This window comes from Neospora caninum, chromosome Ib (assembly GCF_000208865.1).
Source record: "Neospora caninum Liverpool complete genome, chromosome Ib".
In the NCBI taxonomy this organism is placed as follows: Eukaryota; Apicomplexa; class Conoidasida; order Eucoccidiorida; family Sarcocystidae; genus Neospora; species Neospora caninum.
Window position 1 is genome coordinate 1903 of NC_018386.1, and position 278303 is coordinate 280205.

The 278303-nt window shown below is 54.8% G+C and overlaps 26 protein-coding genes and 3 non-coding genes across 29 annotated transcripts in view; 14 read left to right on the forward strand and 15 right to left on the reverse strand.

Annotated features, from left to right (window-relative positions):
- Nucleotides 1-7866: 7866 nt before the first annotated feature.
- NCLIV_002450 (hypothetical protein) lies at nt 7867-24371 on the forward strand (the record flags this gene model as incomplete). Its single annotated transcript, XM_003879743.1, has 11 exons — nt 7867-9597; nt 10219-10711; nt 11844-11938; nt 12951-13037; nt 13328-18617; nt 18741-21292; nt 21696-22277; nt 22441-22707; nt 23250-23365; nt 23947-24018; nt 24344-24371. 11 exons carry the CDS (start codon nt 7867-7869, stop codon nt 24369-24371), a joined length of 11313 nt encoding a protein of 3770 aa, XP_003879792.1.
- A 606-nt stretch (nt 24372-24977) lies between these two features.
- On the reverse strand, nt 24978-25994 carry NCLIV_002460 (conserved hypothetical protein; the record flags this gene model as incomplete). The annotated part of the gene is made up of 2 exons (XM_003879744.1): nt 24978-25254; nt 25570-25994. 2 exons carry the CDS (start codon nt 25992-25994, stop codon nt 24978-24980), a joined length of 702 nt encoding a protein of 233 aa, XP_003879793.1.
- Nucleotides 25995-29464: 3470 nt separating this feature from the next.
- NCLIV_t020001 lies at nt 29465-29546 on the reverse strand. The gene has a single exon. It is a non-coding gene; the product is annotated as a tRNA-Ser (tRNA).
- Nucleotides 29547-32792: 3246 nt separating this feature from the next.
- NCLIV_002470 (conserved hypothetical protein) lies at nt 32793-37125 on the reverse strand (the record flags this gene model as incomplete). Its single annotated transcript, XM_003879745.1, has 2 exons — nt 32793-34752; nt 35072-37125. The coding sequence occupies 2 exons, from the start codon at nt 37123-37125 to the stop codon at nt 32793-32795; spliced, it is 4014 nt and encodes a 1337-aa protein (XP_003879794.1).
- A 3463-nt stretch (nt 37126-40588) lies between these two features.
- On the reverse strand, nt 40589-40668 carry NCLIV_t020002. The gene has a single exon. It is a non-coding gene; the product is annotated as a tRNA-Leu (tRNA).
- Nucleotides 40669-41208: 540 nt separating this feature from the next.
- On the reverse strand, nt 41209-41290 carry NCLIV_t020003. The gene has a single exon. It is a non-coding gene; the product is annotated as a tRNA-Ser (tRNA).
- Nucleotides 41291-42249: 959 nt separating this feature from the next.
- Nucleotides 42250-47817, reverse strand: NCLIV_002480 (cbr-DPY-23 protein, related; the record flags this gene model as incomplete). Its single annotated transcript, XM_003879746.1, has 9 exons — nt 42250-42348; nt 42626-42760; nt 43187-43236; nt 43514-43645; nt 44378-44617; nt 45345-45675; nt 46015-46185; nt 46828-47220; nt 47785-47817. The coding sequence occupies 9 exons, from the start codon at nt 47815-47817 to the stop codon at nt 42250-42252; spliced, it is 1584 nt and encodes a 527-aa protein (XP_003879795.1).
- Nucleotides 47818-48781: 964 nt separating this feature from the next.
- Nucleotides 48782-52120, forward strand: NCLIV_002490 (hypothetical protein; the record flags this gene model as incomplete). Its single annotated transcript, XM_003879747.1, has 5 exons — nt 48782-49024; nt 49445-49526; nt 50105-50205; nt 50910-51201; nt 51507-52120. The coding sequence occupies 5 exons, from the start codon at nt 48782-48784 to the stop codon at nt 52118-52120; spliced, it is 1332 nt and encodes a 443-aa protein (XP_003879796.1).
- An 8347-nt stretch (nt 52121-60467) lies between these two features.
- NCLIV_002500 (putative intraflagellar transport particle protein) lies at nt 60468-66459 on the forward strand (the record flags this gene model as incomplete). The annotated part of the gene is made up of 10 exons (XM_003879748.1): nt 60468-60489; nt 60929-61080; nt 61512-61689; nt 62213-62401; nt 63057-63285; nt 63439-63594; nt 64163-64256; nt 64669-64823; nt 65425-65810; nt 66398-66459. 10 exons carry the CDS (start codon nt 60468-60470, stop codon nt 66457-66459), a joined length of 1623 nt encoding a protein of 540 aa, XP_003879797.1.
- Nucleotides 66460-68637: 2178 nt separating this feature from the next.
- On the forward strand, nt 68638-78722 carry NCLIV_002510 (putative ATP-dependent RNA helicase DDX family protein; the record flags this gene model as incomplete). Its single annotated transcript, XM_003879749.1, has 20 exons — nt 68638-68751; nt 69251-69389; nt 69960-70099; nt 70419-70546; nt 70940-71129; nt 71674-71866; nt 72295-72380; nt 72663-72802; nt 73204-73402; nt 73723-73851; nt 74345-74468; nt 74771-74859; nt 75359-75427; nt 75788-75921; nt 76320-76377; nt 76564-76606; nt 76972-77034; nt 77241-77282; nt 78060-78181; nt 78636-78722. The coding sequence occupies 20 exons, from the start codon at nt 68638-68640 to the stop codon at nt 78720-78722; spliced, it is 2289 nt and encodes a 762-aa protein (XP_003879798.1).
- A 1967-nt stretch (nt 78723-80689) lies between these two features.
- NCLIV_002520 (hypothetical protein) lies at nt 80690-83612 on the reverse strand (the record flags this gene model as incomplete). The annotated part of the gene is made up of 5 exons (XM_003879750.1): nt 80690-80977; nt 81254-81373; nt 81552-81835; nt 82234-82330; nt 83610-83612. 5 exons carry the CDS (start codon nt 83610-83612, stop codon nt 80690-80692), a joined length of 792 nt encoding a protein of 263 aa, XP_003879799.1.
- A 3413-nt stretch (nt 83613-87025) lies between these two features.
- Nucleotides 87026-91978, forward strand: NCLIV_002530 (upf0027 protein PH1602, related; the record flags this gene model as incomplete). The annotated part of the gene is made up of 9 exons (XM_003879751.1): nt 87026-87152; nt 87772-87957; nt 88425-88550; nt 88750-88851; nt 89405-89601; nt 89822-90031; nt 90442-90612; nt 91092-91388; nt 91835-91978. 9 exons carry the CDS (start codon nt 87026-87028, stop codon nt 91976-91978), a joined length of 1560 nt encoding a protein of 519 aa, XP_003879800.1.
- A 1436-nt stretch (nt 91979-93414) lies between these two features.
- Nucleotides 93415-98209, reverse strand: NCLIV_002540 (putative GTP-binding protein; the record flags this gene model as incomplete). Its single annotated transcript, XM_003879752.1, has 9 exons — nt 93415-93461; nt 94122-94158; nt 94683-94739; nt 95144-95330; nt 96156-96267; nt 96846-96978; nt 97163-97202; nt 97715-97769; nt 98188-98209. 9 exons carry the CDS (start codon nt 98207-98209, stop codon nt 93415-93417), a joined length of 690 nt encoding a protein of 229 aa, XP_003879801.1.
- Nucleotides 98210-102389: 4180 nt separating this feature from the next.
- Nucleotides 102390-147105, forward strand: NCLIV_002550 (hypothetical protein; the record flags this gene model as incomplete). Its single annotated transcript, XM_003879753.1, has 53 exons — nt 102390-102523; nt 104086-104213; nt 104586-105518; nt 106287-106488; nt 107103-108228; nt 108926-109032; nt 109355-109968; nt 110416-110517; nt 111016-111168; nt 111767-112140; nt 112734-113385; nt 114013-114260; nt 115241-115297; nt 115832-115980; nt 116556-116605; nt 117255-117446; nt 117894-117927; nt 118568-118655; nt 119175-119353; nt 119887-120006; nt 120650-121065; nt 121404-121685; nt 122544-122658; nt 123395-123745; nt 124345-124594; nt 125251-125704; nt 126241-126380; nt 126576-126652; nt 126965-127014; nt 127423-127564; nt 128128-129968; nt 130555-130868; nt 131502-132181; nt 132809-133041; nt 133500-133942; nt 134572-134690; nt 135143-135740; nt 136297-137113; nt 137474-137676; nt 138009-138244; nt 138612-138794; nt 139154-139190; nt 139319-139897; nt 140584-140669; nt 141197-141359; nt 141836-142116; nt 142480-142932; nt 143431-143586; nt 143942-144239; nt 144730-145170; nt 145541-145772; nt 146400-146455; nt 147049-147105. The coding sequence occupies 53 exons, from the start codon at nt 102390-102392 to the stop codon at nt 147103-147105; spliced, it is 16425 nt and encodes a 5474-aa protein (XP_003879802.1).
- A 2043-nt stretch (nt 147106-149148) lies between these two features.
- Nucleotides 149149-151636, forward strand: NCLIV_002560 (putative T-cell activation protein phosphatase 2C; the record flags this gene model as incomplete). The annotated part of the gene is made up of 3 exons (XM_003879754.1): nt 149149-149340; nt 149894-150625; nt 150959-151636. 3 exons carry the CDS (start codon nt 149149-149151, stop codon nt 151634-151636), a joined length of 1602 nt encoding a protein of 533 aa, XP_003879803.1.
- A 1926-nt stretch (nt 151637-153562) lies between these two features.
- NCLIV_002570 (putative tubulin delta chain) lies at nt 153563-156564 on the reverse strand (the record flags this gene model as incomplete). The annotated part of the gene is made up of 3 exons (XM_003879755.1): nt 153563-154649; nt 155202-155364; nt 155829-156564. 3 exons carry the CDS (start codon nt 156562-156564, stop codon nt 153563-153565), a joined length of 1986 nt encoding a protein of 661 aa, XP_003879804.1.
- Nucleotides 156565-158964: 2400 nt separating this feature from the next.
- On the forward strand, nt 158965-160764 carry NCLIV_002580 (uncharacterized protein; the record flags this gene model as incomplete). The annotated part of the gene is made up of 1 exon (XM_003879756.1): nt 158965-160764. The coding sequence occupies one exon, from the start codon at nt 158965-158967 to the stop codon at nt 160762-160764; it is 1800 nt and encodes a 599-aa protein (XP_003879805.1).
- A 2338-nt stretch (nt 160765-163102) lies between these two features.
- On the reverse strand, nt 163103-170589 carry NCLIV_002590 (phthalate dioxygenase reductase subunit, related; the record flags this gene model as incomplete). The annotated part of the gene is made up of 14 exons (XM_003879757.1): nt 163103-163141; nt 163358-163573; nt 164075-164171; nt 164485-164620; nt 165209-165273; nt 165908-166075; nt 166669-166781; nt 167478-167717; nt 168115-168251; nt 168481-168567; nt 168777-168983; nt 169518-169598; nt 169859-169951; nt 170223-170589. 14 exons carry the CDS (start codon nt 170587-170589, stop codon nt 163103-163105), a joined length of 2046 nt encoding a protein of 681 aa, XP_003879806.1.
- A 164-nt stretch (nt 170590-170753) lies between these two features.
- Nucleotides 170754-176714, forward strand: NCLIV_002600 (putative peptide chain release factor 1; the record flags this gene model as incomplete). Its single annotated transcript, XM_003879758.1, has 8 exons — nt 170754-170767; nt 172710-173250; nt 173584-173697; nt 174263-174568; nt 175358-175444; nt 175887-175973; nt 176167-176253; nt 176481-176714. The coding sequence occupies 8 exons, from the start codon at nt 170754-170756 to the stop codon at nt 176712-176714; spliced, it is 1470 nt and encodes a 489-aa protein (XP_003879807.1).
- A 686-nt stretch (nt 176715-177400) lies between these two features.
- On the reverse strand, nt 177401-189804 carry NCLIV_002610 (putative isoleucine-tRNAsynthetase; the record flags this gene model as incomplete). The annotated part of the gene is made up of 24 exons (XM_003879759.1): nt 177401-177631; nt 178035-178067; nt 178506-178572; nt 178875-179161; nt 179812-179942; nt 180308-180476; nt 180867-180975; nt 181114-181196; nt 181716-181848; nt 182158-182368; nt 182736-182865; nt 183402-183476; nt 183590-183717; nt 184190-184617; nt 185134-185200; nt 185485-185604; nt 185926-185989; nt 186514-186559; nt 186840-186977; nt 187412-187637; nt 187974-188017; nt 188310-188476; nt 189030-189211; nt 189771-189804. 24 exons carry the CDS (start codon nt 189802-189804, stop codon nt 177401-177403), a joined length of 3303 nt encoding a protein of 1100 aa, XP_003879808.1.
- Nucleotides 189805-199024: 9220 nt separating this feature from the next.
- Nucleotides 199025-210373, forward strand: NCLIV_002620 (kinesin-ii motor protein, related; the record flags this gene model as incomplete). The annotated part of the gene is made up of 17 exons (XM_003879760.1): nt 199025-199065; nt 199262-199366; nt 200031-200101; nt 200649-200788; nt 201025-201069; nt 201663-201791; nt 202160-202218; nt 202922-203032; nt 203508-203661; nt 204173-204386; nt 204761-204981; nt 206092-206230; nt 206707-206981; nt 207508-207587; nt 208419-208517; nt 208825-208948; nt 210251-210373. 17 exons carry the CDS (start codon nt 199025-199027, stop codon nt 210371-210373), a joined length of 2130 nt encoding a protein of 709 aa, XP_003879809.1.
- A 713-nt stretch (nt 210374-211086) lies between these two features.
- On the reverse strand, nt 211087-213092 carry NCLIV_002630 (protein F46A9.4, confirmed by transcript evidence, related; the record flags this gene model as incomplete). Its single annotated transcript, XM_003879761.1, has 4 exons — nt 211087-211122; nt 211437-211649; nt 212148-212287; nt 212969-213092. The coding sequence occupies 4 exons, from the start codon at nt 213090-213092 to the stop codon at nt 211087-211089; spliced, it is 513 nt and encodes a 170-aa protein (XP_003879810.1).
- Nucleotides 213093-217775: 4683 nt separating this feature from the next.
- Nucleotides 217776-219373, forward strand: NCLIV_002640 (hypothetical protein; the record flags this gene model as incomplete). Its single annotated transcript, XM_003879762.1, has 5 exons — nt 217776-217832; nt 218158-218195; nt 218605-218669; nt 219054-219115; nt 219248-219373. 5 exons carry the CDS (start codon nt 217776-217778, stop codon nt 219371-219373), a joined length of 348 nt encoding a protein of 115 aa, XP_003879811.1.
- A 1494-nt stretch (nt 219374-220867) lies between these two features.
- Nucleotides 220868-222097, reverse strand: NCLIV_002650 (uncharacterized protein; the record flags this gene model as incomplete). Its single annotated transcript, XM_003879763.1, has 1 exon — nt 220868-222097. One exon carries the CDS (start codon nt 222095-222097, stop codon nt 220868-220870), a length of 1230 nt encoding a protein of 409 aa, XP_003879812.1.
- A 4776-nt stretch (nt 222098-226873) lies between these two features.
- NCLIV_002660 (hypothetical protein) lies at nt 226874-230760 on the forward strand (the record flags this gene model as incomplete). The annotated part of the gene is made up of 7 exons (XM_003879764.1): nt 226874-227054; nt 227336-227473; nt 227911-228009; nt 228496-228633; nt 229199-229303; nt 230026-230072; nt 230680-230760. The coding sequence occupies 7 exons, from the start codon at nt 226874-226876 to the stop codon at nt 230758-230760; spliced, it is 789 nt and encodes a 262-aa protein (XP_003879813.1).
- Nucleotides 230761-233705: 2945 nt separating this feature from the next.
- Nucleotides 233706-243256, forward strand: NCLIV_002670 (hypothetical protein; the record flags this gene model as incomplete). Its single annotated transcript, XM_003879765.1, has 11 exons — nt 233706-234577; nt 235087-235793; nt 236317-237360; nt 237792-237930; nt 238426-238861; nt 239334-239487; nt 239677-239785; nt 240311-240843; nt 241214-241364; nt 242068-242169; nt 242593-243256. 11 exons carry the CDS (start codon nt 233706-233708, stop codon nt 243254-243256), a joined length of 4911 nt encoding a protein of 1636 aa, XP_003879814.1.
- Nucleotides 243257-258090: 14834 nt separating this feature from the next.
- NCLIV_002680 (agap001651-PA, related) lies at nt 258091-263186 on the forward strand (the record flags this gene model as incomplete). Its single annotated transcript, XM_003879766.1, has 8 exons — nt 258091-258335; nt 259022-259242; nt 259522-259859; nt 260395-260458; nt 260935-261026; nt 261530-261673; nt 262158-262519; nt 263087-263186. 8 exons carry the CDS (start codon nt 258091-258093, stop codon nt 263184-263186), a joined length of 1566 nt encoding a protein of 521 aa, XP_003879815.1.
- A 1416-nt stretch (nt 263187-264602) lies between these two features.
- Nucleotides 264603-272529, reverse strand: NCLIV_002690 (chaperone protein DNAJ, related; the record flags this gene model as incomplete). The annotated part of the gene is made up of 9 exons (XM_003879767.1): nt 264603-265187; nt 265583-265750; nt 266241-266297; nt 266768-266853; nt 267443-267504; nt 267762-267955; nt 268313-268542; nt 269272-269372; nt 269963-272529. The coding sequence occupies 9 exons, from the start codon at nt 272527-272529 to the stop codon at nt 264603-264605; spliced, it is 4050 nt and encodes a 1349-aa protein (XP_003879816.1).
- Nucleotides 272530-277885: 5356 nt separating this feature from the next.
- Nucleotides 277886-278303, reverse strand: part of NCLIV_002700 (conserved hypothetical protein) — a gene marked incomplete at both ends in the record, with an annotated part of 5103 nt that continues 4685 nt past the window's right edge. The window contains one exon of the mRNA XM_003879768.1: nt 277886-278042. Coding sequence (XP_003879817.1) covers nt 277886-278042 — 157 coding nt within the window. The remainder of the gene's footprint in view (nt 278043-278303) is intronic.

Below are 278303 nucleotides of genomic sequence, written 5' to 3' on the forward strand. Positions count from 1 at the left end.
GCGGGTTCTAATTGAAGAAGAGCCGTTCGTGGACTATTGCCCAGGGGGAGGCATACGCTTTTCCACACAAGCATCATAAAACATTGACGTGACAATAACCATGGCAAAACGGCTACGCGTGTGCTTCATGATGTTCTAATGAACAGAATGCGCCCCTTGCCTTTTGCGTTTAGTACCACGGGCCTGGAGACGGCGCACGTGTGATTCCGGTGAAGCAGTCATAGGGAGCCGCCGAACCTCCGAACTTGCGAACTTTTGGGTACGTGAATCAACCGCGATACCTGTTCAATGCTCTTAGGGAAGAGCATAATCACAGTGATGTGAGCAGATGTGCGGGTCGCAGACTGTGGAGCACTAGAACTAAGACACTGCATTCTGTCAAGACGCAAGTTTCCCCTCACTTCCGAATAGACAGTTTCCGAGGTTTACTGTCTGTGCGTAATCTGTACGTGTCACCAGGTGACCAATACGTGTGATGCTGGAGAAACTGCACCTTTACGAGAGAACGAACTTTTCCGGGTTCCATCTCACCATCACATCCGTCCCAAATTATGGGGAATGAGCTTTCAAATACCGAGAATACAGAGGGATGAAACAAAGCAAGGGAACGTCCTTTTCCTCCAATACGTGGAATCCCTAGATCTCCCCTCGTCTAACCTAGCACACACGAGCCGGGGGCCGGTGCATGGTACTGCAAAGACGAAAAGGTAGAAATCATCCTTTCCACATATTTCCAGGCGACTTAGTCCTGACATAGAATACGAACTGTACTACTGTACTACAAAGGATGTGCCATTTTTTTCTGGACTACAGAGTTTCAGTAATGTCGATCGGCAGCGCGAAGATATTTCTGATTCGGAGAGTTGGCCGGCCAGTCGAGTACGCCCGAAAAACGAAAACTAGCGAGAGTCGCGCTTCATTTTGTTGCGCTCACTCCTAGACTGTCTCCTAGGAATTGCAGTGTCCTTGATGGCAAGTGCAAGTTCACCAACGAGGTGTATTATACAAGGGATCAACTCCGCCGCCATTCAAATTGCGATCATCATGATGAGGCACTCCACCTGTCTCACTGCCGAATGAACCTGACATCCGGGCATGTGAGCTATTTCCCACCCATGTCAGCAGATGAGCATAGCGTCAATTCCAGATCCGCAAGGCAGTACGATAATGAAAATGGAGAGGCTTCGCGCTGAAAATGAATCCAGTCACTCGATCCTCCGGAGAGCCAACAGAGCTTACGAGCATTTAACCCGGGCACGTGGGTCCTGGCGAGTTGTGTCCCCCTCTTCATAGAAAGGGGCGGTGGATCTTCCCTGCGAACACCTGTAACCGTATGCCACTGTACAAAGTCAAAGAATTTAGCGCGATCAAATCCTTGTTCTCACCTGTTCGGCGAGCGGCAAAATCCGGAAATTCAGTGCATAGATCTGGTAGCCACATGCAGCTAGGTGGATATGACAAGGAATAAAAACGGCGCAGCACCTTAAAACCCCGTCAAACACGTGTTGTTTTGAACTATATCAAATTACAATGATCAGCTCTTAAGCGGTTGATATACCCGTTCCCTTCAATATTTGCGGGAAACGCCTACCCTGGGTCGTTGCCATGAAAGGATACAAGAATGGTACAATTCCAGCAAGCGGATCCTTCCCCAGAGAGGAAAGAAGATACACTTTGCGGTATTTCTCATTCAGATGGAAAGTAACTCACATCCACTTGTTCTGCAGTTCCGCGCTCACTGTGGGATATTCAGGCATGCGTATGCCTCCGTTACAACTCACAAGGTCGTAAAACTGTATGTCTCACCGGCCAGCACAAGGGGAGGGACGGACGTCTAAGAGACTCACTTTTCCCTTTTCTCAGCTAGCTGCATAGTTTCCAACGGAGAACGAACCATCTACTATGCCAGGTTGACCTCATGCGTCACTCACGAAAACTGGAAAGGAGAAACAGTATTGCATGTATAAATCGCGATCCAAAATAGTCGGCAATGGTTGTCGCCTATTGGCTGGAGTGTACCGGTTCGACTGGAAATGAAAATCTAGTTTAGCTGTTCAAATGCAGAATCGGGCTCCTGGTCTCTTTACAAGGTCCCCAAAGGAAAGGATTGACCGATCCTCTATCCACCGTCGCTGCAGCTGCTGTTGTCACCCGGAAGCACAAATAATGACTTTATACACCCGTTCTTGTGTTCTGTCGGGCTGCCTTCAAAATGGAACGGTGCACGTACGGGGCCGTCCTTTCGCTTCCATGCCAGTGTTACCGGAATCACTGAACTATTCCTTCGACTTCCATGATAGCCAGCCACCATGCTGCTGTCGATGAGAAGAGAAGATATTCCTGCGCACATTGATGGAATCAATATTGTCACAGCAGCCTACAGTTGAACGGTTTCCACAACACAGCCTTTTCAAAAGATGTTGATGCAGAGAATTGAAGTGAGAGGCAGCTACTTGGACAAAGATTCTTTGGTAATCAGAACGGACGAGAGTTTTACAGGTTTTGGCGAACTCACAGTCAAATCCCGTTAGCGACGTGGACGCGGTACTCTCGCATGAGTCCTTGCCTATCACCGGCAAAATCACCGGTGATACACGAAAGGAATGTGCGAACGGCTAGTTCAGAGCTTGACATTCCACTGAGGTGTGCACGCGTCAAGCATATGTGTCTTCAGAGACGCAGTAGTACGACTGAGGGTAATTGTATAGTAGATGACTTTGCCCACTGCATCTCAATTCGTGCAGATGGTGATTTTCCTTGTAGTTCAGATCAGAGCTAGCGGTTGATCTTTTTCACTCCCTCATTGCCTACAACGCACTCTGCTAGGAGTTGCAGCGCTTGGTTGAACCTCCCCTCGATGTCGCAGGGTTACAGACGCCACGCGTTAGTGCGAGCTCTCTGTTCTGCTGCCATCTAAGTTAATGATGCAGAAAAGAACCTGCGAACCCCACAAAAGAGATTCCCCTTCTTTTGCTGGTATCCTTCATTACCGAAGTCGAGTGATTCAAAAGCGCTAGCTTTTGGGGAGCGTTTGTGGTTCACACAACCACACCAAACCAACTGTTCCCTTATGATTCAATGTAAGACACTGCCCGCTTGAAATCTGTCGCACCGGTATCAAGTTAAAGCTCCACATATACTTGTAACCGTGCGGCAGGAGTGGATCTGCTCACAAAAAAAAATCGGCCAGAACTTAAACTTTGAGAACTGCCTCACATGGCAGCTATCGCGTTCCCATGTTTCCTGGTATTAGCTCACATCCACGTTTGGCATGGTCTCTATGCTTTTACTGGGAGAAGAAACAACGCCCCAACTATGGCGTTCAGATCCTGACGGACTAAAGTCGACTTTGCTGGTGCCAAACCGCGCTCAGGACAAACACGCCTTCACCCAGTTGCAGACGGTCCCAAATCGCTACCGGCGCTGCGGCACGCGGGGGCGAAGTCTCTAAGCTTCGTTACTGTGTTCAAGCTCCCTCTGCATATTCAGTGCAGTGTGAGGCTCCTTGCATTTTAATTGCCTCTACAGTGCCCTACGCCACAACAACCAAAAACGTCTTCCGAATGATTGTCAGCAAACGAAAGCGGGGAAGGGCATTATGCGGTCGAAAACCGGGGACTAACAGCTGAGTGGACAACCAGCTGACGACAACAAAACCAAACGTGGTAAACATCCCTACGACATGGGGCGGCAGTCACTTTTTCTGCTCTTGTTCCACGTGTGGCCCTTTGGCTCTCTGTTCCCTTTTTTCTGTCTCCTCTCTTTGTTTCCAGACGTGTACTGTTTCACATTGCTACCGCCCAACTCCTGTGGCGTCCTCATCTCCGGACGCCCACAAAGAACTTGCATCTGAACGTGGTCTCCGAGTAACCGACCGAGTGACTCACCAGAAAAAGTGACAGCAGATGAGCCCTTGTGGTGAAAAAGTGGCAATTGTCCTCTTCTGTTGTACGAAAAGTGGCGCGTCAAAATCACATCCAGGTCCGGTCAGCTCCCTCGACGACGACTGCTCCGACACAGAGCATAGGTTGTGACCAGCGATAAGAGCTACTTTCAATTTTCAGTCTTCCCACTGTGGGCCTCCTGACACTCGGACACCAGTACCTAGACCCTTTTTGTGCCTACCTACCCGATCAGAGAAACACGACCAGCAATCACCATACGCGTTGTGCCAAAGCTCGCACCCACAAGTTCTGGCGCGCAAATATGGGTCTGCGCATGTTCCGCCTACCGAGAAAACACAAATGTTTACGGTGGCGGAGTAGACCTACTGGCAACAAGGATTTAGGGATGCTAGCGCACTTCAGACGAATCCATCTTTCCTCGACGAGCTTCCATCCGACTCTAACCACTGCCAAAACGACCAGTGCGGTAAGTGTTCGCAACCACAAAAACAGACCAAACGCAGGACAAGTTTGTCACGATCGAGAAAACGGTAGCGTTCTTCACAGTACCGAAAGGCAGGCATACCGCGAGAAGGAAGCTAAGAAGAGGCCGACTAGCCGACTATCCATCCTTTAGATTCCAAAGCAACGCGGAGAGCCACTCTTCACTTGTGTTTAGTCACATCCATATGCTTGTATCAGGTCTTACATCCCCAGGCGACAAACTCTGAGAAGACTCTTTTGCATGTCCTTCCACAGACCCAACAAGCGTTACAGATACACACTAAATTATTGAAACAGCAGTCTAACCCGCGTCTCGGAAACAAAAATTGCAATGAACTTAGCCGCAACGATTTCGTCGCATGAACGTTGAAAGACAGGAGGCACTGGGTCGTCCACGAAGTGGTACAATGCCCGCCCCACGCAGATCCAAACACCACCTAAGCAGAGCAAAACAGATTGTGCATCGTACTACCCTTAGTCATTTAGTCTACAAATCTCCGTGACACTTGTGTTTGCGTCACAATAGAAAACTGAATACATATTTCTATTGCCGGCAAGCGCGTGAACAAGGTTTCACCTATGCATATAAATGGGCATCTACGCGAATACATATTTGAATGTGTATGTCTTTATTGATATATGCAAGCTATTTGCAATGGTGGATGCAAACATGTAGAAGCATCTCCACGTGTCACAGTTATCCAACAGATAGTGCATACACACCGCAACAGATACCGAAGCGTTAGCCAAAGGGTCTTCTCGGAATGTGAGCAATGTGGTTGTTTCCTTAAATCAGCAAGCCGTTCCCTGCGAGGTTCCAAATGGAAGTTTACACTTCAGATGAGGCCTCCCCTTGTTAGCCACTGGAAATCTTGCTCCGGCATCTGTCCGAAGCAGCTGTACCAAACACAGCCTACCGTGTGGAAGCAGTTGCGCCGCTGTATTGCTGACCTGCAGGACGCTGCGATTGGCATCCAAGAAGAAGCAGGTCACCACGTCGTCCCACGTGCCTCTGTGATCCGAGCAAACCTGCCCATGGAGTGAAGCCAAACTTGTGGTACACTTATCTGAATAGCTTCGTCGTGATGCAGACAGGACCCAGTGGTCTCTGATCTATTGAGACGCTTCGTGCAGGATGGATCACCGGATGTGGGGTCGCGGTGGCTGTCGGTATTTCTGTACGAATGCCATGTGTCCGCGTTTCGCGCTGACTGTTCCAGCCCTATGCAACGCCACACGTGCTACACCTCCAAGAATACACAACGGGATATCGCCCGTTGACTCAACAACGGAAAACCCGACACCCCGCTACCGGTGCGGTGAGAGTGGCCCCTGCTGCCCAGCTACGTGAACCCGAAGCCCCAATACACTCAAATATACATTACTCTATATCGTCTCGGTGGAAGAGTGCTCTGACTCAGTTGTATCAGGATCCGTCTATGGAGCCTTTTTGTTCGCAGATCTGGAGCTGTCATGTAGAGTTGATTTTTGGGCAGATTTTCTCGTGAAAGCATTTCTGTTCCTCATACGCTGGTCTCGGGTCAGGATACTGAGGATAGCCAGGTCTCTTGTAACTCTCCTATCAATCTTTTTCTGTCTACAGAAACGACTTGAATCGGCTCTCGAAAGTATATAGAATGCGCTGCGCCCGAAAGCCTCTGATTGTGAAGAGCCTGTGTTTTGGACACCTTGCGAGAACCCTAGGAAGCGTACCAAACAGTGAGGAAACTACGACGAACAAGTGTCAGATGTCAGGATGCTTGCGCACCTTGCGAGAACCCTAGGAAGCGTAGCAAACAGGGAGGAAACTACGACGAATAAGCGTCAGATGTCAGGATGCCTGGTCGCCGCGTTATCGGGGACATTCTTCGACAACCCCGTGGTGCAGAGAATTTTTGCATCGCTGCCCAGGCGTGTGGACCCGGCTCCCTGTCCATGATTTGGGTTTAAAGAAAGCCCAGCACACGTTTCCTTGTCGTACATCACCGCATTTCCGTCTAAAATTTCCTGTCTCTGCCTGGATGCCGGGGAGACATGACGTGTCCTTCGACGCGCCGCGTGTGACAAACTACCGCACCGGTGTCTACACACGCACACACCGCCAGTCTCGTGGCTGGCTATTGCGTCCACGGTGGGTGACTTTTCCCGAACGCTTACAGCTGTGCGCTTTTTTCTTTCATCGAAGGATTCGGGATCTTCCTAGAAGTCTTTTACGCGTATCGAGCTTTTGCCTTGGCGTACCCTTTCACCCGGGACCTTCAGAAAGAAAACGGACGTGTGTACATAGCTCAAAGGTACACAGTTGTAAAGAATACTCCAGCGTGCACACGAGGGGCAGATTTAAGCGGTGCGGCGTTGCTGGCCATTCAACGTTTTCCCATAGAATCGATTTGTGACAAGTAGTGTCTTTCCTTCGTACACAGCTACATAGTTAGTGGAGTTCGGTGTATGGGCTCGTCGTTTCAAATTCTGTGTATATCTTCTCCCCAGGGCCCTTTTCTTCTTGCAGCCGGCCTTGTTAACATGATTTTGCCTACCCGGTGTTACGGACGTGTCACCGTTTACTGTTCACTTCCAGCAAGCCTCTTTTGTCGCTGGAGTTTCTATGAGTTGCTGGGGCGCCTTCTCACGGGATCTCGGGCATTTTCATGTTAGCCACCTCCTTAGCTTCTGTTCGAGTTTGTTCGCTTGTTCCTCAAGCGCCCTTCGCTAGGAAGTTCACCGCACACCGCAGACTTTTGGTCGACGGAATTTTCCGGGAAGTCGAGCAAGGGCTCGACGATTCGTTTTTGACAGGGTCTTTCCCCGGTGTGTCAGAGTGCGGGGACGTGCGGTGTTCTACCCTTTCGCACCGCCCCAGCGTCAGACATGGACATGCGTCCGACTCGAGCACTCGCGTTTTCCTTGTCAACATCTGGCATGTCAGATCCCTTACCTCAGGCGCTTCACTCGACGCCTTATTTCCATCCCGACAGCACGAACACAAGTCGTTCAGAAAAACTGTTTTTAGCTGGTGTGGTGTCTCAAGCTAGGACGGGATTGGAAGTCACTCGAGAAGACGACCACCTTCCCCGGGTTCAAACCCGTCGCACCCAACCGCTGGTGCTTGGCTTCTTCCTTGTGGCGAATGGGGCTTCGCGATGTAAGCTGTGTCCTCCACCCCGAAGGGTCTGGGGAGGCTTCTCGAGTCCTTTCCGGTTCGTCTGGTCCCGAGGCCGACGCGGGCGAGTCTGTGTCCGCCAGAACGGTTCATTGCCCTTCTGACCAAAATGCGGCTTCCGAAGGGCTGGAAGACATTCTTCAAGTCCTCGCCTCCGTGTCCTCGTCCAGTTTCGCCTGTATTTCTTCCAAAGAGTCCATAGAGGAGGTTTCCTCCTTCGGTCATCGTCTCCAAGCGGCAACGGAACGGCAAGGGAGTCCGGCAGTGTCGCGCCGGAGTGCTTTTCTTCATGGACTTCCCCCGGCTGATGCTGCAAGGATGTCCGTTCTACCAAGCGAACAGTTGACTTTGGAGTCGACGAGTGAAGGTGTCGACAGCGAGCAAGCCCAATGCGCGCGCGGCACAAGGCGCATCTGCACGCCGCCGGAAGCGCCGAACAACTTCGGTATGGGGAGGATCTGCAGTGACATCCTCTGTCGATGTGAAGAACCGCTTGCTTTGCACGCTCTTTGCCCTTCTTCTCGGCTCCCGGCGTTCTTGAACTCCCCCCCTGACCTCCATCTGCGGCTGCTGACTCTAAACATCTCTGGACAGCTTCGTCAAGATGTCCAGTTCCCCAAACGCCTGTTTCTTCCGTCGCTTCAACGACTCTGGCTCGACAGGAATGGGTTGACCGACCGGGACTTGCAACCCCTGAGCCGCCTGAGAGAACTCCGTTTTCTATCTCTGCGTGGCAACCGACTGCGCCTGCCAGGCCACGAAAGCATCTCGACGGAACCGGAAAGTTCCCGAATTCGGGTTCCAGCTGCGTCGACGCCTTGTTCTCTCTTGCGCAAGACCCCCGTCTATGGCATTTGCAACTTAGTCCTTTCCCTGGAGAAGCTACAGCAGCTGGATGTGAGTGAAAACCTCCTCGTAAGTTTGTTTAGTCGCCTCGCGTCGCCCTCCCTGCAAGTTGTGCTGGCCTGCAGCAACCGATTGACTGATTGCTCGTTTCTTGCTTCTGTCTCAAAGGCGCAAAGCTGTGGAGACCACGCAGCCTCTTGTCAGTGGCTGCCGCGGGGCCCTGCCCTTCCGCTGCTTGAGTTCGTCGATCTAAGGGGAAACGCTGATGTCACATGTGTCGCGGGCCTCGATCGCGTTCCTCAGTTGAAGACATTTCTGGTTGACGGCGATTTCCGGCGTGCCACCTTAAGACCGAGAACTACACACGAAGGCGATGGCGGCGTCCTCTCTGAAACGGTGGAGGGCGAGGGAAAGGCACGGCAGAAGCGAGCAGAAGATGCCCGGGCTGCGTGCGAGCGCACACAAGGCGAGACGCACGCCGAAGGGGAACGTCGTGAGCATGAAGAGGCGGAGAAATCGGAGGAAGGTTCCGGGGGAGATCTCGAGGAAGACTGGAGCGCTCCGGCACCTCACACACGGTCCAGAGCCGAGGGACAGAAAACCCACGAGGTGATTGCTTCGGGTTTGGACTTCTGGAAGGGCCTCGGCACGTTTTACCATTCAAATCTGCAGGTTTTAACACTTACCCACCTTCGAAAGAGAGAGGCTGAGTCAGCTGCCTCTCATCCTACTGCGTCGGCGTCGATTCCTTCCACTGTTCACCAGCTACACTGGTGCCTCCCCTCCCTTCTCCGTCTAGATCTAAGCGACAACGACCTTCAGCGGTTCCCTTCATTCGCACTTCGTCCGTCCTCTTCTCCATCCTCCGGGGCGGCATGCCCTGGGGGTCTCTCCGGATATTTTCCTTCGCCGTCCCTTCACTCTTCGTCAGCCTCTCCGTTTTCCTCTCTCCTGTCTCTCTCTCTCGCTGGCAATCTGTTTGGCGGACCAGGAAACGCGGGAAAGGCATCCGTTCGTGTGGCCTTAGCAGCACTGGCGGCTCTCGAGCTCCCTTCTCTTCAGCACTTGGATCTCTCCCGCTGTTCCCTTGGCGCGCTGCCCGCTTCGCTCTTCAACGGGAAACAAAAGTTGCGTGTTCTGCTTCTCAACGAAAACAACCTCGAGCACACTGACGACTTCCTTCAGGCCTTGTGGGGACAGAAGGTACGCCAGTCACGTCAAGGCCGCCACCGTGGCACGCAGCAGACAAGCATACGCGCTTGGCAATGCAGCGCGCCTTAGAGAAAGGAAGAGGCTTGTGAGAGGGCGGGCAAGCAGTCTCCTGTAACGGCCCAGGCATGCATCCGTGTCAGAAGAATATAACCGGGGTGACATAGACTGCTTGTGCGCCTTCTTGCGCCCCCCGAGAAGCAAAGACAATGCATGCGCCGGTGCTCATGCTCTTTGGAAATCATGCTCTTGCCACGCGTCTGTCGAAAGAGCCGCCTTTTCGTGTCAAGAGCCGAACTATTGGAGGTTGGCACGCCGTGTCTTCTCCACACCACAATGTATGTCCTTCGTCGCGCTCTCAGCGGACCTGTCACCTCGCTGCTCTTTCTGCGTCTGCTTCTTCGCAGCTTCCGAGTCTCCAGCATCTGTCGCTTCGCAACAATCCTCTCACACGATTCCTGTACTTGCCCCGGACAAGCAGAAGTCAAGGGAATGTTTCTGACTCGATCCAGCGATGCCCCTGCTCTTCTCCGGGCACTTCAGCTGTCGATTTCCATCCTCCCGCAGACCAGCCGTGGCTAGCCACAGTGGACGAGGCTTCCTTCGAGGCGACAGTCCTCGCGGAGTCTCAAAGAGAGATGCCCACCTCGGACGAGGAATGCCGCGGCTATGTGCGAGGCAGACCGAGGCGCAGGGCTCCGGCAGCGCGCCGCAGCTGCAGCTTCACGGAAGGCCTTGACAGGCTCGGACGGAGACATAGAGAGGGCGAATCGCCGTTCCGGAGAATGCCTGTGCGCAGAAGACGCGACTGCTTTGGAGATCACACTGCTAGAGGAAACGGAGGCGGAGAAAGGGAAAGCAGCCGAGCCTCAGGAAAGCGAAAACTCGTACACGATGGCAGCCTTGGCAAACCCGCAGAAGAACGGTCCCTCCGGAGACAAGGAAGGGGCGCCAGCAATGCGATGGAACTCGCAGGCGTTTCGCGGGTGGCTGTTGAGCAGTCGGCAAGAGCCGGAAGAAGAGGAAGCGCCAAGAGCCGAAGTGGAAGCAGAGGCAGAAAAGTCGGGCAAAGCGCTGCTGACCTGCGGCTCCGCCGTCTGGTGTATCGGTGAGTCATGTTGGTATCACCCTTCTATCTTTCCTGTGGGATTTCCTCCAAAGAGAAACGACGCGGTTTGACGGCATTAGGTCAGAACTGGTCAACCAAGTGGAACCTCGGTTCCCTTTTCGGTGTCCAAACACGTAATAGCTCTCCTCTGTCGCGAGGGCGCCAGGAAAGTTTCTGGCCGAGTCTCGGGGCGTTTTCTCTCCTGCACACTTCGTGGAGGGAGCACTGATTGCTTCCGATTCGTGCGTGTCTCTCTCCAGGTATCACGTGCGAGTCGCCGTACCCTCCCTAGTCTCCCTCGACGGCATTCTTTTTGCACGGCGGGAAGGGGGCCCGACGATTCCCGATTTCGTGGCCTTCCTCGAACCTCGCATTCCTCCTGTCCTTCCCTTCGACATCGCCGCATCGCCCAGGCGTGGCAGTTCAGAGCCTCAACCGGCGGATTCGATTTCCGCGCCTGCGGAGAGTTCCCAGCGTCCTCGTTCTGCCTCACCGGCCGCTGGATCGCGTACAGCGCAAACTCCTGCATCTTGTCATTCTTCTTCCGCCCCAGCTCCTGGCGCCCCTCACCTTGGCTCAGAGTCATCAGTCGGCTCGCCTCCTCTTTGTCAGTCTCTGCGTCCGTCAGTCCGAATGTCTCCCTCCTTACAGCCAGCTGCCCGTGGCAACGAGATCTCTCTGGCCTCTTCTCGATTCTGTTCCTCAGATTCCGCGCGGCCTTCTTCACATCCGCTTTCTTCCTCTTCAGCTTCTGGCCCTCGTGTGGCGCCTTCTCTTACCGTGGGCGATGCACCCTCTTCGCAGGAGTCTCTCCAGTCACAACGTTTCTCTTCAAGGGAAAGCGATAGGCATTCGCCGAGTTGCCTCCCTGCTCTCGTCGCCACTTCGTCTCCAGGATCACCCTCGGAGTCGAGTGCACCTCAGCCACACGCTTCCGCTTGTTCTCATTTACGAACGTCGTCGCCTGCTGAATCGCTTTTGGCCTCTGCGCCCTGTCCAGCTTCTGCGTTTGTCTCTGCTGCTTGTTCAACGGCGGCGGAGTCGAATTTACGGCGTGTCCGGGCAGCGGCTGTGTTCCGGCCTCCACGAGCGGGGGTACCGCATGCAACCTCGACTCCGTCACATGCATCAGGCGTGAACGCTTCCGCAGCTCTATCAGGGCCTCAGGAGGACCCTGCGCTCTTTGTCTCTTCTGTCTCTCAAGCGACTGAAGAGGCCGGGCTTGAGGTAGGGGCCACGGACCTCCAAGGCTGTCCGGCCTGGCCTGTATTTGCTTCGAGTCAACTCTCGACAAGTCCTCTTGGAGGCTCCTACCAGTCCGTGGACGAGGGGTATTTGAAGCTATTGTCCGTGACAGAGTCCTTCGTCGCACCGCCTGATATCTCGTCTCTCTCAGCTTCTGCACAGTCCCTCAACTCTCTGTTTATCTCGCAGTCCAATCCGCCATTTGTCTCCCAATATTGTGAAAGTGAACGATTGAGGCGAGACCGAGAAGAGTCGCACAGTCCTCTTTCTCGACTCTCTTCGCCATGCGGGGGGCACATACCGGGGCGGTCTCTGTCCCCGAGTGCGTCGTCGCAGTTTCTTTTCGCTGCAGTTCAATTTGAACAAGATTCTGCCCTCTCACTTTCGTCCAGTGCCTCTTCCTCTCATCGTTCGTTCTTATCGAACTCTTCTTCTCCGCTTCGGAACTCCCGCTGTCCCTCATCTCCGTTTGCACCGGGCAGCTCGGCGCCGGTTGGCCTCGCCTCTCCCTGCCGTAGGCGCAAAGAGTCTGAAGGTGACAACAGGTATCCCGGCAGCGTCTCAAGTCTTCGCGTTCACCGGGATCCTATTGACTACTTTCAGACGTCCTCTGGTGACTTCACGCCCTCTCTTTACGCTGGCGGCACCCCCGAGAGAAACCAAGAAGAACCTCTGTCGCCAGCAATGCTGCCGACTCCCTTCCGTTCCTGTTCTTCAACCGGGAACGGACCAAACGGACCTGCCAGTCCTGGTACCCCTGAGGCGGACGAACTGCCGACACCGGGACCCCGTCGGTTCCACGCTGCTCTGCCTCCACAAGACTCTGCTCGTTTGGATTCTTCCGCCGAGGAGGATCGAGGCCAATCGTGTCTTCATCCTAACTCCGGTTCTCCCTCTTTTGCGAGCTTGCTCTCGTGCTCACTTTCGTCTTCGTCACTGTCGGTGTCTGCTCGTCCGCCGGCGTCCCTGCCATGGCCTGCGCCTTCTTCGGCAGGCGGCCAAAAAAGTGAACAATCAGTCGGGCAACGCGGAGGAGACGGGAGAAGCCAAGGCCTGCATGCGGGGCGTCCCAGTTCGCCAGGTAAATTGGCCTTGCCGCGTGCTTCACAGCGGCTTTCTCTTCTCGCCGCCTCACCCTGTAGGTCCCGGTCCAGATCGGCATCCACCCCGCCCCACATTTTTGCCTGGAATACGTGCCAGACTTCTTTTACTTGCCCGTATATTCGCCGCCGTGTGTCGCCATCCAGTGCGCCACCAAGCCCACATTTCCGGTTGCTCCACATTACAGAGATACACTGTAACTCGTCCGACGGCCTCACCGCGGACCTGTCTGTTTCGCGTGTCTCCGGAGCCGCAATCTCTGGCGATCAGCCCACAGCGCGTGGCGGTTGCGGGATGAAGTGCAGCAGCGAAACGGAAGGGACGGAGGCGTCGAAAGGAGAGCGTCAAGGTCAACAAAAGAGGGAGGCCGCACGACCAGGTGGAGACGAAATAACGGGAGGTATCTCTTTCCAAGCAAAAGAAGGGAATGGAGACGAATCTGCACGAGACAACAACGCCTTCGTGGGACCGTTGATGGACCCTGTGGATGGCCACATGGCTCCTGGCGAGGCGTTTCGGGCCTTGGAAGTGAAATCCTGCTCTCTGCAGGACGATGCAGTCAAGTGCCGGAAAGAACCGGACAGCGACGAAGGCGAAGCGAGTCTAGGAGAGGCGCCAACGTGGACGGCAGGAAGGACGCAGCGGCGCATGCAAGGGAGCGAAGACCGGGAAGAAGGCGCAGCAGCGCCGCACGCCCCTGCGGAAGAAGGCGACTTCTACTCGCCCCGAGCGACGGCGCGAGTAAACGGAGAGTCGGTGGAATCGCGCGCTTCAGGAGTTACTGACGCTCCTCCAGAGAGTGCCGCAGGTCTCGGGATCTTGCCGCTTTCTGAGACCCTCTGGCTCAGCGTCTGTGAAGCCCCGGAGTCGGCTCTGCAGACACCTCAAAGGTGGCTTCATTTCTCATGTCACCAAGCTGGGAGCAGCGATTACGGCGCGGCGACCGAGCTCACCGATGATGGGCCTGAGGAGGAGATGGAGCATCTAGAGACTGGGGAGAAGGAGGACCGAAAACACCACCGCCAAGGGAAGGAGAAGCAGTCGCCTACGGAGAAGGGAACAGGCAACTCAGAGCCGCATGCTGGCGAATGGCCACCGGTGTCGGTCTCCCAGAACAAGTCAGATCACACCGCAAAGCTGTCGGCGTTTTGCGCAACGCCTCCTCGCGACGATTGGCTTGGTGTGACGGCCCGCCAGGCTTCCTTGTTGGCGACGGACCCAACTGCTTCGGAACTAGGGGACCCTGCAGAAGGCGAAGATAGCGCGAACAGAGCTGGTGAGTCAGTGAAAGACGGCGGCATGGACAGAGAGAAAGATGGCGGCAGCTTAGCGACACGCGACACGCGACGTCCAGAACTGTCTTTCGAGTCAGGCACCCTGACGGCGCACGAAACTGCCTCTGTTTGCACGCGCTCGTCCTTGTCTCCCTGTGCCTCCTTGGTGGGTAAACTGCGACGGGATCCCGAATCAAGCGAGACGCTTGTGTCTCCGCACGAGCAGAACGAGTCGAGCGGAAATCGCCTAGGTTACGAAGAGGGACCGTGCACGCGAGAGAGCGTGGAAGGGGCGACAGCACATGCGAGCGGAATCACTCAGCATGCGGCCGTTCGCCGGTGCTTGTGGGCTGACGCGAGGGCAGACGACTCAGATGGACGAGGAGAGGGGCGACCTCGGTTGTGCCTCCAGACAGACGCCGCAGCCGGCGAAGAGCGTCCGACGTGCTCTTCGCTGACTGTTCCTCCCAGATGTGTCCCCAGTCCGTCGCTCTCTTCAGTCGCACAGGGTCACCCTCGCGCGGTTGTCGCACACGCCGCAGACAACGTACCCGAGGGTCGCACCGCCAACGCCGGTGCGGTGGGGGAGTGGGACGAAGCAGCTGTGCGTGCTCGCCACAACGGCCTTTTGAAGGGCTTGGAAAAGACGTCCGTTCCCACGCACTGGGAAGGACAGCCGCATGAGGGTGGATCGGAGACGTGGCCTACGCTTCTGTCGATGTCGGACCGGTATCACCCAGATGTCACAGGAAGTCCCCGTCGAGGACCGAAGACCACTGGAGGAGAGGAAGCAGGTGAGGCGTCACGCGTTGACGAAGGAAGGCGTCTCGAAGACGGCCAACACGTGACAGTTTCAGCGGCCTCGCCGGCAGCGCGTCTTGAGGCTGCGGGACCTGTGCATTTCTCCACGTCGACGTGTGGAACGGACGGTCTCGGGAAGATGGTCCTTCCGACAACGGCATGGAGTGTCGAAGGGGAGAAGAGCGACACGCCGCTGTTGCTCGGGCTCCGGATGGAGACAGACAGAAAGGAGGCGGAATGGCGTGACCTGACACAGGAACGCGAGAGCGGAGAAAGCCACACAGATGACGAGGAGAAAGGGGACGTCGACAGGAACGAGCAGAACGAGTCGGAGGGGCTGGCAACCGAAGGCAGCAGGCCGCCCGCCGAACAGAGACAAGTGAAGCGAGAGGGAAGGAGAGTGACCAAGAGGGACAGTAAGCCCAATAAGGTCGGGGCAGGTTTTTCCTCTGTTCCGCGGCCTGACAGTGAGGCCGGGGAACAACGAGACGCGCGGGTGCCAGAAGAGGGCTCAGAATCGCTCGCTGCATTGGATGGCGGTGTAAATCATTTCTTCGGGCCGCGCAGCATCGAAGAAGCGAAACCAGAGCCCGTTCAAGTCGTGGCGGTTGCAGGGGCGAAAGACATGTGTGCTGTTGCGTCAGTCAGGTGCGTACCCTCGGCGGGGCACCAACTACAGCCGGAATTCGGCAGGAGGCACGCACGTGATGACGCTGTTGGCCTCAGCTGTTCACTTTTAGGTTGCAAATCTCCGACGCCGCCTCACAGTGTCTCGTTGTACGGGTCCAGCAGCTCTTCATCGTGCTTTGCCTTGGCGTCGTCCCTAACGCTTGACCAGTCCGTCTGCACTGGCCAAGACTCTTCTGTCGAGGCGCACCGACCGTCTCTCCCGTCGCCGGAGTCTGCCGATGGGGCAGTCGCCACCGGCCTCCCTGCTATGGCCTCACCTTTTCCAGCTTTTCCCTCTCGCCGTGCCAGTGCGTTTCGTTCTGTCGCCTCTTTAGCCGTGCAGCTGTCTTCAGCGGAGCCAGGCGCACCTGCCTTCCGCGTGTCACTTGACGAGCGAGAACGCACATCTGAGAAGGGAGGCTGGGCACAGCGCAACGCAGGGGAGAACGCGTCCGTCTGCAGAGAAAGAACCACAGGTGGGATGTCGGCTGTAGAAATATCCTCGTGCACACAGCTCACGGCTGGCCGTGGAGCGCCGAGTTTCTCGACGGGGGCGGGCGCCGGCGTCGAACAGAAAAGAGGCGCGAGCGACGGAGCCGAGTGGACGATGGTTGTGGCGAGGGGCAGAGCGCACGAGGGAGGAGAGCGAGAAGGCAACCTTTCTTCTGGTGCGTTTTCGGCACTCAAAGACTCCTTGCGGCCACGCACCACTGATCCGTTCCAGAGGTCTGAAACGGCTTCGCATGCAACCGAGAGCCTAAAGCAAGGCGAAGAACATTTCGGTGCAGGTGGTTGTCGGCCGCCCGATCGTGGAACCCGAACCCGAGAGGAATCAGTTTCACTCGAGATTCTCGTCCCCGATTGGCATCCTTCAAGTGATCCGACACCCGCACTTGATCCACAGGATCACCTTTCTTCCGTGAGGCTTCAAGTCGCTGTGGCAGGGATGCCCGCTGAGGCTAATTCGGCGAGTTCCGTGTTTGGTTCATGCGTGAAGGACTCCAGAGGGACGCGGCACGCTGTGCCAGGTTCCCCTGTCTCTCCTTCCGAGTTGTCCTTCTCCGTATCGAGCTCGTCGTCTGACCCAAGTCCGCAGAGCCCCAGTTCCGTCCCCTTCACTGCAGGAGACGCAGAACCCGCAGCTTCTCGAGACGGAAGGAACTGTGGGGTGGAAATCCCGCGCTGTCCTGTTGAGCTGAGCGCTGCATGGGCCGAAACGGAGCCAGACGAAGGCGAAGCCTGTGGCCGCAGGTCGGGGTTGGGAACGGAGACAGGAGAGCCGTCGAAGTGTCCGGCGTCTGCGCCTGCTGGTGCGTCCCGTTTGGAGACACCCCCAGGCGCTTTTGGTTCAACACCGGTCTCACCGTTCCCTTCTCTTGCCTCTCCATCTTCGCACCAGTTGGTCGACGGCCGTCACAGCGACGATGATCAAACCGACCCGCGAGGGATGGCACGGAAGGGGGAGCAAGAGCGGTCGCGTTTGACCGGCGAGGAGAGAGCCTTTCTGGTCCCCGAGCCTGCGCCCTTTCTGCCCCGCCGAGCTCCTCGGAGGCGTCTCTGCCCCTCGCCTGACCTCAGTCTGTCTTCACACCCTTCCACTCCTGTGGGCGCTGGGCTCACGGGCATTCACCCCGAGGTCACGCCGAGAGAACAAAGAATGGTACCAGAGGGACAAGGCGCCCAAGGGGGCCGTGCGGCGGAGGGACAGAGTCCATTCAGACCGATGACGCGCGGTGCTTCTTCTCCCCGAGTGTCGAGGAGCGAAAACGCCCAGGAGCGAAAGAGCGACTCAGAGCGAGACCTGGCTCCGGAATCTTCATTTGACACCGTCCGCGAGAGAGGCGCTGGTCGAACCAGAACGGCTGACGAAGGAGGCAGCTCCAGAGTAAGCAGCGAACGCGTCGAGGGGACGAGAACCGCGGACTTGGCTGTACGGCGACGCGGCGCCGCTGGTGCACCAGTTACGCGGGAAGTGCGGGAAGCCGGTAACAAAGTGTGCAGCGAAGACGAGAGCCGGAGACAAAGACGCAGCGATGAAAAACAGAGAACTATGTTGCGACGGTGGCCGTCGAGCACAAAGGACGAGGGAGAGCAGGAAGCGCGAGGAAGTCCAGACGTGAGCCTGGAACCACGAAGGACTCCAGAGGGGCGCGTTCCGGAAAACAGAACTCCGGCGCCGAGATCGAGGACCCCGACAGTTAGCAGCTGCAATTGCGGAATTTCGGCGAGAAAACCGTGGTGCTCAGAGGGACTCTTGGGGTTAGCCGAAGCCCTGAAAAGCCGCGAGACCGCTTGCCACGCCCTCGCCTGCCTCGCAGCTTGCACTCGTCAGGCAGCTGTGGGAGCGGCAAGCGTCGGTGACGCAGGAAGGTGCGGTGGCATGTCCCTCAGCGAAAGGTTCACCGCCTCGAGCCAAATAGAGAATCACGGAGAAACCTGGATTCCCGTGGGGACGTGCCAAGCGCTGATTGACGCCGTCGCGAGGGAAATTCGCAAAGCCGCATCTGTCAGAAGGCAGCTTGGTGGAAGACGTTCACAAGGGGAGTCTTGCTCGCCTTCTCGGGCTTCTTCTGCCTCGACGTTCACCTCCTTTGACTCCGCGTCCGAAGCTTCGTCCTCGTCCGTTCGTGTCTGGCCTTCTTCGGATCGAACCAACTCCAGACTGAGGAGTTCAGACGATCGTGCCTGCGGCGGAGCGCGTGACGGCCGGCCGACGAAGGCAACCCCAGCAGGAGAGGACACTCTTCTGGTGCAGGCTGTGAAATCCTTCGAAGCCATTGCAGAGAACGAACTTCTCTCGGCGGCTCGACTTTCAGGTAAAGGGGGACACGCAGCACGACACACGGGTGCTCGTCTTGCGCGTTGATCGTGCAGTGCTCCGTGCATATGCTTTGCCCCGTGTACAGAAACCGGTTGCTGGTGTGTACTGCTTGCTTCAGGCTCAACGGGATCCCCAGTTGTTCATTGGGACACAGGCCTCAAGGTGATCTCGTTGTTCATTGCTCGGTGTACACGGGCCAGTCGTCAACGGACAGTCCACCGTGCAGGCGCTCTGGTCACGACCGATACCTCTGCTGGTGAGCTGCCTCAGCGACGAGCTCTCCCAGGGTCGCCACCTGCCTCTGGGAGGTCAGGGGGCGGCGTCACGGGTGGGGAGTCTCAGGCGAAATCTCGAGAGCCCCACGGGCGTCATTCTGTTAGTGCCCCAGAGCTCCGCGAGTCGACAGGAGCGAGCCTTGGAGCTCAAGGTCGACAAGAAGTGAATTTCACAGGTTCTCCGGCTCCTCCGCCGATGCCTCAACGGGTGCTCGTCGGCCATACGTCTCCCGGGACGCAGGTTCAGCGTTTCGCGGAAGGTCGTGGTTCTTTTCCTGTGGTTGCGGTGCCGACTGCTCAGTCGGCAGGCGAGGCCACGAGTATCCCGGGCGCCAGGCGAGATCCAAAAGAGGAGATGTCGCCTCTACGGCGCATTGCAGAAGCCGCCTCCCACGTTCGCCGAATGCTGGAAGACACGTCAGGATTCGGACGTAACACCTTCGCAGACACTTCAGAGACAGCCGGTTTCCGAAGGTACTCAGGCAGTCGCACGAGGGAAGATCCAAGGGATCGAGTGGCTGATGCGCCTCGAGACGCTCTTGGCCTCCAGGCGGCGGAGCCTGCCTTCCCCTCGGAGCAATACCCAGCACGTGGCGTCCAAGGCGGAGGCGAGGCAGCTTGGAACGCCCTTGAAGACATGCGGCAGCAACTCGAAGGCCCGCTAAACGCTCTTGATGCCAAGCTGATCGAGCGGGCTGAGAGACTTTACCCGGGAGAGACACTACACGAAGACACCACGAACAACTCTCAGCGAGGCACTTCTCTGCCAGCAGTTCGGTCTACCTGCCGGAGCAGAGACAGCCCAGTCGCGCCTTCGTCCACGACGTTTGACCCTCCTCTCGGGTTAGATGACCTCGTCTCCGACTCCTTCGAACGCTCCAGCTGCGAGTCAAGACGCCAAATTACCCCTGTGCCGGGGTCTGTGGACGCCCATCCTCCACGAGGCGTGTCGGGTCCTGTTGGCTCCAGAGGCCGGCAGGGCCCACTGGAGGTCAGCCGAGTTCGGTTGCCGTCGTCGCAGAGTTTTTCGGCACCGGCGGCGAATCTGGGAGGGGGGGCAGCAGTGAATTTGCATGTCAAGTTCTCTGCCTCAGAGATCGTTAGGGCGCGGCCTGGCGGATGTTTAGTGCTCGCCTATCCGGCGAACTGGAAATCGGGTGATCGCCGGACAGTTCCAGAGAAAACAGACAACCCGGCACATGCACCAGCTAGCCGGGGCAGGGGAGATGTAGGCCGATGGTTCGGAGCGTTGCTGGCTGAAAGGCGGGCAAAGCAAGAGAGGATGCGCGACGAGCGAAGGCATCGCGATGCCGAGAAGCAGAGGCACGGCGCAGATCCGAAGCGACAAGAGCTCATGAGGCTAGCCGCCAAGAGCACGGAGGCACTGGGGAGGGTTATGCCCTACCGGAGGCACGAACCGCTGCTGCAGACGTATCGAAAAGGGGCAGCGAACAGTGGGTCTTCTGTCTCCTGGTCCAAAAGTCAGGACGGCGTTTGCCGGCCAGCGCAGACGGGAGGAGTTCAACGAGAACGGTGCCTGACAAAGGTTGAAGATCGGAGGAGAGGAAACATCCTGAGGCCGGTGCACAATGCGCACGTGAAACCCCGGAGTGGACCTTCCCAGCGACGCGAGAAGGAAGCAAGAGAGGGAGACTCAGCCAGCAAGGGTGCTCACGGGAACCCAGGCACTGGCGCAGATGCAAGGCCCCGAGACACTCAGACTCGACACCAGGCGGTACTCCGGGACGAGCAAGTTCGTCAAGAGGTCCCGCTGAAGCACCCCGTTCCGGAGCAGCAGGGGAGCACTCTTGGGAACTGCGAGCCAGACCAAAGGCATGCGCCCGTTTCAAACCGAGGCGAAGAGTGCGAGGTATTTGGAGCAGCCCTGGAGCGAAGCAGCGACGCCAGCGAACGGGCGGGATTCATCTTGCTCCCCGAAAGCCTTGCCGATTCGACCGCGCAGAAGGCAAAATCTATCTCGAGGCGGGACGACGAACCTGGCGGTGGTGGTGTTCCTGTGAGAGCACGAGTCATTAGACAGGCCCTTCACGACCACGAAAGTGGAATGGATGAGTCGCCAGAGCTGGACAAAGAGGCAGAGTCGGAACGGACACTTGTGGCGCTCGTGCCTGATGGAGAAAGAACGTCGAAAGGATTAAACGGTCTGTCGTCGTCGAGTCGAAACGCCTCAGGTTCTGGGTTCTCTGCTGCAAATCAGTGTCGCCAGCAAACTGAAAACTGGGTGGCACTGACTGTCGGTGCAGTGCAGAACCGCGATGGAAACTGCCGGCTGGAGGGTGGAGAGGAAGGCCAGAGTCGGGAGGCGAGGCGGAAGGAGGCCAGTGCCGAAACGGTTGTCATCCCATTCGACTCAGAAGAGGCGCGCATTATCACTGTAAGCACGGGAAGCTGCAAGGCTGGGACGTCCCGCACGCCACACAACCGACGAGAGGACCACGCACCGCACCCCACAGATACGCAACCGCACAGGGTGCTGGCAAGCGCCTTCGAAGAGCCACATGTAACCTATTCGCTAGCTCCCTGACGGTAGCTTTTGGAGTACCTGCAAGAAAGAGATTAATCACATGTATCGGTATCTCCCTGTATGTATATACACCAGAACGGTGTTGTCGGCTGAGGTTCCCCAACGTCGAAACAAGATCCGCGAAAAAGCCTGCTTCCTGCTGTGACGCAAATGGGGATTCCGGCCTCGTAGACGTGTCGGTCCGCGTCCAGAGTGACCGAGATAACTGCTCTCTTGTGGCGACATCCTTATTTTGTCTTTTCTTTATTTTCAGGCTCTTATGGCAATGCGTGCGGACTCTCCGTTGCTAGGATCCGCTCAACGCTCTTGTTATGTTTACTGTCCACTTCGAATCCAGCGGACGCCTCATGCCGGACTGGTTTCCTCGTTCGCCTCCTTTCTGTGGCCCTCTCTTTTCCGTCCTGCGGCGCTCATTCCCGCATCGCCTCTGACGCCAGCGGGGGCCTCGGCGATCGTGGGAGGACCAGCCCAAGCGAAACCGCGTTCGCGAGAGGGAGCTCGGCATGCGTCTCCTGGCGTTAGCTTGGGCCTATTTCGGAAGGCCGGCCTGCCGCGTCCACGAGACATTCGGATTCTCTTCTTTTGTGCCCCGTCTGTGCGGGTGCTCCGAGAGGCCTTCCAGGCCCCTTGGGGCTTTGCGAACAATCCACCGGCGTTCTCGGCGACGGATGAGGAGACGCGCCCGAGCAGACGCCAGACGATTCCTGTCGGAACAGGAACGGCCGGAGGGCACGGTGCCGTCCCCCAGTCGGGCACTGGCGAAGGACGGGGACAGAGAACTGCGGACGTCGCTGGGCATCCCCAGTGGCTTCTGTTCGGCAGAACAGTGGAGGAGGTGAGTACGCCCAATATATCGACAGGGGTTGTCCATGCCGGGATGCGTTTGTTTTTGGATTTGCCTGTGGTCGACACTCATCTATCTGTGTCTACGAACACGCCTGTTCATTTGGTGGATGAATTCCGTCAAGTTGGAGACTGTGTGCCGCTTTGTGTGTCAGGCGGAGGACGCAGCAAGGCGGCTCATGAAACGGCGGCGTCAGCTCCTCAAGAACTATGTCCAGAAACTGGACGTTTTGTCCCTCCTGAGCACCGGGGAAGCGTCGCAGGCTTCAGAAGCGCTGGACTCCAAGCGAGTGCACCGACAGCAGAGATGGGCCGCGCTCCGAAGACAGACTGCGATGCTCGGCAACGGCCAAGTGGGCAAGCGGCGAGAACTGCTGGTGTGCGCTGTCGCATGCGGGAAATGCTTCCCAGTCTGCGCAGAGGTGAGGGGCTCCGAGCGTGTGGCTGGCGGCAGCGCGTAAGACTAGCAGGTGGGGCGGGAGCAAAACGCCTCACCGGTTGGATGCAGCTTGCGCCGTCAGAGTTTTGGAAACGGGCGAATGGTGTTGGAGAGCTCTTCTCTTCCAGAGTCGGGCCGGAGTGACACGTAAGGGGCGATAAAGGTCGCGGCTGGCCCCGCTATTCGCATTCGATTGAGGTGTCGTGCGCTTCCACCTTTCTGGTTTTGGTGGTCGACCTCGTTTTGATTCGGCATAACGTGAGTAGGAGCGTCATCTGCACGTGTTGCTTGTCTGTCGATGGTCATACGGGAAGACGGTATAGGCCTCCACTGCGTGTGAGCTCTTTCCTTCGCGGTCGAATTTTTGAATGGACCGAGAGCCACACATGTGAGGGTGCTTGCATGGGTGTATGCTGGGAGGTGCATGTGAATAGAATCGTCTGTCCCTGAATACCCAGACACATTCACGTGGAAGCGTGGTTTTTATCTCTTCCATCTGCTGGTCTTCTCTCTCTGTGCTTCTAGGAAATGACGCACAGGGCTTCGGTCGAGGAAAGCATGCTGCGCGCAGTGGACGATGCGATGCAAGAAGGCGCAGATTCTGTGTACTTCGAGGCCCTCGGAGTAATTGCTCTATTGAAGTAAGCAGACGGCCACGCTCTGATCGCCGGCTCAAAACTTGCCTGTTCCAAATTCGACGTGTCGGTGCTGAAGCTGAACGGCGGGACTTTAGAAGCTCCACAGTTCCCGAGAAAGCCTTGCGGTGCCAACCAAATGTGCCGCTGAGTGTATGAAAGTAGCGTCCACTGTCACGGTCTGTACACTTGCTTGTAGACTGCTGCGGGAGGAGAGTAAGCGGGCCTTAGCGGTGCGCTCTTTTCCTGACCACCTCGCATGGATGGCCACTGTGGCAAGGACAACACGTTTATAAGGAATGAGCTTGCTCGGTGCATCTCCATTTCGTGACTCTGAAGCGTTGAGCTCGTGTGCGCGACCACCGTAAACGTCAACTGCAGTGGACGTGCATGGCCATCTCTGAGGGACAACCTTTCGTCTGAAGATGGTGATACGAGGGTCACGCGATGAATTAGACAAGCGTAAGCCGTCGTCCAGTTCAATCGCGCGGGCTGAGAGCTGCCGTCTCCGTGTGTCTTAACGCCTGCGTGTGGCGGGTGCAAGTGCTGAGGTGAGCTACCCTTTTTTTCTTCTATCTTTTGTGCAGCCCAGCGCGAGCCGCTCCACTGTATCATGTGCAGTACGACGCGACGCTCTCTACGAACTACCAGGAAATGCAGTAAGACATGGGGTCATAAATGTGTGCAGATCACAGTCCCAATACCAAAAGCTCCCATCAGCTGAAACCGTTTTTTCGCCATTGTGGTTTGAGTTAGTGAGCTTTTTCTAGCAACCGGCCTACCAGATAACTTGTCAATTGAAAAGCGTCAAGATCGAGGGGAAGCTATTATTGGACTCGCGCTCCATCGGGAACCTGTATATCGATATTGTGTCTCAAGTGCCCGCTATTGTTGGTACGGGGTGCAATGGTCACGGGTGACGTGTCACAGGTGGTGTTAACTTGCGTACCAAGACTTAGTTGTGGAACACTGCCTCTTTTCCAGTGGAGGTGAGTTCGACGCCCCGTTTTGAATCGCTAGAGATTGTTTTTGCTCCAGTCTCTTTCTTGTGGTTTGTCAAGTCTTCGGCCCAAAACGTTTCAGCGGGAAGTGACCGTATGGATTCGCAAGACACCGGTCTCCCACCTGCTGAACGCGTGGGATGTCCTGCGGCTAGAGTTAACGAAACTTTTCCCAAGTGTGAGCTTAAGGAAGTAGAGCCCGCGACTACAATCCTTGGGCGTCTACGTATCTGGCTTCCCGTGATCCGAGTTGCTCCAGCATCGACGCGACTGCGGCAGCACAGGGTCCCTGTGAACGGGGTTCGTCTGTCGTAGTGATGATACTGCACCGGACGTTCAAACCCAACATATTTATTTTTGTCATGCTAGTTCATTCGAGGCAGAAAAATGGATGATATGTATGTCGTTAGCTACATTCTGGGATCTTCAAACATGTATAAGGAAGCCCATTACGAGTCAAGTGTCCTTCGACCTACCACTTTTAGTTCAACTGAAGGAAGACAACACTTGAAAATAGTCATCACAGACTCGATACGTTTGGAAAAGTACTTGGTAGCTCTCCTATTCATCGCGTTTGTGCTGCTCCGAGTGCACAGTTTTTTTTCGAGCCTTCGGCCTTAGGAGAGTCGCAGACACCGGGGTTGCAGATCAGCATAATGCCTGTCATGGTGCCTGATAACGTACTGTGATCTATCGCTGCAGTGCAGCAGCGACAGGCCGACGTGGAATGTATCTTGTCCGGGATATCCTAGATCATCGAGCCACGTACTACTGAAGTCATGCCGGTAGAAACTCCGGCCCCCTCCCACAGACTCGCTGAATTGATACGTCACCGGCGATGTGCATTGCTTGCCAAAGAATAGGTAGAAAGTAGCTTCCACGTTGCGCTTCATTCTGTAAGACAGAGACAGTGGCGATTCGTTAAAGAATTGAAAGGTGTGCTGGGGCGAAGAAAACCAAATCTGACGCAACATACTTTCCTACTCAACTGTTTTACGCGTGGGTCACTTCATCGTTCTGGTCGACCATCCGAAGCTCAACGCGTGTACACACAATCTCCTCCGGTTGCAATACCGAATCTGCTGGCCAGCGGCAAAGTGCGTTAAACAGGGGCGCTGCCCTATTGCTACAAACGCATCTTCATCCAAAACGCTGGCCCTACACAGCTTTATATCATTCCACGGCAAAGCGGGACTACGCTGGACTTACCGGACTAACAGAGCGGGACACGCTTTTCTGGGGGTAGCTAGTCTGGAGTCAGGCTTCCCCGCCAGCGCCTCGCGGTGGTCGTGTTTTGTTCCGAACGGGTAGAGGATAAACTGCAATCGGCAAGTTCTTCGGTTTTCGCTTTTCAACCAAGGACTCACGATCCGACGAGGCAACTTGCCTTCCCGAGCAAGTAACGCTAGATTCGGTACGACCCAGCAGATCATGTCTGTCTCATACAGGCCAGTGACAATTGTCGGCTGTCTGTCGATTAGTAGAGCGAGCGACGTGTGCAGGACCATGTTGTCGTGCAGCAGATGAGCGTTCAAGGCTGTCAGCTTCTGCAGCTCCTCATTTCTCTGAGCATTAGTATGGCATGGTTTCACAAAAAGGAGGACAGAGAGTATTTGACCCGTGTCCGCGGGCATTGTGGCGTCTTGCCACAAAAGGGGATGAGGGAATCCCGGCCAGTAGCACAGAGTACTTGCTTGGTCCGAACCAGAGAGCGGTAGCGCACAAAAAAGTACGGCGGCGCTTTTGAGAAGATAGACCTGAGACACGAGTTTTCCGCGTGATGTTGTGCCTCGTCTAGGCAAATAAGGCTGACTTCTGGTTGCCTTTCATATTTGGCTTCAGCGGAATGACGGAGGCTCGAAAGCCGCCCCTGCGACGGCTCTTCTCCCAGGTGAAATAAAAAGAAATGGTGCTGGTTGAACCGGACCAGGTCATCTTCGCTACACTTCCTCAAAGAACAAATCTGATTCAATTCACTCCAGCAGTTAGGCAGTCCTAGACAACCGGTCGCTACAATTGGAGTTTACAACACAGCTCCACATTAGTGCTATACATAAGACTTAAAATTCGGAGTAAGAGAGTGTTCTTGGCAGCTGTGGGACCATGTCACTCACATCCATTCGACTTGTTTCTTCCGCTTCCTTCAACTGCCTAACGAGAGCTTGCTCTCTGCACTTGAGGTAATTGTTTTCTTCTGACAGGTGGTGACACTTTTGGTAATAAGCAGACAACTCGCGCAGTCGGCGGCCCTGTTTCTCAATCACTGTTTGTCGGAGGTCGTTGAGAGCCGCAGCTCCACCCAGAAGCTCGTCAGATGGCTGCCAACATTGACGATTCTTCTTCTCTGAACTGGAAGAATCCACAGAACAAGACCCCAGAGCGAGTCGCCATGCACGCGAAGCAACAGACAAATCGCACACAATCCGATGGCTGCCGTGCTCACATGCGGTGTAAAAAGAACATCTAGTGTGCGAGTTGCCAGCGGCAGCCCAAATGTCTCTCACGCTAATTGACAGAAACAGAGATCCTTTGTTATGGCTCCGGCAACACCGACCGGGTCTTATAAACAAGAGGCTAAAGCCCTACGACGAAATGCTGGCTATTTGTTTCTATGGCAACGCTGTAAATTATTCTCCTAACTAGCCTGGCAGAGAGACGATGCTGTTATACGACCGCTACCTCCGAGTACAGTACCTACCGATCGCAGTCACTGTCTCTGCAGAGCAACAGTTGTGACGGAACAGATTCATGTCGTTCACATGTACTCCTGAAATTCGCCAACGCACTATACTTTCATAGGTGGAAGGCGTTCAGATGATCGGAGAACATCGGGTCAGACAAGAGCCGTTTGAGGGCAGATCCCGCGCTCGTGTGTTGGGGTGCCTGCTGTGAAGGGGACAAATTTTGCAAGGTGCACAGGGACTGTGGGACTCGACGAACTCATGCAGTGTTTCCAGAAAGGCCGAATACTGTGTGATATTAGAAATGGCGTCTTCGCTGTTACATGGATTTCGTCCGCTTTCGGAACTCCACCGGGGAGAGATTTCGCACCTGTTTGCCGTTGTGGGTGTGGCCGGGACGACACACCGAGTCCGCGACACTTGCTTGTGACGGAGACACTGGCCACAATGGTCCTTCGTAGGCTGCTTTTCTTCGTGCGTACTGAGTTGCGAATTCTTGTGAATATCAGCGTTTCTGGGTCTCTCTCGACGAGGAGAGCATGGAGGTGACTTCTGTTGCCGTGCGCCGCCATGGTCACAACGTTCGTCGCTGTGCCACGCACGGCGATGGCAACCCCGAGGCGAGCGACAGCATCCCCCTCTCCTGTTCAAACGCGGGGAAAGCGATTTCCCAGCACTTTCCTCTCTACGGTGCGGGGCTGACACACTCTGCGTACAACGAGGGCTAGCAGGAGAGCTAGCGGGCTGCCAGGTAGGCGTCTGCGACGATTCGGGTAAGTGTAGTGATAATAACTTCTCACCCTGCTGGGGCAGACTTCTCATTCGTAATATGGATCGCGAGTTTATTGTCCCAACAGTCCGCTTCCCTGGTGTTGCCATCTCGTCAGAAAAAGACGTAGAAGCCAGCGAAATGGGCAAGTGCCAAATCAAAGTGTCGAGCGGGGAAACAGGCGACCCAGCTGGTGTATATTGCAACCTTTTCCTCTTGTTAGGGAACTTCGCAGTCGGTCCGCGTGGATGGTCTCCAGATAGCCTTCAGTGTATGTATGCGTGGACCACCATGTCGAAATGACATAACTGGTGGATACCAGACGATCCGCTAAGAGCACAGTCAGCCCGATAGTTATTCCCTCATGCTGCGGCTGGACTGGAGGCCACTTCACTTTTGATTGTAGATGGCTGAGTACGGAGTAAACACTGAAGAGATGTCAAAAGAGTACTGAAACAAAAACGCCCTGTCATTAGGGGCAGTTTACAGATCCATAATAAATACGAAATCAGTCCTTCGGGATCAATTCCCTCCGATCCGCGAGACAGCCTAGTGTCTTTCACCGCCTCTGATGGACGGAGGCCCATCCGGAAGAATTCAAAGTGTGCTCGATTGTGGGGCCGCACATGCTTCCGGTCACCCCATCTTTTCCTGCGTCTCCATTCGCTGATAACTGTAGCTGTCACTGTCAACGTCACAGCAATTTCAATTTAACAGAGACAGCATTAGCTTGGTTATTCGCGTTGCGTTCTTGGTACTCACTTCCAATTTCCTCGCTTCAACGTTCGCACTCGCATGCGGGTGGGCGAAGCAATCATGAGAGACCCGATGATCTTTGAACGGAGTTAAAACAGCCAGCACGGCTGCACACCAGTTAAACGGCTGTTGTTACACTCGTGGAGTCTTAGAGGCTCGCTATAAGTGTGCGCAGCCACCTGGCTATCTGCTTCTCCCTGACTTCGGTGTACACCGCCATAGCTCACCGCCAGGTGCAGATTAGACTTGCCCACAACTCTTCGTCTGTGTGACGAAAGAGTTTTACTTGATGGTTTCAGTCCGGTGAGTTGCCAACAGTATCTGAAGGACCAGGACATGGAGGCTGAATTTTTACGGACTCCTAGCGTGTATGAAAAACGGACCACATATAACCTCCCCACAGGTTGGCACCGGCAATACGTTTTATCGTCATGGCATGAAAGTAGACAACTATGTGATCCGAGATGGAGCGGACAGCGTCAGAAAATCTCGCGAAATCAACGGGGTTTAACGTGTCGACATATCGCTTATCATAGGACGGGCTGTGCGGCGGCAGTGGTGCTGGAATATCCACGTATAATGAAGTCGTACGGTTGCCAGCTGTTGTTTCCCCAGTGTGCTCAAAAAACACCTGGAGACGTCTTGTTGACCGACCCAACCCAATCATGTTGCATGGGTGCACTGTAGTTGGCATTCGGGTCGGTTGCAAATTTATGTTCGGTGGTCCGCCCTGTGGTTTGTTTGCGGTGGTTTCCCGATGTCGGTACGATAGAGTCCGTCGCGTGGTACGGCACCCCCCTGCAAACCAGCAGGGTTAAAAATCTCCCTACTGCCAGGGTTTAATTATCAGTAAGCTGTGTTCTCTCACGAATATCAAGGGGAACCGCACATACAGCCTCGACGGCGGCAGGATTCGAACCTGCGCAGGCAGAGCCTAATGGATTTCGAGTCCATCTCCTTAACCACTCGGACACACCGCCATGATCCCTGTTGCCCGACGCAACAGGTGTCGACGTATCCCGACGCGAGTAAATCTCACCAAGTTCTCCTGTTGCGGTTTTTCTTTCCCAGGAGCTAGCTGACGACAAATCCGGTGCGCAACTTTGGGAAACTATATGAGATATCCGAGAAGTAGTGTCCGCAGTTCCTCCGTGTACTTCGGTCAACTGGAATTGCATCGTTACTGATTTAGCGAGTGACGTGTGACACAGCACGGGCTGCTCGTCCACTTTCTCCAACTACTATCGCATAATGCGAGTATATCTGTCCAGGCCACATATCTTGCAAGCTCTACTATAACCTCTACCTGGGTGGACACCGCTGCAGCAGCCAACAGAGATCCTCCATAAGTATTGGAAGCAGTGACGGTTCTTTTTACAGCAGAAAGCTGTATCCAGTTCAAAGCGAGCACACAGACATTTCTACAGGCTACACAGGTTAAGGCGGAAACGTAGCGCATAGCGTTAAGTATCACATCTACGCGAAAACACCCGTGAAACTGTTGCGCAAGTCATAGTCTCAACGAAAGACACACCACATTGAGCACACCGAAAATGTGCCGGTGGTCACGCCGCTTCTGCGTCGCTGTACATTGTACATCTTTGTCATAGTTTGTGGTGAATCTGACTTTCCACTATCGAGGCTGGAAAAGCAGTCTCTTTTGTGACTGCCCACAGAATTTGATGGCATTGCCCTTTTGGGCAACACGCTGTGGACTAGGCACCTCACACTGTCATGGCGTTTCTATTTCGTCTGTCGCCAGTCTGAAGACTGCTAAATGTCTGGGAAGGCGCCCCCGGAGCCCACTGGTTTTTGATGTGGTGGACCGAGCATCACCCCCTGTGGTAGAGTAGCAACACTTGCTCATCGTCGTCTAGCGAGTGCAAACTGTCAGAGATACGCGTTTCTAACGCCATTTGTAGTGAGCATCCGCTGTTTGTCTGATTTCCAAGAGCTGGTGTCACAAAGGTTAAGCTGGTGGGTTTGTGGTAGATCCTTACCAGAGGACAACGTGACTGGCTCCCGCATCTGCAGAAAGGCGGCAAAAAATTCCTATGTTACTTTATTGAAATCGGAGACAAGTCGGCATACAAGTGCACAAAATAAATATGCAACATTCACTACCGCATGACTCTAATGTCTCCCGCCACCACTACAGGCTCCATGTAGTGTACGTAGCATCAGCGCACCTCATTGACACCTCTTCAGACTTTTCTCCTTCTGTACAAGATTGCCAGAAAAAAACAGAATATGTTTCGAGAAACTCTAGACGCCTAAACCTGTGAGACCCCCCCTTGCAGGATTCACAGGATCTCCTGGTCTCAGAATTGTGTGTTAACGCAACAGAATTGCCCGCGCGTTGCAACAGGTAACCACACGACGCCGTTCACTGAGAGCCCCAAGAAGTCTTCTAGATACGCAGGTACACCAGAAGGTTGATGCCTCAATCTCTCTGAGTGTCCGACAGTCATGGCGTCGCGTGGAAGGTTGCCAATGCGCCTCCCGATACATGCACTTAACGGCATCCCCCCTCACCTAGCATAAAACTGTAGAACAAAGTGAATGAATTTTACTTTCTACGGATGCAATGCTTTCCATGTCTCTTCCGGGAACACCGGTCATGGGGGAGCACGGCGATCACGTTTCTAGCAATTTTTACCGGTCCGCTGATGACCCGACTACCGGGTTGTTCGCGGGTTATGTGTAACAGTGGAAGGGGAGAAACAAACTTCAGATGATGCAGATGAGAGAGAAGCATTTTAACTACATCGAAGCCTGATTGCTTGCGGCTGGGTGATTGAGTCGACGTCACCTTGCACTAGGGAACATGCAAGATCCGCCAAACTTCAGATGTTCGCGGCATCGTCGAATGCCCGCTCTACCTTCCGCACTCGTCCCCAGAACTGAGATCGACGTGTCCTACACGAGAGACGGAAACTGAAGATTGCACGGATTTATACAGATACCAACAGAGCTCGTTCCAGTGCGCACCAGAAATGACAAACCGTTTGCCTGCAGCCTTCGGCCATACAGGATCCACCTGTCTTTCAATTGCTGTCCAGTGTGTCAACCCTCAGGGGGCTCTTTCGTTTAAGGTACACACTGTTCCTACTAACTGCACAGACTGCTGAATTGTATCGCTGTATTAATTCGTTGTCTGCACCAAGCAACAAAGACTACCGACGGGGACAGTTTCTGTTCCAAAGCTGCACTTCTGATGGGTCGTTTTCGTAGATGCAAATCTATTTGAAATCTTGGGACCCAGCAGGATCACACTGCCTATACTGATGCACCACAACCTTTGCAAGGTTGAACAAGGTCAGCATATTGTGGTGGTGTCTCTGTGGGAATGACACAGCGCGACTATGACGAGAGCACCTCGATAGTATACCGTTTTAAGGGCTGGACAACACACAGCAACACGCTCCTTAGATGACGCCTACCGGGACCAACAAATCTTGACCGTTTAGTAAATAGCAAAGCGCCTTCAACACAAAAATTCCGACATTTAACACCTCATCTAAACCACTAAATTCCACCACACACTTTATACGAAGTGCACTTGTCTCTCCCTTGTTTACATTCACTCCGCCTGAACACTTGATTGCTCTCTTCCGCTTGTGACTGCCAACTTGCTGGCGGGTTGCTGTCTCCGCTAAAAGGTTTCACGCTCACCGGCGGAGACACGCGTACTCTGGGTCCTCTTGCACAAATAAAAACTCCGGAATCGGTTCTCTTTCCACTTCGGCATGACTTACACCCCTGCCTCATGACGTTAACAGTCAGCTTCGTTCAGGAACCAGAGAGAGGTCAATACACCAGAAGAACTCCCTCCACCATCGTCCCCCGACCAGAGCGGCAGTCGACTCAACTCCTCTGCGACGACGCAAATGTACGAATACTTTCTGAGGCCCCTTCTCTATCGGAAGACAGCGTCGCTTTGGAAAAACGAGCTATTTCCCTTCCGGCCACTCCACACGTCAACACACAAGCCCCCCCGCCTCGGCTTTTGTTCCGATTACCGGCGACCGACCTCATCCACTACGGATCTTGCCTCTCCCACTAGAATCCGATCGCACGAAGCAGGCTCCTCGTCCTACTGTCCGGTTTGCACACTTTTTCCATAAGAATGTCAGAACCGACCGTCAACTTGCAAGTTTCCAGTCTGTCCACTTGAATTTAGCAGTTGGAAGCTTTACCAAATCAGCGCTGCATGACCCCTCAGCTCAGCTGAAGAGATCCTCTATGGGGCGGTGTCCGGCACTCGTTGGCCGTTGCTGCGCCGGCGGCATCGGTACACGGCTTCCATGCGGCCCCTCGAGTGGCTGCTGGTGGTGTGTCGTGCTCTGCCACACGCCTGTGCGCAATCCCTGACTTGGTCCCGGCAACGGACTTCCTAAAGCACACACGCTATCACGCTCCTTCGCACGCAGCTGCGGGGCAGTGAAGCTGTCGAGGGGATGCTGACTAACAAGCGACTTATCTGAGGGCTGGTGGACGAGCAACTGACTACTAGGTTTGCTTGATGCCTGCCGTGGAACCGGTGAGGGCCCCTCGTGTTCGGGCGGTGACTGTACAGACACATCGTCAATGTTCCACTCATCCAAGTCATCTTCATCCCAAAATCCCTTCCCCTCAGTTCCTACCTCATCTGCAGCCCCAATCTGCTGCTGACTGGCCACGCCTGAAGTACCTGCGCCTACCCCAAAGGAGCCTGGTGGCGGGCTGTTCGACTGCGGCGGAGGAATCGATTGGGACGCCACAGGCATCGGAACCAAAGAGGCCGAGCCGTCCGGACACCGACTGGCCGGAAGCGAAACCGGAAAGCTCTGCTCCTGCGCTTGAGCAGCATGCAAAGGACGTGCCCCGACTGCGGGTGGACCAGATGCCGGCAAGACCGTCTGGGAGCCTGCCACCGTGTGCGCCTCCATTCTCGACCGTGCGCGCTCACTCTCACCATTCTCCACGTGCCCGGCACGTGGTACGCTGGGAGGCTCAGCGCAGTCTACGCTGTTCGACTTTCTTCCAAGAGCTGACGTAGGCGGCAACAACACTCGACAGGCCCCGTCTGCCACAGACGGCAGCGGGTTGGATCCCTCTTGGGAAACTCTGCCACGGACGTGGTCTCCAACATCGCCGCCTAGGTCGCTCAAACCCTGTCCTTGGTCCACCGCATGCCACGCGTGCACACCTACCTCCACTGGTGCCGAACCGGCCCCGGTAGCTGAGGGCGCTACTCCACTGGCCGTGGGATGGCCTTCCTGTTCGCTGCCGCTCGGTGACGCGCCATCACCGTTAGCGCTTGCGGCGGAGACCGGGGCGCCTGCGGGCGGTTCAGGCCGCGCCGGAGGTGGCGAGGCAAACGCAGGAATCGCCTGCAACGACCGGACGGCGTGAGCCGAAACGACGGGAACGGACACTTCACGTTGAACACCAAACGGGTCTCGACTTGGCTGTCGAGGTTGCCCGTCTACGCCCGACAAGGGCGACACGTGTGAGAGCGGCCCCGCAGGCGGCATCGTCGCTTGAAAAGGGTGCCGCGCGGGAACCGAGGCCGGAGACGCGGCACTGACCGGCGCAGGTCGAGCCGTCCCCGAAGGCGGTGTCATGGCGCACGGAAATGGAGTTGAAAGAGAAGTGGCCGCTCCACCTGATGTGACCGCGGGCGACGCTGATCCCGCCTCTGTTTCAGCAGGAACCCGTTCGCCGCCCGTAGGGGCCCCAGGCACCATGTCACTGTCTATTTTTGGTACCATTGACTCGCCTTCACACGCACGGGGGGAATCTGCAGCCCTCGGCGCGAACTCGCCTTTGCCGCGCTCCTGAAATTCCTCCGCAGGAACGTTTTCTGCAACATCTTCGGCGCCTTTCGTCGGGCCGAACATGCCGCTAGGTCGCGGTGGACCGCCGCTCACATGGCTTGGACACGCTTGCATGAACGGGGACACCGAAATCAAGCTCGGACACGGGACCTGCTCAACGGTCCCCGCCTTGCCTGCGTTTAAGAGCCGGGGGCTGCATCCCGATGAACTCTCGTTCGCAGGCGCCATCGACGCCGGGTAAGCCTGGACTGCGGACGGACCCGTCCCTGAGCGGGGAGCAGGGAGAAACGAACTCGGCGTCATGGAACTGCCTGAAGGAATTTCGGGAGAAGCCTGTGGCACCCCGCATGCATTCGATGTGACGCTGCACACATCCACACATCAGAAGCGATCCGCCACAGCGTCAAACCGTCGGCAGCACACGAGACCGACGGGGCTGTGCCGACACATCGCATCTCCGTCGCCATCACGGCACCAAAGCGACGGCCCAACACGTCGCTGTTGACAGCCAGTTGCCCGCGAGAAGCCCCTCTCTGCATGCGCTTGGACCTCAGCAGCACCCCCTATCCTCCGCACCCACGGGCGGCATGACGAGCATAAAGGTCAGATAGCTAGACACCGGACTGTGCGAAAACGAGATCGACGCTACAAAAGCTGAGTCGTCGACAGAGTCCAGTCCGTACCTTAGATGACTGGGTGTCGCCGGTGGCGCGCCGCGGGAGCCGGCGAGTGAATGTGCCACGGCGACAGTTCCTGCGAGCCTCGTCGCTAGCTCACTGAAGCTTTTCCGGTGGAAATTCCGCAGGTCCGCCGCCTTCTGGCGTGCAAGCGCCTCGCTCTCAATGCTCTTCGCTACCGCCTGTTGAACTTGTTGGACCGCCGCAGCAATGACGCCACTACTCATCAGGCGGCGGCCCACGCTGCTGCGAGCGACGCTGTCCGAGACGACAGAGGAGCAGGCCGACGGAGTGGGCGGGAGAAGCCTTCCGCCGGACATGAAGAGTGCGGCGGTTCCGCCCGTCGCGTGTCCAGAGACACCGGAAAGCGCGACTCCCGCGTTAGTCGTATTCTCTCCAGCGCCAGGTGGAAGCGGGGGCGCCGCCAGCCGACTCGCACTGCTGCATCGACTGAGGCTCCGCCGTCTCGACACGCCGCCCCACGCGGGCCCTAGGGCATGGGCACCCGAACCACTTGCTTGTGGTCCTTGTGCAGCCGCAAGTTTCTGGAGAAGCATGTCGAAATCGTCAAACACCGCTGACGCGTTTTCCTGGTCCCCTGTCTCTCCACCTGCCGGCTTTCCTGCTGCGTCTTCAGAATCCCGCGCAGCAGAGCCAGCAGCCTCGAGTGCCTGCAGGTGTCGCTGCTTCAAACTCTGTAGCTTCTCCTGCAGCTGCTGAAGGGACCGGAGCTGGAACGGTGCGTCCAGCACAGGCGACCTGCCTCCGCCCGGATGCGACGCAGACGCGGCGGTCGCTCTCTTCAGCAGGTTGTTTTCCTCCTCCAACGCACGAATGCGCATTGCGTCCCGCTCTGCTGCTTCTCTGTGCAGTTTCTCAACGTCCTTCACTTTCCGCTCGAGCCGTTCAACATGCGCCCGTTGCTCGGCGTCCGCCTCGTGGTGCTTGTCCACTCCGTTCGTCTGCGCCTCTGATCTGTGTAGCTCCTTCACCTCCCTGTGCAACTCCTCCAGCTGCTTCTGATGCTGTTCCAGCTGTCTTTGCAACTCTCTCTCCTTCTCTAGCAAGTCCTGTTCGCGCTGCTGAAGTTTGCGGTGTTCGTGCTGGAGCTGCTGGAGCTCCTGGGTGTCGAACGCTTCGCTGAAGCCATTCGGCTGCGTCTGAGCCAGCCTCTGTTCCAGTTCCTGCACTCGCCCGCACAAGTCCCGCTCCCTTTTCTCCAGCTCACGCACTTGCTCCGCGGCTCGCCGCTCCTGCTCCGCGAGCTGTCCCCTCAGCTCCTCGACCTCCGCCTGGAGCCTCTTGATTTCGTTCCCCGCCGCAGCCGCCCCGTCCAAATCGCTCAGCGGAGTCCCACTCAACCGCTTTCCCGCGCGAGCGAAGGCGTGCGCCTTGGGGCTGCCAGCGGCCAGAGCAGCCCCTCGCCCGTCAGCGGCGGCGGGCGTCGGGATCCCCGAATTCCCCCCGCCCTTGGGCTCCCCCAGAAGCAGGCGGGCGGCCTCTGTTGCGCGCATCCACGCTGCGGCCGCAACGTAGGCTCCGTTTTCGCCGGACTGTTCCTGCAGTTTCGCGTTGAGCCGAACCGCCGCAGAGGGAGGCGGCACGGACGACACGCGCGTCTGGAGCTGCAGGGGCGGCACGCGCGGCCCCGGGCCTTCGCCGTTTCTCTCCTCGGGCCTTCGCGTAGGGTCGCGCCCCACACGCGTTTGGCTGGGCGGCCTGACGCCGTTCGTGAGCGGGACGGTTCCCGCATCTGGCGAGTTCCGAACGGAGGGAGACGCTGCCTCGCTAGGGCAAGACGGAGCGGGGCGCGTCGCCCCCGAAGCTGGGAAACTGGGAGTGGGAGGCTTCACCGCGCTCCGCGCAGAGGCCGTGGAAGAGTATATGGAAGAGGAAGGTGGCGGAAAAGACCTCGGTTGGGACGCGAGTTCAGGCTCACTCGAAAACTCGACTGCCGGAGAAGACGGCCCTGGAGAGGCTCCGCTCACGCCTCGAGAGGGGAGAGGCGGCAAGCGTGGCCTCGCGCTCGCAGTCACAGTTGACGAGAGAAGGGGAGACATTTTGAATGACTGCGAAGGACCAAAAAACGGAGCGGCTGCCTCCAAAACTGAGAAGGGGGGGGCTGTACGCAGCTCAGCACATGCCGAGCCGCTGGAGGAAGCACGGAGCGAGAAGGAAGAGACCCAAAGACAAAGAGGAGAGAGGACATAGAGAGGCAACGGGACGGTTTGGATGGCGCGGAAACGCGCACACAGCAGGCCGCGTCTCCAGCCCGAGCAGTGGAGCAGACACACACGATAGCAAACACTGAACAAACCGCCGATGTATGCGGGTCACACGACGCGCTTGCTGTCGTGTTTTTTTACGACCGAGGACAAAAACACAAAAAACGAGGCGCGCCTGGAGACGCGAGATGCGCCCGCTCCGCTGTCCGCACGCGCGGATTTAGCGACCGCCGCAGCGGCGAAGAAAGTCACAGCGGACGCGTGGAGTCGTCGAACCAACAGGGAACGCCTGCAATGCAGTTCGTAACCGTTTCCAGATTTTTGGAGACAGAAACGTCACCACTCAGGACAGCCAAGCGCGTCCCCGGACCAAAAAGAAAGCCGAGAATTAGTGCCGCATGCCACGCGGGCCTTGCCCTCCCCTCCAGAGTCACCTTGTTCACCACCACGCGATGTGCCGGCAGGCAAAAAGGCGAGACGAACGAAAGAGAAAGAGATTCCTACAGACACGACGCTGTCACACACGTGGAAACACATGAGACTTTGGACGACACCAGAAAAGCCGAGATCTACAGGACGTGGCACTTTTTTGTGACAGTGGACTGCGGCTGCGGCAAAGACATGGATCACGCGATGTTGCCCTCGAAAAGAGTTTAAAACTGCAGCAATAAACAGTTTAAAATTGCAGCAGTAAAGATACAGAAGAAACAGATTCACTGGGACAGTGAGGTAGGCTGGTTTAGCAGCAGAGGCGCAGGGAGCACGCGTGCCGTGGCACAACATCTGTTCCGGTCGCCTCACTCTACACACAAAAAAATGGTCCACAGAGAGCGGTTGCCAGCTTCCAGGCAAAGTACACAAAAAGCCGACACGTTACGGAGATAAACCAGAGGCTCGAGAGGCTGCGTGTGCTCGCTACCACACGCAACATACGCCTCTCTCGTGAACAGCTTCGCTCTCAGCGTCGCCGGCGCCGACAAGAAGGTCGCGTTCGCAACACCCACTGGTTTTGTTCTCAGTCCAGGGTGGGGGTTGGAGGGGGGGGAGGCAAAACGCAATTAGCCCGAGTCAGCAGAACCCCCTGTGTCGATGCTATCTTTGGCTGTGTCCACGTCAGCACCGCAAGACAGTGCCCGTTTTCTGGGTACTCTGTGTCGGCATTTTGTTGACTCTCCTTTGCTGACTGCCAGTTGAGATCCAGCGTTCAACACGGGAGAGCCGGGTGACCTGAGTGTCGAGGTGTCGCCATCGGGGACGAGTTCTGAATCCTGCCGTCGCTGAGCTGGAAGTACGGCGACGTCAAGTTCTCTTGAACGTAACGCCCTGTCTCCAGAAAACCATGGTGCAGAAGCTTAGCATAGGAAGCCGTTCATCAGCAGCTTCGTGCGTTTCCGGATGGAATAGCACCACCTATAACAATCAAGAAGATCCTACTCTATACCCAATAATAACCCATCCACTGACTACACTTCCCGACGGAAAACCTCTTCTGTTGCCGATAGGGGATGGAGAACCCATTGAAACCGCCGGGACCTGAAACGACTGGACATCCTGTTCTGGTCCCCGTCTCGGGTTAACACATGACATTTGCTAAGCAAGCTACTGTCGTTGGACTCTACCAGTTTCGTTCAAAAACAGCCATGTCACGAACGAGTGACAGGACATCCAGCTCTTCCCCGTTCTCAGTTTCTGATGCGAGACACAAACGATTTATGTGCCCGCCTGGGGATTATAATTCAAGCAGAAAACAGATGGGAGCCTTAACAAGAAGAACTCTTGGAAGAGCCTCGCGTGTTCTGGGTCGGGGAAACGCGCAAACCTCCCGGCACTGGCCGAGGTGGCACCGAAGCGAGGGATACACTTTGGGGTTCAATTGCACGTCCTGGACAGGGTGAGTTCAGCACCTTTACCGTCGTGGTTCCCCTCCTTGCCGTCGCGTGAACCGGCTCAGAAAGGCCATGATTGTGCTGCGGGTTCACCCTGATCTGGAGAAACAGGTGAATCATGAGAAACAGTCTGTCTCACCCGTGAAGCCGTCCGGGGAAAAACAGTTAAGGGTGTTTGCTCGTGGGGCGCACAAGGAATACCTCGCTTGGATTCAGCAGATACGAATCTTCCAACCTCGCGGAAATCGTGCACTTTCTCTGGTTCTATTTCACACAAAAGCTTGGACTAGAGGCCCTGATGGACTCCACAGAGCCGACCTGTTGGAGAGGTAAAATCCGCCACGGTAGCAGCACAGAAGTTGCTTTCACATGGCGAGGACGTAGCAGTTCCTAGCGGAAGCGGCGATGGAAGCCACTCCTGGTAGGACAGAGACCCGAACGAACCGTTATAGAATACCGAGCCACCGTCGATAGGCAGCTGCGCAGGCAGTGAGGAAGAGACCACGCTCAGTCTCAAAACGCGTTTAAATCAGGACAGAAGCTGCACCAAGAGGGGAAACGCCACACCACCGAAGCTCGCGCAGGAACAGCCAAAAAAAGCTACTAACCGGACTTTCTGCAGGGGCAGAAAAAGCGATTTAGAACTTTGCCGGTGTACATGCAGTGCAGATACGCCAGATGGCCCGTGTCGGTTCCTATTCACAGCCAGTGGTCATCGTTATCCCAGGAGGAAGACAAAAGAAGTGTTGCGTTCTGACCCAGCCGTCACATTGCCAGGGACGATGGAGACCACCAGCCCTACAAAGATGGCGGAAGTTGTCGAACCTATTCGCCTACGAAATCTCGTGAATTTCTAGTTCATCTCCTCAACCACTGAGACAGTGATTAGGTGGAAGAGAGTACCTACGACATCGTGTGTGCGTCGACAGGCTGCATTGCCTGAACTGTCTGGTGAAGGACATTGAAAAGGAGGAGACGATAGGACTCCGCTATACCGATTCCTGGGGTACCCAACGTTCAACCATGGCCACGGAAATAATGAGAACCTCCTGTAAATATGCATTCAATCCTCATTCAATCTATCAAGTCATACAACCCTGCTCCTGCGTGACACGTTCTTTCGAATACGCACCAGAGCAGACTACGACACTTGTGTTCGTCAAGGGTGACGGTCTTCCGAGGAAGTCTCGCGTGTGCCAGGGAGCAGGGAAATGTTGTGCCGTTGCCTTTTCGAGATGCCTCCATGTTGGACTGGACTAGCGCCCGTGCACTGTGGCTAGAAAGATGCAACATCCGCAGTCGCACGAGCGCTTCTTCTGAAACACTAGCCACGACTGAAAAGCAGTGGGGACTGGAGAACAATCTGTGCAAACAGTTTCAATTGGCGGCAAAGAAGCAATGCACAGAAAAGATGACAGAAGTGGGGTTCGAACCCACGCCCTTTCGGACTGCGGCCTTAACGCAGCGCCTTAGACCACTCGGCCATTCTGCCGTTAGCCTGACGCCCTGGACTTGGTTCTGAGTCCACCGAAGTTCGGCCATTCACATATTTCAGTCGAAAGGGTGAGATTTTCGCGCGTGCTTGCGACAAAAATGTCATGATATTGCACAGAGAATCGAGTAGAGTAGTCGGAAGATATCCTTGCCAAAGAGGCACTTGGGTAACAGATCCTGCTGAGCCGTGTGCTGATGGCACGTCCCGTGGAGCGAACATGTACAATTTCGACTGGCGTTGCCTGGTGACGCAACGTAGGGCCTGTCGATACCCCAGACGTGTGGTGAAGAAAGATGCAAATTGTCATTATACAGTTGCTGGAGCTCACACAGACAGGTTCTTTCTGGTAGCGCCACTGAAGAAAGGGAAGGATAGGCTTCACCAGGGAACGCACAACCCACCACTAATTGAAGCGCTTGCAGGCATGGAGCCTCCACCGGCCCGCCACAATCGGTGACACAACAACCGAAAACCGTTCCTTTCCCTGTAGAAATCCCAAATCGTTGTTCCACATACATTTGCCTGCATAAGGTTAAGCGACGGCGGCAGGATTCGAACCTGCGCAGGCAGAGCCTAATGGATTTCTAGTCCATCTCCTTAACCACTCGGACACACCGCCGAGGACTTTTGCTTTCCAGGGGCCTGGACGTTGAACTACTTGTAAACGTTCGTTTTTCAGACACCGGACTCGATACCGAACTGGATGCTGGTGTGTTTTGTCGTGCCTATCCCGGTCCATCGAACATCTGGCCGCTCCTCAATCAACTTCGTTTGTATAGCCACGGCTGGATTCTCGATTCCGTCTGGACGTTGCCGTAGTATTGTTTTCCTGCTCGGTAGCTTTCAAAGAGAGTGGCCCCAGTTTCGGTGACTGGAGAGCTTGAGATCGGTTGGGCTCATGCGCCAGTGCTGACAATGCGCCAAGCGGTCGCTTGGTTCGTGAGAGTTTTCTCACCCGGTGCCAGTATGTCTGAAATGCATTCATTATCTCGGCTTTGAAATCGGAACGAGGTACTCAATACCGGTAGCCGGGGACTTTTTCAAAAGACTGGCGCGGAAACGATATGCGGCGCCGGCCCCTGTCACGCGCTGAGTTTGAGTCGTTACATTTCGTCTAACCGAAAAGGAAAAGAAGGAAGCGACGCCGAGCAAAGTGGCAGGCTCGCGCTGCTTTTTCGTGTGTGGACTCGGTATATGCGAAAAACCGTGACGGGCTCTCATGGTGGGTGTTACCTTTCTCCCCTAGTGTAAACGCTAGAAGGCAAACTGCCTGTTAGCAAAAATGTGGGCGAGTAAGCGAGAGCGGCATACCTACCGGGCGGTGAACACCCGCGAGCGGCTTTGTGACTCGCGCCGTGCAATCGCGCGAGAGATGACCCCAGCCATGTCGCTAACCATCTCATTCGCTAGGAAGCACTGTTAAATTCAGTGTTCAAGGGTGAAGGAAGGCGTAGCCAGCACACCTGTCTTGGAATCGGATTCCCTGGCGTGTGCTGGGGAGCACGAAGAATCCTTAACAGAGTTAGATTACAAGAGCATCGGCGGGTGGTAAAGAAGTTTGAGAACTGTCGGAAAACATCACACCCGACAAATGTAGGAGGAAGACTGGGTGACATAGCGGACCCAGCGGAAGGGACTCGCAATTCCGTTATTCTCTGCGATTCGCAGATAGCGCACCTAAACAGGCAAAGGAACGCAGAGCACGGCACCAGCACTTTTTCGGGGGAAGAAAAACCCATCTGCATGAACGTCCACACACCTGTCTGCCCACACTTTGCCCTCGCTCCTAAACCGTCTGCGTATGCCTCGTATTTCTGATCGCCAAACAGGAAGCCGATCGCACAAAACACGAACTGAGTCGGAAAAACTGGTGTGCCCCGCCTCTTCCCACTTCCTCGCCTGGTGTCCCTTTCCCCCATTTCCTTCTGTTTCTCTTCTGCGCAAAAACCCATACCTGCAGATTGGACACATTGAACATGGGGATCTCGAATGTCATGCTGATTGGGCCGAACTCCTTTCGATAGACTGCAGATGCCGTCACCGGCGACGAGGAGGTGAACCGCGCGCGCATGATCATCTCTGCGCCTCCCTGAGGCGAGGAAAACAGAGAACGAACAGACATGCCAGTCTTTCGTTCTTTCCCTGAAACGCCGAAACTTGCGTGGAGCATTCCACCCCACAACGAAGTGCTCCACCTTTCTTCCAAGTCGACTGGACGGAGGGCTGCAACGCGCACGTGTGTGACCAGGCTCTGAGCCGTTAACGCACAATCCGTGCAAGGTGACAGAGAGGCATATTCGGGTCGGTTCTGCGTCGTCCACCACGCGGGTTCAAGTGCCGCCCCCCTACCCCCCCTGCTTCGCCGCTTTTCTGCGGGAGTGGGTCAGAAGTTCCGTTCCGTTATTTCTCTCCACAGCAGACCGCAGAGCTCCGGAGCGTGTCTGAAGCGGCCGAGAGACGGAGGAGAGAAACCCCGTTCGAAAGCGGGGACCACGGCGTCCACTGTGCGACTTACATGCAGTTTCCGAATGCTCCATACCAATCTTTTCTCGGCCGGGAGAAACTCTGCAGACTGAAAGCACGCATCATCCACGAGGCACGAACTGGACTGGATCCCCGCCCCTCAAACCTCTCCACAGAAACACGCAGCGAGTTAGTGGGCGGAACTGAAGGCCGCTGACGCACACCCCGCCGTCGCCAAAAACAGCGTCAGTTCCGTCTCGACCCTCCGAGCCAAACGCTGAGGGCAAATGCCCGCGCTGCGATCTGATTTAGAGACGGACGGCGAGTGCGTCAAACGCAGCTGGCCCCCCGAGAGCCACAAGCGAGACGGCGTCCTTGCCTGGAGAGGAACGGGAGGAAGGAGCTCTGTGGAACAGGCCACGATGCCTTTGGGGAGTGGAATGGACAACACCACAGTCGCCGCGTAAGTCTGCTCCGGAATGTCTGCCTTGACTTTCACCGTCAATTCTCCCTGTGCAGAAAAAAGCGCATGTTGGCACCGAGCTTCACACACACCGCATCATGCAGCGCATGGCTGCGTCCGTAAAAAGACGGCCCTCCTCAGAAACGACGAGAAGCGAAGGGTACGCCGAGAGGACAGGGAGTGTGTCGCCGGGCCGTGAGAGCCCCAAAGAGAAACCAGCGACACCCCCCCCCCCCCCCGACGACGGCCTCTCAACCTCAGCGCCCACGGGTTGACTGCAGACGCTGGCCCGTTTGCCCCGAAGGCTGCGGGAAGGATTCGATACTTGCGATAAAAGGAATAGGTGATTTAGCGGAGACACTCGGCCGCAGCCACCCGCATTCTGCAGCCAAAACTGTGGAGGGTCGGAAAATCACCTTGGACCCCCCGCACACAGCGGGGGGGGGGGTCTACGGCACTGCGAATGAACGGCATCTGACTCTCACAATTCGCTGAATCCAAGGACGGGAAGAGACGTGGTAGCACCCCGAGCGTCCGCGGCCACAAGCGAAACGCATGCGGTTCAATTGTCCTGCGCTGATCCCCGACTCCGAACCCTCGAGATCTATGAACGCTCACAGGCTGTGCTGACGCCCCTGTTTTAGATATGCCCACAGCCTGTCCACACATTTGTAAAAGAGACATCGCCATGCATGCGCAACCCTGTGCCTTTGTTGGAGACCCTCGTCCGTTCTCGCTCCCCGGCAACCCCTTTCGTTGCAGGGCCGCCCGCATCTCAGCACTCGGGACAGCGTACTTTCGTTTGGCCGCAACGCCAGTCGATCGACGGGAAGATGCGGAAGGGAACCGCCTGGCAATGCGAGACGCGGTAGTTCATCAGGACAAACTCGCCGTCGGGCGGGAAGAAGGTGAGAAGTCTTTGCGGCGCGTCGAACTCAGACAAGTCAACGCATTCGTGGAAATTGCACGCGTCTACCCAGACAGTCGACGCTCCTCTTGAACCGTGGCCATTCTGACTGCCTGGCAGGAAACGCAACGCTTCACGAGGGAATGAGCGACAAGAGAGACGCCACGGCTTTTCCGCCCAGGAAAAACGGAGGGCTCTACACAAAGCCTGGGGGCGGCGCGCCTCCAGAAACCGGTCGCCGTTCTGCCTATTCTGTGCCGCTGCGCCTGCTCTCCTCTCCTTGCGTAAATGTCTTTCAAACCGCGTGGGACACACGTATCTCTCCCGACACACATCGACGAAATAGTTACGGCACCTGTGCATACCCATCTGCACAGACTCTGGCATCGACGCTTCCGTGTGACGCGCCGCGGCCGTGCGTCTCTTGAGACAACCGTTCCGTCTTGCGAGTTTGTCCCTTTAAATAACGGCCCTTTTCCACAGTTCCGGATGCACCAGGAAGCTCTGCGGCTCGCGTGATGCTTGAAGGTTTCTACCAATGTAAAACCGTTACGCCAATTTGGACCGCGACTGGAGACGGGGATCCCACATCGGTCGCAGTCGCACCATGGAAGATGACTGCGTTTCTGCCCAGCGTGCGCTGACATTCGCCTATGCTGTGCCCACCACAGAGCTCTCCTTCTCTCCTTGAGCGTTTCCCATCTAGTTAGAGAAGTAGTAGGGCGGGAATTTAGGGTGTTGCACGCTTCACCGGCCTCGTTCGCATTCCCGTGTACGCTGGTTCACATATCTCGCTCCAGGACTGTGTAACTGGAGTTTTCTCGCATCAAGTTCGCTGACCTGTTGCTTGGCTGACAAAGACAATGTCGTCGTTGAGGGCGAGTTTCAGGAGGTACTTTCCGTCCAAGTAACTCTTCATCTGGATGCTCCCGTCGAGCGAGGCATTGACCACCTGACCACTAGAGCTTAGAACGACGGTAAGTCTCTCCAAGACATCGACGAAGATCTCGCTTCTCCGCACGTTGCCGGCGACTCCGCGAGGGCCTCGCCCCCCGAAGGGAGTGCCTCTCGCCCGCTCGCCTGCCGTCGCCCCGACAGGCCGGTGGGATGCATTGCTCGGGATCGTCTTGGGCGCCAAGCTCGCCAAGGTTGACAAACTCGACGTGATTTGCTGAAGCACAAAACACCTCAGAAACCAAAGACGCACACCTGCAAACGCGGCCAGAACGCCGCATGTATATAGGGTATGTACAGTGAATGCTTATGCGCTTGAACGTTGTTTTGGACAGACATCCGAGGCATCCCTGGGTGTCTCCAGATCTACGCTTCCACAGACACATGCTGGTTTTGAATGAAACGTGAACGCGGAGATCAAAAAAAACTGGACAAGTAGAGCGGGAAGGTGCGCAGACGAACTGGCGAACGACGGCACAAAGAGAAAGGAGGAAGACAAACGCGACGGAGACGCCCTCGCGTTCTCTCCTTTCTCAAGTCTCGAGAAGACTCTCACGCTTTTGACTGGAGGAGGATCAACAAGAATCGCTTCGGAGTAGATCGCGGATTTGAGGGACTCTGTAGAGGTCAGCTGAGGATAGCCGTAGTCGATGATCTCGTCGAGAAGCTCGTAAATCATGACAAAGTTCTTCCGGATTGCCTCTTCGTTTAAAACCCCACAAAAATCCTGCGAAACACCGAAAGTGGGCCAGTAAAAAGATGACTCCTCTGCATGCAGTTGCACGAGCCCGCGTCTTCGCCCTCCTGCCGTTGGCTTCGCTTCTCGTTGCCCAAAAACACAGACAGCCCCCCGGATGCTCGAGACGCCGGCGTGCAGAGACAGAGAGACTTCGAAACCTGAAAGGAGGCACTGTCAACTTCTCGTGGTCTCCCTCCTAGCAGTGAGAAGCGAAGCTGAATCAGCTCAGAACAAGCACAAGAGGCTTGGGATATGAAGAGCCGGCCGTTAAACTCGGAGAATCATCTCGGGCGGCGTGTGCCTTTCATCGCTCCGTAGGAGGCTTGCTCTAGACTGTTTTCCGCACTCTTGCGATTCGTGAGTCTCTCGTCCCTTGCTTCGCGCTTCGCGTTCCGCCTCTGTGTATCACACCCCCCCTTCCCCGCAGGTTTTCCTCCCCTCCTGCGTGCTCTTCGTCCTCAGGACGAGTCACAGGGTTCTCTCAACTTGGCTGTCTCCCTCGATTATTACTCTCCAGTCGATTGCGCGTTTTGGTTTCCTCTCCTTTTTCGTCTCGCTTTCTTCCTTTGCTTCTTCGCGTCTCTCGGCGCGGCCTTATCTCTTTTTCGTTGGCAAACAAGAGGGACTGACCTGAATGATTTTCGTGAGGCGGTGAAGGAGTTCAGTGAGCACGGCAGGAGACGGATTCTGCTGCGTGGTGAGGACAAAGTAGAGCCCACTTCTCCTCAAAAAGGCGAAGGAGATTCCATTTACACAGAAGAGAGGCGAGGCGTCGCCGGCGCCTCCGAGGCCTCCCCGGTTCATCATCGCGAGCATCCCGGCGGTGCACGGACTGCCTCGGGCTGCGCATGCACTCGATTTTCCGGAGCCTCCCGTCGCGCCTCCAGCGCCAGAGAACTCGGAAGACGAGGGCCCGTTCCAGCAAGTCACGTGCCGGTAGAAGATTTCGGCGCTTCCCTTGGGTGCGTCATTTCGGTAGTCCTTCGTGATTAAACAGTCCCCGCGAGGGGACAAGACGTAGAACTGGGAAAGCATCGGGGAAGAGAGACAAGAAAAAGGAGGGACAAGGCCGCTTCCAGACACAAGGGGGAAGAAAGTCGAGTGGCAGAAGAGGAGGAAAGGATGCACACACGAGCGAGGCGGAACCACGGAATAACAGCAGAGACAGAGAAGAGAGGGGGAGGGGAGAGCAAAGAGAGGAAACTCGCTCCTACGCACGGGTAGAATGGAAGCGGTCCAACGATATGCACGTAAAAAAGGGACAGAAAGACACAGTCCGTCGGAAAAAAGGCTCGGTATGAAGGGGGGGGCGGCTCGACCAGAAGAAGGAAACAGGTGACGGGAAACAGGATGGGAGACCTTTTAAAGCGGCCAAGAGCAGACAGAAAGCAGATTCAACAAACAACTGGATACAGATTGGGGTTAGGCGACAAATTCACGGACGATAAGACGAGAAGGAAGGACCGTAGAACAATTCCCTCGTTTCACACACTGGGGTCACCTCGAGAGGACGAGGCGATTGAAGGGAAGCGCCGACACAGAAGGAAAAACCCGAGGAATGAAATAGCGGAGAAGACATTCAAATACCTCGCAGTCCTGAGAGGAGTGGACGACCTTCATCGCCAAGGAAAACAACGGGGAAATTGCTTCAAGGAAAAAGATTCCTCGTCATCCGGGAACATGCCATGTCTTGGGTCCACTGGAGACCGGGCAAGACCCCGGACACGTGGTTACTCGTTGTCTTTTGCGGTTTCTTTCGTGGTTCGGATAAAAAGTGGTGCTCGAATTTGAACGACGTCACTTCTCGTTGTGAGGCCTGGTCACTACGCGCTCAACGACTTTTTCCCCGGTGCTGCCATTGTCGGAGACACCGGCACAGTCCCATGGACCTGGGTCGAAAAGGAGGCAATTTTTCCCTTGCGAAAAAGGCGGCGTTCGAAACGGGACTTGCAACAGGGAAGAAGTTGGAAGTCTGGCCTAAGAGGAAACCGTGGAAACTCGAGAGAAACGAACGAAACACACCGGGAGGCGACGAGGAAGTTACACGTGATCCGTACCGTTCTACCAGTGTACATCCACACGGAGTTCCGAAGCGTTGGCCGGAATGCAGACAGGCTCTCTTTCCCTGTAGAGAAGCAAACGAAAAACAGGGAAAAGAGAATTGTCTCCTGTCTCGGAACATAAACTGCCGCTTATGTGCAACCGTCCTGTCCTGTCGCGCCAACCTTTCCACGAGGCATGCACAGAGTGTGCTCGTTTTTCGCGCTTCTGCATCTCCTGTCGCCCTGTCTATTCGCATGCGCGACCGCTCATTTCTTGCTCAGCGTTCCTCTCCGTTTCTGCCCGTAGATTCATATGTATTTGTATAAATGTGCGCGACAGAGATTTCTCTCCCTCTCTCTCTGTTCCATATTGCTTGCCGGTTCGGCTTCTGTTCCATATTGCTTGCCGGTTCTCGTTTTTTCCTGTCCTCACCCGTACCGGCGACAGATACGCGTGAGGCAAGGCCTCTGTCCTGGTTTTCTGCTCCCCTTCTCTCTTCGCGGTCTCCCGCCCTCTTCTCCAACTTCTCCTTCTAGGCACGATGGCAGACCGAAAAGTTCTGGTCCGGTACTACCCGCCTGACTTCGACTTCGACGTTCTGCGACAGAAGAAACGTGTCCTGTACCGGGCAAAGGAACTGCAGCATGGAAAGAAGCAGCGCCAATCGGGGATGAGCAAAATTATGAACGTCAGAATGATGTTTCCCTTCACTCTTCAGTGCGCGTCATGCAGAGAATTCGTCTACGTAGGGACGAAATTCAACTCCCGCGTGGAGCGAGTGCAGGTGCGTCCTTCGGCCATGTTCTGTCAAAACGGTCGGTGCCTGTCGTGGTCCTACGACTTCAGTACACTCACCCCTCGTGTCCCCGGTATATCTCAACCACTTGCTATTCGTAGCTCTCCATGAAAGCATTTCCCTACCTTTATACACATGTACAGCTGCGTACACCTGCCGAGGTGCTAGCTACGGTTACCTCCGTCTGTCTCTTGCAGTCTGCAGTTGCGTCAGTCTAATTCCTCTCTGCGCCTATTCTCCTGCGACAGGCCTCGTCTCTGTTTCCCCGACTCCAAACCCACATCTACACATAGCTGCATATGCCTATATCTATATGTATGTATTGCTCGTTGGACAGACACTTCAGAGACAGACGCGTCCAGTTACAAATGCCTACTTTTCTCCCCGTTCCTTTCTTCTCCTGTATAGGGCGAAGACTACCTCGGAATCGTCAAGTGGAGGTTCTATGGGCGATGCCCTAACTGCCGAGGCGAGATCTGCTTCAAGACTGGTAAGCTGTCGCCACCCTCTTCGCCACGTAGGAAGACTAGGAAAGCGGAAAGAACGATTTCGGCTTCTGTTTCCTCGCTCATTCGATCACCTCACACCTCAAGCTTTTCTTGGCCTGCCTGGCACATGTGGAGCTCCTCAGAAGCGGATCTGTCGCCTTACTCATGGAGAGGACACCAGGGGTCGGGTAAACAGATGAAGCTAACTACCCCTTCCAAGCACAAAAGAACTGTGTAGGCAGACCAGCGCGTGTTCTATGGCGATGCGGGGCTTTCCCTTCACCCGAACGATCGTGTGCGTCCCTCAAGGTGTCTGTACACTAGGAGTGCGTCAAATCGTGCGGGACAAAGCGCCGCTGGACGACCCTCGAACCCGTGACTCGCCACTTTGTTTCTTTTCACTCTCGGGTGGTCGTCTGACTCCCCTTGGTTCAAAGAGGACGTGCGCTTGCGTAGGCCATGGCAGACCGCCGGAACTGTGGTGCCTACACACACGTCAACGTGCATGGCTATATTCTACATGGACGCGGGAAAATATATGCATCAAACTACATGTTTCTGGAGGGCATTGCTTTCTCAGATCCGAAGAATGGAGACTACGTGCTTGAGTGGGGAGGCACTCGAACCTACGATCCGATGCGAGATCAACAACTGGCCGAAGAACGCCTGCGAAAAGATCGAGTAAGAGCGTTTCGCCTTCCGGCTCTTTGCACTCCAATTCGGATCGCGTTTCGCTAGCTGTGTTTATATGTTCCCCCCGTTTTTTCTCCGTCCCGTCTTCTTTCATCTTCCTCCTTTTTCGTGTCTTCTTGTCCTTTATGCTTTCTTCGTGGCTCTGAGAAGCCGCCTTGACTTCGCTGACCAGTCCGTTTCTCGGCTGTCTTCATTTTCGTATCTTCGGTGGTGTGCCGGCTGTTCCTCCACCGTCTTTCAGCGTGATTCGTGGACGCACCTTTCGTCTCCTCTCCCCTCCTTAGTTAACGTTTGTCCTGTCTCTGGCTCTTCCCCTGGTTCCCGCTGTGCGCCTCCTCTACCTCGTGATCCCGTGCTTTCCCGATCGTCCCTTCGGGTACCTGTTTCCCCTGATTGCTTCGAGGCGTCTGTTTTTCGGGTTTTCTGGGCGCTCCTCCACTGCTCCCGGTTCTGGCCTCGGAATCGTTTTCCGGTGACGGCGCCTAGGAACGAAGCGCCCTTCCCTTTTCCCCTCGGTCTCGCTTTTTCTCGTTCCTTCGTCGTTATCGCCCGGTGTCTTCTCCTGCCATCGACGCCTTTCTTCCGCTCCGGTTTGCGACTCCTTTCCGTTTTTTATCTAAAAAGGTTGGTATTTGATTACGATATACTTTTAGATGAATGTTTTTAAAAACCCATTTTCACTCGCGTCGCAGGAGCAAGAGCTAGAGGGCGATCGTATGAAGCAGGTCGAGGCGAAGACGTACAACGTGCAGAATGAACTCGCTGCGCTGGAGCAGCTGGAGGAACTGCGGAAGATGAATCGCCGCCTCGTCGACCGAGAGGCAGCCACCGAGCAGGCTCTCCAGTTTCTCAGACAGAACGAGGTGAAACACGGCGACGAAGACGAGTGGGACGATCAGGAGAGAACCGAGTTGATGAAGTTCATGCAGACGCAGCGCGAGCGTCGGGACCGCGAGGAAGAAGACTCGGACTCGGAGGATGAAGGTGCGTCGGCTTTTGACCGGACGCGGCTGTCACGATTCCGAGGCACACAGACGCCGGCTCGGAAGGGGTGTAGCCTTCCTGGTTTGGAGAAAAAAGATAGGTTTCTCGCAGGGAGAGTTTCTCGAGAACGGTAGGCCAGGACGACACACTCGTGAAGCTCCTAGAGGTGACCCGCCGGGAAGAAAAGTGCCGGTCTGTCACCGCACATTTCCGGCGACGGCGCGAGGCCTCTGGGGGTTAAATAAACCGGGCGTCTCGCCCGCTTAGCGTGCAAGCTGTGCGAATTGCGTGGTGTTTGCATGCAGGGACCGTCAACCAGAGCGCGTTGCGCTCCCAGTCGCCTTTTTCGCATCCTGGGGACGCAGGCGCAAATGTCGCTGCCCGCGCACGTTCCACAGCGGCGTCTTCCCACTCGTCTTCGCGCCCAACGTCGCCCTCCCGTAGTGGAGCCTTGAGTCCGCGCTCGACGGCGAGCGAGGAGGGAGGAAGCAGTCTGAACGCGAGTGAAGGCAGCCGGGCGCCGCTGCATTCGTCTGGGAGGAGGTCTGAAGGCTGGCTGGGGCCCAAGGCGGAAAGAAAACATTTTCAAGTGGGCGGAAAAGACGCCGACAGCCGGCCTCGGCAGAGTGCACCCAAGGCGCCCGGGACATCGGCAGCTGCGCCGTCCATGTTCATGCTCACAGCGGTGAGTGACAAGAGTCCTCGGCTAGTTGTGAAGAAGAAGGAAGAATCCGACAGCTTCTCTGATCTACTAGGCTCTTATGCCTCTTCGTCGTCCAGCGATGAGGAAAAGGGCGAGAAAGACGTGGGGTCCCCGGGGAAGGGACACGAAAGAGACGCCCGTGAGGCACAGAGCGGCAGCCAGGAAGACTCGTTGGAGCGCGCAGTCGGGGGCGGGACGAAAAGCGGGGACAAATAGCATCCGAAGAGGAAAGTCGAAGGCTAGTGTAAACGATGTAAACGAAGGCTCAAAGCTTTCTCGAAAGAAATCAAGTTGCGTTAGTGAGAATAAGAACGCAAAAAGGGTGACGGGACATTTTTGCGGAGAATAAAGAAGAGAGAGCGATCCACCTTCTCGAACCTGCTGTCACGTCTTTTTGCAGCCATACATCGGGAAGCTAGAAGGGATCCCTGGGTTGCACGTGATTCGACAGCGTTGCTGCTGAACACTGCTTAGAGACTTTCTTCTCCTCTCGTTTCATCTTTTAAAGATCCCTTCACCACAATCTTCGCACAAAAGGCACCAGCGTCAATACGGCGCTGCAAGCGACGCACGGCAGGGTGTACACACGATTACACGGAGCTTTTTGCAGATTCTTCCACACTGTCTAACCCCTGGTGCGACCTGAGAGACACGGCGTTTCCGCATTTGTCTCCAGCATTCGTTGAACTAGTGAAGCACTCTGTGGTGGTAGCGGATCGCCTACAGCAGACTGCCATGACTTCCCGAGTCACTGACTCCGGCACCACAAAACAGGCATGTTTTTGCCATCGAGTGCAGTGGCACAAGAACACAAAAGTCTGCCCATCAACAAAGGGCCGACAATTCCCCTGGTTTCGATAACCATGTGGGGATCTCTTTGTCCCTCTTAATTTGCTCGCTTCTCGTGAAGCACACGAATTATAGAACCTTGGTCTGCCAGTGCGCCTGGCACGGAGTGTCTCAACATACTTTTCTGCAGGAATTTGGTAACTAGATATTTCATGCGCAACATAGGGTTCTATGAGAAGAAGACAGAGCCGCCCATCTCCTACCTGGGAAAACATGTCTGAAACTCTATTTTGGAGAGCGAGCGACATGCCACTGACTGCAACGTCACCAAGGCTGACCGTACGAGGGGAGCAGCGGGCTCACTTCGCACTGCTGCCGGCAGCTGGTAAGCTGCGCTTCTGCCCGAGCAAACAGCAGCCTCTGTCTCGTCAGGCCTGAATCGAAGCTACCTGGTGGAGGCAAACACGTGCAAGGAGGTTGTGTACCCGAACAGCTGCGTCTTCTTTTAATATCTACAATCGCTTACGCGCTGCTGTACTAGGTCAGACCCTCAGGAAGCAGAAGCGCATTCTGCAACTTTGTATCAGGCAACTCCGCACCTCGCGACTCAGGGAAAGGCACGACAGCACCCGACATGCCCCGAAAACTTCGGCCTGACGAAAAAAGTGTACGCCTCCGTTCCAGCTTGCTACGAGGGCCTCAGCACCCCTGCTCAATTCGAATGGACTGACTGCAGCATTGTTGGACCACGCAAGGTGGCAGCACAACGTTTAATGGTGCCGTTTCGATTGTCAGCGGCGAGGCCAGGCTGGAGCCCACCACGGCCTTCCGCACTTCACGAGGAAGAATGGGCCGTCAACCTGCACAGCGACGACAGCTGGGGCGAGACCCGAGAGCTACAAAACACGAGAGAACCGATACACCAAGCCACCTTCCCACTGTCTGCCTGAAGAGACACAGTGTTTGACTGCATACTACCTTCCCAACGCATTCGGCATTCACTCAGAGAGAACAAGTCTCGACATCCAATATCTCCACACAAAACAGCTCCGCGCAAAAAACAGATGTTCAGTAGCACTTCCCGAGAGAGAGATCTCCTCTTTGCTAGATATACAAGTGCCACAGTACCTTTGGTGATGCCTCAGCATTTCTAGTAGTAGTAGTAGTAGCCGGCGCCATCATTGGATGTGAACAATGACAAAAACCCGGGTAGTCACAAATGGGATATGTAACCCTAACACGATTCCGCTGCAGCGCGCGAATACGAAATATCGGAAACACCGTGTTTAATGGCTCACCACCCCCAAAACAAACCGACTAAACCGCGACTGCACAGTTTTTGTCATCTAGGTGGTGGACCACCTCTCAATTCGTCAGAGTCAAAAGTCCTAATATACAACTTCTGCATTTCTTTCGCTTGCTCCAACTCCGTCTCGGCTTGTTGGCGAAAGCGAATGGGGAGATTTTGATGTCGTGTTAATCCGGCTTGCAGCCCTCGCACCTGCTCTAAATACTCACCCAGTGCCTTACGAGTCAGACGTCTCTCTTTGGCCGCTTTTCTCTGGGCCTCGAAAGCATCTTTCGCTGCAAGCACCACTTCCCTGAACGGGACTGTGTCGCCACGTTGTTCTCTTTCGACTAGGTCCTTGTACCTGTTCATCAACTCCTGTGCTGTTTCCATCTGGTACCGGGACAGTTCTATGTTAACGTTCATTGCCTCCTGCCTTGCTCTCAATTGAACTAGGCGTGCACGCAATACAGGAACGGCGCTTGCGGATGCAGAACACACGCGAATTGCGCAGATGGCTGCAGCCAACAAAAGGATCCTGCATATCGGCGAGAAATCACACGCCATCTTACCTCTGGACAACAAAAGAGCCTCTACAACAGCGCCTGTAAACGCCAGGGGGAACAAATCAACCTGGCCGGAGGATATATACCGTCGCAAAAGTGATACTACAACCGGATCAGGACGTTGCAGAGTAACCGCGAGTGGCCATAATCTGTCATTGTCCCCCGAAGATACGCATAGCCCCGACGTCGCTTACGGCCACCAAGCCATGCAAGGAATCCGGCGTAAGGAACGAACGAATAGAGACGCATAAACGCCGCTCGGGCACGTAGACTATGAGACGCTGATCTCCACGGGGTTGTGGCCACCACGCCTGGTGTGGCGGCTAGAGCGATCCGCGTCAACAGGCGGTTTCGCAATTTTCGGTGTAAGGCGAATTAACAGAGCTGGTCACGGGGTCTGTGAGAAACAATCAGAGCCTCGTCACGGGCGTCACTGGTGAGATCGAGTTTGGATTTCTGAATTCAATCGATCCTTCTCTCTGGAGCAGGCATCAGGGTACCGCGAACGTGGCAGAGTGTGCTGCAGAAAAACTACGATCCGGAGTTCAGACAAGTTCTGCAAGTGTAAGGGTGTAGCGTTAGGACTACCTCCGTCGGGCGACTGTGCCCCGGTGGCAGCTGCCAGTTATGCGTTGTGCGATTATATTCAAACTTCAGTCCAGCCATTTCTTCATATCGTTGTTCGGGTAGGAGGCATGATAACAAGGGGACAGCTAATTGAGCGAATGATGCGCTCTGAAATATCCGGTATGACTCTGGCGACTGTCCCTCTATACAGCCACCCCAATGTCGGCAACTTACTCGCAACTCAGTGTATCATGCAGCCTTTTGAGTCCCCTACATGTTTGCACCCGAACTCTCAAAAAAAGGTTCAGGTAGACCTTGCGCTTGTGACGATGGTAGACTGTACCCGGAAAACCCGGTTAGGTACCACTGAAAAGATAAAGGCGGAACACCCGCTTCGGAAGATGCTGGAACTGGGAGACGCCGGAAGTTAACACGAGCTACTGATGCTGTAGGGGATGCACTGTACCTTCTGAACTCCCAACTTTTGAAAAGTGGAGATCCACAGTGGCACCCTCATGTGAACAACCACGGTGCAGGAGATCTGGTTTTTTTCGAATCATTTTTCGAGAGCAGAGACGATACAGCCTTCATTTGCGGTGCTACCGTCAGTACTGCATCTTGTGTATGAAACCCAGATACAGACGCCACGAGGCAGCTCACTTGTTTTCTCAACGTTGAAACCGGCTATGCAGAAAAATTAGCTACCTTTGAACACGGCCATGTTTAAATGCTGGACACTGTTTGGGGTTTGAATAGAGGAAATTTTATGCACGGTAGGACACCCAGGCTTCCAACGTCTGAGATACTATTAGGGAAGTTACCGCGGGGGCGCACGACGATATGGCACCAGTGCTTGTTCTTCCGGGGATGTGTCTGCGTTTTCCTTGCCTCTGTTTTGTTTGGAGTGTTTGCTACTAAAAAAAGACATCATTTTGAGCTGTCCAGTCCTGGATGCACAGCGGAGCCTTGCGATGATGAAAGGTGCTCTTCTTCGCTACTAGCAACTTCAGAAGGGAACTGCTGTTTTGCCAATCCAAGTGGTTACCTAGCTGCTAGCAAGAAAAGAAAGGCAGGATGTGTCGCGGGAGAAGCCATTCACTACATGCAGGCGACGACGCCGATACATTCTCTAAATAGGAGACCCGTGTAGCGCTGGAAGGTGCTAGACAGGACAGACGATGAGCGAACGGTGTGGATCTACTGCAAGATGAAACCTTGACGCCTGCGCGTACCGAAGGCGTTTGCTTCACACACGAAGCGATATCGACAGAAGTAAAGCACCAGCAGATGGCACCTACAGACGCCCTATAACGGAGCGTGAAACCATAGCGTTGTCACTTCTCCATGACCGTTGTAAGGGACGGCCATGCCGGTGATCTTTCGTTGCGTATGGCAGTAATTCACAGCGTGGTCGGCGGATCATGGAGTCTTTGTGCTTTACTGCGATGACTTATGGGCCTCAGAGAAGGCGTGAAGCTGTTTTTCGTGTGGGTGAGTCCACCCCCCCCCCCCCCCCCGTGTCAACTTCCCTATCCAGAGCACATTTGATTGTACAATGGAAAGCCCTTGTGCTGCAGTTATCTGCTGCAGAAAGGATCCACAATCGGTGAGGCACGGACTGCGCGCGCATGGTAAAGGAACATTGGTAAAGATTCTGAGAAGATTCGTTGATCCTTACTCAACAACGAGACTGCCCAACCCATAGTCAAAAAAGAAAAACCTCGTGACGACGCTAAGTGAAGGGCCTTGCTGCAAATGTGTACATTCCACCTTTGGCACCCACTAGCCCCTGCGAGCCGAGAAATGGCTGAAGCAAGAAATGCCCCACATGGAAATACCGGCCGATTATTTGAAGTCACTGCGATGATCTTCCGAGTGGCAGAAATCTTCAGATGTTCTGTTTGCCAGCATATACACTCGGCTGCTCGAGAGTAGCTTTCTATTTTTGTGCGCAGTCTCTCTACTCCGTCGTCGGCACCCAGCGTGAGGAGCGTGGAATTCAGCGAGACGCTCTAGTAAAGGTCTACAAAACGTATCTGGTTCAAGCGGGCCCATCAACGCGGTGGCATGGTGACAGGACGCGTCATTCTCTGTCTTTCTTTTCAGAAAGTTGAGCATGCAGCGTACAGCCACCAACTCCTATCTTCAATCAGCAGGGACCCCACGTCGATGTTTGTATGCAGCCCTCTCCTCATTGCTTTGCATGCACTGGACAGCGGCGTGCTTTAAACTGTCAATACTACGCCTTCTACAGCAGAAGATGCTCCAAGCATCCTGCTGATGATCACGTTCTCGGTTGCTCGGCGTAACACGCCAGAACATGCAGCAACGTTCAATCAGCCCTGGCTGCGAATTCATCCCTTCGGGAGCTGCCCGAGAGAAGGACGGATTCTTTCCGCAGCGATAGGAAGGATGTGGTAGGTGGTTGCAAACAGTAAGGCACTTATCAGAACTGCCCGCGCTCAATAACATCCTACTAAGCACTATCTCGAAATGCACAACGATGGAAACTACCAACGTAGGGAATTGAGGCCGCTGACGAGGATCCACCCGCCCTATCCTGCCCCAATGAATACTGGCGGGTGCCTCTGAACTGTTTATTCGACAGAAAACAGAATTCGTGCTGCGGGCATAGTGGAGGAAAAGCATCGAGCGAACATGTGCGACTGAGTTCTTCGCTTATGCCACGAGGTCCGCGCAAACAAATTACAAGTTCATGGCGTTTGGCCGTTTCTCGCAAAAATCATACCCATTTGAGTTTGATAGGGGTAGTATTTTCAGCTCAGCGGGGGTCTAGATGTGCCTCTTCAGTTGCCAAGTGATGAAATCCCCACAGCTAGTGGTATCTTTGTTATAAGCATTTTACTCTTGACCCAGCACCGTGTCTATGACCGGCTCAACCACAAAACTTGCACGTCAAGTAATCCTGGGGCAGGACCCGCGCGCCCTCGCCTCGCCCCATCATACGCCACTGAAGACGTGTGGTTGAGGGTCACTCGCCTCGGGCGTTTCGGCGTCAACAGCTGCAAAAATGATAGAAGGACCACAGGTACATCGACCCGTCTCCCACCAAAATGACACTGCCGGTTGCTGGGTGGATTCCCAAGAAACCCAGAGAGCACAGCCTCCTCCTGACGCCTTGTGCGATCAGTATGACTTCGAACATGTGGGTTCCATCGGCTTCGTGCCCTTGCTGACACGCGGGACGCCAGCGATATCTGCATCTCCGAATGAAGGAAGTAAGCGTGAAGCAAGAGAAAAAAACGTGCATCGACCCTCAGCTTCTCATACGAACCAGCGCCACGAACGTGGTGTGCCGTCAAACGAATGACGAAGACCGCGCGAGTTCTTCTGATTGGGAGGCCTCTCGCGGGACAGTGTCTTCGAACAGCGAATGCAAATTAATACAGATTAAACATGATCTTTCAGGTCATTTCCTCAGAGCCCAAATGCCACACTAAAGCAGTGACTGCGGTTCGCTGTTGCCGGTGTCCTCTGCCTCCCTTGGCTGACGTTCATACCATCTGTGCGCCCGTCCATCGCATATGTTTCTTTATGCCCCGTTGGCGAACTACCCGGCCTCTTCGTGTCGACACAGTTGACTTCGTTGCGCCTGGTTTCACGCTTGCAGGCTCATGGCGAGTAACAAAAGGATACAGTGGTTGTCTTGTGAGGGCTCCGCCATCTGCGAGAGGTCGCCTCTCTGCCCAGGCAGCCGGTAGTCCCAGCGTTTCCGACACCCCTCGAATAAATGCGTGTCTGAATTCGACCAGCTCAGACTACACACTACAGAGAAGGCGACGGCCCGGCGCTTTCTTCTTGCCAAGCTTCAGTACAGGAAGTGGACAGGGAGGGGGAATAAATGATGATAGAGCAAGCGATCCGCATCATACATCTCCAGACAGCACCGATACTTCAGGTGAGGCTCAATGTGGTCCTAAGAGCGAGCAGGCAACGTTGGCATTTGGCATGCGAACCAGAAAGCAGGTGTTGGCAGCCCCAAAGGAGAAAAGCTAGGTTCGTCGTTTGTTTCCTGCCAATATTAGCTTTTCTCCGACTGACAAATAGGTATGTCAGTCAACGACTTCCAGAGGAGTTACGGTTTCGAGCGTACCGTTTTCCGCCCTCTTGTGTTTCATCGAAATGCCCGTTACTGCTGTTCCACGCACGACGTCTTTGGTCGAGATCGTGCCCCGCTGTATCTGCACAGCTCTTCGCGCCATCTGCCAAGTTGAGGAGGAGGTCCATTCATTGCTCGAGGCAAGTGTATCCGCGGCGAACGAAGGAAAATCTCACGATGCCCTTGGTGCCGGACTCCAAGCCGTTAAAATGGAACGACACCTTCGAAGACTCCGGAGAAGGATCCAGCAGGAGAGACATATCTCACAAAGCTCCGCGGAAGCGCTGCTTTTACAGCACCACGATCCCGAGCTGACGTTCGCTGTTGTCCTCAACCTTGCGAACCGGCACCAAGTGCGATGAACGAGTAATCAAGAGGTTGACAGGACCGTCAAGTTGCTATACGACGCCTTTGACTTTCACGAGAACCATTCGCTGCCTTGCTACCCAGGAGCGGAGCTTCTACCGACTCACGCCTGGCTATCCTATATCGTCGCTTTCTCCTATACGACCCCCGAAAATGCCTTCTAAAAATAGCCTGGGGTACTGTGGTTGTCCGCCCGGTACTTACAACGCTTCGAGCTTGCTGTCCTTATCCTGCGATCAGCACAGTTTGACTAGGAAAGCCTCAGTTAACGGTTGAACTTACGGAACGGCATTCTCTTGCTGCGTAAATATTGTCCGGCATCTGCTGCTTCGTCACATGCGCATATGTCCGCTCATTACTACCCATTATGCCTAGTATTTCACGTGACTGCTCTTCGCATTGTGCGTACCAGGCTTGTCAAAACTTCGCCGAAGCTTTCTCAGCATATGGCTGCCTGATGCGCCAGTATAAGAACACGGCGGAGACAAGTCCCTTGTAGGTGGCCCACCAAGGGGAGGTGTCGGCAGCTGGAGAGGGTTGCTCTTTCTCACTGGCGAACGAAAATTGAGAGAGCCGAAGGACAGCAGACAGTGGAGTCAGTTAAACAGCTCGTTGTTTCCGTGAAATTCTAAAGGGAGAAGCGCTGCGGAGCTTGTCAAGAGGATTTTATCGGTTGGTGCATTGTACAATTCTCCGTTTCTCTCGACTGCTTGCTGTTTGTAGCGTCAGGGTTAACATTGGCAATATTTACCTCGCACAAGGCAGGTACAAGGAGGCTTTAAAGATGTACCACATCGCCCTGGATTCCACTCCGGTATGGAACAGGCTGCCCGACATGAATCCGAACACCTTTCACTGGAAGCCGAGATGGGATGCACAGGGAATCCTCGTGAGTAGACTACCGTTTTGGATTGATCTCGAGGAAAATCAACCTTCGGTCCCCCTGAATAATGCCTGAGGTCGGCACCAAACAACATGTCGCGCTTGAATGCTCGTTGCCAAAACCATAGGACGGTACACTGGGGACATGCGTGACTGCACGAAAATGTGAACTCTAGGGCGTCTCTCCGCTGGGGTGGACCCACAGTCAGTCACCGATTCACACTGCCTTTCAGGAAGGCATCAACGCATTGCCTGTGCATTCACGTGTCCCGCTTCCTCCGTAGCAAAGCTTGGGGTTTGGGATTTAGGACGGAATGCCTGCATGGCTACAGCGCTGTGAGTCCTGGGAACTCCGTCCAGGATGTGTCGATGATAATGGTTCATCGCAAGTATGCTGAGGAGTTCGCTGTGCTCACGTTGACTCTCGTTTTAAATTTAAATTAAAGCGGATCGTATCGGTGATTGGATCGTGTGTACGGCGCCGCTCAAGACAAACAGCAATCTTCTTCGTTGCAAGTTACTCAAGACCATTGGGGACGCATACTTCCTCGCGGGCAAGTTTCCGGAGGCGACGGCGACATACGAACAGCTTCTCAAAGTAAGGCATCTATCGCCATGACATGCACTTTCCCAACCGACTTATGAAAGAGCAAAACGAGTCCATCACGCATTCAAACTACCTTGTTCCGTCAGCCCCGCTGTGCAATTCCCTTGAACCGGCTTACCGGAGGACATGTGTTCTCCGCTCGATGCTCCGCGAAAAAGTCCTTCGTTGACAGGCAGACTCGAGAGCTTCTGCCCGCGGCAGCATCAGTTGGCGCAACTGCCTTTCCCTGACCAGCGATCGTGCAAAGCATTCACATTGGCCTTGACAGAATCTGGTTCGTTACACAGGTCTTCACACTGAATCACAGGTGGTTTGGCTGCATGTCCCACGTAGAAGGACCAGCCGCGGTACAGATGTAGCCGTGTTAGCTCTCTGTTATTTCTTTGGTGTGTATATGTTGGTGTCCCGTGCCCGTTGACCAGGTCCGAGCGCAACTTGGGTGGAGCGTCTCCGCCTTCCTGCCACGCGGGCATCGAGGGCCTAGACGATGTGTCTCCATTGAGAGCGAGAGCCTGAACCTCCTTCTGTGCTACTACGCAGCGGGGAACAAAGAGAAGATGCAAGAGCACTTCTTGCGCATGATTGTTTTGCAAGACAACGGTGAGAAAGCTGACATGGAGCGCCGCTGGTCCTGGGGTTCCACCACTCCAATGGCTGTGTTTTCGCCACCCCCATTTCCTGTCGAAATTTGCTTTGAGCAGAGTGGTTTCTTGCAGATTCGTCTCAGGTGAAGACAGTCACACTTCAGTTGTCTCACATGTTGGGCGCCAGCAGTTTTCTTTCTCAATCGAAAACAAACCCTACACGACTGTTGGCCTGTTTGGTGCATCTTCGAGAACATAACCTTTCACTTTCACGTAGAAGCCTGCTTCGTTCGTCCCTCCATTCGCCCACAGTCCAATGATGTTGCTAGGTGTTTCAAGTGGCATCGCACAAGGCCTTGAAATCCACAGTATGGGAAGTACCTGTTTCATTTGCCAGTTGGAAGCTATCTCTCGGGAGGCGTGCTTAGCAATGCGGATCCTACGCTACGGTGTCACGGCCTTTTTTTCCTTCTCTGGCGTTCTTTTCTGTGTTGGTTTTCAAGTTTCTGTCGCCTGACTTCGCTCCTACCTTTGCTCAGTGCCGGGCGCCGATGAGGCGGCAGAGAACGAAGACGACGATGAGGAGCTTTCGCCCGCCATGTCTCCGCTCAGCACGTCGGCCCTGAGCCCTTCCTTCTGCGGCGCGCCTTCGTGCTGGGCATGTCCCGACTTCTCGCCGAAACATGATGCGCGTTCTTCCTCCACGCCAGAAAACACGAGCAATGAGGGTACGCTCCCTGCGCTCGTGGAACCTGACAGCCTCACCCAATTGATTTACCAGCGACGCAAAAAGACCTACCAGAGGCTGGTTTTGGCAGGCGCCCTTGTTGCGCAAGCTTTAACGGGAAAGGTTACTGCATCCTTCAGCGGAAGTCTGCACTCCGCGTTCGACTGGGTGATCGACGCTTTCAGGGCCCATGGTAAGAGCCCCATATCACTTGGCTACAAAGGCGCCTCCCAGGGTCACCAGGAGAGCCGCGGCACCGAATCGCCAATCCGGAAGGAAAGACTGGAAAAGGATCTCGTGGTGATCCTGTGTACGCGACAGTCAGAGCGTCTGCCGGACTGCTCTGGTCTGGTGCGGACGCAATTCCATTTAGCTGATCACGTTGGAACACATGTTAGAGAATAGGAAAAGAGTGACTTCCGCGCCCTTGTAAACGCGTATTTGCAGTACGCGCGGCAATGCAGACGCAACAAAGCGGGACACACGGCGAGTTTCGTGAGATGTCCTTCGTTTCGTGTGCACCAGCGGCCACTGTACACACCGCGACGTGCTGCAACTGCGCAGGTCATCACCTGCTGTCCCCACACAAGGTTGTGTGTCGCCAACGACAAGCAAGAACGCTAACGATCAGTCAGTGGGGAACGTGTGCTTTTCAGGTTACAGAGATCTTGCCTACGAGATCGAGATGCACAAGGCCGCCGCACTTTTGCGGGTGAAATGCGGAGTAGATGCGGCGGTGAAGATCTACAGAAGCTTTGAACGCGTTGAGCGGCAGCATGCGGTTCTGACGCCTCGAGCAGCGACAAATCTTTCCTTCATTTATCTTCTCGAAGACGACCTCTCCCAGGCCACAAAATACACCGACATAGCTCTCGCTGGCGACCGGTTAGCCTCAGATGCCTTCCGACCACCTCAGTGGACTGCAGCTCATCAACGCGTTCACGTAAATACGCACACATGCGCAATTATGTGCGCCCGTTTTTTCGTGCAAAATGGGATATGCCAGGAACCACTTTTCCCTTGTTCCACGCTTTGCAGGTACAACGCATTTGCCCTCGTGAATAAGGGATGCTGCCTCCTGCTCGGCGGCAAGCGCCAGGAAGCACGAAATCTCTTCCTGGAGGCACTGGGTCTCGATGCGGAGTGTGTCGAAGCCCTGTACAATTTCGGTCTTGCCTGCAAACTCGATGCGCAGTAAGGGGAACTTAAACCCGCTTGACGTTGCTAAACGTTCCTTTCTGGTGGGCTGACACGTCGGAGCAGCGCGGCTACACACAAAAGGACCACCTCTGCTCCTGAAACGAGAGCGGGGACAGTGCCTGAGAGCGGCTGCGACGCACGGAGCGTTTCCACTCATCTCACACCCTAGAAGTCTGCCAAGGAGAGATAGACTACTTAGACCCCGGAACACCTTTCCGGGCGGAGGCAGAGCTTTTCTAGAAGAATCGTGCCCAAGTGCGCGCAGTAATTTGCTGCGTAGACTTCCCCTCGGTGTCGACCAATCTGAACTGCCGTGTTGTCGGTTCGAAACGTAGCGCGAGGTCAGGTGCGACGTCAGGTGCGACGCCAGCGTGAATCTGAGATATTACGGTTAGCAGGGCGCACCAGCGAAGCCGGCGTCGACTGCAGATCGCCCCCCAAAATATTGGAATCCTGTGCCTGCCACTCAAAACCTGCTTCGTGAACTGCTTACAAGACTGTTTGCCGTGCCGTGCGTCTGTCTCCTCACATTCCGGCTCCTGCCTTGGTGACTTTCTGGCAGATTTGAGGAGGCTCTCAAGGCCTTCTCAAGGTTCCACCAAATCTTCCCTCGCCATCCAGAGGTTCTTTACCACCTCGGGGATATCAGCGAGGCGGTAAGGAGCGAAGCGCCGCTGCTTTATTTGAAGCCAAGACGGCGTTTACATGCTTACCGACCAATGATCTTGTGTGTCCACGTTGGTATAACTCAAATCGAGTAAACCGAGACATTATAAGAGGCTTTGCGCGCAACCTCCGCGTGGGCATAGAGAACGGAGACACCACTTCCGAGCGAAAGAGGCGCGATGCCTCGAATAGAATACTTCTCACTGTGACAAACGCGCAAGCGGCCAGCGGTAGTTTTGGACACACGGGAGTGAACGTCTCTGCAACTGACAAGTGGGGTCGGGTTCCTTTGAGGCGCACCAAACGTGGTATTCAGTTGGGTGACCCGTCGACAGTGTCGCGAGTCTTTTCGCCAACGGAAAGAGCACGAGTGTGGCGAACTCTGATTTCTGCTGGCTCCAGATGGGTCATTCCGAGAAAGCCGTGGAGTGGTTCTCGCTGCTGACATCTCCCGGAGTGCGGCCTACGGACGCAGGCATCCTGGGGCGCATCGGTAGAGCGGCTGCGTCTCGGGCGGAAGACGACCAGGCACTTCACCATTTCCTGAGCTCGTATAGGTAGCCGTCATTCCCCAGAAGAATAAATAGGTTGCTAACCGCTTCGCCTCGCACCGTTGCTTGTGGAAACCGTTTCGATTGAACAGCCGTAGGATTTCCGAGTTCGTTTGCCTCCTAGCTGGAGGGCGGCTTTTCCGCGCCGGAGATGGCCGGCGTACGAGCGCATTCTCCAGACGGGAGTCCCAGAGTGCTACGCGCGCTGACTCGGGATTCGAGCGGCCCAGATCGACTCTGAACACGAACCCAAACGGGGTCTCCACCGTGCATATGAGGAGTTTTCTTTCGCGATATTTGATCCGCGTGTCAACGGGAATCAGTATATGTATCGCCTCGAACACAAAACTTGTCTAATTGATTGCCCGATCCAAGTTCTACTGTGTCCGCATGACTTCGCGAGCACGCAGTGTACCTTAGAGTCTGTTCGCGGCACACCTTGCGTCCTGTGTCGGTTTCCACAAACTTGAGCCCTTGGAGTTTGGCAACCTCACGGAACCGAGCCTGCGCGATGCGTCCGCGTCGTCTCTCTCCAGTTCTGCTTGCCTGCGGCGCTCGATATATCTGACGGCACACATGTATTTTCACGTGCTGGTCCGCTTTTCAGCTACTACCACTGCTCGCTTGACGTCATCACTTGGCTCGGCGTGTACTACGTCAAGCAGCGGCTGTTCGACAAAGCCGCGGAGTTCTTTCGCCACGCCGCAGCTCTGCAGCCCGCAGAACCCAAGTGGCTGCTCATGGCCGCTTCCTGCTACCGCCGCAGCGACAATTTTCCGCGAGCTCTCGACTTGTACACGAAGGTGCACCAGGAGAACCCGGCAGACGTGGAGTGCCTCCGGTGTCTCGTCACCGTGTGCAAAGAACTAGGGATCCCCTACGATCACTATGCCGCGATGCTTCGCAGAGCAGAACATGCAGAGGTCAAGGGGCAAAATGGCCTGCAGGTCGGCAGCCTGTCGACTGGAGATGAACGGCCTTTGTCCACCCTCTGTGCACCGCAACAAACGCTAGCTCTGACTAACGGAGAGGAGCACGATCCTACTGGGACAGCCCGGAGACGACAGACGCACCCGAGAGCGATAAGCAATGGACCGACAGACGACGCCGGCAACAAGGACACAGGGAGAGAGAGGACAGACCAGCCGCGCAGGTGTGGCCTCGCACTGCTCGCTGGCAGACCTCACGAAGAACAACCCTCCAAAGGGGACAGATCGGAGCGGGTGGGACGGAGCGCAGCAAGACGGCAGGCGCCTCTGCAAGAGGACGAGCTCTTGCCAGTGTGAGCAGGAACACGTGCTGGGGCACGAAAACGGAATGCCCTCGCGCGTCTTCGTGGCTTCGCAAAGACGAATGAGATCCTCGCAACAACGGCTGCGTTCGGCCTCGTGGAAAAACAAGTCTCTAAAACCGTGTACATATTCCTTTACTTCCGAGTCTGCCTGACTCTGTGAGCAAGCACACTGCAAGCGTTTGACCCGTGTTTATGCAGATGCATGCAAGTACATATATATATATATATAAACATGTGTACGCAGTGTTTTGTGAAGTGGTGAGTATGCATATTGTGTACATGGCAGTGCGAGACATGAAGGAACATGTTGAGCGTCCGAAGGAGCAACGGCAGAGACAGCAACTGTGACTGGGCGCGTTCCGTATATTCCCGTTCTTCTTTCGCTGGATGTCGGCCTTCCCCCGCGTTCGTGTGCATCGCAGCAGTAACCAGTGCGCGTGATATGGAAACAATGGAAGGTGGAGCTCTGAGAGTTTGTCATGGGCAAATTTTGTGTACCAAGATGTTAACCCTACCAGATCCACCTATCCCAAAAGAAGCGACGGCCGCTTCGGATGAAAACGCAGTGACCATTAGCCCGTCACGTGCGCCTAACGAGTGCACTGTCCACACACTGTGTGTGCCAGGGCACCAGATCGGACATTCTATCGCACCCTAAACAACGAGGATTCAACAACGAGATCGAGAAACGCTTGAGGACTATGGACTGATGCACCGTACCCCGTTTCTTCTAGAGCAGTCACAGCTGACCCAGAACGTCCCGCATCGAAAAAGAGAGGCGGGACGAAAAGAGAAAGCGCAGAACTCCGCAGACCTCTAGGAAGATTTCTTTTACAGGTCAACCATAGCCGATCCCACATCGTACACAAACAAAAGGAAAATGAGATTGATGTAGAAGAAACGATGATTTATGGAGCCCTCAGAGTACGGAGTCGCCCGGTAAAAATGCAAGGGCGTTTCCGGATACGCATTGTGTGGCTCGTGCCCACCTTTGTCGTTTGTCACTGCCGACGAAACTTGCCCAGAAGTCGTCGAGAAGGAACGAGAGGAGGACACGAGGCCTTGAGAATCGCCGGAGACCCGTACAGTGGGCATGCCCGCGCTCTGCAAAACGGGCAACAAGGCAAAGTGAACTTGAGCATTTGCATACCTAGATAAAAGTATGGAAGTAGTTAAGACAACAAAGCTCTGCTCCACAGCGGTCCTTCTGGCCTCCACCAAAATTGCACCGTAAAACTTTGACATGTTCGCGTCTGCCCTCCGTTCTTGCTGACGAAAGTCTCACCTGGAACAGTCTCAGGGAAGGGGAGGAAAGAGCATTTGTTGGCGCAATCAAGCACCTCAAACTTGGAGTCGAATGCGTCTTGAAACAGCTGTCCACGCGACCTGTGAAGAAACCTCGAGTCTGCTTCCCCATAAGTCGAGGTGTACATACACCCCGAGCAAGGTAGTGGAAGAGCGCCATCGCGGAAGAAGTCGAACCACTTTGTCGCTGAAAGAACATAAGATACCGGAAGAAAGAAGGCGACGCTGGAGGCCGTTGTTTCCTCTTTTTAGGATACGAGCACAGGCTTAATTTCGCTGTGTTTGTCCCGGAGAAAGCATGCAATCGCAACCGGTGGAAGCTTACTTGCGCCTCACGAAGGCGGGGAGCGAAGCCGCCCGGCGGACACGCGGGCGAGACAAAAACCGACGGGGAAAAAAGCCCGTGGCCGCAGAAGGAAACTCTTGACGAGCGATGAGGAAAGACGCAGAGAAGAGCGAGGCGACGTGAAAAAGCGACAGACGACGACGCCGGGGCAAACGACACAGTGCGTGTATCTCCTCTTAAAATTCGATAAAAGACAATCAACTCCCGCTTTCCTTCCTTCTTCGGGGAGATCCGCTTCTTTCTCTTCGAGTAAAAAAAAGGCGAAAGAAGGATTCTGGGAGGAAAACGAGCAGAGCGCGTTCGCCTGCGAGAGCCCAAGGGAACTCTCGGGATTCTTTTCTCCCAGGTGTGCGCATGCCGCAGCCCGGCCGCGCGTGAGAATGAAGAAAGCCGATTTGCCGCCTTAGGGAAGGCAGTGCCGAAGAAGCGAATGGCGAAATAAAGCAGAAAGGGAGAAATGTGGGAAAGAGGAAGAGCCGCAGAGCGAAGCAGGTTTCTGTCTCTCTTTTTCCCCCTTCCGTGGAGACAGATCTCAGCGGTCGCGTCTCGTCAGAGGCCTGTGGCGCTCAAAGCGTGTTTTTCGCGCAGTTCTGAGTAGCATTTATGGGAGAGGGAGGAAGACCGGTGCCTCAGAAACTCGCCTGTTGCACAGGGCATTCCCATCTTCGCCTTCACAGACTCTCCTCTCTCCCTGCTTCGCCGCTCTTCCGCTGCTACCTTTCCCCTAGATCGGCGTGGTCACCTGTCTCTTCCCGCTCCCGGCCCTTCATACCGTCTAAAACCCGTCCTCTTCTCTCTCTCACCTCTCTTTTCTGTCTTTCATCCCTCTCTGGTTCCTCCTCCTTTTCGATCCTTCTCGTTGAAATTCCGCGAAAATGTCGGCGTTTGAGGAGTTCGGTGTGTGCCCCGAAATCATCAAAGCGGTCGAGGAAGACGACTGGCTGCTGCCGACTCCTATCCAGGCCGAGTCCATCCCTCTCATTCTCGGAGTGAGTTTCTTTCCTGCGGCTTCCCCTAGCCTCTCTCAACAGTCCCTTCCCAATTCCCCTCGTTCCTTCTCCCCATTTTCTTCCCCCTTTTTGGCGCACGTCGTCGCTCCACGAGGATTCGCTCCTCGGCGGCGTCTCCTTCCCTGTAGCCAGTTTGTTCTCGTCTCTTCTTCTCCGCTTCTCGTCGGTTCGTGCCTCCTTCTCGATGTCGGCCTTCTGCGTCCTCGCGCTGTGTCCCGGCTCACCAACACGTTTCTCTTCTTGCGGCCTTCGGGTCCTCTTTCCCGTTCGAATCTCGATTTGAAATCTGCTCGCGCGGCCGTCGCTCTCCGTTCCGCAGCCGGCTCCGCCGCGTCCTCCGCTCTCTTCTGCACGAGGCCTCTCCCTTCTTGCCGCGCTGTCCCCGTTTCACAGTGTCTCCGTTCCCCCCACTGCTGGCCCTTCCCTGCTGTATTCTTTCGACGTGTGTCTCTGCGGTCTTCGCTCCCCTTCCCCACAGGGCGGAGACGTCTGCGCCGCGGCGGAGACGGGGAGCGGCAAAACGGGCGCCTTCGGCCTGCCTGCGCTCCAAGTCGTCCACGAGACCCTTCGCGCTGCTGCCCAGGCTGCCGCAACGGCCTCGAACCACAGGAACCAAGGTAACGGATCCGAAGGCGCCAATCGGGTGGAACCGCGACGCAGAACGAACGAATCGATCTACAGACACGCATGCATTCTGGTATACAAATGCACCAATATATATATATATATATATATATATGTATATTTATGTATATGTGTATTTATGTATATGTATATTTATGTATATGTGTATTTATGTATATGTGTATTTATGTAGGCGCTCCACGTAAGATCGTTCTGCCCTCCACAATTTATCCATCTCTCTATAATGAGGTTTCTATCTCCGTATGTCTCTCTCTCTTTCTGTGTTGGTCTATGTATCTGTCTCTCTCTGTTTAGAAGCGTGCAGATCTGCGTAAACGAAAGCAGTTCACAACATGCAAGAACAGTGTCTCTATCTCTTTTGGACGTAGACGTCTCCTTTCTCTCGCCATGTATCTACATAGGCATTTACACCCGCGCCTCGTGTTTCTGGCGGCTTCTCTGTACACCTTTCCGCCGTGTCTGCGACTGCATGCGGAACCTCCGCTTCCTGTCTCAGTGAGTCTGGAACATGCAAGAGCTTCTCGCCTTGTTTCGCTTCTCAGGCTCGCGCGGATGCATCCTAGACGACGGCGCGCGAGACTTGCTGGTGTGCCTCGGCGACGGCGACAGATGCAGCTGCTCAGATCCCCGCGGTTGGCGAGGCGTGCGGGGAACGGCGCCCGTGCTCTCTGGAAAGTACATGGTAGGAAGAAGACGGAGAGACAAGAGCGAAAGACAAGAGAGAAAACCAGGGGAGAAAGACAGGGGAGAAAGACAGGGGAGAAGCCAGCAAAATGGGGAGAGAACAAGGGACGCGGAAACGCCGAGTTTTTGTCGCCGTCTGGTGGCGGCTCGGCACCTCCCTGCCTGCGGCTGTGACGGCCGCAGTCGGCCGGAGAAGGCAGAGACATTTATCGCTGGCCTGTTCCCCCCTTTCTTCTCTGGGAGGCGGTGGACCCTCTGTCGACTTCGCGTCGTCCCGTTTCGTTCATTTCGTCGTCTTTCGTTTTCCTCGCTTGCAGTACGAGGTTGAAATCCTCAGCCCCGGCCTGATGCGCGTCGGATGGGGTACCCGTCTGGGGAAATTCGAAATCGGCAAAGACGAGAATTCGTTCGGCTACGGCGGAACTGGGAAAAAAAGCTGGAATGGGTAAGAGCTGCGAAAATGCGCTCGTCTCGCGGGATTCTCGATCTTCGCGTGGGTGTAGAAACCAGCGTTCTCCCCATCCGCTGATGTGCGCTTCACACAAGCGCTCTTGCTCTAATCTTTCCTACCGCTTCGTCTCCTCGTCGCAGCCTCCGCGTTTCGCAGTGTTTCTCCTCTCGTGTGTTCCTCCTGCTCGCCTTTTCTTTCTTTTCTTCTTCTCGTTCTGCAATTCTTTCTTGTCCCCACCTCGCGTCGTTCGCATGCTCCCGGCCTTCCTTCTCTTGTCTTCGCTGTTGTGCCTCCTCTGTTCTGTCTCCTCACCGTCTCTCCTTTCTTTATGCGCTTCTTCTGGATTTTTTTCCTTTCCTTTTTCCGTCTACGTTTCTCTTTGTTTAGACGCTTTGAGGACTATGGCGTCCAATTCGGCGCGGGCGATGTTGTGGGGTGTCTGCTCGACCGCTCGAACCCGGAAAGAGGGACTGTCTCCTTCGCGGTCAACGGGCGGCTCTTAGGCGAGGCGTTCGTCCTCCCCCCCGCCCTCCGCAACTCCGCGCTCCTGCCGGCCATCTGTGGCAAGGACTTCGACGTAAGTGTGACGAATCAACGTTTTTTCAGCTCCAGTTTGTATGTATACATGCATATCCATTCACATAGGCTTGCAAGTACTTGCCTCAACAGATGCAGACTATGATAAAATATGTACGTATCTATGCATGCAGTCAACCACGCATGCATGCACATGCGAAATACATCGAATGACGTATCCATAATTACATATCTGTGCACTTCTAAATATATGCACGTATATATATCTGGTTGTATCCACGTGTAAACTGTATCCATATAGATAATCCACGCACATATAAAATATATATATATATATATACATACATACATACATGTATTTATATGTATGCCTCTGTTCGCCGGTGTTTGTGTGGGTGCGTGCGTGTGGAAATGCAACGTCCACTGATTGCGATTTCTGGTTCCCGGTGCTTTCTTGGTCTCTCCGTTTGCGTCTCTCTCGGGTTCGGGCTGTCGTCCGCCTTTGGAGGATCTCGCACCGGCGCGCTGCTTGACGCTGCATGCGCCTCTTCACCTGTTTGCTTTCCCGCCTTTTCGCTCCGCAGGCGAGATGCCACTTTGCGAGACTGGAGTTCCCGGTAGAGGGCTTCGCGCCTCTCGCGGCGCTCCAGGCCTGCGACGATGCACGCAGTCTGGCCGATACTTCCGCGTGCAAAGGAGCGACAGGCGTCCTCTGCTTGATTCTCGAACCGACCCGAGACCTCGCCCTCCAGACCTTCAACTGCTTAAAGAAATTCGGTAACAAAAGACACTCAAACGTCCCTTGGCGGTGCCCCCAACTCACGCAACCCACACGTATATGTATCTATGCTTCTAAATGGATGTACAAATGTGTTGATAAGTGTGTGTAGATGTAAACGTTCATATATGTGGATAGATGTATGGATAGGGGTGTTCGTGGACATACACTTCCTAAAGTGATACAGGGAGTTCTAGTACACAAATTGTGTAAATGTGCAATCGCATGTATATATATATATATATATATATATATATGTTTACAGATTGTATGACTGTGTATATGTAGATCTGTGTTTTTAGGCGCAGCGTGTGTATGTACGTATGTTGCTCATAATATATATATATATATATATTTGTCTCTACGTAAATGTGCAAATGCCCAGTTTGGAAGGCTGTGCGTGTGGTGTCTGTCTTGCGTGGAACAGGGAAGTACCTGGAGGCTCCGGCGATTCGCGTCGCGCTCTGCTGCGGAGGAGACGAAAAGGAACAGAGAGAAGAGATCGCGAAGGGGGTAAGAAGGGAGATCGAACTGCGCGTTTTTTCTGGTGGCTGCAGTATCCGTGCCTTTCCTTCGCTGTTGTCACCATGCAATCTTCGGGCAGAGAGCCTTGGGGAGGGGGCGACGCCGAGAAACGGCGATCTTGGGGGAAACAGTGACCCGCAGAATTGACGAGAGGCAACAAGCGGCCAGACGACCGCCACGCCGAAAAAAAGCGTTTTTCGCACGCAAGGAAACGCCTGAACAAACGTGGAAAAGACATGGAAAGAAAAGCGTTGTGCGGTGTCTTGTCAGCCGCACATTGTCGTCGGGACCCTCCAAAAGGTCAGCTCGTACATCCATCGCGGTTTGCTCTCGGTGAAGACGCTGAAATTCTTGATTCTCGACGAGGCCGACGAACTTGTGAAGTTCGACGCGCTCAGCGAGATCCTCAAGTAAGGATGCCGATTCCAACATCTTCCTCTCTCTCAGGCTCGAATCTTTCGCCCGCACTTACACGGCCCTCGCAACCGCTCGAGGCGCCGCGAGGTCTGCCTTCGAGCGCTCCTCTCGCTGCTCAGCTTCTCTCAGCAGACGCTTCTTCGGGCACGTCGCCCTCGAGGCTCGCCACGTTCCAGATGTCGTCTCGCGCAGGTTTTCATAGTCATTCTCGCATACCTCTTCATACGAACATATATACACGTCTAACCACATATATACACATTTACGCACCACCATCGTTATACCTCTATACACATTTACATATATATATGCGTATATACGGACAGACCCATGCCACGCGTAAGGATTTGCCACCAGGCACGTGGTCAGTTTGTGTTTTCCGTTTTTCCATCAGAATCAAGAGAGCCGCGACTGCGGCAGGCAGCGTCTCGCGCCGCGTTCAGGTGTCGTTTTTCTCGGCAACGCTTCACACGGCTGAAGTCCGCCAAGCCGTCGAAGCCCTCACAGAGCGCCCCACGTGGGTTGATTTGAAAGGAAAAGCAACAATTCCCGACACCGTCCACGCTCTCATTTGCCCCGTCCTCCCCGGAGAGGTACGGCTGCGCTTCCTTCTCTCCTTCCTCTCTCCTTCCTCTCTCCTTCCTCTCTCCTTCCTCTTCTCTCTTTCCTCTAGATTTCCTTCTCCCTCTTCTGGGCTTCTCCGCTTCTCTTTTGCGTCTGCCTTTCTCGTGCGCGTTTTGCCTTTCGTCAGCTGCGGGTTCCGTCGCGCGTCGCCGCTTTCTGGTGTTGTCAACGCGAATGTGTCTCTTTGTCTCCTTGGGGTTCCATCCCGCCGTGGCCGTCGCGCACTCTCTTCTTGTCGCCGCGTGCTCCAGTTTTCCCCTCTTTCCTCTCCGCTGCCGTTCTCGCGCAGGCGCCTTTCAAGTCGGCCAGCCTGGGGCGCGTCGAGCCCAAGACCGACGGCGTCCACAGCGCCTCGGCGACGCTGCCGCCGGACAGCCAGCAGTTCGCTTCCCAGCGCGTGAAAGAGATCAAGCCGCATGTGCGTGAACGGAAACGCGTGAACCTTCCTGCGGCCCCGGAACCCGAAAAAGAAAACGGGGCGAAGACGCGCCTTCGCCGACACGCTCCTTTAGGGCTGAGTGTGTGTGCCCGGGCCAGAAAACGCCTCAGGAGAAAGAGAGGGAAAGGGGGAGGGAGAGAGACGAAAGAAGGAAACCAGGGAGAGACGCAGCCTCCCGAGGCGTCGGGGTGTTGCGGGGAACTCACGGACGGCGGGGGGGAAGGATTAGCGCGTCTGGAAAAGGCCGAGGGACTTGTGGGCTGACGCGGCGGAAGGGCACCCGCGTTGTGGTTCGCGTTCTTTTTTTCTCCCGAGCCGCTCTCGAGAACGGGAATCTTGAACGCCACATTCTCACCAGTCCCCGCCTCTGCGTCTCGTCTGTGTGACCCGGCGTGGGTTTGGCGCGCGCTTTTTCCCCCGGCTCTTTATACGCGTTCACTCTCTAGGTGCGTCTGTTTTGCCGCTTCCTCAGCTGGTAGTCGCCTTAGCGGACGCGTTCAAGATGGAGGCGTGTCTCGTCTTTTGCCGAACGAACTTGGATTGCGACAACCTCGAGCAGTTCCTCACAGCCTGCGGCGGCGGCCGCAGGTTCTCGGGTAAACCACGCGGACGCAGGATAGGAAAAGAGCGAATCGCGTCAAGGGCGCACACCTGAGAGGAGTGGAAAACGGAGACGCGAAGGGAAAAACGGAGACGCGAGCCGATGTAGAGAACCGGGAGAGAGAGGCAGAGCCTCCGCGAAGAGGAGAGGCAGCGCGGCGAGCGCTCTGGGGAGTGAAGGAGGGAAAGGGTAGAGCCTTGCGCGGAAGGCGGGGACGGCGAAAACGCGAAGGCTGAGGAGAGGCGTAGGAGGCGTACCCGACGAACGTTTATGTTGGCCCTTCTCGTCTTCGATCAGGGAAAGCCGAGTCGGGCAAGGAGAACCCGTATTCGTGCGTCGTGCTTGCGGGGATGAGAAGCCAAGAAGAGAGAAACAGAAACCTCGCGGTAAGCAGACGAGAAGAGCCTGGCCGCGATCCGCGATCCAGAACTGTATAACTCGAATCGAATAAACAGAGACAGAGTCGGAAGCACTGACAGAGAAACACGAATGATGGAAGCCAGAGGGACGGAACCGACGACGAAGGGAGGAAAAGCAAACAGACGGAAAGAGCAGGGGAGAGAAAGAGAGAAAGAGAGAAAGAAAAAAAGAGAGAAAGAGAAAGAAAAAAAGAGAGAAAGGGAGAAAGAAAAAAAGAGAGAAAGAGAGAAAGCGAGAAAGAGAGAAAGAGAGAAAGGGAGAAAGGGAGAAAGAGAGGAAGGGAGAAAGGGAGAAAGAGAGAAAGAGAGAAAGAGAAAAAGGGAGAAAAGAGAGGAAGAGGGGTTGATCGATTGGCCGACTTTGCCTGTCGCTCGAGAGGGCTTTTCTTGCAGAAGCTGAAGCGACGTCGCCACGAGAGGTCGGAAGCAGTGCCTTCTTTTCGTTTTCGTTTCCGGGTTTTTTCAGCATTTCAAAGCTGGAGATGTGCGCTTTCTCATATGCACCGACGTGGCGGCGCGCGGCATTGACATCCACGTGAGGAATGAAAACGAAACGCGGGGTCTTGTGTCTCCATTGCGATTGCGTGCCCTCCCCTGGCTGAATCGTCCGTGTCGCATCGTAACTCTCCCGAAGCGTCTTCTCCCCCACGTTGGTATAACTGTAGATGTAGAAGTGGACTTCGGGGTGTAGGATGAAGGATGAAATAGACACTCCAGAAGCATATACTTGAACTTGGTTATGTGTACATATGTAGTATGTAAATGCAAATACATACATGCATATACACATATAAACATATATATATATATATATATATGGGTATATCGTTGCCGTGACCTTTGGGTTGCGACTTGAGGTTCCTTGGTTCTCTTTTTCTGTTGAGCGGTTTTGCAGGAACTTCCCTTTCTGATTATGACAACGCTCCCCGATGACCCAGACCTGTTCTTTCACCGCGTCGGCCGCCTGGGGCGGGCTGACCGCCTGGGCCTCGCGATTTGCCTCGCGTCCGCCTCACCGGAGCAAGTTTGGTAAAGTTCGCGTTTGAAGAGAACGCCCATCTCGCAAAAAGAGGACGAGAGACGGAGCTAGCAAAAAGAGGCACGACGCGGGACGAAAGGCTCGCGGGTGTGAACGCGCCTTCGGGAGGGCTAGAACTCCGGCTGTCCAGTCCGCTTGGCCAGGGTTGGAATGCATGCACGTGTAAAGGTCGTGTGGCGGAGCGGGGAGAAGCGACGCAAGCTGCGAGACGTGCAAGAAGCAAACATGTCGAAGGGGAGTGACAGGGGGAAATATCGCAGGAGAGGGACTCGGGAAGCAATGTCCAAAGAATAGAAGCGTACGCGCGACAGACTCTGACGCCACGAGGCACGGCGTTTCCGCCACTTTCGTTTCTTGTGATTTCTGTTCTGTTCGCGTGACGTCGCAGGTTTCATCGGTGTGCAAATCGAGGCCAGGGATGCCGCAACACGCGGCTGCTGAAGGAGGTGAGAGAGAAGAAACAGCCAGCGTGTGCACGCGAGACCGGAGTCGCCTTCCTCGTTTTCGGACGTTTTGCCTCTCTGAAGCGTTGTCGTCCCGCGCCTCCCTTTTCCTCGCGTTTGCTTGCCGCTTTGGCCTTTGTGTCCAAATCGGTGTCTCTCTTCTTTTTTGTCTCCCCTGCGCCTCTTCAGGGAGGGTGCACGATCTGGTATGACGAGCCGGCCTGCTTGAAAGGTGAGTTCTGCTACTCGCTTCAAGTCGACCGTCTCCCGTCTCTTTCCCCTCTTCCTTTCTCCTCTTGCTGACTTGCGTCTCTTGTTCGCGCCTCTCCTGTGACGGCGCGCGCAGCCTCCATCTCGAGCTCTCCTCGGGAACTTCCCCGCTGTCGCGGCGCGCTCTCGCCGCGCGCGTGCCTCGACCGGTTGATCGCGCCTTCGTGGTGTGCACTGTGCGTCGCTCCTGCCGCTCTTTTTTCGCCTCGAGAAGGAGACGAAAACCCGACGGCATGCGCGCGGCGTCTCCCCCCCCCCCCCCCCCGTTTTTGCGGCTCCAGGCTGTCCACTGCTCACCTTCTCGCTTCTCGCCTTTTTTCTCCGCAGCCATCGAAGACCGGATCGGCGCGCCGCTTCCTCGGATGGACCCAGGCAATTTCTGCGCGCCTGGTGAGGCAAATCCTTCTTTCTCTCCTCTTGGCCCCCTCCCGTCTTTTGGTTGTCTTCCGCTTCGTTTTTCTCAAGTCGCGTCGGTCCCCCAACACCACAAATCGCTCTTTTTCTCCGCGCGCGCTTTCTCCGAGTGTCCCATGCGTTCTGTTCGATTCCCTCGCAAACAGCCCTTTTTGCCTGTTTTCTGCGTGCGTTCTGTTTAGGAATTGTTGACGCGTTTGGCGTCCTGGCGGATTCAGGCGACAGTAAGACAAAACCGCAAAAAAAGACGGGAAGAACAGAGGGAAACAGGGAGGAGAGAGAGAATGGGAGATTCCAGCGGGAATGGAAGAAACGCGACGGGCGTGGAAGCTTTGAGCGAGCGAAAAAGCGCCACACGAGCAAACGACAGTAACGAAAGAACGAGGAAATAGAGAGGAGAGGAAGAGCACAGCCCCGGGAGCGCGGCGCGGAGCGACAGCGAAGCGGAGTCAGGAGAGAGGAAGGAGGAAGAAGAAGCGAGCAACACAGACAGCCGAGCGCGCATTCGAAATGAAACTGAGCAAGAAGGCAAAAACGTGCGACAGGGAGCGGGAGAGAGAACAATGCAGACGAAGAAGGGAGAGGACAAAACTGCACACGTTTCACGCGTTTCCCTCCTGTCATCTTTCGGGTGTTCTCACTTTTGTTGTTGTCCTGTGATCGTTTCCCTTGTGGCTAGCTCGCTTCTTTTTCCTTCTGTCGTTCTCCATATTGCGCTGTGACTGTTCACAAGTCACCCAAGGGCCTGGACGCAGTCGCGCTCATATCCGTCGCCCGATATCCCCTCTTGTGGTTCTCCCTTCTTCGTTTTCCTTTCTTCTTTTTTCTTTCTTCTTTTTCGTTCTTCTTTTTGTCGCCCCCATCCACCTGTCGCCGTTCCTCTGTTTTCACGTTTGCCCTTGTTCTCCTTCTCGCGCCTCGCTGCCCCGTGCTTCTTGATCGGACGTCGATGCGCTCTCTTCTTCCCTGGAGGCATTGCTCTTCCTTTTTCATTTCTACAGACATCCGAAAACGACGCAACGTCGGGACTTCCGATGTCGGCGACGCCGCAACGCCCGGGCCGATGGTCTACGGCAAAGTTCGAAACGATCGGAATCTCCTCTCGACAATGAAACATCTGCAGGTGAGAATCCCCACACTCTCCCTGTTCCGCCTTCGCCGTTTTCGAATCCTTGTTCTTATTCTTGTTCGTATTCTCGCTCTTCGTTTCCCCCTTCTCTGTCTATTACATTATGTTTGCTGCGCTTCTCCAAAAATTTCTCCACCTTCCCCTTCCCGCGTTTGTCTCACTGTGCCTCTGTTGCTCCTGATTTTTCCGTTCTTGTTTTGTCGATTCCTGACTGCGTTTCGCAAGGCGCGTGTTTGACGTTTCCCTGTTTCTTTTCTTCTGCAGCAAAGTTTTGGCTGACGGTGGATGCGTTGCGTTTGTGTCTATACACGCGACGGAAGGCGAAATGTGCTGCCTGGAAGTCCGTGCGTGGAGTCTCTTTTTCGCGGGTCTTCCTGTCCGTGTTTCTGCGTCCTCCGCTCTCTCTCCCCATGCCTCGGCTTCTGCTTCTCTGGGTGTGCGTGCGCAGGAAATCGCGGGGGCCGTGGGCGAGCTGGAGAACCTGGAGAGGGAAATCCAGAGACAGTTTGTCACTCTCGCTGCTCGAGGTATTTGAGCGTTTCTCCGCTTTTTCTGTTCCTGTCCATATCCTTTCGTTTCTTCGCGTTAAAACGCATTCGTTCTGGTTCTCCCTTCTCGTCGTACTGGTTCTCCTTTCTTGTCTTTGTCGGCCTTTCTTCTCGCGTTTCTGCCTCGTGCTCCTCCCCTACCTCGTCCGTGTCTTCACTCTCTCAGCATGATTAGCGTCTCAACTCGTCCCTCTGCGCTGCACGTCTTCTCTTTTCAAAGTTCGCGTTTCGGGTCTCGTCTCCAAAACGCTCGTTTTTCCCGGAAAAGCTCCCAACTGCTCTTCCACCGAAAGATCGCTTCACGTTTTGCGTGCGAAATCGATTCCTCGGTCGAGCGCCAAGTGAGCGTCTCCAGCTCTGGGCTTGGGTCTGCTAGTTCCTTTTCAGCAGAGACGTGTGCATGTACGCCGAGAGGCCGAGGCGTGGCGCCTCAGAAACCGAAAACATGAACGCTCGACGGCACGTGGGACATGTTTTTAAATAGCTGCTAAACACAGCGGTTTCGGACGGCGAGGAAGCATCTCGTTCGCGTCCACGACAAGGAAACACAACCTTGGACAAAAGAAACGAAAGAGAACGGGGAATCGTTCCCCGACGCATCGCGCGTCGCAACGCGAATTTCGTGATTTCTCGAAACATCGCGTACTTTGGTGCATAAGCCATCGTGTAGTGGGCGGTCGTTCACCAAAAAGACATCCTCGGAAGAGCCAGGATAGAATTTTAGGGAGAAAAGAGAATTTGTTTCCCACAGGAGTCTTTCCGGGCACACGCCTCTGTTGAGACGCCGCCTGCGAGAGTCTTTGGAGAATCCAATCGCCGATCTTTTGGAACTTTCTCTTGCGGGTAGCCGCACCTTCTCCTGCCTCGATTGAAAGCCAACGTGATAGCGCGCGCTCGCTGCAGTCTGAGGAACGGTGTCCAGATATATATATATATATATATATATATATGTATATATAGGTATACGTATATATGGATGGAAGATGTTACTTCAATGTAACACTTTAGATGTATACGCATACGTGAATTCAGAGAGGATCCGACATGTGGAGTCTGTTTCTTGGCATTTGTGTTGCATCTGTAGTGTGTCTGGGCTGCATGCAGCAGTGCAGGACACCGCAGGGGGTACTCCTGCGACGACGGTCAGGAATCCTGAAGTAGCATTCACCACTGGAGTATTGACTCAAGCGTCATGTTTGACAGTGTGTTCTACTCCCTGTCGAATCGTGCGTGTACATTTCATCGAAACTGTACTGTTTCTCGCTCCGCTGCAAAACATTTCTGTTGATTCGGAGTACAGATGCGTTAGGTGCGGTGAAGCGTGCGGAATCTGAAGTGTGTAGGACACTGCTACGTCGTTTAGTCCCTTTCAAACACCACTGGCGTCTCCGAGTTCTCCCTCGGGCTGTGCCTCAGACCCAGACGAGAGCCGGCACGAAAAACCCGAGGGAGAAAGACGAGGAACGCGCGTCCCGCTTCGGGTCCGCTCGCGCCCTCCCACGCTGTTTCTCCCAGCGACACAGAGAAGGTCGAGTGCTGTGCGGGTTGGAGACATTAACTTAGTGCAGAGAAGAAGCGGGGCGTTCGAGAGAAGACAAGACTCGCACCAGACGCGGATCCGGTGCCTTCTCTTCACACAGAAGAACGAGACAGGAAACAGAACAGAGCAAGAAACAAACACACTCGGGTGGAGAGCGTTCTCTCTTCCCTTTCGCCTCCCCTTCTTCGCCACGCCCGCCTCGGGCTCCACGCGACAAAGATCACCCAGAAACCACGGGCGAAACGTGCAGTCGCAGTTCGCGCGCGTCTGTGCAGAGGCGAGTGAAGACGCAAACGCGTTCCCGGAGTCGCCGTTGCCTCGTCCTCTCCACAGAGAGGCTACGCGGGGAGCTTTCCGCCCTCGCGTGCTTTGTCACACCGAGCGGTCGCGGGCTCAGGTGTACGTACACCCCGTCTAGTTGTTGAGTTGTTGCTTCTTGAGCTGGACTGCGCGGTTCTCCATGATCGACAGACGAATACCCTTCTCCTTGGGCAGAGAAATCCACGCTTTCTCGCCCTTGCCGATGATGAAGACGTTGGAAATTCGCGTGGCAAATTCGTTGCCCTTCGCGTCGCGCAAATGGATGATGTCGAAACCGCCCAAGTGACGCTCGCGGTGCACAACAACCCCCACGCGCCCCACGTTATGACCCCCCGTCACCATGGCCAAGTTGCCAGCCTCAAACTTCAGCGTGTCGACAATCTGAAAACACACGCATGCATATCTATATAAATATACACGACTACGCATATACATACATATATATATATATATATGTATGTATATGTATTTGTGTATGTATATGTAATTGTGTATAGGTATGTATTTGTGTATATGTATGTATTTATGCATATATGTCTACGTGTGTGCAAATCTTGGTGAAACGCAGTTTTGCATTTGCGAGCGAGGTCGTGCGTAGAGGCGTCGCGTCCTTTGCACCGTGGCGAGACTCGGCGCTCTTCTCTGCGCGAGTTTTACCTTTCCGGTGTTCAGGTCGAGGCGAACGCAGTCGTGCGCCTTGATGGAAGGATGGGGGTAGCGCATCGTGCGGCCGTCGTGGGTGATGAGCGCAGGAACGCCCTTGGGGCCGACAACAACCTGAAGACGGTTGAAAAAAGATTCGCAGGAAACACGCGACTTCCAACGGAAATCCCTGGAAAACCTTCACCACTCTCCCGGCAACTCACCCCAGCCGTGCCGCCGCGCTGCTCGTTTCTCGTTTCCTCTCAAGATCTGTTGAAACCTAAAAACAGTCTCTCCGGTCCTCGGCACTCACCTTCTTCACTCTGCAGAGCTTGTAGGACGCCTCTTCGTCGCGGATGGGGTGCGGGACGAATCGACCCTTGGTGTCAAAGAGCATGCGGAAGTGTTCCTTGGTCTTCTCGATGGAGATGACGTCCATGAACCCCGCGGGGTAGCACTGGTCCGTTCGGACTTTGTTGTCAACTTTGATGAGCCGCTGCATGACGATCATCATCACCTCGCGGTAGGTCAGCGCGTAGCGGAGGCGGTTGCGCAGCAACACCACCAACGGGACACTCTCGCGCAGCTTGTGCGGACCTGTCAAAAAAGGGAGAAAAAGAAAGTGACACAGTGTCAGACACGCGCCGCTTCTCGCTCAGCCGCAGCTCGCTATGAGGCAAAACTCCGCAAAAAACGAAGAGGATCCGCGTCAGTTCTCCGCGCGGGAGACGATGTCTCCGCCTCTCTCGGATCACAACCCCACACGGCGCCGACGCCTCAACCTGGCCTTCCCCTCCTCCTAATTCCCCAACACGAGCGACACACTGCACACGTGGCGATGGAATTCACACTCACTACACGAGGTATCTTTACAGTAAAAGTCGTGGAAAACTCGACGACGCTTCGGTGGGAGTGGAAGAAGGGAAACGAGGCTCGACCACGAGGGACGTTTTACAGCCGCTCTCTCGGAAACGGGCGGAACGCGGCTGGCTTACCAGGAGACGGACGAGGCGCGTAGTGGCCTGTCAGCTTGTCCAGCATCCAGTGATGCGGCGCCGCAACGCGCTTCAAGTGCTTTCTCGGACCTCGCGCCTGGACAAAAAAGAAACATTAGCGAATTCACACCGCGAAGGATCGCTCCCAGGACGCCTCCATATATATATATATATATATTCAGCCTCATATCGGCATATACAGACACATGTTGAAACGATGAGGTGGACACATCACTGGATATATTTTACGTAGATCCATATAGAGAAACGCATCTGTACAGAGGGAAGTGTACGCAGATCGAGGTTGTGCTGAGGATGGGGGAACGTGAACGCGCGAAGACAGAGGCAAAAGAGAAAAGGAAGGAAACCAGCCAAAGGGCGGCGTGATTCTGTTCCCCGCGATGTCCACGCTCTTTTTTCGAGTTCGCCCAGGTGAGTTTCGTTCGAGAAAGACCCAACAGAGAATGCGCAAGCGATATTTCTACAGCCATTCATCTCTCTCCCTCCTCCCAGGTCATCCACCAGCGGCTCCTTCTTCCCCCAAATAAAAAAGTATGCAAGACCGGGGCAACTGGTTGCGACGTTTTTTTCCTCACACAAAAAGTGGATTTCTACGTCTCTTTCGGCATCCTCGCACAAACTCTCCTTCTCTTTCATCCCTCTCTATCATCCAAGGAGTGTAAGCCCCGGGTCGTTCCCCTTCTACAAAATACAGGCACAATTTTGCATCTGTGTATGTACAGCGCGGAGCCCGTGTGATACACAAATCAACAGAGCGGTATAAACGCGTAGGCGACGAAGGGACTCCTCGTCCACGCGTGAACATACACAATACCAATGCTCCTTGTGTGTTGAAGGCACTTGGAGGAAAGCCCGAGCTCCAACCCCCGACTGGAGAAGGCTGTCGACCAAAGTATGTGTGAACATGCACATGCGTCGCCTTTCTCTCGGCCAGCACGCGGTCCCACTGGATCCCGGATCGCTCCTCTCTCTCTCTCCCTTCCTCTTTGAATTTTTCTGAATTCTTTCCGTCAACACGCCTTCAAAGCATATCAAAGCAACCCCCCTTGTGCTTCTCCGCTTTCTCGCTCCCGCCCCTCTCCTCCCTCTCTCTGTGGTTCCTTTTCGCGCCTTCCTTTCGCTCGTTTTCCCGGCCTCCCTCCTTCGCCCTTCTACCCAGATCGTGAAAAAAAGAGAAAGCATCCCTCGACACGCCATCGTCTTTTTTGTTTGGGAGGGGGGCAAGAGAAAGAAGAGAAAAAGGAACGCGCCTCGACACCTTTTCACGGGGAAAGAACGGTGAACAACAGCTGTGGGGGGAAACGCATTCGAGGGAGCAAAGCAAACGGAGAGGCTTTTTATGCTGTCTCGCTTACCATTTTTAGCACAAAGATGAGATCAACACGGACACGCAAGAAGAAAGAGAGAAGTGGCGAAACGGCGAGGAGAAGCAATGGAGAAACGAGGCGAGAAAACGCCGCGCAAGAGAGGCGAGCCCACACATGTACAGACTTTGGCCGAGAAAAGTGGTGTGTCCGTACACCCGGCGCAGCGCGGGTCCCGTCGCCTTTTTGTATAAGCCGAATCGCTGTTCCTGTCTCTTCTCCCTACAGACAGATTTGCGGATTTCTGCAGAGAGACAAGCGCGAAAATCGCCTTCTGCGCTTTTCGTCGCAAGTCCGCGAAAGGCGCAGACTGTTTTGCGGCGAAATGCTGCGCGGCATATAAGCCGACGCACGAGTGTGGCCAGTCGATTTAGCTTTGTCACTTGCAGGCAAGTCGGCGTTTCTCTTTCTGATTTTTGGAGAACGCATGCGGTTTCACACTTGGTTTATCGAGGAAAGGAGGTCTAGCACCGCCCTACGGCGTGGAACAGACTGTTTGTAGATTCTGGACAAGACGTCTCGCGCAATTTCCTGTTCACCTCGAAGGAAACCACTGCGGCTAAAACAGTTCCGCAGGCTGAGCGGTTTGCAGGACGGAGGAAAGCAATGCCGATACGAGCTTGCGCATCTTTAGCCTATAGGCGGTTCTATCCAAACAGAATATACCCCTATCTATATAGCATAGATATGTAGTTGCATGCGTATGCAATTGCACGGATGTGTGTGTGAATTTGCGTGGGGACAAATGGGAGCATAGAATTCCGGTTTTCTGTCGGGAACGCTCTCTTCTTTTCCTTAGGCTAGCGGCCGGTCATGAGACAAACGAAGATAGGGCACTAGACAACCGAAGAGCAAAGCGTTCATTTACTGAAATTGAGAAACGCAGAGAAGACTCCTGGGAAGTGTAGAGGAACGGCAGACGTTTCTTCAGAAAAGTCGGCGCAGTGTTCTACCTCCTTCTCCAAGCGTGTGCACCGTCGATTCATGGAGGCGCGTGGAGGAAACAAAAAACCCTCTCCCCAGCGCGGCAAATCAGACGAGGGTGTGGTCATCTGTCTTTGCTTTTCTTCACGTATGCAGATCATGCAATACCAACCTTTACATCCCTTAAATCATAAACAGGATCAAATCTTCCTTGAGCGACTCAACAGGCACTATAGATAGCGTGAGATCTTGTTTCCCGGCAGCCTCCCCGATTTTTGCACGGCGTGGTCCCCGCGAGCGCTCCGCGGAGCTACACCAGAGTTGTCAGATTCGCCTTTGAAGTGAGCCGTGCCGCTCACGTAGGGACCGTTTTCGCTGCTTTCGACTTCGCCTTCCAGAAACAACGGAAACTGGAGGTCTTTCGTGTTTCCTACAGCGCGTGAGTTCTTAACACGGCAGAAACTGGAGAGGATCCTTGCACTTGCACATTTTTCAAGGTAGACCTTTTGAAGTCCTGTGTGTGTCACCGCGCCCTGAATGCGCTGCTCGCTCCGAACAGCTGGTAGCAGACACACTTTTTCCGTCGCAAGGTCAGCCGAACAGAACCCCGGAACTTTCCATGTGCACTGAGTGCCTTCTTCCTGAAGAGCTCTTTTGGCAAAGAACTCGGATTAACAGCGAGAGAAAACTACTCAGATAAAGGACTTGGTTGTCAGTATGTCATAACTGGAGTCAGTGGTTAGCTTACTACAGACCATGGGAACGAAGGACATCTCTTTTCTACAACTTCGACAGGCGCCTTCCCGCAAGCTTTGGTTTCTGTGGACTCCGTGACAGTCGAGTTTCCGGCCACAGCTCTGGAAAGCCACCGATCACGAGGAACTAAACTGTTTTTATGCGACAAAAACTTCGTTTGCTCTCCCTGGCCGTACACTGGACACAGTCGAGGCAGCGTTTCGTCTTGAAAATGTTCTTCCTTTGGAAACGTCTCGCGCAATTTTGCCAGTTTGTCGCGTCTCTGGATATGGATAGGAGCTTCGACTGCCATGCCTGTTAGAAGGATGCTCCGTTTCCAGAGACACAGATCGGCACTCTCTCCGCTACCTTAATGGTGATACCTCTCACACATGAAAATGGTGTTGTGCTCTTTTTGGTGACCTTCGGAGGATGTCCGGTAAGTGAAGGGCTGTCGTTGAATGTGCCTCATTCTACAAACGGACTTCTCTCTGAGTGCTCGCAAGCGCGTTTCACTTCCGTTTTTCTGTGGACGAGGGCACAAAGAGGCTTCTAAGCGCTGACGTCCCACGCCAAACCCCTCAAAACTTCTGTTCCACGCTTCAATCACCTTTCTGCCCGAAGAACCTCGTCTGCTCCGGCGTAGGCTGCATATAGGATCAGGTTCCTGCGTCGAACTGGAAAGCTGTACGGCCCTTAAGCCACACCCTGGGCTTCGTCCACAAGCCGCAATTTCATACCGGGAGAGCCCGTTATGACTCTAGGTTCGCTAATTCCTTCGGAGCCTTCCGGCGCTTTGCCTTTTTCCCCCAGCACCTGCCAACAGAGTCCACGTTTCCGCCGTGTCTCCACGCTGCGTCGACAAAACGTAGATATAAAATTGGAAAGGGGTCCGAGAGCATCTTACATGATAGGCCTCTGCATTTGCTCAAGGTTGTACAGTTTATTGGCAAGGATGTCCCTTGTGTCGAGAGTTCCGCCGGGAGGGCCCGCTGTGCGCGAATCGAGTGTCTGTACACCTGGGGAACCACCCGAAGAGAAACACGCCTTTCCAGAGGAAAGTGTGTCGTCGGTTCCTTTTCTATGGCGTCTGGGAGAACCACCCTAATCCATGCGTGTTTCTGCCTTCGGTTCTGCGTCTCCTTTCCTGTTTCTGTCTCCGTGTCTCCGCTTCCGTTGTTCTCGCTGCCTTGTATCTGCATGCATAGAACATGCGGCGCAATACACTCAGTGGCGGCACACCCTACGGTTTTTTTTGCTCTTTGTTCCGCGCCGAAACTGTTCTTTCGGTGCCTTGTTTTTTAAAATATTTCTGAAAAGAGAGAAGGGGACTCAGACAAGCACCATTTGAAAGGTTCGCCCACTGCTTGCCAGCCTCGCTCCAGCTCTACTTTGCGAGGCGAGAACGCCGTTGAGAGAGGATCTCTCTCACGCTCAGTCACGGAGGGGTTGACTGGACAGAAAGAGGTTTTTTCTTTTCCGTTTTTCTTGGCTGTCTCCTCGACAAAGGGTTCCCAAAGCATCCCTTCCGTGCCGGGCAGCTTCACACGACATGCCGGTGATCGCGTGCGCCGCGTAAAACTACGAAAGCTGCTGCATGTTTTCACCTAAGACAGGAGAAAGGAGCGGACTCGAAGTCGCAGAGAAGGCCACAGAGAGTGGGCGACACGCACACAGAAGGGAAGAAAGATAAGCAGACAAAAGCGGAAACAGAGAAGAGCGGGACTGGAGGGCGAGACGGCGACAGAATGGCGAGGAGAACGGCTGGGGGTTGCCGAACCTTCGACGAGGAGAAAGCGTACATTTCGCGAGACGTAACTTCGCCGTGTCGCTACACCATCAAGCGGGGTTTCGTCGAGGGTATGGAAGTTGAAGGTAAGCGCTCCAAAGGGATGTTCTACCTTTGCGCTCAATCCTTCTTTCCCTGAGAGAAGAAAACCCGCGTGCGTTCTCTCCGGAGGCGTCGTCGCTGAGGCGAAGGCTCCTCGCACTTTCTCTTGCCTCGCTTTTCTTTGATTCCACACTACACAGTCTCATATGCACGTAACATACCTATACACATGCACATTTACATATACATATATATACATATATATGCATATGCATATATTTATATATATATATATATATATATATATGTATATACGTGTATGCATATATACGTTTGTATATGCAGATATGGATGTACGCAGGCGCGTTTGGAGTTAGAGAAAGAGACAGACTTCGACTGGTACAGACGTAATCATAGGTTAAACCAGATCTACACAGATGTCGAGAAGTCCCTGCATAGATGCAGGATTGAGGGAGATGGACCTCGGTCGACAAAGTGACCGAGACACGGCAACAGTCAAGTGCCCAGGCCACCAGGGGACAGCTGCAGTCATCGAGAGAGGCAACAGACGCAAGAAGCTCGTCTGACCTGATACGTGTAGCCGCACAGGGGGGGATTTTGCAGGAGCGGTGCGTCGTTTTTTCGAGCGTCTTTGTTCCGCAGGACACGTGTACATTAACGACGCTTTGCGGTCTCTCCTCTTTGACGAACTACGCCAGTTCGCCGCGCAGAATGGCGGGCGCGGATCTCCGACGGGAGGGTTCCTTCCGGCCTTGAAACAGGTTGCAAACGTCGCCGCACTTCCCGGCATCGTCGGCAAAAGCATCGGCCTCCCAGACATCCACGCCGGTGGGGAAGCCTCGAAAGCGCATGTGGAAACCGGGCGAAAAAGACCAGGAGCAGTCCCACCCTTTCTCCCTTCGGGTTCCCATTCCTCGCGATACAGCCACGCCCATATATATATATATATATATATAGGCTATATCCATACATATATATATATATATACATATACGGATGCAGGTACTGATATATATATATATATATAGAAATATGTCCACGTGTGTGTATCTGCTTAGATTTTCTTGATGTGGTTCAGAGTCTCTCTTTGCTAATCGGAAGACTATCTCGTGTCTACCCGTAACAGAAAACGTGCAAATGCATAGGCAGAAATATAAGGATATAGATATGTATTTATACGCATTTGTACACGCGTATTGCTGCGCGTTTATCTTTGAATGCAAACATAAAACGGTGGACATGGAGAGATGCACGTACGTGTCGTGGTGCATGCGTTTTTGCTTTCTTGGTTTCAGGATACGGCTTCGCGATCGGAAATGTCGCCGCGTTTGACATGGGCGATCCGCAGGCCGTCGTTTCTCCAGGCGGCGTCGGATTCGACATCAACTGCGGCGTCCGTCTTCTGCGGACGAATCTGCAAGGTAAAATGCGAACGGGAAGCGCCAAGCCACGGATGGCGTGACGGCTAAAAACGCGGGACTTCCATTGCTGACCTGTCCGCTTTTTTCGTTCGCCTGCTTCGAGTGAACGGACTCGCCAATCCTACCCTGGCGGCTGCGTGGTTCCCCCCTCAGCTTTGGGCTTTCCTTTTTTCGCTTTTCCGATTCCATGTCTGCTTAGAGGAGGACGTAGCTGACAAGAAGGAGCTCCTCGCGCAGGCTCTCTTTGACCACATTCCCGTCGGTGTCGGGTCTCAGGGTATCATCCCCTGCAAAGGTCCAGGTGAGAGAACGTGGCGAAGTCCCACCCCGCGAAGGATTGTCAACCAGACAAGACTGCACACGCTGAGGCGAGCACAAAAACCCAAGAACGGAAGAGGCACATGCTCAGTTCCCAGGCCGTGCGCTTCTCTCTTCCCTCCGATGCACGCACCGCCGGCGGCGCATTCGTCCGTTTTCCCCAATTCTCCCTTTCGGTTCTTTGCTTCCCTCCCGGTTCGGTTCGTTCTGCTCCGTCTTGATCTCCTTCTCATTCGCTCTCTCATAAGGCACCTCTTCTCCCCCATATTTTCTCCTTGTCTCCCCGTGTCCTACCTCTCTTGTTCTCCCTCTCTTGTTCTCCCTCTCTGTTTCTCTCTCTTGTTCTCCCTCTCTTGTTCTCCCTCTCTGTTTCTCTCTCTTGTTCTGCCTCTCTTGTTCTCCCTCTGTGCCTCCCGCTTCGTTCGCGACTGCGGGTTATCACCGGCCTGCGTGTCTGCATTCATTCGATCTTTGGTGTTCGGTTCTTGCCCGGTTTGAGTTCGCGCCGTCTTCTCCCGTTGCCTCTTCGCTCGCAGAGTTGGAGGCGGCACTGGAGCTCGGAATCGACTGGTCGCTTCGCGAGGGCTACGCCTGGGCAGAAGACAAGGAACACTGCGAAGAATTCGGCCGCATGCTGCATGCAAATCCCACGAAAGTTTCCGCCCGCGCGAAGAAGCGAGGCCTGCCTCAGATGGGGACCTTGGGGGCGGGCAACCACTACGCAGAAATCCAAGTAAACGATGAGAGAAAAAGAAGAAAAGGAGACATGAGACGAGGAAAACGACAAGACGAACACGACAAAGAGGCAAAGCGGAAAAGAAAAAGAGAGACAACATGGGGAAAGAAATGGAGAGGAGAAGACGGGGATAGGAGGCGACCGCCAAGCACACAGTACGGGCGGAAAGGGGGAAACGGTGGATCGGCGGCGGGGCGTCTGCCGGTTGTCTTCGCAGGTTGTGGACGAGATCTACGACGAGTACGCCGCGCGTCGAATGGGCATTGAACGCGAGAAACAAGTTTGCGTGATGATTCACTCGGGGAGTCGCGGGCTCGGCCATCAAGTAGCCACCGACGCTCTGGTCGCGATGGAGGCGGCGATGACCAAACACAAAATCAAAACCAACGACCGGCAGCTGGCCTGCGCTCGCATCGACTCTCCTGAAGTAAACATACACACAAACGTTCGCACCACATGCACATGCACACGCCTACTGACCTACTGATATATATATATATATATATACATACATATACATATAGGTAGATAGATATGAGTGCATTTGCAGACACATGTATGCAGCGAGAGCCACGTATCAATCTGTATATATGCGTAGGCCTTATTGCATGCGTATGTATATACCTGCCTATATATACATATTTAGGCATACATACGAATGCGCATATGCCTCTGCACGTGTCTATGGATATGAAGGCGTGCATGTGTATTCATATGTACACAGATGTATCTGTGAACGCAGTATATATCTATATACTGGTAAATATCTGTAGGCGTATATATTGCAGCAGCAGCGCTGACGAGAGGCATTCTCAGGGTTCTTTTCTTTTCGCGCAGGGGCAAGATTATTTAGGCGCCATGGCGGCTGCAGCCAACTACGCGTGGGTGAATCGGAGCTCGATCGCTTTTCTGGCGCGCGAGGCCTTTGCGAAAGTGATGAAGCAGACGCCGGACGATTTGGACATGCACATGGTGTACGACGTCTCGCACAACATCGCGAAAATCGAAGTACGAACTTGACGCATGCGTTTCTCGATATAAACAAGCGTTTGTGGCACACTTAATGTGCACGTCTATATATATATATATATATATATATATAGATCTTGGTGTATTTGTTGGTGTATTTGTGTGGCACCGAAGCTGTGAAAGGAGCCGACGTTTTCTGAATCTCTCGTTCCCTGCAAGGCGGGTTTTTGGTAGCGGATCGTTCAGAGGGGGTTTTCATCCAAACAGCAGTCTCGGCATCCCGCGCACACGTTCCACCGAGGAACCCCGCAACTTGACACACCAGTGCATCCAGTCGCCGAATGCACTTCCGCCGCTCTGTTTCTCTCTTTGGTTGTATGTCTCCCTCCTTGTCGCTCCATCTCTCTTTCTCCGTCGCCTGTCTCTCTCTCGCTTTTTCGCTCGCGCGTCGCCCTCGCCGGGTGTTCTTCGCCCCTGCAGCGCGCGCGTTTTCGTGCTCCTCTCCGTTTTCTTTTCAGGAACACTTTGTGAACGGTTCGCCGAAGCGGCTGCTGGTGCATCGGAAGGGGTCGACGCGCGCGTTTCCGCCGCACCATCCGCTGCTGGCGAGCGACTTCCAGATGACCGGCCAGCCTGTGCTGATTGGCGGGACGATGGGGACGTGCAGCTACGTCCTCACAGGCACCGAACAAGGCATGGCGGAGACTTGGGGAAGCACTTGCCACGGCGCCGGCCGAGCCAAAAGCCGAAACAACGCGCGAAACAATCTCCAGTACCCGGACGTCATCCGCGCCCTCGAGGCCCAAGGCATCGCGGTGAGTGCCCGCTGGCCCCGGCGATGCATGCGTCGGCGTATGTACACCCGAGGAGTCACGGCAGGGATGTCTGGGTAGACCTGGACTGCTTACGACAGCTAAAAGTGCTGGATTTCAATATCCTACCGGTCCTCTTGTTTGCGTGGAAGCTGTACGCACGGAGGCAGACACAGACGTCTGCAACCCGTTCTTCATCTGTGTAAGCAAAGGCGGTTTTCTCTGTGCATATGAGCCGGCGACAAACACAGACTCGTGCACATACATAGACATATATATATATATATATATATACACACACATATATGTGTGCAGACTCGTCTGTGTGTACGTACACGTGTGGAAATGGATACGCACGCAAACACGTGGGCATCGAGCTGCATATGTGTGTGGTGTTTTGACCGTGGATCGCGCGTTGCTTTGCGGATCTCGTTCGTCTCTGGCGGCAGATTCGCGTGGCGAGTCCGAAACTGATCATGGAGGAGGCCCCGGAGAGCTACAAGGACGTGAGCGAAGTGGTCCAGACGTGCCACGACGCGGGGATCTCCAAAAAGTGCGTGAAATTGCGGCCTCTCGCTGTCATAAAAGGATGAGAGACCGGAAACGAAAACAGGGAAGGACGGAAGGAAACGAACACCGGTGGGCGGCAGATCCGGGAAGATGAGTATGCGTCGAGAGGCCGCAGCAAGCGATGTTTCGGCGGGGAAGCGGTTGGGGACGAGCAGAGAGACGCCCCGTTGAAATCAACGGAAAATCGCCTCTATGGGCAACGGGCATCCACGGGTTTGTGAACAAAAAAACGAGCCGAAGCGGGACCGAGCTCCTTCGCCAGGACGATCTTCACTGTTTTCGCGCTTTGAGGAACGCCCGAAGCAGAAGGGAAGAGAAGGGAGAGAGCAGAAAGGGGACAGAACGGAAAGGCACGTGGGCAAGGGACACAGCAGCCACATCCACTCTTCTTTCCGAGACACATGAAAGTAGCGGCTTTCTGCTGGTTTCGCCTCGGTGCGGTGTCTCCGCTGGATTTTGTTTTTTCTCCAGCTATACATAGCAGCTCTGCGCTCGCGCCACAGCTAACGGCGCGAGGCACAAAAACCCCCGGGGTTCACGCGTCACTGACGTGCATCCTGACCCGTCTCATGTGCACTTTACGGTCCTCAGGCATGTGCGGATGCCTATGCGTGTATCCACGTGTATAACGGCACATACATATGTGAGTACATCTATATTTACTGAGGTATACATACATATATACACACATATGCATATATATATATATATATATATGGAATTGCAGTGTTGATAGGGGAAGACGAGATGGGAGACGGGGTGCATCGAGAAATGCAGTGTGAGGCCTAAACGACGGAAATGCGATTAGGAGGGTTTTTTGAATCTGTCGGTCGGGTGTCTGTACAGCGCAGCCTCAGAGACGTTTCTTCCTCGGGCTTTCCCATGTGGGCACACGAGGCCTGATTCCGTTCCAACGTGTTTGTTTCGGATTTGGATAGATGTTTCTGTCGCATGACTGTGCACAACTTTCACGGCCGCTGAACCCCCAATGGTTGAGGGTTTTTTCTCATTCTTGTGCGTGCGACGGACCCACGCGGGCGACCGCACTTCCCATCGTTTAGATCGTCGACAAAGTGGAGGAAAAAGGACAAAAAACTCGAAAAAGAGAGAACTGCGCCGGGGGGAAACCTCAGCGAAACAGCCGCAGAAATAATGAAACGACAGAGCGCACCGGGCGGTTGTCGCCACCGGGGAGAGACGAAAAGAAAGAGACAGAAGTAGGTTTGACGAATAGTTTGCGAGAAGAAAGACGAGAGAGAACCGGCAGATGAACGCGAAGAGACAGGTAAGTTACCGACTTGGGAGGCGCTCTCTCTGTGGCTAGCCCCCTCTCGGCGGGTGTCTGTACACCGCATGAGAGCAAAGCCATTGCTTAGGCTGTTTCCCGCGAGGCGTCGACAAGGACTTCTTGCGTCGAGAAAAAAGAGAAAGGGAGAGAACAGGAAGAACTGGAGCCACCTCACAAATCCATCATGCTCTGCTTCAACTGTTCGAAAACTTCCTTGGCTGTACAGACGCCGCCGAAAACAACACAACAGAGGCGCAGAAGAAATGAGAAAGGCAGCCTCGTGTCACAGATTCCACCGCACAACGGCGACAAACTACAAGTCAACCCCTACAGAGATATACACATCGTCTAAAAAGACACACGCATACGGATGCATATGGTTTTCCCTTTTTGCTGACGGTTTCGCAAGTAGCGCGACCAATGCTCGTCCACACAAAAGACACAGAGAAACAGAGACATCCACGTGGAGCTGTGTTTCAACCTGGAATCGACTTGGAACTCCGACGCGTTCCTATCATGCACACAACTGGACAAAGACCTCACACTACATACATGTATAGATATATATATATATATATATATATATAAATATGTACACGTATGCATATACATATGTATATGTGTATGTATGTATGTATGTATGTATGTATGTATGTATGTATGTATGTATGTGTATGTATGTATGTATGTATGTATGTATGTATGTATGTATGTATGTATGTATGTATGTATGTGTGTATGTGTATGTATGTGTATGTATTGCTATTCTACGTGTTGGCAGCTGTCGAGAGGAGCGCGCGTGTCTGGATGGCGGTTCGCGTAGCAGTTGTTCTTTTTTTGTTCTCTACTCCCGTTCGGAGTTCGTCGAGGTGACTGACCAAGTTGTTCAAAGAGGAGTCCAACGTTGTAGCCCGTCTGAAGAGGGAAGAACACAGACACGGAAAACTGCGAATGGGGGCAAACGCCGCGTCCTGCCATCGCCTCTCGATTCGCGGGCGCAGAACCGCGCTCTGGAACAGCCGAGAAAACAGGCGAGACGGCGAGCATGGCGAGGGGAAGGGACGCAAGGAAAGATGACGAGCGCACGGAGCAAGACAAGGAAACGAAGCGGACAAAGGACAAGAGGAAAGAGGAAGAAGCACGGCAAAAAAACCGGCAACCCGTATGACACGTGAAAGAGAATAACGGGAGAAGAAAGAGGATACGAGAAGGAGATAGCACGGAGAAAGAGTAGGAGAGGGAGAAACAGAAGCACGAGAACGAGACGCTGCATGTGGGTCGCCGGTACAGAACGGTGAATCTCCGAAAGACGATCCGTTGAAGGCAGACACTTCGTCCAGAGCGGGGTTTCGCAGCTGGAACGCCTCGTGCAGGCTGAGGAACGCGAGACGCGAGAATCCCGAATTTTCCTACTCAAGAGGAGAGGAGGAAGAACTGACCTTCGCGGAACACTCAACGAAGAGCATTCCCTCGGCAGCACAGTATTTCTTCATTTCCTGGAAACAAAACACCGTTCGAGTCAGCACACCAGCGAAACGGATTGTCAGACGACACCAGAACAAAACACATGTCTCTTCATCTACCGAGAGAGACCTCACGAAGAAGGGATGGATATATGCACACACGCACACCATAATAAGTATATATATATATATATATATATATATATATATATAGGCATCGTCGAAGCTTGTGAGAGATGTGCGATGTTGCGTTTGATCGAGAGATGTCGACAATTTCTTTCTCGAGTTGTACACGCCTGCCTGAGATACAGAGTTAGCAAGGAGCGTGTACACTGCAGCATTGGTGATGGAGAGTTACCGACACTCGTCCACAAGTGCGGAGAAGCGCAGCGGCGAGACGCCGGCAGGCTCGCGCACACCCGTCGTTTGTTCCTCACCGCTCGCCGTTCGGCTTCGGCGTCGACAGCTTTCGTTTCTCCTTCTGGGGGAGTCGCGAGTTCAGAATCCGTTTGTGGTTCAATCGAGTCGCTCTTGTTCGCTGCCACGGCGATGCGGCAATTCTGCGGGCCCCGTTGCTTCAGTTCCTCTACCCAGAAGCGCACGGCGTCCATCGACGAAAGGTTTCTGGAGAGAGGAATTTCGAAAAACATTTTGGGGAAATGCTTTCTCCACCCTCGCACAAACGGACAGCGACCTGGCGCATGCGAACAAGAAATATCTCCGTTTCTGCGTGTGGGGTGTCCCTACACCTCACTGCGAAGACGAGCGGAGCGCGAAGTGAGCGCCGCCATCTGTGTGAAGCTTATGAGTGAGGCAACAAAGCAGGAAAAATACAAGACGGAGAAGGCAAAAAAACGCTCCACATGGACGCAGGGAAGTAAAGTGAAGCGAAAAGCTGCAACACCACGGAGATTTCCTAAAACTTCAGACGCGTCCCAATCTGTTGGAATAAAGGTGTCTGGAGAGAGGGAAGGAGGGACCGAGAGAGAACAGCGAACACAAAGTTCCAAAAATGCAGAGAAGAAAACGAGGAAATTGCGAAAGAGAAAGAGAGATTCAAAGAAAAAGACTGCTAGGCCGACACTCGCACAGAAGGAGAGACAGATATACGTCCTGAGAAACGGTCAGCAGAGAAAGAGAGTGTTTCCACAGCGATTTGTTTATGCACAGACTCAAGTCGAACAGCAAAACGATCGATTGCGAGATGGAAAGAAACGGATACACCGAGAGACCCGAGAGACAGATAGAGACAGAGAGATACAGACACCAGCGGAAGAAGAGAAAGAGCTAGAACGAGAACGAGAGAAAAAGAGAGAAAGAGCTAGAACGAGAACGAGAGAAAAAGAGAAGGAAACAGGTCGAACAGAGGAACCCTGAGAGAGGGATGGAAAGCAACAGAGGCAAACCATCTGTTCCGCAGTGATCCAAGTCTCGCATTTGCATCCTTACGTGACATCGTAGACCACGACGGCTCCCGCAGCGTCGCGATAGTAAAGAGGCGCCATCGCGCGAAAGCGTTCTTGGCCTCCGGTGTCCCAAATGTAAAGTTTCAATTGACTACCTGAAGACATGCCCAGGCCACACTTGAAGCTGCATGCGAATCAGCAAATTGCACACAGCAAATTGCTGGTGAATACACACACATCTATACATATACAGGTATATATATATATATATATATATATATACAGACATACATGCATTCATATACATACACATATATACATATACATATATATATTTGTCTGGATGTCTCTGTAGGCTGAATTGCTCTGCACTTGCTTGTTGCGTAGGACAGCGTAAAGCCGCGGAAACCGCACGCCTTCCAATCTCAGCCTGTGTCCGAAGTATTCCCCGCCACGGAACCCACCAGTTTTCGCATCGATTTTAAGTCTGCGGATGTCTCCCACTATCTTGGGCCACAGTGTATACACACATCGGTGCACTTGCGTGAGTACGCAAAGATGCATGCCGAGGCGACGCGTGCAGAGGCGACGCATGCACGCGAGTACGCTTTTTGCCTTAGCGTCGCGGCACACGACTGCGTTTCATCGCCTTCGCACGAGAAGATCCGATTTAATCCACGCAAAACATCGGCAGGAAGATTTTTTGGAGCTGCAACTGGGTAGGCCGACGCACCATCATTGGCAACTTTGACGGTCTGTTGCAGGAACGCAGCGCCTATCGTTACTTCGTGGTACTGTGGGAAACGGCCTCGGCAGAAGCGCAAAGCGAGGCTGCTCTTCCCCACTCCGCTGTCTCCCAGCAGAACCTGACGAAGATAAAAAACGAAAGGAAAAGAGGGGTAACGGCGAGGCCCGAAAACCACAGCGGCGAGGAAAAACCAATGAGGAAAGCAGCGAAGAAGCCAAGACGCTGCCGGAAAAAGAAAGGATCAAAATCTATAAACAACTGGGCACCGATGAAAAGCGCTTCTTAAAGAACCGTGCACTTACGATCTTCGCCTCCAGATTTAGTCTCTCGGAGAAGCCGTCGCTGAAAAAAGAAAGCGAAAAACGCGGATGCTGCTTGAGTTGGCCATTCGTGTGTCTCCTACTCTCAAAAAAAACTCGAGAAAGCGGATCAAACGGTGAAGCCGCTACCGATTCGTGAGAAGTTTTACATTTCATAAACCCGTTTGCTGCGCACACTCAACGCCGTATGGAAGCCTGTGCCGATGAGGGAAACTATATGACACATGCAGACAACTGAAGAGAGAAAAATCGAGAAAGATCGACAAAGAGAGAAAGAGAGAGATGGACAAAGAGAGAAAGACAGCAAGAGAGAGAGAGGCAAAGAGAGAAAGACAGCAAGAGAGAGATAGACAAAGAGAGAAAGACAGCAAGAGAGAGAGAGGCAAAGAGAGAAAGACAGCAAGAGAGAGATAGACAAAGAGAGAAAGACAGCAAGAGAGAGAGAGCCAAAGAGAGAAAGACAGCAAGAGAGAGATAGACAAAGAGCGACAGACGTGCGAGCATGTGCTTTGGATGTTCAGTGAGGAAACTAACTCGAGAGAGCCGGCGTTGGCCATGCGGAGTTGCGACTCTCCTGCCGACGCCGCCGCTGAAGAAAGAGACAGAAAGGAAAATCCAGGGATGAAGAGGCTCCGAAAGGCAAGAACGGAAAGGAAGAAAAGGAGGAAAAGAGGCGGGACACGGCCACGGCGCACCAGGGGAGACAGCCCAAGAGGAAGGACAAAAAGAAAACGGAGAGCGAGAATTCCAGGTGAAAACGGGTTCGACAACAGGGGAAACGATCCAAGAGGACGGACAAAAAACGGAGAGCGAGAATTCAAGGTGAAATCGGGTTCGACAACAGGGGAGACAGCCCAAGAGGAAGGACAAAAAGAAAACGGGAAGCACGCGCTAGAGACGAAGGGCAACCGTGGACGTCCGTATCTTTCTAAATTATCGTCCCTTCTTCCCGGTCAGCAGTCTGAGTTGAACGAAGAGGATCGGAAGAAGCGGAAGGTCGACCTTACAGGAGCTAGTGGTGCATCCCATGGCGCCGGAAAGAGGAGACGCGACAGAAAATCGCGTTTTTTTGTGTTTCCCAGATTTTCGGAGAATTCTCAGAACGCACTGAGGAAGAGGAACAGCGCAGTGAGTCGGTCCAGAAGTTGCGCCTTCCAGCGAACAGGCAAGGCCCACTGCGTTTTATATATGCGAGAGACGAGGCTGCAGCGTTCCGAGGCCGAAGAAACGGAGAGAGAAAGATGGACCAGAAGAAACGCGAGAAAAGAAAAGAGCGAGAAGGAAGGGTGTCGCCGCTAAGTAGCGCGGTTCCGGAAACACGCAGCGAGGCAGTCGCGAGTGACGAGACAGGGACGGTGAAAAGAGGGACCGGAAAAGGAGCGAAAAGACGCGTACACTGCAAAACGAATGCTTTCTACGGAAAGGGAGGGGAGACAGGGAACGGAGACGGGGAGACCGATCGCGAGAGAACACGTGGAAAGCTTAGTGGCGGGCGACGAGCTTGTCTTTTGCGCGACTCGGGAGGCGCGAGAGCGGCACGCAGACAGCACAGAGACAGCGGAGAAAGCCAAGAAGGTCCATAGGGGGAGGAAAAGGAAAGAAGAGAAGCAAAAATGGATTTCCTCTAACGCCAGTGACGCGAACTCGGAACAGAGAAACAGAGAGGAACTCCGGGTCTTCCTAGGTCCAAGGCACACACGAGGCGCGAGGCACGGAGGCGGAAAAGCAGGAAGTCGGCGAAAAAGACGGACTAGAGGGAGAAAAGAAATCACGGAGAACGCCGCACACGCGTTTTTATCTCTGCAGATCGTCTCTTGGGGAAATAGAAACGCGGGCGCATTCGAAAAGACGCATGCAAAACTCTCACGGTTGATCGTACAGTTACACACCGGGGAGCTTTATTCCCCTCGTGTACCACTCACAATTTCTTCTGTCGACTCCTATTTCTTCCCCTATTCGCGAAAAGACTCCTGACACGTATACCGCTCCGTAGAGCCGAGGGCGGTCGAAACAGACAAGGCGCGAAGAAGGCAGACTTGGCCAGAAACAGATGCAGCTGGTCAGCACCGATTTGTGTGCTCTCTCTCTCCGCAACAACCCAGGTCCAGAGGCGTCAGGAGCGTTCCGTCCCTTCGCGAATGCGTTGGGAAAAGCGCGTCATTCCTGGATCCAAGTCTTGCCTTCGCGTAGGCAGCGCGGCTCCTTCGTGCCGACACTTGTCTCCATGAAGAACGGCGGGTTTTTCCGCTAAAAACCGAACGGCCCTTCGCTCTACCGTGACACGCGCCCCCAGTTGCAGATGGCGACTCTGACTCGCTCAACAGAAACCTAGTTCCAAATCAGGCTACGTCTTGCCTCTGCAGGCACAGACTTACTTCCACTTGGAGGTGGCCGAAAAAGAGGGCGTTCTACGCTTGCTCGACACTCCGTGGGACACAGTCCAGGGGGACTCTGTGGAGATTCGGTTTTAGCGACTCGAGGGAAGTGTTCGCTTTAGTTTTTCAATCGCGTTTTTAGCGCGTTCTCGCTCCTCGAGGACACGTCGGCGTGTGCCGCGCGAGACACCGGTGCACGCCTCAAGATCGGCAAAAAACTGAGTTTCGATCCAGAAAAGCCGGTCTGGGAACGGTGACTCACCCTTCTTGGCATAACGTTGTGCAGCAAAATGTTGCGTACATTCCTTGCGCGTGTCTGTTGACAGAGACAAGGTGAAGGGGAGCGAGCCAGGCTCAGGAAGTGTCTGTGAAGGTGTCTGGGTGAACACTTCGACCCTGTTTTGAGGAATGGTTTTGCGCGCGACGGGGGTCCTTCACCTTTTCGTCCCTTCCCTCGCTCGCGCTACGTTTCCGATCCACGTTTTTTCTAGCCACCGTGTTTGCAGCACTCTTGGTGGGGTGGGTTTGTGAGACGAGCATACCGTTATCTTCGATGAACTTGTGTGCTCACGTAGGTATAACTCAAATCGCACAGAGACATGACAGTACCTAGGAAACTGCCTATGACTCTCCAGTTCTGAGGTGCGGACGACTGCGTTCTTGAGGACTGCTGGACACCACTACCCCACTGTGCTTTTTTCGTTTCGCAAAGCAGATTTGTGAGCGGAAAGGACGCTGTGAATCACAGGGCGCCGAGAAGTCTCGCTGAGTGGAACAGAACGCCCACGTGATGCGAGACATCCTGAGCAGTCTGAAGCGACACCGAGCCTCTACACGACACAGTTCATGGGCTGTCGACGCGGCCACGCGGCCCAGTTGAGACTGTGCTTCATTTCAAGAAAGGACGGCTTCATCTCCATGAAGTTCAGAGACGTCTTTTGCTCGACATCTCAGCACCTCCGGTGACACTCGACGCACCAACGGACGCCTAACGAAGTTCTCGTGCTTGCTGTTTGCCTGTCCGTTTGCTTCTGGGCCCTTTTGCTCCGTCTTTGGTTTACAGACACAAACGTATTGGTTCGATTTCAATGCTGCCGTAAAACAAAAAATAAAGGGTCAAATGGAGCTGAACCGCTTGCCGTCGGGTCATGAGCCCACGTGTCGAGACAGGGAGGCGGAAAAACCAGTTCAAAAATGGAGAGAGACGGCGGTTCGCCCCCGCTGAATCTTCAAGTTGTACCGGCAGGTATGCACTCTGTGCGATTCACTCCGTGAAATCGCACTTTCTTCACATGCGGCACGTTTATTCATCCTCGCCCTTCCCGCCTGAGACGGTGTGTCAGGAGACCAGGCGGAGTCGCTCATTTAAAATTGGGACAGTCGTGCAGGTTCAAATTTTGTGTAATCCCTCTTTTGCGACTCGACCGTCGTGGGTTTTAATGTGTATGAACTGGAAAAGATCCAGAAAAGATCATAGCTGCTTTTGAAGGGGATGAAAGATTCACCCTAACCTCCCCATGCCTGTAGTCTCATCGGACACATGCGAACGCGCATGGTCCACATGCGAATTTGTGGAGTTTGCCGCTACAGAGGGAATTCCAAGTGTTTTTTAAGTGGTACGGAGGGAATGGAACGGATCTCTTTTGTGGCCTTTCGGGGTTTTCATCGCGCAGCCTCCCTTCGATCCTAGTGCACCAATCTACGGGAGGAGCACACCTCTCGCTGGTTTCGGGTTGCGAGGTGATTCGCCCTCGCAAAGGGGACTTCAGGGCTTTCGCCTTTTTACAAGCCGGAAAGCAGCAGAGAGAAAACAGGAGGGGGCCAGAGAGGAAAAGAAATCCGGTTTTTCTGCGAAACAGGCAGGCACAGGCTGCAAATGGGACGCGCGCCTCGCGAGACAGAAGGCTGCTTTGGCATTTCGGGGTGCCGCCAACTCGAATTTCTGTCCCTTTCCCGTTTGTCTTCTGTCCGGTTGATTTCTTGCACTTTTTGTGGCACAGCGAACCGTCGAAAGGTTGCGCTTTCCGCGACTTCCGCCCTCTCTGCGTTGCTCCAATTATCCAGAATTACCGGCGTGGTGTGTGCGAAAAAAGAACGAAAAAACCGCTCTGCGGCTGCAGCTTTGTGTGTCAAATGTACATTTGACGCGACGCATGCGGAGAGGCAGGTAGAGTCTCGCGCAGTCTTGCTGACAGATTGCTTCGAATCATCTTCAGTGACAAAGGATGTAATTCTAGGAACTGGAAAATCTTCTCTGCCCCCAGTGGTAGGGGCAGAAGCAACAGTCTCTCGCGTGCCTTCACTCTGTCCGAACAAGGGAGGAATCAGTAGAAAGTCCTTCTATTTGTCTCTCGAGAATAGCGGAACAGAAACACCGAACAAAAAAGCGGAACAGGATGCGCGAAACCTGTTATCCTCTGTTAGATACTAACGATACGTATTCCTAGGATGCGCTAGTTCCTCTCTGCGCTTCCCGAGGGAGGGAAAGGCTGACCTGTCCTCCGTCTCGTTTGCAGCTCTATTTTGTCCCGGTAAACAATCAACAATTCCCGTGCAGCAATGTTAGCAGGAGCGACTGACGAGGCGCTTGGCACGCGTCTGCGGTGCGGTCCCTCTCAATCGCTCTGTCTGCTTTGGAAGCGACAGACGAAAGCGGGAACACCTTCTGTCTCTCTTGCTCCCCTTGCCTCGCCGCCGCCGCTCGAGCCCACGGCCTGCTTAGACCCGAGCGCGGTCTTCTCCCCATGGCAGGCGAGACGTCTCCGAAAACGAAACGCAGTACCAGCCATTTGCTTCTCTTTCTCTCTAGTTTTTGCTGTGTCTCTTCTCCTTCCATGCGCGCTCTCCGCAACGGGGCGCGACGAGAACGGCCCCTTTTTCTCATCCGCCAGACGCGGCGACTCCACTGTGTCTTCGCCTCGAAGCAACCTCCCAGCGCAGGAGAGAGAGACAGCCGCTCCACGACAAAGTGAGGAGGCAACCGTCGGAGGGTTAGCGAACGAAAAGGATGAGGAGAGTGGAGAGATCTCCCCCGGAGCGCACGGAGCAAGGACACCAGTTGGGGCGAGACGTGGACCGGCAGCTAGCCCGGACGGCGACGCATCCGCTCCCGACGAGCAGCAGGCGTTTGGACATCCACACGCCGCTCGAGAAAACAGAAACGCTAGCTCAGAACAGGAAACGAGCGCCGCCCCTCCATACTTTGCTAGTCGTGTTTCTTCGTCGCCTCCGGCAGCGCCACAGACCTCAGCAATCGAAGGATTGTTGCCCACGTCTTTGGCGCCTCCCATAGCGCGAGGGACGCCGTCTTTCTCACAAACTTCCCCAAGCAAAAACGACACTTTGGTTCGCGCTTCCGCTGAGAATACCTCCCTTTTGCCTCCGTCTCGAAGCTTCTTTCGAACTTACTTTCGCCTCGCGCGGTCTCCGAAATGCATCTTCGCTCGAGCTCTACGCGGCAAGTCTGCCTTCTGCCACTGGCCGGGGCTCGAGGGTTTTGCAGATCCGCGGGGCCCTAAGCAGAAAGAAAAGGAACCATCCTCCAGGTTCGTCGTGCTCGTTTTTGCGCCTGTCGAGCTTCGACACGGGTTGCCCACGACCAACCTGTGCACTTCAGACTCCACATTTCTTTCCTGGCGCTGTAAAAAAGTCGAGGTGACGAGCGACGCGCCACGTGACAAACAGCGTTGCGTGGCCCCAAGCGACGTAGGAGGCGAAAGAGTCGCTTCCTCCTTATCGAGGGAAATCATTAGCAGACCGAGGTTCCCATGCTCCGAAACATCACAGGGGGGGTGTCAGAACAGTTGAGTCCGTCGACCTTCAGAGATCCAGCGCTACCGAAACGCAGAAAAACGGAACTGTTCGTGTTATCCAGGGACTGCAGCGCCGCACCGCACACCAAACACGAAACCACCAGAAAAACGAAGGTGCGGGCCGCGTTTGTCCTCGCTACCAAGAACAGTTTCAAAAGACGACGAAACCGGGACCGAAGAAAGAGATCCGTCTGGGTTTGGGTGTCACTTCAATAGGCTGCACAGACTGGGCCATCTTGCCTGGGGCAAAGAACGGGGTTAAGGCTAGGCGACCCTGGCATATTGGACAGCAGAGGTGCGAGTGATCGAGTTTCCCAAGTCGGGATGTTATTACTTCTCGCAAGACCGTCTGCAGCATCAAAGCGTTGCTCCTCGATTGCTTGCCTTCAAACCCCAACTCGAAAAGCTGTGTTTCGGCTACCTGATCACGGACAGCGGATCTGGCGGCTCTCGCTCAGATGCGTCTCTCCTCTCTCTCGTTCGTTTTTTGGTTTGGCGTCTTCTTTTCCTGACAGTTCGTCCGTGTCATCGCCTGGTCTTGCTCCTTGCTCGCGATGCGCTTCACGCTTCTTTTGCTTCGCGCTCTTTCCTTCTCCCTCGGTCTCCGTCTCTTTGTCTTTCGCTTTGCGCTGCTTCGGCATCGCCGACGTTTATTTTCTCACCTCTTCCTTTCCCGTTGTCTCTCTTTTCTTCCTGCGTTTCGTCTTTCCGTTCCCAGCGTCTCCACCCTCGCCGGCCTGGCTCCTTCGGGGACGGTCGTGCGCGAAGTCTTCCCTGTCCACGCCCGGGACTTGCCAGGTCTAACACGGGACTCCACGGTGATCGGAGCCGCCAGACGCGGAGGAGGTACTTTGCAGACAGAAAAAAAGGGGGAACGCTCCCCCTGCTTCTTTAAGCCGGATAAAAGCTGCTTCACTCCGACCCCCTCAGGGGAATACAGGTTAAGCCACCCCCCCAATCTCAGACGCACAGAAACACGACCTCTCGAAAAGACCTCAGCGCGCGCCCAAATCGAGGTGCATGCACATGCACACACACGCATGCACACGCATGCACATGCACACACACGCATGCACATTCTATACCCATATACACAAACACACATGCATATGTGTTTTTGTGTGGGTGAATGCATATTCGCGTGTTTCGGTCTGGATGCGTTCGCCCTCCGTCTCTCGCGTTCCAGTACTCTTCCGTGTCTCCTCTCCCGATGTCCAGGCCGTTTCTTCTCCCTCCAGTTTCCGGCCTCCGCGTATGGCCCCTCTGAGACCGAGGCGCCAGGCGACTGCGAGACAGGCGACCAGGCGCTGGAGTCTCTCTTTCTCTCTCAGGCGAGGCGAGAAGCCTGCAGGAGGCATCCCACCTCCGACTTCTCGCCGTCGGAAGAAGCGAAGCCCAAGCGAAGCCAGGCGCTGCCGAAAGACCCGAGAGGGCCCCTCGGCGCCGGCGAGGCTTCCGAGGGACAGCGACGCCTGCCGCCGCGTGCCGCGAACGCGTCGGAGAGTGGGGAGCGCCGAGGCGCAAGCCTCAACCGACCTGAGGAGGGATGGCTGTCTGGACCTGTTATTTTCTTCGAGAAACTGTCCTTCTTCATCCCGGTTGCCTCCCAAGTCCACGGCCAGGCGGCGCCGCGCTACCTCGTCGCCCTGAGAGCGAAGCTTCGAGGCGCGCGGAGCCGGGGGACGCTCGGGCAAAGACAGCAACAGAAAGAAGACGCAGAAAACAGAGGAAACGGAGAAAGGGGAGAAAGAGGGACACGAGGGAAAAGAGAGGAAGGGGAGGAAAGGGAGGAAGAAGAGGAGGCAGAAGAGTACGTGGTTGAGGGGAGATGCAGACTCTTTGCAGCAGGGATGGCGTGGCGAGACCTCCCCGACACCGTTCGCCTGACTCTCAAAGACTGTGGCAACAGAACGCAGTCGAGAGAAGAGGACTGGGCGATCACGACCCTCGACATCAGCACGATCATGGAAAGAGAGCGGAACAAGAAACGCGGAGACAGCGGCTTCGAAATTCGGTGTGTCTTGAACGCCCGACAGGCGTCCGGAACCGGAGACGAAGAGACACAGAGAAAAGCGAATCTGTGGACCGGAGAAGAAGACGAAGAAGAAATCCCCCAGATCCTTCCCTCAAACATCCTCACTGTCGTTGTGGGTAAGGCGGGAAGACGAAAGGTGTTGCCGATACTCTAGGTTAAGGAACTGCCACTCTCTCCCTTTCTTCCACGCATGCCACCGTTTCCGTTTGGAGCCTCCAAGCGAAGTGTTCACCCTTTTTGCCCTCCTTTTCCGTGTCCATCAGCATCTCGCGGCGTCTCGCCTCTCAGTCTGGCTATAAGCCTTTCTCCAGTTTCCCCGTCGCCCAGCTACCTTTTTGCTACGTTTCCTCTTTTCCGCACACCTCTGCGCACAAAAACACTGAAGCCTCCGGGATCCCGACTGACACGTGATTTCCCCTTGCGTCTGTGCGCATTTCTCCTCCAAGAGAGGACGAGAAATCGCTTAGCCCTTGTGCCTCCCTCACTGCGGTCTCTTGCGGCAAAAAGGTTTGGAACCTGGTCCCTCGAAGATCTTCGGCCCAACAGCCTCACCTACAGGGGCCCAGTCTGTCTGCATGCACTCCCTTTGCATGCATCTCGCCTCTATCTCCTTCCTCGTTTTGGAGATGCAACGTCTTTCACCTCTTCAAGTCTCTGTCTTCCCTCGCGCAACTCTCTCTCTCACTGTCTAGGCACGTGCATCTTAGCATCCAGAGTTCGAGTGCATACATGCCTGGTGATTCACATGCACGCCTGGCCGTAGGTATGTGTGCATAGGCATAGACACAAACAGGTGTTTGTCTGTAGGGATGGAAGGCCGCTGGAGAAACCGCAAACCGCGCAACTCTTTGTGCGGGCTTCGCCCTGTCTCCGTGTGTCTCCAGGCGGTCGCCAGTGCCCCGCTGGAATGCAGGAGGAGGAGCGAGGGACGGGGGCGTGTGTCCCCTGCGATCGCCGCAAGGGCTGCGACTCTTCTGCAAAGAGACGCAGTTTTGGAGACGCGCGAGCATTCCCCGAGTCAGAGGCTGCGGAGTTCACTCGACTGGCGAAGGCGGCCATGGACGATAGGGCAGTGCCTGGAACCCTGTAAGCCCCGCTTGCCGCCGTCTCCGCGGGAACACATCCCTGTTCTCTTCTCGAGGAGCCTTCGTGTTGGGAGCACTCAGCGAAGTCGCATCCAAATCGGCGCAGGAACGTGTAACCCGGGACTATTTGACTCAGTTAATTAGGATCGTGTTTGATGTTCCGTACCACCGATCCGAGAGCGGGCTGTCCTTGTGGTTGATACGAATCGAGTAATGCTGTCACGCAGAGACTTGAACACGTGCCGATACCCCCAAGTGCATGCAGATGCTTGTGTGGTGTACGTTTCACGCAAGAGCCTGACGACGGACATCCACCGGACACTTGCGCACGTGCCTCCGCCCGAACATCGGTTATACGTTTCCGGCCCCGGCGCGTCGATCCATCACATAAAGAGACGCTTTGCTTTCACCTGCCTCCCTCTGCCTCTGTGTCGCCGCATACAGAGGCCGGTGCACGCCGACATCCGTGCCTCCGCGCCCTGGGCGACTCTCGCCCAGTGTCGAGCCCAACCCGGAACCGTTTGGGCCGTGTCTGTTTGTGTGTTTGAGACTCCTGCACATCGGGTTTGTTTTGTCCCCTGCATCTCCCGTCTCTGTCGTCCTTTTGCTTATCAGGTGGGGCGACCCCTACCCGCTGCGAGGTCCGCACTGCGCCGTGGGGATGTACATGGCGGGATACTCGTTTTCGACTCTGTGCTACATTCACTGCAAACCGTTGTACCGGCGCGGCGACAAGACGGCGCCGTACATGCAGTTTCCGGGACTGTTTCTCGTGGAGAAGGAGAAGGAGAACGACTACAACACGTTTCCGGACTTGGTGCAAACGGACGCGTTCCGCTGCGGCGAAGGCTCCTTCACGTGGCCCTCGCTGTCTGCCTGTTTCCCCGCGCTCCAGGGGTTCGGCGTCCTGGCGACTCAGCGGTTCGACAGCTCGAGCGAGATGCCGGCTCTGGCCTACTACCGGCGGATGTTCGAATACGGGTACACGGACTGCTACGCTGGGTGGAACAACACGTACCCTGGCGATTCGTCGAACGAATGCAAGGCCTTCTCGCAGTATCTGGGCATCGTCCAGCTGGTCGGCACCTGGTCCCAGCCGTTCGACTACGCTTGCGCGGAAGGCTCGATTTCCCGCAAGGACTTTTTCAGCTCGCCCCGGTGCTATCCCGTCCCGATGAACCGCGCGGCCGCCGGGGCGACGAACCCGACGGTCACGGGCGCACTCGTGTGCACAGCCGACGGCCTCTTCCGGCCCCCAGGCATGAAGGGGAAGGACTGTCTCTCCTTCGTCGGCGGCGCCTACGCAGCCAGCACTGGGACACACATGTATCTGCGCGACTTGCCGGGGCAACCCTTCCATCGCGGAGCGTCCGCAAAGGCCCCTGCACGACTGTGCGACACGTACCAGATCGAGTGCTCGCCCCACGGAGACTTCCCCGCCCTGGACTTTTACGTCAACCTTTTCCCCAAGGCACCGACCGCGGCCGCCGCCGGCTTCTTTCAGCCCCACGGCGTCGACCGAGACACCGCGGCGCAGCCCCCGTGCCCGTACGGGTTCAAGTGCGCTCTGGCCCAGATGCAGGCCTCGCACCCGCGGCTGCCTTCGCCCTTCTCCCTCAGCGCGAGTGGCGTCATTCGCAGTCGACGCGGGATGAGCGGGAGAGAGGTAGGCCGGGGACCCGGAAAGAGAACGCGGATCGGGGAGAAGCGTCTTTCGCGCGTCGACAGCGGAGGGTCGGGAGTGAGTGAGAGGACGGTGGAAAGCGAGAGCTCGACCCAGAGGGAAGGCCAGGGAGACACGGGAAGAAACGTGCGTTCAAGACAGCTGAAGAAAGAGAGGGGAGACCGAGCCAGGATCCCGGTCCAAACAAAGCTGTCGCGGCGGGCGGGGTCCCGGAGAAACGGGGCACACATGTCTCTCTGTCTTCCGTCTCTCACCCTCGACCGGTGCATTCTCGTGTCTGTACACTCGCCTCTCCCCAGCGATGAGGTTCACGCCCACCTTTCTGCGTGAGGGGGGGGGAGGTTTCCATCCTGTCAGATTCCATTTTGTCAGGCTCCACCTTGTCAGGTTCCATCTTGTCAGCCGCTTTCGGCATTGAAGGCATTCCGCTGCGCGAGGGAAGGCTCCCGGCGCAGCGTTTGGAGACGTGTTCCCAGTCGGACGACCACCGAGCTCGCCTGCTCAGATCCAGGCAGACCAGTCGCTTCGTTCGCGGGTGGTGTCACGCTTTGCGGCAGAGCATTTTGCTGTTTTGCCCGCGGCGTACATACTGTGCACATGTCTTGACGGCGCCTGCTTTTGAACGGAAACGTTTCAGAACCACCGGGTTGGAAAGAGCAGGTGCGCTTTCCGCTCCCCCCAAGCGCTTCGCTGAGACTGTGGTTGCCTGCCTCTCTCCCATGTCTTCTTTTTTCGGGCGGCTCTGGACTCTCAGGAACTTCCGCTTGGGGCCGGAGTCAACTTGGGAAATGCCGACACACTGACGGACGTGTGGATCTACATGCCTGGCGCGAACGCGCCGGAGTATTGCTGCCATGGATGGTAGGTTCAGGCGTTTCGTTATGGTTCCAAAACACCGGGTGGACGAGCGCGCGCGCGTACCGCCAGGCGTCTTGTGCCTTTCACAGAGGCGGCCTTTGCTTTCCGGCTTACCCCGTCCCGCTCGAGGCACACGAGGGCGTTGTCTCTCCGGCGGCGTGTTCTGAGACAAAAGACTGCTCCCTGCAGTCTCCTGTCTCTCTCGTGCTTCCTCGCCTGTTTTTTTCGCAGCGTTCTTCCACGTCCAGCGCCGTTTCGTCGCCGCTCTTGAGACCCGCGTCCACACGCGCGCGGCCTCTGGTTGCCTTGTCTCTGGTGTTTTCAGTCAGTGCAGCACGACGGGTGACAGCGTTCGCCTCTCCGCAGTGCCTGCCGGGAGCTTTCGAGGGCGGCGCATGGCGAGCGGAGACATGGGGACCTATCACCTCTGCTCGCCAGGTCACGCCTGCCCGCCTGCCGCCGTCTTTGAGACGCCGTGCCGAGCCGGGACGTATCAGGGCGCTTCGGGCCGGGACGCATGCAGTCCGGTCGCGCCCGGGGCTGCGGGAACTGGCCTCGGAGCGGTGCGGCCAGTCCCCTGTCCTCCGGGACACTTTTGCTTGCAAGAAACCCCGACGCCGTTCGCGAATCCGTGTCCAGAGGGAACCTTCAGCGAGCAGGCAGGCGGCAACTCGAAGGGGACTTGCTTGCCTTGCCCCGCAGGACACACGTGCGCCAAGGGGACGGGAGGTCGCGCTCGCCCGGGACTCTGTCCCGTCGGGCACTACTGCGACAGCGGGAAGAGACCGGTGCCGTGTCCGGCGGGGACGCATGCGCCCTACGCGGTTCCTTCGCCCCACATGACAGACGTGACCAAGTGCGTGCCGTGCCCGGAAAGCGTCGACTGTCCCAAGGGTAGCAGTCTCCACACCCTGCAGATCAACGGCGTGTGCCCCGCAGGTGAGACGGGAATCGCGCGCCGAGTCACGTGCCAGGCGGAGAGATCCGGCCGGGCGGATGTCCCGAGACAAGGCGTTCCCAGACATGTGTCCGCACAGAGAGCCCTGGAGGTTTCGTCGACGTGCGCAGACCGTTCTCTTCTCGCTCCCACTGTTTGCGCCTGCGCCCGCGTTCACAGCTGTGTCCATAGCCAACGAAAGGCAGCTATTCAAAGGTCTGCGTTCATGTATGCATGCGCGTGTAGATCCGTCGCACGGCTGTCCGGATGTTGTGGGAGAGGACTTGGAGGCGGACAGGCGTTCGTTTCCCTCGTTTCGTGCTGCGCTCATTTGAATCCAACAATGCACAAACCCCGCCTTGTCTCCGAGAGCCTTTCGCTACACACCGCCTCACGGCTCTCTCGAGGTGAATGGAGATCTTCCTGTGTATCTGCATCTCTCCCTGCAGGCGCCTACTGCCCAGGGGGGAACGCGGCGAAGGCGCAAAAGTGCCCTATCGGCATGTACGGCGTGGAGCCTGGTGCCGTGGAGCCTGCAGACTGTTTGTACTGTACGTCTCGTCCCAAACGCATCCCACGAGCACAGCCTCACCGACGCAGCTTGCGCTAGAAACCGCCATTCACATCAAGCTATATACGCATATATATATGAATAGATATATATCTATATATATCTATATAGAGATATATAGGTATACATACACACACACAATTGCATTACATGGGTATGTGGGCCAGAACGGGAGCTGACGGATGTGTCGACAGGCTGTACATGTTTACGCGCACATGTAGTTAACTTCATAAGTATGTGCGTAGCTTCATTTAGCCACACTGTTTCTGAATCCGTACGTGGGTGAGTAGGCATCAGTGGGATGAGGGCTGTATAGGGGGCGTGCTCCAGAAGAGGCGATGCGAAGCGGACGCTTTAACCTTTGACGATCTGACTGCGTTTGCATTCCCCTTGGATTCACGGCATCGCCTAGCAGCGTAAAGAGTCGACGGTTTTTCCTGGGATTTCCAGCTGCGTCCCCCTTCCGGTTTCTTCCCAGGCCCAGCAGGCCGTTTCTGTGAAGTGACTCCGCCAGGCGACGCCGACTTTCCTGTCACGGCTGAGCCTTGTCCACCAAACTCGTTCAGCATAAACACAGGAGTTGCAGGCAATTCCAGTCGAATCTTCGCAAGCGAGTGGGAGCGCGAAGCGGGTAAGGGGAAGGCGAGAAACGACGCTTGGGCCTTAACGTCTCCGGACCTACAAGTGCATACGCATGTTTATGTGTACAGATGCACATCTCCGGATGTGCACTTGCACGCAAATGGACGTATGTGCCTGTATGCCAACAAAAATACGCATATGTAGTTACGTCTATGCCTATACAGATTCTGCTGCTTCGTTCCAAGAGTTGTATCCACTTATATATATATATATATATATATATGGTTTTGACCTTGTCTATACTTGTTGGGACCTAGTCAGGTTGGACGTTCGACCGATCGGCTAACCGGAAGCGTGACAGCGAGTCTCGAAACCCCTTCAACTCCACATTTGTCTTTCGATGTACTTCCGTACGTTTTCAGAATTCCTGTCTACATCTCTTCCTTTAGGAATAGACACATTTGTTTGCACATGCGTATACATGCATATGAATGTGGACACGTGTAGGTCTCCAGAAAAAGGACGAGACACTTTTAGCCATAGAGAGAGCCACTCTGAGGCCAAGAATGAACTGGGGAAAGCCGCTGAAGCTCGCCTCCCCAATCGTCCATTTCGCACCTCTCTTCGGATTCCTTGTTTGCTTCTAGGTGTCCAGATGGTCTTCACGACGAACGGCGGCGGTCTCTGTCGCACCGAAACTGCGGATTTCTCGCGTTTCACAAATGTTCGACAAGAGGACGGCCGGGGTCTGCCTTCGGACGCGCTCGCGTCCCTCGTGGAAGGAGACAACCTGTTTTGGATTGTGACCAAGGAGGGACAGGGCTTCGTCTCCGTCGACAATTTGTACAGTTTCAACGTCTTCAATCTCCCTCGAGACGCAACGCTGCTGGGCTTCGCCAACAGGCGGCTATGGGCGGGTCAGGCTCCCACAGGCCGCCTCCGTTTTTGTCTCCTCTCGCTCGTGCCCCGTCTGGCTCTGCGCCGGTTCAGTCCGAGTCCTGTTCTGACATTCCCGGCGGCCGTACGCCCCGGCAGGCCTGCCCGCTTGAGTAGAAAAAAACGATCACGGTGTCTGTGTGAGACTGGACGATATGTGGGCACCGACTCCACGTGCGGGGTAGCAATCTCTATCTGGATGCATCTGTGCGTGTCTCGGTATCCACACGCGAACCGTCAAAATGCCCAAGAGCCGATTTACGCCTAGCTATCCACGCAGTCTCGTTGCACACAACTCTGCCTTTCCCTATACACACATTGTCGCGGCGTGAATCTACAAACAGACGCCCACGGTAGCCCTGTCTACCCTTCGCTTTACACCTGTATATCTGCATCTATATGTAGATCTGTATATGCACTTATCTCCACACCTGAACCTATATATATATATATATATATATATATATATGTAGGTACACCCATACACACATCTACGTCTGCATATCGCTATCTATCTCTATCGCTCCCTCTCTCGATGTCTACGTATCTCTACCTCTACCTATCTGTATCATTCCCGACCTGTATCTGTGTCTGTATATTTTTCCATGCTACCGCCATCTATCTACTTTCTCATACTCACCTGTAAATATGTGTGTGTGTAGCTGCGTGGAGATTCAGCTGTGTCTCCTTCCCGGCCGTTCCCGCGCAGGTCACGCGTCCTCCGGAGGCCTTCTGGTGTCTCGGGATCGCGGCTGGTCATTCACGCGAGTGAGCGCCGCGTCGGTCGCCTCCGCGAAGGTTCTGGCCGGGGATCCTCTCTCTGGGTACCTGTGCGTCGGAGACGCTTCCCGCGTGCACTGCTCGCGAGACAATTTCGAGACGGTGGCGGAGACGAGCGCCGTCGGCGACGCAGTGCATGCACTCCTGGTGCTCCAGGACGACGTGGTTCTCGCAGCTGCAGGGCCAAGTCTCTTTCAGAGTCGGGACGGCGGCCGGAGGTTTCGCCGCGTGTCAGCCGTCGGCGACGTGGTGCGCCTGGTGCGCCACGGGGCCGACGTGTACGCGGCGTGGACAGGGGGGGTTCTCAAATCGACAGATCGCGGCGCGGCCTTTGCGGCGTGGGCGACGGTGCCCGCCGCCGCTCTGCCGATCGCCGACTTTGGGCTGCTGGGCGGCGTCTTCGTTCTCCGGAGCCGAGGCGGAGCGCTGTGGACAAGCACAACGGGCCAAGACTGGGCGGAGACCCAGCGCCCCGCAGACAGTCCCTGCGGGCAATTCCCCATCACCAGCGCCTTCTTCGCCGACTACAAACTCCCGCGCGCCGTCGAAGGTCAGTCCCAAATCACGTGCACACCGTCGCTTCACGGCGAAAAAAACAGAGAAGAGCGAGAATGGAGCCCTGGCGGAAGATCCATAAAGAGAGCGGAAAGACAGGAAAGTAATAGAAAAGAAGAGAGCTAGAGAGTGGTCAAGAGCGCGAACTTTCGCTAGTGGGCTGGCAGATCCATCCGATGTGAAGCAACAGAGACAGGTCGAACAAGAGCGCCCTGAAGAGCCCAAACGCTTGCTCCATCGGCTGAATTGCTTCGCGCTGCCTTCGCGCTTCTTCGCCAGGTTGTATGCATCCTACCTGTGTCTCTCGTCCGGTGCTCAAAAATTGCTTCTCCTTCTTGCTTGTCTCCCCTTCTAAGCGAAATGCGTTCGCCCCCTGCAGCTCACCGTGGCGTGCGCGCTCGCCTTCCTCCTCGACCTCTGCCTGATCTTTCGCCGCTCTCTCTGCTTGTCCCGGCATCCCCCTTTCCCTCCTCACCATCCCCGTTGCCTGTTTCCGTCTTTTCTCCTTTCTTCTGCTCGCCCCTGATTCGCTTCCTCTCACCTTCTTTTCAGTGCTTTCTGCATCGCTCTCTCCTCCCCTTGGCTGCGTCTCTCTTCCTTTCCTCGACTCTCTCGCGATCAGGAACCTCGGGGCAGTGCATTGCGGGAAATCTCTCGCAGGCGAAGGAGGCGATCACTAGCAAACCGGGAGAGATGATTGTCGGCGGCAAAGTGGAGCCGTGCAAAGCAGGCTACTACTGTCCTTCGACGTGCGACGAAGCGAACCAAGTTGTGTTGCCGTGCCCCGCGGGGACGTGGTGCGCGTCTGGCGTGGATCGACAGCCGAGCTTCGGGTCACATCCGTGTCCCCGGGGCCACTACTGTCCCAAAGTGAGGACGGAGTTCCCGAGAAAAAAAACAGCGAACTGCCAAGCACACGTGTCGATTTACGTGACCGACAATGACACCAGTTAGGAGATTTTCCGACCGCGAAGCCGTCAGATGCTGCACACTCTCGCTTCCAAGCAACCGAGCGCCGGGAGACAGGATTATTTATAAGGCATCTAGGGGAGGATCTACTGCCCAGAAGAGGCCGTTTGCAGAAACCTAGACCTGGAGAGAAACGCTGCCGGCCAGCGCCAAACGGCTCTTGTTTTTGCGGGCTCTCGACGCCTTTCCCCCCGATCGTGGCACTGAAAAGACACACACAGAAGACCGCGAAAAGCACAGACAAACAGAAGGGCGCAAAATGAGAGGAAGACGGTGTGGAGGAGAGCGGTGCGGGAGAGCGTTCGTTTTCTGCCGTTGGAAGCAGCTTGGGGAAATGCCGCTCCGCAACCGTTTGTCTCGAGCACATCGAATCTCTTCTCTTCTGAATACGAACGTGGCATGTCGTCCTTCGAATTCACTAATGTAATGAGACCTAGAACCCCCACCACCTCGAGGTCGGACAGTCGTCGCTCTGCTAAGGCCACGCCACAGTGTTTCTCTCAAGAGAAAAGCGTGCGACACGGAAAGCAGAGAAAAGGGAAAGAGAAAGCGCGAGAAAGGAGAAAGTGCCCAGCTCGGGAAAACGCGAGCGCACACCGCGTCTCCCCCTCAGGGAACCTGGAGTCGACAGAAGTGTGAAGAAAGAAGAAAGAGAGCGAAAGGCGCGTCTAGAAAAGGCAAGGTGGAGCCTTGAGAAAGCGCCAAACTGCAACACACTCTGCTGGAAGCTCCCAGTTCTTCCCGTTTTCGGGCTTGTTCTCTCCCTGTGCCGCTGTCTCTTCTAGCTTCATGCGTTGTCGTGCCGCGTGTGTGTGTTCTCCTGTCTCCACGCGCGCCTCTTTTCCCATCAAAAATCTTTCTTTTTTGCCGCTTTTCGCCAGGCGACGCCAGACCCAGTCAAGTGCCCAGCGGGGACTTACAACCCGCAACTGCATCAGGTGAGGCGGCTAAACAATTTGCTGATCCACAGACGCATGCCCCTCATGCACGCCCACATCGTGAAATATATATATATATATACATATACTTATACATATATATACATATATATACATATATATACATATATATACATATATATTTGATTAACTCTCTCTCTAGATTGTTGTGTCTATTCTCCTTTTTTTTGATAGCAAAGTATGCGAGTAGAGACAAATGAAGGGATGGACCTCCGTATCAAATCACATCCAGACACAGGCAGAGTCAAAAAACCTGTAGTCATATATATATACATATTTCTATATATACAGGTACACATTTCGGCTGCGTGCATGTATATTTATACTCCGCTTTCAATGAATGTCTTTGTGCGTCGATCAACGTGTGCCGACAGCCCTGGTGGAAGGAAACCTTCGCCGAGGTCTTCCCGTGGGTTGGGGTTGGTTGTGACCTGGACATCACTTCATACCGGATTTCTTTCTATCTTTCTGTCTGTTTTTCTGTGTTCTTTTTTTTCGTGTGCGTCGGCTCAGGAGACAGTCGATGCGTGCCGTCCTTCTCCGGCTGGGTTTTCCATCGCTGAGCTCGGAGCAGCGGAGCCGTCGCAGCAGTGCCCGCCCGGGCGCTACTGCCCAGAGGGAACCAAAGACGGAGGAGCCGTTTGCCCTCCTGGGACTTCCAGGTGGAAACGTCACCCGGTCCACAAATACTCAGATGCATTCATGTGTAAAATATATCCATATGCATATATATATATATATATGCATGTTCACATATGCATATATATATATATATATATATTGAAATGTACACATCTGTATACGTTTTAAAAAGGCATCCCCTTGTGTCGGAATGAGTGTGCTGGAGATGTGCCTATTGCTCTGCGCAACGCCTTGCTTGGCCCGCATATCCACGAGACGTTGACGGAGATCTCTCTCGTTGGGGAAGTGTTCACCAAATGAGTAGATCTCCTTCTGCTGGCCACCAACATGCACGTACGTACATACGTTTTATTTGCATGCGACTGTGTCGCGTCGGGACGTGTAGATGTATCCATGTAACAGCATCACGTGTATATACACACGTGTAGGAATGGGCCTTACAGAGGGAGACACGCGCCAGTGTGTGCGTATGTTACCAGCGCGTTTCGTTTCGAAAGTTCGACAGAAGTGGGAACTTTGGAGAGACACAGAAAGCGGGCGAGCGCGGGACGGCAAATTTCGCGCGGCGAGCGGAGCTCTGCGTTTCTCCTCGCAGGAGGCTGCCAGGCGGTGCCGACGTCTCCGATTGTTTCCCTTGTCCTGCGGGTGAGCGACTTCGAAGCAGCAGCCGAGCCAAGTGACTAAAGCGAGAACGCGAAAAAAACGAGAAGACGGAAGGGAGAACAGAAAGAAAATTGCGTGGCAGAAGCGTCCAGACGCAAACAAGGAGAGAGACACACAGCCGGACGTGTGTACAGAAAACGAGGCAGGAGCGGAAGAGGGAGAGATGGCAGGGGGAAAAGGTGAGGAAGAAGAGGCGTGCGACGAGAAACGAAAAGACGGAGACTTGCCGGAAACGATGAGGGTTTCGCTGTGAGTTCAGCTTATTCCTTCGCAACTCGGTTTAAGCGAAAGGCGCCTGGAGCGAATTAGATAAGTAAACTCTTGCGTAGCCAACTCGATGGCGGGAGCTGCGAAGGCATGCGTGCACAAAGACGCGTGAACAAGGACTCTCTTTCAACAAAGACGTCTCTTGAAAGACGAATCTGTGACGGATCTGTTCGAGACGCGCGTCGGCTCCATGCGCGCGCAGCTTGACAAGCTGCATTGGCATTTTGAAAGAGACGACGCCGTCTCTGTCTCTCTCTCCGGCCACCCAAGAAACGACAACCTCCAGAGCCTCTCCCCGCAGCCCGGTGTGCTCCGCGACTGTCTTTTTCTCCTGCCGATGTGCCTCGCTGGGCCTTTTCGTCAGGCTACTTTTGCCCCAACGATCTGTCCCAAGGCAACTCGCTGGAGCCGCAGCCATGCCCCACGGGGCACTATTGCCCGCAGGGCGCGGCGGCAGCCACGAAGTGTCCCCCTGGGACGATGAACTTGAGCGAGCGAGTGACGTCGATGCAGGAATGCGATTTGTGCCCGAGAGGCAGTTACTGCACGGGAACAAGTGCGTCGCGTTTAACGAAGTGAAGACACAACTGCGTCGACGAGGCATCGACTTTCTCCGACTCTCGAGAGTCCCCCCGTGATATCCCTCGGGGTTGCCGCTCCTGACCTCGTCGATACTCAGTCTCGCCGCGTTCCCTTCCAACCCGTCTTGATCCACTTACTGATATATATATATATATATATATATGCGTATATGACCATTTAGGTGTACTTGTGTAGGTATGCGTGGGTGCGTCAGGATGGATATTCGTGTTGCGTCAAGCGGAGTGACCAGATGCCGCTTCTGTCTCGATTCAGGATAGCCTCCCTTAAGTGTTGCCTCTACGTTTGCCTTGCTTTCGGTTTCTCCATTTTTGTGTCTGTGTCTGAGCCGGTGTACATGCGCGCTTCACTCTCGCGTCCACAAACTCGGTCTGCTTCCTCTCTTTTTCTTTCCTCGCCCCAGGCGCCCTTTCAGTGACAGGCGAATGCGACGCCGGGTAGGACAACGCATCCGAACCTCTCCATTTCCAGGAAAGACAACGAGGGACGAACGAAACGAAGCACTTCCCCGGAATGCTCGTCTTTCGCTCTCCCTCTACATATATATATATATATATATAATGTATCTGTATATGTTTATATATATATATATATATAGATAGATAGATAGATAGATAGATAGATAGATAGATAGATAGATAGATAGATAGATAGATAATGTATCTGTATATGTTTTTATATATATATATATATATAGATAGATAATGTATCTGTATATGTTTATATATATATATATATATGTATATGTATATTTATAAATATATGTAAGGATGGATGTCTACAGACGTGAGTAAGCAGGTGCCTATATAGATATACATCTGTAGACGTGAAAGAATATTTTGTCACGATCACCTCTGTGAATGCACTGGCGACGTAGACCTACGTCTGCCTTCTCTAGACCCTTCGCGGGTGTTTGGATACCTCCCGTCTTTGCACTCCCCCTCCATCCCCCCCCTCCAACGGGCGTCTTCACCGGTCGCCTTTCTTGGCGTTTCGCTTTCCTTGCCGTGGGCTGCTTCTCTCCCTTTCGTTTTCTTCCCTTTTCAAAGCCTTTGTCTTCGTTCGAGTTTCCTGCAGCTTTCTCTGCATCAGCGGGGCAACTAACCCGCGCCCGACGGACGGCGTCACGGGTTCGCCGTGCCCCGCGGGCGGCTATTGCCCGGCCGTGAGTGTGCGATGTTTTGCCGTTCCGTTTTGTTGCGGTTCCCGATCTCTCTCTTTTTCTCTGTCTCTAGATGTGTTCGCGTCCACGTAGCCACGCGCCGTGTGCCGGAAAAACCGCCATCGTGTCGTGTACCCGACATGCTCCGAAACGTTATTCACCAATGTGGCGCACAGCCGTGGTTTCGCAAAAAGAGAGTAGCGATGCAGATGTCCTCTGGAAACAAGCGTCGTGAGAGAGCCGCGTTGAAGTCCTGTAATAGACAACCACTCAACTGCATGTAGGACTGCGAATGTCGACAGATATATAAATATTTATACATATATAAATATATATATAAATAACTATATAAATATATATATGTATCTCCGGATGCAGAGACGGTGGATGAAGCCCCGAGACCTCAGGATACGACAGCACATGCTTTCGGTACTTTGGTGCGCAGCCGGCAGGAAAGCCGTCTTTTGAACGCTCCCTTTCTCACAGCTTTTTTCTTGCTGCTCTAACCCGCTTTTCGCGCAGGGTGCTCTCATCGTCCAACCCTGCTCGGCGGGGAAGTACAACCCGACCGAGGGCGCGGCAAGCGAAGACGCTTGCGAGGTTTGCCCGCCGGGATCTTACTGTCTAGGCAGCGGCTCCAGTTCGCCAGACGGGAAGTGTAGCCCCGGGCATTTTTGCCCCCAGGGATCGTCCCGAGCAACGTAAGTGTTTCGCGCGGGAGGCACTCTCCACAGAAATATATCTCAAAGGTAGAGTGGTGCCTGTAATTAGCTGGAGTTCAAAGTTCGTCGCTCTTTCCCGGGAAGCACAACCTTTTTCTGGGGCGAGATACTTTAAGTTCGACTCCTGGTTCAGATCTTGAGTGTCTTTGTTTACCGGAGCGGACGGTTTGCTCGACGCCACACAGGGCGCCTTGGGGAGTTGTGGCGAGAGGGGAGAGCGCTCTTCTCGTTCGTAAAACCAACAAAAAGTGTCTCCTTCCCTCTGGGGAGGAGAACGCGCAGACGGCCCTTTCGGAGCCGCGCCGCGAAACAAGGCCGTCCCAGTCCGTTTCGCAGACGCCACGTCGCGAGGCTGCACGAAGCCAAGAAGAAGGGACGGGAAAACGCGAGTGGTTTTGAATGGAAGACACAGGACGAAAGGTCTGTCCTTCGTTCCTTCGCGCGAAAGCGCCCCTACATGTGCGTTCTCTGTCTTCATCTTCTTTGTTTGCTCCTGCATTGCCTCCTGGCAGAGAAAACAAAGCAGCCAAGGGATACTTCGCCGAAGCAGGGGCTTCCAAGCAGACGCCGTGTGCCCGCGGCTCCTTCGCACCCGACCCGGGCATGCACCAATGCCTCGCTTGTCCTGCAGGGTAAGAAGCATCCAGAGTTTCCTTTGCATGCGTCCGTTCTCGCATCCTTTCCGCCCCTGATCCGCTCTGTGTACACGTTCGTGAAAGGCCCTATGTGTACACGCATGCGCGCGCGAATGTGCTTACGCGTCCGCCCGAATGGAGTTCACCACTTCTCGAGACATACAGGGGTGAATATACCCGTCAGGCGGTTGCGGCCGCTTTCGGCGCTACAGATATCTATATCTATATCTATATCTATATATATATATATATAAATATATATAAGTATAACTGCTCATCTGTTTTTACTTGCATGTATATGTGTCCAACACGGAAAATCCTTCATGCCTTCCCATTTCGTGTGAGCTGAGCTGCGTGTTTGTGGGTTCCTGTCCGCAACATTGGTTTTTGGCCTTTCTCGGTCCTGCGCTTCAGCGCCAACCTTTGCGCCATGCGGGACCATAGACGTCTTCAGACGTCGGGCCAGCGCTTGAGTCTCTGGAAGTGTAGAGAGAGGCGACATTTGCACAGTCTCTCTGGATCTCTCTCTCTCTCTGTGTCGAGTTACAAGTCTACGGTTGCCCGCATGCGTGGAGGGTCTGGCGGCGGGCCCGTCTGCGCATTCAGGTGTTCTTGTCGGAGCGTCCTCGCTTTTTCGCAGGACGTATTGCCCTTCAGAAGGCATGCATGCCCCTCTGCAGTGTCCGCAAGGCTCTTACTGCCTCGAGGGAGTTCCCGTGGCTCTCGGCTGCGCGGCGGGGACCTACGGAGACCGGGCTGGCCTGCGGGATTGGGACGAATGCAAAATGTGTCCCCCCGGGAGCTTCTGTGGTTCGGAAGGTCTTTCGCAGCCGAGCGGACAATGCCGCGCAGGCTACTTTTGTGTCCACGCGGCTACTTCGGCGACACCCGAGGTTGTCTCGACGGGCAAGAGCCTCGTGGGGGAAGTGAGCGGCCCCTGCCCAGCCGGCAGCTTCTGCCCCGAAGGCTCTGTGACGCCAACGCCGTGCCCAAAGGGAACCTTCAGCCCCGCCGCGAAAGCGGAGTCTGATGCCACGTGTCAGCAGTGCACTGCTGGTGAGAGTCGGAACCCACAGCGGCAGCAACGCCGCGAAAAAAGAGACGGGAGAGCGCGGAGGGGGGGGGGGGGGGAACGGGAGCGACGGGCGATGGAGGGAAGAACCAGAGAGAGAGAAAGAAACGAACGACACGTAAATGCCATCTTCGCGGGCTGGCTCTGTGTCTGGGCGAGTTTTGCGTCGCGCCTGTGTTGCCTTCCGCGGCGTTCTCAAGGCGAGACCTGTCTCCACCCCCCCTGTCGAACCTCGTCCAGAGCCTCTCTGGACCGGCCTTCTCAACACACTGTTTCCTTTCTGTGCATGCCTTCCGGTGGACCCCTGTCTATGGATACACAGGCTTCTACTGCGATCGCCCGGGTATCAGCGCCCCGACTGGCCCCTGCCCCGAAGGGTACTTTTGCCCCGTCGGGACGGCGGTCGCCAGAGCGCCCGGCCGACTCTGCCTGAAGGGCTTTTTCTGCCCCGAACAGGCTTCCGCCGCTCGCCCCTGTCCGCCTGGGACCTTCGCAGAACTCGCGGGAGCAGCCGCGTGCGCGCCGTGCCCCGGTGGATTCTTGTGTGCGGAGCAAGCTGAGGAGTTCTCGGCGACCTGCGTCGCTGGGCACTATTGCCCCACAGGTGAAACGAAAGGAGATTTGACAAGATGGAAAGGAACGGAAACGACGGCAGCCAGCCGAGAGAGAACCGAACACTCGACAGGACTCCAGGAAACACTCGAACGCCATGTGATTTCGTCCGCCACGTGATCAGGCACATGCTGAGATAGTTACAGGCATCCAACGGACCGTATATCGCCACAATGCAAGTCGTGGACAGAGGAACAACATCCTCGCGAACGTTTCCCAGTATTCCGACTTCGTCGAAGAGGGAGAAACGAGAGGAAGGAAAAACACAGACGATGTCACGAACTCGCTTTCCTATACATGTGTAGATACTCCGAAATGCATTTGCATGGACACACAGGGGTGTCACTATTTATATATATATATATATATATATATATATATCGACGAACAAATTGATGTGTGTTTCTATAGAGAGGTGCCGATGCTTGGGCCAGAACGAGGCTTCTCTCTCTGTCTCTCTCTTTATTTATATATATATATATATCGACGAACAAATTGATGTGTGTTTCTGTAGAGAGGTGCCGATGCTTGGGCCAGAACGAGGCTTCTCTCTCTGTCCCTTTCTTTATTTATATATATATATATATATATATATATCGACGAACAAATTGATGTGTGTTTCTATAGAGAGGTGCCGATGCTTGGGCCAGAACGAGGCTTCTCTCTCTGTCTCTCTCTTTATATATATATATATATAAATATATATAAATATATATAAATATATATAAATATATATAAATATTTATCACTGCGTATATACTTCTGTTCGTCTTCAGCTGGAGATGCATCCGCGCGCGCGGACGTTCGTATGGAGAGAAAAGCTTTTGCCTGTCTCTCCTCTCGTTTTTAGGAGTGAACGCTGCGGTGGAGTGCCCGGCTGGAACTGTGGGGTCGGGGACACAAGGCCCCCATGTCTCAGCGTGCCTCGAGTGTCCTCCCGGCTCGTACTGTGAAGCCTCCGGCCTGTAAGTTGTCCCTATCTTGTCTGCGGCGTCCTTCGTCCACTGTCCCTTCCTTTCACGAAGGCACGGCGCCCGATCAGAGAAAAGGGGGGAATCGCAGGATCCAGTCCGAGCACGCGCGGACTGCCTCGATGTGACGGAAACCGTCCGATTTTCGATTCGGTCGTTCTTTCCTTGCCTTGCGCTCAATTCATTTCCTTTCTGTCCGCGTGGGCGAAGGGGTTCCGTCTGTCGGCTTCAGCACAGCACGCCAGAATCCCCCACAAAAACAAATCTGTGGATTCATGCCGAGCGGTTTTCGGTGGTCAATCGATTTTTGGTTGTAGCAGTGGGTTGCGTCTCTAACGTAGGTTACCGAGTGTGGACACACATCACATGATGACTGTCGGTCTAGAAGTTGACAGGCGTGCATACTTCTCAGCTGTGAACGTTACGATTGCTAGTCCTAAACCCCCACAAAACGGAGGCAAGACTCAGTCGTTCCAGAGAGGAGATTCAGAAGCATCGTCGTCTCGCGTCGTCGGTGGCTTCTCTCTCCACGGGCGTTTTTCCCGCTTCATTCGTTTCCTGCTCCCGTCACTGTTCTCGACTCCCCTCCCTTTCCATGTGTTTTTCCGCCGCTTCTTTCCGCCTGGTTCCCGAACCCTCATTCTGTCGCTCCTCGAACCCTCATCGTTTCCGTGAAGCGTTTTTTTGTGTTTCTTTCCTCCTCGCCGCGACCTCGCGCCTGTCTCCTCAGAGCTGCGCCGACGAACGCGTGCCCCGAAGGCACATACTGCCCAGGCGGGGTTGTCTCCGAGAGCGACGCGACTGCCTGTCCAGAAGGCTTCTACTGTCCTGCCGGCAGCGCCGTCCCTTTCGCGTGTAAACAAGGCCAGTACTGCGAAGGCCCGAGCCTCGCGCAGCCCACAGGGGGATGCAAACCCGCAACGTATTGCCCGGTCGGGACGACCGCGGCGGCAGGCGTCGCGTGCCCCAGAGGCAGCTACTGTCCGGGGGACACGGACCCTCTTCCCTGTCCCCCGGGGACGTACGGCGACGCAGAAAGTCTCAGCGCCGAGGACCAGTGCACACCCTGTCCCGCTGGATCGTAAGTTCGAACGGAGGAAACGACGAGGCGGTGGATGGGCAGAAAACGTTCGCGGACTCCGCGAGAGAAGGACACACACTCTTCAGCACTGCCGCTGCTTTTGGGACTTTGACGCGTCCGCCTCGACGTGTGGGGGCGGGCGACACTTCCAAGCACATGTAAGGGAACGACTTGGCATCCTTCGCGCTGGCCTCTCGGAGCTGCTCCGGGGAGTAGATCCATATCGCTCGAATAGATAAGGGCGCATGCATGCACCCGTGCAGAAAGAAAGATGTGCATGAGGTTGTGGACGTGGACGTGTCTTGCCGAACCCCAACGGGTTTCCTGAAATCTCTTCCCCATTTCACAACGCGGATCTGCTGGGACTTCGTGACGGTCAGGCTGAACGCTTCGACGGGAGACCTCGTGTCCAAAGTCGCGCCCGGAGCAAGGACGTGGCCTTCACACACACATCTACGTAGAGAGCGATTTGCATGTTCTCCAGATACTCCCCACGTCTCTCGAAACGCGTTCTGTCACCAGCTTGCGCGTAGTGCAGAGCCGCCCTCACTGCGTCCCGCTTCAGAAGACAGCAGCTCTGTTTTCCGTGTCTCTCGCAGATACTGCTCGTCGCCAGGACTTGTGGAGCCCAGCGGGCTTTGCGCCGGGGGGTACTTTTGCGCAGAAGGGACAGCTGACGCGCGCCCCGCTAACGGACTCTGTCCCCCCGGGCACAAGTGTCCCCCGGGTGCGGAAGGCCCCCAGGCGTGCCCGATCAACGCGTGGCAGCCGCTGCACGGGCAAACCGAATGTCAGCCGTGCCCGGCAGGATTTCTCTGCGAAAATCACGGGGCGCGGCCGTGTGACGAGGTAGGTGGACCCTCGGCGCGAAACGCAGCTGCCTGGACGAGCGCGAACCGACTGAACGAACACCGAGGCGTGTGGCGGCCACCCGGTGGAGTGGCCCCGCTCTCCCGCGATGGCCCGCCGGACGCGCTGTCGCACGGTCAGTCACTCCATCAGAGCTCTGACGAAGAGAGTCTGCCGGGTTCCACGACAGTTTAGGGCCGCGTGCACCGGCGCGCTTCGGTTCGCGGGGAAGAGAGGGGTGGTTCGAACTGTCCCTGGAGCGACCGCTCGGTGTCTCTATCGTTCGTTGTCACTTTGAAACGTTTCGCGCGCGCCTCTCTCACGCCTTCTCCGTGTTCCGACATTCACTCTCTCTATATATCGCTCTATGCACATGCAAATGTAAACTTATGCAATGTATTCATGCGTGCGCAAACGTGGCCGCTACGCACAGCTGTGCGCTTGTATCTGTAGCATCCTGCACGCTTAGGAGCGCAGCGTGGCGCCTTCGTGGGATCTCGAGAGGCGCAGTGGAAACGCCCCTGCGTCGCCCGTCGTCGCGTTGTCTCCGGTGGAGGCCTGGGCTCCCTACTGCCTTGTTTATCCCTGCTCTCGCGTCTCCAGTGCATGCCTCCGCCGTCCCAGTTCCCGCGCGTTGCGCCTGCATGCGTTTCCAGGGCAGCTACTGCGACGGGGTGGACGGGACGAAGAAAGACTGTCCAGTCGGCACGTACCAGCCGTTGCCTGGGCAGACCTCGGAGGCGAGCTGTCTTCCCTGCAAGCCTGGATATGTCTGCGACACGTCGCCGCTGGAGCGCCCCACAAAAAAGTGCCCCGGAGGCTCGTACTGCGGCGGCGCGTCGCAGAAGAAGTGCCCAGCAGGTTTCTACTGCCCCGAAGGAACCGAGCGACCGTTCGCCTGCTCGCCTGGGCACTACTGCGAAGGCGACGGTCTCGAGCGCCCCACAGGCCGCTGCGCCGCGGGGCACTACTGCGCGCGAGGAGCGACGGAGCGGCGTCCAACGGGCGCTCTCGACATCGAGTACTGTTTCACCGCTCTAACTTCCGGGGACTGCCCAGCTGGCTACTACTGTCCGGAAGGCGTCGCCTTCCCTGTCAGATGTCCACCGGGTAAACAGAGGCAAGCGAGGAGGTCGCGACGAGAACGCGCGCCGCCCCCCCATTCCCAAAATACGCAGCCAGTCGCTCGCCTGCAAACAGATATACCTATGCACATGCACGTCTACTGACAACGTCAATCTTCATAGCTACACATGCAGATACATATTCATCTATATATATATATATATATATACATAGATAGATAGATAGATAGATACATACATACATACATACATACATACATACATACATACATACATATAGGTTTGGGCGGAGAGAGATGTAGTTGCCTTCATCAGACGCGCCTATGAAGGCCCGTGCATCCATGAGAAGCATGTGAGGGCAGGCGGGGCGACTCGTGGCTGGCGTGCGGAGGCGACAGACCGCGCAGGGGTCCGTTTTTTCTTCACTCTCGGATATTTTCGTTCACCTCCTCAGCCGCCTCGCGCGCATCCCGTCTCGTGAGGGGACCGTTTTTCCTGCTCACGGCGAAGGGGTTTTCGGCCCCTCAACGGAGAGGCTGTCGCGCCCTGGATTTCCCGCAGGTACCTTTTCGAACGCGCCTGGCCGAGGCGCGCTTTCCGACTGCCAGTCGTGCACGGCGGGATCCTACTGCGGGGGCTTCGCTCTCACGGCGGTCACTGGGCCGTGCCTAGCTGGCTTCTACTGCCCTGGCGGCCAGCGAGTAAGCGAGAGAGAAGGGGAAAGAGGCGCTGGACTGCGGCGCACCTGAGGCCGCGCGCGGAGGCGGCGAGCCATTCCTCTACGCAGCTGGCGAATCCCGTTGCGCGGCGCGCCTTGCTGGGGCACTCCAGACCGAAGCTCTCGTTTTTCTCGCTCTGTCTTGTCTGTGTTGCTGCGCCTGCTCACTTTTTTTCAGACGCCCTATGAGCTCCCCTGTCCTAAAGGCAGCATGTGTCCAGCAGGCTCCGCAGATGCAACCGAGTGCCCCGAAGGGTGAGACGCGCACTGCGTTGGTCCTTCGCATTTTGTCCAGCGAGTCCTTGTCCTTACAGTCGTCCGTTTCTTCTCCGTCCTCCTCCCGGTAAAGCTAGTCAAGGCACGGCTACTGCAAGTCGACCATCTCCGGATCCCCGTCGGAGGTATTTGGTGCTTTCTCAACTCACCTGAGGAAGCGTATTCGCGAGCCAGCAGGGGATGCATCGCTTCTGCAAGTGCACTGTATGAGCGGCTCTGTTAAAGGCGTGCCCCCACTGAAGAAGCTCTCACTGACTACGCTGACAGTCTCGGATTCTGCGTTTCCTTCAGACAGTACCAACCCGCAGAAGGCAAATCCAAATGCCTCCCTTGCATTGAAGGTATGCATGCACACCTACGCCCGAGCGCGCCTGACCAGCGATGGGCGCGTTCTCCCTGCAGAGACGAGCACATGAAAAAAGAGCTGGGTGCGCGTAGGTACACAGATACGAGAGCGAGAAACAATGAAATGGAGGTCGTAGCAGCAAAGCAAGCAGCAAGATATACATACCCGGATGCACCGAGACGCCCGCGTATCTATCTGTGTGTGTGTGTCTATATTATGTGTATACTTCTTCGTGACCATGAAAAGATTAGGAGGAGCGTGGAGCTGTATGACGCACGTCTCGATAGAGCTCAGGGCATTCCATGTCTCTTGTCCACAGACTCCGCGGCAGCACAGCCTCTGCGAAATCACGAGGATCTCCGTTGTTCAAGTCTGCGCGTGTTTGCGCGTTTCTCCGCTTCAGGTTTCAGGTGCCCTCGAGGCAGCTACGAAGTCCAGTCTTGTGCCGCTGGCCATTTCTGCGCCGACGGCGTCACCGTCAAGTGCCCCGTCGGCACGCACAGCGCCTCGACGGGAATTTGGAAATCCTCTCAGTGCCGGCCCTGGTGAGTGCGGGGGAAACAAGGCAAAGGAAAAAAGAGGAAACGAAGGCTGTGCACATGTGACGCCATACAAACGAGTATATACATACGTACATATATATATATATATATATATATATATATATGTGTATGTATATGTATATGTATGTGTATGTGTATGTATATGTATGTGTATGTGTATGTATGTATGCGTAGCGGTGCAGAAAGACATACGTATATATATATATATATATATATATATATGGTTCTGAGTGTGTGAAACACGAGAGACACGCCGATCGCGTAGAGTGTCACGTCAGCGGGAGAACGAAAAGCGATGTGCGAGTGCAGACAAGCATGCGAGTAGGAACAGGGTCGAGATCGTCTGCCTCTGCAAGCCCGTTCTTTGACTGGCATTCCTTCAGAGCTCAGCGGTCTCACCTTTTGGCTGCCGACGCCTGCCGGGAAACGTGTCCCCCACGCGCGCGCGAAAAGCGGGAGTGGAACCCCAGCTGGAAGGGCCAACACACATCGGAAAATTGCCTCTGTCGCTTCCCCACCTTTCTTTCCCTGTGCCGTTGCGTCAGTCCCCCAGGGAAAGTATGCTCCGCGGACGGGGCTGCGAACGCCGACGCCGCCACGGACTGCCCCGCGGGACACTACTGCCGCCTGGGCGCCTCGACAACCCCCGCCCAAGACCCCACAACCTGCGGGCGAGATCCCACGTCCTGTCTTCCCGGGGCCAAGTGCCCGGCAGGGTACTACTGCCCCGCCGGGAGTGCGGGGCCGATCCCCTGTCCCCAAGGGACCACGGGATCGCCAGAGGGTTCCACGTCCAAGACGCAGTGCATGAAGTGTCCCGCAGGCCGCTACTGCAGCGGTGGTGGTGCCTCGGGAGAGTGCGACGCCGGGTTCTTCTGCGTCGCGGGGAGCACGGCGGCGAGGCCGCGTAACGGCCTGTGCCCCGTGGGAAAGTACTGCGCCCGCGGCTCCGCGGCTGGAACCGACTGTTCGCCGGGGACCTACGCCGACGTCGAGGGCCTCGCGGAGTGCCGCCAGTGCCCCGCTGGCTTCGTGTGCTCGGGGACAGGCCTGGCCTCGGGGACAGGCGAGCCGTGCCCCGCGGGTCACTTTTGCGTGGAGGGGACACACACTCCCGCCAAGTGCCCCGTGGGAACCTTCTCGGCCTCGACGCACGCGACAGACGCGTCTTGGTGCCAGCTTTGTCCGCCGGGTCACTTTTGCGACACTGAGGGGCTCCGAGCTCCTGCCGGCGACTGCCAAGCTGGGTATTTTTGTCTCCAAGGCGCGAGCCAGGCGGACCCGCCGACGCCAGACCCCCCGGGGGCGAATGGGGAGTGCCCCGTCGGGTTCTACTGCCCCGCGCGCTCCTCGGCGCCCAAGGCGTGCCCGCCGGGAACCTTCAGCGCGACGCCAAAGGCCACGCGGGCCGAGGACTGTCAGGAGTGTCCAGAGGGTCAGTTCTGCGGGGTGTATGCGTTGCCGGCCCCGGAGGGCATCTGCGACGACGGGTTCTTCTGCGGGGCTGGGCAGATCTCTCGCCGACCCCTCGGGACAGGGACAGCTGGCCTCTGTCCGGCTGGCCACGCCTGCAGCGGCGGGGCGAAGGCCCCGTGTCCAGAGCACTCCTACATGGACGAGCAGGGGGCGGCGCTCTGCAAGAGTTGCCCCGCGGGGCACTTTTGCGAGGCGCAAGCGCGCGCCCCGCACAGATGCCCCGCGACCTTCTTCTGCGAGACGGGGAAGGGGAAGAAGACGTGTCCAGACGGGACGTACTCCGATGCGACGGGTCTCGCGGCTTCGTCCGACTGTCTCGAGTGCCCCACCACGAAGTTCTGTGCTCACGGAAAGATCCAGGCTTCCTGTAGCGCAGGCTTCATCTGCGTGCTCGGGGTGGGACCGACGGGCGCGCCGGCAGGCGCCTCATCCGACGGCGCTCCGCCCCATCACGCCGTGCAGCTCGGCGAACCTTGTCCCCGCGGGGCCTACTGCCCCGCGGGGACCGACGCGCCCCTCCGGTGCCCTCCAGGGACCACCACGGCCTCCACGGGCGCCGCCTCCGTCGCGGACTGCGTCGGGTGCAAAGCGGGCTTTTACTGCGCGACGGTCAACACTGCGGCGACGGCGTGTCCTCGAGGCTACTACTGTCCGGCGGAGTCCCGTGAGCCGCGCCCGTGTCCCGAAGGCACGTACAACCCCAACGCCTACGCCGAGTCCGTGGCCAGCTGCATGCAGTGCGACGCCGGATTCCTCTGCCCCGAAGGCAGCGACAAGCAACGAACCGCCTGTCCCCTCGGGTTCTACTGCGAAGGCGGCAGTGCCCCCAAGGTGGCCTGCCCGGAAGGGACTTACGGGAAAACCACGGGAACGTCGAAGGAGGAGGACGCCTGTGGAACGTGTCCGGCCGGTGGGCACAAAAAGGACTGACCCGAGGAGAGAGCTGTCCACAATGCACAGATCTGTTCACGCACTCCTGTTTCTTTCCCACACACAACGCATCGGCACATCACCCTTCCCATGCGGACACATATCCATATATCCATATATACCTATAGGTATGCATATACGTAAGCATATATGTATGCATATACGTATATGCATATATGCATACATATATGCATGCATATATGTGTATATAGGTATGCGAATAATGCCGTAGGTCACTACATCTAGGTCCGGACACATGTCACGTGTTCGGCGCAGGTCAATGGGGAGAAGACACTCGAGCATGCGCCGGACGTTGTGTCCTGACCAGGAGGGTCTCGTGGCCTCCAAGTTCAGAACTGGCCAGTGTCCTCAACTGCAACTCTTGCCGCCACTCAGTGTGCAGAGACAGTCTCGTGCGACTCGACGTGCACTGTGCGCTGAACGGGCACGCCTGTATATACACCTGTGCAGACGTACGGATCGGTGTCGGTGTTGCACGCGTCGCCGAGTCGCCTGTTCACTGCAGTGTTTTTTTTAGCGGACTGGCGTTTGGTGTGTGTTTGCAGGTTATTACTGTCCGGGCGCGGACCACCCGTACGAGCCGTGCCCCGCAGGAAAATTCTGCACTTCGAATTCGCCCGCGCCCTTGGCCTGCACTCCCGGTTTCTACTGTCCCGGGGCCACCAGCGCGCCGGTCGTCTGTCCCCTAGGTTTCTACTGTCCTCCGGAGACTGCTCTTCCCCTCGAGTGCCCCGATGGGTCTCTCTGCCCCCGAGGCGCTGCGCAGCCTCAGGCCTGTCCGGCGGGGACGCGCTCTCGGGGCCCTCAGGCGTGCGCGGCAATCCCCACAGTCGACGGCTGCTGCGAAGCTTGTCCCGCGGTAAGGCGCTCAAACTGCGGCCAAAACGACCGATCCCAGAGGGCGTGGGGGGAGGGGGAAACGCGGGAGTGCACCAATGGGCCATACGCGCTGTCGTAAATAGGCACGCAGATGTGAACGGTAAAAAGACGCGTAGGTGCGCTCTCTTGATCGACGCACCCGTATCTGGAAGCTCTGTAAAATCGCAGCTGCGCCGTGGCTTGTGTGCGTGCGTGTGCGTGCGTGTGTGTGCGTGCGTGTGCGTGCGTGTGTGTGCGTGTGTGTGCTTGAGCACGGGCGAGTCACCTTTCACGTCGGTCTCTCATGGGGCCCGAACGCCACTCGGCTTCGTGTCTCCCACGAATCTTTCCGACCGGGGTGGTGGTTGGGTTGTGGCGTCGTGTCGCGTTCACCCGGTCGCGTTCTTGGCCACACTTTTCCGCTCCACTCAACATCTTCGTTCCGTGCAGTCTCGACTGTCTCGCAGGTCCGTGCCTCCCCCTGCGCTCTGCGCTCTCTCTTGCCTTGTCCATGGCTGCATCCTGCGCGCTTCTCTCCTTTGCTCGTTTCGGCCTCTTGCCCACACTCTCCGCTGTGCATCACGCTTCGCCCCCGCTGTCGTTCTGCCGCGTCCTCGCGCCCTGTGTCTCCTAGGGAACCTTTTCTTCCGGGGCAGGCTCGGTCGAGTGCCAGCCGTGTGCCGCGGGGTTCGTCTGCACGGGCGGGGCTGCGACGCCCGAGCCGACGGACCGGGTGCACGGCTACATCTGTCCCCGCGGGGCGTTCTGCCCCGCGGGGGCTCTCGCCCCAGTCCCCTGTCCCGCGGGACGCTTCAACGCAGAGGAAGGCGCCGAAGACGCACAGACGGGCTGCCTGCCCTGCCCCGCGGGAACCTTCTCCGACGCGCTTGGCGCGACCGCGTGCTCGACCTGCGGGGGTACGTCCACCTCGCTGGAGGGTCAGCAGACGTGCGAGTGCGTCGGCGTCGGCCGCACCTTCCAGAAGGAAGACGGCACCTGCGTGTGTCGGAACTTTTACGAGTTTTACAGCTCCACGCGACTCGCGCCGGGCGACGAGAGCGCGGACTCGGCGCTGGACTGCCAACCTGTCGCGCAGCCCAGATGCGAAAGCGCCTCCAGCGCGAAGAACCCGCGACTCGCCAGAGACGCCGGGAGTCGCCTCCTGCGAGCTGCGGACGGCGCGTGTGTCGCGCCCGAGACGATCTGCGAGACTCAGTGCGGCGACGTGGGCGGCATCTTCTTGGCCCACGTGGGCATGTGTCAGTGCCTCTCTGTGCGGGACGCGGGACAGAAACCGTGCGACCGGGCATGCAGGTGAGCCTCGGAAGGCGGAAAACCTAGCACACACCGGGGAGACACAACACGAGGGACGAAGCGCGAGGGGAAAGCCCACAGCGGACACCGAGAGAAAAAACACACGGGAAGGCTTGGCACCACGGTCTGGGCTCGAATGGAAAGGTGGAGGGCCGACCGAGATGGGCACAGGCCGTCGAGATGAGAACGTTGCGCGAGCTTTGGATGCAGCTAAGATACTTGATCGCCTCGGTGGCGTGGAATTCGACAGAATCCCTGTCTCGTCACTCTTCCTCCATGTTCACAAAAATCTGTATCGAAAGTGCCTCTCTACCGAACTCTCTATATGTAACTATGTGCATGCAGTTTTCGTCTCGTCTTTGTGCCTTTTCTCGAGGGACACAGACGCGCCAGCCGTCTGCCCCCAACAGGCGTTCACTGTGTAGGTGACCGAACCTTCCTATTTGCTCCGCCACAATCACCTGTGCATCTGTAGATGCTCGTGTGCAGATGGGCCTCTATGCATTTTCGTATGCCTATCCTTTTTGCACGAACCGAAAAGTATGTAGGAGTCTCTTTTTGTACATGTACGTACATTTCTATCCCTTTTTCCACCTGCGTCTCTCTGGCGTTGTGCGTTTGCGTCAGGAGTCGAGTGGCGACGTTGGTGCTCGAAGGGGACGCCTTTGCGTGCAAGCTCCCTGCCTCAGAAGCGACGCAAAAGAAATCCGTGCAGTCGCTGATTGACAACAGCCTGTTGAAGGGGTCAGTTGCATGCGGCAGCGACATGGAGACGCTGGATGGGCAGCCGCACGTCTGTCGCACGTCGTTTTACCTGCTCAATTCGACAGGCGTGTTCGGGACTGTCGGAGTTCCGGCAGGTACGAAAGCAAGGCAGGCCTCCGTCCACTCTTTGTGTTCAAGGCCTGCGTGAGAACAGCGCCTCACGAGTCGACGGTGCCACGAGGCCGGGAAGCTCGGCCGCGATGGGAGTTGCCCAGCCACGCAGTCGCAAGGGGAAGGCACGAACCAGTCCAGAAAACGCACGAGAAACGCCTGCCACGCCCGGCGCACGCCTATCCATATGCGCCCAGATAAGTCCTAAAGGCGCGCCTACGTGGGCACCGACAGCGGCGCGCAAATACGCATATCCCTATAGCTACACATCCAGAGACAACCAAGTTCCTTCTGACTGCAGTACACCACCACCCCTCTGGACGGCTATACAAAGGTATAGGTGCTCGCGTAGTCGTCCGCACATCTGTTTTGCTTCCTATCTGTTCCAGATCTTGGGATGATGCTTTAGCGTCCTCGCACTGTGAACACCACGTTTTCGTAGGTTTCCAGAAGCTTTTGGCGACAGATCCGCAGGGCTCTGCGTCGGAGGGAACGTCGGACTCGCGAGCCGGCGTGGCGCATGCAGACGCCGCGGCTCCAAACGACGCCGCTGGACCCAAAGCGCGGTGTCCTGCCCCCGCTCCCGGCGCGTCTCCCCTTGTGGACCGCCGGAGAAACGCCTGCGCGGCGGAGACGCTGCCAGCGTCGTCGGAGCTGGAAACTGAGCTGTATGGTCAGGACAGCAGCAACGAAATGGCCGTGATTCGCAACCCCACACAGTGTCTCCAAAAAGGAGACACCATCATTTGGATGATTGCTGGGGCGTTTCCCGTCTATCTCCGCAATTCGCTTCTCAACACAGCGGCCGGCTTCGACGCGAGTCCGTATCTGAATGTGCAAGGCGACCTCGCGTACGAGGGAACCGACGCAAAGCCGCCTGTAACGGTAAGGAGCGAAAGCGTTCGACAGCGCAGGTTCGCGATCGGTTCGTTGTCGCGTTACTCGCGAAGGCACCTGTTTGGACGACGCGGCAACGATGAAGGCGTGGGGAAAGGCAGGCTCCCCTTCAGGAATCGACGACATGGCGGTCCCAGGAGGCGCAAAAGTGTCTGTGTTAACACACAGGACGACCCGCATGTTGCCGCGCACCTTTCGGCACCAAAGTTCACGGGGAGATGTTTCGCGTGGCTTGGTTCCGACCCAGACCAATGCCCAAAAATCCTGCACTGCGTTCCATCCTTCACTTCATGGAAATACGTGTGCATCAATAGGAATAATGACTGTTTACCTGCATACATATACATGTGTATATGGGTATAGGGTGTTCACGTGCATGGGTGTATATATATCCGGATATATGCTAAATGCGTATTATTAGGTATGTGGCGCTGACGTGGCTAGACACGTGTTTATATAGCGTTCATCTGTGACTCTATACGCATCTGATGCATGCATATCTACTCTTGTGTTTTGATGTGTCTCCATATTCGTCTGTTCTTTTGTGCTTACTCGACTTTCGCCCACTCACAAATTCCCATTCGAGTTTCTGTGTTTCGCTGTTTCGCGCTTGCCAGTATTTTGCATTTTCCTTCACCGTTCCCGGACAGTATGTGTTTGCGACAAACGTGAGCGACGCCCACCAAGCGATCTTTCGCGTCCTCGACGAGGGTGTCTCCTGCGACGAAGATGCAAGGTAAGGAGAAGCTACGTGGGCATGCACGCGCCTTAGAGGCGATGCTGCGTCTGTTCCGGTTTCAGAAGTTCAACGCTCGACTGTAGGACAGAACGCGTTGACGGTTCCTTCTCCCTCCAGTGGGTAGGCGGGAGACTGGACCTCTTGGGTCCTCCCTTGCGCGTGGCCTTTGCAGCACGAAAGTCCTGACCCAGCTCCCAGACGCGGCGTTTTGTTGCTCTCCTCCCCAGTGCTCTCCTTGCTGGCGTGATGGCTTTCTCGTCGCCGCTGTTGCACTGTCTGTCCCGAGATTGCGCCCCGGTGCCCTCGTGCTGGATGTTTCCCTCTCTGCGCCGTTCTCACACGCTCTGGGGCGCTCACGTCTTTCTCACACGCTCTGGGGCGCTCACGTCTTTCCCCCCCACACGTGGCTTCTTGGCAGCCCTCTCTCTCTCGCCCGCTGCCCGGCGCAGGTTTCCCCTCCCCACCGAGTTCTCCTCCCTGGCTGCGGCGGGAGTCCAGATGCGCGCCGACGTTCTCCTCGAGCCCGAGTTGGCGACTGTAGAACTGCTCTTTCTCGGCGCTCTGGGAATTCTGTGGGCGTTCGTGCTCATCGTGTCTTGGCTGCGGAAGCAGCGGTTCCAGAAGGAGCAAGCGACCGGGGTCTCCGAGAACCGTCGAGCCCGCAGCCCCGCCCACGCGTTCGGCGTGCATGCGGTCGCGCACCAGACGCGAACGGAAATCGAAAATTTACTCAGTCACGTCATCGAGTCTGGAAAGGACGTCGACGCTCTCGCGAGGGTCACGCGCCTCTCTCCGGAGGAACTGGAAGGTTTCTTGGCCGCCTACCAGGCACCAGGCGAAGCGTCAAACGCTCCCACGAACCCCGTCGATCTGCGGAGGTTCGAGGCAGCCTACACCCAACTCGCCCGCGCACACGTCACTCTCGGAAAGTACTTCCGACAGAGGAAGTGGGACGCGGCCCAGCTCGGCGTCGAGCAGCTGAAGACACTCGACGGCCTCCAAAACTTCGTCGCGCCAATCATCCGGAAAGTCGACTGGAAACTCGACGTACGGAAACGCCCCTCCAAACCCTGCACGATGCACCACACACAGACAGGAAAACCCGAATTCCTCGCATTTGTGCCTACCGGCATACATACATACATACATACATACATGCATACGTACATACATACATACGTACATACATACATACATACGTACATACATACCTACGTACATACATACCTACGTACATACATACGTACATGCGTGTACACGGAAGAGAAGAAATATGCATGTATACGTTTTGCTACTTGGCGTAGTGGTTCCGGCTCGGTGTCCCTCGTTTAGCGCAGCATGCAAACGGATGAGGGAGGAACCACGATGCTTGACCCTTGTGGTCTCAGCCTCTCAACCAACCACAGTGCATGGATGGGGCGGCGCGCACAGAGATCTCTGCACTCTTTGGCTTCCAACGCGTATGACCTGTACGCCATCCCACCTGTAAATAAGCTAAATATGTGCGTATGTATAGAGATACAGCTATACGTGTGTGCATATATTTGTGTACGCGGCGAAGATGGAGACGCGAGTCTGCGTTTCTGTTTCGGCGTTCGCGCAGGAGAGCAGCGCGCTTCAGAAGACGATCTTGGCGATGACGAAGGCCTGCGAGAGACTGGTGGACGAGTTACGAGCGCCTCACGCCTTCTTCGGTGCTGGGTCTCTGGACGAGTCTTCCGCCGCGTCGCCTCGTCTTGAGCGGTTCAGTCTCCCTGCAGTTTCGTCTTCTCTGGAGAAAGGTGGAAAGAAGGCAGTGCTCTTGACTCTGGCGGAAGAGGTGTCCACTGTGGTGTGCATGACCCGTGGCGAGAGCCAGGCGCTGCCCGTTTTGGCGCAGTATTTGGACGTCTTGCGTGAGGGCCTTGACGACCAGGACGCGACCCCGTTCGCCTCGTCTGCGCTTTCGAGCTTCGTCCAGAGCTCGGCGGGCAGCCTGGAAGGAGCTCTGGAGAAGGTTCTGCAACACCAAGAGCGCGGCATGGGTCTCGAAGACCAGCTCGCCCACAGGCCGTTCGCCGACGCCGTCGGCCGTGCACGCGTTTCCGACAGGTGTGAGCGCGAACTCGTCACCCGTCTCCTGGACGCTGTCGAAGATCTTCTCGCAAGTGCAGTGCAGCAGCTGACTGCGCCGGACGAACCGCGGGGAACGCAGCGCGTCTCGTGCGTCCGGGAACGCGAAGGCGGCGACGGACGAGACTCCGCAGAGCGCGTGCTCGCGGGGGCGGAGCGCCCGGGTGAAGACGAGGGAGCGCCAGAAGAGGCAGGAAACGGCGGCGGAGAGAAGAAGCGCGAAAAGAAAACAAGGCTGGTCCCTGGAGCTGGCGGCGGAAGTGCACGCACCTCGGCCGACCCCGTGGCTGCCCTACAGGATGCAATTCGTACGTCGCTTCCGAGATCTGCGAACCCGCAAAAGAAGAAGCTGCGAGGAACGCGAAACGTGACGGAGGCTCGCAGAGAGGCATCCACGAACCAGTGCGGCTCGCCAGGAGGCCGAGCAGAAAACACCGCGAACGCAGCAGCTGCGCGGTCGCCGTCCTGCCGCAGTAACCTGTGCATTTCTGCATGAATCGACCGGTCTCGAGTCACGTCTGTAGACATGTGCATCTGTGCAGAGCCTCTCCTGCAGCGACCTTTATTTAGGCTCAGCAAGTCTTCGTGCGAGTTTGCGTCGTCGCGCAGACGGAGTGGACGCGCCGCTCGCGCCTTTGCCTGTCATTTCTGCTTGCGGGCTTCTCCAGAGACTCTCTGTAACCGGCATTTCGACGAACTTAGTCGAACGCTGTCGGCGCATCAACAAGCCTACTCAGCTGCGTTGGACAAGCGGGAGTCGGCGAAAATGCACCAGACTGAAGAACGACAGAATATTGAGAAGTTGCTCCTCTCCCAGTTCCTTCAGTTCTTCAAGGCGACCGAGACGCAGAGAATCGCGCAGTTCTACGAGGTAAAGTCTCGAAGCGGTTTCCAACCGTCTTCGCGCCTGCAATCCAGCCCTCCGCCTCCCACTCCGCCCGTCTCGACTCCGCACTAGCCGCCGTCCTGTGCACTCCCTTCCGCCTCGAAACGGACCCTGTCTACGTAAATGTGCAGCTGTTAACATCCACATCTTTGTCCAACAAACTATTCACATACTGCACATATATCTATATATATATAGATATAGATATATAGATGTATAGGTGTGTAGATGTAGATATGGATATAGATATGCGGGGGGAAACGTTTATTGGCGTGTGGCTTCGCCCTCGTCTGCTCTTTGTCGTGTTTCTCCGTCAGCGCCTGGAAACCTCTCGCATTTCCAAGCTGCGAGAAGGTCTGAGGGAGGAGCTGTACGAACTGGAGCGGTCGCGAAGGAGAGAAGATTGGGCGCCCTCGGACTTCGAGGAAAAGAAGAAGAAGGCCTTGCAGCGGTTCGAGGCGCGCGTCAAAGCAGGAACGGAGGAACTCAAGAGGGACAAAGACAGTCTACTTGTGGCTACACTGGACGCGATCGACAGCCAGCAGGAAAAGCGGTAAGCAGATCCTCGCTAAACGAAACGCCAGTCGCAGGAAGCAAACGAAAGCACCAGACGAAAAGCGAGCGATGGAGACATTAGGCGCACTCGAAACGCGAGAGAAAAACACGTCCGTCGACCCATCCTGAACGCAGATACACCTCAACCGTGTCGCGGCCCGCCAGCGCAAAGCGGAATGTGAAGCCTCGACACTGGAGGTGTTTTAGAAGGCTGAAGACGCTCGCCGAACGCCGAAACCTCATCCGAGATGGAGACGCCAGAACGCCGCTGCCCACGTTGTGGCTTTTTAAACTATTTCGTCTCTCGTCGGCGGCATGCAGCGACGTCCTGGCTTGCCACTCCTCTCTCGCCTTTGTCCACTCAGAAACGCGGCTCTTGAAGCCCTGCATGCAGCGGAAATCGCTTTGGTCAAGGCGAAGGCCGCGAACGCGAGAGAGCTCGCAGACAAAATATTTGAGCAGCAGGAGGAGAGAGTCCAAAAAGACCTTGAAGGACGTCGAGCGAGGTTTCTGCTCGTCGCCCAAAACATCGGCCGCCTCCATGACAGGTGAGAACTCGAAGTGTCTGTTTCCTCACCTTTCGATGAACCGTTCCACAAAGACGTCGCCATATCTCTAGGCACACCTGCCGAGATAGAGCGGCACATGCAGCTCTAGTGCATGCATCTCGCTCCGCATATAACTACATATATATATATATATATGTAGATGTATGTAGATGTATGTATACGTACATATATATATTTATATATATATATATATATATATATATATATGCGTGGCTTCGTAGAAGACGTGTGAGCATTGGAGGCGTGTGAAGTCTCAGATGTTTGTCGCGTGGGGTCTCTCGCTGGCCAGCAGTTCTGGGCTTTGCCCTGCGCCGCGTTTCTGCGTTTTTCTTTTGCAGGATTGTCGGAGGGGAAGTCGTCCCAACAGCGCATCTGGTGAGCGCGCGAGCAGGCGCGAAGCCGCTGCTCGGCCGACCTCCGCGCGCTGAGAAGTCGCGGGCGCCTTGCACATCCGTTCTCATTTCCTGTGAGTGTGGACGCCCTCTCGCTGCTTTCCGCTCCAGGCTGACTCTATAGAAGATGCTTCGGGAGCGCTGGAAGACCTGCGTCGCGGCCAAGACAACGAGCGACGCGCGTGGCTTTCTGCGCAGCGCGACACGCGAGACGCGATTTTGAAGAGGCGAAAAGAAGCCATCCAGGCCAAGGCCACAGACCTGAAGAGCGTCACGCGGCAGTACACAGTGCAGGAAACCGGCTTATATGCGGAGCTCTTCAGCCAAGAAGAAGACGCGCTGCTGCCCTACGGGGCGCGGGCGACTGCAGAGAGAGTCGACGCCGTGTTCGCCACGCAGCTGAGGCAACACCAGAAAGCCTACCGCGCCGTCTTTGAGGAGGCCGACGACTTCCCGCTCGCGGCGGGAGGGTCGGCGGGCGAAGCTAGCGAGGCAGTGCAGAAGGCGAAGGCACACCGACTGCGACTTGAGGAGGCAGACCGGCAGCGTTTCGACCTCAAGGAAGAAGAGAAGGAGAAACAAATCCAGGCGATCGAGGCGCGACTCGCTGAGATTCGCGATAACCGCAACGAAGCTCTCAGGTGTATCGCCGATCTGGAAGTTGAAGTCACCGAACGGTACCTCATCAAAGTGCGTGGAAGCGAACAAGAGCTTTTCTTCGGATACACCAAAGAGAGAGAACGAGCGCGTGTTGTCAGGCGTCTCTAGACTTGCGTGTGTCGACCCATCCTCTGTGGGGCTCGGGACCTCTGTACATCCGCCTGCGCTCCTCACCGTTTCGTCCCTCTCGTCTTCTTCGCGCTCGACGTCTCCGGCACTCTCCACCTTGCATGCGTTCTTGAAAAGGCAGGCGCCTGCACAGATACACCTTGCAGCCAAGGAGACCAGGGCGAAGACAGCCTCGTGGAGACACTTCTGCAAACCACTCAGCAGATGCAAAACGTGAAGGCTAAGCACTCAGGACGGTATACACGTATATGCTACATATACACGTGCACGTGTGAGGCTCTGTTGACTCGTGGAGACACACGACCATATCCACATTTAAGAGCAGAAAAATTCGCACACCCAGCTGCATCGATATGTGTGCTGCTGAACATGGACAGCCCTATTTATGGGTAGCCCTATACATGGATAGAGTCGTATACATGGATAGAGTCATACGTGGGTAGCCCTATACATGGGTAGAGTCGTATGCACGCGTATGCGTAAAGGCAGCTGAAGATCTTTCCGGCAAGGCTCGTGTTCCAGCGTAGTCTAGCTCTGGCGTTTTCGTTCGCGTCTCGGACGGTTGTGCCTCTCCACTTGGTTTGCAGGCCTCCGACGGTTCTGGGAGGCTCATGGAGGATGAGGCTTTCGAAGATTCTGCGACCATCGCAGCAGAAGCCAAGCGTCTCAGCCAGTGAGAAACCGTTCTCGCCTTTTGCGCCACGTCGTCGGGGCATCTTTGCAGCTTTCTGCGCATTTCCACGATATGCGCGTTCTTGGTCTCCCCGCCTAGACGTCTAGCGCCTACCACATACCTGGTCGCGCTAAGAGATGCACTGGCTGCAAGTGGAAAGCGGCGTCTGTTGATGCTTGCAAAGGACTGACTCCCTTTCAATAGACACCCGCGTATCGAGTCCGCAGCCAGAGTGTGTTGAGCGCGCTCCTTCTGGACAGTGCTTCGCCAAGAGCGAGCGAACCCGCTGCTGCGTCCACTCGGGAGGAAGGAGTTCGAGCCTGCGCGTTTTCAGCAGTGTCCTCGCATATGGATACGCACCTGGAGAGAGGCCGATGTGCGGCACTATACTCTCAGGGTAGCGGGTTTCTGTATCTCTCTCTGTGTAGGGGTATATAAACGAGAAGAAATGATGTATTTTTTCTCTAGGTTCGGGCTGAAGGCGCCTGGGGAACGCTTGTCTCGGAAAAGGCGCTTTTTGTTTTCAGGCTGCAAAAGAACATTTTAGAGTTCGCCAAGAAGCAGCTGGTCGCCGCGCGGAATGCAGGAAAACCGCGAGGAAAAAACTCCCATCTGCCTCCGTTAGGCGGCTGGGCCAAGGAGGCCAAGCGGCTGCTTCAAATCGCGGACGAAGACCGCCAGGAGATTCGGGTTCGTTTCGGGCTTCCGACAACCACGCGCCTTTCGAAAGGTTTCTCTGGCTCTAAGGAGGCGGAAAACACACTTTTCGCGCGTTCGAGGGTTTGTCGTCTGTGTAGAAAACGACTGTGGCAGTATTGCCGTCTCCCGTGTCTCGCTGGATACGTTCGAGGGCGTGGCTATACCTCCCGTGAGGGAGGGGCGTGATCCCTCCTCACTTTCGTCCACTGTCGTTCATCTCCTTGTCGTTTCCTGCTTGCCAGGTGAGCCCCGTCTGCTGCGTGGCTCCCTGCGAGTCGCCTTCTTCGTTTCCCATCTCGGCATCGTCTTGGGGCGGCTCTGGACGGGAACAGGCATTGGGAGTCTCTCGCGGCGCGCAGAACTCTGCCTCTCCACGTTCTTTTCCTGGTTGCATGCGCTTTTCTTTCGTGATTGACTTCCTCGTCCCCTGTCTCCTTTTCTTCTTCTGCGTCACTGGCTTCCTTCAGGCAGACTACGAGAAGAAATTGAAGCAGCGAAGCCGCGCCGAGAACAGCGCCGCCTCGACTGCTCCGTCGCCGACTGCTTGGGGCTCCGAGGACACTGACAAAATTGTGAATGCCCTCCTGCTCAAAATCCGTGAAAAGCGCCAAGAAGTCCGCAATTCCCTCTTCTTCCTAGACGACATTGTCGACGTGATTTGCGATGCCAAGCTGTCAACAAGTGAAAGTGTGCAGATCGACGCCCTATATGACAGGGCGACACGCGAAGTAGAAGAAGAATTCGAAAGGTAATACTCCGTCTAAAAAGCAGGGGTCTATGGACTCAACTGTGTCTGCACATCTGTATCTACAGATCTGCGTAACTTTACGCACATTATGCATGTATATCTGCGTATATGTACACACATTTATGTACACATACCTCCAGATGCATCCTCGGTTGCTGGAACGCCCCGCGCGTGTCTGCGCCGAGTTCGTCCAAGAGCCGCAGGGCGCACTGTGTTGTCGTAAGCATGGAAGGCCATGTCGCTTCCGATACACGCGGAAATACGTAGGACTCTGTGCATGCACGTTTGTGCCACAGTGTCTCTGGGTGGGAATGTGGTGTAGCCTTCCCGCGTTTCTCCTCCCCGTTGGGGTGCGGTTTCCAGAGAGATGAAGCAGCTGCAAGAGGAGTTCGAATCCGACGCGCGACGGCTCGAGGCTGAGCTGGCCGAGGAGCGGTCGCGCATTGGACGAACGGAGGAGATGGAGCGGAGCCGGCTGGAAGTCGAGCGGCGACTCAAGAAGGCGACAGCGACTTCTGATGAGGAGATAGAGGCCGTCCGGCGCGACTTCGACGAGAGAATTGACAGGGTTCAGAGGGAGTTTGAGAGCGAGAGAGAGGCGCAAGAGCGGGCCTTCCAGGAGAAACTGGCGCGGCGGCGAGAACTGTTCAACAGACGGAAACAGAAGCTCGCCGAGAAGGCGCAGGCAGAAGAAGCGCGGGTTCAAGAAGATCGCCGGAGAAAAAAGACCGTGGCCGAGAGACAGAGAAGCGAAGCGACCTTCGAGTGCCTCCTCGACGAAGCGAGGTCGCATCCGACCAGCGACACGATAGAGCAGTACGCTTCCTGCACTCCGCAGATCCCTATGAACACGTAGAGGCATTCCTGTAAAGAGCTCGTGACGACTCCAGAACGCGTCGACCTCTGTGAAGATACGTGGCCGCGAGACGCGCGCCTCCTTGCGATTCGTGCGTGCCCGAGTCGCTGCATGCAGAGGCGTGCTTCGGCGATATGCCCCGCTCTCGAGAGTCGGAGCCTCTCCGCACCTGTTCGTTCACAGCCGCTTTCAACCGGTCTTCGACTGACCTAGACTGTTGTCCTCCTGCCCTCGTACCGTCTCTCCTCGCTCGGTACAAGTCACTGCTCTCGCTCCCCAGCGGTTCCTCGTTGGGTTCTCTTCTCTCTCCTCTCTCTCTCTGCGGTTGCCCCTCGCTATCGGCCACCGAGAGCGCGCTTCAACTCGAGACGCTCTTCGTTCGCGTCTGCGCACTTTTTTCCTATCGTCTTTCCTCTGTTCGCCTGCGCTCCTCCTTGACTTGTCTCTCTCTTCCAAAGGCTGCACAAATTCATGGCCGCGCAACTCAGCGAGGCCGTCAACGCCACGGTGTTGCAACAACTCTCAGAGAAATCTTCGCGACTCACGGCGGTGGCCGCGGAGATGCGCAGCAAACATGCAGACGAACGCAGTGCGACGGAGGCGAAGCTCGACCGGTAGGCGGCGCACCCGCCGCACCTGTCCCAAATCGGGGAGGTTGGAGGCGCGCGCTCTTCAGTTTCCCTGGTCCTGCGCGGTCCCACCCTGTCTGGTTTTCGCCTTCTGCATCGGCCGCAGCCCGGTTTGCGGTCTCTCGAGCGCTCTAGAGAGAATTCCTTTTCCCTACGTCGGAAGGCGCTGCGTTGGCGGAGTTCGATTCACGGGAGGGGCGCAGAGAGCGTAACTGAGGAGGAACGGCAACTAAGCCGGCTCGGCCAAGCATTTTGAATTGGATGGTCTTGGCGCGTCACTCCCTTCGTCTGCATGCTGTGCTCTGGCCCGTGTGTCGCCTCCTGTCCTCTGCCTTTCTAGCCAAATCGCCGCTGCGGAGAAGATGGCCTCGGCGTCCGACGCGAGCTCCCCGCACCTTTTGGAAGAAATCGAGGACCTGAAGCGGATGAAGGAAGAGAAGCTGCGCGAACTGGACGCGACTTTCAAGCTCAAAGTCGACTCGGCCTTGCAGATCGAGCGCCTTGCCATTGAACCAGTGCAAGCAGAGCGCGTCTTCGCCCTTCAACAAGAACACCTAAAAAACATCGTCAAGGTCCTCAGCGAGTTCGTCGCCCTAGGCGAGGAGACAGCTGTGGGCTTGACCCAGCAGGCTAAGCAGGTCAGCGCGTGTGCCGTGGAGCGACAGCAGCGAAGCAGCCAAGCGAGACTCTCGGGGGGGGGCCGCCGGCTCACGAAACGAAGCGAGACGGAAAGGCGAAAACCGATTCACGGCGGCTGGAAAAAGTCCGAGAGGCGCGCGTGGCCAACACGGAATCTCGGACGCCTTGAGGTCTTTCTGACGCGCGTGGAACGGATCTCCGCAGATCGGGGGTCGGGGTGGGACGCGAAGAAAGTGAGAACTTGAGTTGCCATAGCAAGCAACAGAGGGAAGACCCGTTTTTTGTGCCCAGCGCCGAGAAGGGAAGTGTGTTTCAAAAACAAGGGGCGTCTAGCCGGGAAGTGTCAGCCTCTAAAAACATAACCTGGAGCACGGTTCCGATTGCGGCGCACATGCGCGCGGCGAGCTCTCCCACGTTTGAGCGCGTGCGCGTCTCGGGTGAGGTCATGCTTTTTTGTTCGCGGCGGTTTCTTTCGTTTTTGCTGGGCAGGCTCAGACGCGCATCGAGCTGGAAAGAGCGCGGATGAAAGAAATTGCCGGCATGAAGGTTCTGGACCTGGACAAGATCTTAAAGGAGAAAGAAGCCGAGCTGAAGAAGCAAATGGAGGCGAACATCGCGGCGTTGCGGGAAAAGTTGAAGGCGCAACAGGAGCGAGAAGAACAGCTGCAGAGAGAGGCGCACGAAGCGGAAATGAAGAAGCGGAAGGAGGAACAACGCGCTCGACAGCTGAAACAGCTGCGGCGCATGATCAACTGCGCAAAGGCAGACGACCCAGAGGCTGCCGATGACATCTTCAAAAAGTACCAGGATGACGCAGAGCGCCTCGAGGCTGCACTGGCGAAGGAGCGAGCGAGACAGCACATGATTCTGCAGTCGCAGCTTCACCAAAAGGTCAACAGAAAGGAATTGCAGCTCAGACAAGAAGGCGAGGTAGGAGCCGAGACGGACCCGTTCGAGGCGGCATCTGGCCATGCGCCTTGCATGCTGCTACAGAGCGCTCAGGTCTTTCCACGGCATACCTGCACATCTCTGCATGCGCCTGCATCTAGGCACACGCATGCATCTGCGGCTGCACTCGGTTTCACTCGTACACTGAGCGGGGTAAGTGTTTGGGGAAACGAGTGTAGATATACGTCAACGAGTGCCGACGGAACCGCTCTGCCGCAGACGGCGTGCCCGCGAGTGCTTCGACAAGTCGATAGCTTAGAGACACGTGGAGGGAATCCATGCGTTCGCGCAGTTAGAAAAGGTTTTTGTGGGTCGTACGGCGCCTCTGAAGCCTGGTGCCTGCCTCGCGCAGGGTCAGATGTCGGAGGAGCGGGCGCGTCTGAAGAAGACGAGGGACTTGGCGGCAGTGACACAAGAGACGGGCGACGCGGCCACGGACGCGGAAGAACTCGACGAACAGGAAATGTGGAAGTATTTCTTCACGGTTCGGGTGGCTGAAGAAGTGGCTAAGAAGGCGAAAAGGATTCAGGAACTCTTGCGCGCCGCTCTTAGACAGCTCACCTCTGGCCCGCCGAAAGAGGAAGGTACTGCGCAACCGCCACCAAACGTCCACGGAAGGTAGACCAGGTTTCTCAGTGTGTATGACGACGAAACCAATCGATCGCCAAAGTGATATACACGAGCGGGTCTTCCGTATACAAATATACTACTCCTGCGCTGAGCGAACAGCCACACTGAAAGGACACAGAGGAAGAGATCTCCGCGACACGATCTCAATCGGACTCAAGGCCACACATGAGTGACAACGTAAATACAGGTTTGCCTGCATGCGGTGTGGAGACGGAAGAACAGCGACGGCTTTGCATGACTAAACGTATGGGTGCTTGCTCAACCAAGCTCTATCCGCGCGTGCGCGCACAGATGCGTGCCTGAAGAGGGAGCAGCCGATCTAGATACGCGGAACGGGATTTGCAGCGCCTGACTGCCTGGCCCCAGGAATGGGTATGGCATCGCACAGGTGTCTCTCCTTATACAAACACGCGTACATTCTGGATATAAACGTGCTCTCTTTTGCTCGACGTTCAGTGTACATCCAAGGTCTATTTGATTGCTCTGCATGTTTTTGCTTCCCGTGTATCCATTGGTTTGTGGGGTTTTGGGTTCTCTCCTTCCTTTGTGTCGCTCCCTCGCAACCGCCGGCGATCGTGCAGGTGAAGAGGTCAAAGCCTTCGCCACTCCGGAGAGTATCGAAAACCTACTTGACAAGGTGAGGCGCCTCCGCCTGTTGCTCTTTTTTCTGATTCCTCTCTCTAAGTGTAGGTTGCATGAATACGACGAAGTTTGTGTAAACGGGCGCGTGTACGCGAAGATACATCTATCAGCCACATGAGGTCCCCGTGTGTATCTACGGTATATAAGTATCGAGGAAGAAGACGGTGTCTGGATTCGGTTTCGTACCGACATATGCCGGAGCAGCCGTTGCGTGTAAGATTCAGAGCCTCAGTCCCCCATCCGCGTCGTGCATTATCCACAGGGGCACGGGACACTCATAGAGCTGTACGGACACTCTTACCCGGTTTGCTTCTCGCTACACCAAGCTGGGCTTTTCCAGGAACCGTTTCCCACTGGTTTGTTCATCTGAGGATCTCTGACAAGGTTCCCGTTCGGCTGAATGTTCTCCCGGGTGCGCAGCCTCTAAACTCGCCTTAGGGCTTCATAGTGCGGCGGTCTAGCTGCCCGGTGTTGCGTACGCGCATCTGAAGCGGTACCCGGCGTACATTGAGCGAGTGAAATCTGAAATGCATGTGTAGTGTTTTTTTTTTGCTGACTGTGGACCACGTTGTGTGGTTGTCTGTACAGCTTTCGAGATTGACGGAGGCACTCGTAGTCCCCGAGGACGACGAGGACGAGGAGTGATGTTTTGCGCCTTTCACTGCAGCAGCAGCAGCATCGCTGTACCCGAAAACGTACTAAGCTTCGATGATCCATTCAGCTGTGCATTGTCAAAAGTCTCGGTTATGACTAACATACTGTCTTTAAAAACTGCTGATTCTCTGTCGCATGGGCCCAACGGGCTTCTTGATCCAAATGGAGCTTCCCTTGTCATCTCTGGATTTATCTAGCTATGGACGCTGCTCGTGTTTCGTGGAAACCCCTTGCCTGGACGGGACAATCAGGGACCTGAACACCAAGCCATACTCGGAAATGGATTTGTCCTACACATGTTATTTTTTCGGTTACACACTTCCTGGACAAAAGAGCGACTCGTACGCATCCGCTCCCCGGTATCTGCCTACTGGCAGTGTGTACCATTTGTCGGCGTATTATCTGAGCCTATAGAACGCTTGCCAGTCTACACCTCTGGTAGCCAGGGGAGAGGGCGGTCGTTAGAACACGACTGGGCAAGCTGTGAAATGCACTGCCGGCCAGAGGCTACTGGAACACGGCTGCTGCGGAGTGCACCGTAGCGCGAGTTGGTGTTCCACAGACACTAGAATCGGAGAAGAGACGTAGGCAGAAGTCATCGTAGTCCTGCATCGGTGATGCATGTTCCGGCTTCTCGGCGAGGCTACTTGGTTGGCCCTCCGGACTAACTTCTTGGGAAACTTCCTGTCCGCCGAAGAAAAAGTATCCAGGATGCACGGCTTCTGCGTGCTTCGCTTGCCTGCTTACGAGGTTTTGATCCTGTTGGGGCAAGGGTATTTTTTGCGACAGCATGTGCTTCTTACGGAGTCGCAAAGATCAAGACATGCATCTGCGCTCGCGAGTCGCCGTGCATGCCAGTGACCCGAGCAAGCACTTTCACACTCTCGCAGTTCAGGGTTTACGACGGGTTCATAACGGCGAAAAAGAGGTTTCCTCGCTCGATTCAAGGCAGTGTGCTACAGACGTGTCATCTACGCAATCCCTGCCTATAAGCGTGGGAAATAGAATTGGTGCTGGTTTCTTGAGACAGCACGTCAGACCGGGGCTCTGGGGAGCTAATCTGGGTACATTCTTCTTTGTTTGTGAAGCTGGACGGGAAAGTTCCACGGAAAGCCTCCGGACCTGGAACTTTGTGGGTCCACTTTTCGGGACATCAGAAGTTGCCACAAGTGTCTCGTTCTTTGTCCACCACGTGCTTTTTGCCACAGAGCAGGTCGGATTCCTGTTCACTGAATCTCCGGGTGGTCTGCTAGCCGTGTGGACTAGCTCTCTCGCAGCATGTGGCGGGAGTCGGAGCAATGTCTTGAAGGCCCCGGTCAAAAACTGAGTGGTCTACGGAATCCCCCATTCTTCCTCTTGAGAAAAAGCGCCTTGAAAGCGAAAAAATAGGAGGGCCCATTCGCTTGTGAGGGAGACCTAAAGTGTCACCCCAGCCAGTTTTTTTCTCCTGCTCCGGTGCCATGCAACTGCGATTGACAGCGGCCGGGGAGCGGATCTCCGACTTCGTGCGCGCGATGGTTAGTTTCGCTTGAACATCCGCGTCGCTCCGCTGCCCAATCAGCCGCCTTCTTTGCTGAAAAAAAATTCAGAAACTTCAAGCTCAAAGCGTGTCCAAATTCTCTTCGGCACGTGACGCACTCGCCATTTTGGGCGGTGGAAAGGTCCCGTAGAGTCGCTTCTTCCCGAGTGACTGCAGGTGACAGACAGTCGGTTCGGTCGATGCGGCAGTGCAGAGAAGAATGCAGTTGGCCATGCAGTTTCCCTTGCGCTTTGTGTGAGCCATTTCAACTGAGCGAGGAACCTTGAGAAGGCTGGGACGGAACTGTTTACTCGAAAGAAAGTCAACCTGCAGACGGGAACACGTCGGTGGGCGAAGGCTCACGCTTTGCCGCTGTTCAGCGTGCGGGCCCCGGGTGCCTGAAATGTGGTCCAACGTCGATTCGAAATGCCAGCTTCTTCGATATTGAGGCTGAAACGACGGAACGTTTTCGAGAGCTACCCTTGCTAAAACTGCAGCTCGTGAATTAAGTCAGAATGCAGCGGGAACCAGCGTCTCCGTGCTGCTGCGGCTGCCCGCTGGCGAGAGAGACAGAATTTTACCAAAATGCGGATTCTAAAGCGCTCCCTCGCTTGTACTTCTACGCCTGCGGCAAATCCAGGCAGCACCCTCTCAAGGGTGGTCCATTAAAGACCACCAATGCAGACGCCTTCCTCATCGATCGCCAAGTAAGCGTCTCGCCGTTTCCGCAACCTCAAGGCTCACCTGGGAGCAGCAGAACAGCGCAGCTTAGACCTGGGCAGCAAGTGACGTATTTTCGTGGGTACAGAATGTCCCTTAGTCCATGCGCAGTTGACCTCCGCCCCTTAGAGCCAAGTTGACCCGAAACAGGAAATACACACCGAGAGGTTCTCCAGAATAACTCCGCTATTGAGCACTGGTTGGCCTTTGCCTGCCCGCAACGCACACGAAACAGTTTTTCAGTCTGGGCATGACTTTCCCGGGCTACACCTGTGATTGTCATCGTGTTTTCATTGCTTTTCAGACACGTGCTTCTCGTGAAGCGTTCTAGCCTGTTTTAGTGTGCACTTCGGCGACACGTCCTCCGCAATGAAGCCACATAACTGGAAGGGTGCTCCCCTGTCGGATCTCCTTAGAAGGCAGAGGCTGTCACCACGCGGTGCTTTGTCGGCGTGTTTCGTGGGACGGGATCCGCTTTACCCCGTCTTATGACACATTTTGACAGATGGAAAAATCGACTGTGTCGTGTCCCTTTTCCAGGTCCTCGGTATTGCCGATGGTGTCAGCTCGGTTGAGGCCGAAGGCTTCGATCCTTCCCGCCTCCCCGTTGAGCTCCTCACGGAGTGTTCCATAGAGTGTCGCGCTCGCCAGCAGTGCTCCTCTGTGTACGATGCAGAATCAGAGAACCTGTGGACAGAGTGGGACGTGAAAGAGTTCAGTCCTCAGGAATATCCTCTCCACATCCTTTCTCGGGCACACGCATCGTGTTCAAGTTGGGGTGCCACAACCTGTGTTCTCACGATACTCGACCAGAGCTACTTGTGGACAGTGAACATTGGAGATAGTCAGGCGCTCGTTCTGCGACGAACGAGTATTCCTCCGCGGACAGTTCCGGTGGATCAATACAGGGACCACGAATTGTGTTACAGCTCGCGAAGCAGAATTGGAGATCTGTCTCTCTGTGGAGGATACCAGGTAATTCATAGAGTCACACCGCAGCAACACTTTTTTAACTGCCCTTTTCAACTAACGCGTATGCCTGATTTGGACTGCTCCTTCGGGGAAGTTCTACGGCGGACTGCGGATTCTGCGGACGTCTCTGGGCATGAAGTTGAGGCTGGGGATATTATCATTATGGGAAGTGACGGATTGTTTGACAACCTCTTCGACGAGGATATCTTGCACGTCGTGAACAAGCTGTGTTGGGGAGCAAGTAAACCAGGCGAACCACCATCGACTGACCCACATGTCGTCGCGGAAAAGCTCCTGGAGGTATGGTACATGAGCGAGCGAATTCTTTTTGACAACGTGGAAAGCAATTCAGGTGGTGTCTGTGCAGCAGTTGTTCTCTAATCTTTACGTGTTCTGTTCATCCTGCCAACCTGTGGAAAAAGATGTTGCATACACCAGGCAGCGTCCACGTGCAAAATGCGCAGGTGACCTCGAGGTTAAGTGACCCCTGTGTTTCGCTTTGGCCTCACAGAACGGTGGCGTCCTTCACTTCAGTGCGACACCAAGACTTTCTCGACGGTCACGGCTCGTGCGCGTTTTGAGATTCCAGCTGAAGTTTCTGTCCATTTTTGTGCGTGTCTTTGTGTGTACCAGATGGCGATGATTGCAGCCAATGGGTGTTCCGACTCGGAGAAAGCGTATTTGACTCCCTATGCCGAAGGGGCGTTCCTTGAGTTGGGAAAGCGGCTGTACGGAGGAAAGCCCGATGACATTACGGCTGTCGTTGGCTACATTATTGATCGCGAAGCGCGATCCAGAGGGAAAGTGGGGGATTCTAACAGAACTGGAGCCGTGAAGATGATCGAACGGGATCAAGTTGGAGCGCAAGACACATTTCCCCACGGAAGCATGGATCCGATTGGGGAGTTGGCTGCTGAGGAAGTTGCGAGTCATATGCCGAATGGTCCTTCGCTGAAATTCTACGCGAACCCAGTTCACCAACAGGGCATTGGTGTTGGTGACGCAGATTCAAAAACCGAAGGGTTCATCAACAAAGCGAACAGCAGTAGATCTGCCTTGCTGTCTTGTCAACGGTCGCAAGGCCAATCTTTGCTACCAGCGCCCACAAAGCGAGTTGACCATCCACCTTTAAATGAGACGCACACGTCGTTAAAGCCCAAATTGGATATGCAATATGCATCTCTTGCTGCTGCTGTAGCGTCGTCCAGACGAAGCTTTCCACCGGGCGTAGGACGGGGAGCATTGCCAGCAGCCCCTGCGTGGGTTGCTTCGGTCCACTCGGTGCCTGCTGCGTTCGGCTCGAAAGTTTGAGACACCCTGTTACAAACGGTCCCGGAACATTGTCACTGTGAACAGACCGTTTGTAGGAAAGCCTGTCGTTTTACACCTTCCATCTCAATTGCTCTGCATATCAGTCCCATCGGATGTTGGCGGGCATAACACCCTGGTGTGACAAGATGGTGTGGGGAGCGATGGGCCAGATACCTGCACTCTCGCGTACAGGTCCGGGGTGTGGACTAAATTTGTTTTTTTTTCTGGTTTCTTCGAACATCGGAGGTCCTTTAACAGTTTGATGGAGTTCATTCGTCTCCTCGCTGGCCGGGCATTCCGTGCTTCAAGCAGGTGGTAGAAGAATAAACGATAATCGCCCTTTAGCTAGCACGACCTCACGCTGAGTTTGCTCGCCTTTGGAGCCTCAGAGTCTGTCGACCTGACTTCGTTTTAGAAAGGTTCACGACCCTGTGCTCACGGTCATTTCATGAGGAATGGCAATGCCTTACAGAATCGTCATGGTCCCGGGCTGATTGCCCGGCTTAAGTGTGTTTTGGTTACATCCAGATGGCCAGGCAGAGTACAACAATTTGTGTCTACTATATTCGGTAGGGTCAGCTCGTCTATCAAAGCATCTCGTACGCCTGAACAATCTCTTCGAGTCTTTCTATCGATGCCTGAATTTCGGACCGGGGAAGTCCGTGTCTCTCATAATGGTGAGTGTAGGCGTTGCACGCCATCATCGCTTTCGCTTTCCGCAACCCTCTGCATCACAGGAGATACACAATGAAAAACTCGATCCAAGTGAGCACCTGGCCATTTGCTTTGGAACATTCCAACGTCTTCAGGGTGGCTGAGAGGGATGGCAAAAGAACTTTGCCGAGCTACAAACATCGGTAGCGACTTTGTCTCTTACGTAAGGTGGTCCATGGAATAGCCAACGGCAATCGCCAAATGAGCAAGCCAGGAGAGGACTTTGTTTGTCATCCCAAGTTGTAAATGCAGATCATGCATGAATGGTAAGCTGTGTTATCCAGGCGTATATCTGTGACTCGTCGCACTTCTAGAATGAGCGGCCGGAGTGTTTGTGTTGGTATAACACATTTCCATAATCCTTGTGGGAGTCTCAAAAATTAGAGACACACTGCTTTGCGAAACCAGCACTTTTCCACGAAGCTTTACACCACCTCACTTACTCACGCAGCGCTACTAAAGGCGTCTGGCAGTTTGAGACCAGGCTCACGCTCCTTTGCCTCGTGCCACCGTAGCCGCCAAGTCTCTCTCGGATAACCTGCGCAAGATACACAGTGATGTGACGTCCTCAGGGAAGAGCGGCCGACCCCTGATGTGGTGAGCTTTTCTTCCTGTATGCGCTCATTCAAGCAAATGATGCGCTCATTCAAGCAACCGATGCGCTCCTTCAAGCAACCGAGCACATCTCTTTGCTCACCCCAGTTGGTGGTGTCTTCTTTCCTCCCAAACTCCTTCTAACCACGCTGCCTCTAGCCGATGCAAGGGTCACTACGACAAACAGTTGCACACTTCACCTTCTCATCTGATTCTGCAGCCCTCCAGCTCCGCTTGCTCCAGTTGCCGTTTCTCGGCTTTCCAAATTTCCAAGAGAGGTCGCTACTAAGCGACACTCTGGTGTGAGCATAACGTCAGCTAGGGTGTCGTGCGTATAGTTGCGCTCGACAGAACTGCAGGTTTCTGCAGGAACTGCCTAGTTACTGAACCACTGTACAAGCGTGTCCACAAAAGGATGCATCTGCCAATACAGCCAGCTTGTCTCAACCATTCCAGCTTCAGCAAGGAACTAGCTCCCCCATCCGGCAGTCGAGGCGACCCAGATATGACCGGAGTGAGTTTTGCGCAAAGGTCCACGTTTCAGCATCCGCTGAGAAGGGCATCGCACGCTATGTGCAAGCGCCGAACCTTCCCGGCGTGTCAAACGGGAGCCTGTAGTCATTTGCGGGAGAGCGTCACGCGGATCCAGCGAACGGTTGTTCTGGCCATCCTTACCCGTATCGGCACCGTGTCCTCCTTCCAGACCCGCACGGCTGCGTCAAGCTGTTCTTCGGGCCAGAACCGCTCTTCTGTTTCCGCAGTCTCAATGTCTCTCCCTCGCACGATTGCCCAGATCCCTACTGTCCGATTGGAGCCACTCCGTCGTTCTCCAGTCCTTGGGACAGTGTCGGTTTTCGGAATTCCAGATGTGACGCCTTCGTCGCGCCCGTATGTCCTTGCGTCTCCAGACGGGTTAGAACGGGGTCCACGGGGAGTCTTGTTTCGCCCTCCCTCAGAGTAAGGTGTGTGCGGCAGGGCCAACTTCCCAGTCCAGTCCGTGGACGACCTATACAGTTTGCCTTGCTTGGTTGGCGGCGACACAGCGCTGCCACGATTGGGAAGTCGCTCAGAACCCACCGCAGCGCCGTTTCGTATGCGTCCGTCGCTGGCTCCAGAAGAGGCAGGGATCGTGGGGGTGCTTCGAGAGAACTGGCGGAGCACTTGCTTGAACAAAGCAGCGTATGAGTCGCCGCCGAAAGGACTATCGTGCTGGCAAGAAGACGAGAGGAATCCCCGTAGACTCTCGAAACTGTGGGCATTGGAAGCCGGAGTGGAAACGGGCATCGGGTTATGGAAAACAGTTAGAAGTTTATAGGCTGGCTGGCTGCAGAGGTCTCGCACGACAAAAGATAGTGGACTGGCTCCTAACGGGAGAGGTGCGCTCTCGTGGGTCGCGAAGCTACTGGGAGTCCCAGGTGAGACTGAAAGATTGCATGATGGGGTCTGCCGTCCGCTAGACGTTGCTTCTGCTCCACGACACCGCATGGATTGTCCTCTACGGTGGCTAGGTTGGAGCCTCAGCCGCCTTTGAAGGCATCCGGGTGCTTCCTGAGTAACCCACGAATGGTGAGGAAGCAGCGTGGCAGACGCAACTGCTGCGGAAATTGCACGGTTCAGGTCATCAAAAGACGGCCCCCCGCAGGTGGTACCTGGGCCTCTGCAGAGCTCCTCCAGACGCGCGTTTTCAGTGAGTACCATACCATCCCTGTAAGCGAACACCTCACAGAAACCAAAAAGCAACAGATGCAGCAAACGCCTCACGCTCTGCCCGGGCGGTCTCCTCTCCATTGCTACACGCCGTTAAGCCCTTCCTCTCCATCTACTAAAGAGGTCCCTCAGGTCGGTACAAAGCGGCATAGCAGCAGGACGTCGTGACCGACCGGGGAGGCCTTGCCGCTGATGACATCGCGATTTCCGGTGCCTAGATAAGAGATGCCCGGACAGCTGGGGAGCTTCAGTTTTATGATGTCAAACCCACAACGTTTTGGAGGTACACATGTTCGCGAAATGCGTCAGTCAGTGGAGGCTCACCCGCCGGTAAAGGTGTAGTGCTATCGAAAAAACGACCGCAGCGTACGGTGGAGAGTTAGCTGAGCAAATGCTGTTTTCTTTAGCCTCCCGAGAGGCACAATGGCTACGAGTTTAACGCCGTTTTTCGTTTCCGGGCAAAAGGGGAAACGGAATTTGCCGTGTGGATGAGCTGTCAGTGAAGCGAACGGTTGATTCTACTTCTCTCGAACCCGTCATGAAGACTGACATGAAAGAGTAGGCATGAGCGAGAGAGAGTGCCGTATTGTAGCTCTGGACAGAGAGCTCGCCCGACGTAAAAGGCCAGACCGCGAGATTGACCGTCGAAGTCGAACCCAAAAGATCGTGGCAAAGAGCGTTCATGAAGGCCCCGAGTCCCGACCCGGTTCCGCCTGCATGATAGAAGAACATGGTAAGACGCGGAGCCCGAGTCTCTTCCCAGTCTGTGACGAGTCATGAACCTTCATGCAACACTTCTTTTTCAGGCATAAGCCGACGGATGCGAAAGTGGATGCACACCGGAATCACGAAACAGTCACCCTAGCTGACAACCCAGTTGTGGTGTCGCGATACAACTTGGCCCCAGTGAAAACGTCTTTTCTAGGCTCGTCCGGGTTGCCCGGCTTGTGAAGAGCGACAACTCAGAGTCTTCGCAGGACGGCGTGGTCTTTGCGGCTTCCCCCGGGGCTGTGTGCTAGCGAGAACACTTTCAGTCGATGCTCAGTAGACGACGAGAAAAGAATGATCTGTCTGACGCTCCGCGAGGTTTCCTCGTTTCTATTTCCCTTGTCAGCTCGCGCCCACCCTAGCACCTCCAGGCTGTTGTCTCACAGCGAAACTGCCAAACCCCACTCACCAGCAAGACTGTGGATGAGAAGGACAGACGACAGACTCTCGGCCTTTTCCAGTTCACGCTGAAGGGCTTCCGCAATGGCCTCTTCGCGGCGCGGGCCTTCACGCAGATACCCTACCGCCCAGTTGTTGCCGCACCCTGCAGCGCGAGCCCCGTAGACAGCGTTCCGTTTGCTGTACTGCCAGCGGAAATGCGTGCCGAAAGCTGACTTGTGAAGGTTTCGCGAGGCAGCGAAAGTGCGATTGGACGAAAAGAGGCTAGAATGTGCTTTCCTGTCTCTTGTGTGGGTGGAGTAAGGCGCTCCGGAGAGACACACGTCGAGAACGCCCGGTTCACTATCGATGAGGATACAGCGGGCGATTGCTGGTGCAGAGGACCACTGCGGAGAGAGGCGCCCCGAGTCTTGGGGGCTCCACGCGTCGTGGGCGACTGCCGCAGGATCCTCTCTTTTTCTGTGGAGTGATGTGAACGGGGATATTCCGGAAGAATCAAAAAACGAACCCGGAGCAGAGGCCACGACCTGGCGCGCCTCAGAATCACGGAAATATATATCGGCCAGTTTCCTGGCCCGTGCTTCGTCGCGGACACTCTGAGCGATCGAGATCTCTTCGGCAAGGCGAGAGAAAAGGGCCCCACCAAGCTGGTTGCCGCATTGGCCAAGCTGGACAGCGACGACCGCCATTGTTGGCCTGGACGGCGACGCATCTACAGACCAGAAACTCCGCGATGCTACTGTCATGCAACTCCCTGGGAGACTCCAGAGATCGGGTCCGGCGCTGCGCTATGCAGATTTTTCGCGACGGTTCCAAGGCGATCGCACCGCATGACGCCAAATCTGGGAAATGAACCGCTATGTGCCAGGAAGCCCGGACGGCGGTGCCGCAACGGTGCTCCGTCGCTGTTATGATACTCGCGAAAGCGCTGGAACAGCTTGGTTCTCCAGGGAAAGCCTCACGCGACAGAATGAGAAAACAGGCAGCAGGCGGAGATCGGAATGCGTCCGTTGGAGGGACGAGAAGGGGACTCAGCCTTCGGCCGCCGAGGTCACCTCTCGGCTGTTGCCTCCCGCGTGAGCGGTGGGGGGGAGCAAGACCCGGACTTTTGACTGGCTTCAACTTTCACTTCCAAGGCTTCACTTTTGACGGGGCTCTCCAAGTAAAACAAAAAGTGCTCATGCATGTTTTCTCCCAGCGCATGTGCATATACGGCCGAGTCCCCAGTCGCCTTACACACACACTCTCGACCCGACACTCCCACGGCCGGAGAAATGTAAGGGCGCGACGCACTGCAATTGACCAGAGTTGGCTACGACCCTTTCTCTCTTAGGTGGGGTGAGTGAACATTTCTAGCAGACCCTCTGCGGGGCACAAGGGCTAAAAAGGAAAGTTTACTAGGTTTTAGTTGTCAAGATCGACCGTGGGGATTTACCTCGCACTTGTCTTGTGTGGCCAATGCAGGCGATGATGAGTGAGTGTTGCGTAAGGTGCGGGCCGGTGAGGTGAGAGTGGCATCGTTGTTGTTCACCACTTTTCAGACCCCATTCCATTTTATCGTACCTAGCGCACTCTGCGGGTATTAGCCTTTAACATTCACGGGAACCCTTTATTTCCTGGCGTAGGTCTGAAGTTCCATGCAGGTGAGAGGAGGCTCAGGACCGGCCACAAGACACACGAAACGCGCACCTCTGCGCGGAACTCCGAGCAGGTCGGAGACACCATCGGCCGGTGAATTTGGAGGGAACCGGAAACTTTGGCAGGATGCAGATGAAAAACCTGTGCTTAATCATGACGCGGAGCTGAGTCCGGGGCATGTTTGTAAGCGATAGGCCTCCATTCCTCTTTTCCCCTTTGTAACTACGGGCCCTCGCCTCGATGCCTCGTCTTCGGGGGAAGTAGCACCCACACTCTCTGGTCAACACATCTTTGCAGAGGGGATCTTGCCGCAAGGCGCGTCGTGCTTTCACACTAACGGCAGCTTTCACATATATTTACGCTAAACTCTGATGCCTGTCTCGAATGGGACTACGTGCGAGGGTTGTTTCCCCGATGGTTCGCCGCGTGAATAGCAGCCCATCTAAACGAACGAACCGTCTTGCTTACTAACACTGGTGCCCAGTGCAGGGAGTGGTCGAAAAGCGAAGCAGCTTTGAAATTGATGTTGCAATGAACGTAGAGAAGAGTTTAGACTTTCTGTGTCCACTTAGCTCTTTCGAGTATGCCACTGATGTCCCTTTGTCTTCGCCTGAGCGCGTAGCAGCTTGGTTGCAGATTCGCGGTTCAACTCACGTGCGAAGGCTCACGAGCAGGGCTTCAGATATGGAGCTGGGTTCACATAGGAAGCGGACACTCAAATGCATCTTCTTTTCTCTGGAATGTTAGAGAGCACTGTTCTTGCCAGGGAGGAGTCAGGCAGTTTCATGGTCACGGAAGATTGGCCGACGTCCAGTGAAATTCGGAATCAACTGCTTTGGTGCACTTTTTGAACACTTGACGGCGTGCACATACGTACATGGAAGATCTACTCAACTGCGGGGGACGGATGTTCCTTCGACATCGAAAAAGGGTCTTCCGCCTTCAGAATCTTTTCGAGGATACGAGGTGCGCTTCGACCCTCAACAGACAAAGCAAAAATGTTGCATGCGCGTTGTCCAGGCATGAACGCAGCTTTTTCTTGCAGGCCTGGTCAAGCAAAACCACTCACTTCCTTAGGTTGCGCCGAGGAACCCAGAGCAGCTGCTAAAACGAAAGTCCGCAGTTTCTGCTGCTCGTACATCGGTAGAACGCCCAGTCTTGAAAAGAACGTTTGGTAGCGCAGCAGTTGACACAGAGTCGACTCTCCCTAGGTTGACGAATTCCGGATGCTCAGTTTTTCCAGAGGCCAGATATTTCCTCCTGTTGTCGCTAAAAGGTTCACTTTCTCCCCTTGGACATTCGGTACGGTTCGAGATATCCGAACCTGGCTCCAGCTTCACCAGAAACAGAACAGATTTGTGTGCACTTGCTTCCAAGGCTCAGCAATGTATCCTAATGCTGTCTTGAAACAGTAGCCTCTCTCTGCCCAGGGGATCGGCAAAATGCACAAGTTAACGCGAAGACTCTCGCTGTGTGTGTTTCTGGCAACTGTCGTTCTGGCGAGTGCCATGATAGCGGCGCTGGGCGACGATGCGGAGCCGCCTGCTTTGGAGCCTCCGACTTTCGAGGGCGCGGAGGCGACCGCAAATCCTCGGAGAGGAGAGATGACGTCGTTAGAAAGAGATGGAACGCTGTCGCTGGAGACAGAAGTGAAACTGCCGGCGGAAGGACGGTCTCCGCCCTCCACATACGACTTTTCTTCTGCCTCTTCCGCCTTTCAAAAGTGGGCAAGCGACATGGGAGCACCTAGAAAGAAAGTGCGAGACCTGCTGGTCGTGAAGGGAGAGAGAGAAGGAAAAGGGGCCCGAAGGGGGGAGGGCAATGCAACCGACGAGATTGCAGCAGACGAAGGGAATGAGATAGAAGAGGTGATTCTCCCCCCGCTCTCGAAATTTCTCGAGAACGAACACTACACTGCGGTAGCCCAGGTTCTCAATGGCATGCAAGACAGATACGAGCACTACCTCAGCGCGACTGTGTTGGAAGAGACTCGGGCGTTCCTTGACAAGGTGAAAGACCTCCGGAGCTCCCACATCGAACGGTTTAACAAAGTCGTCGGCAGCAATCAATTTGCGTACCTTCGTCCCCTACGGTACTCTCGACTGCCACGCCCTACTAGAGAGGAGTTGCGCGGTCTGTACCCTGAGCACAACGCAGTGGCTGAGCAGCACTGGCAAAATGCGTGGGGAAACCACTTCGCGTCGGGAGAAGTTGTGAAAATCAAGAGACTCAACATGATCAACTACGGCTTCGCAAGCGCCACGTACGCCGTCAAGCGCGTTTTCCCGTACAAACTCGACCCCGACGATCGCCAGTCACGGACCCTTGATCACGACGGAGCCCTCAAGGTGTTTCTTGTGAAGCGAAATCGAATTGAAACGGAACTCGCCGAAGAACTCCTCCTCCACCAGACACGCGCCTGGCGCTTCTTCCCTCCCGAACGAGCAGAGCAACTGGCCGCAACGGAAGGCCTCCTGATTCCTGTGTCTCTGGTCAAGCTCGTGGACGACGACGAGGAGATCAGCCGGACGGAAGATAGGATCGACGACCTGTTGGGACCCAAGGGGGACGTCCTCAATGCTTTCCTCCTCTACCCGCGTTCCTACGCATGCAGCCTCAAATTCTTCCTCATCTCTTGGGGACGAACCGACCTCTTAATCAAGACAGCACCCATGAAAGCGATGATCTCCATCAGCATTCAAATGGTCTACGCGGTCGCGTCGCTCCACAGCTACGGCTTAGTGCACGGACACATTCGGCCGAGCAGCTTCGTCATGACGGCAGACGGCAAGGTCTTGTTGACAGATTTCCACACGACCGTCGAAGAAGGCTCCAAGCTTAGCTGCTTCCACAAAACCGTTCCATCAGATGCAGACTTAAACTCGTCTCCTGAGGAGCTGGAATGCACACATCACGGTCCAGGCCAGGAGTTCGAGGCGTCCTTCGCCTTGGACGCTTGGCGTCTCGGAGTGAGTCTGTACAAACTCTGGTGTCGGGAATCCTGGCGTGAACCAAAAGCAGACGAGCCGTGGGCAGAGCATCTGAGCACGAGGCAAGTCGCCTTTCTCAAAGCCCAGAAGCGCGGTCGCACCACGCGCTCGCGCCTGGACCTCGAACACTGCAGAACGGACACGCCCTCCTTCATTCTTCGCCTCATCCAGCAATTCCTTGAACCTAACCCAGATGCCCGCCTCACGCCTACCGATGCTGTCAAGGGAACCGGACTCTTTCGGCACATGGAGAGGAGGATGCAAGTCGTCCACGAGATTCGCGAGACCATGATGCGGCAGCGCAGCGCCGAGCTCTAGCACAGAGCGCCGAGCTCTAGCACAGAGCGCCGAGCTCTAGCACAGCGATACGGAAACCACCACAAAACCGCACTCGCGGATACAGACTCGGCGTCTCGTGCAGAGCAGCGGAATACTTCCAAATCTTGTCCAGCTACGGCAAAAAAAAATAAATTCATAACCGGCGTGTTTCGCCCTTGAATGCCGCAGCACAACCAAGCCTTGGCAGAGGACTTGATCGTCTGGGCCGCATACGTTGCTACCCCAGCGCTCAATTATGTCTAGTTTTTCTTTCCCATTTTCAAGGCTCTGCACACCGCAAGCGAAGTAGCGTGTTGTTCCTCGGCAACCGACATCTATATATATATATATATATATATACATACATGTCTGCAGGTCGTGAGATACGGGGAGGTACAGAAGTCGTAGAAGGAGGGGCGGATTGACCGTTTGTTTTTCCCGAGTGACCGGATCGTGACACAGCAGGCAGCTGACAGGACGCCGCCGGGATGATGTTTTTCCGCTTTGGCACGGGTACGATTCCGCTACACCATGTACCGTGGACGATGCCTCTACGCTTTTGACGTGGAAAATGTCTTTTTCCCCCAAACAAACAGCTTGTCGTTTCGGAAGATTGTCAGTAGGCGTGAGTGTCAACTCAACCGTTTTTCCTTCGTGCACTCACCAGGGGAAAAAGGAACAGAGCTCCCAGCAACCCTCAAAACACTGCTGCGCTGCGTGCAATTCTGCTGGGCAGATCAATCACTACAACGCAGTTACGAAGCGTCACTGCTTCAGGCGGTTGAGACGCACGTTCAGACCTTGATCAGCCGGAAGCGGAATCTGAAAGTGCGACACGCAACTCGGTGCCTTTTTCGCGCCCGGGGTTCTGTGCATTTGAACTGCATTCTTCTGCAGTGTGATTGCCCGTGACAACAAATTAACTGCAGTGTAAGCAGCTGCGATTCTCTCAACGATCTGCAGACCGGCACTCTTCCAGGCTCTGTTGCTCATGGACACACATGTGCTACGAATAGACAGCAGCCGATGCATCATCCCATACGCGATGGCGCCTAAACATCACCTGGACGCATGTAGATTACCTGTGACTGTGATCCGGCCCGCTCCCGACGGCAAGTCGCAAAGCAAGGCAACGCTCCGGATGAACCAGAAAACAGAAAAGTACGGAGAACACGGCGCATTACGTAAGATATTCTCGAAGCCATTTACAATTCTACATCTGCACATTGTGTCGAAGCAGGGTGGATAACGATGCACGTTACATTCTATCTCTAAATTAGATAGCGGTCTGAGGTTCGCTGGGGGTAAATTCGTGTTCCGTGGTTGCCTGATGGCCACCTTCTCGCGAATCCGTTCTCATACTCCGTGCGACACGACGAATCTACGTGAAACTTGCAGGTTGAAATTCTCAAGTGGCTGTAGACAGTGTGTTCCAAGAGGAGCGTAGGCGCGTAGGCTCTGTGCACTTTCTGCTACGCGCATCGACATTCAAATTCCTAGCAAGATCAGAGGGTTCGCCAGAAAACCGGACGCTCTAGTCTTTGTCTATGGGAAAGCACGAAGCCATGCTGGCCTCCATGATTCAACAGCAGGCTATAATCCCACGTTCTTGTGTGCGCGCACAACTCACACTTGGGACAGGAGCCATCCGCTCCTGTGCAGAAATTGTTTCTCTCGGCACGACAAACTCACAGAATCCTAGATCGTTTCCGTGCAGGTGGTTGTCAATGCAAGGACTCCCATTTTTTAATGTGCAGCAGGGAGTATAGCTTTAGTTGTTATCTGATTTCTGTTGCATTGCACGCCGTTGCGGTCTGTGTACCCAGTGCGTGCACCGTCTGTACAAATACAAATAATCCTAGTCAGCCAAGCGTTCTTTATATTTGTCTCACCGAGGCTGCGTACGTCAACACGAACTGCCTCGCATCCCCTAAAAATATACGCACCTCTTTGTAGTTGTCTCTTGCACATGCCCGCGAGCCTACAAAACATGTCGCTGCGAGAAGAGGAGAGCCAGGGACTTGGCTCACTTGACTCCGACATTTCCTGCTTTACAAAGCACCCCACCTCGAGTTCCCCATTTGCCTTTCGTGAAAGGGACACGCCATTGAGGCGGGGGACCTCTTAACTGCCTCTACCGCTCTTTGTCTTTCATTCCGGGAGACAGACTAACGGCACGTTACACCCTGACGGCGCCAGCAAGGCTTCTCGTCCTCTGACTCGCCCCTCTCCGGCCGCTGCCTTGTAGACCGCGTTTTCTTGCCCTCCTTGTTGGGAACAACACGAAACACGTATTCATCGCTTCACAATCTCAAACGCACACCAACTTGAAAACGCATCAAACCAGTCGCTTGACAGTCTTGGTGGCCGCCGCCTCCTGCAGGCGACACAGGGAGACACACGAGAGAGACCAGATGAGACCCGCACGACGGCCCAGGTTCACGTTTCAGGAGCGACGCGCGCAGGAAAAGGCAGCCTGACCGTACGCCCCCGTGCCAGGACACCCACCGACGCCGCCTGCATGCACCGTGAAGAACACGGTTGCCGCGCGGACACAGCACACACAACGTGCGCCGCTGGGACAATCTCTTACCTTGGCCAGCGCCACAACATCTTGGGAGTTCTTCAGACCTTGACGCAACTCTCGTGCGCCGCTGGGACAATCTCTTACCTTGGCCAGCGCCACAACATCTTGGGAGTTCTTCAGACCTTGACGCAACTCTCCGGGCGACGGCATCAAATTCTGCTCGAGAAGCTCCACCGCCGCCACGGCGACCGGATCGCGAGCCATCGTGCACACGGCTGTGACCTGGAAGAACGAAAAAGTGGAAGTGGGGAGACGTCGATCCGCGCACGCCCGCGAAGGAGGCAAAGCGTCGAAACACTGAAGATCGCCGCAGTGCGCCTCTCGCGCAGTGGCGAAATCGCGACCGCTCGTTTGCAAACGGTGGCGCGATGTCAAACACCAGAGGGAGGACGAACAGGGCGACTCGACACGGAGCGTCTCAAAAACACGGGGCGGACTAGGAAGGAGCGAACAGTGTGAACAGGAACCTTACGCCAAACGACAGAAAGAAGTGAAGAAATGCGCCCCAACTCTCCACAGTCCCGGCCAGGTCACCCGCCAACCCACGACGAAGGCGATTGCACCCGCCGCAGATATAAAAAAGGTGAGGCCCGCGAGAGAGGACACGGGACGAGGAGACGGAGACACGAATATGGCGAGAAGATTAAGACGCCAGGGAGAGACGGAGGAAAGAGAAAAGGGGAATAGGAGCAAAGAAGAAACGCGTGTGTTCCCCTGTCTTACGCGGTCATCCTTGACATAGTAGGCAACAAACTCTTGCTTGTCAATGTCGCCCTCGACAATAACCTCTTCGAAGCCGCTGCCGACCCATCCTGCAAATCTGTCCAGAAGCGAAGCGCAAAAAAGAACACCGCCAAAGCCAGTGCAAAACGTAGCAACCTAAAGAGGACACAAAACGCTTGAAAGCATCAAGCGACGCACGCGACACACGAAACACGGCTCCTCGACGAATGAAGAAAAAGTCGACAAATGAGGCGCATCCATCCTTCTCCCCTCCAGATTGTACTCAGCACAAAAACGTGCCGGGGAACGCGGGAAGCGGCCTCCCTAACGCTTCGCGAGAGGTCGGCCCTCAAGCGGTTTGCAGTTTCGTTGCTTCCCTCGCGAAAGGACGTGTGAACTGGTTTGCTCACCGCATCGCTTTCCCAAAAATCATCGTCCAGAAGAAGGGAATCTGCGTGAATGGCACGTGTCGACCGAGCATGTTGAGAGCCGCGACTCGCCCCTGCTGCATCGCCACAGCCCAGTGCTCCACACGGATCTCCTCGCCTGCGGAGAAACATTCGACGGCAGAAAGAAGGGACTGCCGGGAGAAAAGGTCCACCCAGCACTCGCCGCTTGAGACAAGACGGGAAACCGGCGCCGCGAGGACAAGCGCGAAACGCGCCGGAAGAAGGCCTCCCTGGCCGCTGCGCGGCACCGCAAGAGCCGCGAGGCGTTTCTGCCCAAAAATGCGAAAAATGGAGCCCAAGTGCGAGAGGTGAAGAGGGTCCTCGCCCCGCCGTCGAGATCGCGTCGCAAAGGTAAGCGAGATTCAAAACGAACATCATGATATTCACTTTGGTAGTCTAGGTAAGAGAAGCTGGCGACGTGCAGGCGTTGCAGGACGCCACGCGTACGGTGGGGCGAATACGACGGAGCCCAGACGGAAGCACGCGGGGGTGCACTACGAAAGCACAGGGCACAGACGACTAACGGTTGCCGCGGAAAAGACCACGAGAGTGAGAAAGCCGAGCTCCAAATGTGTTCGGCAGGGCACACACGAACGGAAGGACGAAGCGAAACTACGGAGGCGACGCGCGAACACGCAGACGGCCGGTCTCCAAGAGAGCATCCCGGGCGAGGAAAAGACCTTACCCGTCTTCACATATGGGTACGTGGCAATGTCACCGGCCACGTAGACATCCGGGTTGGAAGGAAGTCTGCACACATCAACGCAAAGCATCTTCACAACAAACATGCAAGATGCAATCTCTCTACGCCCGTCCTCAGTCCATACATTTATACCCATATTTATACATGCATATACATGTATACATACCCACATGTATATATATATATATATATATTGCGGTATACGCACATCGCTAAACACATGCGTGAGTGTTTAAGTAGATGTGTATAGAGAGATAAATATGTATGAATATATCTAGAGGACAAAACCGCATGCAGAGTGGTAATAGACCGCTCCACACAGTTACCACCTCCGCGAGCAGACCACCGCTCAAGTACGCAAAAGAAATTTGCAGATGCCTCACCACCCCCGTGGAACTATTCTTTGAACGCATGAACGTCTTCAGCGTGGCGAGCTGCTCATGCGAAAGATGGCAAATCGCACGCTTCTTCAACCCAGAATCACAAACCCGTACACCTGGAAACGCACCGCGTCCCACATATATATATATATATATATATATATATATATATACATATATGTATGTATATACGTATACTTTTATATTTATATATGCGTGTATATTTGGATGTGTGTATATACGATTATGTCATTTAGATAGCAGTAAATGTTTGTGGAAGTGTGGATGTGCAGTTCCTTACCTGAGAAGCGGGTCGGTGACGATTGACCCGTCGCGGGCGAGAGCGAAGTCTGCCTGGTTCGCGAGGAACTTCGTGGCAGGGACTGAGCCGATTCCCACGAGGACGATGTCTGCTTGGATGATTTCCCCGGAGGCGAGCTCGACACCAGTGACGCGGTTGCGGGTCGACCTGGAGAGGAAAAGACAAGCCGTGACGCAACGCCGGTGGACTGCGACAGAGAAGACTGCGGCACAAAACGGGACGGAGATTGCAAGCACGGAGCAGTTGTCAAGCGACCGGAGACGAACCGAGAACGAAGCACCTGTCGCGACGCGGGCGCGAGCGTCGAGAGACGCGATAACCCTCTCGCCTCTTTCTCCTCAGGGGCGACGTGCGCTCTCGCGGCGTCAGTCCTCGCCGTGTTCGCCAAAAGAGCGATCCGTTTCGTGTGGGCATGCGATGCGCGTCGAACCACGTGTTTTTTGTGTCTTGTTCCATCTTTTACACGTCAGTTGTCTTCTCTTCGAGCTCCGGTCCACGTAGGATACGCACAGATGTGTGAACTGAAATCTGCTTTCAGGTCTCCATACCAGCCGGTTGTTTGTTCTCTTCCTCCCTCCACTGCTCCGTCTTCTTGTTTGAAGACCAGGCGCGTGCCCCACTCGGCTTTTCGTCTTCATCATTTGCGTTTTCCTTTTGTGGGCCTTGCACTGTGTGTGTTTTGGCCTTTCTGGTTGGTCCTTTTCACCTGGCTACCTTTCAGGGGGAGACAAGGCACCTACGTGAAACCTGTCACTTTGCTGTGCGGGTAGTAACGCACGCCTTTGCCGGTGATCAACTGCTTGATGCTTTCGCCTACGCGATGTCCCAAGATCCTCTCGAAAGGGACGCTCTCCTGAACAGAGGAAACAGCAAGAAAATGCGCCAGGGAAATCACAGATCAACGCGAAGCCGTTGCTCGAAAACACACACGGGGAGCAAGCAACAGTTGTCTTCTCGGCGTTCGCCGCCTGCATGCGACAGCCCACCCCCAGACAAAAAAACACTCGCTCGCTCTCTTCCCGGCATCACAGCCGCTTGCATTGTTCCTCCGCTTCTCTTCTTTTCCCTCGTTCAGTTCCTTCTCTTCTTCCTTCTCTTCCTTTCCTCTCATTCTCCTCTCTTTCTCTTCTCTCTTCTTGCTTTCCTCTCATTCTCCTCTCTTTCTCTTCTCTCTTCTTGCTTTCCTCTCATTCTCCTCTCTTTCTCTTCTCTCTTCTTGCTTTCCTCTCATTCTCCTCTCTTTCTCTTCTCTCTTCTTGCTTTCCTCTCATTCTCCTCTCTTTCTCTTCTCTCTTCTTGCTTTCCTCTCATTCTCCTCTCTTTCTCTTCTCTCTTCTTGCTTTCCTCTCATTCTCCTCTCTTTCTCCTCTTTCTTCTTCTTCTTCTCTTTCTCCTCTTTCTTCTTCTCCTTCTCTTTCTCCTCTCTCTTTCTTCTTCTCTTTCTCCTCTCTCTTTCTTCTTCTCCTCTCTCTTTCTTCTTCTCCTCTCTCTTTCTTCTTCTCTTTCTTCCTCTCTTTCTCTTCTCTCTTTTCTCTTTCTTTGCTCTCACCTGGCCGATGACTGTGACATTTTTGCAGCCGCGTCGCTGGAAGGCGGAGGCGAGTTCGACGCCGACAAAGGAGGAACCGATGATGGCTACTCGAGGGTTCGAGTTGAAGCGGCTGTTTTCCTCCAGGAACTTCCCGAGTTCCTGAAGATCGTTCACGTCCCGCACCGTGAAGATGCCACGGGCGGTCCCGTTCGGCAGCCCCGACAGGCGACGCGTCTCGCTTCCAGTGCAGAGAAGAAGCTGCGCGCCAGGAGACAAAACGAGTTGCGCGACGACGTCGAAAACAAAGGGAAAAAGAGAACCCATTTCGTCACACACAAACCAAACGCCCTCGCCTGCGGGCTTCATTTCCTCCTCTACGGTACACAAAGACACTGGAGTCGAGAGATCTACAACTGCAACCCATATACCGCAGTACCTACAAAGGTGCACGCATGCCCTTCATACAAATACATACATATACATGTGTATGTATATATACGTAGATGCATGTATGTATGTATGGCTATTTTTTCTCTGGATCTCTGTCGATGTGTAGATTTTTATAGATCTGCATTGGGCGATATAGACCTGAATGAGCGGAGGAAAGCGTCTCGATGTACGATGAATTTGCAATACTTCCTCGGATGCCTCTTACTTTATCGAAGTTCACATCTGCCGCGCCTCCCTCGAGGCGGACGGTCTTTTTCTTCAAGTCGACACCGACGGCGCGAGAGTTGAGGAGCACCTGAACGTCCAGCTCCTCCTGAAGAGTCTGCAGAGGGCGAAGAAGAACTGGAGAAAAAAGACAAGAAAGCGAAGCAGAGATCCTTTGCATGCTGCGAAGCAACCAAGAGGTGCTCAGAGAAGAAAGGGAAGAACGACGCGCAGGAAACGCGTGGCGGTCTGCCGGAGCGGATGCAAAGGGATAACCGAGAGGGAATGGAAACGGAGGCGGAGACGTCTGTAACAGCAAAGAAGAAAGAGAAGACGAGGTGAGGCGAGGAAACGAACGCTGACTTACTATTGTCAACTTTCGCGTTGAGATTCTTCGTCAGCACCGGGCGGTCGTAGGGAGGGACCGACTCCTCGCAAATCATGACAATGCGGCCTAAAAAAAAGACAAAAAGAGACCCAGCACGCGAGAATCAATCATGAATGCAGGTAGCCACGCTCATGCAAATATGCAAATACAGGCCGAGATCCATTAGGTGAGCGAGGCCGGGGGTGAGCGAGGCCGAGGGAGTGTAGAGTCGGGTAGGCCGCCTAAGCTTTGTGTGAAGGGAGTTGTAAAGCGATGTGGAAAAGGAAATCCCTTACCGTCGAAGCCTTCCGCGCGGAGAGTCTCAGCAGCTGTCGCCGCCGCTGCCCCGCCTCCGAGGAGAACGAACGTCTCCGTTTTTTTCCCTTTTTTCTCCTTCGCGTACACCCCCTTCGCCCGTACGGTCACCTCGTCGGGGATCTGCGCGACGACACGTCCGTTCTTGACTTCGATGGCGTACGTTGGAATTGCGCTGAGCGCGGGCCCTAGACGAAGGAGAAAAGACAGAAAAAAAGGAAAAAAAGAGGATCAGAACAGGGAGGGCATGCAGGAGCTGTAGCGGGGGCCGCCGTCTCGCGACCGTCGTTCACTTGAACAGACCATTCAAAAAGGGAAGCGCGGAGGGGGGGGGGGGGGGAGGAAAGGAAGGGGAAAGGCGGGAAGACAGCAAAGGTGGAGTGAGAGAAAAAGAATGAGAGAAGCGACAGAAAGCGAGGGACAAAGACACAGTGAGAGAGATCCAGAGAGAGAGGAGAAAGAACCCCAGAGAGGCATGGAAAGAGAGAGAAACGGGGAGGGAAAGAGAGAGAAAAGGAGAGAGAAACGGGGAGGGAAAGGGAGAGAAAAAGAAGAGAGAAACGGGGAGGGAAAGAGAGACGGAAATAGAGATATAGAGAGAAAGGAGACAACCAGAGAGAGAAGAAGAGAAAGGGAGGGAGAAAGAGCGAGGAGATAGAGAGAACGAGGTAAACAGTGAGAAAGATAAAGGTAGAGGACTGACAGTGAGTGGCTGAGCTCACCGTTCACACATTTTCCAGTTTCAAGGTCGAACTCGGCATCGTGGAACGGGCACGTGACGGTTCGCTTCGCCGTGACGATACCTGGGCCGAACCGGAGAAAAGAGAAAAGAAGATGGAAAGATAGGAAGGCACCTGGAAAAACGAATCACCCGTAGATCACCGACACGCGGGAGAAAGAAGTGCCGCAGGAAACCGAGAAGAGGGAGAGGAAAGCGAGGAGGGAGAGAATACGGGAGCGATACCGAAGCGACGGCGGCCTCAGCAGAAAAAGGAAAAGAAAAGGACGAGAAGATGGAAAAGAAAGGAACGAGAAAAGGACAGGCGAGAACGCGAAACCGTACCTTTCACGAGAGATGCGCTGTAGTGGCTGCAGCTTGCTCCAGTGCAGTAGAAAGTGCCGTCGGCAGTTCGTGAGAGAAGAACTTTGTCTTTTCCTGAGGCGGCGAAGAGCACAGGACGGAAAAAGCAGAAGAGATAGCGGCAAGCAGCGCGGCTGCCTCCTCCCCGATATGTCGCTTGCAGTGGAGTTCCTGGCGAGGAGGAAAAGCCTTCAACCGGCACCACCAGGCTCTCCCCTGCTGCACGCGGTCTTCCTGTCGCTCTCTGCTCCCTTCTGGCCAGCGCGCGCCTCCGGTTTCCACCCTCTCTTCCCTCCGGTCCCTCCCTGTCTCTCCACCTTCTTCTGTCCGCCTCTCGTTCTCCTACCGCCGTTCACGGCGACCTCGTAGAGTCCGCCTTTCTCGAAGTCTTCGACTGCTCCGAGGTCGACGGCCTTCCCTTTTGGTTTCTCTGCGCAGGCAACTGCCCGCGGAGCGTTTCCGAACGCTCGGGCGAGGCGCTTGTCGGCGCGCTGATAGCTGTCGGAGAAGAAGACGACGGAGGAGACACCCGCAGCGAGGGCCGCCCAGAGGCGGATTCGCGAAGACGCGTCGAAGGATTTCTCGTCCGCCGCCTGCTTGGCAGCGAGAACGCCTGGGGACACGCACGCGGCGCGAGCAGGCTCGGACGGCGAAGAAAGAAAGAGAGTTCTCTGGGCGAGGCGCCGCCACGCCTGTTCAGGGACGCGAACCATGTTGGGGAACACGGAGGAAAGGCGAGACGCAGGGGGAAAGAGGAAAAGAGAAAGAGGATTCACGGCTCAGTCTTTGTAACGTTCAAGGAAGGCGACAGCCAACGGAGCAGGGTGCATGCGCGTCGGACTTTTTTCTGCGCTTGCGGGTTGGAACGAGCGGAGCGATGGAGCACGCAAAGTGAGAAAGGAAAGTGAGTTTCCTCTTTCTGAGCTGAGGAAAAAAGGAACCCGGACGAGCTCCTTTCGGAGGGAAACGCGCTCTCGCTCTCGCGATCTCGCGATCTCTCGACTTGTGCATATACACACATGCGACGCGCGCGCGCGCAATGCCGACTGCTCGAAGGGAGAGAGACACCCGAAATGAGGAGAGAGGTCTCGCCGGCGGGGGTTCCAGCCTTTGGCGAAAAGTGGTCAAACGCGTTTCCGACGCTTCCGGAAGCCGACACAAGAACATCTGGAGACAGTTTCCGTGAGAAGTTCAGACGGGAGATCTTCTCTTGCTCGCCCGTGGACGCGCCGTGCAGGTTCCAGCTCGGAAAGAGAACGCACGCGAGTGCGCCTTGTCTCTCTCGTGGGCTGCAGCCGCCGAAGAGTCCGCGGCGGACAGCTTCTCTTGTTCTCGCTGAGGCAGAGCCTGTAAAAGACGCTCCTAAGGACACACACACTCCAGGCAGAAAAAGGGAGAACGGAAAAACCGAGAGAAATCGAGAGAAACCGAGAGAAAGCGCGAAAAAGCGCGAGAGGCGATTGTGTCTGGAATAGTTGGCGGCGCCTCGTTCACGCCTTCGTGTCGAGACGAGCGTTCGCCCGCAGTCGTCGAACATCGGTGATATATTTTGCGAGGCCGAGCTCCGCTGCTCTCGGCGTCGGCGTTGTCTTGTTCTCACTTGCATGCGCGCGCGTTTGCGGCGGCGCCTGACAAGACAGAATCGACGGTTTCTTCTTTCTCTTCGTCGTGGAACCACGGAGATTCTTTCCTTCTCCACTCTGGGGTCAATTCCCGCTTCTCTTTCCTCTCCCTCCAGTCGCTTCTCCGTCGTTCCGGGTCGCCTGTGTCTCTCCGGGAGTCTCCTGAGGACGCCTCTGTCTCCTCTCTTTTCTCTCTCCTTCCCACTTCTCTCTCTCTTTGCCTTACTCTCTTTTCTTAAACCCCCATCTCTCTCCTTGCCTCTCTCTTTTCTCATGTCTCTCTCTCCTCGCTTCCTTTCCACCTTCATCTGTGTCTTCTCCGGAGGCTTCGCCTGTCACACTGTCCCAAAGACGATGTAGAGGAACAGAGTTGCTGGCCGTGGAGGCCGTATTCCGACAGACTCTGATGTCTTCTCTTGGTTACGCTCACATATTCTCTCTCTCTGCTTTTGTGTGTACTCTCGTTCTGCTCCATGGACACCCGACATGGGGCGTTCCTCTGTCGTGTGTCTCTCTCTCCTGCGTCTGTGCTTCTTGTCCCTCTCATTTCTCTTCTTCGCTTCCTCCCCCTGCGCAGACGGGGCGTCCTTCATTTCTCCTTCTTCTCTTCCGAGCAGGCGCGCGTTTGCCTTTCCTTCCTCGTCTCCTTTTTCTCTCTCTTCGCTCTCTCTCTTCCCGTCCCCGTCCGCTCCCCTCGCGACTTCTCGCCGCTTCTCTGCGAACTCGACCGTCTCCGCTCCATCCCTCGCCTTTGCTGGCCTCGCCCACACCATGTCTCTCTCGGCGCCTTCGCCATGGAGACAGGAAAGGCTCCACTGCGTCATGGATCCGTCTATCCCGTCTCACTCTTCGCGCGGTGCCCTCTGTTCTCCCTCTCCCCCCGTCGCGGCTTCGCGCTCCCCGTATCAGAGACTGTCTTGCTCTACTTCTTCTCGTTCTCCTTCTCGTTCTCCTCTTTTCTGTTCATCCCTCGCTTTTTCTCGCTCCTCGGCTCTGTATCCCTCTCGCTCCTCCTCTCCCTCTCCTTCTTCTCTTTCCTCTTCTCTCTCACCCTTCTCCTTTGCGGATTGGGTTCGACGGCAGGCGGGGCGACGGCGATGGACGTCCTGTCGCGCGTCTGAGAGGAGAGAAGAGACGGCGGAGAGGAGAGACGGGAAGCGCCGAGTCGTCTCGAGTGTCTCTTCCGCGTCAGAGTTTTTTCTCCTTTCCAGCCTGAGGGAACTTCGCGCCGCTGCAGCCGGTCTCGTCGCCGGTGCGTCAGCTTGCCCCGAGGAATCCAACCCTCCAGGCGACGCCGTAGACTCGCCGTCCTCTTCGGCGTTTTGGAGCAAGCAGGGACGACGAGCGCCTCGAGGGTCCGTGCCGAAGAACGTGATTTCTTTGTGTCAGCAGCTCGGCGTGTGGGAAGAAGAGAGAGACAACCTGACCCAGCTGGAGGCGGAGCTCAGGGCTGTGGAGACAGCCAGAGGGAGAGGCGAAGACTCGTCAAAAAGTGACAGTCCGAGAGAACAGCGGTGCGCGCGAGAGATAGAAGAAGAGGGAGAAGCCGAGCACGCGCGCAGTGGACAACATGGAGAAAGAGGAGAGGTGAACGGGGACGAAGGCCGAGGCGGCGAAAAAGAAAGGAAGGAGAGATCCAGGGAGGGCGGCAGAGAGAGAGAACGCAGCGAGGAGGAAGAACTGATTCTTTTGTTGCAGCAGGAACGCGAAGAGGCGCAAGACAGGCTAAGAGCTGTTGAAGAAGCGATCGAGGTGCGAGAGAGGAAATGAGGGTTCCTTTTCCACTTTGAACGGGCGCGGGATTCCATTCATTAGGAAAAACAGGTGGGAACTCGAGACACCATCGCGCCTACCGCTTCGAAACCGTTTTCACCCTCTCTGTTCTCGACCTTTTGCCACGGTGTCCGTCTTGTCCGTTTTTTTCGCAAGTGAAAACTCGCCCCTGTCCCTCTCGACGCACGAGCAGGGGAAACTGAGGCGGGACAAAACGGCAGGGCATTTCTGCGGGGCCGGTTTTCTTTCGGGTGGATTCCGCGTCGCCGTTTCCACGTTTTTGACGACGCGCTCTCTCTTCGCCTGTCGCAGAAAGTGGCGCTGATGCCAGAGGAAGAGAACAAAAACGCGAATGTGGCGATCGTGGAGATCCGCCCCGCCGCAGGGGGCGAAGAGGCTCAGCTCTGGGCGACAGATCTCGCCGAGGTGAGAGAATCGCGGGAACAAAGAGAGAAGGGACCTGGACTTCACTCAAGATCTCTTGTTTCGCCTCCATTTCTCTTCTCCCGCCTCTCCTTTCCTACCTTCCAAGTTCGTGTGCACACACCGTCTCTTCACCTAGACTTCTGAATCTCGTACAGAAGGGCAGACACAGATACTTGTACGGAGAGCGACACGATATAAAACAGTATAAATGTATGAATATGTGAGCGTACACGTATATGGGCGAATATATGAACAGAATCACACACATATATACATACGTGTATGCATGCGCACATACATACATGCATGCATACATACATACATGCATATGTAGATATAATTGTGTGTCGGATAGAAAATGGGAATCTTAAAGGGTCATGTGTGTATGCATGCATACGTATGTATATCTGTATGCATGCAGCTTTTCGTGGTTGTTGGCTGCGCCTGTTTTCTTTCTTTTCGCGTCTTATATTTGGATGTGGCGCGAACCCTTCGTCCTGTTTTCGCGGCGCTGGCGCCTCCCCCACCCTCGTTTTCTGGCGTTTCTCTTTCTCTCTCTTGCGAGATGTACACGCGTTTTTTCGAGCTCCAGAAGACTTGGAGGTTCGCTCAACTCCAGCTGGCGGGGCCGAACGCGGGCTCCAAATCTCCCGCTTTGCAGCGGCGAGACGACGCGGCGCCTGCGCGGCGCAAATCGCGTGCAGGCTCTTCTCGGCCAACCTCGAAGGAAGAAGAACGGAACGCCGTCTCTGGCGCTCTCGGCGGCGTCACCTGCATTGCCTTCCGAGTCGAGGGCCCCGGGGTGTACAGACAGCTGCTGAAGGAGAGCGGCGTGCACCGTGTTCAGCGAGTGCCTCGCACTGAAACTCAGGTACACGGCGGAAGGGCGTTTCGAGTCTGCGCTGCTTGCGTCGTTTGCAAAAAGCGAGAAGACACCCCGTTTCTGGTTCACTTCGTGGCTCAACACGCCTGCACGGGAGGCTCCTCGCGCGCTCCGTCTGTGACTCCGCAGCGCACGCGTTCGAGAAGGGAATCGCGGCAAAAGTGCGCCGTGGACCAGAGTTCCAGAACAGAGCCTCTGTGACACGCGGAAGGAATTCCGAAACCTCTCCGAGAGTCTTCGTCTTCCCATTCCGCTTTCCTTTCTCGCGCTGTCGCCTTCTTCACAGGGTCGGATTCACACTTCCACGGCAACTGTCGCGATCGTCGCTGAGCACGTACGGACGTCTCTCTCGCCCCAGTTTTGGTTTTCTCCGCAGGCGCAAACTCGTCGAATTTGCACGCAAACGCCTGCTTCGACATGTCTTGTCCAGTTTCCGTGCTCTTCCAACCCTCGGTCTGCCTTCTCGACTCGCCTTCTCGTGTCTCTCTTTGGAGCCTCTCCGCCTGTCGCCGTTTCCCCCTCGTGTCTCGCACTGTCCCTGCTGTCTCTTCGTGTCTCCAGGTGGAAAACCCTTTCCGGCGTTTGCCGCACTTTGGTCGTTGCTCGCGTTCTCTCCGTCAGCTCCTCGCGCGCGTGTGTGTCTGTGACTCCGTTTTCGTTTCCGTTTTTCAAAGCGGTGCCGGTTTGATGCGTTCTTCTCCGCCTCGTCTCTGCGCGCCCGTCGCCTGCCGTGCCTCCCACGCCGCGCGCGTCTTCCGTGTCGATCGTTCTTCTTAGAACTTCCAAGGCGTGGCGCTCGACGAAGCAGACCTCGTTATTCGCACGGCCCGCTCGTCAGGCTGCGGCGGCCAGAACGTCAACAAGGTAGGACGTTTTTGCCTCCCCGGAGACGCATGAATTTTTCTCCGCAAACAAGGCGGTGTCCGATCTCCCCGGGGCATTCTCGCCCCGTCGGCTGCGTGTGTGTGTGTGTCTCTTGGGGAGAATGCACGGTTCTCATCCAAGATATATATTTATCTCTCGCAGGTTCGGTCTCCTGGAGCTGCAGACCCTCTCTCGGGCACGCCGGCGCCTGAGGACGGAGGCCGCAGAGTGTGCGGGAGGATTCTGAGATCTACCTCTCTCCTCGTCCAGGTGTTATTTCACAGGTGTTTTTTTTCCGGCGCCGTTTCGCCGCTTTTTTGGCCGCTCGAATCGCTCGTCACGCGAGACCGGTGACGGAAAGGGAGAGAGAAGTCGGAAGACGCCCCGGGAGGCTTCAAGTCTCTTTCCTAGCCTTGCTGTGCGTTCGGTCTCTGTCCCTCAGGTCGAAACCGCCGTCGATCTCCTGCATGCGCCGACCGGAATTCGCATCTTTTGTCAGCAGGAGCGGACCCAGGCCGCAAACAAAAAGGTGCGTCCCCTGGCGCAGCAGCCACGCGCGACTCCAAACGCGAAACGAGAGGACACCGGAGAGGAGATGGAGAGAGAAGCAGGCAGAGAAGGGAAGCAAAAGGAGAAAAGTAGGGACAGCGGTTTGAGGCGATCGCGGAGCCACACAGACGGAGTCAGAGGAGACACATGTGTGCTTCTTTTGGGGCCTGCAGGCTGCGAAGGAAATTCTGCTGAAGAAGTTGGCCGCTCGCCACGAAGAGGAAGTCGTCCAGCAAATGCGAGAAGAACGGCGAGAGCAGGTGCGTTTCCATTTCCGAGTTTCCTTCTCTTTCTCCTTTTCGGTCTCCTTTCTTCGTCTGCTTTTTGTGTGTGTCTTCTCTTGCATTCTCTGCCTCTTTTCCCACACGACACCCGTCTCTCAGCTAGAAGACTGCGCGGAACCCTACGGATCCTTGGCTGGGCATGCGTCTCTCAGTGCGCGTCGCGCTCTCTCTGAACGCGTTTCCACTGTGTTTCTTCCCTCCAGGTCTGCTCGGGCCTGAGAAGTGAGCGCGTGCGCACCTACAACTTTCGAGACGGACGCGTGAACGAGCATCGCCTGACCGGCGGCGAAGGCCTCTTCGCCTTGAAGCCGATCCTCGAGGGGCAATTGCATGCGCTGCATGCGCGGCTGGATCGGCAAGAAGCCGAGCAGCGTGTGCGGCAGATGGTCGCGGAACTCAAGGCCAAGGAAGCGAGCACGCGCAAGGACGGGAGGTGACGAAACGAAAGCGCGACAAGTCTCAGCTCAGGCAGCCCGCGGAGGGCCCCCCGCCGGAAAACGCGAGAGGCAGGCATCGCGCAAAACAGAGGAAGCCAGTCAGCGAAGATCCAGAAGGATCCGCGCAAAGCATAGCAAAGACAGAAGAGAAACGAGAGAGAGGCGCAACGAGAGAGCCGCTGTGCGTGGACGCACCCTGACAGCGAAAACGTTTTCACGCCTGCGAGCAGTAGCAGAGCGTAGTCGGTTTTTCAAAACAGAGACACCGAGAACCCCTCAGCCACACATCGTCGCAGGACGCCGTCCCGTCGGCTGGGCTTAATCGCCTGCGATGGAGAGGTGTTCTCCCTTGCATCGTTCTGTGTCCCCGCTCGTTTCACGGCCCATGTACTTGTCCGTAGGTCGCGGTCTACACGTCAGCCGCGCTCTACGTCTAAAACGCTTGCGCGCGGCAACAGACAAAAAAACGAACAAAAGTGTGTTTGTGGCAGCGACACGCCCGCTGCGACTCGTCGCCGCTCGCGACCAGCGGCGCACCCAAACGCTGCGTTGGACTCGGTTTCCGAAGGCCCTTCCCCCCCCCTCGCGTGTTTCGCGCTACTCGGTCTTTTCTGCCTTCTTGCCACGGAGTCCAGACGACCGATTTGCGGGAGTTTCTTTCGCGTTGCCGTTTTTTCGGCGCGCTTTTACCGGCGAAGGAAGAGAATCGTCAGAGGCTTGCCGCCGACTTCGAGAGTCTCGCGGCAAACCGTCTCTGGGCTTTCGACGCCGTTCACCTCGCCCACCGGGCTTCCCAGATGCAGCTCGCGGCGTAGGCACGCACAAATGTACGCAGATTCTTCTTGCAACAGAGCGTGGAACTCCGAATCTTCGCTGAATGCATGCATCTTCACGTCGTCCGTTTGGTTCAGATTGTGCTGGAAAGAAGGACCATCCACACAGCCACAGAGGCGCACGCGCACTCATGCATCTCGACGCTTTGCATATACAGCAGGGCTAGAGCACCGAAGCGAGCGTTGAAACGGAAAGACCGGAGAAGGTGACCGCGAAACCTAGATGTCACCATCCAGGACTGCTCAAGTCGAGAGAGTTGCGAAAGGAGAAAAATAAGCAGAGCACGGATAGACAACTGTCTACCGATTCCTCTGACCTCATACATCTCCATATAGCGAAAGCGGTCGACACATGCAACTATCGAGAGGTATACTTACATCTATGGAGACGGTGGATGTACATCCAGTCATGTGTAGGTCTACACGAAATCATATATATACATACATATATATAATCGGCTGTTGTGTCTGTCGCCACAACTCTCACCTGCTTTCTGAGTTTCTGCACGCGGTTCGCCACCTGGAGACAGCAGAGAGAGAGACGAGCAGGTTTACGACGGGTTCGTTCGCATTTCGCGCGGGAGGAGCCGCTTCAGCCTTTCCGCTGCGAAGCGAAGCGCTGCATGCAGCAGCACGAGAGCACTGAAAGGCAGCGCGGAACCGCAGGGGAGACGAAAAGCCCAGGCGAAGTAAAGCAGAAAGAGGGACAGCGAGGAGGCAAAAGGGGACTGACAAAAAAAAGGCCATCCTCCAGGGAGAAGACCGAAGCGACCACGCATCGGGGCGAAAGCGCAAGAAGAGGAAGGAAAGGCGCAAACAGGCAAGAGGCCGAGGCGAAACGAGACAGAGAGTAACAACACCGAGAAGAACGCCGACACCAAGGGGAAAGGCGCGCGTGGCCGAAAGATGAGAAACAACAGGAGGCGAGCGGGAAAGCACACAAGCTGCTGAACGTTACCTCGCGCGCCAAGGCTTTCCGCTGGAGGGAATCGTCGGGCGTGAAGTCCATGACGACGACCACGGAACTGAAAACACGCGGCAGAGAAGAGCGCAGGCAGCGCCGAAAGCGTCAAATATCGCTACCAATTTGCCCACGGAAAACGCCTCTCGCAACGCGAAACGCGCATTTTCACGCAACAGCAAAAGATGGCGACGCGTCACCAAGTGCCGCCCCTGCACGTGAGCACAGAGCGCGCCTCCTCAATTTTCTCTCTCTTTTTCTCTCTCGTGTCTCAAGCAGCATTTGCTTTGCTCGCGGAGCCTGCGAGAGAGGACGGTCGTGTGTGTCATGTTCCTTTTTCGTTTGCTCGACGTCTCTTCGTCTCACTTGTCACCCTCAACCACAAGGTTAGGATCCGCCTTTTCCCCGGTTTTCAGGGTCCGGTGGAGCGTCAAGTCGTCCGGGCCGAGCACGTGTTTGCCGTCGAGAACTTCCAGAGTCGCCGTTTCTTCGAACTTCTCCAACTCCGCATGCGAGAGATTCCTCACGGCTTCCTGGACCGCGCGCATGTCTTTGCCGAGGCGCGCCCCCAGGTTCTTGAAGTTGGGCGTCGCTGATAGCTGAATGCCGCTCTTGTCGCTGCTCACGTCCAAGTCGATGACGTTCAACTCTTCCTGCGCACGCGAACAGAACGCAGAGACCGGAAGAAAACGTAAGGGCCAGGAACGGCTAGCCGCGACTCACGCACACAACGGTTTCAGGTGTAGACGAACGCGAAAGCGAGAATTCCTCTCTCGCGGCACACGCGCCGAGAACTAGCCGATGTGTGGGAGAACCTGCAGGCGCACAAACCCCCGACTCGGACTTTAGGACTGCCCGTCCCAACGCCTTTCCGCCCCAGAACGAACCTCCGACAGATCGCCACGCGAGAGCCTCCCATCGTAAACTTCCTCACGCAGGCAACTTTGTCCAGACTACACACACGCGTCGCCTCGGGAAATGAAGGAAACACTTTCCCGGATTTCCACATGCATGCGCCCCACACGCAAACAGCAGGCGAAGCGGCGACTCCAGGCAAAGGTTGGTTTGTTTTCGGCGGGCGAATTACAGTCTGCGACGCATCGCGCATCTGTCTAGGGAGCGCCCGAAGCGTCGAGGTCCCAACGCACACCTATAATGGAGGGAGATATTCATACCCGCATACACGTGCATGCATATGCGGTCATTCGCACGTTTGCGTTACCAGTCTTGTTCCTTCGTGTATAAACGATACGATAGAGGTCGTCTCGTGTATCTCTCTCCCATTCATCTGTTTTCTGCGTACCTTGACGTAGGCCTCGAGTTCGCGGATGTCGTTGATGTATTCAGGATCGGCGTGGAAAACGGTGAGGCATCGCACAGGCGTCTTCACAGGCACGCGCTGTCGCTCACGCATAACGCGTCCGAGGTTGATGACTGCATGCGAAAGAAGAAAAAACGAGGCGGGAGACTGAGAGCAGCGAGAGTCGAGCACACGGGCCAAAAACGAGAAACGCGCTGGACGAAGACGGACAAACGGCGTCAGACGAATCCTTTTCTGCCGTCTGGGTCTGTCCTGACTTGCCGCGTGCGTGAACTGTACGCTATTTGGAGCCTTCTGGAAGCGCCGCGTCCCGCCGAGAATTCCCTGGATCCGCGCTCTCGCGGGAAAGAGCAGACTCGACACTGCCTCGCGAGATCGCAGCCTGCGGCGGTCCGTTTGCCCGCGCGCTCGTTCGCTTCCGTCTGCTTCCTCGGTACGTGTGTCTGCACGGGTCTCGTGCAGGAGCGAAAGCCTTTACCTGTCTGCATGCGACCCATCTGCCGCTCAATGGTGCTGTCCAGCACGTCTTCGGCCGCCTCCGGGATCATGAGGAAATGCACACTTTCCGCGAGCAGAGGATGGCCTTCACGCAGAGCGCGCTTCAGGTTTTGATACAGAAGCTCCGACATGAACGGCGTCAGCGGTCCCTGAAGCAAACATCCATCGCGCAGATCTGCATGCGTGTTTGTGTGGACGGCACGCCCTGACGCGCGAGGCGACACAGCCACGCATGCTTGAGACCAGTGACGGAAGTAGGCATGCATGCAGCACAGAACGGAAGCACTCACGGCCGCGACCGGCCGCGACCGTGGCACATAGACCCAAATATATATACATGCACATATCCACCCTTTTACAGATGGACAGGGAAAGGAAAACGCGGCACACGCTGGCGGGACGCTCGGTTTCCTTCCGGCGTCCAACTGCTGCCGCTTTGAGAAGACGAGACAGAGACGTGTCTGTCTATTATCATGAACGAGAAGCGAATGGAGCCCGAACTGACTGGGGGCTTTGACCTGAGAGCCCCGTCGGCTTACCATGCACAAGACGGTGGTCAAGAGAACGTCAAACAGAGTTTGCAGGGACGTCGCGGCTTCTTCTTCGCCCATGGTCCCGCGCATGCGGTCGCGGTTCAGGCGCACGTACCTACAAAGGCAACCGGGCCGGCAAATGGGAATGAGAGAAGGAAACGCGCGACAGGAAACGGCGAAACGGATCGAGACGCCGTGTGACAGTGTCGAAGGCGCAAGAGTCGTCCTCTTTCACGGCGAAAGCGGCGCTCACCAGTTGGTTAGTTGATCCAGGAAATGCAGCAGCCGCGGGACAACCGTGTACAGTCGATACGCCTGCATTTCTTGGTGGAAGAACTGAAGGGGAAAACACAAAAGAAGCCAGTCCAAAAAAGAGGTAAAGTGGAGTCGCCGAAGGACGTCCTCTCGGGTCCGACTCAACAGATTGAGAAGTAGACTGGAAATTGCGGGTGCCTCGAGACACGCGGGCGGGGGCGGATCCCACCACAGAGAAAAAGTCGCGCAGCCACGAATCCATCCCACCCACATCCATGTCGATCCTCCCCACCGATTCGCCATTGATTTGAGCGACTACAAATCGGTGTGTGTCGTACCACGTATTTCTCGGCATCTGAATCGCCGTGCCCCCACAAATATGTGCATATATATATATATATATATATATATATATTCATACATACCCCATATATATATATATATATATTCATATATATATATATATATATATATTCATATATATATATATATATGAATATATATATATATGAATATGCACGTATCTCTGCGGGGCCAGACAGGTGTAAGAGGCGTGTCGGGAAGGTGCTTGGTCTCATAGGTGGAGCGGCATCTTCTTACCTTCACCAGAGATTGCGTGGACGAGACGATCCACCGGTCCATGCTGTTGCCCCTGGCAATGAGGGCCGAAACTTTGCACGGTTCGAACTTCCGGCCAGACGTTTCGTAGCGAATCACTTCTTGAACGAGGAACCTGGCGCGGAGCAAAAACCGACAGTCGCGAAAAAAGGCGCGTGGAGACCCGCGGACAGGCGAAGGGCCAGGCGGTCGCGAATGCGGAGCGCGACGAGAAATCGCACAAACAGCTCCTGACATACTGGGCAGACGCGTCAGTACGCGCGTCTTTTTGACGACTGCTCACGAGAACCCCCGCCGACTCGCGAGAGGTCCACACCCTCCACAGGAAGCCTGCCGGCGCATGCGCTGGCTCCAAGGCCTCCACACAATTGCGGGGACACATGGGTCACGCGCGGCCGGGCGCAGGCTGTTCAAACCTTCGTACCTGCACGCATGGTACCACGGCAGAAAGACGTCCTTGACGACGTCCTTCACACCCTCGATTCGGAAACGCAGCGCCTCCGCTTTCACCACGGGGGAGTTGACGAGGTAGACGCGCAAGGCGTCCGCTCCATGGGCGTGGACCACCTCGGTTGGGTCCGGGTAGTTCCTCAGGCGCTTGCTCATTTTTCGCCCATCTGCCGCGAGCACGAGGCCTGCATATAAACGAAGCATGCGGACGGAAGACGGCCGAAAACGTGGCATCGGCTGCCTCTGCACGAAGGTTCTCCCCGCGAGCGAAGTTGTTTAGGAGGGCGCGGGCGGCCCCAAAAACACTTGGCGTCTTCCAGGGAGGCTCTCACGGCAACTCTACGACCCCCGAGAGTTCTCCTCCTCGCTCTCTCTTTTCCTGACCGCGGCGCTGGCCTCTCTCGTCTGAGTGGGTGTCGCGCTCGCGGGGCTTCTACGCGGCGTTTTTTAAAGGTGAAAAAGGCTGAGAGTTGCTGGCCGTGCTGCCATCGCCAGGCGGCCTTCTGCCCGTTCCCCGCGCGACGCGCGCCTCCGGCCGGTGTGTCTTCTCACCGTTGACAATGAGATTCTTGAAAGGTGGGCGGTCAAACAGCGCTGTGCTGATCACCATGAGGGTGTAGAACCATCCGCGCGTTTGGTCCAGACCCTCGGCAATGAAGTCCGCGGGGAATCCTTTTTGAAACTGCAGACAGGGTTAACACAGCCGAGACGCTCAAACTCCCTCGAGTTCACGCTTGGTCCCGTTTGTTTTTTCCCTTGCCTTTCTTTTCTGCAGTCGCTCGGCTTCCTCCCGAGGGCTTCGCGCCGCCTTCCTCCTCTGCCCGTGGGCTGTCTCGGCCGATTCCGTCCTTTTCAGTTTCCTGTTTCTGCGATACTTTGAACTTCCCTCGCTCAGCATGAGGCTGCAAACGCGAAGCGCGACTTGAGAGACATTTCCAACCGTCACACTTCTTCCGAGGTCTTCACTTCCCTGACCCTCCGTCCCCCCCCCCCCCCCGCCCGGTGTCGCGCCCGCTTTCTGTCGCTCTCCGGTCGTCGTCAAAAATCCTCCCGGATCTCGGCCTCGCCTTCCAATCCGTTACTGTCTCGTCTGTCACTCTCGGGTTAGTCGCCGTGGCAAGCGCCGTGTTTCTGCCGCTCGCTTCCCTTCGCGCGTCTGCGCCCGCGCGTCGCTCTCAACTTCCTGGCTTCCATCCCGCCCCGAGGCGTCTCCATTACCATTTCCGCATTTTCAAAGGGATAGTGAATCTGGCCGTAGGGCATGGATCCGCTCTCGAACCAGCAGTCGAACACCTGCGGCACAAGCAGACAGAGAGGGTGAATTTGAACGCCACAGACTCCACGTGGTCTCGCAAAGCTCATCTGACGGGAAAACCAAACAGGCGGCGGCACGCGCTGCGGCCTACCTCCGGAACGCGTTTCAACGGCGGGTATGTGTCCCCTCGTGGGTCGGGGATCATGATGTCGTCGATGAAGTGCCGGTGGATATCGGTTAGCTTCTTATCTGTGTACTTCTGCAGCTCTTCGAGGCTCCCTGAAGCGGCAACATGGAAGCAGGTTGAATCGCCAAACGAAACGCATGCAGCCAAAGCACGCAGTGATAAACTGGACAACGACAGGCCGAGGACGAACCCGTCGCGGCGCCCTGAACATTGCCGATCTCCGCGCGCGCCGCCTCCCGCCAGCTTGCTCCCCGGTGCGGCCGAACTCCTCGCCCAGCCTAGGTTCACTAGGTTCACCGCTCTCACCAGACTCGCGCCTCGACGTTTTGTGTCCTCCGGCTTTTCCCGTCTCCCCGTTGTCTCCAATCCCTCCACGAGAGCGCCATCCGTCTGTTTCCGCGCCTCCGCCTTCTTGCGGCACGCCTCCTCCCGCACGCCTCCTCACGCACGCCTCCTCCCGCACGCCTCACGTGGACGTTCCTCGGAGCAGCCAGGGCAGACGGTTTCTCTTCTTCTCTCCCCGCACAGCCCGCGTTCCGCTGCGTGTCCGTTCTGGCGCCTCACCGATGCAGACGATTTGGGAGAAGTCTTCGCTCGTCCAGAGCGGGATCGGCGTTCCCCAGAATCGGTTTCTCGAGACGCACCAGTCGCGCGCTTCCGCCAACCAGTTCTTGAAGCGTTTCTCCTTGACGAAGGCGGGTACCCAGTAGGTCTGTTCGTTCGCCTCGACGAGCCGCTCGCGCAGGTGCTCGACGCGGACGAACCACGAAGGCACTGCGCGGTAGATCAGCGGCGTGTCGCTGCGCCAGCAGTGGGGGTAGGCGTGGACGCAGTCCGCGTTCACCACGAGGCGATCGGCCGCCTTCAAAAGCTTCTTCACCACTTTATCCGCCTCCTTTATGTACAGCCCACTCAACTCGGGTCCGACCTCCGCCGTCATCGCGCCGTTGTCGTCGACCGGGCACGGAAGCGGACCGCCCTGCACAACGACGCTGCATGCGCACGGGACAACGGGGGGAGCCCGCGTTTTGGGGGCCGAGACCGAGGAAAAACCAAGAAGTGACGCCGCGTCGACGCGCGGCGAGCGCCACACGATGAAGCACAGGCGCACCGGAAACGCCCCTGACGACCGCGAGACCGACGGAGACGGAGGGGAGACGGGCGAAGGTCCGTGGGAGAAAAACGCGGAAACAAACGCGGCGAAAACAGGCAACGGGCAAGGGAACGGAGAACAGGTTTCCAGCCGAGAAAGGCAAAACTTTACAAGGCGAAAGAGAACGAAACGGCGGCAGGAAAAACGCCGCGGGTGCAGAAACCCGCAAAATCCGCGTTACAGAGAAGGCCACAGTTTCGGGTCTCCAACTCCTCTCCGCATGCACACCGTCTGCTGCGTTTCGGGTTTCGCTTCTTTGTCTCCTGACGAGCGCTCCCGCTTCCTCGCTCGCTTTCGCAGCCGGCGAAACGAGGCAAAAGAGACGGCTAGCGCGAGACGAGAAAAACAGACGTACCCTTGCTCCAGGCACACTCGGAAATCGTCCTCGCCAAACGCAGGCGCGCAGTGGACGACGCCAGTACCTGCAGGAACAAAGGAGCACATAGAGCGGGACGCCACCCAATAACGACCGTGACGAAACAAGAGCAGAGACCACGGCGATGGGCAGAAAAGAAGAGAATCGCGGGGGGAGTCAACGAAAAGGAACCATCGCGTGAGACGAAAACTGGCCGCCGACGGCCCTTCCTGTTTCGTCTGTTGCTGTTTGGTCCTCTCCCGTAGTTTCTTTCGTTCCTTCCTGCGGATGGGCCTTTTCCTGGATTCGCCGCTGCGTGTCATTCGCCGGACTGGGACGGCGGAAACGCACCTGAATCGTCAGAAACGTAGGCGTCCGCGACGACGCGGAACGCGGTGTCTCGGAAGGTGACGTTTTCATCTTCGCGAGAGTCCTTGCTGAAGAAGTCGAAGAGCGGTTTGTATTTCTTGCCTAGAAACGCAAAATCAGACGGGAGAGGTCCGCGCCTATAGTGAGCTTCTCATCTCGGTCGCGTCGGGTGTCTCCCCTTCTCGTCCATTCCCTCTCACTGCACTTCTCGTGTCCACATGGGTTCTCTCTTCTTCGACTTCGCTCTTTCTGCCGCCCGTCGCCCCGCCCCGCCCCGTCTCTCTGCACGTCCCTCTTGATTCGCCTCCTTGCCGTCGCTTTTTCTGTCTCCTCCGGTGAGCACCACCGTTGCGTCGCGCCTCTCGCCGCGCGTCTTCTCTCTTTCCCGTGCGTTTCCGCGGGGCCTTCGACGGAGCGACGCACCTTTCAACGCCGCGCCGGGGAAGCGGTCGACGACCTCGAAGTCCGTCGCGATGTCCATCTTCAGCTGCGAAAAAAACGCAAGGGAAAGGCGGCGCAGAACCTGCGGAAAGGCGCGCAGGCGCTTTGGAGGCCGCGACACAGGCCCCGCCACGAGGAGGCCCGAGGAGAGAGTACACGCGCGTCGAGCCGGGCACAGTGAGAATGCTGATCGCGAACGGGACTGCAAACGGTGAGGCGTCACGCCAAAGACACCGAGAAGAAGCAGTGTGCCTCGGAGAAGAACGCTCGTGTGGACACGCAGCGGGAAGTCGTCCTCGGCAACGCCATACACACACACCGAGAAAGCGTCCCGGGGCGCCGCATGCAGTCGCATCCCACGGCGCGGAAACAGGGACACCAGCGGCGAACCTACGCGCGGCGAACCAGTTCCCCTGCGACGAAGGGTCGTGAGCGTCGTTCTCGAGTCGCACAGAGCGGAGTCAGGCGCGCGCGGGAGGAGGTTCAATTTTTAATACAGTAGATAAATTAATTTTTAAGCAAGATAACTTCACTTTTCGAATGCGCAGAGAAAGGAGAGGCGCAACTCACTTGCTTGAGCAGCCAGTCAACTCGCGATTCGCAGAGCACCCAGTCTCTGCAGCAGCGAGAGAGGCAAAGGGAAGGCACAAGGCAGAGCGCGAAACGCTGTGGTTTGACGAGGGGACGGGGGGGAAAGGCGACAAACACGGAACGTCCAAACGCAGTCTGGAAAAAACCAAGAAGCGAGAAGGAACCCTGAGCACACGCTGAAGCCGAGAGAGGCCACGCCGCCACGAAAAAACGGAGGCAGAGAGAACGCTCTCGTCCAAACCGAGCGCGATGCTGTGTGTGGCGCATCCTCGTCTGGGAGCAGCATCGCGACGTCGACGGCCTACCGTTTCGTCTCCTTGTTGCGGATTTGAATGTAGGTCAGCTCGGGATTGACGCACAGCGCGAGGTTGGACGGCAAGGTCCACGGAGTCGTCGTCCAGGCAAGGAACTCGACAGGCACCCCGCCGTTATCGTCGAGGCATCTGGACGCACGGCAGCGACGAGAGGAAAAAACCGACGTGAAAACCCACCCGAGAAAACGCCGACCGGCGGGAGACCGCAGTGCGCACCCTTGCTCAGCACCCAGCAGACAGCCGAGGTGAGAAACTGCGGAAGAGACGGCGAGTCTCGCAGGCAACGCCGCGAGGAGCGGCAGTGCGCAGGGACAGAGACGCTCGATGCCGTCCTGGCAAGCTGCGCGGGCCGCATGCGGAAACGCAACTGTCACCGCTCACAGCGTCTCTCGGAGGTCGCGCGTGTTCCTTTGGATCCAGATTTCCCGCGCGATCTCGCCGTGCGTAACAGATCGTGTGGCGTGCACCGGCGAGGCGCCTGCGCGTCTCGCCGTCTCCCCTGTCTCTTCTTGTTCCGCGTTGACCGCCCCTGCATGCCGGGACCGGCCCCGCGACACACTCACGAGAAGGCGACGACGATGGAAGGGTCTTTCACGTCTTTGTAATTCTGGTTCGCCTCGAAGTTCGACAGCGGCGTGCTGCACGCGGTGGAGAAAGGCATGATTTTGTTCGCGCGATACACCATGCCTTTGTCGAAGAGCTGCTTGAACACCCACCACACCGTCTCCATGAAACTCGTGTCGAGCGTCTTATAGTCGTTGTCGAAGTCGATCCAGCGGCCCATGCGTTCTGAACACAGGAGCCAGGCGAACACCGGAACGGGGCTGAAAACGATAGAGCAAGGACTAAGAGCAGGCAGAGGATGGAGCTAGAGAACGGCGACTGAAGCTGGAACTGGAACAGCTTTTGGACGCCGCATTGGCGCCTTCGCCACGGCGAGCCTCCGAGAAAACGCCGGTCGGCGCGCGCCGTGGGGGTTTGCAGCAGTGCAGCGAAAACCGGAGACGCGCATCCCGACAAACTACGTTCTGCCTAAACTGAGGATCCGCAGACACACGGACGGAAAGGGACAGGCGCGACCTGCAAGAGATATCTGCGACTCGAGTTCCTGTCACTACTACTCACCGATGACGCTGCGCCACTCGGACGCGTAGCGCATGACAATGGACCTGAGGAGCGACGTGCGCGCAACGTCACAAGCGCAGAGAGAGCGAAAAGCGAATTGCAAGCAGATTCGTGGGCCGCAGCCAACCAAGCCTCTGTCAACACGCGAGTGGCCATAGAAGGGCTATGCATGCACGACGCTGTCTTCCGCAGCTCGTGTCAGGTTCGTTAACTTCCGTGTGTCTAGACAGCGCACCGCGTACTCAGACGCAGACCGCGAAGCGGCGTGTCCGCCACCCTCCTGCTAGCTTTGGGAGTGTGGCGACGCGCCACGTTTTGAGCGGTGTCGTCTCTCACTTGCATTTGTCGTTGTACTTGTCGATGCCCATCTCAACGATTTCATGCCGACTGGTGATGCCAAGGCTCTTGTCGATTTCGAACTCGACAGGCAACCCGTGGCAGTCCCACCCGAAGCGACGGTCCACATAGTGTCCCCTCTGGTGCGCATAGCGAGTCACCACATCCTACAGGAGAAACACAGACACGGGACCGCCCGCGTTCCAGGCGCGGGGGGGGGGGGGGGGGGGGGGAATCGCGCCAGCAGTGCAGCCCTCGTCGAAGAAGAGTTTCGCAAAAAGAAGAGCCGGAATTGGAATAAGGAGAAGGCCAAGGGGGGTGACAGGCGACGACATACTCACGCTTTCTCTCCGTCGTTACAGCGAAAACCAAAAAGCGGAACCAGTGGGCTGTCCATATGTAGAGGAAATGAACATTTTAGTCCGTGGAATGCATTCGCGTGAGAGGGAGTGTGACTGTGCACGCGCAAAGGCACAGGCAGGCATTTGCACATTCTACGTGGGACGTGTATTCGTTCATGTAGACACGTACGCAAACACACATCCACACATGGTCAAGCATACACATGTATATATATATACATGTTCATGAGTATAAAAGCACAGGAGTATGGTGTGGCATGCGCGTGAGGCGCACACAGTTGTCTCACGCCGTTCTACACCGTGTTTATATGTCTCGTTTGGACTGTCCCTTGCTTCGCCAGAGAGCTATATTTCTCACCTTGATGGTCCCGGCAAGAATGTGACCGTAGTGCGGGAGCCCCGTGGCGAAGGGTGGCCCGTCATAGAACGTGAAGACAGGTTTCCCTTTTGACATTTCCACCGACCGTTTGAACGTGTTGCGTTCCTTCCATTGCGCCAGAATTTGCTCCTCTTCTTTCGGAAAATCTGGACGCTCTGGGACTGAAACGGTGGCAAAAAGAACAGACCCGAACGCCCGAGTGGACGCGGAGAACCAGACGTCGCAGAAAGGGAACGGCACGGCGGAAGCGAGACGACAATCACGAGGGACGAAACGGAGAAACAGGGGAAGGGTAGGCATGGGAACAGGCAGCCGCATGCCAGGAACGGCAGAGGAGAGAAGCTCTACAGAAAAAGCGATAGATGAAGCAATAGCACAGAGTTCATAAGCTGTGCTAAAGGGAGGCAGTGGGACGATGCAGAAGAACACGAACAGGTAGGGAAACAGACCCAGATTGAGTTCTAGTATTTGGCAGAGTTAAGTAGGCAACGCAGCGTAATACGTAGACACACACCTATATACATACGCACAGACAGACTTAGATAAATAAGCAGGTAAACCGATGCAGATATAGACTGACTGAGGACTAGTCGAAAGGGACACATCGAGAAACATGGCTGCTGAAAGTGTGAACCTGCACGAAAATGCCCAAGTGACGTATACGACACAGGGTGTCGAGATGGACCTTGACTAGAAATGACGTTCGTGCCCTTGACGTACGAGGTTCGAACGTTGTGGCGCCTGAAGAAGTCATGGTTGTGTCGATTCTTTCTCTGAAAATTCCCCCGATTGGGCCACAGCTTATCAACGAAACAGAAGAGAAAGGCACTAAAGCGGTGTGCCTGCGCTGAAGAGAGAGACCTCTTGCGTCGACAAAGCGCCACGAAGTCGAGAAGAAATGTCCGCGATCCTTCTGGCGGCGTGTCGTTGCTTCCCGGGACGAAGAACGGACGCGTGACGGGCTGGCCGCCGGAGGCAGCAGAAGCCTGGGCTGTAACCGTTTGGAGATAACCAACCTTTCTGAAGACAAGGAGGAAATCCGTTTGCTATTCAAGCTTTTGAAAAAATCCAGCGGGTAAGCTTGAGGCGACAGCGAGCGAAAACCAGTGTAACAGATGGTGACGATTACCGGGTTACCAAACGATGATCGCGGCAGCACAACCATGAGGCGTTTCCTCTTCAGAAAACGCCTTTAGAAGCAGGGCTGGGTAAAAAAGAAGTAAAAGCAGCAGAAAACGAGTAGAGCGCAGGACGAGATAAGTGCCGATTCGTCGAAACGTTTGTTGACTGTTACACGCGAGACAAACTGTTCTTTGTTTCCAGTGCATGCGGCCCAGCGGATGGGCATCGATCGTAACGCAATCGCGGCCAACAGGAGAAACAGAACAGCATTGGGGTAGGAACACGACAAACTATGCCGGCTTCAGAACTGCTAGGCTCCTGAACAGAGGTCCAAGAAGATCAGAAGTATGCAACCGATCAGAGAATCTGGTGTTTTTCCGATGCTGGCTGTTCAACGGCTGCGTTTTGACATGTCCAACTGTAAGGGCACCGTGGTCAAGTTTTGGTCAGCGTGATGCGAAAAACAGCGAGCCCGAAAAAAATTGACGTGAAAACGAAAGTTTAGAGAAGTGTCTGTTGGAAAGGATGTCGATAAAAAGCCCTTGGAGGAAAAACTACACAGCGTGCATGTGGGGCGGTACTACCGTGCATGCGAGACTCCAGTGCAACAGAAGTAGAGACACACGAGCGACGAGGACTCTACAAGGTCAAACTTCTACAAGACACGGAAAATGGTGATGAATGTGCCGTTACCATGCGGCCCGTTTGAAAACGGATCCTGTCCTGTGCGCGCGTGTACAAGGCATTGCACATTTTTTTTTGGCAGGGATGTGTCTTTTTTGGTTTGCTGGACTAAGGATAAACACCTTCCTCGTGGCTTCCCGAAATTAAACGTAAACATACGAGCTCATGCAACGTCGTACGTGAAACTCGTGCCAAAGCCTTGCGCGGTAAGCCGAACCGTAGTCCGTGAAAGAGGAAAACTCCACAAGGACTTAATGCCAATAACTTACACGAGGTAAGGCGAGAGGGGAAATCCGTCTCTAGCTAGCCCAATGGTAGACGGTCAAACACGGCAGCAGTGCTTACGACGGAAAACAGAGAAGGAAAGCCCGGTACAAGCCTACAGAAAGTACGTGAGTCAAGATGGACCTACCCCTACATGGGGCTGTAAAGGATGCCTCTGAGAAACACTAGTGTAGAAAAAGCTTTCTATAGCCAGAATGCGATACAATGAGCCTTTTGACACTAGGCGGGGAAAGGTACTGTAGTGAATGAAGATGCACTTCGAGTGCATAAGGCTTCCCGCCAAGGACTACGCGCACAACCGCAACGTCCTCAGTGGAAGGGCGACATTTCTACAGATACTCGGTACGGTGGAACAGCAGCGAGAAAAGCAACACGAAAAGTAAATCCGAACTATAAAATTGCTGGAAGTAGCTGATCTTCTACAGCATACGACTGACACCACCAATACCAGACACTATAGTCACTCACACACGTGTTGTATTAATACGTGTGGTGCAGGTGTAATGACAGCCCAAAGAGCGATAACTATGAAACGCGTCATGTATCTGTGGAGCTGGCGTGCCACTTCCCGATGTGCTACCATCCGGTCAGATCAGCAATATCGTATAACGGTCATATCGGAGACGACGTTGTTCTGTGAATCATGTTGCTTTTTCCGTCCTCGATCAATTACTGCTCAACTTTACACGAGACTCCTACGAGCGTGAGGCAACTGATGGCAGGAAACACCGTTCCTCTTGGCACGAGGGCCTTCCTCATTCCTCAGAGCTGAACCGCTATCTCGTACGCGCAACAATTCACAATAAACGGTAACCGGTACGTCACACGGAACCAGACCAGATCGAACACCCGAAGGTGGCACCCTCAGAGCGGCGTGCTTATGGGGTATCATCTCCTGTCTTCCATGAGAGACTGTATCTTTGATTGATTGACTTCATCATCGCGGACGGCAAGATTCAAATGTCGCTCCCGCCGCTGGCGACGGAGAATCAACGATTTATTGGTTTGCGTGTAGCTGGCGCTACCTTTCGTACGCCTAAATACCGCGACTGCGTGGGCCAAGATTTAAAGGCGGCAAGAACGGGGAATGTGGATAAAATGTTGCGAAATGTAAACAATGCAGCGTATCGTGGATCATTTTTACCCCTTGTAAGTAAGTTTTCGACTCCCCCATTTTGACAAGTGGATTCGCTATCATTTATAAAAAGTTTTATTAGGCTATACAAGTACAATAAAACTAAAATTTCTCGTCCTTTTGGGGACTAAACAAAACTGTTCTTTTTCGCCATGCGGGAAACACCTCCTTCCTACGTCTTTCCTGTCATCCGACAGCAGTGTACTTCCTCTCAGCGCTCTGGATATCAAAGGCGTGTAGTGCAAGCACCCGCTAAAAAGCCTCCACTACCCCTCTCCCCACTAGAGGAAACCGCTATATTTCTCTCAAGTGGCTGGCGTGCTCTCATGAGCTGCTGTCAGCCGCTGCTCACGTCCCCCGACGTGAGCACCTACAGCCAGCAAGCGGATGTCCCGTCGTTTCTCGGTCGAGTCGACGAAGACGAACTCTCTGTCCACTCACAGATCCAGAACAGCAACGGCGTCCCGTGTCCACGCATCCCCCGGGCCCTACCAGGAGCTCCAGCACTCCCCCATCTCCGCTGGACGCGAAGACAGATGAGTGGCCAATTCCACTCGCAACCTGCAGGAGACGCAGACGGCATACGGGCGGGTGCCTCATTCGCCGATCGAGTCACTGAAGAGCAGCAATATTACTCGAGAGCGTACCAGAAGGAGTACCGTGTCACGCGTCCACGCCGATGTCGTCGAAGAGTGTTCCCAGATAAAGCGCGACTCCTGTCCAATCTCCGGTGGGGAGCTGCTGACGACACAGCGGTTGTTCCCTCGCTCATCGGTCGAGTCGACGAGGAACTTGAAGTCGAAACTATTGAGGACTATAGCCCCGTCTCGCGTCCACGCAAGACGCTTGGCAGAGGGAGACGAACGAAACGCCGAGCCAAACCTATGCCGGTCTACGAGGCGCTGGTGGAGCATGTGCATTACTTGCCAGAAGGTGAAAGCACCACTGATGAAATAACGGGCATTCCCTACTTCATCAGTGAACTCAACGTTGACGACGTCTATTTCTACAGAGTTACCAAGGATAACCGCCGCGTCGCGCATCCACGCACAGCCCGTGAAACAGCTATCCTAAAGAATTGCATATCCAACGCACTGCGCGGGATGGTGGTTCCACCGCTTAAAGGCAACGTATTCACGAACCCCCCAATAAGCGATGCGACGCCAGTGTTCAGCCCCACGCTTGTCGTTCGAGTGAACGAAGAGGAACCGGATGCCCAGAAAGATACTCCGGACAACCACAGCGTCGCGCTTGCACGCACATCAAGGGGAAGAAGAAATCGACAGCAGCCAGGAACCGAAAAACGTTGCAGGTACAGGGTTACGCTGAGGCATAAGATGATCACGTACTCGTCAGTGTCCGCTGAAGCCGACGACGAAACAGACAGTGCTTTCCCGCTCCTCGGTCCAGTGTACGAAGGGGAACCACACCTCGACAGAGATATCCCAGATGTCTACTGCGTCACGCCCACAGCTACCACCTGTGGAACGCCGACAGACCCAGCTGCAGCCGGGCCAAGGCTCTGTCCCGCGTTGACACAACAGGCCGATGCATTCTTTGATGGCGGCGGTGATATCCCCGAGGATTCCTTTATTCACTGGAGGGGGTGTCGGCGAGTGCGCCCCGCCCCCCCCCGGCGGCTCACCACGAGACTGCTGTGGGCTGAGAACTGAAGAGCTGATCTTCACTCATTTGCGGGACGGCGCGAAAGAGCGACAACGCCACCCAATTCTGATTTCACGATATGTAGACGCGGACGCGCCTGACCCGCACATTGTGGTCTAAGCGTTCGCATTTTCATAGAGCAGCTCGGGCTCCCTCAGTCGTGCGGCAAGACCACCAAGTTGAACGAGACTCCGCACTCAGCCCCGTCTTCCACTCTTTCTCGAGAAGGCGTCCTCCCTCGACCTCCCTGAATTTTTCAACTACAGTCGCGAGGTCTCTCCGTCAGTACCACTGGCGGAGCGGCCTCGAGACTGTCTCCCCTGTCGTCAGCCATGTCGTGCGGCAAGACCACCAAGTAGACTCCGCACTCAACCCCGTGTTCCACTCTTTCGCGAGGCGACGTCCTCCCTCGACCTCCCTGACTTTTTCAACTACGGTCGCGAGGTGTCTCCGTCAGTACCACTGGCGGAGCGGCCTCGAGACTGTCTCCCCTGTCGTCATCCATGTCGTGCGGCAAGACCACCAAGTAGACTCCGCACTCAACCCCGTGTTCCACTCTTTCGCGAGGCGACGTCCTCCCTCGACCTCCCTGATTTTTTCAACTACGGTCGCGAGGTGTCTCCGTCAGTACCACTGGCGGAGCGGCCTCGAGACTGTCTCCCCTGTCGTCAGCCATGTCGTGCGGCAAGACCACCAAGTTGAACGAGACTCCGCACTCAGCCCCGTCTTCCACTCTTTCTCGAGAAGGCGTCCTCCCTCGACCTCCCTGATTTTTTCAACTACAGTCGCGAGGTGTCTCCGTCAGTACCACTGGCGGAGCGGCCTCGAGACTGTCTCCCCTGTCGTCAGCCATGTCGTGCGGCAAGACCACCAAGTAGACTCCGCACTCAACCCCGTGTTCCACTCATTCGCGAGGCGACGTCCTCCCTCGACCTCCCTGACTTTTTCAACTACGGTCGCGAGGTGTCTCCGTCAGTACCACTGGCGGAGCGGCCTCGAGACTGTCTCCCCTGTCGTCAGCCATGTCGTGCGGCAAGACCACCAAGTTGAACGAGACTCCGCACTCAGCCCCGTCTTCCACTCTTTCTCGAGAAGGCGTCCTCCCTCGACCTCCCTGATTTTTTCAACTACAGTCACGAGGTCTCTCCGTCAGTACCACTGGCGGAGCGGCCTCGAGACTGTCTCCCCTGTCGTCATCCATGTCGTGCGGCAAGCCCACCAAGTAGACTCCGCACTCAACCCCGTGTTCCACTCTTTCGCGAGGCGACGTCCTCCCTCGACCTCCCTGATTTTTTCAACTACAGTCACGAGGTCTCTCCGTCAGTACCACTGGCGGAGCGGCCTCGAGACGGTCTCCCCTGTCGTCAGCCATGTCGTGCGGCAAGACCACCAAGTTGAACGAGACTCCGCACTCAGCCCCGTCTCCCACTCTTTCTCGAGAAGGCGTCCTCCGTCGACCTCCGTGTGTGACCCGATGTGTCATATCACCAGTTTCCCCCATTGTTCCTACACATGGAGAAAAACTGGCCTTTTCATGTTTTGTGTTATAGTCCGTTTGCTTTTTAAAACCGTATGGTCTGCATCGATGTACTTCGCTCCGTCTCCACAAACAAGAGGAGAAGGAACTTGTGTCTGTGTGAATGCGGGCTTTCTCATAAATCTGTTTTTCGTTTGAGAACGCTGGCCCCATGTTGACGCCTGGCAGAAACAAAGCGACCCACCCAACCTCGGAAGACGCCGCCGCGCTATGTGGCGTCGCGAGCAACTATTGCCGAACAGTGCGTTAGCGCCTGCTCTTCATGGTGTCCCGTCATTCTTGTCATCCTTTTAAACACCAGCCCGCTTGAGTGCCCCATTTGACAGTCACCGGCCGCTTTTCTGAACCAATCACGAACCGCAGATACCACATAGGCAGCATCTGATTCTCTACGTTAGCGGCACAGGTTGTGTAACCGTCTGCATTACACAGCGGTCGGTGAAGGCGGCCGTTAGAAAAAGCTAGTCCTGCCTGCATACAGTGCCCTTCAAGGAACGTGTAGAACTCAGCATTCCAAACACAAAAGAAAATGAAAGCAAGCAAACGAGTCAGCACGCGCCTACAGGACCGAGCCAAAGCGACGAGAAAACACAATAGGATAAAAACCACAGCGCATTTGCAAGACGCGGCTTGCTACCAACAGGATTTATCCTACGGGAAGCCGAGGATTCCGGCGTCTGAACAGGAGACAAGTCAACCCAATTTCCTGGCGTCGATGGCTGTCTGTGTCGCTCGACATTATCTACTGAATCGTACGTACATTTTGATATCCGTAAGGCTACCACAACAGCATGCCGTATACGTCGAGCTTGTAGCACCCGTCTTAAAAGGCCCCGCCCTCTGGCCGCCTCTCGCTTGGCAGTTTATTCCTTGCAGGACGATGTGGGAGTTGGCAATTGCTAAGGAGATGGTACAGCGCCGATTGCAGCTGAGAACTATGTGCATCACTAATTACCTCTGGAGGCCTGTATCATACACTCTCTATCGTATGCTGGAAACAACTCTGCATGGCGGGCGTCGAGTGACGCATGCACCATGGAAGGTAAGATTATTTCTCTTGTGTCGGCGCATCATTTAGACTGAGACTTGCTGCTAGTAGACTGGGTCAATCCGCTCGCGGTGTAGAAGTCTACCCGACGTCAATCCGACAAAATCCGACGTCAATCCGACAAATGAGGTACTGCTGGGGAAAACGAATATACGATGCCGGACAGCTCCTGGGGCCGGTGTAATGATAGACCCAGGAAGGTGTGGTCGAAGGCATCGAGATTAAGACACGATAGGAGTGACACAGGGCTGTAGCTTGTAGGAGAGAAGACGGTAACGACAAAATTGTTAGAAAGCACTGGTCTTCTACTGTGTACGAATCAAGTGCGACCATGTTGTGCGGTTCTTCTTGTTTTAATGGTGCACCAGGAGGGAACCGCAATACCGCGCGCTCGCAATGAGGTCTCCTGATCACTGGGTCATACTGCCTGCTGGTGCACTACGCGTACTTGTAATCCTGGTCCGCTCCAAAAGCAGTGCTGCGTTGTGCGACGGACTGCTCAACCATGTCGGCATACTTTAGTTTCATGAGGGCTGTAAATCTCGCTCCCAACAACGGAAGAGTGTACAAACTTTTCGCCACTTCACTAAGGCCTCGGCATACCCAATTTTTTGCCTGAGGGAGGGGGGTCTAGTCAAACGATCTATAAAGGAGAATTTGTGTCGTCATCCATCATAAGGAAGCAACTCGAGTGAAAAATTCACATTTGCCGCCACTCATTCTGAAACCTCTACGTATCGGTAGAATTCGCACTACGCAAAATAAACGGCAAGCGTTTGTGTGGCGTCCGCGTTGTTCTCAACAACGCAGAACAAAATGCCATCAACGTCCGGAGGATGAGCTCTCTATAAGGCGACCACCTATCAGCGTTCCGATTCTCACACTATTACCCTTTTGTGCACTTGTCAATCCAGATAAAGATATAATCCGCAATTCTCAGGGTCCTCCCCGGTTTTTTCCGTTGTGTTTCCCTACCACAACTCACGCATTTGCTGTAAAGAAGTTTCCGTTGTTCTCTCGTGTGCCCGGAATATACGAAGTCTGTCCGGTGCCGCGGGGCATGGGGCAAGAAGTAAGAACGAAACGAACTTTTCGAACTGAGTGCTTTTTCTTAAACGACAGTTGAGCAAAGGCATGTATTTCCCGTCTTCTGCCAGGCTGAGAAGCCGTGTTAACCTTAAGCAGATAGGCCAGTCTGCTCCACACAACCCTCCACTTTCGCATCTACAGTCTTGATCCGCGTTTATGGCAGTAATGCAGTCACGATCCTACCGTCTCGGCCACCCAAGCAATTGCCTTACACAGAAGTTGAGAGCTTACTATTGCTGAACTCTGCACGCGTCTCTCTCAGCTCTTGGAGTAGGTTGTTGTTTTAGATTCGCAACGTTTATGCAGCTTCCCACCGTCCCGTCCTGCTACACCAGACTTTCTGTTTTCAGTTGCCGCAAGGATTTGTGCTCGAGTCGGGGGTCGTGTTTTTCTCGGCAACAGTCCTATGGAAATGGACAAATAATTTTGAAGGCCCCTTCAGTGATGATCTTTTCATAACTCCACGGGTTATTTTTGCACGATCTGCGTCTGGTGTGTTCTGGTATTTTAGTGTACGCCCACTGTTCAGCTCCACCGTGGCAGCTACAATAGTCGTGTCGTTTGTCCTTACGAGGTAACTGATCGTCTGGCGTGACTCCTGAGGACCTCTGCTTCCTTGATATACCTCGGTTTCCTGCGCAAACTCTGAATGTTTCCTCAACTCGTATGTTTCGCGAAATTCCTGCTGGAAGCCGTTCTTGCGGGTTCTGAATGCGTGACAATTTGTTCCCGGTGAAATCCTTTTCTCCAGCCGTTCTAGAGTCTCTTGATGTCTGTGAGTTTTTTCGCTGGCAAGCCTCTTCTTGGTACCCATGTCAAGGCCACCATAGATTGAGCCGAGAGAAAGCAGGTCTAAAATTAAGCTCAGTATCCATCTTTTAAAAGATTCCAGATTTGAGCACTGCCGGATGCTGGAGCCACCATGAGGGTCGCCGACTTTATGACATTGGATGGGGCACCCAACCGTATACAAAGTGCGAGCAACAAAGGAAGCGAAAAAAAGGCAGCCGAGAGAGTGCGAGTCATAATAAGGTAGTCAAAAGACATGGGCAGGATGTCCTGAAACAACAAATTGGGGATGAGTCTTGGCATCAATATTTGTCTGTCGGTTGTTGTCTGAGGGTGTGTTTTCCTCACCAAGTTGGTATATCTCTTCCTACGCATAAGACACGGTTCCTTCTACCGTAGGATAACGAAACTGATATTTAGTCCTTTCAGTCGGGCAACCACTGTGAATACAAGTTCTGCTTCACCCTCCGCATCTGCTTGGAAATATGCGTTAACCGATGCAGCATCTGGAGTGCCGTCATTCGTTTTATCTTTCCCTGATACCATCCGAAAAACCGCTGGAGAGAAGATTAACTATCATGGGGACTACGAATCGTCTAGCTTTCTTATTTGCTGACAAAATGTTGATTTCATACTCCCTCCGAGTCTCCCTCTTAGACAGGTATCTGAAAGTCAGCAGGCAGGCGTCGATGGACCCCGAAAAATACCGGCAGCACAACTCGTTACCGATTCAGAAAAGGACCTCTGGCCTTGAAAGTCCAAATTGTATTACGCCACATTTCAAGATCGACGGCGCTGTCTGTTCGCATAGAGCGTAGAGGGTCTCCGGTTTTCCTGTGTGACGCGCCTGTTCTCAGATGCCGTCCTCTGAACGCGAAAGAGCAAGCTGAAAGCAGCGACGTTGTGGTCCACGTCGACTCGCCTTCAGCGACAGTCACTTTATGGAAGCCCACTGATGGCAGGTCATGTGGAGCAGAAAAGAAATTCACTTTTGACGCCGCCTACTCCTGGACGTATGTCTGCACTAGAAATATGATTGCCGCCGCTCCGCATTGCCGCTGGAGTCCCACTTCACCAAAAGACACCCACGCTACCGGACCACCAGCAGCACCGGTGTTCGCCTCGCACGTTCCCGTCGTCCTTTGACCTCAGCTGTCTTTGGATGTCTTCTGAACTGAAAGTTCGTTTTCTGCAGTATCTCAGTGCGGACACGGCAAACGCAGAAACGAGTTGTTTTGGTCATCTTCAGTTTGTTCGATGCACCGCGAACACACGTGCCTAAGCGCGGTCGGCATATCTTTGAGGGCCAGCTTGAAGCTGCGCGGCAGAGAGCTCTGGACACCTAGTTTGACGGTTCTGTGAAGGTAGTTTCCCGTGTTTGTTTCCAGTCAGTCCTCTAAAAAGTGTTGCTTCTTTTCTTACGACTCACACACGGTCACGTAGAGACTGACCTTCATGTTGAATACAGAGCCCGCGATCCAGTTGCAGCACCAATTGTACACTGATCTATGCATGGAAACGTGAACCAATCTGCGCATCAAGATTGATCTCCAGTGTATGTCTACATGCATACGCACACAGTGTTGCTTACCTCTCTTATGCCTTGGAACTTTCTGAACGTTGCAGTGCTGAACAGAAGCAAATATACGATGAAACAGCTGTCAGCATTGTGGAGAGCGTCATGGAAGGGTATAATGGTAAGTCGGCAGTCGGCGAAACCGCTGCGAACGCTGGTCCTCTACCCTGATCCACAGACTCAAAGGAACTGCGGAACGCAGTTGTCGCTACGCGCTGATTGCCCTTGGCGTGTTCTACAAATCGACTCTATCTCCGGCAGTGGGGAAAAAGCGTCAAACGCTGCGCTTTCCTGGAAGGGTATTCCGTTTCAAGGTGACCGGAGAAGGCGGAGAGCTCACGTGGATTAGCGTATGCACCCGTATATGTATTTGCTCGTCATGTTTCTTGTCGCACGAGTGATGCCTCGCTAAACTCTCTTGGAGGAGCCTTCGCCACCTTGCTTTCCATACGCGTCTCGGCCCAGGCGCAGTTCCGCCCGGCGGTGCGTTGAGTGTAGCAAACCCTAAATGAGGACTCAACACTCGGAAGCGGGTTGCGGAGACAGGAAACAGCACCGGAGACGCAATCGCGCACTTACCAGGTGTGGAGCAAGCTCGGTGGTCCACGCATCGGCATGTCGTGGGCGCTCGAGTGTCTTGTGCCGAACTTCAACTGCGCGCTCTCCAGGAACCATTTTTGCGTATGGCCAGACGGGCACGGGGAAGACGCACACGATGGTGGGATCCGAAACCTGCTACGTCGGCAAGGGCATCATTCCACGGTCCTTTGAACACATTTTCAGCAAAGTCGGATGCTCGTCGGGAAAGGTGAGCGGCTTCGGAAGAGCGCCGCGCGAAAGAGTGTTTTCTCCTAATCTCTGCGAACCCGAGGTATAATAGAGTATACGAACTCACTTTGGTTGTAGGCGCCCTTGGGTCAGTTCTGTCGAAAGCGCGCACACACGCGTATCACGTGAAAACAGGGGCGCGTCCAAGCAGAGGGCTGTGTCCGTCAATTGCTCTGTTTTAACTGAGCGTCCACACATCCTGCGATGTGGCTGCAGAGATATCTGGTGCAAGCGTCATTCCTGGAAATCTACAACGAGGAGGTCAGTGCTCATGCGGACAGTTTTGGCAGACACCGGATTTCAAGCGCGGCCGAAATTCGCGTAGCCTGCGGAGGTCTTTCTTTCTGCGCTTGTTACGCAGAGTGCGAATATCCTTTCGGGTGATGTACTCAGATATATGGATCGCCACAGGAGCCCGTTTATGCCTGTACACATCCTCACACAAGGGACAGGTCCAGGACTTAGTCTGCAGTGTGCACTACACTTACCACTAATGGCTCTGCGTAGATGTATTTGCCTGCATGTCCTTTTTCCGTGGGGACCATAGCCCGCGCATATAGTTTCGTGTTTCAAAAAGAACCTGTTCACCAAACCGGTTATCAAGATGGTATGTAGCGCACACGCACGAGTGCCTGAATATGAGTCTTTCCTGCCGCTCAAAAATGTGGAGGACCAGATTCATCGGCTAGCAAAGGCAACTGCAGGAGCGAACGGCGTCGCCAGAGTCTGGAGACATTCAAAGAAAAAGAGGCAGCTATCCCGTGTGCGCCTGTCTGCGCCAGTCTGGTGTGGCGTTCCTTAATGCGGCGACAAAACCTTCCCTTCTTCTCCGTGCGCTTCCTGCAAATGTACAGATTCGCGACTTGCTGGCGAAGAACCCAAAAGGCCGCTTGGAGCTGAAAGACCATCCAGGGAGCGGCGTGTATGTTAAAGGTCTCTCCAGCTTCGTGGTGAAGGGCGTTGAAGAACTGCAAGAAGCCATGGTAGGCTGCTAGGAGACAACGGCCGCGCTCCCAGCGAAGGCAAACCGCAGAGTGAGATACAGAAACGGATGCAAGACAACCGAAGACGGGAGGTTTTCTCTAGCGGAAGCCCGGATCCGTGATAACCTCAAAAGGGAAGGAATGGCCTAGCGCTAGGCAGAGAGATTCTTCTCAGCACAACCATTAGTGAGCGTCACTCTCGTTCGTCTCAGTCAGAAGGGCGTCTTGGACACAGTTATGTACAATTTGCACGTGGCTGTCTATGTACTTCCTGGCGCGTTTTATTCCTTCTATGCGCGTCTATTCCTACGGGTGTAAACATGTCCCTTCGTTTGTGCATCCTGCTTTGGGGGTCACCTTGACCTCAGCTTGCAGGACAGAGAAACAGAAAGGTCGGGGCGACTCTGATGAACGTCGTGTCCAGCAGGTGAGGTAAGTCGCACCCGACGTTTGTTAGCGCGCAAGCAACGGTCTGTTCTATTCGAGAGAAAACACACATAAACACGGGCGGGATGCATATCCATATACGTATTTAGAGAGAGGCGCACTTGAGCGCATCTTCAGCTCGCGGTCTCCTCCTTTGTAGCTGTGAAGAAATGCATGTACCGGCCACGTCTGTGAAGAGTTCGTTCTTTCACCGCCCCACCTGCCTTTCTATTTTCTCTATGGTGTCGTGAGAAGCGCGTTTGTGGTGCCGTGCAGAACTTCGCCAGTGGCTGAGATCAGTTGGCCTTCAGAGGTCCATGGGCAAAGCTCCATCACGACACCAATCCACGATAAATCTACGTTGGGGGACAGCCGTGTCTGCACAAAACCTGGGAAATGCGGACAGCTATCAGAAACCTGCTCAGTGACGCTCTACAGTCTGAACCTCTGTTCTTAGTTGGAGTCATATTCAGTATCCTAGGTGCCCGCAGCTTCGGTCACAGTCAGCTGCGTTTTCCAGCGAGGCCGTATGTGTCCGTGTAGAGCGCAAGTGTAAGCAAGACAAGGCGCGAAGCAACATTGCTTTCCAAAAAGATGTGTCGGGGGAATACAAACGGAACGGGCGAACTCGGTCCTCGACTTTGTCTGCGCACTCTCGGAGGGAAACCCTATTGAAAGCGAAAGCGTTCTTCCCCGTCGTTCAGATCCCACTCGATCTTCACGGTGACAATTGAGTCTTGCGAAATCGTCGACGGCCAGGAGAACCAAATTCGCATTGGAAAACTCAACCTCGTCGACCTTGCGGGGTCCGAAAGGTGAGGAGACAACTCCTGGCGAGTGAAGGACAGCCCGGTGCCTCCCCTATGTGTAGTCATGCAGTGTCTGCGGAGAAACAGCCTACCTGCCAGAGTATCCACAAGGGTGTATCTGCGGAGGCATACTTATTCATAGCACGAGACGTCTGTATCCACGCAATCGCCTCTTTATCAGCCTAGCATGTTGTTGTATCGTGTTGCATATGAATTTCGACGCAATCTCTGTGTCTTGTCTCTCTCTCTGTTTGGTTCTCATATCCTCCCTTGAAAGCACGTTCGCGCGTCTGGATTTTTGTCGATTCTTCGATCCTTTTCGTTCTCGCTCTGGCCCAGCCTCCGCAGACGAGGCGCCGCGCCCGTTTGTGTTAGTTCCTTTCTCGTGAGGCAGCATGTAGACAGCGCAAGAGACGGCGCTGTCTCGCCGTTTCTCCTTGCGCCGTGGATCGCTTCCTAGGGTTTGTCGACCGTGGTTCAGGCAAGCGAAGGCGGGGACGACCGGAAGCACTTTCAAAGAGGCGGCGAAAATCAACTTGTCGCTGAGTGCGCTAGGGAATGTGATCTCTGCTCTCGTAGAGTCCCGGACGAGCTTCGTTCCTTATCGCGACTCGAAACTGACAAGGCTTCTTCAGGTTGGCTGAAATCCCACTTGGCCAAACCCCGAAACCCACAGAGACTGACGCTTGGCGCCGCAATCTTCCTTTGCGCTCATTCAGGGTTCTCTGCTGGGACATCTCTCCACACCTGTTGAGCCACACAGAGTCGTCATACACCTATGGATTCGTACATGGCATTGAGGGATGTGTGCATTTTTGCTGAAAGCTGGAAGCCGGAATCGTTGCCAAACGACAGGTAGTCCTGGAATCAGAATCCTCGAGCGGAACCGTCTATTTCTGTTGAATGCGTTTCCACGATTTTCACTGGCAGAGAGGGAACCCACTGCCCCTCCAGGCGTTCTCAACCCACCTCGCATTTACTCGATCGACGATATTTCTGCGGCAGCGCGTGCCGGTAACCGCGTGTTTGCAGATAGACGCAAGCGATGAATGAAGCGACTGTGTAGAGGCGCAGAAGTAGCGGTGTGCATCTCCGTAGGCGCGGACAGAAGAGCCTGGAGGCTTCACGTTTGCTATTCGTCCACAGGACTCCCTAGGCGGCAACACACGAACGGCGATGATCGCCAATATCGGGCCTTCTGGCTCCAACTACGAAGAAACTTTGAGCACGCTCCGATATGCACACCGCGCCAAGAACATCCGCAACAAACCGCGAATCAACAGTGACCCCAAAGACGCGATGATCCGAGCCTTCCAAGAAGAAATTGCGAAGCTGAAAGCCGAACTTGCATATGCTGCGAGTACGAAAAGGATCGAAGTTTGGCGCCTACCAAGTGTACAGCTAGACGCAGATGAGCGGCCACCGTGAAATATATGTCCACATACGCATGCACGCCAAAAAGTGAATATATATATATATATATATATATATATGGCCTGTATAGTCTCTCACTTTTCTTCGTTGCGGTTTCCGCGAGTATGTCGTCTTCGCGAACGCGTAGAAGAGCCGGCGATGTTGAGGAACGCACGCGAGGTCCCGGTGGAAGGCTACAGAGCCACACATGTAGCTCTACCTGTCTCAGTACCTAGATATATGTGTGCGTACACCGGACGCCGTGCCTGATCAAGTGTAAATGCGTGTCGGCGGCTGTTCGACTGTCTTTTGTGTCACCAGCGTTGCCTCGTCAAGTCGAGAAAGTCATCGAGGTAGAAAAACAGGTCGTGGTAGAGGTGGAGAAGGAAGTCGTGGTGCCAGTCGAGAAGGAAGTCCTCGTAGAGCGAGTCGTGGAGAAGGTCGTCCCTGGGCCTCCAGCAGATGAAGACGTGCGTCGCCTCGAGCTGGCGCTTCAGGAAGAGAAGAGACTCATGTATGAAGACTTTGAACGGGAGAAAAAGGTGCGACAAAGAACAGAAACACAAACGGGTGGTAACCATAGATGTATGTGATCACACACATGACAATTCATCTGCACACCAATTGCACGCGCGGCTACTTTAAGGGCGCGGACGCCGTGGGGAGATGGAGAAAGGACGAACGTCTGACGACCGGACCTGTACCGTTTCTATGTGACTATGCGCAGTCATCTCTACTTGTGCAGATGTATTCGTTCATCTGAACAAGGTAGACACCTGGACGTTTTTATATGAATGCATCTCCTGCTGCGTTTTTTTTATCTACACGTATACTATATATATATATATATATGCATATATATGCATATTTGTGTAATTGCTCCTGTGTCTGTCACTTGGTTCGCATGCATGAGGAGAAACCACCTTCTCCAGCGTACCCTCCCTGCATATATAACGTGCTGAAGGAGGTATACGTGAATGCACGACGGTACGTTTGTCGTGTATAACCCCTTCTGTACAAACAGGAGACGTGCCGCGATCAGCAAAGAAGGGTTGTGTATGACTCAGACCCAAAGCTCGTATACAGGCGGGCCGTCTCGCTGCTTGCGCCGGCGATGGTTTTTCAGCATTCGCCTGTTTCTCGCTGTCATGCGAACAGGAAATCGAAGCGGCGAGGAATATCGCTGAAGAGGAGAAGGCGTCCTTGATGGAAGAGCTCGAGGCCCGTAAACGGGAGCAAGAGGCGCAAAGACAGGCACGTGGTGACTGATCCCCTGTCGCGCGCCCGCACGGCCGAAGCCAAGAAAAGGAAAATCCTCCGCCTTCACGTCTGTTGAACGTTACGTCGCACTGCACGACGTGTATCTCCACATTTTCATCTTTTTTTGCGAATGCGGATACGTCTCGGTCGTGCCGCGATCACACACCGCCAGCTTCAGCGCAAATAGGCACACTAAAGTATGCATGTGCTATTTTTTGCGCGTGGATGTGCCAAGTGCTTCGTAATGCGCAGACACAGGCTGTATGCGCGGGCACCTGCACACGTGGGCATGTTGATTCACTCAGGGGAAGACGTGCGGGTGTATCACTCTGGCTGAGGCATAAAGGCGTAGGCGTTTGTCTGGCCATACGAAAATGCGCTTCTATTTCCAGCGCCAAGAAGAGCTCATCGCGCGACTAAAGGCGATGGAGGGGAAGATCCTCGAAGGAAGTCAGGTGATGCAACATGCCGTTCAGCAGGAGCAAGAGCTCCGGCAAACGCAGCGCGAGTTGGCGGAACAGAGACAGAAAGGTTAGCGGCGGGGAGAAGGCTCCAGAACCTTCTGCGACAAAAAGTGGCGTCCCACCACGATGATGAACAAAAATGCATCCAGAGACCATTCAAGAAAAAAGCTGAAAGAACGCAGAACGCTGACGATGCTTCCCATGGGCCCAGTTTGCTCATTTGCCAAGCACAGTTATCCCTACAGGCATTCATAAAAGATGTTCTGATTTGTGCACATTTGCATCTATGCCTGTCTCTATCTGCACATGCATGCATGTACCGGCAAACTTGTATACGTATTCTTATGTTCGTTTGTGCCTTTCGTTGTATGTATACATATATATATATGTACATGTATATGTATATGTATATATGAGTATCACGGTGCACGCTGCATCGCCTCCGTTTCTGGCGGTGCGTGGCCGCCCTCGACGCGCCGGCGGTTTCTGTTTTCTGCACGGCAACTGGCGGCCTTGGGTTCGAGATTCGTGGCATGTGTTTAGAGCTGCAGATGAAGCGGGATCTCGAGAGGCAGCAACTGGAGCGCCTGACCCTGGAAGAGAAGTTTAATTCTCGCGAGGAACAAATCAGCTGTTTGACAGAAAAGCTGGAGAAACTGTGGAGAAGTTTTAAGACGGCGATGGCGGAGATCGAGGATCTTCAACACGAGTTCCAGGCAGAGCGCGAAGACCTGTTAGACACAATACGCGAGATGACGAGGGAGGTGAAGCGTCAGGCTTCAATCATTGACCACTTCGTTCCGAAAGACTCTCTCCCTGTAAGTTCGAGTGAGCGAACGGCGCGTCGGTCGTCATTGCGCCTCAACATCCATCTCGACCAAAACAGAGTCAACACGGCGACTGCGCCTCAAGAGCCACAATATGCTGTACATCCACCTAATTCCCTTTCCCCGTACCTATACCTACATATCGACTCCTTATTCGTCTGTCCCGGCTACTTCGGCTACCTGTGTAGACCTATGTTACGGGTAATCTGATAGGTACGTACCGACCTGTGTCTTTTTGATGTCGAACAAACCAGGGGCACGACACTGAATACATATATATATATATATACATATACATATATTTATATACATATTTATATACATATATGTATTTCTTTACATATAAATATGTATATACATATCTCTATCTAGTGGTATGGAACTTCGCCGCTCCACCCAATGCAATGGATACCCTTTATCGTCTTGGTTCCGCGGCTTTGCTGGAGGTTCGGTTTGTTTCTCCGTTGCTTTCTCGCACGTTCTGGGCCCTCGGTCTGTCTCTGCCGCCTCCCTGTAGACCATCGAAGAGCACCTGCACTGGGACGAGAACCTCGAGGACTGGAAGCTGGCGAAAGCCGAGTTGACGGGGAACGTCCTGTAAGGTGGCGAAAACGGGAGACTCCCCCCGAGCCTGTCCGGCGCCGGATCGCGCGAGTCGCCGAATTCTGGCGAGTAAAGCGCTGGTGTTCATTCGGGCCCAAATCTGTGTGTGCTTGAGCGCGAGCGTGTCTCTGCAGCTTTGCAACTCAAGCTCACCAGGACCGCATCTGTGCCAAGTGCTCCGCGGAAGTGCCGACGCCTCGAAGGCGACTCGCCTCCGGCGAGTTTGCAAAAAATGCGCCGTGGGTCTGAATCTGGAACAACGGGGAGACGCCGGGGGCGTTCTGCGGGGACTGCCCTCAGGAAACAAAACGTGCAAAGCACAGCTGTAGCAAAGGAGCCCAATCGATTCCACGAGGGCTGCGTGTTCACAGCGCAGTACCGTTAATAGGTTGTATTATAATAGTTTCACATGTTTTCTGCCTACATTTAAATGGTTCGAAAGCACAATAGAACTTGGATTCGGTAAGCAAAGTCCTCAATACCGGCAGCTTTCCCGGCTTTCCGAAAAGAAACCCACGACACGCTTGCCTCCAACACATGTGAAAAACTGGTTTGTGATGCATTCTCCCAAGCCTGACTTCGACATACACGTCAACGACGGTCTCGACAGCCCCTCCAGCCGTTATAAATGAATATACGTATATATATATATATATATACATATATGTATGTATAGGTATGTATTGCTAAGCGGGGACGGGGTGAGGGTAGGGCATGTCGTGGTTGTCCAGTCTCTGACTTCTTTTCGCATTTTGTTTCGAGACTCCGGTTGCGTGTGTGAATGAACCCGTTGGTTTTTTACAGCTTGTCGCTGGGGTGTTTCAGGATTCGAAGAACGCCAGCATTTGCGGCATCTCTTGACATACCTCAGGAGGCGTTGCTGTCTTCTGTTGACGAAGACTTTGATGCCGTCACCTCCGAGAGGTAAAGCCTCTTTCAGAAACACAACGCTCAAATAGAAACGTAAAATCGACAGAGTGGAAGCAGACTGTTAGAGAGGTACTTGACGACTGGCATCCATTTGCACATTTGAGGAGCACATTTATGTCTCTCTAAATGCAAATATACCTAAATATATATATATATATATATATATATATATGTACAGATTCAGAGCTATACGAGTGTTTAGAAGGGCCAAAGATGCAAATGCGTGCAGAGGCTGTAGACGTGTCTGCATTTTACTTCCGCTGTTCGATGATTTGGGTGGTCCTTTCTTTTTTTTCTCCAGAATACAAGCCGCCCTTTGCACAGTGCTGGGGGCAGACGGCAGCGGAGGTCAAGGCGTTGCTGCCAGGCGACAAAACATCTACCTCGAGTATCCCTCTGATCAAACCGCTCTGCATAACCATGCCGTAAGATCCGTCCCCCTTCGATGTTTAGTCGGAAATAATTACGCCTTTGCCGATACATGCACATATAGATAGGCGAATACGTGTATCCATACATAGGCGGTATAAACATGTGAAAACGTATATATACGTATAATATATATATATATATATATATGTCTCGGTCGAATACTGGCATAAAACCTATGCGGTAGATACATGTGTATGGTGCCGGAGGGTGAAGTGTTTCCGGTTCTTCGTATTACCATGGCAAATGCGAGTATAAATATAGGATTTTTCTGCGCATGCTTCCCCAGGAAGGCTTGTCTCTACAAGGCATCTTACACAGGTATAAAAATAAGGAAGGGAAATCTATCGCACGCGCTTGGTTTCTGTTGATGCCAGATCGGCAGCTGCCACGCAGGCGTGAAGCGACCGGAAACCGCGCGGAGGAAGTCAACAGCGAGACTCAAGAACTCCCACGGCCGACCCAGTAAGCGGCCTCGCTGGGATACGGCGTCGACACTGCAGTCACCTGCATCTACATGCATATACATATATATATATATATATATATATATATATATGTGAATTGGTAGTAACAGTGAGAGCGAGGAATTACCTGAAGGTATAGAGGCATTATTAGTCAATTGCATTTGTATCTCATTTTGTTTCGTATCCGTCCAGCACGATATACACTGGTTCCGTCTTGCTCAGCGTTCTTGCAGTCGCAATTGGGAAGTTGTTCAGACTTCCGCGAAAACTCGCACCGGCATAGCAACGCAGCAGTTGCCTGCACACCACAGCGAAGGTGTGAAAGCGCCGCGACACAGAGAAAGCTCGGGCGTCTGCCTCTGCTCTGAGGGGCGTGCAGATTCGCCTCGCGATGCCACTGACCGCAGGCAGGCAGAAGAGGAGAGTTTTCCAGAAGCGCGTGGACTCGTTAAGCTCTAGAGCGGAGAGCGCCAGTTGCCGCGACGAACACACAAAACGGGTTGCGGGTCGATCACCTGGAAATGCGCGTTTTGTCGCTAAAACGAAACCCTAAAACGAAACAGCTGCATGCGAGTAGAGAGCCGTAGAGACCGCAGCCGCCCTACGTTTTGGCTGGACACAGATGCTCCACAGAGTCCGGAAAGGGAGAATCTGGAACCGGAATAACCGAAAGTGAAGGTTGAGAGCGAACGCTGTTCACATCAGCCGGAACACAGGCGAAGTCCTGGCGTTCTCGACTGTCTGAGCGGCCGAGCAGGACCGAAACTGCTCAATGTATTCTCTCAGCCGCGGGGTCACGCCTTTCCCCGCGATATCTGCGGTTGGTGTCAGTCAGCAGACCTAGATAGCGGCGGCGCGGCAACAAGCGTGTGTGTCTCTTCTCCGGTAGCCGCTCAGCGGCAGACTTTAGAAGACGCGTCTCGCCTTCTGTGCACTGTGGAGAACCCAATCTGAGACCCCGAAGAAAGGAGCTCTCCGTTCGTGGAAGAGCGGTCACGGTTCGCGGGAAGCAGAGAAATTTTTTCGAGGACCGATTCCCGCGCGATGCACACACGGGCGTGGCCTGCGTGGACCTGAGACGTGCCTGGTTCGTCGACTGCGTTCTTGACTGTCTGCACACTGAAGAAGCGTCCTAACGCATTTCTCCCTCAACTCAAGGTCGTGGCCGTTCACGCCAACGGGAGAAGGCAAGAGGGGAGTTCTCGCGATCTTTTCACGCTAACAAAAACAGTAGACTGCCTTGTCTTATCCACCCGCGGGGAAACTCCAGAGCCCTCTTTCTGTTGAAAAACACAGCCGATTCCACAAACGCGGGTCCGACACAGAGAAACGTTGCACCTTTTTGCTTGAACGATTTCTTCACGAGCGCCTTCAGCCGCAGTGTATCGACCTGTCGTCGACACCGTCACGCAACCAAAAAAGAGCATGCGCTCAGCCCAGCGTTTTTTCACGAAGAAATATTCACGTGCTCTCTTCTAACTCTTGGACGTCCATCTGTCCGTCTCCCTGTGGAGCTACCTCTAACTGCAGGAGCATGCATAGGCATCATTTATGCATACGTCCTCTGAACAGATACGTAGGCACGAAACCGCGTTCCCTCGGCGCCCAGAGAATTCAGGATTCGTAGCTGGAAAGGCGCGCGCGCAACCTGTGCGGAACATGCGCTCTCACGCGTCTTCGCACCACTTGTTCTCCTCGCGCACCTGAAGGGAGAAAGCAGATACAGCTCCATATACATAGCATACACTGCGTACGTACGGATGTTGAACACGGATGTTACGTTTTCTCGCCCGAAGCTCAAGAACGATGTGTTGGGGCGCCCTGCGTCCTCCGGCGAACCGAGTCTGTGCCGATGCAGGCTTTCGCGTTTTCGATTCGCGTCGGCAGTACTATCGCGCCTCTCTTTCCAAATAGATTTCATGGTAAACCTAAAACTCGCATGTTTGCTTGTTATTTTGCGGCTCGGTTTCTTGCCTCGCCTGCATCTGCTGGGTCTTCCTGCCGCTCCGTCGCTAACCTGAGCTTCCTCCTCGGGAGTGAAGTCGTTGACGATGTTGAAAATTCTTCGGATTTCTTCCGGTGTCTTGGCCTTGATCATCGTCGCCACCTTCGCGACGCTGAGATCCAGCAAGGGTTTGATATTGAGGTAGTTCGCGGCCAGAATGAGGGCAAACAGAATCTTCTGGTCACTGTTTTCGTTGATAAACTGGAAGTCCCATTCGCTGACAACCTGGTCCCACACAAAGGAGCGGCGAAAAAAAGACTCGGTTCGTGTCGCCTCCACAGCACCGGCTACCCTTTCTTCCCAACTAGTACAGTTACGCATGCACTGCCTGCGTATACACATCCATGCGTCGACACCTGCAAACACGTAAACTAACTTGCAAGCAGGCACTTATACATACATATATATATATATAGGTGCATGCAAAGAGACCTATGAAAATGCAGGTCAGAGGACAGACAGGAACCCAGTGGGCGAAGGGACACACGTGAGATCCCCCCGCACGCTTGAGGCAAGAGAGGGCTATGGGTTTTGTATTCGAAGTGGTATAAAGACAAAGCACATGACCGAGGAGTAATCGTAGCCGACACGCTTGTATACACCCATACAGCAGATTTCGATGTATACTTATACTTATACTTATACATATATATATATATATATATATATATATTGCGCACATGTGCCGAGGCTTACGTAGATACAGATACAGAAATGTCTTACTTCAGCAAGGTTGGACGACTTCAGCGGCTTGGGGATTTCCTCGGGAGGATTGTTGTAGTGATGTTCACAGTATTCAATGATTTTCTTAAGAATGCACGTTTCCACGTTGGGTAGAGGGATGCTCTCTTGGCAATCGCTGTCTGCAAATCACACAGAGCACAGAGCTGCGAACGAGACGCTGACTGGCCGTACGCCGGAGACGCACTTTCCCGTTCGTGTGGTCTACGCCACAGCCAACTAGTGCATGCTCTCCTTCTCTTATCTGTCCCCCCAACGCTCGCAAGAAACGTGCATTGCCTCAGACCGCACCAGAGGGGATTGGCTCGTCTCCAGCCCCGACTTCTCAGTGTCTCACTGTCGCTGGTTTTCTGTCTCTCTCGCCTTCTCCCTCCCTCTCGCTCCGTGCATCTCCCTCTCTCTGTTTGCGCCTCCCTCTGGTTCGCGTTTTGCGTTCAAGCATTCTCCTTTCCCGGGACACGAACAGGCACTCCCTTCTTCCCCTCTCGCTCCAGCGGCGGGGTGTCCCCGCGGTAAATCGCATTCTTTCTTCAGATGTGTGTGCCGTTCATGCGCGCAACACACACTCATGTATCTCGGTGGACAGGAAGGTGAAATCACATACAGATGACCCGCGGTATAACAAATGCATGCGTCATACACGAAGGTACGCACACGAGTTCATGTACATGTACAGAGGAAGATGAGATGGCATGCTAACTGCATAAACTAACTATATTTATATAGGGGTTGGTCTCAGTTATACGCTACGTTTTTCACACAAGGGAGAAGCGAATTTGAGTGTGTGTCACGCTTCTTCTTACCCTCTTCCACCATTGTCTTGATCAGCGCACTCATGGAGGCGACCTCGATATCGACATCAAACTCATCGCCCTCCTGCGACACGAGGGTGACCTTCCGAGTCTCTCCCATTCTCTCCTTCGACATTTTCGAGAAAACTGTCTCGACTTCCTTTCCTCTGAGCAGGAGGCGTGAGGTCCCCGAGAGGACGAAGACGAGAAGACAGACACGGCGAACGGTCGACTCCCAGACGCAGTGGGTTTCTCTTTACGATCCCCGGAGTATATTTTGCGGCGTCCCCAGTTTCGGAAAAGTTCAGCTGCCTGGTTTTTCAAAGACAAACGAGACACCACGAGCTGTCGCCCTCTCTGGAAAGATGCGATTCACTCCTCAAGCAAGAAACACAACGGAGCGAGGATCTGAGAACAATCTCAAACAGGCGCCGCACTCTGCAGAAGTCAGACTCCGACCACTGACAGGAGCAGGAAGGAGCGATCAGGGCACACAAGATTTCGGGCCCTCGTGACCGGCGAGGTGCTGGAAACGACGCGTGATTTTCAACAGAACTGTTGCGTGGAGCGCCCGTGCGGCACTTTATCTAGATGGCGCTCCACGCGCGGACAGGCAAATCAGTAGGTCTCAGAGCGGAGTTAATCTTAGAGGTGAACTGAACTAGGAAACCGAAGATCCTCTTGTAGGAAATGAACAGGAGAACGCTTCTGAACCCTTGAATGGAGGCCGTGGCCAGAGGCGGCTTGGGGACAGGTGATACAGGACCAGGAGAGGAAACGTGGCAAAAGGCGGCGGGCTCTGCCAAGTGGACAGAAAAGATGTGCCTCTCGCAGCTCGGGGAAGAGGATGAGAAGAAAAGTTGTGAAGACTTGAGAACGACAAGATCAATCGCATAAACGTGTAAGACCACCACGCGGAGACAGTAACGGAGGCCGAGGGTTTCGTCTGAAGTGGAGAGACAGAAGCTCCGAAGAAGACAGCAACGAAGAGAACAACGCAGCTTTCCGCAAAGATCTGTGGAGAAATAACCTCTTCTCCCCGGAGAAAAATGCCCACTTCATTCAAAAAGGAAGACGACGAGGCGGAACGAGCAGGCTGCCGGGATGCAGTCTTGACTCCTACCAGGTTGTTGTTTCCAGGCAAGGACGGGAACACGCAAGCAATCCGGATAGCGCTCCGCTGCCGAAATAAGATTCGTTGGTCGAAGACAAAAACCAGTCCTTAACAGACTTTTCCGGTGATTCTCTACAGCTGCTGTCAACTGTTCGGCACACCAGAAAGCACGAGGCGACTGCCGCAGGGAGGCTGTCTCTTGTCGTACGTGGTTTCCCGTGCATGCGAAACTGGTGGGACTACGGGAGGCCACCAAGGCTCAGCCATGATGCTAGTCCACACACACAACAGTCAGAGAGCACCTCTCCTTATTTGGTTGGTGCGTCTTTGCTTTTTTTCACTCAAAGATTAGATTTAGGGGGAATTTGGGGGACGACGATGCACAGAAGGAGAAAGTGCAGCAGGCCTCAAGAACGTCGCGACCGCCGTCGTGCTCGAGCGTCGTGGTCCAGTGTTGGGCTGTTCCCTGTGTCTTGTGCCTGTTTCCGCCTTTTCCCAGGGTTCTTCTCATGACGGAAGAGAAAGTTGCGGGAGGGACTCTAGAGTGAGAAAAAAAGTTCAATTGGGGCGCGAAAGGGCGTTGCGTTGCTCGTCGTGGCACAGCCGGGATTTGGTCCGTCGTGGCGTAACCAGAAGCCAGCAAACATGTATTCCAACCCTCAGCGCAGCCTCCGACAGCTCTACGCCCATGTCTGCAAATGTCTGGCGACGCATGTGTGGGCATGAAATGGACACACTCGAATAGGCAAAGGCGCATATATGCGTATAGTTATCGAGAATGAAAACCGCGTACAACGCGGTGCCGCACGAGTCTGTGGTTCTGCGAATACGGATTTTCGTGTAAGTGTATATACACCCAGCCCCAGCACGTCCATGTGACTAGATGTTTCGGAAACCCGAAGGATCTGACAAAGGAACGGATTCAGAGGTGCATAGGCATAAGTCTGTGTAGATGTGTCTTTATAGAGACCTATCCTTTGGTGTATGTATGTATATATCGGGAAGTCGCTTTATGCGGGAATATGTGTGCGTTCGCTGCATTGAGAAAGGGAGTATCGGGGCACTTGGAGGTACCCGTAAACTGACGAGAAACAGGCTGGAGTACAATCGCCCGTCGTGTGTGGATCTTCAATGTTGCCTGAAAGAGCGGTAGACGACTACAACTCCCCGTGATACTGCGTCAGAAAGAAGAATGGAAGTTGGTGTAGTGTTTAAAGGGGCCATCCTTTGCTTATCAGACAGCGTTCTCGGTGCCCACAGCCACGCCCGGTCGAGATCAGCGCTTCAGGACGTCACACCGCAGGAAATGGAACTCCTTGTTGCCCAAGGGGAATAAGATCCCAGCTTTGGAACTAGGGCAACCGCCGATTCACCCATACGAGCAACTGTGAACCGTGCATTACCTTTGTCGCAGATTGAATGCCACAGCGCCCCCCTCCCCTGCGTCCAGAGTGCGAAAACCGAAAACGACGTTTTGAGCACAGGCCAAGACAACGAGTGACGTCGTGGCAGTGTCGTTGCTTCTTGTACGCTGTGTATGGCAAAGGAAGCGGCACCAGTCAGTTTTGATGGATTCTCCTGCAATCGAAACCACTGCGTGTTGATAATATCAACGCTCCACTTTTTCACTCGCACACCACGATGTCGACGAAACGTCGGGAGAGTTCCAACAGTGAAGAGTTTCTCCTATACAGCCAGCGACAAATGCATGACCTTGCCCAAAGAAAAAAGACATTCTTACACATTATCACTCCTGGTACCCAGGGGTCGGTGGGTCTATGATACTTCCCTGTCGTGGCATGGGTACAAAAGGCGTTGAAGACGGTACTGCTGGTGACCTGCAGAAGACAGCACTGCTGGTGACTTGAAGAAAACGGTTTCCATGCGAAAAACCAGACGGAAAGCAGTGGCAGTGGCAACGGTCTCGAAATTAGCAGGTGTTCCTTCCATGAAACAAGAGGACATATTCCCTAGACGCATTTCCACAATCAAGAGTGAAGCGCGGTTAGAGCCTCAGTTCTACCTTGTGGAAGACAGGCTCAAGCGGGCAACAGCTCGTCCCACCTAAATCTTGAAAGAACTCAGACTCCAGCATTTTCGTCTACACAGTAAGGATGAAAGGAATGCCTGAGACTGCGACGCAGATAATCTACCGTTGTGAAGTCCTAGTCGGCGAGGAGCGCAGCTCTAGACAAAAGACACCGAGCTTCGTTTTCTTTTGACAAGGCACACACGCATACGACCCGCTGACGCTGGGCCACGAACGGCTGCTGGCCAGCGTAGGGGATGATTGCGCACGCGCAAGGCCTGTTAGCCTAATTTTCTGTCCATCTCCTGGTGCAGATATCCCAGAACAAACAGCATTTTGTAAACTTTGGTCCGCCGCTGTTCAGGCGCCAAACGTGTCGCCTCGCGTTCGCTTCACGAGTCGTTAGCTGTCTACACACTGCGTCTCCGGCAGCAGGTGCATGCATGCAGTGCGACCAGTCGCGCTGGTTTCTGCGTCCATCTGCTGCAGGATCGCAAACGGCGGGATACTTCTGTAGGGTAAACACAAAGGAGGCTGTTGCCTACTTGTTCAAAAGGTTTTCTGTTGCTGGTATCGGGCAGGAGATCGCTGGCGCAGGATGCATCTCCACTGCACAGTTGGTACTCCGTTGTCTTCCTCTGCCTGTAACCTGTTCCTTGTCGGTTGGTGACCTTCATCACGAGAGGAACGGCGTATCTCCACTTCATGAACCCGCGAACGAAATAGCTTTTCTTGTCTTCAGAATCGTCTACAAACTTATTTGCTCTTATTCGTTTGTAGCTTCTTTCTGCCGCCGGGGGGACGCCTGAGTTCAGTTTCCGTCCTACAGTGCGTGTGAGCTGGATCTCCTGACTTGTGTGACCCGGCAGGTTCCACTTCCGGCAGTCTGAGTGCAGTGTTTTCGTGCATAGCCTTTCTTCCTACGGAAGAGGCAGCTATCTTCGTCGACGGCCTCCCTATGAAAGCGTTCCCATCTTCTGTTGTTTTTTCCCGGCCTGCTGGTGTTGCCAGTCCGTCGCGAACGTCTCCTCTCTACGACCTCTCTAGCAGTTGATCTGTCCACGAAAAAAAGCGGGAGATTGATCAGTCAAGAGTTAGGAGAAACCCTTTGTTTCCTTCATTTTGTGGCGCTCTTGCTCGCGCCACTCTTTCTTTGTCTGGTGCGAATGCACGTTCCTGCACAGGATTTCCGGCTACCTTGAAACTGCCGCTCAAAAACATTTCACTGACACCGTAGGGCTTCAGCTTCCAGGTTTCAGTTCATTCTTGAGACTCCTGGGGCATTCTGAAGCACCGTCTCTCTTTCTGTCGGCCTTCGCGGGGACGTTCTTCAGGACGGCTGACTCGAGTGCCCGGCACGTCGATTCGTCTCGTTCCCGACCAAGACAGTCTGTTGATTTCACCGCAGAACTCTTTCGCGCGATTGGTGCCTGTACACTCGAACAGCCTCCTGACAGCACTGCCTGGGTTTTTGAACGGGTACATCCAATTTCAAAAGAAGAGGCTGTGCCGCCATACAGTCTCGGATATACCCTTCTCTCCGGGTTTCTGCACGGCAGGCTCCCACACTGTCATGCTCCTCGAGTCGGATTCTACGGGAACGCCGTGGATTCGAAGCGAGACCGACCGCGGAGGACTCGTTTTTGAAGCGCTATAAACATTCAAAACTCGCAACCATGCAGCCTGAAGAATTTGCCGCTGCGGCTCGTGGCGGTTTCGGAGGAGACGCGGAAGTGAGTGGGAAAACCTACGCGGGGAAATCATGAAACACGAGGACTGCACTGCCTGAAACGGGCGGACGGCGGACAGAGAGGAACCGACGCGGAAAAGAATCTGTTTTGAAGAAATCTTTGTCGCCGTTTTCATGTGTAAATATATATGCCTAGGGAGAGAAATGTATATGCGGATAAAAAGACGTAGGGAAATGCATACGCACAAGCACACATATTCGTCTGCAGGCGTGTGCATATTTGACGTGTAGAGAAATACTCTGCTGGAAGTGTACCAGGGTGTGCATGCAGTACTTCTTGTGTTTACCCGGTGTCTGCGTTGTTTCAGAAGGCGAAGGCGGCAGAAGCTCAGGAGGCGATGCGGCAGTAAGTGAGAGAGTGAGGCACGGAATGGGTGACAAACGGGCCTTTTTTCCGTTGGAAGTCTCTCTCTGTTCCTCGTTTAAGTTGCAATAGTTGGCGTCCACTGATTTCACCTGTTCTGTGACTACCTGGTCAGTGTCGAGCTGTTTTCTATCTTTGCTCAAATGCAGCCGGCGGCTGCTGGGAATATAGGAACGGACAGTGTAACGCAATATGGCCTTTCGAGAAGACAATGCCGTTGATTCAGGAAAGTGTCGCTCTACCATTCTTAAAGTGACAGCAACCGGGCGAGTCAAGACAAAGTGCGAGGGCCTCGTCCTTAATAGGGGAGAAGAGAACGCGTCTCATGTTCGAACCATACGGCCCGTTCTCGTCCCTCAAGGCTCCCTTTTCTGCCTCTCTCGGTGTGTAGGCAAATGGAGGAACAACGGCGAATTATGCTTCGAGCGGTCTTGACACCGGAGGCTCAGGAGCGGTGTAAGGGAATATAGCGAAGCTTCGTTTAGACTTAAGGCGTCGGCGTTCTCCTTTTTCACCACCTCATGCAAACTTTCTGGAGATAGCGATGTCCAGTCAACCATTCGGGTAGTCCTACTTGCGTGCGGAGCTCGAATGCCTTTCTCAGCGGCTACACACTCTGTTTCTTCTTGATGCAGATTTTCGATACACATTGCTTCACGACTCTGTGGGGCGTGTAGAGAAATAGGTACACTAGACTGACAGACTGATAAGTGTGTGAAGTGAATGCCCAGGGGCCATGAGGGATAGAAGCGGCTGTTGTTTTCTGGCGTCAGCGCTAGGCTGTCGCTCAGATCAGAGAGGACTTGTGCTCTCCTTTATCTCTCCCGTGCATGCCTGCAGTACACCGCATCCAACTTGTCAAGGCGGACAAAGCACGGGAGGTCGAAACCCTCATTCTGCAGGTGAGCTTCCCAACTTTTTTGCCCCATGAAACTTGCCGAGCAGTTTCTTTTTTCGTGCAACCGAGTCCAGTTGTCCGAACTGGTTCCGTCGCCTGGCAGTCTGGTGTGTCTGATGTTTGGTCCGCTGTGCAGAGTGCTCAGAGGGGCCGAATTGCCGACAAGGTGGACGAGGCGACTCTCATAGAGCTTCTTCAGCAGACCAGCGCCGCGACGGCTGCGAAGAATCAACCCAAAGTCACCGTGCGTCTCGGTCTCTGACATTCCTTGCCGTCACAGCCAAGCTTCTTTAGAACGTGACAACGGCCAAGCAACGGTTGATAGACGGACAGCGAGACAGGCAGATTGATCGAGGTGGATAGGCAGTTACACACAGCGGTAGAAAGCTAGAGGGAGCTACGATGTTGGCGGACCAGCGAACGAGTTCCGGGTAGAGAGAGACTGATAGCTTTGTAGGCAGACAGGAACACGAATACGCATCAAGGTAAACAAGGAACAGGGGCAGGACAGAAGAACTGAGGAGGAACGGCACGAGGTGGCCAAGCAACTCTTCAATGCCTGTAGAGAGACAGGAAGGAAAAGAGAGAAGAGAGTGGTAGACAGGTGGGACGTGCCTGTCGTGAAGATGCAGACCAACAGAGACGTGGTACTGTGTTATGTGGGTTCTCTGCTGCTGTCTTGCACTTGCGATTCCACGCGTCTGTTCACGCAGATGCGGCGGCGCTTCAGTGACGACGACGATGACTTCTGATTAACCAAAACAGTGCCGGGAATCTGAGGAGAGGAGAGTGTTTCAGCGCGAGCGGCAACACGAACTCACAAAGGCGTGCGCTGTGCGGCTGCTCCAGGAGACAATCCGAAGACGTCTGGGCTTTTAGACGCGATTTGGGGCTGGTCCCTTGCGACGCGTTCCGTAGCTGAAATATTGCTCGTGGCGGGAACCTTCGTTTGTGGAGTTTCCGATTCCGTATTTTTGTCTTTGTGCACTGCCGACCGCCTGCGGCTCTGGGACGCCGCAAAGCTTCTTGCGGTGTTTCTCGGTTCCAGCTCATGGTGGTGGCTACTGTCAGTTGCGTGGCTCCGAACGAGAAGTCCTCTGCATGCGGCCCGCGTTAAATCGAAGCCCCTTGTGTCCCTTTGTGAGTTTCAGTGTCTACGAGAGTATGCGGTGCATGCATTCTGCGAAACAGGCGTGCTTCCCTTTGAGGCGCGACACCGTGGAGGTCGGCGACCGCCGATGGCACGAGTGAAGCGTCCGAAAAAACGCTCTTGAGAAATTTCATCTGCAGGTGCCGGAACGCGTTTTGTGTGCATTTAGTGGACCTAGCAAAAGCACGACAGAGACTACGCGCTAGTTTGGGTGACGTTGAGCCCGTTGGGCATTGATTTTCGTGTGGTAGACAGGATGACGATGCTGTCCCGGAGTTCCGCTTTACGTACGTGTTTACTCCCGAATGAGTGGCAAGAACGACGTGGCCAAAAGCGGTCTGTTGAGGCATCGCTGCTTGCTTTGCGATGAGTAGGAGCCTTTCTGCCAAAGGTCACCAGAGACGTTCTAGGCACTCTTGACAACTTTTTGCACAAAGTCTATCTTCACCTCCACAAACTGCACAGGACACACGAGTGACGCAAGGCACAGGGAAAGACATGGAACAAGGATAGGCGCAGACCGGAAGCTGACAAGAAGAATGGAAGTGTAGAGTTTTCGTTGTCTCCGGGATGGTGAACAGAAAGGCAAGAGAACTCGGTGTGTTTTCACTGGCCATTTGCCTGGCGGACGTCGTGCGAGAGCCGCTGCTGTCTCTTGAGCTGCGTTGCTCTCTTTTTCTCATGGAAGAAAGAACTTCTGTTCACAGCTTCGGCTGAAGTGATGCGGTTCGAAGGATCCGACTCGAACATCTGCCGGAGAAGACGTTGGAGAGAAGATGGCATATCTTTCCGACAGGCGTTCATGGGGAACGGGTTTTGTCTGATGTAGGCAATATTCGATTCAGAGTCTGGAATGCGTTGGAGGTCTTGGCGAGCAACGAACTGGTGGTACGACGAACGGTCGTACATGCCTTCCATGCACCAAAGCTTGTAGAGGATCACCGCCAGTCTCCACGCATCGACAGTTGGGTGAGCTTCTAGAGGCCCGACCAGGTCTTCTTTCTTCTTCGCGTCTCTCCCTTTATAGCCATGCTCGTGAACGCATACGCGCTCCTCTGGAGAAGCTGTCAAGTCATTCAACGCGAATTCTCGATCGGCGGCACAGTCCATGAACTCTCCTTGCCTCACAACACGGTTGAGATCTGACAGAAGAACCGTCCCGTCAGGTGTAAAGACGAAACTCGTCGACCGTAAATGCGTGTGCACGAGGCCGTAACTATTGAGGTTCGCAACAGCGAGAATCATCTGGCTAGTTATGGACTCGAGAACATCGAGTGGCGTAGAACTGAACCACGGCTCCGTAACTTGGTCCGAGTGCATCATGGAAGACTCCAGCGTGTCGCGGAACCCTGCCGGGTACCATAGGAAGACGTTGAAAACTTTTTCTGACAAAAGGTCGTTCCATTTCTCTTCCGATTCCCCCGAAGAAAAAGCAGCTTCCTTCCTTCCTTCGGATGTTCGCGATGCCCCTCGCCGACGTCCGGGAGGCGGGGTGCTCTCCCGGACCCCGCTGTGCCGCAGGAGTGCTCCCGGAATAAGGATGTGTTCCTCTGTGGCCAACTGTTCTGCGCGCCAAGACGGAAGGTGACGCCATATCCTCAGCTCCCATGCGAGTCGCTCTTCCACTTCTTGTTCGTAGACTCTGTCCACTTCGGCCACAAATCCTTCGAGCATCTGGTACGATGACCGACGCTCCCTACTGGAAGGTGTCTGAGGCAAGTTTGAGAGCAGGTTCTTCAACGGAATCGAGTCTGTCTCCTGTTTGACTATCGCCGAAACTTTCGTCACAAACAACCCTCGTGCTGCCGCCGTTAACTCGATTCCTTTGAGGTGCATTGTTTCCCCTGATTTATCTGTGTCGTGACTTGTAAACGCGATAGAATGCGGCGATACCCCCTGCGGGTCCTTGCTGCGTCCGGCACCAAACTCATACTTCGCAGCACGATCCGGAGCCAGAAAACGAAATGTGTTTGCCTTGGGACCAGTGGCGGAGGTGCGGAGCCCAGCGCTAAATACTGCAAAGCGCTTTTCCTTAAAGGCATTTTCATTCGCAACAACTTTTGGCCTCTCGGTTTCGGCCAGGATACGAGCAACGTCCTTCAGCTCCGCGGTGTCAATCGCAGAAGATCCTTCGTGGCCCTCGACAATTTCTTGTGCCACATGAACGGTTTTGTCTTCTACATCGACATCGCCATCCGTAATTAAACGGTCTCTCCAATACGCGACAGATTTTTCTGAGGCCGCCGCTCTCTTAGCGGTCAAACTGTCTGCATTTTGCCAATGCCTTCGTGTTGACGCACTGTTCTGTCTGACCGTGCCCCAGGAAGCGTCACCTGCGACCCTTGAGCTCGCCTTGGCGAGGCTCCATTTAGCAAAAAATGAAAAGGCCACATGGCCCCAGAGAAGGATCGAGCATAGTAAGACTGTAGAGATCCTTGGAAGCCGGAGGGACTGTTTGTCGGTTGGGAGCAAGCTCATTCTGACTCAACGAGCTCACGAGGAACCTTTGGCATAAATGCAGTGAGTTCCCTTCTCCAGTGATTTGGTGTTGGCAAGTCGCGCGTGATGGCGCACCTCAGTTTTAGTCAGTTGATGGTACGATAGATGCATTGGAAGGGGGGGAATTCGGAAGCTGTAGAGCTCCGAGTCTCTACTGCAGAAGAGCAGAAGAATACGGGAGCGACGAGGCAAACTGTGCTGAAGTGGCGGTCTTACAGATTCGCCACTAATGGAAAAAAAAAGCGTCATGTATTAAAAACGCAGTGCGATTCTGGTGCGAAGTCCATCTCGACGTGTACAGGTGTGGAAGTGCTGGACATTTCGCGGATTCTTGCAAAGTCATACAGCGCACAAAAAAGCAAACAACTGCACATTTCAATTGGTAAATGGCACTGGCAAGCCTTTGAGCATTCGCATACACTTTGAGGTTCACTCATAGAAGAAGAGATTTCTCTTGAATAACTTATGTGGGAAGCCGTCCAGCGAGACGCATAAAAGCGAAAGATTTAGCTCCTCCACAGAAGCACTCAATCATCCTAGTAATGGGTCGAGGTGAAGTCAACAAAACGGTAAGCCTCACTACTTCGGCGTATTCGATATTTTCGCTTGCCAGTGCTACCCTGTTTTGTGACAGGTAAACCGATCCGTTTTGTGCTTGCCGTCCTCGTAGCTTGCAGCTGGCCCATACAGTTTCACCTGCTACAGTCGTTACGTTGTTGGCAATGGAGAAAAGGGAGCTTGCTTCTCAGCTTTCACTACTCAGAGATAAAACGAACTGCCACATCAGTTTTTCCGTGTCCTCATGCGACCGAAGTGTTGCGGCAGCGTTCAGGAGCCATCTCCAGCAGCGCCGTACACAATCAATTACTGCGGGTTATGGCATTAGCCGGAAACTATCGAACCTATCTCTTCATTGCAAAGAATATCAAAATGGGATGTGCACAGGAGTTATTAGAATTCCCTACTACAGTGAAATCCATTGACGCACCTCGACAAATGTGTGAAAATTGATGAGGGGACCTCCGACTATACGGTCGCTCACTGACATCATGCTTTACATGTGGAATTCAAAATTCGACGACACGACTATTTGGTGTAATAACTCAATTATATTTTTCTACGTGCAAGAGACGCACGTCTTTCTCTCGGCGTGTGGCTTGCCAGGTATGGAGTGTGCTGATCCGCATTGTCAACGCTGCATGCTCACCGATTTGCAGTCAATACATAAACGACATGCAGGCAGCATGGTTTCCTGGGATCCCGTCTGGTTTCAGGCGAGAAGTTGATTTTGCGACTCCCAACGCGCTGAAGTTCAGGCTTTCTCTCATCCTTCTGCCGTCGTGAAAAGTGTTCCCATGTACCGCCGGCGTACGGTACGATGCCCGGTGACTTACCTAGAGGGCAACATCGTGAAGCGTAACAAGTGTTTTTCGTTCCCCGGGACGTAACCGAAGCCACTGAGCTACCTCTCCTAATACGGTCCACCATTTATTTAGATTCTCGGTGGTCATTACCACCATCCGCTTAAAAATCAAAGCAAGCAGTGATCTTTGTTGCACCAAGCTGACCGAAGGCACGAATCGGGAACCACCCGAGTGGAGACTGAAACGCATCTCTGAGACAAGTGACGCAAATTTCAATCTTTTTTTACAGCTACTTCTCAAATCACTAGTGGAGGCCCTGTAACAAGAGGTTTTAGTTGGCGTTCGGGCAACTAGTTTCTCTAGTCACTCATTAGCGCCTTGGTGACCAGTGGAACGTGTTGAACGATCTTCCGACTCACCGGATTTTTTTTTCTCAGATGTGTGGTGCTATTCACATGTAAATCTTCTGAACGTTCGATTTTGTTAGTCATTTTACCTAGTTTGAACGTGGGGGCTGCCTAGTCAAGGCATTGCCCATCCGAATGTATTCATCAGCTGCCAAGGTTTTGCAAATATGCAGGAGTTGTTGATCCTAGATTACTTCCACAGTCCTAGGGATGCAACAGTTTCCTCTCCGAAGACCATTGGCGTCACACTCCAGACCAGAAAAGTGTCAATGTAAATAGTGCACGAGAAAAATGCCTACGTCTATTGCGGCTGAAGTTAGACATTCCATTACTCGCCGTACTGTCTACTGGCTACTGACGCACAGCGCAACTGTGAGTAAGCGAACATATCTTCATCTGTTTGAGGCTACAATTCAGTACAATACGCACACCGTTAAATTTTATTCATGATCGGGCTTAACTTGTACTCTCTTTCAAAGGCAGTCATCCGTGTTCATTGTGGATATGCACTGAGTTGCATGTCTTCCACCGTCGGTTACACCCTTGGTCTGATAAATGGATGTCCTCTGGTAGTGGTATCGTGCGAACAGTGGTAACAAGGTGCCAATGTGATCATCATGTCGCCACCAGTTCAAAGTCCTCACGAGCAGGGTGTTTGTTGCGGGCTTTTCGTGGGCCGTTCACCAGTCCCTGGGTCCTTGACTGTCCTGAACTTCAACGGTCTGGTGGCTACGGATGCATCATTTTGATGTACCTGCTGGATGATAAAACTCGGTGATTCCATGTCGCTTAGATGGAACGTACTCTGTTACCACTTGCATCTCTTTCCATGACACTCTGTCGTCTCCCAGGAACAAACGAATATCGCCTCGCATAGAAGTCGCAGCTAGTTTTTTTCGAATATGCCGCAAGGGGAGAAGAAGACCCTGAATGGCAAGAGTGTTGATATGAAAGAGAAATCCTGTCACTTCCCTTGGTAGGGGGTATAGGGAATACAAACTTCCGCACCGCCTCTGTTCGTGTTGAGACGCGCTTCCATGCCCTCTCGGATGCCCGGTGTCTGGAAAACCAAACGCTCCTTAAAATAATTGGCTCTAAATCGCTTTCCAAAGTGGCCTGAAGAGTCAAGTTTCTGCGGTACTCCAATCAACGCCTTAATGGGTCCTTGCAAAGTCGAAGAAGAGACACGAAACCCGGGGCTGGGCGATTGACACTGTCAGGTGTGCCACAGCCGACGCGTTGGCCAGACCGTCAAGTGGTCGGGCATGCCCATGGAGGCACTTTCCTGCCGTTAGCGGGAGGGTTAGAACTTCAAAAACGACCCGGGAAGCGCTAGTTCATTCGGTGATGTGGGTTGTGCCTCTGTATTCTTTGAAGGTGACAAGCTTTTCATCGAGCTCTCTTCACTTTTTGGAGCGAGTTTTCCTCGCTGCTGGAGTGCGTAGGTCCTGGAGTCACCCGGCGATCGCTGCATGCACAATTTGCATCGCACACACCACTGGTTCGACCGATAGAGGAATCAGGGTTTTCCTGTCGTCCTTTCGCGTTTATTGATCTAAAAGGAGTCACTTTCGACTCTCTCTTTTGGATTGGCGCCTTCCTCGAATTCTTCGCGTTCGTTCCTGGAGGTATCGTTGGCATGCGTGTCGCCCAGCCGCTGACTTCTCTTTGGTACGCGCATCTGAAACCGTCCGTCAAGGTTCGGTAGTGTGCAGATCACCGTGGTGTAAGGTAGACGTTAATGCGAAGAAAGTCCTGATGGTGAACTTTCTCTGGGGAGCTCCTCTCTACCGAGCTTTTCTTTCTGGGTAGATCGTTTCCAACCGGTTCCGCAAGTCTCAGGCCGCGCACTCCCCGTGAGCGGGAAGCTGTACACCTCCCGCAACACAGTATATCTGCAGCCGGTTTCAATTTGGCAGTAACTGTCTTCATAGCGTAGTTCCTTGTTTTCAAGTAAACAAGGCGACAACCGACCAGTGTGAGCATTCACTCAACTCGCACTGGTCGCATGTCGCCGCTGCAGGTTTTGTCTTGACAGCCCTCTCCTGGTACCCGCCCAGTGGACGGTGGACGTTCGTCCAGCGCGCCCTCGTGCAACGCACCTCATAAACGTTGCAACATTCGGTTCTCTTCTGTTTTTCCTTTGTTCTGCGATTTCGACATCCCTCCAGTCTGGCGCAGGCGACGTGTGTGCGGAGGCAGAAACTGCGCAAGGACAGACGGTGTAGGAAAAGCGGCACTGAGCGCAGCATACAGGACAAAGAAACAGAGGAGCCGCGCACACATTGTTAGCTCATCTGAAGGACTCGGAACCCGGCAAGCGCCACGTGGAAAAGCGAACCATGGCGGCGACTCCAGCTGTAGGCCGCGGTGAAGGCCGGTCCTCCGCTGCTCGACAGAGAATCGACGGCGCTTCTGGCGAGAACACAAGTTTCTATGAAGAGGATTCTCGCTCGCGCTTTTCTGCTGAGCAAAGACGCGCTCGGGAGTTGCAGGTTTTCCTTTTCGTTCCGAACATAATTGGTACGGTGGGTTGTGCTCGACTGGGAGATGCCTGAGGGCCCCCAAAGTGAAGCGGGGACTCGGCTCTGCTCCCAGACGTGGCAGCTGAAACCCTCTCTGGTTTTGTCCTCCTCAAGACGTTAAGACTAGCACAGAGACATACACGCACAGGAATTTCCCTCGCCGTGTTCTTTCATTTCCCGCGGTGCATCCCCCGTGGAACATACATCGGAAAAGCGAAAGGCGCGCCAAGGCTCGATTCCTGCTGTGAGAGCTCTTGCGGTTTTTGTATTTCCTCTCAGGATACGTGCGCATCGCGCTGTTGTTCGCGGCTGCAATCGCGTGGCAGAAAGCGTCCACCTGTCTCTTCTTCTTCTGTTACCTCACGTCGCAGTGCCTTGACGCCGTCGACGGGGAGGCTGCGCGTCGTCTCGGGCAGGGTGAGTGTGTCTCGAGAGTCTTCTCTCCAGGCAGTGTGGGATTGCAGTCTACGGGGGGGGGGTCAGTCCTCTCCACGCAGAGACAAGTGAACTGCGCCTGCAGCTCCTACCAGAGTCGCATACGCGGGAATTGCGGTAACTCTTGCAGAACGAGAAAGACGGTAGCCCGCAACCGGGGACGGCCAGCCTCTCGGCGGTGTTAGTTTTCTGCGTGTCCTGTCGACATCAGTAGACGCAAGTTTGTAGGGCGAGTCCATAGCTCCAGAAAGCACCTTTTCGCTTGACTCACTTTCACCGTTGCGTCATCCCGCTGAGTGACGGAGCCGGCAAGCTCCCGGGCGAGTCTGGGCCAGCTGGCGGCACAAGTGCCGGTACACCCGAAACGGAGGAGTGAAAGTGGGGTTTTTTACGCACTTGCTTTCTGCGGTGTTCTGCAGTTTCCGTTGTCGGAGCGTGCCTAGATCAAGTCGTCGATCGCCTTTCGACGTGTCTATTGTACATCCTCAACGCCTCTGTCTACCCTGACTTCGCCTCAGGTGAGCAGCACAGACGAGCAGTGTTTAGCCGCCAGCGAAGACACGATGTCTCCGACACCTTATTTGGAGAATTCTTATTTCAAAATAGTTTATTACAATATTTAACTGTAAATAATTTTTAAATATGAATCTTTCCCTTCTCCCCACGTCTACCTTCACCCTGCACGCGTGTGCCTGCCTCTGTGGGCAGTCCATTGCTTTTAGATCCTCCTGTGAAATGGGGATTTGTGCTGTTCCACGCGGTGCCGTACTCTCCCGGTATGGTGTATTTACGCCGGCTCTGCCTATTATGTGCCTCGAGACGCTTTCCACAAAAACCTGAGAAGTCCCAAAAACCCGTAGTTAATCTCTCACAGGTTGCTGGCCCTGATCCCTGTGCCGTCTGGGTTGTTTTCCGGTGGTGCACGATCGACCCGCTCAACTCTCCGTGGCACGTGTCTGTCCAGTGGCCTTTCGTCTCTCGGTCTCCTCCTTTACGCTGTGCAGCTTTCTTCCTCGCACTGTTTCTAGACGTGGGAGGCCACTGGGTCCACTTCTTCGCCTCGGCCGTCGTGGGCGCCAAGTCCCACAAAACCATGGACCCCGAAGTGAATCCAGTTCTCGCCGTCTACTACCGCTCTCGTCGTAGGCCTTTCTTCTTCTGCCGGTCTCGCGAATGGGACGTCTCTGCTATTGCGTTGCCTCCCAGTGTGAAGCCTCCTGGCCTCGCACGTAGCCGATCGAGCGTTCAACGTTCTGCTGCAGAACCGCAGAAACGGTCCACTTGGCGACAAGAGGGGGACTTCCCATCTGCCTGTCCGCTCTCATGCGCAGTCTTCTGGAGTTTTTCATGCCTGTGCGTCTTCGAGCATCTGTGGACGCGCACGTACCCAAGGTGTCGATGATGGTGCAGATGGCAGAGGCTTGGTACGAAACTGCCGTCTCGGATTTTGCCTCTCCCAAAGTCCGATAGGCCGTTGTGAACGTCTCTTCCCTCCCCCTGCTCCTTTCTAGCCCTCGCGTTTCCATTTCTGCTGCTCGCATTCTCCTTCCATTTACTCTCTCTCTCTGCATGTTGAGAGCTCGAAGCGCAAACGTACGCGTAGGCATGCAGATGTGGATACCGGGCCTCGCTGCTGTCCGCTGGAGCTTTCTTTTCCGCCAAGTGTTTTCAATACAGACATTTTCGTGATTGTGTGTGTTTCCGCAGCGGTCATGTTTTCGGCCATCCTCGGCTTTGAGGGGTTCTTCATGTGTCTCCTCCTTCTCTCTGCGCCGCTTGTCCAGTCCTCCTTTTCCTCGCTACATTGGATACGTGAGCGGAACGGCAGCTGCTCACACTGAGTAGCGGAGAACCTTCGGTTTTGCTTATCTTCTCTCCGATCTCTGCGCGTTTCCCTTCAATGTTTCCCCTTGTAGTCGCTCAGCCAGGTCGACGCGAACCTGTGTCTCTCTCTTGTTCAAGACGTTGCCCGCGTGCTGAATGTGCTCGTATACGTCCTTTAGAGTAGAAACGTGCATGCAGGCAGCCTCTCGTGGCGCAATGTACTTGTACGGATCTGTGCACGTCGTTTTCAAGGTATCTCCAGACCGAGCTCGGGGACACAGGCGACACAGGGAACTGTGCTGTACATGTGCATTCATACGTGCACCTGTGCATACACGTAAACATATATATATATACCTCCCCAAAGTCGTATGTACTCCTGTTTAGGTGTCCGTGTCGTGTATCGGTCGTGTGCAGTGTTCTGAGGAGTCAGTGCAGACGACGTAGGCTCGGTCGACGCGTACCTGTCTGTCAACGGGTTCTCCTTCCTTCCCCAGTTGCCTTCTTTTGGGGAGGAAAACCCACTGTAGCGACGTTGAGCGTGAAAGCATTCGGACCCGCGTGTGGCGGTGGAAATCCGTTCGGAAGACAGGTTGATCGACTGCCGTTTTCGTTGGAGGTGTGAATTCAGGAAACGAGGGACAGATGTCTCAATTTTCTTTCGTCAGCCCTCGCCGTTGTTTTCCCCTGTGTCTTGCCCGTGTTTTCAGTTCTTGTTATCGTCTACGCGACGTCACCCCTGATGCTCTTCAAGACGGTAAGCCGGGATTTTGGCGGGAACAGCCAGTCGCGCATGCGGCTGACGAACACAAGCAGCGGAGTGGACCTACGAGGGCAGACGAAAGAAGAGATTAAGAGTCGGCGGTTTCTTGGGAATTTGAAAGCAAATCACAGGCAGAGGAGAGAGACGCAACGGCTGCACGCAGCAGAGAGTGACGGCCTATGCGTTTCGATGCGCGTAAAACACATAAAGGTGCTAGAGAGTGTCCACGCGCAGATTCACCAGTAAACAGCGGAAGTGGGACGTGCGCAGGCTACAGAGCTCCAGTACGGATTGGGGGAACGAATATGCGGATTAGCCACATGGTGCAAGCAGTGTCTTCGTCGCGATCGCTTTCACGTCTTTTATGCCTCAAGCAAGCAGGAAATACAAGCTGGAATGGGGAAGACAGTAGCAAGTCGCCTCGTCTAGGAAAAGGTTGGCGCGTCTGTTTGTTTCCTCTTTCTGTCCCTCCGCATGTCCCTGTCTCTTTCCTGAGGCTTTTGTCTCTGACGCTCGCCTCGTCTGTATCGCTCCCCTTTCCTTCCACCGCTTTTCTCGCCTTTATCTCTCTGCTCTTTGGTTTCCCTTTTGACCACAACAGCTGACAAATCTCCTTCAGGGACTGTACGGGGCGAGACGGTTGGTTGCGTGCGACATTTTTGCTGCGGCCTCGTCGTCCTAGCGTCTCTTTACATCCTAAGAGAAAAAGCAGGAACCTTCGCGGCTAGGCAAGAGTGCCTATGATCGGTCTCTTAGCAAAGATACACCAAGAGGAAGCGCAGCCTCGAGTTCGGCGCTTCATCCGTATCTCTTCTCTGCGTCACCGCTTTTGCCTCGGCGTGTGTGGCAGCGTAAAACTGCATCCGCCAGCTTGCACAGGGCATACGCTCTAATGCCACGGGTCGGTGTCCTCGTTTCGCTAAAGAAAGAGCAAGGCAGAAGACGGGTGTCTAAATATGCGGAATGACCTCCTCCCAAAATGGCTGCTTGTGTTGGAACCCTGATGTGCCGAAGCGATGAAGATCGCGGAAACAGTCAGGGTGTGTGTTTGAGTGGCAAAGGCTGTGGGCTTTTCAAAATTTTACAGCAGTCTGCACTGCTATGACTCGGTGCTGAAGTATGCCACTGTGGTGGTCGTGACGTCAGATTTCCCGGATTTCCTTTGAACGGGCTGCCAGAGTTAGAGAGACACATGTCCCTCTGCGTGTAGCGCATGCATGCGCAAGAGGTGGCGGGGACGCAGGAATGCTGCTTGGCACTCACCTGGCGCCACCTTCGACTGCAGAGAGTTGACTGTTGAGCGCGCTCGGACGCGATCGACAGACACGTCTCTGCATACGTGCATGTGTCTTTCCTTTTCATGTGCATAAACACCGTCTCTACGTAGCGGTGAGTAAAGCGACAACGACTTTGGTACATGCATGAACAACTACTTTACAATCTGGGGCCTTGATGCCCGTCGTATAAAATCCACGATAACTTCTGTATGTGCTCATGCTCGTGCGTATATCTCTACGTACAAGTAGGGTTAGGGCCCGGCTACTAACCGTAAGGCCGACACTGCGGCCAAGCGGCGGCAAAGGGGCGTGCGGGAATCGTTGTCACAAGAACTTACGCGGTCACCGGATGAAGTCTTGCTTGTCAGTGAGAACGGTAGAAAAGACAAGAGCGATCGGCAGCAGAAAAGCTCCATAGGTAGCAATGAGCACAGCCTCTCTTGGTCAAAAACGGAACCGACTTGTCTCTGATGGTTGCGTAGCGCAGTGCGTGGAGACAAAGTACAGTCCACCTGTGCATATAAGTTGATACTCGGTTACCTTTTTTAGACGCGGCCTTCCCGGCTAAACCGAGTGTCTGCTGGCAAATCACGTGGCTCAGTAGAACCCAGCTGCCTCTGTGATACCCTTTGACCCGAGGTGTACGTTCATGCAGAGAACCTTCATATATATACTTATATATATGTATTGAGCTGGTATTTTATATATACATATATGTAAATATAGGTTTGGGTTGATTTCGAACCTAGCCGTTTGATTTCTTCGTAGCCACCAAGCCATCTTTACCTTCTTTCGCAGCTGTAGAGGAAGGCTCTCTTTTTGTTTTCCGACAGGAAAAGGCAGACGCAATTTTACCTTCGGTTCAGTCTTCGCCTCTATTTGTTCGTTTTAACCCTCCCTACCCTCAACTGAAGACCCTTCTTCCACGAGCGAGCGGGTACAGTGCGGACTTCCTTTCTAGGGCGCGTAGACTCTCTTGGAACTTCTCCCGGTCAACCCGTGGAAGTGTCTGTATCCATGTCTGAAAAGACGGGAAAATGGCAAGATCGCGAGACCGGGCGAGAAAAAGGAGGTAGACGTAGCCGGATATTCACGGCCAGGTGGTTCGCGGTCGTGGCGCCGCACGAACACTCAACTTTTCCATGAAATTCCCGCGCATAGTCACATCACTTGACTACTCAAGACAACTGCAGGTGTTGGTGATTCCATAGCGCCCCATGATGTCGGGGTTATTCCAATCCTTATGGATATGTGGTGCCTTGTTCTTGACGATGATTTCGTCCGTTGCATGATGCCGCTGTTTCTCGCCGACGCCAGGGGATGGTCGGCAGGTACACCTGAAGACCAGGATTAGTATTTTAGCGGAGAAGCCGCCTCGCTACAAAATGGCAGCAAGCTCACTGGTCCCGAAACGGAAAAAACGAATGGGAAACTGAGTCTCGCGCTCGGAATGCAAGTCTTTTTGTCGCAAGGATGAAAAGCGCTTGCATCACGAGCCTTGGGCTTCTCGCCTTGACAGCGAAGAGCACGTGTGGGACGAGACAGGGAGTCAAGTTTTTCGCAGGTGTCTCTCGAGGTCTGGTTTTGATCCTGGAGATCCGAGCCGACCGCTCTAACACAGGATCTCTCATTTCCTGCGTTCTTCTGCATTCAACAGCTTCCACTGAATTCAAAGATTTGAGTGTGTGCACGTCGAGACTGGGAAAGTCGCAAAGCGGCAAGTGAAAAGGATGGCTTTTTGCGGACGGGACAAACAAGCGTAAGACGCATGCGCGCCACTTCCTCATTTTCGTGCTCGACACATCGACTCCAATCTCAACTGTTTCCCTCAGTCCTGCTCTGTGCCTGTTCCTCTAAGGAAAAGGATCTCTTCTACTCGTTCAATCCGATTTTTTCCTTGCCAACAGAAGCGTCCGTTTCCCCTATTCTGCGGACGGGAAGACCGCGCCGCAGCCCCGTCGGCCCCACTGCTGCGGTAAACAGAACAACTGTACAGTCGCTGCATGCCCCGTTCCTTCTTTCTCTATTCAGTTGTCAAATTCCTCTTAGTTTAGCCTTGGATCCATTTTCCGCCAGTGGAGTTGAGGCCGAAGAGTTGATCGCTTGACTTCCCCCGCCTTCTCCAAGATCCACATCCTGCCGTGCTGTTCGTTGGAAGACGGACTGGCGCGCGCTAGTCGCCGGCCAGAACCCCAGTTTTGGAGGTGTACATACACCTCAGGTCTGCCCAGGAAATGTTTGGATGCTCATGTGTGCCTAGGCATACATTGTGAAGAACCAACTTACGTGGGCTTTTCTCCCGCACCGGCGTCCTCTCCACTCTCTTTTCCTCCGACCACTTTTTTTCACAATGGGAGGACGGGGACGTGAAGACGGTCGAGGGGCCGACGACGGCGCTCGCCCGTCGCGTCCCCGTGCGGCTTCGGCTGTGTCTCTCGATTCTCTCGATCTCAATGCCTCGGGTGCTCTGTCGGGGCCTTCCGTCCATGCCGCTCTTCCAGGGAGGACGCTTCAAGCGGCGCGACACGTAGAGAAGAAACGCAAACATCTCATTGAGGAGCGAGAGGCGGAACAATTTCTCGGTTCAGCTGCCGCTTCGCGGCAAGACGCCACCCAGCACCCTTCCCTGTTTCTGCAGAAGGCGCGGTTTTTCCGGTCCTCTCTGTTTCGTATGCAACTCGACAAACTTGCAAAGGCTGCTCGCGGGAGCATGCCTGCGCGTCTCGCGGCCGCCGCAGGACATGGTGCGCCACGCCTCACAAGCGCCGAAGGAAAGGCAGAGGGAAACGACGAGGGGAGTGACGCGGACCCGACAGAGCCAAAAGGAGAGAAGCAGCGGAAGAAACAAAGTCAGAAGTCCGTGGAAGCGCGGAGACGCAGAGAAGATGAATCTGAGGAAACGCAGGCCGTGGCAGCTTTCCTCGTCTATCTCAGACACATGCTCAGCGAAGCGCCAACGAATGAAGTAAGCTTCGAAAACAAAAAGGGACGAAACGGCAGCCGCCCCCTCACGCCTCTGCTCGTCCCGGTCTCTTCCTCGTCGCCTTCTGCGTTCTCACCTGTTTCAGGGGAAATCGTGGGATTCCGTTTCGAACCCCCAGTAGCCGTGAAGGTCGTCGGAAGTTTCCCCCTCGGACTCATGAGCAGCTTCGACAAGAATGTGGATGTTGCCGTCGAAATGCCGGCGCACATGTTTCAGACTAAAGACTACCTGAACTACAGGTGAGTTCAGCGAGAGGCGCGCGCGACACAAGTCCTATAGGGCATGGCGTTCGCAGCTCACCGTGGGATCCATGTCGTGTTCTCTACGAGCCTGCCTGTGTTGCGTCTTGGGGCGGTTCGGTCCCCGATTTCGAATCGTCAGTACCCTCCAGGAGAGCGGAAATTTGCAGGATAAAAAGCCTCTTCGGTGTCCCGTCGCGCCGCTCGTCCGCCGTTCCGGTCCGATGGCCTGTTTTTTCCCTTGCGCCCTGTTGCGCTGCATCCCTTCAGCGCCTGGAGTGCCTGTTTCGGTGTCTCTGGCCTCTCCCCTGTGTGTTTCCTGTCTCTCCTGTGTCCCCCCCTCTGTGAGTCTGGACCTGTCTCGTTTTCCGGCGTGCGCCGGGAGACGCTCCAGTGTGCTCCCTCGATGCTGCGTGTGCTTCCCTTTGTCCTTCCGATTGGTTGCCTTCCTGAACACGCCCTGAACCCTCGCCCGACTCTGTCGGTCTGTCTCTCTGACTTTTCCCCAGGTACCTCGCCAAACGGAGTGCCTACTTGGAGCAGCTGTATGTTCATCTCCGCGCTTCTCTCGCTGCGCATTTCCCTTCTCCGTGTTCTTCGCACAAGTCGGACGCGTGCCCTGAGGCAGCTCGCCGTTTCCGTCAACTCGCTCCGTTCTGTTTGCCCCGGGTCGCAGTTCAACTTTGGCAGGGGGACTCTGCGAAGCCGATTCTCATCATCGCCTTCGCGCCTACCAGTAGCCTCGCTTCTCGTGACAAGAACGCAGCCCAGACACAACGTCTGCAGTCGTGCAGTCGGACGGACCTGAGTGCCTGGACGGTGCGTCTCTTGTTCACGCCTCCGTCCGCGTCGCCGCTCTTCAAAGAACACCTGCTGGCCCCCGCCCGAAACTGCGTGCGTTCGCCGACGTGGTGTCTTGCCGACGAAGGGCCGTCTTCTTCGCCCGCGGCTGAGACCGACGGGTTGCTGCCGCCGACTCCGTACTACAACGGCCTGGTGCTGGAGGACCTGCGGATGCATGCGCGGCAAAAACGCCTTCACCAGTGCTGCCAAGCGTTTGGCGAGGCCTTCCGCGACGCGGTGCAGCTCCTCAAAGTCTGGGCGCATCGACGAGGACGGAACTTGTTTGTTATCTCGTCCTCGCTCAAAGCAAACGCGGACAAACGAGGCGAAAGAGACGCTCTCGCGACCAGCCAGACGGCCGTCCCCGCAACAGGTGAGGCAGTCGGGGCGGCGCAGAGAGAGCGGGACAGAAAAGGAGGGTCCGAGAAGCCGTGGCGCGTGTGTCGAGCTCGCGACAATGCAGACGGGGAGGCGCAACAAGCCCTACACGACGAATGGCTGCAAGAGTGTCCCTGCGAACAGCGGAGATGCGCAACACCCGAATGCCTCATGCGGTGCCGGACCCCTGGGAATACTCGACAGTGGTTTTAGGCATAGAACGCGCGCTCGAAGAAACTTCCTGAATCGTCTTCGACGACCTCTCTTTCCGTCGTGTTTGATAGATGCCATTTTGATTACGTCCCTGTCAAGTTATCACGGTTTTCCCTGTCGCCTGTAAAAAAACGTGCTCTCGTCGCAGCTTCTGTCTGTCTATAAATTTCCGATCGGGCTGACTGGTTCTACCGTTCCGAGGCCAAAACGCGATTGCTTCGCTGTTCCCCGCCCTTGGTTCCCTCGTTTGCCTTTTCTGCACGTCTCCTTCTTCTCGGTGCTGCTCGCCTCTCTGTGATTGCCAGGCTTGGACGGCTCGACGCTGGCGATGCTTTGCGGGCACGTGTGTACCAGCAGCCGCGACGTGGCGCTCTCAGCGACTGCCCACGACATTTTTGTGTTGACCCTGTCCTTCCTCGCAAAGGCGGATTTCCTGGGGTACTACTACGTCTTTGGAAGTTCGCAGGCTTATCCGCGAGAATGCCTCCAGCAGCCGAGCACGCCAGACGTCATGGGAGGTCTGTCCCGAGTTTCTTCCTCCTCTGCCTCCTCCACCACGAAGGACGAAGCCCTCTGTGGGCGTCTCACTCTCTGTCCCGGCGTCGTCGCCGAGGCTCTGCTGTTCGACGGAGAAGACTGCGTCCACAACTTGCTTTGGAGGATGCAACTGCATGTGGCAGAGCTGCAGCAGCTCGCCCGCAGCAGTTTGCGGGCCATGGAAGCGCTGAAGGATCCGTTTGATGCGCTCTTTGGCGCCGTGGGCATCGCGGGACTGGCCCAGAGAGAGTGGACGACTGAGGAGGGCCCGCAGGGCGACGACGCGGAGACAGCAAAGGGGTCGCATGCTCGACGCGACGCAGACGCGCTGCAGGTGGGGCTGCTTCTGGAAAACGACCTGCAAGTGAACATCCCGCACATCCCGTCCCCTTCGCAGATTCGCGCCGCCCTCCGGCCAGAGGCGTCCGTGCCTCTCCATGACTATTTCTCGTACCGAGAACGACCGGACAAGAGTGCGGAGGAGACGCATGCAGGCGCCGCCACCCAAGCCTCTGCCGAAAAATCGAAAACCGCCGTTTCTGAGCGCGACTTTCTACGGTCTCTCGACGAGGGACCCAAGTGGGAAACGCCGTCTCTCAGGCTGCTAGCTGCGTCCTTGCTTCGCGTGTTGTTGCGAGCTCTAGGCGACAGAGTTCAGAGCATCCAAATTCGGTTTACCTATCCAACCTTCAATGCACTGCGGACTGCCGCCACGCGCAAAGAAGGCACGGCCCACAGCGCCGTCGACGCAGACGCTCATGAAAAAGCCGTGTTCGGCAATATGCCCTTCACGTGGCAAGACGGCTTCCAAGGTACACGCAAACACGACGCAGGCCTTTTTACCCGATCCGTGCGAACCTTGCTAGCCCTTCTCGCTGGTGCCCCGGTCGTCACGGAGTTCTCGTTCAAGTTCTGTGTACGCCTTTATTTACACACATCTGCATGTGTGTACCTGTTCTTCTTTCGTCGGGGATATGGCGCAACATAAGTACGGTTGGGGGTCGGTGGTATCGGTGTCTCACGGAGTCTATGTATTCATATGCTTCTGTCAAGTGTGCAGCCGTCTTCTCGCACAAAACGCTCCAGGCAAGTATATATGCATATAAATGCGCACGTTGTCAAAGCCACGTCTTACGTGTAGGTGTTTGTCTTGGAGAGCAATATTCAATCGTTCATGTCATATATATATATATATATATATAGATATATATTTAGTGTCTGTCTTATCCATTCCTGCGGTCAGATGCAATGCTGGAGAATAAAGTGACGCCTGGGCTGCTCCTTTCCCTGAGGCTGAATGGCGCCTCCGCGACGAGGACTTTGGACCGAGGCCCGCCGGCTGCAGTTGGCGGAGGCGTGGACGAAGCCGTTGAGAGTTTTAAGTGAGTCATTAAACTTCGCAAGGAGAGAGGTTCCCCTTCACTGCTCGGCTTTCCTCTCTCTTGGCCTGACTCCTACCCTCGCGTAGAGGCAGCTGTCTGATGCTGCGATAACGGAGTTCTGCGTCAAGGCATGACCAGTGCGCGTGATATGGACAGATGGGAACGATGAGAATGAGGATGGTCTTGAACGGCCTCGCTCTCTAATCCTGTCGTAGGTCCCCTGCGGACCAGCATACGTGCCCGCAGACGGAGACGGCGCCACTACGCATGCAACGGATGTATTAACACATTGTACACGGCAGGAGACGCTGCAACGGCACTTGCCATGGCATGAACTATAGAGAGACATTCCGTTTCCGCCTACCAGTAGATAGGGAGATAGGCAAACTGAGATGTCGATACCCGTGCTGTTTCATGGGTGGACGACTGTTGGCCAAGGAGCCGGTTAGAAGATGAATTTCGGGGGTTTGGCGTCTCTGTGTGTTCTGCTTCTAGGGCGTTTTGGGGGCCAGCCAAAGTCGAGCTCCGTCGGTTTCAAGATGCGCAGATTTTGAACACAGTCTTGTGGCGAGGCGACAGCGTCAAGTGCAGCGCTGGCGCGGCTCTCTTGAATCCGAACGACGCGTCGGCGAGTCCGTTTTTCTCGCGAAGCGGATGCATTGCGGCGGAAGGCGCTGGACACGCACCGCCGCATGTGGAAATCATTAACTACGCTCTCCGTCGGCATTTCCCGAGCTTGCTTCTTCTCCAGGCCGAGGGCGCAGAGCCTGCTGACAGGAAAACTCCCCAGGAACCCACCGCGAATGACGAGCAGAGGCGCTCAGGGGACACCGCTCGGTCGCTTGTCTCGTGCTGGCTACAGAGCTCCCCACTCGACATGGCAGGAGGCGCGCGAGCGAAGGACCGTGAAATGCACAAAGCACTTCTGCAGGTGAAACTGGATGGAGGAGAGCAGCAGTGAAGACTTTCAAAGAGCCGAAGCAAAGGGCAGAGAGCCGGAAAAGGAAGCACGCGGGGAACAGGAGAGGGGGAATAAATCCGAAGGAAGAAGATATGGAAAGGGACTAGTGTCAACAGAAAAGAACGGGGACAATGACTCGGAGAAGAAAATGGAGCGGCCGAGACAGAAAAGAAAGGGCCGATACAGAGAGGATCAGGAAGGGAGACAAACCGCGATCAAGGCATCGGGAGGAAGCCCCGCATCTCCTAGCTTTCTCCTCTGTGCACGCCGTCCCCGAGTTAGATCACGCATGCAACAGGAAGCTGAGAAAAGGCAGCATGCTGAACAAAGAAAAGAGCAGAAGGGAAGCGAAAGCGACCGCGACCAGCGGAGGAAGAGGAAACATGTGGGAGTATCATTATCTGCATTTCCTACGGGCGATGTGTGGGATTTGGTCGCTCAGGCATTCTCCGAGCTGAAAAATACAATCTGTTCCCTCAGCGCCGTGCCGCTGACAGTCAAACAAGCAAGATCCACGAGCCCTGCCCTCCGTTATTTCGACCTGCCTGTGACCTTCTCGCCTGTTTTTGCCTCGCGTGAAGCAGACGAAGAGCACGGTAAGAGCCGCAAAGGCCTTCTCGCTGGTTTCCCGTGTTTCAAGAAGCGACCCGTGGGTGGTATTCCAGAGACGCAAAGGTAAAATATCGAATGTGTCAGCTTGCCCAACTCTGCTTCGGCCACGCCCCGGGGCTCCTAGACTTCTTCATCGCTGTTCTCGACATCACGTCTCTCTTCCGGTTTCTCAGACATGCGCACTTTGCATCCAGTGGTGCTCGAGTTCGAGAGCTCTTCAGGCTGGCCGGAAGACCCCGTCGCCATCCGGAAAATCAAAACGGCATTTCTTCTTGCCATGCAGTAAGGCGTCCTTCTAGATGGCCTTTTCCTTGAGAGCGGGGCTGATGGTTTCGCACGAGGCTATGCGCGGCCTAGCGGTCCATCAAAGCATCGGCAGGCAACACAGGAATGCGAATCTGAAACGAACTGCACACGCTTTGGACTGTCGAATGACTCTTTTGACTGCAACTTAGTCTACAACAGTTCATGGTATGTATGTTTCTGGTTTTCTGTAGGTATGTGTGTGCGTATTTCAGGTTATATAAATGTATTAGATGCATGTGCGTATACAGGCGCCTGCACGCGCAAGATGAATCAGCTCGGGGTTGTGATACACTGCGAACGCTGTATCTGTTGACTGTATTAAGGAGTACAGATGCGCGGATAGTGTGGGAATATGCATGTCTTTCCAGGTAGACGTGTCTGCGCATATGGAGGCGTGCTCGTTTCGCGCACTCATGTTGTGGATGCTGTTGTGGCTTGCATGTGTTATTTGCATTTCCTTTGCATCTGGCCTCCGTCATTGGTTTTCATTACCCTTTTCAGGTCGGAACTTCTGGCCGACTATGGAATTAACGGCACGGTCACCGAGGATTTCTTGGACGTGGAAATGACGTCGTTTCTCTTCCGGATCACAATTTTCCATCCAGCTGAAGTAATCGCAGCGGGTGCGGTGTATGCGGAGCCGACGAGTGAGCCACTCGCTAGGCACCTGAAGGGGCTGCCTGAGCGCCTGGTGGCCCTCGCGTCGCATTCAGCGTCTTCTTTGAGAGACGAGGACAGTTCGGTCGGGACTTTGTCTGTAAGCCCAGATTCTCCCTCTGGGGAGAAAGCTGGGGATAAGGAGAAAATCACCGATATTCTTTCTTTCCTCGCAGCAGATGATGAAGACGGAGCCACCGCAAGGAAAAGTGGCCTCGACTGCATAGGTCTGGCGCTCCTTTCAGGAAAAGAAAGCGACTCAAAGAGACTGATGAAGCAGGAAATGCAGAGACTTCAACATCTTCGTCATCTCTGGTGGGAACCGCAGATCGCTGGTGTCCTGCAGGCGTGTGCGATGCGCTTCCCTGCCTTTGGAGGTACGGCGAGTCTTCCAGAAAGACCGTTATTCGTGTAATGGCATTCACTTCCTAGACGTAGGAAACCGGCGTGACTCACCAATAGCCGTCTGCATCTGTCAACAAAGGAGTGGTGGCTGCAGCCAACTCGTCGCCTACTGGATTAGGCGGCAGTCCGCGCATGACTGGGGGATGACTGTATGGACTCCTCTGCGGGTGTTCCAGCGTGGCCGTCCCATCGAGGTAGGGGCTCCTCAGTTTCGCAGTCCTGTTTAACCCACCAATTCGATGCGGGTGATTGCGTAGCGGATACCTCACAGGTCCTGAACGTGCTGCCAAAAAAAGCTGCTTCTTCTATGTTCTGTGCCGTGTTATTGTCTGATCTATTCAGGCTCTGTTTGGCTGATCTGGCGGTGGCTCGGAGAAATGCAGCTCCCGGGGCTCTTCCGGGTTGTAGAGCACCTTGCTGTGACGCTGTTTGTCGACCACCAGCGCCAGGGCTTCGCCGCACCCCCCCAGTCTCCCCAAGTCGCTTTTTTGAGGTGCGTGCTGTGGCCGGGATCGGAAAGAATCCGCTGGATATGACAGCAGAACTCAGTGTCGCTACAGGGGGGTCATGGGGATAGTGGAGCGACGAGAGAATTTCCAGAGTCGGACCACGTGTTGCACCCTTGTTTTTGTGACTCTACGTGTTAGGTTCCTGCATCTTGTTGCAAATTTTGAGTGGCGCTCTCGACCGCTTCGTGTATGCTTTGACGTCGACACGCCGTTAAACGCGGAGCAAGAAAGGCTCTCTGATGCGTCGTATGATCGGTACGTCCTTCTTGTTTACATCAGCTATCTCCATCGCACTGCAGCGTGAGGGGTGGACACCTCCGGGGGCATACCGCAGCGGGGAAAGATCGGGGAAGACGCGGCGAGTCACGACAGCTTTGCGAGTGTTTCTTGCTCGATCGGATTCCCAACGCCGCCGCGTGTCATCAACGTAACGGAGGATTTGAACTAATCATCCCGAAATCGCCCTCATTGGGTATTCCTCACCAAAGCCGCTGAGGTTTTTAAAGGTGTTTCGCTTTTAGCCTAGTGTCACCCTCCGCTGGAGTACCACGATATTTCCCTGCGTAAGCTGGCATGCCACAGGTATCGCGATTCCTGGAGTAAATGTACATGACTGTATGACTACAGCGCGAAAGCAATGTGATCAAACTGCCAGTGATGTCCTCCGTGAGAATGTATCCGCTGCAGTTTCCGTCTGTACCCGACAATCCACACCGTGTTCGACCCTCATGGGTTCCTCATACCCTCTCCAGAGGCTGCCACATTTGACCGTTTTGTTCAAAATGCGAGGTGAGTTTTTACCGCGGCTTCCTGGTTGACATCTAGATTCGAGCGTAATGAACAACTAGTGCCCAGTGTACATCTGTTGAGCAGACGCATGTATCTCCGTTGCACCGACGCAGTAAATGGGATTCTCTAACGCTGGGTCCTCCACTTGATGCACGAGTCTGTGTTCTTCTCTTTCCCTCATATTTCTGTGCATACGTACATTCGCATGCATACGTAGATTGATGTACAAATACTCACGGATTCATCAATAGGCAGATAACGGCTTACACATTTTGATATTCTCTGTGGCCGGTACTGGAGGTATTTTACTGGCAGATGGGCATCAGGGGGACACCTCGATGCGCGATCGTTTCATGACCGTGCGAGCCCTGTGTCGAATAATTCGGGGTTGCATTACGAATTGACTTTGTTTGCGATGGTCAGATCGGCGCTCTTGAAACTCAGTGGAACACTCAGTCGGCCGTCCGCGACCTCAGCTGTATGGAGAGAGGTCTTCACACCAGACCTGCGTTCCTTCGACATTGTTCTGTCCCTCGTTGACCCGCTGAGGGCTCGCCCGGGTGCGGCGAGCAAAACGGCAGCTCACAAGCGGTATGCAAATGTGGAGTCTTTTCACTCAACGGACAACGCAATGTCGCTCTGCGGCCTCCAGATGGCTGCAAGCAAACGGCGGTATCTTTTTCTCCGATTCCTCGGCCAGCTTCGGGAAGCGTACTCCGACGCTCTCATTCTCGCGTATAATCCTATGGCGGCGTCTTTAACGGCAGGTGGTATGCCTGCCTTTATCGCAGTCAAAGTCCGGCCTGGCGCTCTGGCCATGCGTCGGGCCGATCCTGCGGTTCTGTTGCCTTTTTGCGGCATTCAGACTGTCCCTGACCTTGACGCTGGGACGGCCCTACAAGCCGAGACAAACACAGCGAGTTCCGATGACGAAAACCAAGAACGTGAGGACGGCCAAGGTAGTATGAAATACAAAAAACAAACAGAGAGCTGTTCGTTTGAATTGACTGTAAATCCAGTTTTACTGGTCAGCTCTCTTATGTCCATGGGTCACGGTCTAGTGGAGTCGGTACATATTCTATCGTGATCGTGGTGTTCAGTACCATGCACCACTCCTGTCTTAGCCATGGAGACACGCGCAATACCGCGTATGGTTGCAGCACAATACGTATTCCGCTGGGTCCGACATGAGTGACAACGTTCAGTAAACAATAAAAACATTTTGACAGGCGATCCACGCCAGCTGACTTGCGGCTGAGAGTATGTTTAGTAAGCGAATTGTACAGCAATGTGTGGGACAAGCGCCGCAGGCCGTCTGCCTGCATGCTTCAATTGCCGAACCCGGACTCGTAGAAAGTAGCCTAAGCCGTAAATGCGCTCTTGTCCTATCCAGCAAGAAGGGCAGTAATGGCCCACTAGGTAATATACCATGGAACTGTATGAGTAGCGGAAGTGGCTTGCATCCAAGATGCAGGCCTCTCTCAGGTGCTATGTCCCAGAAAGCACTCCCGTAATCTGACGCCGGTGTCTGCCTTTCTTGAAAAGGAGCTCCCAGCGGACATGTTAAGACTCACAATGTTTTGGTTCATCGAAAAACTTGCAATTTCTTAAATCCGCCACCGCTTCATTAGGATACCTTATTCTCTTACCGTATGAAAGGGCGACCACGTAAATGTGAGGAAGCAGGGGACTTGTCATGCCCTGAGAGGTTTCAGTATCGACTAAGCATTCGCGCCATCTGTGACAGTTTCGCTTGCTGTAGCAGTGCCAGCAATGAGGAGCCGGCGAAGGTAGTTGTCGTACAGACGCATATGAAAAGCAGGTGTAGAATTGCCCTGGTAGTAATTTAGTCTGCAATTCCGTGAGGGTCTCTAACAAGCTTGCCTCGCTGGCTAACCCCACCCTGTCGCCATCGTCCTGGTCTTGCCCGTTCATATTGGAGACGCCTTCTCCGTATGTCCTTTGTTTCCTTTCTACTAGCTTTGCGTTCCTCAAGGTAACACGAGATGCCGGCTACTTTTGCTGGAATTCTGACCCGCGTTCGTGACTGTTAGGCCATTTTGGTGGTGTTATGCGAAAGACGAGAATGACGACGAAGATCTACTCGTGAGAAAAGTCGATGACGTACTGTTCACACAACAGAACTGTAGAACGCGCCTAAACAGGGGTGACGGTAGAGGGAAGATCAACGCTGCATTATTTAACTCAGATAATTAGTGTTAGGTTTGATAGTTTGTAACAAATCATCTCAAATGGAGATGTCTTTTATCCAGCAACACAGTCCACGGTTGGGACCGGCAACCATGTAAGGGGACAGTGACAAAACTCGAGAGAGACCAGCGCGAGAAAACGACTGGGCTAGCATGGTGCTGGCGAAGACAAAAGCAGTCCCCCACATGCTTCACATATATTCTAAGTATGTAGAGTCTCCAAGGCAAAGACATATGGCTCACCCAAGCTCGCAGCGGCGATTGACGTACTAGAGGACCATCGAAATCCCCAGAAAAACATAGATGTCCGGCCCCTTGCCGAGTCCCGTGTTCCCCCTCACTTTGTCATCATCCTTTCCGCTTCCTTAACGTTCATCCTGCTTTGTCATGCGGCTTTTTTTGTCACGGCCTTGCTTTTGTGTCAAGTTTCCCACCTTTTATCGTTTTCCAACAGATTCGCCCGGAAGCCGGCTCTCTCGATACCATTTGATCCTGTCATAGCATACCTGCGTAGTGGCACCTGGCTTACGTTGGGTGATCCTCGCCTGTTTCTTTTTTCCTTCGTTTGTGACTTTCGCACTCCGATCGTTCTTCATTGGTGCCCCAACAGTAATGTCCACCTCCTATGCCCCATTTATGTCTGTTGTTTATCAGTTTTAAATCGATTGCTTTCACTTCTCCGTCTACCGGCGTCCGCCGTCTTACAGAGCTGTCTTTGGCTTGATTCACTTCTCCTGCTTTCCCGTTGTTCCATTCTTCGCTTCTTGTACCCTCACTTTTCCGGTTTCTGTCAAATTTCTCCGTCCTGCGCTTCTGCTTGTCCCGCAGTCAGCCCCTCTAGCTGCTTCTGTTGTGCGGTCGTCAACGTTCCCCTGACACTGCAGTCTAGAAATTCGACGAGGTTTTGTCTGACATTGGTCGCCTCCCACTTATTGGCATGTTCAACCAAAAGTTAAATCTCTCTTCTAGTGTCTTTGTGAGAGACCTCTGCTGTGTACGCTTTGTTGCTGCCTTTCTCTAGAGCTGCGTATGACGATGCTGCACGGAAAGAAAATAACCACGAACAGCCTTAGCTCATTCCTCGGCGCATTAACATCGACTAACTACACGCGGAGATCCTAAGCAGGTCCAGTGAACGCGGGTTCCCATTCTGCCTCGCTTATAACCCCATGCCTGCTTACGATAAGTCGAGCGTACGCGTTGTCCTCAGGTCTTTGAAACCGAGAATACAATATATTTACATTGGCGTACCGAGCATCAAGCGATCCTGGAACACCACTAGCGTCGGCGCGAGTATTAGGAAAAAGCGAGATTAGTAACAGGGTTGTCTTGTCACTGACAAAACCGCTTAGCGCTACCTCCAGATCACAAATCACTAATTGCGAGAGTCCTGCAATAAGAGCAGGGATACTCTGCGAGCTCTACTTTATACGTAAACGGGCCTTTTGCCATGTGATATGACTGCGCGGCTGACGATGTAGTGAACAAGAAGCCCAGTTATATTAGCGATTGATGCCCCTCCTTAAAGGGATCGCCGACTAACCATCAATAAGCAAGACTACCAGTCCGTGCAACTCAGAAACGGGCGAGTATTGGGCAAGCGAGAAAAGAGATATGAAATGTATCACTCGCAGGATGCAACCCCTACGCTTGCTCTCCCATCTCATGGTTCCACGCATATTAGCTGCTGGCGGCCAATACCTGTAGCGTTAGGCAGCATCTCTCTCGCTCACGTACATCGCAGCCACGAAGGTGAGAAGTAACTCGCCGGCTGCACTATCGGCGAGAGGCTTGAGCAAAGAAGAGCCGAGGCCGCCTGATGACGACATCGCATGCGGCAACATGAGATCCACGCTGTTTCCAGGGGGGGAGCACCTCGATGAACTCACCTAGAGAACCACGCTTTCGTCTTGCGGGGAGGCAAACGGGTCCAGCGACGAACCCCATGCAGGAGAGGAGCTGAAAAAGCTCGTACCGCCACCATGTATACTTGCACAGCTTGTGTCAGCCCGTTCCCATCCTCGTTTGACGTCCCGCTCGGATATGATGGCTGACTAGCCGCAAAAGTGTTACGCTATAGATCAGGGGTTGAGCTTCAGAAGCACGAGGCGACTGAGCTCAGTCCGAGAAACATCCTGGAGGAGCGTGGGACAGCGCCGCTGAACTCCGAGACGAGCAGCACGTGAAGACGAATATACCAAGCCGACCCACCACGCGATGTGGGTCCCGTCGTTTCCAGGAATTGCCAGTCGGTGATGCAGTACCTTGTATGCGTTCGGCCGCCGGAAGTGAGGTTGTTACAAATCACACCCAATTGGTGTCCCGCGCTCAAACAGCGAACGTAGGCCTTGCTGTTGGGAAGACGGATAATTTCAGCCCGTCACCTGGCATATCAGAAAACAGCGCCTCCTGAAGACCAGCAGGCCGCCAGCGAACGTGGCGGCGCAACTCGAAGCAGGTGGCGCAATTACCGTCTCCGGGAAATGCTTGACCGACGTACGCAACTCTAATGAGTTTTCCGTTCTTGCGTCTGTGACTTTGTTGACGATGAGCGCCACGATGCCGTGCTGGGCTTCCTAGTAAGCACTGTTTTCTCACCGGAATATCACGCACTCAGAAAACTGAGCTTGCCCTTTCTCGCGGGTATGATTCACGTGACATCGCGATAACGTCCGTCAGGGTGCGTAATGAAGAGGCCGCTACGTTATATGGGAAAAATGAAAGGTGTGGTAGGCGGCCAGAATTTTAGAAGCGGCTCGGTGATCACCACAGTGCGCGTCCACGCATTAGCATAATGCCTCTCAGCTCCAACCCCGCGCCACATTGGGTCACAACCAGTGGACGCCATTGAGTGTCCCTTTGGAACATTCGGACGTAGATAGTTCTTGTCCTGTCGACACCGGAAACGCAAGCCATCAGCTTTCGTGGTCAGTTTTGGCAGGCCCGGCTTCTTTTTCTCAGCGAAAGGACCAAGTGACCAAGATCCCGCGTCAACGCAGCTGGGAACGACAGCGCGAAAGGCTTGGCGATCTTAGAGGCACCTGCAAAAGGATCCAAGAATGGTCTCACGAGTACTTCCGCCTGAATCGGGGTTTTGGAGGCTGTTGCGTCGGCATGCGAATTGGCTGGCGAAGAAGTGTGCTGCCCATGACAAGATGGAGTACAGCAATCTTCGATGTCATGGCAGCCTTACTCATACCTCCACCCACACGCGTTGCAGCGGCAAGCCACCTCCCTTGTATAGTGTCGAGCAGGAGTGCCGGTGCTGCGTTATTGGAATTCTATGATGGCGCCGATCTGGCGTGCTATGGCGGTACTTTAGACGGGGGCGCCGGCGCATGGAAACGTGTCTGTCGGAACCTCGCCAGTAGTGTGGTCAGAACGCGGCCTGACACCGCTGACGCGCGGCTGGCATCTTGGCGAGTTATCGGACAAAATTGTCGCCTTTGTCATCAGCCGAGTCCGCTGAAAAACCTCCTGTCATTGGGTTCCAGAGGTGTGCGGCATCGCCAGCGCGCCGCAGGGTAAAGTCGGCGGCCGGACCGAATAGCCGCCCCTCGCCCTCCGGGAGACAGACAGAATATTGACCTACAGCGGATCTGGGGTACCTAGAGACAGTACAACAAGCCACGCACGATTGGCTGCATCATGGCGCTTCAGGACTATGTGGTACTTCCTGTACCGGCGGCGCCCAGGGAAAAGATCTTGCTTTCGTGCGCAGTGCTTGCACCCGATCCAAGTCCGCAAGCGAACAAACGGATATTCCATCAATATGCGATGAACAAGTCAGAGAGCTCGAACAGCTCTATCGGACAGCATGGGTGCCGGGGGACTTTCCGTTCATGACAGGGTCTGCTGCGTCGGTTGGGTGAACGGTTTGACGACGAAATTGAATCGAGCACGCCCCACTGCCGCAGAGCCCTGCTCAGGCGCCGCTGACCCGTGCAACGATATGTACAATGGACGCCTGCTGCCCTAGGCAGTCGCGACATGATGGGCCTTCCCGGGACCAGCCGACACCAGCTCTCAAATGGTCGTGGCTCTTGCGCCAGGACATTTTAGAGACCCCGCACTGTGCAACCGCGGCCACCGCGTCAAGCTGGTGACGCCCAGCGGCGGGGGTAAAGCTAAGGCCACTCTGGAAAGCCACGCTCACCCTTTACTAATCATGCCGCCTAACAACGCTTCACAAGCGACGGTGCCCGCTCTGAAATAACCTGTCCCCGTGGACCTGGAATAAGCTGTTGACTTGGCACGCCACCTCCACGAATGGAAGCCTTTTGCCTCATTACAGCAATGTGAAACGCGATCGTTTTGACGGTGCCGAAAAAAAGAAAGAGGTGCTTGGGGGACATGTTAGCCGGTGAACAGACGCCCATCCGATATGTGCGTATCCTTCTTATGCCTCATCCCTTCACAATGCAGTCCTGCCGAGAGGGAAGTGTATGACTTTGGCGTTCATTTTCTGTATCTCATTTCTTTTCACCCATGGAACGAAAGGGCCATGAGCTGGTATCCTGCGGGCGGCAGTGTTGCGGCACGGAGAGAAAGAAAAGCTGGAGTTACGCATGCTTACCACAGTAACGGTTCGCGAAAGGATGCCCCCTCTCTGTCACAGAACGGCTGCTAGTTTCCCGACAACAAGCGTATGGTCGCGCCCTGCGGTTGCAGGAACAGGTGATTTGATTGTGGGTCCTGTGCCCGTCCAAAGGCGACTTGTTGCGCCGGCTTCAACGACCCGCCTCAGGCTCGCACAGTGCCATCGCTTCACGCCCTCAGCACCAAAACTTGGCGGGATAGGCTTTAGCGAAAGAGTTAGCTCCCTCCCCTGAACTACAGAGGCGGCTGCGGTGCCCCACTATTCCCCTACCTAACTCTTCTCGTACACCCGGGGACGTGCTGCTGATGAGCAGCAGGGCGGCCTTGCAGCTCTCCAAGAAATCAGCCGACATCGATTCGATGACTGCAACGAGACCCTGGACGCTTCACAGCAGGACCAGTCTCTGAGGTTTTTCCGGAAACTATGCAACCACATCACACTGTGGATTTCTGTGAGTCGTTAGCTGGGAATGCAGCTCGTCGATGTCGGGGTGGATGTTTCGGATTGGCAGATAAGACGCTTAACCTAGTCTGCTTGGGTGCCTGGGACACAAATCGCGCAGACACCTCAGGAATCGAAAGCGAGTCATCTTGGCAGAACAATGTGGCTGTCACAGCTTTTCGAGGGACTCTAGCCCCTTCGCGAGTTGGTTGAATACCGAGCGTCCAGCATGCTCACAGATATAAAGCGGCGGACACTTCAGCGAGCCAATCTTACAGGCGCCGCAGAGGGCGATTCTCCGGCCGAGAAGCCATACGACCACACCCGTCCCCCTCTGGCAGCAGCTACAGATGAACGGATTGACAACTCATCCTTCGTGCAACGCGCACCAGTTAGCAGAGCCTAAAACCATCGTGAGGCCTGCGAAGCGTCGGATTTCCTGCCTCCGGACGAACGGTCATCGGATACGAGAAGGACTTCCGCGACGTAGCTCTGCCATTGGCATTACCGTCGTCCGCCCCACCGCGTCTCCTACCCGGGTTGACCAAATGTCGTCGCCGGCCTTTCGCCGTCTCTGAAAAGGAATTTCAATAGCAACCCTAATATCGAACAGGCGCACGAGACCTCCGATAAGAGAACACATCTTGCATGGCCCTATATTCGCCCAGCACTGGTGGGGGAATATATATTAGAGGTTGGGCACTTCTGGTTCTGATCCTGAATACGCGCTTGTTTACCCGAAGCCAGCTCTGCTAACAGCCGAGGGTTTCCAGTCACCGAACGTCAGCAGCCTTTACATTAGAGCTGAGGATCGCAAGAGTAGCCGTGCCGGATACTTCCACACGCCTCAGTTAACGCGGGAGACCCGCGACACTGGTCAACCTTCTAGGCACGTCTGTTCCGCGACTTGATATTATATCGTCCTCGCTCTCTCCCTACCGTGCCTTTTTCTTCCGTTGGAGCCCGTTGCACCGATGAAACTCCACTGGGAATCGCCAAGGAAGGCGGCCAGCGGATCGACTCCTCGGCCTCCTGATCGTCACAGAGAAACGCAGTGAAACAGCAACGAACAGCTCCACAACACCGGTCGTTTGCCCCCTTCCGCAGTGGAGAAAGTAGCGAACGTGTCAACGTTTGTCAGCATAAACTCTGCTGATAACCTTTCATTCAGCCTTATTCAAAAGTGCCAACAAAAGAGAGGGCGCTTGTCGGGGTTGCACTGTCGGCTCATGTTCTCTGGTTACCATTGGAAGACACTACCGGTGCAATGTGTCCAAAACCGCTCTCCCTAACCTCAACCGGTTTCACCCTTCCCATGTTAGACAGAAAACACTGCCGAGCCGCTTGGCATTAGTCTAACGGGGCAAGGCAGGTTAGGTGTCTACCAGCTGCAGTAGGCAGGCCGCACAACGTGTCAACAGAAAGCATATTTCTAGGAGATACATGCGCAATCGTATCTGTAACTGCCTGTACAGCTTAATGGGTTTTGTGAGTTTTCCCGCGGGTTTTCCCCGGATAACCTGCAACATCAGCTAACGAGCGGCTGAAGCCACACGCCACTTCGTCAAGCTTTCCCTTCCGGGCTTTCCGTTGATTCTGCGGCAAACTGTGTTATGCGAGATTACGTTGGTAATGGGAAATGCGAACTTGTTCTGGAGCCCCTGCTAGCGTATCGCCTCTGCGGCCGCGCCCGACCGGCACCGGCCGGCCTCACAAGGATTTCATCTGCATCCATGTTTGCCGTGTATGCGGCGGCTTTCTGTGCCACCCCAGGATCTTGAAAGGCGGATCTGCCGATTCCTCACTTGGTTGCTACCACACCTCACAGGTATTAGTAAAAAGCTGATAATGACACTGCCTCTCCGACACGGTGCGCCGGCGACACCGACCAATTCCTCGCGCGTGGGCAACCGCACACCATTCACATCCTCAGGTTAGCTGCGTTTCCGAGTGTGTTTAACCGTGTAAATATCATTATGATTCTATCGCAAACCATTGAGATTATGAAGTCATGGTTCTGGGTGTCAGCCGGTTCGAGAAAACCGGGGCCCTCGCCATCCTCACCGGTTTCTTGTCCGACGGAGCTTCCCCAGCATTTCGATGAGAGGCTATCCGTCGTACGATGGTACTGGCTGCACCTAAGTCTGTCTCATTCCCAAGTAGCCGTGGCGTGCTGAAGGGTTCCCGGGGGATGTGATGTGGAAAAGCCATAATGCAGTAGGATATTGAAATCCACCCACAATCCCGGCATTCGTCCGGCTCGTCACGTTTTCATTGTCGCTCTGACAGAAGCGCAGTTCCTCTCGTTTCTGCGGCCCCAGTCCCCTCTGCAGGTATTATTTTAGTGGTAGCTATCGTACCTTCATAATTCATACATAATGAAAGGGATTTTCTCTTCCTTTCGCCATAGTGATTGCTCGTCAGCCTGTCGTGTGGAGCGGGGGTTTACAAAGGATGTGGCGCCGAGGGGCCCAGTGCACGAAGTCAGAGAACGACTTTAGGCCAAGGCGTGAACTGCCTGTGATGTAAATACCAACCAGTATCTGATCCATAGGATGCACCGCGGTGTCCCCTGGTCACGCATGCTTGTCGGTGTCTTGTAGAGTGGGAAGACGGAGTCAATTCAAGAAACGCGATCCCCCTCCGGAATCGCCGTCTTGAGCGAAAGTGTTCTTCATGTATTGCAACATGCAGTCCTTCCGTCTTCTCGGGTTCGAAGGCCGATGAACGCAGTGCTTAACACCTTTCATCAATCTATTGCGTGACCTGCAACACGAGGGAGATTTAGAGTCTGATCCGCTTCTTTTGGGGCAGCGTTGTCGTGTGGCAGATGGCAGCCATAATATGCGCGGGGCTGTGAAAATATCCGTCATTTTTTCTTATACGGTAAGTTTGCTGGATCAGCTTTGCCGGCGGATTGCGTTGTAGCATCTGGAGGGAATACCCCGCCATAGGAGTGACGGAAATAGGAGTTCGGCAGATTGTCAGTCCCCTGCCTGGTACTGCACAACAGCACTAGCTGCCGTGGTGGGAGCGAGAAAGCAAATAAAAGGCATGTACAGCAGCTGTGTCGCTTCTCCAGTGTCCGTCAACGTACACTGTCAGTCTAAGCGGGCAAAGAGGTGACTGGCAAGTCATTTTAAGATGAGAGGCGACTTTGCTCGCCTGCCTGCATAGCCCGAATGGCACCTGCTATCTTGGTCGAGGTACAGCGGCGTTCGTTTTGGTAAAGCGACCGAACGCTTCTGGTGAAGCCGCATTGGAGAGATTTCGGATAATTGAAGGAAAACAGAAATGCTCAGTGTGCCGAGTAATGTGGCATTATTCAGCGAAAAGATACACCACAGCTGGTGCAGTGCTGATGGCACCTCGCTAGTCTGTTTGCGATAGTGGAGTCGGATATTCATCCAGAGTTCACAGTGCCGGGAAGAGGACTGGGTTCCTTCACTTATTTCCCATCAGCATAGCACAGAGAACGGCAGCGCGAGAGGGCCTTCGCACGATGGCTCTGTGGCGGCAAGTGGCTGAAGCAACATCGAAGACAGAACTGTAGAATGATAAGGAAGAAAACTGAAGGCGGGCTCGACAACACGAAAGCGATGCTTTCCACCCTGAAAAAGCACGCACGCTGAGGAACTTGAATTGAAACCTCCTCTTGCAGGTGCTGTCCGAGTGTAGCAAGATGCGAAAGCCTGGGACCTTAAAAGTATAGATATGGTAAGTTTGAGAGCAGACTGTTGAAGGAGACTGAGCCGCGTGCGAACGTATAAGGGTGCTATTCTCGAATAACCAATAAGAACCCTTGTCGGTAAAGAGGAATTCATTAGGTTTGCGGGCGGTGAATAACGTTCGCGATGAATGACGCATCTCTAGCATGTAATCAATGCCGATTTTGCCAGGATCGCTCCGCACGGACAACAAAGCATAGCAATCTAGAGTCCACCCTCGGGGGAGGCCACGGGGATGCTTCACAGGCAGAGCAACGTCAACATTGCACAACCAGTGAAAAGAGAGTCTAGATCACCATGGTAAATTGCTCTTTAAAGTCCTTGGAGAAGAGGTGCTACTGCACCCCACTCACGCGACGGAGAATTTTTCGCAGCTTCCGGTTTTGTTTGTTTATCCTTCCTATCTGGTAATAGGTCATCGTTTAGGTTTTACCGCCGGATTACATTGCCTTGGTGACCTTTCATTCGCAGTGGCTCAGTGTGAAACGCCAGGGAACAGCATTTTTTTTCTGAGGAGTGCGTAAACGCGGGTCCAGTACACTGCCGATTACCATCTACACCCAGCTGCGGGGTCCAGAGTAAAAGCCCAGCTCCGCTGAGTGCTTTTACGCGATCACACATGCCACACGAATTCCCTGTGCATCACACGTAGCCTTCTGTATTGGAAATGCTTTTTCGAATCTTCTTTATCACGAGAAGACCTATCCGAAAGAGCTTTCTGGCACGTTCCAGCGGCAGTGTTCATGCCTTAACGCGGTGTATGAGTTGGTAGTTGCTTTGTGTTACTTTGTGTGACTTCCGCTTAAAAGCTCCCTGTATTCTTTTCCACACGCCACTCTCGGATCATACCACAAGCGTGTAGCGTAGGATGAAGCGAGGACTATCGATTCCAATAATTTGTTCCATTGCTACTCTGTGTTTGTCTCAAACCATTTGTCTGCACATGTACGAGGAGCAACGAACCTTTGTGACAAAAAAGATGGGACGCTGTTCTAATTCGTCGTGGTAAACGCAATCAACCGACGGCAGAAGGAGCATTCATATATTATGTGGTGTCATGAGACAATGCAGAAGAAGGATAAAGCTACTGCAGCGGTCGTGGTGAGGTATCAACTATTTCCTTTTCCTACGTGTTCGGAGTGTGCAACACCAATCAAATAATATCTTCGGCTAAATGGCTAAGGTATCTGGATCGGATAGCAGCGGAACTGCTCGCTCTGTAATGAGAATCATATTGTGTGTGATAACGTTAAAGTGCTGGATTTCAATATACTAAAGGATTGAGGCCATTTCACATCGGTTTTGTTCTATTTGTAGTATACGGATTGTTGTGATCAATCGTATTTACAGATACAGAGAACTGCTACTTGAATGCTAGTGTGGTCAGTACCATCGTACAAGACCTAAGACTCTCCGAGACGGGAATGTTTATCACGTTTTTGTGCGGAGGACATCCTTCCAGCGGGACCATTGCTGGTTTATTTCTCTATTGTCTTTGTTCACTGGATGCATATTGTCTAATACGGTGCCGAGGACACTCAATAGAGATACAACTCTATTCCAGGGACATTGTGTTTTACCGGTCTGCTCTAATTCGAATGTCTTTTTTTCTATTTTGGACCTTAGTTGGAGTGACCTTTCGTGCTTCGAGTAATCACATGTATCACTCTACGATTTTGTCATATGTAACAGGCATCTTGTGCATTTGCGAGCAGTCACCATCTAGTAAGAGATGTACAAAACAGGATGGGAATTTCAGATGCTGTGTGCTACAACTGGGCGTTTCGCATTCTTGTTCATTTCAATTTACATGACTGAAGGAGTAAAATAACGGGGCACCACGGTGACGAGAGGCCAGCTTTCTCCAATAGCATATTTGCTATCTTGGTTACTTGCTGGAGCTGTTTTGACGGAGGCTGCGTGTATATGCGGAGACCCAGAAAGAGGCACCCCAATTGTGAGGAAATACCACCATGAATGATGCATGCCGACTTCTAATAGGCGGGCGTGGAGGGGGAGAAGCGCAGGTGCCTTCGGTACTAGGCGCGGACAGGTGAGGAGGGAGACAGTCAGGCTGGTGTTAGGAGCTGTGGTCTGACCGGGGACGGAACTTGCCTACCACTACTTGGGGTTTGCGATTGTTTTGTGGTGGAAGAGGCGGGTACAGAAGCGCGCCTTCCTGAAGCCTTTCTCCTAGCAGTTTGCACGAATCACACATTTAACTTCAGTGCTTTCCTGCTGTAGGGAAGAGAATAATATACGCTCACTTCTCACCCGGGGGATCTTTGTGCGTATCGTATCGTAATGCTTTTGCACTGCGTAACATGGAGATTTACACCCTCTTGGGGAGATTGTTAGTAATACGGTCTTGATATGCATATCAAGCCTCGGGTTCTGACAACAAGCTTGCAGAGACTCCTCAAATTGACGTGTCCCCTGGTAGTTCATAAGGCTTGGAGACATTCTCCGAACACTTGAATGGTGACGAGGACTTTCCGCAATCCGACACACCTAACTGGGAAGAAAAAGTCGCAGAGATCGAGAAAAGAAACGATGCTATGGGAGGAGGACGAAATCCCCCAGAGGGTGTGAGGGCGGCTGGCTGGCCTCGCTAGGGCACAACAGGCCACCGGAGTGATTCTGGCAACGATCGGCTAAAAAATGTGCACAGTGCGACCGAAGAGTTTTACGTCCTCCGTGACCAGAAATAGGTTCACTCGTGTTTTAGTCTTTTTTCTGTTTCAACGGACACGTGCGAATGCGAGTTTTAGAAGCGGCAAAACGCCGAAGCCTCATACATGAACACGATTACGGTTGTAAAACTTAATGTCCAGAAAGGCTCGCCGCTGAAAAGAATTAGTGTTTAGGGTGGTGGGGTGCACATACGCATGTATATTTTCATTGATGGCCCCAAATGCATTAAAAATGTCTCTCAGAGGCAAAGTCAGTTGTGTACGCGTGTACGAGCACGGAGCGGGTAGACAGGCAGAGGTTGACAGCGGATATATCTCACGTGTTTGCCCGACGCTGCGAAGACACAGTCAGCGGCATAAAATGTGAACACGGACCGACTAATAGAGTTTCGACATCACTTTGTAGTCAGGGAGCGGGGAAGGAAAAGGCCGGCTATGATACAAGCAGCAGACAGAAAATGTATGCGCCGAGGAACAAGGAGGTGACCGCAGAAGCTGTAGACAAGAAGGCTCGCGAGATGCCGTGGAACAGCTGCTTTCGTGCTAGATCTTGCAGATTCGTTACGAGGAACTTTTCAAGCAAGAGCGCATTTCTGACTGACGGCAGTGAGACGGAGTGAAACTTTACGATAGTAGGATGGCAAGACCTTGCCGTAAAGAAACGCTTCAAACATGAGATCACCACATATATGTATACTTCTTGGTTTTCGTCTGATCATGCACATGGGTCCTCTGTAATTCTACGTCACGTTTGTTTTTTTGACACACGCCATCGTTTGACTTGTGAGGTAAGAGCTAACCGCCGGGAGCAGGTTCGTCAGCTCCATACAGTTTTTGAGCAAAACGTCGCTCATTAAAGTCGGAAGGTCAAGCGCGACGATTTAGTCAATAACGTGTTTGCGGGTAGGGTCGCAAAAGAGGTGCAGGAACGTCTGACTCCTCGGGTCCGGTCGCCTGAGTGTCGTCGAAAGACACAGTTGGGGGGTACAAGATTTTGAATGTAGGAAGAAATAGACATTGGGTACGTCCCCCTGCTTATGGTATAGAAATGTGGGCAGCCGATTACGCTGGGCGAAGAGAGGCAAACGGGGTTTTTCACTCGGAAACTAACTGAAATTAAGGAATTTGTCCAGGTACTTGCACACGCTGGTGTCGCATGCAGTTTGCACATTCGAGCAAAAAAAGCGACGGAACCGCGCGATGTGCCACCCGTCCCGACCGCAGCTTGTCGCGAAGAAGAACTGGTTGGAAAGAGCTTGTGTTGGCGACCACCCGCCCCCGTCGCTCTTTTCAGTTGCTCGCTTCTGTGGCAGCCAGAATCTCTGGAACGGCAGACACGCAGTGATGTTTGCCTAAATTGGAGTCAGCCCGCTTTTGCATGAACGACAAGTCTTCACACTTTATGCTCGCTTGCTGTGAGAGTCCACTCCTTCTATGTCTTCCACTGAAGGGTAGAGGACGTTCCTGCCGATTCCCCTCTTGGAAATTAACGACTTACTCGAAAGACCAACGGTTTCACGTGCTTTTCTTGCAATTGCATGACAGTCAGAGCAAAGGCCGTGGTAGTCTCTCTCCGTTTGTTTAGGTTTATGGATTGTCTTGCACCTGGCGGGCCAATCCTCAGCAGATTTTCGTGTCGTACATCGGAAGGACGCGGCGCCTGCCAGAGCTTGGCATGAGATTCATGCAAAGGGTAGCAGGTCACCGTGTGTGAAGATTCTTTTGGGGATCGAGAGTTGCAGTCCGTCGGTGTGGGATTACGTCTCACAGCTGACGAGGCGGAGAATTCTCCGGTCATCTCCTGTCTCGTCAGCTTTCACCAGTTTTTTGTTGCAATCCTCTCAGCCCGGAAGTGGTAAAGCCTCCACGGTGCATGGCTTTTTCGTAAGTGTTTGCGGGGATGTACACGCGTTCAGGATGACACAACTCTCTCTTTTTCCATTGTTTCGGTAGACGCGTCAAAACGCCACTCTTAGTTGGAGGGCCCGTCAGTCGCAGGGACCGTGCCTCCTGTTTGTTCTGTTCCACTTCAACCGTCCCCGTTTCCGGCGAAGCAGGGGAACGAGAATCGAGGATCGGCGCGTCTCCGCATGTGCGTTGTCCGACCGCCCCTTCTCACTGTGTATCTATTGCTGTGGGCCGGAGGAAACAACGGATAAGGAAAATTCCTCTCTGTTATGCATTCGGGTGGTTCCGGCTAAAGTTGAGGGCCTTCCAGTTAGAACTGATTTCCCGAGTTGGTCTTCACGATGACGGCAAATTCCGGCCCCGTCAACACCGGCGGGAGTGCACCGGCGGGGGACGAATCCCTGGCCAACGCAGCTGCAAAGAAGCGCGAACAATTGGCCGCCGCAGCAAGTCCTCAAATGCGGGCTCTTCTTCAACAGGCTCCGAGCGAGATGAAACAGCCCGAGCAGCGACTGCAGGAAGAGAAAGCAAAACATCCAGAGGCGGTCGCCTTGCTTCAGCAGATCGAGGATGCCCTCGTATCAAAGTACGCCTTGCAGCTGTCGCTCTTTCGTTTTTGGCTGGGGAAGAAGGGACACGTTTAGCGACCTCCGACACACGCCTATTTGCATCCTTCGGGTTCAGTCACAGTGAAGGGTTCATTCCAGGAGACGGGAAACCTGTGGCTCCGCCAGTGAACCTACAGGCGCTGTTATGTGCGTGACTCACACGTAGCTTGTAGGTTTATCCAATCTTTCCTTGTCTAGGGTAGGAATTCATCAGCAGCAGGTCCATTTCTCGGCCACGTGGATATCCGATGACATTTCCCCACGTCACAGGGGTTCACCTTGGAGAAGCCTGCGGGCCTGGAGGAGAAGCTCCTGGCAAGGATATCGGTCTTTCCTGTGGCCTTTGTTGTGCTGCCGACTCTGTGCCCGTCTTTTTGTCGGTTGGGAAAACGTCGAATTCACCAAATATATCGAACCTCAGGAACAACAGGCGGCGCTTCTCAACTCGCGCTGGCACCGTCAATTCGTGTCTGCCTCGTTGCCTTTTTTCGCGCCGTTCTTCTCCCTGCTAGCACACATCGTGTGTCTCGGCGGCCCTCATCTTTTCGGCTGTCCCTTTCTGCGGTGCTGGAGGATCTAAGCGCGTGCTCCTGTCGGGGAACAAGAATGCGATCCGTGTGTTCCATACAGACTCTCGGGTTATGTGTGTGTCTCTTGCGCGCAGGCGTTACCACGAGTTCACGATGGCGTCGTTCGCATACGTTGCTCCCCTGTCCCTGGGAGACAACTCTCTGGGTAGCGCATCCATCGAAGTTCCTTCACCCGCGCCGAGCTTCTCAGGCCTCGACCGCGTGGAGTTCTTCTTCTACGTAGTCGGCCCGCTGCAGAACAAACTCGACGAGGCGGCCTTCCTCAGACTGCTCGGCGCTGTCTGCGAGGACATTGGTGTGTCTCAAGGGAAAGGGAATGCTGTGCACCTCCACGTCGTTCGGCAAGTGGAACAGTCTGGTGGACCTGCGTATCCAACGCTTGCCTGCCACGAGCAAGCTGCTTGCCTGCGCCTACATTATCTATATCTATCTATATCTATATCGATCTATATCTGTCTCTATCCATCTATCCATATCCGAGTCCAAAAAAAATATGTATTGTGGGGGACCTTAGAGCAGAGAACGTTTGTGGACGTGTTCCTGTGGAGATGGTATTTTCTGTGTTGACTTGCAGATGGCCGAGACGCGCTGTTTTTTCTCTCGTACTACCCCTTGTCGGACGGCACACAGAGTTCGAGTGGCTCTGGCCAGAGCCGGGGGGCGGAGAGCAGCGTGCTGTCGCCAAACGCGTCTCCCTCGGCCTCGCAGGCTCCCAACGCCGCGCTGGCAGCTGCGCTTGAGGCAGAAGTGTTGTATAAGACGTGCCAGAGCTACCACCTCTCTCAGTGTCAGGAATTTTCCGAGAGCGAAGAAATTCTTGACGAGCTTCAGAAGAAGTTGCATGACACTTCGGTCGGTGTTGGCGGCGTCGCCCAAGCCGCCTTCCAGCGCGCGGCAGCCACTCTCGCAAAGGTATGCCATTGCCCAGAGGCTCTCACAGCTCTGTTTTTCCCACGTGCCGAAAGCCGACTTTCGGTGTGCACGGGGAAACCTAGAGTACGCCGCATACGCTACAGACTCGGTGTAGGGCAGCCGGGAAAGGCTGCGCAAGAGCCCCGCCAAGCGTCGGAGTCTGGAGACTAGGGAGGGGAGGGCGTATGTGCTCATTTAGGCCTTGTATGTGGGCGAGGAAAGTGTAAAGGCCACAACATCAACCGGCGACGCACAAGTCGCATTGTTGGGATCAGTCCTGCATGTTTTCCACGTCGAGGGGGGGGGGGGGGGGGGAAAATGCCAGTTTTTCTTCCCGAAAACACACAGCTACCGCGTTTAGGACGAAGAGAGTCGTAAACGAACTTCTGCTTCTCTATCTGGAGAGCCGCGGTACAAGCAGTGAAAACGCACGTGTACATGCCTCTTGTTCGTGTGCGCGGGGATACCACCTGGGCGGCTTCTTTAGCTCCCTGGAAAAACGCCCCCTTTTGACCAAGTTTTCTGCGACGTGCAGGCGCAGGACAAGTATGCGGAGTTTTATCACCACGCCATCATCTTTCTGGCGTACACTCCCACCAGTACGTTTCCCCTTCCTCTTCTCTTTCAGGCTTTCTCGCGGAAGGGAAGACAAGTGTATCCGCCGGGGGGGCGGGGGGGGGGGGGGGGGGGGGAACACAGAGACAGCAGAGACACATGCCGGGCAATCGACCGCGTCTGCGTGTTCTGAGAACCTTTGAGCAACCGAAACGTTCTTTCTTCTGCACTATACGATTGTCTGCTGGAGCACAGCATATGATCGGTGATTTTCAACTGTATGTCGAGACCCCTAGTCGATACTTGCGAAGGGGCGTTTCCGTTTCGTGCGCATTCATGGCTTACGTTCCTCGAATGACGTTCCTATATCTGGTTCGCCGTTGTCACCGGGGAAAAGGGCCGCTGAAGGTTTCCAAGGTTTCCTAACGGTACTTCGGAGTGTTTTCGCCAACTAGGCATGGGGCTTGATTTTTTGTATCCTCTGCCTCCGCTGTGTGTGCACATCGCTGCGTTTGCGCAGTGAGTATTCCAGAAAAGGACCGCGTGGGACTCGCCTACGAGATTGCTGTCGCCGCCCTTGTCGCCCCGGATATCTTCAACTTTGGCGAGTTGGTAAGCGCTTGTTGCGCATGCAATACCAATCGGATAACTGAAGCCAGAGTCCCTGTTATACAGTTTTATACAATGGGATACCTAGGTTTCTATAGACTACCTTTTTCGCGGGAGCGCTGCTTTGCCGTGTGCTGACTCGTCACATCGTTGTGCCGTTGCCCCCCCTCTTTGAACTGGAGGTGGAGATGACACTTTAGGCTCCTATGAACCTCACCGGAAAGAGACGGGACTTGTTTTTGAATATCTGATAACGTTTTTTATTATTTTTTAATAAATTAAACTTTTGGGTGAAACAAAGAAGCTATGTGTTGACACGGCGACTGTGTGTATGCATGACACTTTGAACTCTGTCTTTTTCCTTTGTATGCATATCTCTCTCTATATATGTATATATACATATTATCTCTCTGAATATGTGTGTACAGCGGTAGCACATAAATCTGTTTCCTTTTGTTTTTGAGGAGTTGCAAGTTACTTTGGTTTTGTCTGTTCTGTGACTTCAGATGCAACAAGCCTTGATTCTGTCAACACTGAAGACTGAGCCGGAACATCAGTGGCTGTGGTTGCTCCTCGAGGCCTTCCATTGCGGCTCTCTCCCACAATTTGACGCGATTTGCTCGGACTACGCCCGCCAAATCCAGGCAACAGTAAGTAGACCAGCGAAGCACATGCTTGAAAAAATCGCCATTCGTGTAGGTGTGCTTGCGTCATGAATTGGTTGTCATGGTCTCGCGCGTTTTTGAGAAAATAGGAAAACCAGCTCAAGCCTCGGGACTGTCTCTCTCTGCGTCCGTCATTCTGGGGCGGGAGACGCCCTGGAAGTCAGGGGCGCGTCGTGGACATCGGTTCCCTTCCACTCTGTCACCGCGGTTTTTCCTGCTCGGTGCTTGCTGCGGATGAAAGAGTTTCACCCCCACACATGGATTCTCCATTCTTAGGCGGTAGTTTTTCCAAGGCCGTTGAGAAGCAGATGCGCGTTTTTCCCCAAGAAAGCGCAAGCAGAATGGACGGCCGCTCTCGAGACCGTTGCAATCAGGCCGTCTTCCCTGGTTTCCGCGCGAGCGATACAGGCGCTCTTTCTTTCTCTCTGCGTGTTCTGTATCGCTTGCCCCCTCCCCTTCCCTTGTCCAGGCGCTGGCGAACCACATGCCTGCGCTGCGCCGGAAGATCGCAACCGCGGCGCTGCTGCGTCTCGCCTTCACGCGATCGGCAGCCGGGACTGCAGCGGGCAACCCAGAGGCTTCCGGGATGGGCGAGGGCCCTGCGGCGGAGGCCCCGGTGGGCCTGTCTGCCGGCGGAGCGGGGATTTCGGCGGCGTCGCGCAGTCTGAGCTTCGATGTCATTGCCAAGTCCTGCAAGGTCGGCGAAGACGACGTCGAGCGTCTGGTGATGCGCGCCATGAGTCAGAAACTGATGAGAGGAAGCATCGACCAGGTTAAGCGTCAGGTGTTTGTCACCTGGGTGCGGCCGTCGCTTCTGCTCGATGAAACCGGGTAAGCGCGACGCTGGGGAGATATCGGGGAAGTTGTTTCTTTCATCCTGCGTAGGAGGTGCTGTGCTAGAAGGTTGACAGCTTCGAGTGCCCATCGCCATCGAGTTTTGGACCCTCCAAGCGCGTGAGTGCGTGAAGCCAATGGAGAGGCCTCGTCGTCAGCCAGTTTGGCGACGGGAGATACACCTGACGTGGAGAGGATATGCGGCCTGTTTCCCTGTAGGAAGAACAACGCTGACTCGTGTAGTGTAGAACCTCAGATGGTTTTGTGTTTTTGGGAAAACCTGTAGTTTAGAAAAAAAACAGACGTAAGAGACCGTTCGCACACGCACGGGAAGACGCCGCTCTTCGCTGACGCCGTGTCTCTACCTTGGAAGGTTTAGACCGGAGGCAAGCGTCCAGGGGCCGAGAGCCTTGTGTGGCTAGCGCCTGTGAGTGCGACCCACCGCTGGATACGTTTGTGACGCGCACGCACGAGAAGCATTGCAGCGCATTTGTTTTTCCACAGGGGGATGAGAGACGCTCGTGACATGCCGTCGTTTCCCTTTTTGTTGCGTGTCCCGTTCAGCATGACCTACTTGCAAGATCGGCTGCTGCGGTGGATTGGGGCTGCTGAGCAACTACACCAGCAGCTGCAAAACCAGACGACTGAGCTTCTCGGCTCGTAGAACATCGAAAGTCAAGCTGGCGTTTCGTCGTGTGCACCTTTGGGGAAAATGGTGATGTCTTTGGCGGGGGAACGGTGCGGAAAGAATAGCGCGGAGCGCACCGTGATTCGCCTCGTTAAACGGTGTGTGTCTCAGTTGTGGGGGCTGTTTCCTTCCCGTCTCCACGGGCCGTCGCGACCGAAAAAGACAGTCGTTGCTACGCCCTGTAGGACCTTCCTATAACCTGGGGGCTGGCTTAGGATATGAACAGGCAAAACTGTCGCGAGGCGCGGCTGGCAATCGGAGGCGTCAACCAGTCGTGTTACTCGAAACAAAACACAGTCGCGTGGCGCTTGCCCCCGCAGGCAACCAGAAACACCGCACGCCACGACGTGTGCACATACGGCTAAACGACAAGATTGCACGATCGCTAAAGCTGGAGAGAGATCCCTTTTTTTGTCAGCGCCACAATACTGTAAACGTGAACACGGAGAAAACTGCACTGTAACCAACGAGACACTGCACGCGCACTTGCCGCGTACATCGAAGCGAGAGAATGAAAGCTCAGAGAACACCAGCTCTGTTTCTTTTAACTGGACTTGTCCCTGCTGGCAAGCCTTCCAGAACAGGACACGGGTGAATCGGATCGATGAACCTTTCTCAACCGTTAGCGAAAACGTCGCCTGTCGTCGGAGCATATGTGGGGACCTGCGTCAACTCGAATAACTGCTTGGCACTGGCGGCTGTAGCTGGCGCCGAAGGCACTCCCTCTGAGTTTGTTCTGAGACGCGAGACAGATCGGAAACGAAAACGCTTTCTCTGTAGGATCTGTAGTCCCACGGCCCTGCCCCGTCCACTCTGGAACCCACCGCCGATGTTTTCACCTTCGCGGCGACTGCTGCCTGCAGGCAGCGAAGGAAAGTTCTCAGTGCGGTAGGTGCAATCAGATCCAACGTGAGCAGAAGCTTGCCAGCAGCTTCGCACCGATTTCTGCGTCTGTTGCTTGGAGGCGTTGTCGCTTCTAGAAGAGCGCGCGCAGTCGCTCTCTTCTGTTTCGGCCAGTTGTCACCCCTCCCGCACGTTTTTACTCTGGGTTGTTTTCGATGTCTCTCTGGTTACACTGAAACAAAGCGAGCTCATCCAAAGGTTACCATGCATCCTGCTCATTCACGACGCTGTGGAGGGATGGCGACGGCGTGGTGTAAGAACCAAGTGGAATTCGGGAAAACGAAAAAACAAAAAAGGATTTTTGGCGCAAGCGAAAACAAATTTCGGAACGGAACAAGTGAACGGAATTTGAGTGGAGGAAACCCGAGTTTTCGGGTGGAAGAAGCAGGCATTTTCCCCGACCCAGCTCTATCCTCTCGACAAAACGATGACACCGGCCGATCACAGCCATTGGCAGCTCCACCGAGATCCTCCTCTCTCCGGAATGAACTAGGCTTTCTGCTTGTCCTCTGTCGTGTCAGACTTCACCTCGTCTTTCTCGTCTTCGGGGTCGGTCTGTATTTCTGGCGCTTCACTTCCCGCAGCAGTTTCCACATCCCTTTCCAACTCTGCCTCGGCAGCGGAATCCGACGCCATCACGGATTCCACAGACTCAGAAGACGCTGCCATCGCTTCGGGCTTGGAACAAGAGCCGTTGTCACTGACATCTTTGTCGCGAGAATGCCGCTCAACACTTCCCTGAGCTCGCGGAGGCGGCGGTGGAGGGGGCGGAGGCGGCGGCGGCGCTGGATGGCTGTGCACTTCGTGTCCAGAATGTTCGTCTTCCGACGCTTTCTTGCCTTTCTCTGTCTTTCGCCTGGCGTGCTTGTCGCTGTCTTTCGCCGCGTCTTCACTTCGAGCTGGAGAAGACGAGGAGCGACGAGATCCTCTGTGATCGCTCTCCTCACGCGCCTGGCTAGATCCCGCTCGCGGGTCCGAGTCGCGTTGGCCGTTGTACGCAGACGTGCGAGCGTCTTCAATTTGATCAAACAACTCGATATAGCGTCGCTGCTGGGGCGTCAGAGATGTAGGCATCTGGACGAAAATGGGGACACAACAGAAAGAAAAATGAGTCGGGAAGAGAGACACACAAAAAAGCCGGAGGAAAACGAGCAGCGACCATGAACATTCCGAACTGCCGCGGGGCGCGCGAAAACGCACATGGGAAGGAAAGGTCAAGAGCCATGCTTTGACAATTGCAACACCAGGCTGACGGCAACACACTTTTTCACAGCCCAGCGTCGACACACAGGGATGCACATGGAACGAGACATTTACGCGAGACGCCCGCCCGTAAAAACTACGGACACACATTTATCTACACATCCAATATATATATATATATATATGATATATATGATATATATATATATATATGATATATATATATATATATATATATATATATATATATATGTACTGCCGAGTACCTTGAGGGTGAAATGGAGGACGAGATTCCCAACGCCTCCGCGCTGGTCGATTTTCGGCGGTCCCCGTCCCTTGAGGATTTTGACAGTTGATGGCGACGTGCTCGGCGGGATCAGAAGCTCCACCATCCCATCGAGTGTGGCGATTTCGACGCTGCCTCCAAGGAGACACTGCAGACAGAACGGGACACATTTCCTATATCGATCCCTTTTCTCTCCGAATCTCCCACGGCTGCCATGCAGGACACACACGCTTCGACACGCGGATCCCCTGGACAAGGCCACTTTAAGACACACGTGGTACCCACCTGCTCATGTGGTATCCAGCACACACACATACACAGGAATTTCTCGGCTTCCTTGCCCGAGAGCAAAAATCCTTTCCGCACCACTTTGTGCACGCCTGCTATCTGCGGAGGTCTTCTCCAGCACCTCTGAAAATGTTTTTGTCAAGACAGTCCATGCAGATCTCTACACCATCTGCACACATGGGCAGTTGGCGGCTTTCTGAACCTTTCTTGAATCTCGTTGTGCATGTCTCCTCAGGCGCATAGGTACACGCAAGCAGCCACGTCGTGCGCACAGGGCTAGAAGCGTTTAAACGGAGTTTGTGGCGCGTCGGGGGACTTCAGTGACTTGCCTGTTTGATGGAAAGAGGCACATCGATGTGGATGTCGTCGTCGATCCAGCGGAATGTGTCGTGGGGCTTCACGTTGATCTGAAAAGAACGCGAACATCGCAGGCACCAGAAAAAGACAAAATCGACGGGGCAGCGACCTCTGACCGACCCGAGAAAACAATCGAACGTCTGGTGCACAGAAGACGGTGTCGAGCCTGCGCAGTCGAAACGCTTCGTTCCACGTATACCCGAAGATGCACGCGACTTCGCCTTCTCGCGAATTTCTGTTTCCGTCAAAACGCATCTTGACCAGCAGGTCTGCCCACCACCACGGAAATGGTTGACGCAGAGCTTCCTGACCGATGACAGAAACGGTTTCGACTGCAAAGACTTTAAAATGCCTGGCAAAAAAGAGGCTGGCCCGAAAGGTCCAAAGTAAAACGTTCCCAACCCAGCTTCCAAGTGAGTGGTCAAGGGAGGCAATTCGTCCGGCCTGACGCAATCGCCTGGCACGTGCTGCAGATGGAATGCTCTTTTCGACTTCATTCTCTGACCCACTGCCCACTTACGCTGACAAACAAGTGCCCCGGTTTGCCTCCCCGCAGTCCCATGTGGCCTTGGTTAGGAACCCGCATCTGCATGCCCTGACGGACGCCTGGTGCACACAGAAAGAAAGGAAACAAGTGACCCAGAGATGACGACGCTGGACTACGTAACCTCACAGTCGACGCGAACAGCAACTCGCGTCTCCCCCATGGCGCCTCGGGCGCGTTTGCTCCGGAAAGAGAGAAACATACACCCTGTCGCAAAAACCTCCCACGGGAGTACACACGCGAGGCGTGCGGCTACGGGTTCACATCTCGACTGCCGTTGCTTCCCATGTCCACCTTCGCATGCTTCCTTTTAGAGGATCCAGAATAAAAATGCCCAACGCGCAGACGAACCGATGCTTGCGCGCACGTCGGCCGGGTAGAGACGGGAGAGACGCGAACGAAAAAACTCGAACGCCCCCTGACCAAACAAGAGAATCCCCCCCAAAAGAAGAGTGAGGCATCCGTTTCGTAACGAGGCGCGGCACGATCACCCCCTGCCCGCTGGAGACGAGGAAGTGGACTGGGTTTTCGTGCGTGGGACGCCCGAATCTAAACATGGACGAGACGAACACAGCCGGCTTCTCCAGCATTTGCGGCGCTCTTTCTTCGTGAGTCACGTCCCCCCTCGGCGTTGAAGGAAGCGAAACTTACCCTTGGGGATGTCGATGTTGAGCACCTTGGGCTGCGTCTTGACTCCTGTCCCGCGGCAGGTCCTGGAGGATTCGCATCACAGACGGAGAGAAGCGACAGCAAGGAAACAGATGACGTTCAGTGAGGCTGTTTCAGAACGCACCACCGCCAAGCAGACGCGCCATTCACTTTTGCCCGACTCTTCTTTCGCGGCCTGTCTTCGCCTCGGCACAAAAAGAAACCGGCAAGTGGTCGTTTTTCTTCGTGAAATCCCAGCCGTGCTCCTTCTCTTCCTCCCCGCGCCGCCGATTCTCGGCATCCCCAGATTCTCCTGTCCTACCTGCATGGGTGGGTGATGACCTGGCCGGCGCCGTTGCACTGACGACACGGAATGCCCAGAACGATGGGGCCTCGCTCCACTCTCTGCACGCCGCTCCCCCCGCACGTTCGACACCGCTGGATGCCGCCGCTGCCTGTGGCGCTTCCCGTCCCTGTGCAGCTGCTGCAAACACACTTTGCGCTGAAGTGGAGCGTCTGCGAGGGCAGACGGGGGAGAGCGCAGAGACAGAAAGAGGAAGAACGTGAGAGCGCGCGAAACAACACTGCGCGGCGAGCAACGGGAAGCAGCGCCTCCCGCCGCAGAACGGGGACGAAACTCCTTCGGATCTGGCAACAACTCTCTCGAGCAGACAGGAGCGACACACGCACGGGGTCTGCCTGAGACAGCAAGAGAGGCACGAGTGCGACACCCGAAAAAGGGAAACCGACGCACACAAGCACCAGCTACGTTTCTGAGTACATCTCTGCCGACACAAACGCAGACGGATTGCATGCACACCCGCGCAGGCGCTCGAGGGCGCAGATCGGGAACGCGCTCGGTTCCGGAGTTACCTTTTCGCAGCCTTTGACTGCATCCATGAGGTCGATTGTCACTTCCGTTTGGATGTCTTCCCCGCGAACCGCACTGGTGCCGGCAGCGGCGCCAGCAGACCCAAAGGCTGAGGACGAGAAAGGCCCTGCGCCTCCCGCGCCCGCAAAACCCGCCATGTTGGCAAACATTTCGGCGAAGTCAGTGAACATGAAAGACGCGTCGAAACCCGCACTCCCTGCTGCCGCTGAGCCTGTGCGGCAAACAGAACGAACAAAACGAAGCAAACATTCAAGGTCCATCTTCATCCATATACGGAACACACCACATATATCTACATATGCCTACTTGCATCCATATATACATATCTATATATAATATACATATAGATGAGCACAATCTTTATAGAGTCGTTTTTTGAGCTTTTGGAGAATACCGGCGGTAGCACATCTCTTTCGAGACAAGGACAGAGATGCGCGAGGTATACACTAACAGAGAAGACAAAAGGCAAACGAAGCTGGTGTGGACCGACTCAGCCGGACCAGCACGGTGACGGAAGAGATCAGAGGTTGATCTCCCTCTGCCTCCTTAGCTTCCTTCTTTCCTTCTCTTTCTCTCATCAGCCGCCACCAAAGGGTCTTTCATTCAGTTTTATGTGCGCACACACATGAACACAAACACATTCATTCGTATCTATAAAAAATAGACAGAGCACAGGCGCAAACCATGCATACACACACATGCGGGAGGAACAGATGCGCGTGGATCAGGGCGGAATCTCCAAGACGCTCCGCGGTGTGTGTCTGCGAGGCACATGGCCCTTCCGGCTGAAGGAGGGACGCGCCACCCTTCACGACGCTCCAGCGAACTTCCGAAAACTCAGAGAACAGACTTCGACACTCCACATTTGTCAACACCGAGAGACGGGACAGGTCGAAGCCCAAGAAAAGAAATAAAAGTGAAAGAAAATAGAAAGGCGTACCTCCAGGACCACCTGCGCCCGATGCTGCAGCTTCGTCTGGGGTCATGCCTGTCTTGTCGTAGAATTCGCGCTGTTTCGGGTCGCTCAGAAGTTCGTAGGCGCTGCGGCAAAAGGGCGCATGCAAGGCACGAAGAATAAAAATAGGAGGTGCAAAAATACTCAGGAGAGCGTGATCTGGGAGCAAGTCTTTGCAAACGCGCACACGCAGTTCCTGGGACTTCCAAAGCTCCACATGGAGACTAGAAGGAGACGACATCGACTGTGTCACACACTCGGAGCCCGCCCACACACACACACACACACAACGGACAGGCAGACACAGAGAGCTCGAGGGAAGAGACAGACCGGAGCATAGACACAACACAACCCGCGACGGCGCGAGGTGCACGGGCTTCCGTGACAAGGCACGTCGCGGGAGAGACAACTCAGGACGACCCTCTTGGGTTTTGTCCTCGCTCTTTCTTCGGCTAGCTCAAAAGGCGAGGCCGACGCTGTTCGTGGTGTGACTGTAGCTACGCAAGCCTGCGTCTTTCATGTGCCGCCTGCGAGGGGCAAGACAGGTCTCTTTGCGCTGGGGAGACCCTTGGCACAAACCCGATTCGCCTGGCGCCTTTGGCAACGGCTGTCAACAGGCACGGTGTCTAGACAGCAGACCGGGGTGTCCCCTCTCGCGTTTTGGTTTCTGGCGTACGCAGTGATGTCGGCCATCTTTTGCTTCGCCGACGGGTCGGGGTTCAAGTCCGGGTGGTACTTTTTCGCCATTTCTCGGAACTTCTTTTTGATTTCTTGCGTGCTGCTTGAGCGACTGCATCCGAGGACCTCGTAGGGGTCTTTGCTCCCTCTTCCCGACCCTGTGCTGAAGAAGCGCGCGGTCGGGCCTCTTCTCTCCTGGCGCCCTGGCTGACCCATACACACCCAGGAACTGTTCGGCAAAGCGCGGGCGTCCTCCCGACCCCGTGACTGGCTGATGAGTCGCTTCTTCGTCCGTTCCGGCCTCGCCACGGAAAGCGCTTCGTTCACTCCCGACGGGAAGACGGAACTCGCAGCGGCGCGAAGGGCGCGGCCGCCCCGTCCCTCGCTCGAGAGCGGAGAGGAGTCAGGGGCACGCACACGCCCTGTGGCGGCAAACGCAGGTGGCGTCGCTCCCTTTCTGTCTTTTACGGCGCGAGGTGTCCGATCCAGCGCTGCCGTGTCTCGCTCTGCGCCGCTGCCTGGCTCGGGCGAGAGCGACGGAGACAGAGGCGAGGAGGCCCGCGGAGTTGCGGCAGTCCCGGACAGGCGTGCAGTACAGTACTTGAGGGCCGAGAAGACGGAAGGCGAAGAGCCGAGATGCGAGGACGCGAGCGGGTGCGACAGCGGGAGACAACGCCTCTCGGATCCTGTCTCTCCCACGGCCGAACAGAGCGACGGGGGTTCGCGAACCTCGCCGCCTTCACTGGGAAGAAAGGCGTAGGAAGCAAAATCATCGGAAGATGCAGCCGTTGAGATACCCGAGCCGGAGCGACTTCCTGCAGGCGATTCGGGCGTCTCGACGCCTGGCCACCTGCCGGACGCGGTTCCGCAAACCGAAAACGACTCTGTCAAACTGCGTCGATTCGCGGACTCGCCTCGCCTCAACGCAGCGTCCTTTCCAGGTGCCTCTCGACGCACCGTTGACCATCTTCGAGCCTCGCTGTCTCTGCCGCGTTCGCCCTCGCGCTCCCTTCTCGCCTGCCCGCCGACGGTTGCGGGGCAAGGAAAGACGCGGAAACCCCCCCGCTCGAGCGGCTCGCCCACAGTCGCGGGCGTGTCTGGTGCGGCAGGGAACGGGCTGCGAGCGGCAAGGCCATTTTGGCCGAGACAGTCCCTCTGGACATCTACCGCGGAACTCCGAGCAACTGGAGGCTCCATGGCCAGCTCCAGATGTGGAAGACTCCCTTTCGGGATTCGGAAGAAGGCCTCTGTTCGGGGAGTCTGGATGAACAGCGCACCCCCTGGCCCGGTGTCGCGATTCGGCAAAATCTCCTCACTGAGTTCTTCCCGCCGTCTCTGAGCCCATCGGTTCGCGCGACCGCAGTCTCCGGGCTGCTTCTGGGCGAGCGACACCGCCGGCGCCTCTGGGCCTCGCCCTGAGACTGCCTCTGCCCTTCGAGACGCCGTTTCTGTTTCAGGCGGCGAAAGGCGCTTTTCGCTCGGTCGCTCTAGTGCTCGGCTTTGGTTCTTCTCTGCCTGCCTGAAGTTTCCTTCTGTCTCCTTCCTGCTCGACCTGGTCACTTCTTCCCCAGTTCTTCCCCCGGCCACCGACTCTCTTTCCCCGCTCCTCAGCGGCGGATCTTGGAGACCCGCAGACGCGTTTCTAAACTCAAGTCCCCTAGCCAGCGATTCGACCTCCGCGCGGCTCTTGTCTCCAACCTTCGCCTCCTGGACCGTTCTGTCCCTTGGGGTCCGAACGGCAACGTTCTCCTTGCCTGGTCCCCACGGGCCGGCCTCCCGTCTCTGGCTGTCGCCATACGTCGCATCAGACGCAGCGACCGCAGCGGAGGCAGCCGCCCCCGAGCACGACGCCCCGGAGAGAAACGCCGATGCCCGTCCAACAGCTGGCGGGAGGGGCGGGATCCGAGGGGATGACGCGCCGTTCAGACCGTTTTGGGCTGCGCACGGAGACAGAACCTCAATCGCCCGCTCGTCCACAAGCGTTTCTTGGTGCGAAGCGACGCCTTCCTTCCCCACAAACACAGACGCCGCCACAACGACACTCTTGGGCTCGGCCTCTGGACTCTGCGCGACGGCCGTCTCCCGGGCGACACTTGCGGGGCCTATCCGAGAAACCAGAGGCGCGCTGCGAGGAGACAAAGGTGGCGACTGAGGCTGGAAAGAGGGCGAAGCCGGGGGCGAGGGAGCGGGCGACCCGGGTGGAGACGGGGCGGACGAGGGCAGGGGAGACGGAGAGGCCGCTAGAGCGTGTGAGGCCTGAGCGGCAAAACTCGTCGCGGGCGATGCCGACGGCAGAGACTCCACGGGGGACGCGATCTCGTTTTGCCGACGCGACACGGGCGGGTAACCGGGCGCCACCGACCCCCGGCGTTCCTTGTCTTTCACCAGGTTCTCTCCGAGGCGATCACCTGCGGTCGCAGTTTGCTGTGCCTGGTTTCGGGGAGAGACATACGGCGGTGAAGAGGGGGAGGCCAGAAACGCAGCCGACGGGGCAGGCGTGAAGGATCCAAACAGAGCACTGTGAGGTGGGGAACCTTTCACGGCGAGAGGTGAGTTTTCGTGCATGGAAAACGACGAGAAACGCCGCTGTTGGTGGAACTGTGCGAGACCGGAGGACGATCGCCACGAGAAACCTGGGGATGTCGCAGGTGTTTGCACGTCCCTTTTCTCTTTGCTTCGGGTGGCGGGCACTACCTCCAGAGACAACGTGGAAGGAGCCGCAGAGGACGTGTGCGTCTGAGACGAGGGAGGTGAGGCGAGCGGTGTACACGGGGAAGACGAGCGTGACCGGAACGAGGACGAGAAGCGAAGCGAGATGGCCCGAATGAGTAAACCGGAACATCCTGCTGCGAAGAAGGAGGACGCAAGAGGCGAGAAGAAGGAGCCGAGGAGCGGCCTGGCACGGCGTCGGTCTCCTTGCCTCCGGCCTTCTTCGTGCCGTCGGAAGGTTTGGCAATTGCCTGTCCCTGCGCCGGCTGGTCGGTCAGAAAAGGACGAAAACAACTGCCGAAGGCGGGGGACGCCGTCGCCATCCTTCAACAAAAACGCTTCGCGACCGTGGTGTCCAGACACCCCAAACACCCAGGCGCACACCGGGAGCGAGGCTGCCTGTCGGTGTTTCTGGGCTGCGCGGGCGTCGGGCTCGGAAGAGACCCGACACCGACACGAAGGCGACGAGCATTTTGAGCAACGGAACATGGCAAGGTGCGAGCCAGAGATTTCACAGTTTGCAGTTATTCGACAGGCACTCGCAGAATGGGAGCGGTCTCGGAGGACAGGCGCTGCAGTCGGCTCGAACTCCCGGTCCGGTCGGCGACCCCTCGCAGGCGCCGCCTTGAACCGCATCCAGGAAGGGTGGCACGGCCCCGAAGAAAGGGGCGATACAGACGGCACTGAACAGCCCTCACTTCCCGGCGGCTTCGGCCGCACACTGACGAATGAAGGAAAAGGCCGAGGCGGGGCAAGAGAAGCAGAGCGGGAGACAGCGTGATACGAACGCACGCGGAAATCACACACCGAGGCGAGCAGCGGCTGTCTTTTGAAGGGCGCATGCGAGAGAGCGAGTGAGGCAATGCCGCAGGCGGCGAGAGGACGCAGACTGGTTGGCTTGACCACTTTTCTGGATTCTCTCTCTGTTGTGTCTCTGCCGCGTCCACACAGACCCCGTCCCCCGCTTCCCTCGACGCGTTCGCTTCTTCGCCACCCGCACCTGACCACCCGGCCTCTGTCCTCGAGGCAGTCCCGCCGCCGCTGCTCTCCCTCCTGCGCCGGACACCTCTCCCTTCCCCTGCCTCCGCCCGCGACTCTCAGAGCGAGCGGCCGCCCTCGGCAGGCCCCGCGCTCGCGCCTGCGTCCTCGCTTCACAGAGACATCTCCGGTGGACACAGCTTTCAGCGTTTCGCCTACAACGCGCTGCGCCGCAGAGAGCCTCGGGTGACTGCGCAGCAGGAGACCTCGCCGGCTCGACAAGAGCGTCGTCGCCAGGGAAAAAAGAGGAGGCGAGGCAGCTTCTATCCGATGGGAGACCGCAGCTGAGACAGACCGCACGGAAAACTCCGACGACGGCCGGTGTATGTACAACCGGTGGGACGGAGTCGAGCGGCGACTCGTGCCACGAGAGGCACGGCCGACAGCAGAAGCCAGAGGGGCCACACTGGCGTACGGTCCCATCCTAGACTCTCCTTGAGGACAAGCGGAGGCAGACGGAGACGTCATTTTCTCGCCTTCTTGGGAAAAAGTGGTAGGACACAAATGGTGAATGAATCGTGGGCCTCCAAAGACACGGCAAACGCGTCAGACGCATTAGACGACAGCTGCATAGCCGGTGCCCAGGAAACTCAGTCCGCGCTTCATCCTTAGTTATCCAGGACGGAGGGAGAGAGGGCGAAAACGGAGGGCAAACTTCGACTCCAGAACTGGTCAACTAGTAGGTAGACAGGCAGCGACGCTAAAACGAGACTCCACAGTGGACACACTGCAAGATCACCAGCCGTTGCAGCCAACTGTCAGCAAGACACAGAGAAACAGGGTAGCGAGATCGGAACAAACGGAAATCCGTGAGCCTACCCCTCCACTTTCCCGAGGGAACCCACTCTCCAAGTCCACCGCTGACAGCGATGGGGAGGCCCCACGAACACGATCGGCAGGAGGCAACGGCGGGACAGCGGAAATCGACTTCCTGTGAACTGTAAGGAGGGAACTCTATATCTGTACAACTAGACAAGCACACTCTATGCGAACATACATGAATGCGTGTAGCTGTTAAACATGTGAGAGAGCAATTCATGTACAGATGTACGCACACTACGGGTAAACCCCGCGTCAACCTGCGGCAATATATTGCCCGTCACTGCCTATGGACGCACAACGCACAAAATCACTGCCTCGGAGGATGGCACGGGAAACAGTGAAGCAGGTACAGTGAGAATCAGACGAAAGACGCCGCTTCTGGCCGGAAGTAGTTTACGCCCGGCCCGCAAGTTTGGAGCCTGTCATGGTTCGCGAACAACAACCGGGCACTCCGACAACATGCGAAGCGTTCTCTCGAAGAAAGGCAACAAATAGAAAAAGCTCAAAGAAGAAAAAACACAGGTGGAAACACTTTTTAGCGACAAGGCGGTGAGGGGGAGAGGCTGGCCTCCGCCGTTCCGCCACTGCGAAAAGACCTACACGCGAATTCAGGAAGAGCGGCGCCGAGGGCGTGAACGGCTGTCGATGGAGAGCCTCTTCCCTTTCCTGACGGGACAGAGCCTATTCGTCGGTTGCGAAAAAACGTGAGGAAAAAGTGACACGCAACGGGGCATAAATTGGTGAGCGAGAATGCGCTGAACCCGAGAGACGGAAGACAGTGCGGGGAAGAGGGACGGCGTCAATCGTCGATTACGCGGAAATCACGCACAGGACAAAACGAGTGTGTAGCAATCAAACCAATCCGCGAGCACCATAATCAGGGCGTGCTCCAAGAAAAAAAGAGGCGAGCTCAAGAAAAAACCCATCTGGAAGTCCTTTGTGGCGGGAAAAACCTGTTGCGAACGGCTCCGTGAGTGTGTGGGCTCGGCGAGGGGGGAATTCCCCTGCGCTGAGCGCTTCGCGTGTCACGAGCGACTTTATTCGCGAACTTCCGTCTGTCTTTCAGCAAAGTAAGGCAGCCTCCTTCGCGAAAGCGCCACGTTGAGCCGAGGAACTGGGAGTTTTGTGTGTATCAGAGTCCTCGTCAGGCCTTATCGCATCTTTCTCGACGACGAAGTTGAACCCGCTTCGCTGTACGTTGACTGGGCTGCGGGACTGTGGGGGTGGTCCAGCGTGCCCAGCTCCGGGGGAAAAGCTTGTCTCATTTCACTCTCGCTGTGGCAGAATGTCACTTTGTTCCATTACACTTGAGAAAAGTGTGAGACGGTCTCGGTGGTACTTGACGGGTGGTAAGCATTCGCGCTTTCGTGTGTCTGAGGACAAAGGCGGGGCACTGGCTTTTTTCGAGACTTGTCGGACTCGTGGCACACCGGTCGTCAGTTTGGCTCCAAGGCCAGCAGAAGGCTGCCGGCGATTTGCAGAGATCACGCGAAAAGCTCTTCGCCTCCACACTCCGTGCAAGCTGTCAGTGTGTGAACGTTTTGCGCAACGTGAGAGCTCCGACGTTTCGCGTGGGTCGGTTGAGGCGAGCCCGACAACGAAGACACATTTGACCCCTTCAAGGAGTTATTGCACCCCACAACCGAGATAGAGAGAACCACGCGAACGCACGAGGAGTTCCTTTTATCCGACCCTGACGCGGTATAATGAGTACAGATGCGATGAATGAGTTAGTTTGAAAAGGAACGGCTCTCGCTGTGGTGCTCGCTCATTCAAAGAGCCTTCAACGCCAAATACGAGCACTGCTCTCAGGTAGCTGCGTAAAGGAACTCGAAGAAAACCGCAAGTCACACTGTGTGTCCTTACTCGAGAAAGGAAAGGTCTGTGGGTTGCCCGTTCTGTGCTTCAACCGCTGGTGGTTACTCCAAAAATGGAACAGCGTCTTGCCCCCTAGCGAAAAGGTGTCAAAATCACCATCCGTACTGATCAGCAAATTCTCGAAAACAGATGACGGCGTTGCAATAGGATGCTCTGTTGATGTGGTGAAATATGTGTCGGAGGCTTTGGGTGGAGCTTGACCTTGTGTCTTTGTGTTTTCTTCTTTCTGGCTCGCGCTACCACACTGAGCACAGTCTCGTTGTTCGCTGTTGGGATTGACCCAGCATCTAAAATGGAGGCAGCGGCCTCTGGTACGTCTGGTGGTCTTACAGGATAGAAGCTCCACCTGGGGGAGGGCCAGGCAGCTGGCGAAACCCGCGCAGGGAAGACACTCCCTGTGGTTCGTCTGGGTCGCGGTTCCTTTTAGGTGAAGAGTGTCGTCTGGCCAAAGAATTCGGTTTATGACTGAACCAGATTGGTACGTCGGCACAAAGGGACACACAGGGGAAATAGGACTGATAGACAGGTATACAGTTATTCAAGTCGTCGATAGAAAGAGGCGAAAAGGAAGAGGAAGTCCAGTCCTTAGACTGTCTCGCTCACAAGGAGTCGGACCTGGAAAGGTGGCTGTTTGTGCAGAGATTGTCATTTCTGCAGACAGTCAGAAAACCTGAAATGGGACAGGAACAATGTACCAATTTTTCTGGAGGCGACCGCTGGCTTCCTCGTTCCCTAGGCCCCTGACCTCCGGACAAACAATACACAATACTACGTACCGTGTATAAAAAATAACGCCAAGCTGGTACCTCGGGAAAACTAGACACGTACGTGTCTTGCGTGCGTATCTTTCCGACACGGCTTCAGAAAGAAAAGCACGTGAAGTGTTTCGAGAAAAATATCCTGTCAAGAGATACAAAAACATGAAGGAGACGCAACCGGCGACCACTGTTGAGAGCCCAGAGCCTCTATACTGCGGAACCACAAAAACAGGGCCCATTTTGGAGACCTGGGAAGGCGGCAGCGAGGGCGACTTGTTACCGGGCACACGGACGCCGGCGGGGCAGATGGAAACGGAAAGTGCAAATTTTCTGCCCTGTGTCGCGTCCACCGTACCGCGCCGTCGATGAAAACGGGACAACGCCCCGAGACGGACCAGAGCCAAACTTGGTACAGATATACCCTTCCCTTTCTCTTCTTCGTTCTGGTCACTAAGTAGACGAGTCAAAGGTCGGTTCACATTGGGCACGCGGAGAGCGACGCAAACACAGCATCTTCCTCCCGTACACAAGTGGTTATCGGTCGTCTAGGGGAGATTGTGGCGGTGCATACACCGGCAATAGCACTGAAACTCGTGCGCTTTCCTAGATTCCGAGTTAAAGCCGGACTTCCATCTCTTCATTAGACGAACTCCCTTGAAAGAGGAAACCTCAACCGTCGAAAGGGAGGCCACCATCTTGCGGATGTTTGCAAGATTTCAGTGCCCAGGAAGTTTGTAATTGTCTCGAATGCCCTTTAGAACGTCCACCCACTCCTGGGCATCTCGAACTAGAACCGGCTCATCGCCTCGATAAAACGACTTGTTCGGCCGCATGAAGTATCTCTTGTCCATCACACGGAACCAAGTCGGGTACCTGAGAGCGCGAGCACGCACGTGAAGGGATGCATTACCTTCGCGAGTGAATCCGCGTACTTGTACAAATACACATCCATGAAGATCACGCTCCAGAAACAGCAACTCGCTTTAGGAAACGGTGGCACCAGTGATATACAAACACGTAGATTCTCTGCCTAAAGGCTGACAACTCGTGAACGCGACAGAGGACACTGCGCGTAAACCGCGACTTGAACACCGCCGGTCGGTAGACCGTCAGACTAGAGTTTGGGAACCTTGC